General features: G+C 44.9%; 3 protein-coding genes and 1 long non-coding RNA gene across 9 annotated transcripts; 2 read left to right on the forward strand and 2 right to left on the reverse strand.

Annotated features, from left to right (window-relative positions):
- Nucleotides 1-32,825: 32,825 nt before the first annotated feature.
- On the forward strand, nt 32,826-50,566 carry LOC147346439 (plasminogen activator inhibitor 2-like). Of its 2 annotated transcripts, XM_086372485.1 has the most exons (9): nt 32,826-32,873; nt 37,091-37,270; nt 41,373-41,492; nt 41,926-41,979; nt 43,130-43,258; nt 43,898-44,015; nt 47,867-48,009; nt 48,680-48,844; nt 49,384-50,566. In XM_086372485.1, the coding sequence occupies exons 2-9, from the start codon at nt 37,100-37,102 to the stop codon at nt 49,786-49,788; spliced, it is 1,305 nt and encodes a 434-aa protein (XP_086228611.1). In that variant the 5' UTR covers nt 32,826-32,873; nt 37,091-37,099; the 3' UTR covers nt 49,789-50,566. The 2 variants fall into 2 exon arrangements, with proteins under 2 accessions (XP_086228611.1, XP_086228612.1); XM_086372486.1 differs by lacking the exon at nt 41,926-41,979.
- Nucleotides 50,567-56,678: 6,112 nt separating this feature from the next.
- LOC147346440 (serpin B10) lies at nt 56,679-189,311 on the forward strand. Of its 5 annotated transcripts, none has more exons than XM_086372489.1 (9): nt 56,679-56,961; nt 67,369-67,545; nt 71,559-71,624; nt 72,055-72,192; nt 73,348-73,465; nt 79,685-79,827; nt 83,087-83,242; nt 175,926-176,008; nt 187,598-189,311. In XM_086372489.1, the coding sequence occupies exons 2-9, from the start codon at nt 67,378-67,380 to the stop codon at nt 187,677-187,679; spliced, it is 954 nt and encodes a 317-aa protein (XP_086228615.1). In that variant the 5' UTR covers nt 56,679-56,961; nt 67,369-67,377; the 3' UTR covers nt 187,680-189,311. The 5 variants fall into 5 exon arrangements, with proteins under 5 accessions (XP_086228615.1, XP_086228617.1, XP_086228614.1 ...); XM_086372491.1 differs by lacking the exon at nt 187,598-189,311 and adding an exon at nt 178,039-182,742; XM_086372488.1 differs by lacking the exon at nt 187,598-189,311 and adding an exon at nt 176,465-176,663.
- LOC147346441 (uncharacterized) lies at nt 108,934-120,508 on the reverse strand. Its single transcript, XR_015153615.1, has 2 exons — nt 120,370-120,508; nt 108,934-114,396 (listed from the first exon to the last, which is right to left on the reverse strand). It is a non-coding gene; the product is annotated as an uncharacterized LOC147346441 (long non-coding RNA).
- LOC147346442 (uncharacterized) lies at nt 155,645-171,152 on the reverse strand. Its single transcript, XM_086372074.1, has 5 exons — nt 171,112-171,152; nt 170,594-170,753; nt 159,684-160,736; nt 159,382-159,563; nt 155,645-156,774 (listed from the first exon to the last, which is right to left on the reverse strand). Exons 1-3 carry the CDS (start codon nt 171,150-171,152, stop codon nt 160,293-160,295), a joined length of 645 nt encoding a protein of 214 aa, XP_086228200.1. The 3' UTR covers nt 155,645-156,774; nt 159,382-159,563; nt 159,684-160,292.
- Nucleotides 189,312-205,923: the final 16,612 nt, after the last annotated feature.

Raw genomic sequence — 205,923 nt, forward strand, 5'->3', positions numbered from 1 at the left:
AAGGTGTTCACCCTGCATTTGGTGGTGTCTCATTAATCTTTTTAATATGGATCTGTCCCTGAATTTTTGTATTTTTTGTGTGTGACTTTGACTTTTTCTGAAGGGTCTAGAGCAATGGTCTTGTTTAAAGTCCCCCATTTTGGTTTTTAAAATTTTTCCTCACAGTAGATTCAGGTTAAACGTTTGGGCGTTTTGGCAAGATTACTACATGGGCGACGTGCCCATGTGCAACACTGGCGGCACAGGACGCCCAGTTGTCCACTCGTGGAGCTGAGTGAAACCTGACAACCTCGTGAAAATGCGACAGGCCTCTCTGCAGTAATTTATGCATAACCCACGGGGTGATAGTCCGAGACAGTGAGCATACTCTTCTCCAGCATCGAGTGGCTTTAATACTTGTTGAAGATGCTTTCTGGAAACAACTCCATTTAAGATTAAAAATCATAAAACCATATCCTAAAATTCTATCCTGAGACTTCACTGACGATCTAGTTGTTAAGACTCTGCACATCCACTGCAGAGGGCGTGGGTTCGCTCATTGTTTGGGGACCTAAGATCCTGTATGCTGAGAGGCAGGGACAAAAAATATTCTACCCTTCCTCCTGGTTTACGTAGCCAGCATTCTTCTAAATATAGTATTTTTTTTTCTCTTCAATTTGTACCTTAAAAAAAATCAATTTAAGATATTCCATTTGTTAGCTTTTTCTCATTTATCATGTAAAAATTTCCCCAAATCTGGCCACCGAAAGCCCCCACAAGTCAGGTCCCATGTCCTTTTGACAGAGTCAGCAAGATAGCCTACAGAAGGAAATGGCAACCCACTCCAGTATCCTTGTCTGGGAAATCCCATGGATGGAGGAATCTGATGGGCTACAGTCCATGGGGTTGCAAAACAGTAGAACATGACTTGGCAACTAAACAACAACAGCAACATCGTGCTCTGAGGCCCAAAAAGATATCCTAGGCTTATCGTCGTGTTCCTGGAATCAGCCAATTCTTTGAGAATCTCTAGTTTCTGTTCATAGAGAATGATATTTAGAAAACAAAATTTGGGTACCCGGAGTGTTCCTGGCTTTATGGATGCCTTCATTTATAAGACTTTTCAGTAAGCAGAGATAGAAAATCAGTATGATAGGCTATATAATACAGTAGATATGATATATTCATGTATTTGCACTGATTCACAACTGAAATCAGCTCCAAAATCACTGCAGATGGTGACTGCAGCCATGAAATTAAAAGATGTTTGCTCCTTGGAAGAAAAGCTATGACCAATCCAGACAGCATATTAAAAAGCAGAGACATTACTTTGCCAACAAAGGTCCGTCTAGTCAAAGCTATGGTTTTTCCAGTGGTCGTGTATGGATGTGAGAATTGGACTATAAAAAAGGATGAGCACCTAAGAATTGATGGTTTTGAACTGTGGTGTTGGAGGAGACTCTTGAGAGTCCCTTGGACTGCAAGCAGATCCAACCAGTTCATCCTAAAGGAGATCAGCCTTGAATATTCATTGGAAGGACTGATGCTGATGCTGAAGCTCCAATACTTTGGCCACCTGATGTGAAGAACTGACTGATTTGAAAGGACTCTAGTGCTGGGAAAGATTGAAGGTGGGAGAACAGGACGACAGAAGATGACATGGTTGGATGGCATCACCGACTCGATGGACATGAGTTTGGGTGAACTCCGAGAGTTGGTGATGGACAGGGAGGCCTGGCGTGTTGCAGTCCATGGGGGCGCAGAGTTGGACACGACTGAGCGACTGAACTGACTGACAACTGAAGAGCAGCCCTGCAGGTGCTTTCCTCACCCTGCCCCCTTTCCTGTTTGTAGATCCTTCTCTCGCAGTGAAAAGGCCTGTTTCTCAAAAACCTCAGTGTATATTCACTTCCTACAATACTTAACAAAAAACGCTTTAGAATCGATTTGGAACTGTTTTTATCAGGAGGTGACATTCAGTGAGCTCTTACTGCCCCCTAGTGTTTTCTTTGATGTTTCTGTAGTTTCTAAATTGTTATTCATAGAAGTGTTGCCTGCTCTGGGTTCAGGCTCTCTCTGCCTCAACGCCGCTGATGCTGTGTGCCTGGAGATTCTTTGCTGTGAGGAGCCACACTGTGCGTTGAAAGATGTGTAGATGTATATCAGCATGTGCTGCCTCTTACCTGCTAGACACGAATGGCGGTACTTCCTCAAGCTGTGACTGTCCAGAACGTCATCGCTAACACCCCCTGGGGCCAAAATCACACCCTGGTTGAGAACCACCAGTCTATCTAGACATGAAGCAGAAAGGAATTATTACAAATACTTTGTAAGCATAAACATCTAACTTAACTTTTGGAACTTGTCTGGAGGTCCAGTGGTTGACTCCATGCTTCCACTTCAAGGGGCATGGGTTCTGTCCTTGGTTGGGGAACTAAGATCCCACATACCACGTGGCAGGGCCAAAATAAAGTCTAACTTTCTGAGTAAAAAATCTAAGCCATTACTAGAATTTTTCAGTTTGATTTATTTAATGATGTTTTCTGGGACTGTAGAACTTGTTACTTTTATCTGAACAATTGATATAAACTTTTCAAATAGAATTATATTAAAATAAAAAAATAGCTGAAGAATATGGACAAGTCCTCAATGTATCATTTCATCATCAAGATAGTCAAGTGAGCTAGGCAGGGCTGTTTTCTGTTGTGCCTTGTGTTTGATCTATCATTGATTATCTTTCCAATCAGTGTCAGCTTGACTAATCTCCATCAGGGTACCTGTGAAATTGATTGATTCCCAGTTGTGCTGTGTGCTAAGTTGCTTCAGTAGTGTCCCGACTCTTTGTGACCCTATGGACTGTAGCCCACCACGCTCTTCTGTTCATGGGATTCTCCAGGCAAGAATACTGGAGTGGGCTGCCGTGCCCTCCTCCAGAGAATCTTCCCGATCCAGGGATGGAACCTGCGTCTCTTATGTGTCCTGCACTGGCAGGCGGGTTCTTTACTGTTAGTGCCACCTGGGAAGCCCACTGACTACTAAGTCAGTCTTACTGTCTGTCGCGGCAGCAGGCCTCTGGGCTCCTGCTCCAGCTCCATGCTGTCGTGCTGATGGATTGATGCCCAATGGCAAAAGTAATCGAGCAATTCAATTAATCAACTTGAATATCCCCTTTCTTCACCTCTTTTTGTTTCATCTATTTTAAACTCTCTGTAGACACTTTGTCCTCTAACTTCAAGCCAGAATTAAGAGTGGTAAGTCACTGAAAATCTAAAGTTGCTGTTTTAGACCTTTTCTGTCACAATGCATAGGCTAGTTCACAGTCTCAACACTCGCCAAGGGACTGTGGCAGAGAACACGGGGCTCTGCCTGACTGCAGATTAGCCTTTGCTGTTTGTTGTTGTTGCTCAGTTGCTCCATTGTGTCTGACTCTGCAACCCCATGGACTGCATGCAGCATGCCAGGCTGCCCTGTCCTTCACTATCTCCCGGAGCTTGTTCAAACTCATGTCCATTGAGTTGATGATGTCATCCAACCATCTCAATGGAAACTCCTAAATTTAAATTTCAGCCTTCTTGGTGGACATGTCTTAGTTGCTTTGAGATACAAGGGTTATCCCCCAAATCATGTATCAGGACATCTTTATGGTAATCAGAATCTTTGACATTTCTTCCTAAATTTTCAGTTAACCATAATGCCATCTTTGCTTCACAGAAGAAGGAATGGAAGTACTACCAAGTTTGGGATTTTTTGAAAAAGGGAATAAAGAGATGGAGTTCATTGAGGGCAAGGCCCCTGACTCATGAATCAGGGTATTGGAGGCATGGCTGGGATGTCATTTTTTTTTTTTTTGATAATTTTTATTGTTTCATATCATTCTTTTTGAGTCTAATATAGGCTCTGATGTCTGTCTTTCTTTACCCTTTGCCTTATTTCATGTCCTTTTAGACCATGCAAAAGTCTTAATCATCTAAGTGTGGGATATCATTCTTGATAGGCATTTCCCTTTTCAAGGATCTGTATTATTCAGGGTCTCAGTTGTTTCCAAATTCCATTACTTGTACTGGATATTTAATCACTTTAGGATGGAAATATTCATTGGAAGGACTGATGTTGAAGCTGAAACTCCAATACTTGGGCCACCTGCTGCAAAGAGCTGACTCATTGGAAAAGACCCTCATGCTGGGAAAGATTGAAGGCGGGAGGAGAAGGGGGTGACAGGATGAGATGGTTGGATGGCATCACCGACTCAACGGACCTGAGTTTGAGCAAACTCCGGGAGACAGTGAAGGATAGGGCAGCCTGGTGTCCATGATATCTCGAAGAGTCAGACCTGATTTAGCAACTGAACAACAGAATGGAAATCACATTAAAGCACACTGATTCTTGATTTGATGTGAGTTAAGTAAATCACACAGGCGTGCATGTGTGCGCACGAGTACACACACACACACACACACCAGAGGCACAGGCTCACTTCAAGAAGATGAGCCAATGTATTTACCAACTTGGATTATTTTTCTGGGGCAAGCCTGACCCCTAGAGGACAGGTGTTGTATGTAAAAGAAGCATTAAGAGCCAATGCCAGGTACTAGTGAGTTACTGGTTTCAAATCGGGAAAGGAGTACATCAAGGCTGTATATTGTCACCCTGCTTATTTAGCTTATATGCAGAGTACATCATGAGAAATGCTGGGCTGGACAAAGCACAAGCTGGAATCAAGATGGCTGGGAAACATATGAATAACCTCAGATATGCAGATGACACCACCCTTATGGCAGAAAGCTAAGAAGAATTAAAGAGCCTCTTGATGAAAGTGAAAGAGGAGAGTGAAAAAGTTGGCTTAAAACTCAACATTCAGAAAACTAAGATCATGGCATCTCGTCCAATCACTTCATGGCAAATAGATGTGGAAACAATGGAAACAGTGACAGGCTATTTTTCACTGCAGATGGTGACAGCAGCCATGAAATTAAAAGATGCTTGCTCCTTGGAAGAAAAGTTATGACCAATCTAGACAGCATATTAAAAAGCAGAGACATTACTTTGCCAATAAAGGACTGTCTAGTCAAAGCTATGGTTTTTCCAGTAGTCATGTATGGATGTGAGAGTTGGACCATAAAGCTGAGCGCTGAAGAATTGATGCTTTTGAACTGTGGTTTTGGAGAAGACTCTTGAGAGTCCCTTGGACTGCAAGGAGGTCCAACCAGTCCATCCTAAAGGAAATCAGTCCTGAGCGTTCATTGGAAGGACTGATGCTGAAACTGAAACTTCAATACTTTGGCCACCTGTTGCAGAGAACTGACTTATTGGAAAAGACCCTGATGCTGGGAAAGATTGAAGGCAGGAGGAGAAAGGGATGACAGAGGATGAGATGGTTGGATGGCATCACCGACTCAATGGACACTGAGTAAACTCTGGGAGTTGGTGATGGGCAGGGAGGCCTGGCGTGTTGCAGTCCATGGGGTCTCAAAGAGTCAGACGCGACTGAGTGACTGAACTGAACTGAATGAGTTATGAGTAGTACGGTGGTATAAAGAGTCAGACAAATGCTGGGATTAGCATGGTGTGAATGTAAAATCTTAATTCTGCACCAAGTAGCTTGAACAAAATTCTATATCTCCATGGTTGCAAATGTGTATTTTTCAACTTTATTGACAGAATTATATAAGCTTCACATAATTAAAGTGAACCATTTGATGTCTGACAACTGTGCATACACCAGGAACTCCAGATACTAAACATTCCCATCACCTTCTACATTTCCTCAACCCCTTTTGTGGCCCACCCTGCCTCTATCCCCATCATGCACAACCACTAATTTGTCTTTATAAATGAGTTTGCATTTTCTAGATTATGTTCATCAATGAAATGGTAGACTATCCACTCTTTCGTGTCTTCCTTTTGTTCAAACTAATGATTTTGAGATACATCTAAAGTTGTATGTGTCAATGATTTGTCTTTTTTTTGAACAGTATTACATCATAGAGTTATATCATATTTTGCTTAACTTGAGGTGGGTCATAGATCTTTGTGTGCAAGTTAAAACTTCTAGAGAAAAATACAGGATAAAATTTTGTAATCTTAGGGTAGGCAAAGCTTTCGTAGAATACCAACTGAACAAATAGCAAATGAACAAAATATAATTGGACTTTATCAGTGTTAAAAAATGGTTGCTCTTTGAAAGAAGTTACTAAGAAAGCAAAAAGGCAAGTCACAGAGAGGGAGAAAAATATTTGTACACGTATATTAGATAAAGGACTTGTATTCAAAATAATAATTAAATTAAAGACAAACATTCCATTTTTTATTGAAATATACTTGATTTACAATGTTGTCTTAATTTTTCTGTACAGCAAAGGGTCTCTTTCTGTTTCATAAAAGTTCATTCGCAAACACTCAATGTTTAAAAAATAGCAGACATTTCACAAAAGAAAAGAATCAAGTGACCAATAGGACAGGATATGAAAAGATGATGAACATCAATAGTCCTCAGGGACATGATAAATGTATATTGTAAAGCTTCAAAAATTGGATTACATCATATAATTGATGAGCTTGCAACACAAGTGCTCCTTTATATGGAAACTTACAGAAACTAATATTATATGCATACTTTTAGAAGCTAATATTTCTTGAGTACTAAGGTTTCACAGTGTTCTAAACACTTTGCAGGCATTATTTCATTTAATCCTCACAAAACCCTTTGAAAAGGGTGCTATAATTAGATCCATCTTCATGGGTTAGTAAATTGAAGGTCAGGGAGTTTAAGTTACTTGTTCCTAGTCCCATGGCTAGTAAGTGGCAAAATCAGGCTAGGAATTCACTCTCTACTTCTATAGCCCATGGGTTTAAGTATCTTGCTGTTCTTTTACTTTAGATTGATGGTGAATCTTCATTGGAGATCATCTGAGAACACAGGACCTTCCCTGAGTTCTACTAGCAACTTACTTCATTACATTTTGTGGGTCACTAAATGAGTCACTAAGAGTTAAACTTTTAAAACCTAGTAGATATATAAATGCGAGTTCCCCTTTGTCCATCTATTTTGAGACTTGTTTCAAATTTCCAAAATAAATATTGAAAATCATACAGTTTAACTAATTTAAGCCATATTTTACTTATCACTTCTTTCATTCAATATCTTTAAGTCTTTATTGAATCTGTTACAAGATTGTTTCTGCTGTTTATCATCTGATTATGTGGCCCTGAGGCACGTGGATCTTAGCTCCTCAACCAGGGATCAAACTCACTGCATTGGAAGGTGAAGTCTTAACCACTGGACTGTCAGGGAATTCCCCTCATTCAGCTTTTAATAGCCATCTATTGTGCTAAATTCTTTGAATGCTGATGTTTTTTATTTGTCCTCATCCAGGAGTGGTTCTGCCTCCCAGGTGACCCTGGGCGATATCCAGAGATATTTTGTCAGATTTGTGGGGAGGGCTGCTAGGGACTAGAGGCCAGAAATGCTCCTTACCGTCAGTCTGGGACAGTCCAGCCCCAGACGCCAGCAGTGCCAAGACGGGCAAACCCTGCTCTGGAAACACACACAGGACTTTTCCTCATTGACATCAGCTGAGACCAGTAGTCATGTATGGATATGAGGGTTGGACAATAAAGAAAGCTGAGCGCAGAAAAGTTGATGCTTTTGAACTATGGTGTTGGAGAAGACTCTTTAGAGTCCCTTGGACTGCAAGGAGATCCAACCAGTCCATCCTAAAGGAGATCAGTCCTGGGTGTTCATTGGAAGGACTGATGTTGAAGCTGAAACTCCAATACTTTGGCCACCTGATGCGAAGAGCTGACTCATTGGAAAAGACCCTGATGCTGGGAAAGATTGAGGACAGGAGGAGAAGGGGACGACAAAGGATGAGATGGTTGGATGGCTTCACCGACTCAATGGACATGAGTTTGGGTAAACTCCGAGAGTTGGTGATGGACAGGGAGGCCTGGCTTGCTGTGGTTCATGGGGTCGCTGAGAGGTGGACATGACTGAGAGACTGAACTGAAATGCGAACAGTGAGAGGCTATAGGAAATTAAAGAGGAAAAAGGCGTGGTCCCAGTTATCACGTAGAATCCAATCCAGTGGAGGAAATAATGAAAACACCACCCCTAAAACTAATGCTAAGAACAGTATAATAAATGTCACAGTAGAAAGAATAGAATACTTTAAGTCTTTAATCAAGGAGAGGAGAACCAGATAATCCAGTTGGGGAAAGCTAAGAAATGCTCTGTGAGGATCAAGTATGAAAATATCCTTCTTCCTTAATGAAAATGAAACTTGGCTTCTCCACGGTTGGTAAGAAAAGACAATTCTTGGTTGCCAAACATCCTCTACATTTTAATACTGAGACACAGTCAGGACAGGCTGAAATTGTTTAAAGAGACTTAAATAAGAGTGGTGTGCTGTGCTAATTCATATCCAACTCCTTGCGAACCCATGGACTGATGCCTGCCAGGCTCCTCTGTCCATGGGATTCTCCAGGTAAGAATCCTGGAGTGGGTTGTCATTTCCTACTTCAAGGGGTCTCCTTGACCCAGGGATCAAAACCGTTTCCCTTGCATCTCCTGCACTGGCAAGCGGATTCTTTACCGCTAGCATGACCTGGAAAGCCTCCAAAATGAGTGGTGGCGTCAACTAAGCGAAGCACTATGGAGCTAGGTGATGTGTCGCACCATGTGCTTGCTCTCTGAGATCAGAGGCATGTCCCATGCTGATCTCGGCCCCTTCCCCCAGTGGGGGGTATCTCATAATACCTGCTGTCTGCAAAGCATAAATCCAAGGGCCTGAACATCTTCAACTCTGTGCCCAGTTTTGACCCTTGCTAACTGTTCAGTTCAGTTCAGTCACTCAGTCGTGTCCAACTGTTTGTGACCCCATGGACTGCAGCACGCAAGGCCTCCCTGTCCATCACCAACTCCCGGAGCTTGCTCAAACTCAGTCCATCGAGTCAGTGATGTCATCCAGCCATCTCATCCTCTGTTGTCCCCTCTCCTCCTGCCCTCAATCTTTCCCAGCATCAGGGTCTTTTCCAATATGTCAGCTCTTCACACCAGGTGGCCAAAGTATTGGAGTTTAGCTTTAACATCAGTCCTTCCAATGAATATTCAGGATTGATTTCCTTTAGGAAGAACTGGTTTGCTCTCCTGTCTGTCCAAGGGACTCTCAAGAGTCTTCTCCAGCACCACAGCTCAAAAGCATCAATTCTTCGGTGCTCAGCCTTCTTTATGGTCCAACTCTCACAACCAAACATGACTACTGGAAAAGTCATAGGTTTGACATAGCTAACTGTGTAACCCTCAGTAAATGCCTTAAAATCTTTAAGCTTCAGTTTTCTCCTCTATGAAATGGAGTAGTAACAGTATATATGCAGAAGATCATTGTGTACTTTAAATTAGATAATACATGCAAATTGCTTTATACAGTGAACACACATGGTAGATACTCAACAACTGTCACTTTGGTGTATTATTGTTGTTAATTTAATCAAAGCTTGTGCTCTTTTTACTGAAAAAAGTTTTACAAAACTAGGGGAGCACATATAAGGTGGTTACGTTAGCCCAGCATTGATGGAAGAGGGCTGCAGGCTTAGGGAGGAGAAAAGAAGAAATGAAATGGTTCCTGAAGGGTACACAGAGAAGATACTGGAACGGAGGTGCAAAAAATGTGGAGGATAGCTTTGTGTAGAAGGAGGACTTGAGTCAGTATGTTGAAAAATAACTCAATGAAATTGAATTTACTCAGCATTCACTGAAGGCCTGCTTAACTCAAAGCAAAGATAAATCTATTTTTACTGTAAGGTCATTGCCCAGAGAACAGGACAGACATGTAAATTCACACCTGTTTGAATTTGGAGTGGAGAATCCAAGTGTGTGTGATGAGGAGTTAGGGGACATTCTCATCTCGGGAAATGGTATAAAATATAAGAAGCAGCAGGAAGAACTAGAAGTCAGGTGGGAAAATCTGTATTAAAAAAAAACAAAACAAAACATGAAAAGTGAAATTTAGGAATTGCCAGAATGAACGAAGGGCAAAAACAAGTATGAAAACTGAGAGGGGGGTATAAATATGTTTAAACATGTTGGGAGGGGTGGGGTGGGGTGGGGTAGGGAGAGGCAAATATTTTGCCCAGCTGTTTGTGCTCATGGAAGAACTTTATGACAAAGAGCATCACACTTTTAAATTAATACAATATACCTTTTCATTTTAAGCTAACTTTTAAATTTATAATATTTTTATTGAATAAAGTGAATAAATTTAATGAAAGATTTATTACTGAATGATTGTTCACAATCTCCCATCCCTGCTTCCTTCTCTTTCTTTGCTTCTATTTTGTAGGGAGTTTTGTTGCTTGGCTTCCAGGTAGGGAAAGTTGACTAATGCATATCACAAAGAGGAAATGACAAGAAGCCAGAGGGTAAATAAACAGATATAATCAAGGGCTAAGAAAAGGGAGGGAGAGAGAAAGCAGGGTGAATCGCAGAGTGAGGAGTTCCAAAGGTCTGAGAGAGGATGTGAATAGAGAGAGAAGGGAACCGAAGAGCAAGGTCCAGAGTGAGAGGGAGATGCTGGGGGCAGGGCCAGTGCTGGGAGAGCTGCAAAGGGATTTACAGGATGGCACTATGGGTTCCCAAGTGGAGACCCTTTGGTGTTCTTCCAAGACACAGGAGGAAAGGGTGGAATTTCTTTTTGATTACTTCTGGTTGCTGTTTATCTGGACAAAAATACACTATAGGCTACACATGTCTTTTATCCATGTAGAACTCAGGTGGGCTTTATCTGGGTGATACTGATAAATGGAATATTTCCTACCATCAGTTCAGTCAGTCAGGCGTGTCTGACTCTTTGTGACCCCATGGACATCAGGCTTTCCTGTCCATCACCAGTTGCTGGAGCTTGCTCAAACTCATGTCCATTGAGTTGGTGATGCCATCCAACCATCTCATATCAGTGAACAGAGAATGTCACAAGCATCAGTGATTGTAGCTGCCAGAGAAGGTGAGCTGGTGAGCCCTAAAGAAACTCAGGAAGGAAAGAACACCTGCCATCTAGTAGTTATCAAACAGCAGCCACTCCCCACCCACAGCGAGTCCTGAGGAAACTCGGGATGTGAAAACACAGGATCCCAGCCCCAGATAGCTGAGATGCATATTAAAGGAATGATTTCAGCGGGTCCAGACCCTTGCATCTTTCCACACCTAGAAAGTGCTTGGGATGTCTGGTCTTCTTTAATTTACAATAATCTTGTGACCTTCAAACTACCTGCCCTTTGTTGCCAAACCTCCATACAATCTGTCCTTCCCCCCAGTGCCTCCTCAGAGCAATTCTTTCTGGGTTAAGTAAGATGCTGCCTCCCGGGCTCGAAGTCCTAAAAATTCCTGCTGAATAAAACGTAACTGTCAACTTTTATGTTGTGAAAACTTTTTTAAATTTCACAATACCATTCACTTTTACTTCCATTTCTTCTTTTTCTATGCAGTCATTTAAAGAAACCATAAAAAACCAGATGTGTAGACAATTCCTTCGAAATGGTCTGTGGAAAGTAACTTTGCTCAGAATGATTATGCTTCCTACCACGTACACAGTCGCTGGGCCTGCACTCCAAAAGCATTGCAAGAACACGCACGCAGCTGGGTTGCCCCACGGCACAGCAGCTGCGTGGTGTGTCGCCATTACGAATCTACACGAACCGGGCTTTGCGTGTGGAGCGGTCTTCCTGTCTTTCCTCATGATCAGAAACATATCATCAGGGAGGAGCTGCTGGGTCAGCACTCAAGGTGGATGTGGCAATGACTAGATGCTCTGGAGCTCTTTCCTGGAGCGGGGCTGGAGGGTGGGAGCAAAGGTACAGGGATGCCGACCACCAAGTCTTCAGCACAGATCTCTGTTAAAGGACTGGAGTCTGGGTATATACGGTGCTGAGCCTTCTGTACCTCCAGAGATCCTCAACTATCATTTGGGTGGCTAGAGGTGAGGAGCTAGTGGACTGGCCCTGCCTAGGCAGTTGTTCATGTAACAGGGAAGAGCCGATTCTGACTCCATGTTGGATCTGTTTCTTTGATTTGTGTGCTTGTGTGTTAAATTGCTTCAGTAGGGTCTGACTCTTTGAGACCCTATGGACTGCAGTCCTCCAGGCTCTTCTGTCCATGGGATTCTCCAGGCAAGAAATACTGGATTGGGCTGCCATGTTCTCCTCCAGAGGATCTTCCTGACCCAGGGATCAAACTCATGTCTCTTGGGTCTCCGGCAGACAAGTGGGTTCTTTACAACTAGTGCTACCTGGGAAGCCCTTCTTTGACTTTAACCTTTACTTTTGGTTGCAAAAGTAAAGTTGCTTTTGTTACTATAATCATACATAATGGCCTGAAGCACCAAAGAACTGATGCTTTCAAAATGTGGTACTGGAGAAGACTCTTGAGAGTCCCTTGGACAGCAAGGAGATCAAACAAATCAATCCTAAAGGAAATCAACCTTGAATACTCATTGGAAGGACTGATGCTGAAACTGAAGCTCCAATACTTTGGCCACCTGATGTGAAGGGTTGACTCATTGGAAAAGACCCGGATGCTGGGAAAGATTCAGGGCAGGAGGATAAGGGGATGACAGAGGATGAGATAGTTGGATAGCATCACCAATTTAATGGATATGAATTTGAGCAAACTGTAGGAGATAGGGAAGATCAGAGAGGCCTAGCATTCTGCAGTCCGTGGTATTTCAAAGAGTTGGACACAACTTAGCAACTGAACAGCAAATAATGGCCTACCTCAGAGAACCCTGACCCTATTCCTGACTGTTAAAGTGGCTTTGTTCAGCTCACAGAGAGACCACCTGATCCTGCCAACCTGTGAATGGCTGCAGGAAAGAAGACATTAATACATCCTCTCCTATTTTGCAAAATAAATGGACTTTATAATTTGTTTCCTCAACCCTCCTCCTATCCCCCTTCTATCTTCCACCCCCTCCTATGTCTGTTCTATAAAAGAAACTGGCATCCAGACCCTGATAAGCTGGTTATTTTGAGACACGAGTCTCGTGTCTTCTCAGTCTGCCAGCTTTCAGAGTAAAGTCATTATTCCAATTAGTCTGTAGACTTATTGGCCTCATGCATGATGAGCAGAGTGAGCTTGGACTTGGTAACATTCAGGTATGTTGAGAGAGGACTCAGGTTTGGCCTGATTGCATCATCAAAAAAGTAGATAAGGTTTTTGGGGGCTTCCCTGGTGGCTCAGTGGTAAGAATCCACCTGCCAACACAGGGGACATGGGTTCAACCCCTGATCTGGGAAGATCCCACAAGCCATGGACCAACTAAACCCGTGTGCCACAACTGTTGAGCCCGTGCGCTAGAACCTGGGAGCTGCACCTGTGGAGCCCACGTGCCACAATCATTGAAGCACATGCACCCTGGAGCCCGTGCTCCACGGCAAGAGGAGCCGCTGCAATAAGGAGCCCGCACACTGCAGCTAGAGAGTAACCCCTGCTTATCACAACTAAAGAAAAGCCCACGCAGCAACAAAGACAGCACAGCCAAAGATAAATAAGTAAATAACACTATTTTAAAAAATTAGATAAGGTTTTTACATTAAGTCTGTCAAGAAATTTGATTGAATCATCCAGGAAATGGAAGAGGCAACGTCACAACTGAACTTTATCAGACAGGAAGTCAGGGATCTCCTTATAAGGTAGCAGGTCCTATTTTCTAGGGGAAGGTGAGCCAGCTAAGGCTGGGCTGGAGGGTGGTGACTGGTGGATGGTGATTTCCCCTGACAGGGGCTGCCCCTAAGTGGAGGCTGATTAGGCTTAGGTTTGTGATGTGGGCTGGGTGCTGGGTCAGCCTCCACTTCGTGGGTCCTGATACAGGAATGAACTTTATCAAGCTCAAATGAATGAAGCACTTACTACACGTCAGGTGCTGTGCTGGGAAACAGCAGCCAAGCATCTCTCTCTCTTTTTTTAAATTTTTTGACCATGCTGTGAGGCACGTGGGGTCTTAGTTTCCGGACAAGAGATCAAACCGGCATCCCCTGCATTGAAAGCTCAGAGTTTTAACCACTGGATCACCAGCGAAGTCCCTGCACCATCCCTTAATTTGAAAACTTTATGCTATAATCCCTCTCTTCTTAGGTTTCATTAGAGTCTAAGAACTGTTTTGGAGAAAGTCACTTGTTTTATTGATAGGTTGTGTGTGTGCGTGCTGAGTAACTTCAGTTGTGTCTGGCTCTTTGAGACCCCATGGACTATAGCCCACCAGGCTCATCTGTCTGTGGGATTCTCCAGCAAGAATACTGGAGTGTGTTGCCATGCCCTCCAGCGGATGAGTTCTCTCAAAAGTAAACCTTAAGCCTAGGATTTTTGTAGAAGTGAATGGTTTAAGGAAGTAACCCCAGGGGAAACCAGAAAGGGTACAGGGGAGGAAGGAGAGGGATCTAAATAAGGGTGGGATTTCAAGTGAAGCCCCAGACTCAGTCTAATCGCCTGGGGAGCTCCAAGGGGTTAAATTTCAGGGTTTGTACCACATCAGAACAAAGCAAAGGAGTTGAACTTTTGGATTCTCACCTATGGCAGCTATTGGCTACGGCCCTCCCATAGGAGCTCCTGTTCTCCCAGCTCTCAGGACTGGAGATGGGGCTTGAGCACCCGTAGAACTTCTCTGGATGTTGCAGATATAAGCCATCAGCAGCCGAGCACACAGGGCTGGGGATGAGCATGTAGGCAAGGCACCAGCAGCGCCCACGGCACCACACAGCGTGGGAGGGATGGACAGGCTTTACAGAAGGAAAGAGTATGCAGAGTCTTGTTCTGCAAAATGTGGTCCTCAGAATAGCAGCATCTGGTCTAATGAAGATCCATCACCAAGGAGTTTGTTGGGAATGCGAAATCTTAAGCTTCATCATGGAAGACCGAGTTAAACAGAATTGGAATATTAAATCTTCAGGAAGTTTGTATTCATATTAATTTCTAAGAAACTTGGCCCCTGGTGTTTGAGAAAGTGATTCCTAAACTGGCAGGAATAAGCTCTGAGACCACAGCTGCAATGTGGTGGACATGGGAACTTCTCAGTGTGAAGATTCCCTGGTCTGGCAGCTGAAGTCAAGGGAGAGAGAACACAGTCCTTGTTGAAAGCAGGTCAGTGTCTACCTCTCTGCTCTGTGCTCCATTATGCCCAGCTGGCAGGCCCCAAATTCCCGAGCTCTGCAGTTTTCATATGCTACCTGGAATCCATATCTTTCTGACCGTCAAGAGATGGAGGGCAGGGAGAGAAGCTAAGGGGGAAGGGTTTGGGTGTGGACATTGGAAAGAGCAAAATATGAAATAAGGCAAGATTTAGAGCCGATACCACAATTTAAGCTTGAAAGGCATTTTAAAAATTGCCTGTAATTCACTGGACTCAGATACGTATCACTAAGGAGTCATGCCTGGCACTACTCATGCATGAGGGGAAATCTCTGGGGTCAAATACATGGATCACCAAAAGACCTCAAACAGCACAAAAATGTCTCTTCCACAACACTGAAAACTTTCTGCCATCAGTCATGGTGGAGTCAGTCACCTAACATAGCCTCCGAAGGCTGCGCTAGGAAATTCTGGGAGACATTTGGTTGAAGATGGTAAGTTACACATGCTCATTTAACCTCAGATCTTTCCTAAAATCACACAAGAAAATCATGAAGTTTTCTTGTGGTTGCTGTTGTTGTTTTAAAGCACTAATCTAGGGAGATAAAGAGGATTACAGAATATAGCAGCCATAAAACTTTTTGGAGGTTAAAAAGTGGACTGATTATTAAGAATGGTAATTGACTTAGCAAAATCCCAAATGTTGAATCCTAGAAAGTGAGGGATGGGGAAGGCTGGGACCCACAGAATACCTCTAAGGAAAGCAGCACTGGATACATTAGAAATGCAGGACTGAGTGAAAAAAAAAAAAACAAAACATACAAATAGAAAGAGTGGTAGACTGCTGAAGAAGCAGTTTGACATCCAGATCCTCTCCCACACTACACACAGCCAGCAGACTGCACCTCCCCCACCTGGAAGGAAGGTAGGTGACCTGGATGTTGATTCTCTAGAGAGTCAATCAGAGGGTGACCTCCAGATTACACTGCAGCAGGCATAGATAAGATCAGTGTTGCCATAATAAAAAAGGACAAGCAAGTGAAAGTTCAAATTCTGAATTTCTCGGACTTCCCCGGGACCCCAGAAATCTGGAAGCCTCTGTCCTGCAGAAGATAGTAATATTGGGATTATCCTGAAGAATCATCTAGCTAGACGAGCCTACATTCAACACTTTTCTCCCCTCTTCCCAGGTTCCCTTCTAGGCAGAACTTGCAGTCAGCTTTTTGATGCCCCATTCTGAAATAAAACTGGTTAGGATCCACGAAGATCTAAGGAAAGCATGTAAAATAAGGCAACAGTGTCAAAGTGCTTTCCATGTTAGAGATACTTCTCCCAGCACTTGTCCAGAGGGGCTGGGAAACACAGCCCAGAAGCTGAAAGAATTCATGTGCCATGGGACAATCCTGGATCAGAGAGAGACAGGAGACTAGAATCAGCCCATTGATGAATGCCTCTCTTTTGTTTCGATGCACTGTTTCAGTGTGTGCTCTTTCCAGCTTCTCAGAGACATTCTGTGTGAATGGGCGTCTGGCTGGGTGTTCAAGCTGTGGCCAACCAGGTGATGAACCTCTTGGTGACAGCTCTCCTTTGTCTGTGTCACTTCCCTTCTTCCTTCCCTCTTGATGCCCTGGGATTATACCTTATATTAACACTTAGTGTGTAAGCATTGCCTTATGCTCTTTTTTAGGTAACACAGGATGCTACACCTGGTCTGGGAATTAATGTAAAGAGCAGACCGTTCACCCTCTACCCACTGATTCACATGGTCCATGGAGTAGTTGAAAAAAATTATTTTATTTGATTATGGTGTTGAGTTTATTTTATTTCTGTTATGAAAAAATTCAAATATACATAAAAGTAGAGACGACAGTTTAATGAACCTCAGGATGCTTGCCAACTAGCTTTAGTTATTATCACCTTATGGCCTCTTAATTCACCGAAACTCCACTTTCTCCCTCAGCTTGGAATACTTTGAAGCAAATTCTAAGTATCATGTCATTTTATCCACTAATATTTCAGCACATCTCACTAAGGTAAAGACTGTTTAAAATCAAAATACAAGATCCTTTAACACAATGAACAAATAATCGTATCATCCAAAAAGCCAATATCTGTTTAAATTTCTCCACTCGACTCTTCATTTTCTCCTTTTATAACTGGCTGATTTTAAATCAGAATCCAAGTAAGATCCACAAATTGCTTTACAAATATCTCTTCTCTCTTTCAATCTAGATTTCTCCTTTTTTGTCCTTGAAATATAGTTTTTGAAGGAAATTAGTGATTTTATTACATATTCTCCCATGAAATTCAATAGTTTTGCTGATTACATTCTTTGGTGCTATTTCCTTTAGCTATCATTTTAACTGTTTTAAAATTTTAATTTTAACATATTTTAATTATATTTTAATATATTAATTAAATATAATTTTAATTATAATTTTAATATATTTGCAATGTTTCCATTTATTATTGTGATTATTATTTTTTCATCCTCAAATTGCCTTATGTTTAGCCAGTGGAAGATTTTTGCAAGTTGGCTTCTGAGTCCTTCTGACATGACCTTAGTATCTTTGATGGCCTCCTTGTTTTTCTGGTAAGACAATTATGTTCCAGATTCATCTTGTATATTTCCTGGCCTAGATACGAAATCACTTATTTTTTTCAAGTAGCTCTAGTCCTCCTTACAGGCAAAAATTTTAGAAGTTAGTATAGTTATGAATATCTTTCTGACTTTGAGATAGAAAAGATTTCCTTAAAAAGACACAAAACACTAAGCGTGTAACAGAGTATAGACATATTTAAAGTGCCAAAACAACACAAACAAAAAATTATTTTTAAAAGACAAATTAAAAGATTTTTGCAACACATATAACTGAAAATATGTATAAAGAACTCCAATAAGTCTATAAAATAAAGATAAATTAAAAATGAAAAAAGAAAAAATGCCTTCCTAAGCTCTGCCCACAAAAAAAAGAAAAGAAAATCAAGCATTTCACAGAAAAGGAAGTCCACATCATTGTAATATTATGAAAGAATGTTCAACCTCTTCTGTCATCAGGGAAATGCAAATAATGACCTACCTTTCTCTTTTTTTTATAAGTTAGATGTTAAAAAATTAAGAAATTTGACAATGTCAAATACTGGAGAGGTGAGTATTAGAGATATCTTTGTATAGTGTTGGTGAGAGTATATCTTAGAAAATTACATCAGAAGATGAATACTAGAAACAAATTAAATGTATATTGACAACAGAATGGATAAAAAATCAGTAATACTTTACCTCAGTGGAGTAGTAATGAAAAATGGACTATCCCTACAAGAAGCAACCTGGGCTGAATAATGTAAAATGGAATCACCAAGATCCAGAAGACCTGATGGCATATGTAAAATTTTGTAACCGATTTGGCATTGTTTTGTACACACCATAGAGAAACTCTTGCATTTTCTGTGTATGTACGTGTTCAGAGTTTCTCTGGAGCGAGAGCAGCAAACTACAGTTCACGGCCCGTCACCTGCTTTCTAGGTTAAATTGTGTTCAAACATGGGGTGAGCCCCCTCTGCCTTCCCACCCCAACAGCAGAGTAGAGGCGGCAGAGACCATAGGTTCACAAAGACCAAAACATTTAGGGATTCTCTGGCTCTTTATTTGCTGAGACCCACTCGAGGGTATGTACAAATAGGGCCAAATTTTTATAAAGCTCACACATAAGCTAAACTCAACAACCTGTTATTAGACTTTAAGGTAGTAAAGGCATAAAAATAAAACAAGGGACTGATGAGTATAAACTCAGAGTAGTGTAGGGATAGAAAAGCAAAAAATAGGATGGGAAGGACTCCACAGTAAACAGAAGCTAATGGGAATATTTTATGTTTCTTTTATTTCTTTCATTCAAGCAAGTCGGTTTAAATCCACAAGCGCGAGATGATAGTTTTATAATCTCTTTAGTGCTTTGTGATGTTGCTATTGTTCAGTTGCCAGGTCGCTTTCGACACTGTGACCCCACTGAGTGCAGCACACCAGGCTTCTCTGTCCCTAACCATCTCCTGCAGTTTGCCATGTTAGCTTGGCAACTTGACATGAATCGGAAGACGGTACAGTGTGCTAGGACTTCCCTGGTGGCTCAGATGGTGAGGCATCTGCCGGCAACGTGGGAGACCTGGGTTTGTCCCCTGGGTTGGGAAGTTTTCATTGTAGCACTTTAGCATATTGTGCTATCTTCCAATTCATGTAAGTTTCTTTCTCCAGAATGACTGCTGTTTAACTATCAGGAAGAAAACATACAAATGAAAAGAGCAGCAGCCCCTGACATTTCAGAAGCTGGTCTGACACAGCCAGGTCATATTACCCTCCTGTTAGACATAAACCACCAAGTCATGGGATACTGACCTCTGACAAGTCACTCTGAGACCACGAAAAAAATGAGACAAAATAAGGTCCTCTCATAATATTGTCCAAACTCAGACAAAAGTGAAGTCACTGTGCCCCTCATACAATACAAAACACCCTTAACCTTCACCCCTCTAATGATTTCTGCTTATTGATCATTTAGTTTTATCCTCATTCTAGTCTCCCCCCCCCCATAAGCAAAACTTTAATCAGATACTGGAAAATTATCCACCTATCTTTCTGGCAGCATCTAATGCAGAGAAAACCCCAGCCATAAGTAGGTTGTGATGTTAGACAATGCGTTGCCAGAGGTCACATATCCTGGGAGGGTCTAGCTTAGTATATTGACTGAAGACTTATCATTTGCTAATGACTTTGCCAGGCTCTGGGGAAGTCAAGAACAAATACCACATTGTCTGATCCTGGTGGTCCTGGTAGTTCCTTAAATAATCACAGAAATACAGACTCATACATTTCAAAAGTGGAAAGAGCCTTGACCTAAAACATTTAGATTTAATTTAATTTTGGTCATTCATTAACTATGAGGTACATTCTTTGACTGCTCTCCTATCCTATTTCTTCAGCTGTAAAACAATGATTTATCTGGTTAAATAGTCACTGAACATATTTAATAAGATAATGTGCATTAATGGGGCTTCCCTTGTGGCTCAAATGGTAAAGAATCTGCATGCATTGTGGAGACCTGGGTTCAATCCCTGGGTGGGGAAGTTTCCCTGGAGAAGGAAATGCAACCCATTTCAGTATTCTTGCTTGGAGAGTTCCATGGACAGAGGAGCCTGATGGGCTACAGTCCATGAGGTCGCAAAGAGTTGGACATGACTGAGCAACCAACACAATGTACATTAAAATATTTATAATTTGTATGGGACCAGCACAATGTGGTGGACTTCCCTGGTGGCTCAGAGGGTAAAACATCTGCCTACAGTGCGGGAGACCTGGGTTCGATCCCTGGGTCAGGAAGATCCTCTGGAGAAGGAAATGGCAACCCACTCCAGTACTCTTGCCTGGAAAATCCCATGGACGGAAGAGTGTAGTAGGCTACAGTCCATGGGGTCGCAAAGAGTCAGACATGACTGAGCAACTTCACTTCACTTCACCACAGTGTGGAAGAGAAAGCCTAAGATGACCCAGCCAATATCACACAACTATTATCAGATGTCAGTATAACACTCAGCTGTTGTAATTAAGAAATAATTATATCTTAATTATATCTCTTAATATCTCAAGAGCTAATTACTAATAATACTCTAACAATGTGCTTAGTTGCTCAGTTGTGGCCAACTCTTTGCGACCCCATGAACTGTATGTAGCCCACCGGGCTCCTCTATCCATGGAATTTTCCAGGCAAGAATACTGGAGTGGGTTGCCATGTCCTTCTCCAATAATAATAATATTGGGTGTTTAATATGATCAGACGTTTTGTTCATGCTTCACCTGCATAATTTCATTTATAACAACAATAGTTCTGAATACAGAACATGTAATTATTTTCAAATCTCTCCTACTTTATAATTTTATCCAAAGCTGTTGGAACTCATGAGTATTATTTATTATATTTTAGATGACTGTATCAAACATTGGAAATGCAGGATATGTGTGCAAATTTTCACACTGATATGATAAGAAGGAAGAGGATCTTGCTTCAAGTTTATGATGCCATATTAGCAAGTCATGCAGCGTAATTTCAATATGAGTCATAGATTCAGGCTAAGAATGATGACCAAAGGTTCTTCCTTGATGGTGGAGTTCTCCAAAAAAATTTTGTAATGAGCTTTAGTTACAAACTCTTATTCCATAATCAATTTCTGTTTGCCTGGACAATTTCATGAATTGGTTATGGAGTAAGAGTTTGTAACTACTAAAGAAAAGTTAGACTGTTGTCCTCAATCTCATGTCCTGCCAGCGTGTAAACAGATAAGCCAGCACGTTCAAACTGGGTTGGCCAAGAATTTCATTTGTGTTTTTCCATGATGTACTTCTTGGCCAACCCAATTTTAAGGCAACATGTTTGTGGGGGGAAGTATGGAAATTACCAAGAAATAGGATTAAAATAGTGTTGGAAGGGTGATAAGAGCAAAATTCACGGAGACACAATATACTTTGGGGAATATTCATTCCTTTGACTCAGACTTCAGATCAGCAAGGGCTCCAAAGGAATGGATTAAGTAACTAGAAGCAAATGTCAGGAAAAAAAAGTCATCACAAGTCCAGACCTGATGGAAATCTGAGATGTCCTGATCTTTATATGATCTCATTAGCTTATTCACTTCAGTGCCATTGACATAAATCATTGATTTCTTTCAATGAAGCTAGTAATCTTGCCAATCTCACAAAGTCTATAACCCAAAAGGTGGTGTTTAGCAGCATCTTTTAAAATTCCTTTATTGATCAAAAGTTTTACTCACTTCTGTTTGGAGTCAAGTGTCCAATACAAAACTTAGAAAATAAAGGCAGATAGAGTAGACTTCTTCCCCTGTACAGTCCACTTTCTGTGGCCTTGACCATTATCATCTTTTAGTTCTTTGCCTCCTTCCTTAGTACTGTTACTTCCTCACTGTTTAGACTCTTGGGGTCCCAACTTCACTCAAACTCTGGAGTAGAGGACATGTTTCCCCTTCCACAGGTCTGTTCCCTTCCATGCCTGTTGTACAAGATAAAGGTGTCTGTTCCTTTGCCTACCTGCCTCTGAAATTCTCTGAGCTCCTAGACCCAGGGTCCCAGCATTCACCTCACATCCAGTTCATGGGGCTCACTCTTAACTACTCTCTGTCCTGGAAGATTAAGTTTTTGAGAAATGGAGTATTTGCTGCCATATTGGTAAAAAAAGAATGTCCCAGTCACCAGAGATTGCAGTCACCATGGATGATGAGCTGGTGTGCCCTGAGAAAACGCAGGAAGGAAAGAATACCTGCCATCCAGCAGTGATCAGACTGCACCCACTCCCTAGAGTGAGCCCTGAGGAAACTCAGGATGTGAAAACACAGGATCCTGGCCCCAGATAGCTGAGATACATACCAAAGGAATGATTTCAGTGAGCCCAGACTCTTGTATCTTCCCACATATAGAAAAGTGCTAAATTCCTTAACTTGGAATACTGATTTTCTTTAATTTACAATAATCTTTGACATTCAGACTACCTACCCTTTGTTGCAAAATAAATAAATAAAATGCAACTCTTTGGTTGTGAATTTTTTTTTTAGTTGATATTTTCTATCCTCATAGTGAAGGGGAAAGAAGAAAAAACCATATTCCAGGTAATTCAGTACAGAAGATCAGCATTGAGACACAAAAGCTCATTTTCAGTTTAATTCAAAAAGCAGTAAGTAGGTATCCACAATAAGCACATATTATACCAAGTTAAAAAATGAGACACCCAATTTCTTCCCTGAAAGAGCCTTACTGGGGAAACAAATATGCAAAGATAGCACTTTAATATAATTCCTAAGTACATGATAGAGGTGAATGTGATAGTAATCATTAATTTTGAGTACTTACTATGTGCCGGCTATTGGGTTGACCAAAAAGTTTGTGTGGAAAAACCCAAAGAAACTTTTTGGCCAACCCAATACTCTGATGAAAACTTACCTGGAGTCTTTAATGTGATCTGAGAGGAGGCGGGCAGATAACAAGTGCTCTTGGACTCATGTGAACCCAGTCAGGACTGAGTGTGTGAGCTCACCTGTGTCTGATTCTTTGCCACCTTTTTGGACTGAAGCCCACCAAACTCCTTTGTCCCTGGAATTTCCCAGGCAAGAATGTTGGAATGGGTTGCCATTTCCTTCTCTAGAGGATCTTCCCAACCCAGGGATCAAACCCATATCCCTTGTGTCTCCTGCATTACAGGTAGAGTCTTTACTATCTGAGCCACCAGGGAAGCCTTAAGTGACAGGTAGCATAATGGGGACTCACTGAAGAATTTGAAGAAGAGTCAAGGCTGGATCAGATTTACATTGTAAATGCAATAAGCTGTGGCTTAAAGACCAAGACATGAAAGACAGATTAAGGCAAAGATGATGAAGATCTGAGCCAGGGCAATAGTTTAAGAGAAAAAAAAAGAGAATTCAACTCAAAATATCTTAAAACTAAAATTAGTGAGATCTGTTAAATAATAGATGTGACAGTGGATGAAAATAAAGGTGTCAAGGATGTGGCTTTGATTTTGGCTTGGATGACTAGTACATGGGGAGTAGATAAGGAGACACATGTCTGGGAGAATGATGGGGAGATGATGTGTCCAGTTTTGGACATGCTGAAACCCAAGTGGCCATGGCCAATCAGCGGAGATGTCTGTAAGAAGTTGAATTTGGCATCTCAAAGTCTGGGAGAGGTCGAGGCTGGAGATAGAGTTGTAGGAGTCTTTGTTGTTTCCTTTACCTCCTCCTCCCCAGTCATCCACACAGCCCACTCACATCCCCATAATGCTGTCCATACGTTCCATGAATTGTGACTGATGAACAGGGAAGAACTAAGCAAAAGTTTCTTCTCCCTCCTCCTCATTTGACACAAGTCTAAATAAGGCTATCATAATTTGAAGACAGTGTGGATTCTCTGGCTTGATCCTATGATAAAACACGTCCCTGCCTCACAATTCATCTAACTTTTCTTTGCCATGTCCTTCCTAGAAATTAAAGGATTCTCCTAGTCATTTTATATGAGGTCAAATCTGGATGTGTATGTGAATCAGGCATGTAATTTGTTCTCAGGTCGTTTATCTACTCAAAGGAAAAAAGTACAGAAATTCATAGTAGTGTAAAGCAAAAGTAATTGATACCTAGATTTGGAGTGCCTTAAATGAAGATGTGGTTATTTATCGTCTATGTATGTTTTATGAAGGTTGAAACCGAAGTGTTTACTTTTACTAGGCATACGCCATTGACTGAGATGTAGTAGGAACATGCTAGAGAAGACAGAGAGTAAATTAAGGAGTGTTAAGTGATATAATAATCAATTTATAGGAAAGTAATCCACAAGGATAATAGAGTTGAATGATGCATGCAATTGTGGCTTCAGGAGTCCACTAATATATCACTGGGTCCTTGAAGGAAATGCATCATTGTAAGTGCAGAGTTTCACCTGATGTGTATGGTGAGTGAATTCATGATTCACAATGCATTCTGAGGCTGCTCTGAAAAGGCAGTCTCTGCATGCTTTTGTCATGACAAGTCTTAGGAAGGTTGTTGACTTTCTCAAACCACTGAATCACAGAACCTTGGATATATATTCCCACAGTCTACCAACCATGGCATCCACGTTGGATTTATCACTTGGCAACAGGATAAATACTCTGATGAGGTGTTACACTCCCTAACAAAGCTCGTTTCATGTACAAACTTTCTCACACTTGTGGCTAGCCTGGGGCAACATCGTAAAATACGTGAGGTTTGCTTTTTGTTGTCCTGGATTCTGGAACTGTCCCTCTCTGTGGCCTAGCCCCAAACTCATTAAAAACCTTCTTATTCTCTAGCTTATCGTCTTCACACACCCCAAAACTCCTTCCTTGACCATGTCTCCTTCCACTCCATCAAAATCCTCTCTGCAGGAATTTCAGACATTAACATACTATATTTTTTATTGCCAATTGTAAAAGGATATATTTATTCTTTAATAAAGATACTTCAAGGAATGTATGTTGGAGGATGTTTTAGTCAAGGTGACCCCAAATTCACACTACAGGGGTAACTACTTTCATATACACTTGGTCCTGCTCCCAGCAACAACTGTTCAAATTTCTAAAGTGAATCAGGCTATTTAAACACACAGGCTAATTTGTTTTAATGATCTTTGTTATAAAAACAATGTTTTAATATACTTAACTGAAAGTATTTTATACAGTAAGATTACTATATGGAGTTTTTAAAAAAATAATTTATTCTTCTTACAGTGTTGTGGATTATCTGGATTTTTTGTTTGTTTGTTTTTTTGTTCCAGTGATATTTGTTGGAATCATCTGATATTTGTTGGAACTGTCTGAGTTCAGTTGGTGTTCAACTTGGGGCATTCTCCTCCATACATTTTCTCTCTCTCCATGATGTCTTATCTTTAAGGGCTGTTTATTTTTTTTGGCTGTGCCATGCATGCGAGATCTTATTTCCTGGACCAGGGATCAAGCCTGTGCCCCCTGCAGTGGAAGTTCGGAGTCCTAACCACTGGATCACCAGGGAAGTCCCACTATACGGACTTTTGTGTCAAACGGGGCTTCCTTTTTGACCTACATTTACATTATCCTTTGGATAACTTCAATAATGACATTACTGCCAGGGTAGATATATCTTCCTAAATCATACAGTCCCCAATCACATGGAAAGGGTAATTAGGAAGTGTTAGTGTTTGCTCATTCAAGTTGGAGAGAACAGGAAGACATCACAGTGCATTGAGGGTGAATAAGTCATTTAACAAGCACTTAGTGAGGAACGGTCTGAGCCAAGTGTCTATCCTGGCCATCAGGAAGATGACTGTGGTTATGGAACTCACGATGTTTACCCATCTGGCAGGAAGACAGACACTGAATAGTTAACTGCAAGCGTTATTCAATCACAGTTGAACTTGTGTTAAAAAAAAAAAGGACAGGGTATGTCATCTCTAAATTAGAATATTAGAACCGTATTCATAAAGTTGCTTTCTTATTTTGGGTATTTTGCATATTATTTCTACTTTATACATAATTCATTGTAGTGCTACTGGAAAGAAAATGAACACTTCAAGATAGATAATTTGATAATACATTTCTGATTTTAAAATAAATGCATACCAGTTATAGTACATGTAAAAAATTTCTAAAGTAAATGAAAAAATGATGAACATCTATGAAGCTATAATGCAGAGACATCACTGTTTTCATTTTGACATATTTCCTTCAAGTCATATTTTTGCACATATTAATTATATATAGTTCACATCATACTGTATATTTAATTATATATCCTTCCTTTTTCCACTTAAGATAATCATATACACATTTCCTAGAAAATAAGAAAATGAGAAGGTAAAAGATATTCTGTTCATTTTATTCTTTACTTCCATATAAGTGATCTGTTCTACAATTGTTACATGTACTATTTCAGGGTCACTGATCTTACCATAAAACCAAATCAAATATATTTTACAATAGTAAGGAATACTTCGTAGAAGCTGTGCTTTTCAAACTAGTATCCTAAGACCTGTTTCACCCTTTGGGTTCTTTCTCTTCCAGACTTCCCAGATTTTTCTTGGTAAAACACCACCTTTTACAGGTTACTTCCCTTCTCCAGGGTGTGCAGTAGGCTGCCTTTAGATGGGGTTTCCCTGGTGGCTTATCGGTAAAGAAACTGCCTGCCAATGCAAGACACATAGGAGATGAAGGCTTCATCCCTGGGTCAGGAAGATCCCCTGGAGAAGGAAATATCAACCCATTCCAGTGTTCCTGCCTGGAAAATTCCATGGACAGAGGAGCCTGGTGGGCTATCATCCATGGGGTTGCAAATAGTCAGACATGACTTAGCAACTGGGCACAAAAGCACACCTTAGATTAGCACTCAGCTCCATCCAGCATTAGAGGCCCCTCTGTGTGATGCTGTCTCCTTTCCTCTCTCCAGCTCCTGGACAATGACTGCTCCAGGCAGACTTTGGACAGCCAGTCAGGGTGCTCCCCACTTTGTAATTTTAGTGTCTTTTCTTTTCAATCTCCATTTTTTAAATTTATCTCAACCCTTTCCTTGCGGTCTTCACACAGTCTCAGTGCTTTCACCTCCTCCCTATGATGCTTCCTGCTTCTGGCGCTATTCAGTTTGGTTCTGAATCATATATTGCCTTTTACAGCTTTCTCCAATTGCTTGGTGAATGTCTTTTTCGGGTGTTGCTCTCATCAAATTGCTCTAATCTAGGCAGGGTGGTGACTTCCACACCTGGACACCAGTGATCACTCTGTTATACCAGCTAACACCATGGGGCACTTGCCATGTAAAGGATAATATGTTAAGTACTTGACAGACAGTAGCTCATTCATTCTTCAGAAAAGTCTGTATCTTTTAGGAATGCTTTTGGCTGCAAACAAGGACCCAAGATGTCTCACAATGCCTAAACAATACAGATTTATTTATTATATACTATGACAGTAACAACAAGAGAAAAAACCGGAGGTAGGTGGTTTCTAGCATTGGCTTAGGAACTCTGAGGTTAGGTTTCTGGTTTGGCATCTCTACAAGTCTTTCTGGCTTCCCTGTGGTTGCGATATGGCTGTAGCATTTTTCGGTATCACACTGTCATACAACCCTGCTCAAAGTTGGGTAGGAGGGGTGGTGTAGAGAACAGGGGGTTCTCTTCACATATCTCCCTCTTATCAGGAAGGAAAAATTTCCCCAGATTTTTCCCAGCAGGCTTCTCCCACATCTCATTAACTAAAACTGGGTTATCTGGCAACAAACAGTACCAGCTGTGGGCCATGTTAGGAAATGTAAGCTCAGAGAAGTTGAGGTATTTGCATAAGATTACCCATTCCAGTATTCTTGCCTGGAGAATCCCCATGGACAGAGGAGCCCGGTGGGTTACAGTCCACAGGGTTGCAGAGTCGGACATGACTGAGTGACTAAGCACAAGGACAGGACGTGCAATTAGCAAATAGCATCTTTGTTGTTTCATCACTAAGTTGTGTCCAACTCTTCTGCAACCCCATGGACTGTAAGACCACCAGGCTCCTCTGTCTACGGGATTTCCCAGGCAAGAATACTGGAATGGGTTGCCATTTCTTGCTCCACAGGATCTTCCTGACCCAGGAATCGAACCTGCTTCTCCTTCATAGGCAGGTGTGGACTTGACTTTACTGTCTGAGCCACCAGGGCTTCCCACTAAATGGCAGGAAGAGGATTCAAATCAGACTTTTGTAGTCTGTCAGAATCCACATCTTTGCTCACCACACTATAAGGTCTTTCTAGAGAGTTTTAACATCTTATTCAATTCATCAAAAAATATTCAGTACCCACTTGATGCTCAGCACTGTTCTTGCTGCTAAAAGGGAATGAAGTATATAATCTAGTTAGTGACAGAAGCTCAACCTAGATGAAACAGCTGGAACACACAAGGTTAATTAATTAATAATCATACATTTTTATGTTGCAAGTTCAACTTGAAGGGGCATGGTTCTATGTAGCAGAAATTCACCAAAGTTGGTAGAAGTCAGACTGGACACTATGGAGTGTGAATCAAATCTCACAGCTTTGGTTCAATGGAAATAAAGGTGACTAATGTTCTAGGTATTAATATGTTCACTTTTTTTTTCTTTCTTTTTAAAAAAAATATTTATTTTAATTGGAGGCTAATTACTTTACAATATTGTAGTGGTTTTTGACATACACTGACATGAATCAGCCATGGGTGTACATGTGTTCCCCATCCTGAACCCTCCTCTCACCTCCCTCCCCATCCCATCCCTCAGGTCATCCCAGTGCACCAGCCCTGAGCGCCCTGTCTCATGCATCGAACCTGGACTGGCGATCTGTTTCACACATGATAATATACATGTTTCCATGCTATTCTCTCAAATCATCCCACCCTCGCCTTCTCCCACAGAGTCCAAAAGACTGTTTTATACATCTGTCTCTCCTGCTGTCTCGCATACAGGGTCATCGTTACCATCTTTCTAAATTCCATATATATGTGTTAGTATACTGTATTGGTGTTTTTCTTTCTGACTTACTTCACCTGTATAATAGGCTCCAGTTTCATCCATCTCATTAGAATTGATTCCATGTATTCTTTTTAATGGCTGAGTAATACTCCATTGTGTATATGTACCACAGCTTTCTTATCCATTCATCTGCCAATGGACATCTAGGTTGCTTCCATGTCCTGGCTATTATAAACAGTGCTGTGATGAACATTGGGGTACACATGTCTCTTTCAATTCTGGTTTCCTCAGTGTGTACGCCCAGCAGTGGGATTGCTGGGTCATATGGCAGTTCTATTTCCAGGTTTTTAAGGAATCTCCACACTGTTCTCCATAGTGGCTGTACTAGTTTGCATTCCCACCAACAGTGTAAGAGGGTTCCCCTTTCTCCACACCCTCTCCAGCATTTATTGTTTATAGACTTTTGGATAGCAGCCATTCTGACTGGTGTGAGATGGTACCTCATAGTGGTTTTGATTTGCATTTCTCTGATAATGAGTAATGTTGAGCATCTTTTCATGTGTTTATTAGCCATCTGTATGTCTTCTTTGGAGAAATGTCTGTTTAGTTCTTTGGCACATTTTTTGATTGGGTCATTTATTTTTCTGGAATTGAGCTGCAGGAGCTGCTTGTGTATTTTTGAGATTAATTCTTTGTCAGTTGCTTTGTTTGCTATTACTTTCTCCCATTCTGAAGGCTGTCTTTTCACCTTGCTTATAGTTTACTTCATTGTGCAGAAGTCTTTGAGTTTAATTAGGTACCATTTGTTTATTTTTGCTTTTATTTCCATTACTCTGGAAGGGGGGTCATCGAGGATCCTGCTGTGATAATACATTCACTATTGGCTTAGCAGACTGTTGTGCTGCCTATGTGTGGTTAAAAAACAGTTGAACAAATTGGTTGCAGTGTCAGGGGTGCCCTCCAGGGGACTGAGACTGAAAAAAGAGAGAGACCTAGACCACCAGGCAATAGCACCCACTGAATGTTCACTGAGACAGAGAAGTGGCTGAGTGCCAAGGGATGTGAAAATTTATAAAAGGGTTAGTGGCTGCTTGCAAGGTTTCTGTGGTCTAATGGAGAAACAGAGGATTTGAAAGGTCACTCTTGAAGCTCTTTTTCTTTATGTGACCTGAGATCTTCCAGAACTTAATAAACTGAATAATTTGGCTTGTGAAGGCCAGATTCTGAAGAACACACCTATCTCATTGCCCCTTTAATAATAATGAGGCATTTGGGTTAAGTCTGGTGGTTCAGATGATAAAGAATCTGTCTGCGATGCAGGAGACCTGGGTTTGATCCCTGGGTGGGGAAGAGCTGCTGGAGAAGGGAATGGCTACCCACTCCAGTATTCTTTCCTGGAGAATCCCATGGAAAGAGGAGCCTGGTGGTCTGTAGTCCATAGGGTCGCAAAGAGTTGGACACAACTGAGCAACTAACACTTTGGGTTAAGTTAGTCCACTCCTTTTTGACCAGAGACTCACATTAGCAAGAAGAGTTAAAGATAAGTCTGGCTCTGTAGACCACAGCCCAGCTAAGAAGCTCACACAGGGCTCAAACCCACAGACTTGGTTTCAAGGACACTCCAGATTGTCAACACAGCTCTTCGAGTGGAGACACGGGGCTCGCCACACCAGCGGAGAAGAAGCATGGCGCTTTTGCTTCTTTTCATCCTTATCACTTTGGGGATTTCCTATGCATAGAAGTTAAGTGTGCAGCTAGAGATGATCATACTAGGTGAAGTAAGTCAGAAAAAGAAAGACTGATACCATATGATGTCACTTATGTGTGGAATCTAAAATGTGATGTGAGCGAACATCTGTGAAACAGATTCAGACCTAGTGATCAGACTTGTGGCTGCCAAGCGGGAGAGAGGAGAGGAAGAGGGATGGATTGGGATTTTGTCGCTGGTAGATACAAACTATTACATTTAGAATGGGTATAGAGCCAGGTCTTACTGTATAGTGCAGGGAAAGTACATCCGATCTCCTGGGATAAGCCATAATGGTGTTTGTGTGTGCTCAGTCGTGTCTGACCCTGGTTCCTCTGTCCATAGGATTTTCCAGGCAAGAATACTGGAATAGAGTGCAATTTCCTACTTCAGGGGATCTTTCTGATCCAGGGATGGAATCTACCTCTATTAGTCTCCTGCATTGGCAGGAGGATTCTTTACCTCTAGTGACACCTGGGAAGCCCATGATAGCAGAATATTAAAAACAACAAGAAAGATGGTAATGGCAACCCTGTATGTGAGACAGCAAAAGAGACACAGATGCATAGAACAGTCTTTTGGACTCTGTGGGAGAGGGAGGGGGGGATGATTTGGGAGAATGGCATTGAAACATGTATAATATCATATGAGAAACGAATCACCAGTCCAGGTTCGATGCAGGATACAGGAAGCTTGGGGCTGGTGCACTGGGATGACCCAGAGGGATGGTATGGGGAGGGAGGTGGGAGGGGCTTCAGGATGGGGAACATGTATATACATGGTGGATGCATGTTGATGTATGGCAAAACCAATACAATACTGTAAAGTAAAAAAAAAATGATTAATTAATTTAAAAAATTTAATAAAAAATAAAAATTCAACAACAACAACAACTATATATGTGTGTAAAACTGAGTCACTTTGCAGCAGAGATTGGAAGAACATTTTAAAATAACTATACTCCAGTAAAGAAGTAAAGTGAGAAGAAAATCATCTTTACAATGTGTTGCAAACACTTTTCAATAAGCTCTAACAAGATGAACATTTTAAAACTCAGATTCTCTTTCATTATCCGTATCTTTTATCTGTTTTTATCAGATTCCTTTGGCTGTATCTAAAAATTTAGTGATTTTCAGAATCATGATTTTAACATCACAAATTCCAATTAACACCTTTAATTTACTCACTTAAAAATTAACTTAAAGTGCACAATGGATTTTCACTGTTTAACTAAAGATAAGATTTATGTTCTAAAAAATGGCAAATGAAATGTTCTTTGGGTGTGATTTGTGACACATTAGGGTGGAACTCCGGAGAAGGCAATGGCACCCCACTCCAGTACTCTTGCCTGGAAAATCCCATGGATGGAGGAGCCTGGTGGGCTGCAGTCCATGGGGTCACATAGAGTCGGACACTACTGAAGCGACTTAGCAGCAGCAGCAGCAGGGTGGAACCCAGAATTATTTAGGTAATTATAGCCTGAGAAAATGTAACAGGGTTTAAAATAAAGAATTTATAAGGAAGAAAAGTGTTTTTTTTCCCCTGTTCCCAAAGAATTGTTTGGGGGCTGTCTAGATTCAAAAGAGAAAGGATTCCATTGCTTTTTAAGTATTGCAAAAAGCTCCCAGGCCATTCTTGTCAAAAGATTGAAGAGACATTGTAGAATTTCTTACCAAGAGAGCAAGCTAAAGAGGGGACTGTTGAAACTGGGGCTGACAGATTTTAGCTAATTTTATTTTATTTTATTCATTTGTTTAGATTTTAGCTAATTTTAACAGGCATGTGTAGGTATTGCTAAATTTTAAAGTTTCTGAATGATGTCATCTTCGTAAATGATGCCTTAGCAAATGAGCATTTCTATTCTAATGATGTCCTTCTGAGTAAAATGTTGAATCACTCGAAGGACACAGATAGAGAGAGAGAAAAAATGCCACGTGGGAGGGGCAGAGCTTTATAAAACCTGTCATTGCCATGTCTGAACACTAACAACGCTGAGAAGGCCGTTTCCTGTCAGGCAGAGAAGGACCAGGTATTTCAGCCATTTCCATGTCTCTCTCTGTGAAATAGGGTTTTATTTTGCATACTGGTATTATTAACATAATGAAAATTAAACTGTGGGATGTTTTTAGAGGATGAGTAAAAGTTTAACAGTGTTTTCTTGTTTAGTTGCTTGTTTGAGAATATTTTGGTTCAAGATTTGAATTAAATTAAGTTATACATAATCTTAAATCTCAGAGATCAGCAAATGCCTATGTAACACTCACCAAACCCAAATGTACATTCTAGTTGTGATGTCAGTTTTCCTGAACAGCTTAGAATGTGTGTATCCTTTACCAGTTCTTGTTTGGCACTGAATTTAATGAAAATAGCTAGACCAATTAAAATGTATTTTTTTTAGCAACTGAAAGTAATTTATAAATTGTACATAAATATGATAAAGACAAAAAGAGGACTCAGTTTTCATCTGAAACAACCAGAAATAAAGCAGGAAACTGAGTGGTTCAGTTCAATACCAGAATATACTTATTGAATTTAGTTTGATAATTGGTCAATTTAGTGAAAGAGAAAGAACAGCCCAGTTAGTTGCTAGACTGACTGAAGTAATAGTTCAATAAATAATTTAATATCCCATAAACAAATAATTATTCATTATGAAATAAATCAAATACAGAAAAGGCTTTTAATTTTATGGGGGAAAACTTGGTAATTTGGAATGGGATATTTCCTTGAAGTTATTGTTTTCTCTGTGTCATTAATTTTTCTGGTCAATTTCAAAATATTTACACTGTGTTGCTGCAAAAAAATTCACTTAAAAATGCTACAGCAAACTCGAATCTACCATTCGATGCCAGTGAGCAGAGGGAGTGTGGCCACGGGCCTGAGCTCCCTGCCGCCTGTGCCAAGTTTCAGCGGCACGTCTGTCAGCTTGCATTTCAGGAACCAACACAAGCATCACAGAGACCAGCCTCAATGTGATTTTCATCTGTTTGTTCTTCTAAAGATAATATCAAACGTTGCTTAAGAGTATAATACCTAGAAATTGTTGAAGTTGTGTAACTCACCCTAGTGTTAAGAAATTCACAACAGGTGTTTCCTGTTCTGAGAGATTCTGATGTCACTCAGTGGCTTCGATTTTACACGGTCTTAGGCAGATTCCCACTTAAATGTAGGGTGGATGTGTGGTAGAGTCAGAAGACACTGTGTATATATACACATATATATGATATATTCACAGATTTCTATGAATATAAACTTCTCAAACCTTATTTGAAAGGTCTGTAGGGACAGCACTGCTGCTGCTGCTGCTAAGTCGCTTCAGTCGTGTCCGACTCTGTGCGACCCCATAGACAGCAGCCCACCAGGCTCCTGGTCCCTGGGATTCTCCAGGCAAGAACACTGGAGTGGGGTGCCATTTCCTTCTCCAAGGGACAGCACTAGAGCTGGAATTGGAAGCTAGTCTACGCTTTGAAACCAGCTGTGCTGTCAACATCTTCATATTTTCATTGGTATAACAAGAATTACTAGGTTTACCAGCCAAGTAATTATGCAAGGGAAATAAAACAGTGAGGCCGAAGGAATGTGGTAGCTGTGATAGAGACATCACACATTATTTTTTATGTTAAATGCAGTTAATTTCACCTATCTGAAAGATAGAATTTAGACTATTTTAAAAACAAGTAAATATATCTGGAGTGATTTAATTCTGTCCTTACTTTTTAATTTTTTTAACAAAATAGTCACAGTCAACTGGACTTCTAACTTGGCATTAAAACCCCTCACTTTTCATTTGTCTTGACAAATTTTGCTAGTGTCAAAGTGACTGGCTATTCAGGTCATTATAAAGAATTAGGTATAGGAGAAGCCTACATTAACTAGTTAATTAATTAATTGGTCACATGATGCAGCTTGTGGGATCTCAGTTTCCCAGCCAGGGATTGAGCCCGTGCCCTCAGCAATGAAAGTTCCGAGTCTTAAACACTGGATCACTAGGGAATTCCCAGGCTTAAGTTTATTTTTATAGCTCCAATTCTTTATTTTATTGCACACAATAGAGAAATATTTATGCTATTAATTCTCTGTTTTTGAAATGTTTTTGAGAGGAATAATTCATCATAAGGATGATTTTAAAATTGAGAAGGAAGAGGAAACAAATTCCTGAGTCACCCAGGTTAATCTAATCTCAGTGATGAAGCAAGAGAAAAAAGTGATTTTTTGAAACTTAAGCCTTCTAGTAGTATTACAAATTGTCTTCCTTCCTCTTTTTATTTCCTCTTTCTAGCATTTCTCAAACCAGTAACTGGCTGAAACACTTACACGTAGCAGTTAAACATCAGCAGGTGAAGTGTGAGTGACATTGGACAGAGTGGGTTTCTGAAGCTTGAATCCTGAGCTTGAATCCCTGCATCATTACATACAAACTCTGTGACCTTATATATGTCTCAGGATGTAACCTATAGAATAAAGATCAGAATATGTACCTCACATTGATCCTGTGAATATTATAAATTAAAGGAGACAAGAAGGCATGAAAGAGTTTTGGGGACATGTTTTATTTACTTTACTATTTTGTCTTGATAAAATACAATTGGGTGGTATCTCACACGAGAAATTTTGATACAAATGGCAATCACTTTCTTCACGAGAAATGTTTGCAAACCGAGTGTTCACATGACAGCCGTGGACTGGGGAGACGTGAGCCTGGAGGCCCCGCTGGGGGAGCCCAAGGCTGAAGAGAGCCTCCTCCAGGGCCTCCCCCAGCGGCTCCCCAGCCACCGTCCCCAGAAGGTTCCTGTGGAATGATGAGTGTCAGCGTAGCTTGGTATATTTATAGATTCTGGTAATTGCAGGGTGTGTTTGAAGCCTTTGTGAAAGTGTAAGATACAGTCTGTTGGCTAGAACCAGCAGGTACCCACCCACACCTGGGTGTGTCCAAGCGTTTGGCTGCATGCGAGTTTTAGGTCACGGAAGGTGCGTCTGTCATTTATCTTCAGATGGTGGATGGGGTGTGTGTGTTCATGTGTGCGTATGTGAGCTCCATAAATCCAGGACCACTCCTGCAGAGGGACCTGGTGTTGACTGCCCTGCTAGGGGTGGTGGGAGGAGGGGGGCCTTTCCAGCATCCCAGCAATGAGCTGCTCAGCACAGGGGGCGCTTTGGTAGAAAGGCTGTGGTGTGTGAGTGAGTGGAGGGGGTGTAGGAATGGGAGATAGGGCAGTGTGAAATGCTCCCTCTCAAAAGGTGAGTCTAAGCCACTTCTAGAAAGGAGTTTGGCCATCTCCACTGGGGCCAACAAGAGTATGTGTGCATGTGGCATGCATTTGAATATGTGTGTGTTTTCCTCGAGTGTGTGATGGTGATGGTTTAGTCACTAAATCATGTCCATGGACTCTTGCGACCCTGTGGACTGTAGCCTACCAGGCTCCTCTGCCCATGGGATTTCCCAGGCAAGAATACTGGAGTGGGTTGCCGTTTCCTTCTCCAGGGGATCTTCCCGACCCAGGGATCAAATGTGGGTTTCCTGCATTGCAGGTGGTCTCCTGCATTTCAGGTGGATTCTTTACGGACTGAGCCACCAGGGAAGACCCTAGTGTGTGTATCTGTGTGTCTGTACGTGTGATGTGTGTTTGTAGGTACAACACAGAGGTTGAGAGTATGACCCTGAAGGCCATCCACCAACCTGGCTTCAGTCCTGTCCCTTATAGTCGAGTGACATGGGTCACTTTTCTGATTCTATTTGGGCAGTAGTTTTTTCCTTTGTAAGCGCAAGAATAGCAGTGCCTTCCTCACAGGGTTTGTGTGAGGATTAACTGGTTTAGTACAGGTGAAATGTTGAACACAGCATCTGTTGTACAGTTAAGAACTCAATAAGGGCTATTTATTGTTATTGCTGTTATTATCATTATTATGAGGTGGAGGGTCACCATGCATCCCAGGACTGTTCCCTCTATTGCAGGATCAGCTGTGTCATTTGCAGGATCCAGTGCAAAAGGGAAATGCAGGGAGGACCCTTTGTATAAAGTTACTAAGGAACTGCCGGGTTGTGACAGCAGCGCACTGCACCGAGAGTGGAACCTTTAGTGGCTGCACAGGTCCCAGGGTCACGATGCTGCTGACCCTGTTCAGTTAAAGGAGAACAGAGAGGAAACCCCTGCCCTGTGCAGGGTACAGCCTGTGCTACGCCGCTGACATCACTCAAAATGTTGAGTCATCTCGTAGAGCTGTTGCTTTTCCTCGTTTTCCTTCCAGATTGAGACAATGGAAGAACTTTATGTGGCAAATACCATCTTTGCCCTCAATTTCTTCAAGCATCTGGCACACACAAGCGCCGACACCCAGAATCTCTTCTTCTGTCCCTGGAGCCTCTCCTCCACCATGGCCATGGTCTACCTGGGCGCCCGGGGCAATACTGCAGACCAGATAGCCCAAGTGAGTTTCTGTTAAAGTTCCCAGTTGGGACTGAAGGATTCCTGAACTGAATTGCAGAACTGCTCTGATTATATGCTTACAGGATCTGGACTATAACAGTCAGTGGCTAGTGGGATCTTAGTTCCCCCACCAGGGATCAAACCCATGCCCTCAGCAATCATCACAAGCCATTACAACACAAGTTACTTAGATTCAAATACATAAAAGAGCCAAACCACGAAAATCCTCAATGGTAGATATAGTAGAAGGATTATCAGTTTTCTTATCCTGCAACATTAGAAATAGTTAATAGTGACTATATCTGACATCTGATAATGTTTATATTTTTCAAAAGATTTGTCTGCTTTATCTCTTACTGATTTTAAGAGCATCACTGACGGATGGACAGTGGGACTGAAGCACCTTTCTTTGGGTTCCTCTGGTTTCTGCTCTCTCATCTCAGGCTCTTTCCATTTATGAATTCCTAGTAGTGGTTTTAGGAGAGTGCCATGGAGAGAAAAAAACTGTCCCAGAGCTTTGTCTCTGCACTCTGAGGGAGGCACCGAGAGCAACACAACTTCGGAGGGCCTCAGACAACATTTTCCGCCCCGTGAGCTCATGTCAAAAAACGGGGCTGACGGGATGGCCAGTCTTCAAAGTCAAGGTGGTCGGGGGGCCAGCACTGTGGGGTCTTTCTATCAGGGCCTCTGGCTTCCTTCCTTGGTGAATGGACACCAGCTTAGTCAGGGGACCTTTTCACTGGGTCAGGGACTGTGGAAATACATTGACTTACTTCACTTGTACACAGCAGTCATCCTCTGGGATGAATGTGGTGCTATTAAAGTTCACATGATCCTGTCTTCCCTGGATCCATGAGGAGACGAGGTAATTATATCGTTAAAATTCTTTCCTACTCGTGTGTACAGAGCTCAGCACCGAGTGCTGGGCGTCAAGCTCTGTTTCTCACAAGCGTGGATGCTGTCCTCAGTCACCCTGGAGTTTCCTGTGAGAATCGCACCTGAGTGTGTGGGTACAGGGAGGTGGACAGTCTTCCAGGTACACGGTGACCCACTTAAGGCAGGCCTCATTTGGAGTGGCTCACACAGAGTGTTAGCCAATTTCACCGCAGGAGGAAAAGGGCTGGGAGCTTCTCTCTCTGTTTGTGGCAGTTTGAACATCAAGACTCACAACAAAGCCCAGTTGCTCAATTCTTTGATACCAGCCACATTTTGCAAAATGCCTTCCCCTTTATTTTCTTTGCCTTGAAAAAAAAAAAAAAGGCAGTGAACTCCATTAAAAACTTTAGAAAACATCACGGACTTCAATTTTTATTTTTATTTAGTTTTTGGCCATGCTGTGTGGCATGAGGACTGTTAATTCCCTTCCCCCTGCACTGGAAGCATGGAGTCTTAACCACTGGACCACCGGGGAAGTCTCCATTTTTTTAATGTAAAAGAATCAGAAGCAATTTTTTCTTTTCTTTTCTTTTCTTTTTTTTTGAGGATAGACGCCATGCTCTAGGTGCTAAAGAGAAAATCTTGATTTTGCTACCAGAGGAAAATAACTTATTGGTCACTCATGGTACAACACAGCTTTTCTGTGTTTGGAAAGTATTTTTTGCACGTGGGACAAGAATTTTATATACAGTTTTCTTGTAACTCTGCCACATGGGAAGATTTTAAAATTCAAAGGCAAATTGGCTTAATTCTCTACCAAAAAAAAGAGGAGATGCTTTTTAGTTTGGACATGGAAGCCTGGACTTTGGGGACAGACCTGCCTGTCCTTGGTTGGTGGTTCTGCCACTTACTAGGTGTGTAAATGAAGACATTTAAACACTCTGAGCCTCAGCTTTCTTATTTTTCATTTTATAAGGACAACTTTGTTGAGATATAGTTTACATTTCATAAAATTCACCCATTTAAAGTTTACAATTCAGTAGTTCTTAGTATATTCACAAGAATTGTGCAGCCATCACCACAGTCTAATTTTAGAGTATCTTCTTCTTCCTCAAAGGAATTCTGTATGGTCTATGGCTATACCACCCTGAACCCTCCCAATCTTGGAAGCTAAGCAGGGCTGGGCCTGGTTAGTACTTGGATGGGAGACATTCTGTACCCATAAACTATATTAATTGGATCATACATAATCCAGATTTTTGTTGCTGCTGCTGCTGCTGCTGCTAAGTTGCTTCAGTCATGTCCGACTCTTCCCGACCCCATGGACTGCAGCCTACCAGGCTCCTCCGTCCACGGGATTTTCTAGGCAAGAGTACTGGAGTGGGGTGCCATTGCCTTCTCTGAATGCGGATTGTTAACCACATATTTTGTACAATAGTTGCAGACCTCTCGAACACCATTTGATAACTCAAAAGAGTCTAGTAGTAACTTTCTTATTTTTAAAATGTAAATGAAAATGTGTATTGGGCAAGATGAGTATGAAGATTAGAGTTAACAGGAGAGGCATGTGGTAGAACTAATTGTTTTCATAGCTGATACTTACAATGCCCCAGCCAGGCACCTTGCTGAGAATGTTTTATGAATTTATCCACAGAATACAAAATCCTGTGAGGTAGGTGCTCTGATTACCATATTAACTTTACAGATGAGAAAATCAGGGCAGGAAGAGGCTGCCCACATTTGGGAACTGGTATAGCTGGTAAGGCTGGAACGGTTGCAGGGGAAAAAGGAGCAAATAGAATAAATAGATACTCTCTTTCAGAGTACAGGCAATGTGAGATTTGCAGGAGTATTTTTACCCAGCTCTTATCTTTAGGATAAGGCCACAGACCGGCCTGGGCCAGGCCAGCTCTCTGGGCAGGGTGCCTGCCTCAGCCTGGCTCAGGACCATGACACACACCCCACACCTGCAAGGACTCTTGCCATGACTCGAGTGGGCTTCAGTGCTGCCCAGAGACCCCAGCTTATGGGTCAACTTCCTTAAAAGGTAGGACAACCAGAGAAGCTCTTACACAAAGTATTCCTCCCTTTTACAGTGTCAGTCAGGCTGCTTTTCAGAGAGTATTAGGTAGGAACTTATAATATATGATCTGAAGAGCAGAGAAAGACCCCAGAAATCCTAACACCTCTCCTTCCAGCCTAGAAATCCACCATCTGCTGGGCAAGGTTGCCTTCCCTTCCTTGGCAGAGCCTCCACCATCAATGCTTTACCAATAAGTTCCTCCCTGCCTGGGGCCCCATGGCGCTGGGACCGAAAGGATGCTGGAGATGGGGGTGGGCGGGTGTCAGGGTCAGGTGGAGGAATCTACTGTACTGGGGGAGGGGGCTTGAGGCACCTTCCTGGGCCAGTCTGCACCTGCCAGTTTCACTGTTAGCTGGACCTGCCACTTACAACATAAAGAAATTCACATTGGGATGTCTCAGTGGTCCAGTGGCTAAGACTCTGTGCTCCCAACACAAGGGGACCTGGATCTGATCCCTGGTCGGGGAACATGTGGAAACTAAAGACCCTGCATGCCGCAACTAAAGATGCTGCCTGCCGCAACTAAGACCATGGGCAGCTAAATAAATACATAGATGCAAATAAATATTTAAAAAAGGAATTCATATTGTCATCTGACCCCTGCCATCTTCCCCCAACATGGACAGAAGTGAGGGATTTCTTTATGTGTAGATAATGTATGTGCAGACGTTTTAGGTGATCCTCGGTAATACTGAGCACCCTGTTTTTGTGCTGAAGCTAGCAGTGGCTGCTAATGGTTAACAGTCTAGAAGGGTATAATGTGTAAGGCCACTGAACAGAGAGATACAGGGTCAGGCGTTAGCCTTATTACTTCCTTCAAAATACTGGGATGTTTTCAAGGAAGTTTATGAGTTGGGTGATAATTTAGATAATTTAATTAAAAGATTATAAATCATCTCATTATATTTTTTTTGGTCAAAATGGCCAGTATTTGAATTAGTATAAAATAACTCATGCTAATTCCCATGAAGGGAATTTCATGGACTGACACATATTACACTTGAAGAGCATCTGTGCTTTGTGCCCAGACACAAAGGCAGGGAACTTGACGTAGGACCACTAAGAGGTACTTGACAGCCATTGGTTTAAAAGCTAAATAATGCAGCAGAAAAATGTACCAAATTTTCTCGAATTCCAATTGTAGGTGCTTCAGTTTAACCAAGTTGGAGTCCACAGAGGCACCCCAGTGACCCCACGGAGCCTCAGCAGTTGTAATTTCTCACAGCAGATCCAGAGGGGCACCTATCCTGATGCTATTTTGCAGGTATCTGACTCATCCATTCCTAGTTCTTTTGTATTTTGTTTCCAGAAACTTCTTGTCTTAAAGTCACAATATTAGGGAAGGAACCTAGTACAACTTCCACCTTTCATAGGAAGAAAACTAAGACTCACAGTCCTTGAGTAAATATCTTACAGCCACTCTCATAGGGAAGGGCAGACCTGGGGTAGAATCCATGCTTTATGACTTCCAGGTCAAGACTGTTTGTAATTCTGTCACATTACTCTGCCATTAGTTGGGTATGTATAATTCATTCTAAAGCCACGGTAGAGACTCCTACTATACACATGTGTGAATGCAGATTTCCAGAGTAAGGGGTGACAAGTAATTGAGGAATGGAGGTGGCCAGGCCTGGTGACTTCAGAAGAGGTCACTGACCTTCATGTATCCTTTATCTCCTCTCTCCCTATCTATCTAGGGCTTCCCCAACGGCTCAGTGGTAAATAATCTGCCTGCAATGCAGGAGACGCAGGTTCAATCCCTGGATAAGATGATTCCCTGGAGAGGAAATGGCAACCCACTCCAGTATTCTTGCCTGAAAAATCCCATGGACAGAGGAGCTTGGCGGATTACAGTTCAAAGAGTCACAAAGAGTTGGACCCAACTGAGCGACTGATCACAAGCACACATCTATCTATCTGTCTACCTACTGTCATCATTATGATCATCATCTACTATCTATCTATCTTCCTTCTCTCTCCCCATCTGTGGATCTGTCATCATCATTATTAACAAAAGAACACCACCAATCTATCCACCTATTTATCATCATTATTGTGATCATCATCTACTCTCTGTCTATCTACCATCCATTCATCTAGTCAATCTCAAGTTAGTATATTTTCCCAGTACTCCACTTCCTTAAACACTATTCAGCTACATTATAAGAGCCTGGTGTAGATGGGCTCCTACTGGTAAATAACTTCCACAATCACACTCTGATTTAGGTCCTCTCACAGGTTCCTTCTTAGGGATGCTGATGCTCCATCTGTCTGTCACTCAGGGAATTACAGACTCAAGATGATGAGAGGGCCTCTTCAAAAGGCAATTCTGCCAGGCCTGAGTGGACAGCTGATGGTCCATCTTCAGGGCTCTGACCTCAGCTTCACCCAGCCACTGCTGTGACTAAGCCCTGTGTCTGTCATCATGCTCGCAAACTTCAGGTTGGGGATTGGAATTCCCCTCGATTTTATGTTTTCTAAACTCCAGATTCCATTGCACAGACAACCCCTTAATTATGCCAAAGGACTTGTAGAAGTTATATAAACTTTTAAAAGAACATTTCTAAGGTAACATTTTAATATAATAAAAATTGCTTAGAGACTATAGCTTAGATAAGTATCAAAGGAGCCTGACTTTTTCTAGGATCTCAGTTCTGTTACAGATAAATCCAATCCTATGGGCAGAGAAAAATCTGAAACAAGTCAAAAATTATCTGATAAGTTTTAATGTACTATATCCATATCAAAATTATTTCCTGAGTTACCTCTAAAGTGCCAGAAAAAAAAAGTATATTGTAATACAGCATTTTATTGATATCCTAGAAAAAATACTATTGCTTAAGAAATATCTTGTTTAGAAGTCCTGAGTTATATAAATTGAATCTCTCCTTTCCTTTTAAGGCACAAGCTTCGGGGGTAATCCATTCATCCTTCCATTCTCTCAGCAACACTATCAACGCGTCCATGGGGGAGTATTTATTGGAAAGTGCCAATAAACTGTTTGGAGAGAAATCTGCAAGATTCAAGGAAGTGAGTGAAACCTGCGATCTAAATGGCAGGGTCCCAAACTTGCAGGAAGATCACTTTCAAAGCTGTTTTCTCTGATTCATTTCCAGAGGGTGAGAATTCCACTCAGGCTCGCAAGGCTCCCCGAGGCCATGGGACACGATCCAACACAGGCATGCTTGTGTTCCCTCTGTGGGTGTTTCCTATTTCTACTGTAAAAACCCCACGTGGAAAGTCACAAGTCAGGAGGTGCGCACACATGCTCCCAGAACCACTAACCCCACGCCCAGCCTCTCCGTCTCCATTCAATGTTCATTGCGCAAAGTATGCAGGAGAACAAAGGCAGTCGGGACTGGATTGGGGGCGTCAAGAGAGCACATAATCAGCTCCCAGCCAACCTCCCCTGTACCCTGCTTCAGGCTCCCCAGTCTTGACAGGAAACCTGTAATTTACAAAACACCAAAGATGGTTGGATATCCCGGAGGAGGGCATGGCAGCCCACTCCAGTATTCTTGGCTGGAGATTTCCATGGACAGAGGAGTCTAACGGGCTACAGTCCACGGGGTCACAAAGAGTTGGACACAACTGAGCAGCTAACACTTTCACTTTCACTTGTTGTCTATATATTCTAAGTAATCTTGTCACTGTTTTTTCGCTTTAAAGGAATACATGCAACTCTCCAAGAGATATTACTCTACAGAACCGCAGGCAGTTGACTTCCTAGAATGTGCAGAAGATGCCAGAAAACAGATTAATTCCTGGGTCAAGACTCAAACCAAAGGTAAAACCAAGAAATAGTTTCTGCTCTTCTTTCCACGTAGAAAACTCTGATGTGTGTGTGTGTGTGTGTGTGCGTTTAAAATCCTTGAACTTAGCACTTACTCCTAATCTTAGTTATTTTGGCTAATGTAACCTGATTCTTGTTGAGCTTTGTGGTGTTTTAAGTGAGAAAAATGGAGAAGGCAATGGCACCCCACTCCAGTACTCTTGCCTGGAAAATCCCATGGACGAGGGAGCTTGGTGGGCTGCAGTCCATGGGGTCGCGAAGAGTCAGACACAACTGAGTGACTTCACATTCAGTTTTCACTTTCATGCATTGGAGAAGGAAATGGCAGCCCACTCCAGTGTTCTTGCCTGGAGAATCCCAGGGACAGGGGAGCCTGGTGGGGCTGCCATCTGTGGGGTTGCACAGAGTCAGACACGACTGAAGCGACTTAGCAGCAGCAAGTGAGAAAAAAATAATCAAAGTCTACTAATAGAAGATATATATTCAGTAATCTGGTTCGGATTATTAGTGAATAGAATATAAGAAGAGGCAGATCTTTTCTAATTTAGGAGATATCAGTATTGAAATAATTGTGACTTTATGTTCACTGCAAACAAAAACAAAGAAAAAAGGAACAATATTCAACTGAGTAATGTGAGAATATGGGCAATGGAAAAAGGAGGGATCACAAAAGTTTAGCTCTTTCTTCTGTTTCACCATCCAGAGTCGGTATGCTGTCCAGTTCTTTCAGTCCCTTCTTCATCTCCCGTTAACCATCTAAGCTACTTCTACCTGTATTACGCGTGTCCTCAGTTTCTAACTGCCTCATCCAAGATCCCACTATCTGTTCCTGGTGCAGCTGGGGTTTCCTCTTCTTCTGAGCCTTAGTCTAATTCTGGAATTCTTCAAATTAACGTTTAAAGAGTTTGATAACTTAATGCAGAAAACATATTTTCATGTATCTCCTATGCTTATTTATTTACTTTTAAATACATTTTTGGAGAAGGCGATGGCACCCCACTCCAGTACTCTTGGCTGGAAAATCCCATGGATGGAGGAGCCTGGTGGGCTGCAGTCTGTGGGATCGCTAGGAGTCAGACACGACTGAGCGACTTCACTTGCACTTTTCACTTGCATGCATTGGAGAAGGAAATGGCAGCCCACTCCAGTGTTCTTGCCTGGAGAATCCCAGGGACGGTGGAGCCTGGTGGGCTGCCGTCTCTGGGGTCTCACAGAGTCGGACATGACTGAAGTGACTTACCAGCAGCAGCAGCAAATACATTTTTATTTGGCTGTGTTGGGTCACAGCTGTGGCATGTGGAATCTAGTTTCCTGACCAGGGATTGAACCTGGGCCCCCAGCGTTGGCAGCATGGGATCTGAGCCACCGGACTACTAGGGAAGCCCCTGCCTCCTATGTTTAAAACATCGTTTCAAACCATAGTGCGCTGTCCTCGTCTCTTAGCTACCATAATAGAAAAAGCACTTGTATTAAGTTCTGTAGAATTGAAAAAAGAATTATTGTTCCTCTAAAAACAGTTGGCCTACTTTAGTTCTTCATTTCTAGATTTTTACATTACTGCTCTGAAAGATTGATGTACCACTGACAAAAAGGAAGCAGAGAAAGTGAAGATTTAACAAAAATGAAAGTCAAAGCAGATTGCAAAATCAAAGAGATGCATGAAAGCTTTGCTTTTTTGAGAACAGCAAGAATTTCTCTTCTTTCTAAGCATTTGTGGTGAATGGCTATAAATCAATCAGTGAAACTGCAAAAATGCCAAATAGTCATTTAGACTGATTGTTTTACCAATTTTTATAGTAATTTGAGAAAATTTTCTTTTTTCCTTGTTATGATCAAATATTATGTGTCACAAAGTTAAATAAAGTCCCAGTAGATTTCCAAGTGGTAACCAGGAGTTTTAATTGCTAGGGGTTATACTGAATGACGGAGAAGGCAATGGCACCCCACTCCAGTACTCTTGCCTAGAAAATCCCATGGATGGAGGAGCCTGGAAGGCTGCAGTCCATGGGGTTGTTGAGGGTCGGACACAACTGAGTGACTTCACTTTCACTTTTCACTTTCATGCATCGGGGAAGGAAATGGTAACCCACTCCAGTGTTCTTGCCTGGAGAATCCCAGGGACAGGGAAGCCTGGTGGGCTGCCGTCTATGGGGTCGCACAGAGTTGGACACAACTGAAGTGACTTAGCATAGCATAGCAAGCATACTGAATGAAGATATTGAATAACTGTACTGAAACTGGTCAGACTACAGTGACCTTTTTGCTTCAGTCCTGTATCTGTCAGCAGAAATGGAAGACAGTGGAGTTCTGAGCAGCTCCCAAGCACTGTGACCTTGGAAGGATTACTAAGATCTCACTACGGTGTCCGTTTGTGTTGCTGTTCGGTTGCTAAGTCACGTCCAACTCTTTGCCGCCCCATGAACTGCAGCAAGCCAGGCTTCCCTGTCCCTCACTATCTCCTGCAGATTACTCAGACTCATGCCCATTGAGTCAGTGATGCCATAGAACCATCTCATCCTCTGTTGCTGCCTTCTCCTCTTGCTCTCAGTCTTTCCAGCATCAGGGTCTTTTCCAATGAGTTGACTCTTCCCAGCAGGTGGCCAAAGTATTGGAGCTTCAGCTTCAGTATCAGTCCTTCCAGCGAATATTCAAGGTTGATTTCCTATTTGTGTAAAATGACACTAATAATACTCCCTTATTGGAATGGTTGTGAGGAGTAAATAGAATAATGTGGTTGAAATATTGCAGAGCAGGTATTCACTATAAATGGGCTGTTTCTTAAACCAACTTTAAAAAAAACCACACACTCAGATATTATCACTTCTGGGAACTTTCTTGGACTCAGTCATTCATTCCCTTCTCTGTGTTGTTACAGTTCTCTGCATTATTCAGCTCTCTTAATAGAACTCACCGCACTTTCTTTCCTGAATGATTTAGAATGTCTCTTCCAATATTCTAAGCCCGCCCCACCCCCAGGACAATTTTTCCTTTATTACTTCATGAATCTGTGCTATTCCTGATACAGGTGCAGCACAACTTCCAAAACACTGTGTTTGGATGAATCAATGAGTTAGACCTATGGGCTGTCTAGACCAGACCTAGAAGGGCCTACTGACACACAGGGAAATGCACTATTAAATGCCTTGGTAGAGTCAGTCGCTCAGTCGTGCCCGACTCTTTGCGATCCCATGGACTGTAGCCAGCCAGGCTCCTCTGCCCATGAAATTCTCCAGGCAAGAATACTGGAGTGGGTTGCAATTCTCTTCTCCAAGGGATCTTCACCATCCAGGGACTGAACTCGGGTCTTCTGCATTGCTGGCAGATTCTTTACTATCTGAGCCACTAGGGAAGCCCATTATATTCCTTGAGTCTCTTTTTCACTCCCATCTGAATGAACTAACTTCATATAACTATAAAACTTTGAGAAAACAGTATAAAAGGAATTAAAAACTTTCTGGGACTTCTCTGGCAGTCCAGGGGTTAAGACTCTGTGCTCTCAAAGCAAGGGACGCAGGTTCAGTTTCTGGTCAGAGGAATAAGATCCTGCATGCAGCACAAAGAAAAAAAAATTAAAAGAAACTTAAAATTTTTTTCCCAAGTCTAATAGCAATTCTAAATCTTAATTACATTACTTCTTCATTTGCTTTTGAATTTTGCAAACCTGAAAAAGTTTTACTTATGTTTTAAATAAATTAAGAGAAAAATTTGAATGTGAATATCAACATCTCTGCAGAGTTTGATAAATGTGGATGCTAAGCTTGATGGTGACTCAAAAGATTCAAGAAATCATAATGACTTCGTAATTGTTAATCATGAAACATAAGCATATATCATATTTTCTGTAGGCAAAATCCCAAACTTGTTACCTGAAGGTTCTGTTGATGCAGACACCAAGATGGTCCTGGTGAATGCTATCTACTTCAAAGGAAAATGGAAGACTCCATTTCAGAAGAAACTAAAGGGGCTTTATCCTTTCCATGTGAACTCGGTATGAGACAATGAAAATAAAACAGATTTTCTTAATATATATTTTAGGGTCTTTGACAAAATAGAAAAAGAAAAATTGGGACCACTCATTGATATGATTTGCTATTAATAGTTATAAATTATACACACTGGATAGTTGATTGACTCTTTCAGGTTACTGAATAGCACTTAGTAATTTTCTGAGAGGTCATATGAGTAATGGTAAAGACCATGGGCTTTATAATTACACAATCTTGGACTCATATGTAGGCTGTACCAACTATGATGTTAGTTGTGGTTCATACACTCCTTTTTTTGATCTGTGAAACTAGGATGATAATATCCAACTCAAAATGTTGTTGTAAAGATTCAAAGAGATTTTGCAGAGTACTTGACCCCTAGTAGGTCCTGAACAAATGTTTTAGTATTTAATTATAATTGTCCATCTTATTACTAATGGGCATAATCTTGAAAAAACAAAATAGATCAGAATCACTGTGAGAGTATACAAATAATAAATTTTTATTTTTTAAAATATATTTTGATGTTTTTGACAAATTTCAAAACAAATTTTTAATTAAAAAAATCTATTTCTTTAGCATGAAAGAAGAACCCATTCTCTTTTGTGTCTGATTGTAAATCTTTTGACATCTTACTATCAACTTTCATATTTTACTTTTTAATTACTTTAGACTCAGCACAAATCAGTAGAGATGATGTTCCTGCATGAAAAGCTAAACATTGGATACATAGCAGACCTGAAGGTCCAGATTCTAGAACTCCCATATGCTGGAGAGGTCAGTATGTTCCTGCTGCTTCCAGATGGAATTGCTGAATCCTCTACGGGCTTGGAGTTGGTAAGAATTCCAACTTCTTTTGTTTTAAACGCTGGGGCTAAACTCACCTTTGCACATGTCTGCTGCTGCTGTTGCTATTTAGTTGCTAAATCACGTCCGACTCTTTGAGACCCCCTGGACTTCAGCCCGCCATACTCCTCTGTCCCTGGGATTTCCCAGGCAAGATTACTGGAGCAGGTAGCCATTTCCTCTCCAGGGGATCTTCCTGACCCAAGGATCAAACCCACGTCTCCTGCATTGGCAGGTGGATTTTTTTTTATCACTGAGTCACCTGGGAAGCCCTTGCACATGCCCACATCTGAGGAAATGGTGTGCAGTTTGAATATGTGAACTTGTTTGAGACAAATTGTGCCAGGTTTCCCAGTAATTCAGAAGCCTTAAACACATCTCGTATATGCTATCTTCTTGGAAAATTTTTACCTATTAAATTTTAATATCACCTACTTTACTTTAATATAGTAAAGTCATTGGTTGTCAGCATTAGAGGTTGTTGTCTTTCTCTGCTAAGCACTCAGTGGTTTTATGTTTTGGGTTCACAGCTGGAGAGTGAAATCACCCCTGACAAACTCAGCAAGTGGCTCAGCGAGGACACCATGGGTGAGGATGACGTGGAGGTGTACATCCCCAGGTTCAAACTGGAAGAGCGTTATGGACTCAAGACCATTCTCACGGGCATGGGCATGGGCGATGCCTTCAGCCAAGGCCGAGCCAATTTCTCAGGCATGTCAGAAAAGAATGACCTGTTTCTGTCTGAAGTGTTTCATCAAGCTTCTGTGGATGTGAACGAGGAGGGCACTGAGGCTGCTGCCGGCACTGGGGCCATCGTAACAGGGAGAACAGGCCACGGAGGTCCGCAGTTCGTGGCAGACCATCCTTTCCTCTTCTTTATTGTGCACAAGATAACCAAGAGCATTCTCTTTTGGGGTAGATTTGCATCACCCTAAATTGAAAGTTTCCGTTTCTGCACAGGAATTTATAATATGAGGTATAAGCCTCAGGATTTCTGCAAGTGCCAAATCTTTAGAGACCTCTGCATGTTTCTGCTTTTCTGAACTTCTATTACACACTAACTAGAAACACAGACATAGCGTGACATCTGTCAATCATAACATTACCCGCCCCCTGCCATTAATCATTTGGCCTCCTAAAATGGGATGATATGTCATTAAGCTCTTTCTTACTCTCAGTTTATTTTATAGCATTAACTTTTACTGTATTATTTATTGTTTTATATACTTTTTTTTAAAATTATGGTCACTGTCTACTGAAGCCAGTTATCACTTATTTTTCTTTCTAAGGAAATATATATATTTGTGGGCTTCCCTGGTGGCTCAGAGGGTGAAGAATCCACCTGCAATGCAGGATACCTGAGTTCGATCCCTGGGTCGGGAAGATCCCCTGGAGAAGGGAATGGCTACCCACTTTGGTTTTCTTGCCTGGAGAATGCCATGGACAGAGGAGCCTAGTAGGCTACAGTCCATGGGGTTGCAACAAGTGAGACACGACTTAGTGGCTAAGCATGCAGGCATATGTATTTGTTCTTATAATTAAGGATAAGTAGGTGGCCTTCCATGCCCTTTTGTAATAGAAACCTAGAAGAAAGCATTGAACAACAGGGAAATGTATATTGTGTGCATTTCTAGCATTATGTATCCCATACACGTGGCTGTAACTTACATAAGGTTGCAAAAATATAGAAAATAAACCTATTTTCACAAACCATTTGTTTGTTCACATTATATTAGGTCTTTAGATTATAAGATCTGGTTATCTTGTTTCTCAGAAATCAGGCATCACGGCTCATTTGTGAGAACCAAGTAAACAGAATAAGAGAGCCAAGGGAATAAACAACTGCTTTGCAAGGGGCCCCAGTGTTGGGGGTGGAATGGAGTTGTGTGAAAAATTGATTAGAACTGCTTTCTCACAGCAGCAAAAAGTATAGCAATTCAAAAGGATAGTTTGGGTCAGAGTCCTCTGGGGACCCCTGTGTTCAAATCAGGACATCAGGAATAAACACTGAGTCTAGTGGTGCAGACATAGCATCAAGGTCAACTCGCTGAGTGCATTGAGAGAGAGAGAGAGTTCAGAGGGGTAGAGAAGAGCTTGGCACAAGGGTGGAAGGAAAACATAAGCTGACTTCTTTTAAGTGTGTTTGCTTCAAATAGCACTGAATACTTCTGAGTGGATCAGCAGCACATAAAAACATAATTTAAGTCCTGAGAAATAAGGAAGATCTGAGGTTTAGGGAGTTTGACCTGGCTACAGAAGTGTGGCTGGTCCTGAAAATGCATTCCAGGCACTGCCCTCTTTATGATGAAATCCAGGGATGGGTGACCCACTGAAGCATCATGGCTAAAGAGGCAGCCTTATGACCTTGTCTTAACTGCACCTAAATCCCAGTTCGAACACTTATGAGTCTGCTAACCACAAGCTGGGAATGATGCTTCTTCCTGCTTCAGTTTTCTTTCAGTGTAAACTGCCGGGGCCCAGCCCCAGTGGATCCAGGGAATTCAAAGGGGAGACGGCTTTGGTGATCAGGATACTATAGAATTAAAGATATAAAGAGTGGTTAAATAAGGATAGCTCAGTGAGAAAATTCAGTGGAGAAAAGAGGCTGAATAACTTGGTTTACGTGGAAAGCTAATAAAATTCCAAAACAAGGAATTTGCATCACCTACATAGGCCACAGGTGTCCTCCCGTTCTCCTGAAGGAGAGGAGACACTAAGGCCTCCCCAGTCAGATCTTAGAAGCCCAGGCAAAATTAGTAGGCTTGACGAGCCTCCACACTCCAGATGGGAATTCAGCCAGAAGGTGAGAGAAAACAACCTGAGGAGACCAAGTTTCGGTGAAAAAGGCCCGCACTTTATTTTCCAAAGTAGTTTTTATACCTTAAGTTGTGCATAGGGGATAATGGGGGAAGGGGTAGAGTCATGCAAGGACAGCAGTCCTTGATTCCTATTGAAGCCAGGCTTTCAAACTTATCATATGCAAAAGTTTAGGTGATTTACATCATCTTCTGGCCAGGAGGCCTGTTGACATTTTATGATCCTTTCTTTAGAAAACTTATTTTTCTCTAAAGGTGATTATTCTAAAGTCAGGTGCGACCTTCCGAAAGCACTAGATAAAGTTGCATTCCTATAGGGCAAAGGTGTGGTGGGCTATAACAAGAAAAGAATTAACTCAAGGGCCCAAGGTTACAAACATTAAAGCTACTACTTACATTCCTATACACCAATTATATTAATCAATATACTCCCAGGGACACAGTAGGTAAGGGATATGGAAACTTAGCAGCAAACATTGGCCCAACAAGTGAAAAACCCTTCACCAATACAATTTCTAATCAATCTTTTAACTGCTCAAAGGAATCTGTATTTAGACAGTTTAGAACATCTCATGCCTCTCACGGTTGGGAGGCTGTGAACAATCACATGTGGCTGGAAGATCCTGTTCAGGCAGGCTAGAGGACTTCCAAAGGAGTTTGTAAGTTGAAACACTCTTGTCACACCCAGGAACTTTATTAACTGGAGCTATAAGTTAACTCTTTTTCAGAGAGAGGTAGTGGGGGACAGCCCCCCGTAAAGTCAGAGGTGTAGGTGAGAGCACAAAGCAGAAAGTAGGCAGACTCTGGTTTTGGGGGTAGATGCTCGAGAATTTCCAGGGGGACTCCTGAGGCTCGATCCCGCCTTTGCATATGCCGAGCCTCCTTCCTCATGACCTTTGCCATGGGTGGAGCTCCTCACGCTGGCTCCCGGCAGTGAACTAGAGAAAACAGTGCTTTTCTCATAAGGTTGTTCTGATGGTGGAATGAATTCATGCCTAACAAGAAGTTAAATGAATGCTTAGCACACACATTACTTAATAAATACTAGTGAGTATAATTATTTTCTTAGTCAGCAATAAAACTGTCTCATTGTCAGCTGGTCAAACATAGAGTCCCCCAAAATTATTCAGCTAATTCTTTAAGGCTTGAATTGTGATTTATTTCCTCTAAATCAGACATTCTTAAAAATTAGAGGTTCTTCCTTGCTTTCTCCTACTTACTTTTAGATTCACTAAAAAAATGTATTTTACCAATTCATTCAGCAAGGTGATAAATAGTAACTTTCTGAATCATTGTGGGGTTGTGAGTCTTAAGATATATATGACCATCATTACTGAATTAGAGCATGAGCGTAGAATTTTAGGTTCAAAGTGTTCTTCACACTTTGTTGTTATTTGGTTGCTAAGTTGTGTCCAACTCTTTGTGACCCCATGGACTGCAGCATGCCAGGCTTCCCTGTCCTTCACTATCTCCCTGAGTTTGCTCAAATGCAAGTCCATTGAGTCAGTGATGCCATCCAACCATCTCATCCTCTGTCTTCCCCTTCTCCTCATGCCTTCATTCTTTCCCAGCATCAGAGACTTTTCTAATGAGTTGGCTTTTCCATCATGTGGCCAAAGTATTGGAGCTTCAGCTTTAGCATCAGTCCTTCCAATGAATATTCAGGGTTGATTTCCCTTAGGATTGACTGGTTTGATCTCCTTGTTGTGCAAGGGACTCTCAAGAGTCTTCTCCAGCACAATTCAAAAGCATCAATTCTTCAGTGCTCAGCCTTCTTTATGGTCCAGCTCTCACATCCGTACCTGACTACTGGAAAAACCCTAACTTTGACTGTAGGGACTTGTGTGGGCAAAGTGATGTCTCTGTAGTTTTGCTTCTTGTAGTTTAAATTATTAAAATTTAATAATTTTATTTTTATTTTTGATGCTGTTCTTGATATTTCATTGTATTAGGAGTCCTTTAAAATAGTTTCCAAAGTTTAGCTTATTCGTCAGGAGATGTTTTCCGTTTGGAAGCCTATGTCTTGGTTTAGTTCTGGGAAACTCTCAGCCACCACTAAGGCCTGAATATTTGTTATCCTCATTCAAACACAGATGTTGAAACCCTAATCCCTGATGTAATGTAGTCTGTAGGCTGGGCCTTTGCGGGATAATTGGGATTAGAATTGGTCATGAGGGTGAGTCAAGGATGTGATCAGTGTTCTTATGTAACCGGGAAGGGTTAATTTTGAATCCACAATGGATCTGCTCTGTGACTTTAACCCTTATCTTGCCAGTTTTGTTATTATAGGCATACATAGTGGTCAGCCTCAGGGAGATAACCTGACTCTGCTCACCTGTGAAAGACTGTGACATTCTTAAATTCTTTGTGTGGCATATGGTGGGGCCCCCCCCTCACCGGCTACTTACTGGCGTGGCCCAGAAATTCACATTTGGGGAGGCGGGTTTTGCAGATAGATGTGGCATCTCTGTTTATTGATATGACGGGAGATAGTCCGTTTCACACCACCCAGGACACCACTGTAAGAAAACGACAGCGCATCCCCTGCCTGAGGCTTGCCCTTCTCGGGCACATCTGCAAGGTGACATGTTACTCTGTTGCCTCCCACCTCCCCATCTCTGATCCATAAAAGAACCTGGCATCTAGGCTTGGACAAGATGGCTATTTTGAGGTGCTAGCCTGCCATCTTCTTGGTCAGCCAGCTCTCGAATAAAGTCCCTTCTTTGACTTAACACCTCGTCTTGGATTTATTAGCTTATCGTGAGGTGAGCAGAGAGAGCTTGGACTCTGTAACGCCTATGCATGCTAAGTTGCTTCAGCTGTGTCCGACTCTTTGCAGCCCTATGGACTGTAGCCCTCTAGGCTCCTCTGTCCATGGGAGTCTCCAGGCAAGAACACTGCAGTGGGTAAGCCATTTCCTCTGCTAGGGGATCTTCCTGATCCAGGGATTGAAACTGCATCTCTTGTATCTCTTACGTCTCCTGCATTGGCAGGTGGGTTCTTTACCACTAGTGCCTGTGAAGTGCTTCACCTGTGAAGCCCTGGTGACTTGTAGAGAAAGGAAAAAAAGACAAGAGCTCTCAGCCAAGTAAAGACAAGGAGGCAACCACCTGTGAGCCAGGAAGTAAGCCCTCACCAAGCACCCAGTCACACTGGCACCCTCATCTCAGACCTGCAGCATCCAGAACTGTGAAAAATGCATGTTCACCAGGCACCTAGTCAGTGGTGTCCTGTTACCTGACCGGTGGTTGAATGACAGCCATCATCCACAATCGTCTCAGCTCCACTCTATCTCCTCTCTTCTTCTGGTTTCCATTTGAATATTCCTGATGCACCTAGAGTTCTTTTTTATGTTCTAATACATTTTGAATACTCAATAAATTCCTGCAATCTTAACATCAAATATTGTAAAAACAAAACAAAAGCTAGAGCAAAACTCTCCTTTGACGCCTGTTCTCCATTTATATAGCTCCTATTCCTTCATTCTCATTAGGAATATTGGTACATATTGCTAAACATACACAGGGCAGGCCATAATTAATAACAACAAATAAACATATGAGCAAAATTCTGCTGATAATATTATATTGTTGACTTAGGATAGCATTACCTCTTTCCCAGCCAGCTCCAAACAGCAATCAAAACAATGCAAAACCAAAATTTTATCAATATAGCTAGTATGTATGCGCTGAACTCAGTCACTTCAGTTGTGTCTAACTCTTTGCAACCCTGTAAACTATAGCTCACCAGGCTCCTCTTTCTGTGGGATTCTCCAGGCAAGAATGCTGGAGTGGGTTGTCCTGCCCCGCTTCAGCCAGTCTTCCCAACCCAGGGATCCAACCTGCCTCTCTTGTGTCTCCTGCACTGGCAGGTGATTCTTTACCACTGGCGCCACCTGGGAGGCCCATAGCTAGTATGTCAACATATAAAGGCTTCATGTTAGTACTTGTTTATTTTTGGCTGTGCAGTGCAGCATATGGGACCTTCATTCCCTGATCGCAGATTGAACCCATTCCCCCTGCAGTGGGAGTGCAGAGTCTTAAACAATGGACTGCCAGGAAAGTCCCTAAAAATTTTAAACAAGAGGTAAGTGAGAAAGGAATCTGGAGAAGGTTTGTGGGGAAACATGAATAAAATCTTGTCTGTGGTTTTAGAGAAGAGGCTTTAGAGGAGATGAAACAATTTCTTGTTTGATCCCCCCAAATCTATATAGATGCATTGAATGTAATGCAAATAACTAGATCTGTGCAGTGATAAAGCATGAGCCACTCTCTGGTGAACCACTGGCAGTCAAGATGGACAACCCCTCTATCTGGAGCCTCCATATGATGTGTGTGTGTGTGTGCGCGCGCGCGTGCGCATGTGTGTGCTAAGTCGTTGCAGTTGTGTCCAACTCTTGGCGGCCCTATTGATTGCAGTCCACCAGGCTCCTCTGTCCATGGAATTCTCCAGACAAGAATACTGGAGTGGGTTGCCATGGCCTCCTCCAGGGGATCTTCCCATGCCCTCCTCCAGAGGATCAGACCCAGGGACTGAACCAACATCTCTTAGGTCTCCCACACTGGGAGGTGTGTTCTTGACTATTAGTGCTAACTGAGAAGCTTTGAGATCTCCGTGACCCAGGGATCAAACCCACGTCTCCTGCTTTGGCAGGCAGGTTCATTACCAGACCTAGTAACTGCATGTAAAACATCCATGCAGACCCCATGTCCCTGGAGTGGGGACAATGGGCATGAAATAGTTTGAGTTATGCCTGGGGGTCAACACCAGAGCCCAAATGAGAAGAACAGAAACATTTCTTGGATACTTCACATAATACCTTGTGAGCAATTTAACAGCAAACATTGGTGTTTATAATAATAATAATCTCCATTTCATTGCTCATAATTATTCTACTAACTTAAAACTTTCTGTTTTTATGGGGAAAAATATCTAGGGGAAGCCACTAATCTCTGCCAGTTGGCAGACTAGGGAAAACATGAAGCCAGGAATGTGTGAGTTACAATTTGTCAGAATTCCAGGCTCTGTGTACAGACAGACATGGAAAATGTGGGCCATTAAGTAATTGAGGCAAAACCTTGTCTATCTCTCTTTTTGTTTGATCTTCTGGCCAAGATAAACTTGAAAGGAAGAGTGTATAGGCTTGTAAAAGTGAATCAGAGGGTGGGGCTAAGAAAAGGGTGGTACTAAAATTGCTAAAAATTACTCCTACAGTTAAGAGTTACTTAACTCAGCCACAATTTCTTACTAAAGGAACCCACTGCCAATTCTGCTCCAGTGGAAGAAAACAAGGTATTGTAAATATTTCTTTGTTTAAAAATGTTTATGTTTTCTTTATTCATTGTACTGCCTAGATGAATAACAAATTATCAAGACCTCCACAGAACAGAAATGATAGTTGAGGCCATCCCCCTAGAATTCTGTGCAAGTCTGAGAGATTTAACCTTGAACTGGTTCAAAGATTGCTCTGGGAAAGGCTAAGCAGGAGAGCGCTTTCATTTCCAAAGATGTGAGAGATGTGGTTTTACCATGAATTGTGGATTATGAATGATATTTTTTTCCAGTCACATTTTTGGATTTGCTACCTTTGTATTTGTCAACAGGGGCAAAAAGAAATAGGATATTCTCAGAATGATTGAACCAAAACCCTTCTATCCCTTCAAAAGAGTAGACTTGGCAACATGAACTTGATCTCACTCATTTGCGTAGGGAACTAATGATTTGACTCTCTACCCCCTACCCCTACCCAATTTCAAATCTTGGCCTTCATTCCAGCGGCCAAAAGCTTTCTTCTCTTTCATGGAATAATCAAGACCTTAACCTTACACTACATGCTCATCAGAAACCCTTCAAGGCTATTAATTCCCCCAGAAATGGCTTCAGGTAAACTCAGAAGTGCTGGGGGTGTGGAGAGCTCATTTTCTGACATGCATGACTCCACCAAGTAGACAGTATTGTTAGTACCCTGGGAAGGTCAGGAGGCCTTGACTGTCCTCTAACAGGAAAGCAGAGCAGAGTCCTTCCTGCTCCCTCCTCCCACTCGCCATCACCGCTCATTTCTCCCTCCTCTTATTCAACCTCTTTTGTCACCCAATCCCTCCCTTTCACCATAAAACCTTAAAGGCAATAAAATATAGTGGCAAAAGGATTTGTATTTAGAGTCCAGAGACTGGGATTGAAATGAGAGCTCTGCTGTTAGGGAGCTGTGCATGTTAGCACATTTTACTTCTCTGGGCCTTAGTTTCCTAGCAGATAAAATGAGACAATTTGATTAGGATTAGAAGATTCTTTCCAAGACTGATTTGCTGGGAATATGTGTATCTATAATGACACATTTTGATGAATGATACTATTCTTTTCTTATTTTCATATTTCTTTGATTAAGCCCCATTACAGACTGAGATATTACATATTTTACATAAATGTATGGATAATGATATATGGATTAGGAAATGACAACCCACTCCAGTATTCTTGTCTGGAAAATTCCATAGACAGAGGAACCTGGTAGACTACAATCCACCGGGTCTCAAAGAGTCAGTCACGACTGAGCAGGCATACTGATGTATCTATATGCCTCCCGGAAACTGCAAAGAGAAATTCATTCTGAAAAGGGCACACATGGTTTTTGATCTAGACTTTAGTCTTTATTTATAGTATCCTCTGAGAAGATCACTCTCCATCCCTTGAATGGATAAATTATTTCATGAGAATTTCATCCCCAAATTCTGCATCTTTCAGGAATCACCTTTAATGCTGGCTTAGCACTTTGATACTTTTTTTTAAAGGCAAGAGTTGTTCCTCTTGTATGTTCTAGGCTGCATATGATTTATTAATGATGATATTAATGAGAGTTAATGAAACTGAAGATAACTGTCTATTAACTTTCCACAAGAAATTAACTCTTTCATCAGAGAGAATTATCGTTTTCAGGAATTTGCTACCAGTATCTAAACTCTAGAATAATCATAAATCATAGGTAGAAAGATAAAAGTCCTCAGCCTTAAAATAATAATTTCTCCTCTCTTCCCTTCATGATGATTATGCTTTGGCCATGGAGCCAAGCATTTTCCATATGAAAAATTAATGAGTTCTTAAAATAGAAAGCTTAGGGGACTGTCCCAGTGGTCTAGTGGCTAACAATCTATGCTACCAAAGCAGAGGACCCGAGTTTGATGACTGTTCAGGGAACTAGACCCTACATTCTGCAAGCAAAGACTCTACATGCTGCAACTAAGACCCAGTGCAGCCAAATAAGAAAATTAAAAAATAAAAGAGGAGGAGCCAAGATGGCGGAGGAGTAGGACGGGGAGAACACTTTCTCCCCCACAAATTCATCAAAAGAGCATTTAAACGTCGAGTAAATTCCACAAAACAACTTCTGAATGCCGGCAGAGGACATCAGGCACCCAGAAAAGCAATCCAACTCTTCGAAAGGAGGTAGGAAAAAATATAAAAGACAAAAAAAGAGACAAAAGAGGGAGGGACGGAGTTCCGTCCCGGGAAGGGAGTCTTAAAAAGAGAGAAGTTTCCAAACACCAGGAAACCTTCTCACTGCCGAATCTGTGCCGAGCTTTGGAAGCACAGAGGGCAACATAACGGGGAGAAAAAATAAATAAACAATTAAAACTCGAAGACTGCGAGTCCTACGGTAACTCCCCCAGCGGAGAAGCAGCGCAGACGCCTGCACGCGCCATTAGCAAGCGGGGGCTGGGCAGGGAGGCGCAGCGCGGGCTGCATCGCTTAGAGTAAGAATCTGGCCTGAATACCCTGAGCACTATCTGAGCGAAATAATTTGGGCTAGCAAACCAGACTGTGGGATATCTACCACGCGAAAAGCCAGCCCCAACCTAAGACACCGCCAGGCCCACGCACGGAACAAAGAACTGAACAGAGATAGCTGGCTGCAGACCTTCCCCCTCCGGTGACAGGCAGCCAGAGCCGGAAGGAGGCAATCGCAGCCCCAGAGAGACATTATCTATAAAACTATAAGCAGGCTTCTTTGCTAACTAAAACTTCTTGGGGGTCTGGACGGTTAACATCTGCCTGAGAAGGTGCGCCGGTTTTACACCCAGATAACCGAGTGGCGGGGAGGCGATAAGTCGCAGCATTGGCGCTCGCCAAACACCTCATCACTTGAGCTGCTCGGACCTGGGAAGAGCACAAAACTCAGGCCCAACTGAGTCTGTGCCTCTGAGGACTGCCCGAGTGCCTGAACCTGAGCGGCTTGGACCTGGGAGGTACATGCAGCCCAGGGCCAGCCTCGGATTGTTCCCGGCGGAACAACCTAGAGCCCGAGCAGTGTGGGCAGGGAGGCTACATGCGCCGTGAGCGGGGGCAGACCCAGTGTGGCTGAGGCACTGCGAGCGCACGCTAGTGTTATTTGTTTGCAGCATCCCTCCCTCCCTCCCCACAGCGTGACTGAACAAAGAGAAGAAATACAGCTCCATCCATCAGAACACCGACACAAGCTTCCCTAACCAGGAAACCTTGACAAGCCACCTGTACAAACCCACACACAGCGAGGAAAAGCCACAATAAAGAGAACTCCACAAACTGCCAGAATACAGAAAGGACACCCCAAACTCAGCAATTTAAACAAGATGAAGAGACAGAGGAATAGCCAGCAGATAAAGGAACAGGATAAATGGCCACCAAACCAAACAAAAGAGAAAGAGATAGGGAATCTACCTGATAAAGAATTCCGAATAATGATAGTGAAATTGATCCAAAATCTTGAAATTAAAATGGAATCACAGATAAATAGCGTGGAGACAAGGATTGAGAAGATGCAAGAAAGGTTTAACAAGGACCTAGAAGAAATAAAAAAGAGTCAATATATAATGAATAATGCAATAAATGAAATTAAAAACACTCTGGAGGCAACAAATAGTAGAATAACAGAGGCAGAAGATAGGATTAGTGAATTAGAAGATAGAATGGTAGAAATAAATGAATCAGAGAGAATAAAAGAAAAACGAATTAAAAGAAATGAGGACAATCTCAGAGACCTCCAGGACAATATTAAACGCTACAACATTCGAATCATAGGGGTTCCAGAAGAAGAAGACAAAAAGAAAGACCATGAGAAAATACTTGAGGAGATAATAGTTGAAAACTTCCCTAAACTGGGGAAGGAAATAATCACCCAAGTCCAAGAAACCCAGAGAATCCCAAACAGGATAAACCCAAGGCAAAACACCCCAAGACACATATTAATCAAATTAACAAAGATCAAACACAAAGAACAAATATTAAAAGCAGCAAGGGAAAAACAACAAATAACACACAAGGGAATTCCCATAAGGATAACAGCTGATCTTTCAATAGAAACTCTTCAAGCCAGGAGGGAATGGCAAGACATACTTAAAATGATGAAAGAAAATAAACTACAGCCCAGATTATTGTACCCAGCAAGGATTTCATTCAAGTATGAAGGAGAAATCAAAAGCTTCTCAGACAAGCAAAAGCTGAGAGAATTCTGCACCACCAAACCAGCTCTCCAACAAATACTAAAGGATATTCTCTAGACAGGAAACACAAAAATGGTGTATAAATTCGAACCCAAAACAATAAAGTAAATGGCAACAGGATCATACTTATCAGTAATTACCTTAAACGTAAATGGGTTGAATGCCCCAACCAAAAGACAAAGACTGGCTGAATGGATACAAAAACAAGACCCCTACATATGTTGTCTACAGGAGACCCACCTCAAAACAGGGGACACATACAGACTGAAAGTGAAGGGCTGGAAAAAGATTTTCCACGCAAATAGGGACCAAAAAAAAAGCAGGAGTAGCAATACTCATATCAGATAAAATAGACTTTAAAACAAAGGCTGTGAAAAGAGACAAAGAAGGTCACTACATAATGATCAAAGGATCAACCCAAGAAGAAGATATAACAATTATAAATATATATGCACCCAACACAGGAGCACCGCAGTATGTAAGACAAATGCTAACAAGTATGAAAGGAGAAATTAACAATAACACAATAATAGTGGGAGACTTCAACACCCCACTCACACCTATGGATAGATCAACTAAACAGAAAATTAACAAGGAAACACAAACTTTAAATGATACAATAGACCAGTTAGACCTAATTGATATCTATAGGACATTTCATCCCAAAACAATGAATTTCACCTTTTTCTCAAGCACACATGGAACCTTCTCCAGGATAGATCACATCCTGGGCCATAAAGCTAGCCTTGGTAAATTCAAAAAAATAGAAATCATTCCAAGCATCTTTTCTGACCATAATGCAGTAAGATTAGATCTCAATTACAGGAGAAAAACTATTAAAAATTCCAACATATGGAGGCTGAACAACACGCTGCTGAATAACCAACAAATCACAGAAGAAATCAAAAAAGAAATCAAAATTTGCATAGAAACGAATGAAAATGAAAACACAACAACCCAAAACCTGTGGGACACAGTAAAAGCAGTCCTAAGGGGAAAGTTCATAGCAATACAGGCACACCTCAAGAAACAAGAAAAAAGTCAAATAAATAACCTAACTCTACACCTAAAGCAACTAGAAAAGGAAGAAATGAAGAACCCCAGGGTTAGTAGAAGGAAAGAAATCTTAAAAATTAGAGCAGAAATAAATGCAAAAGAAACAAAAGAGACCATAGCAAAAATCAACAAAGCCAAAAGCTTGTTCTTTGAAAGGATAAATAAAATTGATAAACCATTAGCCAGACTCATCAAGAAACAAAGGGAGAAAAATCAAATCAATAAAATTAGAAACGAAAATGGAGAGATCACAACAGACAACACAGAAATACAAAGGATCATAAGAGACTATTATCAACAATTATATGCCAATAAAATGGACAATGAGGAAGAAATGGACAAATTCTTAGAAAAGTACAACTTTCCAAAACTCGACCAGGAAGAAATAGAAAACCTTAACAGACCCATCACAAGCATGGAAATTGAAACTGTAATCAAAAATCTTCCAGCAAACAAAAGCCCAGGTCCAGACGGCTTCACAGCTGAATTCTACCAAAAATTTAGAGAAGAGCTAACACCTATCCTGCTCAAACTCTTCCAGAAAATTGCAGAGGAAGGTAAACTTCCAAACTCATTCTATGAGGCCACCATCACCCTAATACCAAAACCTGACAAAGATCCCACAAAAAAAGAAAACTACAGGCCAATATCACTGATGAACATAGATGCAAAAATCCTTAACAAAATTCTAGCAATCAGAATCCAACAACACATTAAAAAGATCATACACCATGACCAAGTGGGCTTTATCCCAGGGATGCAAGGATTCTTCAATATCCGCAAATCAATCAATGTAATACACCACATTAACAAATTGAAAAATAAAAACCATATGATTATCTCAATAGATGCAGAGAAAGCCTTTGACAAAATTCAACATCCATTTATGATAAAAACTCTCCAGAAAGCAGGAATAGAAGGAACATACCTCAACATAATAAAAGCTATATATGACAAACCCACAGCAAACATTATCCTCAATGGTGAAAAATTGAAAGCATTTCCTCTAAAGTCAGGAACAAGACAAGGGTGCCCACTTTCACCATTACTATTCAACATAGTTTTGGAAGTTTTGGCCACAGCAATCAGAGCAGAAAAAGAAATAAAAGGAATCCAAATTGGAAAAGAAGAAGTAAAACTCTCACTATTTGCAGATGACATGATCCTCTACATAGAAAACCCTAAAGACTCCACCAGAAAATTACTAGAACTAATCAATGATTATAGTAAAGTTGCAGGATATAAAATCAACACACAGAAATCCCTTGCATTCCTATACACTAATAATGAGAAAACAGAAAGAGAAATTAAGGAAACAATTCCATTCACTGTTGCAACGAAAAGAATAAAATACTTAGGAATATATCTACCTAAAGAAACTAAAGACCTATATATAGAAAACTATAAAACACTGGTGAAAGAAATCAAAGAGGACACTAATAGATGGAGAAATATACCATGTTCATGGATTGGAAGAATCAATATAGTGAAAATGAGTATACTACCCAAAGCAATTTATAGATTCAATGCAATCCCTATCAAGCTACCAACAGTATTCTTCGCAGAGCTAGAACAAATAATTTCACAATTTGTATGGAAATACAAAAAACCTCGAATAGCCAAAGCGATCTTGAGAAAGAAGAATGGAACTGGAGGAATCAACCTACCTGACTTCAGGCTCTACTACAAAGCCACAGTTATCAAGACAGTATGGTACTGGCACAAAGACAGAAATATAGATCAATGGAACAAAATAGAAAGCCCAGAGATAAATCCACGCACATATGGACACCTTATCTTTGACAAAGGAGGCAAGAATATACAGTGGATTAAAGACAATCTCTTTAACAAGTGGTGCTGGGAAATCTGGTCAACCACTTGTAAAAGAATGAAACTAGAACACTTTCTAACACCATATACAAAAATAAACTCAAAATGGATTAAAGATCTCAACGTAAGACCAGAAACTATAAAACTCCTAGAGGAGAACATAGGCAAAACACTCTCTGACATACATCACAGCAGGATCCTCTATGACCCACCTCCCAGAATATTGGAAATAAAAGCAAAAATAAACAAATGGGACCTAATTAAACTTAAAAGCTTCTGCACATCAAAGGAAACTATTAGCAAGGTGAAAAGACAGCCTTCAGAATGGGAGAAAATAATAGCAAATGAAGCAACTGACAAACAACTAACCTCAAAAATATACAAGCAACTCCTACAGCTCAACTCCAGAAAAATAAATGACCCAATCAAAAAATGGGCCAAAGATCTAAATAGACATTTCTCCAAAGAAGACATACAGATGGCTAACAAACACATGAAAAGATGCTCAACATCACTCATTATCAGAGAAATGCAAATCAAAACCACTATGAGGTACCATTTCACACCAGTCAGAATGGCTGCGATCCAAAAGTCTACAAATAATAAATGCTGGAGAGGGTGTGGAGAAAAGGGAACCCTCTTACACTGTTGGTGGGAATGCAAACTAGTACAGCCACTATGGAGAACAGTGTGGAGATTCCTTAAAAAACTGGAAATAGAACTGCCTTATGATCCAGCAATCCCACTGCTGGGCATACACACTGAGGAAACCAGAAGGGAAAGAGACACGTGTACCCCAATGTTCATCTCAGCACTGTTTATAATAGCCAGGACATGGAAGCAACCTAGATGTCCATCAGCAGATGAATGGATAAGAAAGCTGTGGTACATATACACAATGGAGTATTACTCAGCCATTAAAAAGAATACATTTGAATCAGTTCTAATGAGGTGGAGGAAACTGGAGCCTATTATACAGAGTGAAGTAAGCCAGAAGGAAAAACACCAATACAGTATACTAACGCATATATATGGAATTTAGAAAGATGGTAACGATAACCCTGTATGCGAGACAGCAAAAGAGACACTGACATATAGAACAGTCTTATGGACTCTGTGGGAGAGGGAGAGGGTGGGAAGATTTGGGAGAATGGCATTGAAACATGTAAAATATCATGCATGAAACGAGATGCCAGTCCAGGTTCAATGCACGATACTGGATGCTTGGGGCTGGTGCACTGGGACGACCCAGAGGGATGGTGTGGGGAGGGAGGAGGGAGGGGGGTTCAGGATGGGGAACACATGTATACCCGTGGTGGATTCATTTTGAAGTTTGGCAGAACTAATACAATTATGTAAAGTTTGAGAATAGAATAAAATTAATTAAAAAAAAGTAAATAAAAGATAAAGCTTAATATATAGGTAGTAAACAAAACATCATTTAAAGGGATATAGCTATAAAGAAAACAGGGAGCTTATTTCCAGGATGGCACTGGATCTGTCAGGAGAAAGTGCTTATATGTAAATTTCAAACATTTTATGAGGGTGTAGAGTTATTACAAAACAAGGGTTGCTGCTTTTTTCATTTAATAAAATAGTGTTAGCCTAGAATTATCATCAGCTTCTGCAATAGGTAGAAGCTATGACTAGAGATGATTTAAAGGCTGAGAAGTTGTTTGGTTAAGGGTAAGCCTATGACTAGGAGGGGTTTCAACAGTATCACTGTTAATTCAAGTCATGAAGAAATCAAGACTTTGTCTGCACATGTCTCTCCCTTGATTCAACCATTTAGCTAGAGAGATCTCCTGACTTCTCTAAAGTTCTCATTCTAGGTTTCTCAGAGGGCCACATGATATCAGTGCAAGACCAAGTTCTATACATTACTCACCCTAATAGGAATCTCTAGGCCTAGGAATTTGGTTTATTTTAAATTATTTAATCAGTTTGAGAAATTATTTGGCTATAAAATCGCAATAGATTAAACTCACTATTTCTTTGATAGCAATCCAGTTTTAAAAATCTTAAATGAGAATATCAGGGTGATTAGAGGTGAAATTTAGAAACTGAATACAATATTTTTAAAAATGAGAAAGCTTGAGTTTCTTTGTTCATTATGCTTGGTTTCAGGGGGTCTCAAGTGAGTGAGAATAAAGACAAGAGTCTTGACTTCTCTACTTCTCTATAAGCATTTCCACTAGACTGTGAAAGTTTCAAGTTTAAATAGATTTTTAAAAATGGTGACTAGAACCTTAACTATAAACACTCTAAATAAAAAATAAATAAATATTTGGAAGTTTCCATTTTGTACAAAGTCCTGAGATGGGTGCTAGCAGATGCACAAAGCAGAATAAGAAAATTTTGCTCTCAGGGAACTTGTTCTAGAGATGAAAAGATACGAACATATGAAAACAGAACTAGCAGTGTGATAAGCACCAGGCAGTGGCAAAAGCTACCTTATGGGACTTTGGTGGTAGACACGCTCCTGTGAACCCCAAAGTTCAGAAAAAGCATCCAGAGGAAAAGGTATGGAGCAGGGTTGGGTTTCATCTTATTATGAAGGAGGATAAAGGCTCTCCAAGAACCAGGATACCATCTATCAAGGTGCGCATGGATAAACAAGGTTAAAAAGTATAAAAATAAGGATGAAAGATAAGTGAGAAAAAGTACAAAGTCAAAAAGGTGTATAATTATTCCTCATTTACTGGTGAAGCCAGCAGGTATGTGGTGTATAGAAAAGAAGCACTTGGCTGATTCTACTGCAATTTAAACTGGCAATTTCAACAGGAAGACCCAACTGACCAGAATCCAGGTGTTCTCTCAGGTGTTTCAGCGCTAGAATTTGAGGGTGTTCTCTCAAACTTTCTGGACTTCAGTTTTCTAAGATTTAAAATAATACTGGAATTATTTTCATTCAGCTCTTAGGAGGGCATAAATACAGATATATAGATTATTGTTGTTGTTTAGTTGCTAAATCGTGTCTAACTCTTGGTGACCCATTGAATGTAGCCTGCCAGACTCCTCTGTCCATGGGATTTCCTAGGCAAGAATGCTGGAGTAGGTTGCCATTTCCTTCTCCAGGGATCTTCCTGACTCAGGGACTGAACCCATGTCTCTTGCATTGGCAGGCCAATTTTTTACCACTGAGCCACCAGGGAAGCCCCATATAGATCGTTACATAGGTTATTATGTATATAATCAGGTTGGATAATACATTCTTTTGTCATTTCAATGAAGGATGATAGAAAAGATAATTGTGTAAGCCAAAAAATCCATTTAAAAAAAGTAAAATAAATGGAAAAGATTATTAATATGTTCTTTAACTCTGCTTTATTTTTCTTAGATCTTCCCAATGGACTTTCTAGCAAAATCTATCAACCAATTTGCTCTGGAGTTTAGTAAAAAGCTAGCTGAATCTGCTGAGGGTAAAAATATCTTCTTTCCTCCCTGGGGGATCTCAGCCTCCTTGGCCATGGTGTATTTGGGCACCAAAGGGACCACTGCAGCCCAAATGGCCCAGGTGAGTAAGAAAGGTCAACTATCCTCTACTGGCTTAAAATGAAATGCTTTTATTTGGCTTTTACCTTCATTCCTCTCCTGGAACCCAAATAGTCCACATTTTACAATCATGTCTTCCAAAATAAAACACACACACATTTTCCAGACCTTAAAAAGTAAGGCTGAGAAAGTGAATCAACAGACAACTGTTTCTAGGAAAACTATTTAAGAACCTGTGTTCTCTGGCAAAATCAGACGGAGACATGAGGTTATCAAGTTTGGTTCAATGTCAAAATTTTTTAAAATTCTGATTATTAAAATATTTCAAGAAAGTCATGGCTCGTACTTTAATAGAGTTAGTCATCATCTTTCTAATCTTGGAAGGATTTTCTTAAAAACACAAATAGAGGACTTGTTTGGTGGCTCAGTGGTTAAAATCTGCTTGCCAATGTAGGGGACATGGTTTGATTCCTGCTCGAGGAAGATCCTACAGGCTGCAGGGCAACTATTGTAGCCTGTGCACCTAGAGCCTAGGCTCCAAAACAAGGGAAGCCCCACTCAAAGAGTAGCCTTCAGGCACTTCAAATAAAGAAAGCCCACATGCCCACGCAAAGCAGCAAAGACCCAGCACAGTCAAAAATAAATAAACAAAATAATAATAAATTGATTTAAAAAGACACAAATAAAAAAATCAGGTGAAATCTGTTTCTCATGCTTTGTTTGGTTGTTACTTTGTTCAGTCCCTGCTTGTCTGGGTGAATCTAATGAATACATGAAGAGCATTAAAATAGTAGAACAGTATTACTGTTTGTTTCCAAGGCAAACCATTCAATATCACAGTAATCCAAGTCTATGCCCCAACCACTAATGCTGAAGAAGCTGAAGTTGAGTGGTTCTATGAATATGAAGACCTACAAGACCTTCTAGAACAAACACCCAAAAAAGATGTCCTTTTCATTATAGGAGATGGGAATGCAAAAGTAGGAAGTCAAGAGATACCTGGAGTAACAGGCAAATTTGGCCTTGGTGTACAAAGTGAAGCAGGGCAAAGGCTAATAGAGTTTTGCCAAGAGAACGCGCTGGTGATAGCAAACACCCTCTTCCAACAACACAAGAGAAGACTCTACACATGGACATCACTAGATGGTCAATACTGAAATCAGATTGATTATATTTTTTGCAGCCAAAGTTGGAGAAGCTCTATACAGTCAGCAAAAACAAGACCAGGAGCTGACTGTGGCTCAGATCATGAACTCCTTATTGCCAAATTGAGACTTAAATTGAAGAAAGTAGGGAAAACCACTAGACCATTCAGGTATGACCTAAATCAAATCCCCTATGATTATACAGTGGAAGTGAGAAATAGATATAAGAGACTAGATCTGATATATAGAGTGCCTGATGAACTATGGATGGAAGTTTGTGACAGTGTACAGGAGGCAGTGATCAAGACCATCCCCAAGAAAAAGAAATGCAAAAAGGCAAAATGGTTGTCTGAGGAGGACTTACAAATAGCTGAGAAAAGAAGAGAAGCTAAAGGCAGAGGAGAAAAGTAAAGATACACCAGTTTGAATGCAGAGTTCAAAAGAATAGCAAGGAGAGATAAGAAAGCTTTCCTCAGCAATCAGTGCAAAGAAATAGAGGAAAACAATAGAATGGGAAAGACTAGAGATCGCTTTAAGAAAATTAGAGATACCAAGGGGACATTTCATGCAAAGATGGGCTCAATAAAGGACAGAAATGGTATGGACCTAACAAAAGCAGAAGATATTAAGTAGAGGTGGAAACAATACACAGAAGAACTATACAAAAAAGATCTTCATGACCCAGATAATCACGATGGTGTGATCACTCACCTAGAGCCAGGCATCCTGGAATGAGAAGTGAAGTGGGCCTTAGGAAACATCACCATGAACAAAGCTAGTGATGGAATTCCAGCTGAGCTATTTCAAATCCTGAAAGATGATGCTGTGAAAATGCTGCGCTCAATATGCCAACAAATTTGGAAAACTCAGCAGTGGCCACAGGACTGGAAAAAGTCAGTTTTCATTCCAATCTCAAAGAAGCACAATGCCAAAGAATGCTCAAACTACCACACAATTGCACTCATCTCACATGCTAGCAAAGTAATGCTCAAAATTCTCCAAGCCAGGCTTCAACAGTATGTGAACTTCCAGATGTTCAAGCTGGATTTAGAAAAGCCAGAGGAACAAGAGATCAAATTGCCAACATCCACTGGATCATGGAAAAAGCAAGAGAGTTCCAGAAAAACATCTATTTCTGCTTTATTGACTATGCCAAGCCTTTGACTGTGTGGATCAGAACAAACTGTGGAAAAATCTAAAAGAGATGGGAATACCAGACCACCTGACCTGCCTCCTGAGAAATCTGTGTGCAGGTCAAGAAGCAACAGTTAGAACTGGACATGGAACAACAGACTGGTTCCAAATCGGGAAAGGAGTATGTCAAGGCTGTACACAGACTCTATTTTTTTTTTTGGCTCCAAAATCGCTGCAGATGGTGACTGCAGCCATGAAAGTAAAAGACGCTTGCTCCTTGGAAGAAAAGCTATGACCAACCTGGTCACCTTAGTCACTCAGGCATGTCCGACTCTTTGGGACCCCATTGACTGTAGCCCACTAGGCTCCTCTGTCCATGGACTTCTCCAAACAAGAATACTGGAGTGGGTTGCCATTTCCTTCTCCAGGGGATCTTCCCAAGTGAGGGATAGAAAATGGTTCTCCTGCACTGCAGGCCGACTCTTTACCCACTGAGCCACCAGGGAAGCCCATGATCAACCTAGACAGCATATTAAAAAGCAGAGGCATTACTTTGCCAACAAAGGTCCGTCTAGTCAAAGCTATGGTTTTTCCAGTAGTCATGTATGGATGTGAGAATTGGACTATAAAAAAAGCTGAGCACCAAAGAGTTGTGCTTTTGAACAGTGGTGTTGGAGGAGACTCTTGAGAGTCCCTTGGACTACAAGGAGATCCAACCAGTCTATCCTAAAGGAGATCAGTCCTGAATATTCATTGGAGGGACTGATGCTGATGCTGAAGCTCCAATACTTTGGCCACCTGATGTGAAGAACTGACTCAATTGAAAAGACCCTGATGCTGGGAGGTATTGAGGGTGGGAGGAGAACAGCAGGACAGAGGATGAGATGGTTGGATGGCATCACCGATTCGATGGACATGAGTTTGAGCAAGCTCCGGGAGTTGGTGATGGACAGGGAAGCCTGGCGTGCTGCAGTCCATGGGGTCACAAAGAGTTGGACATGACTGAGTGACTGAACTAAACTGATTACTGTATAAGCAGTTAATCTGATGTAAGCATTCTCAAATCACAGTGTTTCTATGTGTGTGTGTAGCCTTATATAGCAAAGTGAAAGTGAAGGCCATTTAGTAGTCTGTTCCTTTCTGTGAGCTGCATCCAGGACGCATGTGGGAGTATAATTAGTGTCTTCCTCCTCTTGGACAATTTAAGAGAAACAGAGTCCACATCCTTCCTGTGAATTTCACATAAATGCTGGGGGAACACAAAGACTCTGACTCTATCGTCAGATGATGATCGGCAGTGAGAACTGAAGCACTTAAGTAGAAAAAACAACTAAAACTCCTGAATTTTCCAGATAATTAGGGCAATGGTGGCTTTTGCTTAAACTGGCTAAATGATGCACTTAATTGAATACTTAGCTTTCTTCTCAAACAATGATAGATAAAAACGAACCATGGAAAACATGAGAATTTTACATTTAAGGCTATTCCCAATGTTATTTTCAATGTCCAATGCCAAGTATTAAAGTAAACAGACTAACAACTTAAATTCAACTTAAAAATTTATTTAAAAGCAGCTCTTGACTTACTCTGTTAGTCCAGGTAATATACCGTTTAAGTCAAATCAGAGCTCCCTTGATTCATTAATCATATGTTTTGCAGCTATGGGAATGACAGTCTTATATTTACTGATGTGTATTTCAAATGATCACACCTCTGCAAAATGTGCTCATGTATTGCCTTTTTATTGAAATTATAGGTTCTTCAATTTAGCAGAGACCAGGACAGCAAATTTTGTCCTGACAGTGAAAAGAAAAGGAAAATGGTATGTCTTATATTTCAATATCCATTTGATAATTAAGGAGAAGGTACTTTTAGCATTTTTTTTTTAGTGGCTAAATCAAACAACCTTTAATAGGTCATTTTTCTTAGAAAAAGATATTAAAACTATAGGAAAATTTTAGAGTACACTGTCTACACTTTTTGAAAGAGTTATATTCTTTCCCCTTTCTTTCCCTTCAAAACTATTTCACTTTCAACCTTGCTGTTATCTTTGCATACTAAGTGTGAAGCAAATTATGCCTCAACAACTTTTATATCCTGCACTAAGAACACCAAAGAAAACATTTACCTGCCATGCAGTTGATTTCATGATCAGTTCATGAACGTGAAATAATTTCTTTTATTCTAAATTGTTCATATACATGTGTTTCTTTTTCAACATTTTTATTTGACCAATTTCTTTTCTTTGAAAGGAATTCAATGTGGGCAAGCCTGAAGAAATATACTCTGATTTCCAGACACTTATTTCAGAAATCAACAGTTCCAGCCATGCTTGCATACTTAAAACAGCCAACAGGATCTACGGGGAGAAAACTTTTCCATTTCACAAGGTAAGTGCAAACCTCTTATTTTAAGTTGATGGGAAAGAAAGAGCCATGTGAGACCAATCAGACGCTTTGTGCTTTTCTACAGGGATCCCGGGACAATCTTAATGTATAGGATGTCTGTGGTCAGTATTTCTGATAATCATTTAAACTGACCAATGTGTCAAGTTGTAAAGGAAACCAACAATGTATCTCAAACCACATCTAGTGATCAGAATTTTATGCCCAGAATAAAGGGGTACAACCCACTAACACACAGAGAAATGGGGTTTATATAAACCCTGGGCCAACATTTGTTTCTTGGGAAATAGAACAAAAGATCTAGAGTAGTTCCATGTGGTGAGTCTGAAGGAGCAGAGGGTGGCATCGTCATCAGAGGGTGGCTGGAGACTCTGTCCTCAAGAGCAAAGCTGACTTTAGGATCAGATAAATCACTTCACATTATGACTATAGAAAATGCTATTTACATGCAATTAAGTCAACTTCTTTTCTCTGATGGTTGAGACCCCACAATGCAGATCCTCAGAGGAGTTAACTTTGCTGCTGCTGCTGCTGCTGCTAAGTCGCTTCAGTCGTGTCCGACTCTGTGCGACCCCATGGACTGCAGCCTACCAGGCTCCTCTGTCCATGGGATTTTCCAGGCAAGAGTACTGGAGTGGGTTGCCATTGCCTTCTCCCGAGTCAACTCTATGTCCGGCCAAACATTTAGTTCTTCCTGTTTGTCTGTCACATTCTTTGGCATGTGTCAGAAAAGAGCCAGAAGACCCAGGTGCCCTGTGGGTAAGAAGTAAAGAAATTGAATAGGACAGAAGGATAGCAATAGAAAAAGTCAAGCTGTACAGTGGAGAAGACTCCTGGGAATAAGATCCCACATGACACATGGCACATATATATATGGATGTGGGGGCTCCAGAGCTGTAGGGGGCAGGCCTTCCTTCCACAACTGCAGTTCTGCATGGCTAGTCTGCATCCAGCTAAGTTTACACAGGGGAGCTTAGTTTTAACCATAGCTGGAGTATGGAAGACTGAAGAAAACAATGGGGTGAGAGTTTGCAGTTATCCATCTGGCTGTATTTTTTTTTTCAATAATCTAAATAGACTTGATTTCTCAGCTTTGATAAAAAAAAATCTACAAAAGGAGATTTTACCTATATCTTCCAGAAATATTTAGAAGATGTGAAAACATATTTTGGTGCAGAGCCACAGTCTGTGAACTTTATAGGAGCTTCTGACCAAATCAGAAAGGAGATCAATTCTTGGGTTGAAAAACAGACTGAGGGTAAGCTTTCTGCAAGGTGATCACCAGTGTATTTTTGAAAAGTATTACTTTATCATTTTGAATTGTGTTATGTGTTCAGTATGTACATTTCTTAAATAGAACTGTGGGCATATTCTAATTATTCAGAACATTTGTTTTTATTCTAAGTCTTATCTAAAACAAATAAGACAACCATTTAATTAATACCAAGTAAACAAGAGAATGATCACACTCTACTAATTCCAAAGAGGACTCTAGAGAAATGCAAAAAGTTTTGGAATACTGATGCACATGTGGTTTCTAAAGAAAAGTGGCTGCTAATGAATAATGAATGTGTGGCATTAAATATACTGTATAACCTTAAGTAAGTTCCAGAATAAGGTCATATATTAGAACAGATTTAAAATGCAGTAACTATCCTAGTAATAGGATAGAAGTTTGTTGTTGCTATTGTTGTTCAGTTGCTAAGTCTTGTCTGGCTCTTTTTAACCCCGTGGACTGCAGAACACCAGCCTTCCCTTCACCATTTCCCAGAGTTTGCTCAGATTCATGTCCAAAAAAGATAGTTTATCTCTGACCTAATCATCACAGGATAGATAAGCATTCTCTTCCCAGAGGCCTTCCAGAGATATACCTTGTGGATTAGAGCTGCATCTTCAAGATGTGGCTTTTATATTTGTCTAAGATGATTCTTGGGCTGCCCTGGTGGCTCAGTAGTAAAGAACCCATCTGCCAATGCAGGAGATTTGGGTTCAGTCCTTGGGTTGGGGAGATCACCTAGAGAAGGAAATGGCAATCTACTGCAGTATTCTTGCCTGGAGAATTCCAGAGAAGCCTGACAGGCTACAGTCCATGAGGTTGCAGAGTGGCACACCACTGAGATTGTGCACACAGGAGATGATTCTTAATGTTTGTCAGTGTCACAGTCAGCAGGAAATAGGGAAGATAAAGCCTCTTTGCTTTTAAGTGGCTGCCCTGAAACTTTCACACATCAATTCCTTTTATATCCCAAACTTGGGAACACAGCATACGTTATGCTCTGGTGACCATTTTGTCTTAGTTTGCCTGGGAATTTCCAGATTTTATTTTCTGAAAGTCTCTCAGGCCTGGACAAACCAAGATAGTCAGTTACCTGGACCTGTAGTAAAAGATGAATCCTAACTCCCTAAACTGATATAGAAGCTCAGCGTGACCATGGGGTCTTGCCTGTCTCTCCACTCCAACTCTTATCATTCTCTGACTCAAAACTAATGCTCAGGAATTTCAAGTGGCACAGAATCCCAGAAGATTCCTGTGCTACTTCACACCCCCACATATTTACTCCTGTGTCCCCTCAATCAGAAACTGCCCCTCTCCTGCCACTCCCAGCCCCTTCATGGCCACTGGTTGACAACTCAGGGCCTCCCTCAGACAAAGAGCCTTCCTCCTTGCTCTCAAAGCCCCTTTGGGAACCTTTACCTTGACACTTACCATGTCGTTCCTAAAACTAACAATTGTTCAGTTGTTCATTGACGTCCCTACCTCTCCCATTAGATTCAAAGACCTAAGTGCAATAACACTACCTTATTTGAGTTTCTGCTTTGAATCACTAACAAATAATAGCCTCGCCTATGGTATTTGTTCAGAACATTGATGTTTATTGAAGTGAATTGAGGAAGCTGGCAGCCCTACATTCTCAGTTCTTTTTTTACTGAACTAGTGACTCAGAGGAGAACGCAATGGCAACCCACTCCAGTACTCTTGCCTGGAAAATCCCATGGATGGAGGAGCCTGGTAGGTTGCAGTCCTTGGGGTCGCTAAGAGTTGGACACGACTGAGCGACTTCACTTTCACTTTTCACTTTCATGCATTGGAGAAGGAAATGGTAACCCTATCCAGTGTTCTTGCCTGGAGAATCCCAAGGATGGCAGAGCCTGGTGAGCTGCCATCTATGGGGTCGCACAGAGTCAGACATGACTGAAGCGACTTAGCAGCAGCAGCAACAGTGATTCAGAAGCCATGCTGAGGCAGGAGTGACTGTTTTTCCTAACTTACGCCTGATTTGGATTCATCCAAATGTGAGTCTGGTTTGAGAATTATAGATTAGCCTGTATTTACAGAAAGAAACTACTTACATTGTTCCAGTTCATGTGAGAACCAAATGTGATTGTACAGGCAAAAGCACATTGAAATGCACAACACAAACTAAACACAGTAGCTGTGCTGTCACTTCAGTCATGTCCGACTCTTTGCGACCCTGTGGACTGTAGCCCGCCAGGCTCCTTGGTCCATGGGATTCTCCAGGCAAGAATACTGGAGTGGGTTGCCATGCTCTCCTCCAGGGGAATCTTCCAGACACAGAGATCAAACCCATGTCTCTTATGTCTGCCTGCATTGACAGAGGGTTCTTTCCAGTAGATGTAGAAGCAATTATAGTGCCGGAGCTGAATTAAATCTCAGCTCTCAAATGCCTACCCTCTGCCTACTTGGGTCCCTAGAAGACAGAAAAGGGCCTTATGGACAGGAAGACAGGGAACAACTCATATGCTGTCTTTCACCGAAGCAAATCCTTTCAGAGCTGAGTAGAGAGTAAATGTCTGATGCTCACAAGATTGGTTTGCATAAGGGTCTTGCCATCTTCCCCATATAGGCTGATGCACTCAAGGAGAATGACAGAATCCATTTCACCAGATCACAGAGCTGTCCGGACTTTCCTATGATGATAGAAATGTGCCATAAATCTGAGGGCTGTCATAGCAAATGACCACAAACTGTGTGGTTTAGACCAATGGAAATATATTCTCTGATAGTTCTGGTGCTTCCCTAGTGGTTCAGTGGTAAAGAATGTGCCTACCAATGAAGGAGATGCAGGAGATGCAGGTACCATCCCTGGGGTGGGAAGATCCCTTGAAGAAGGAAATGACAACCCACTCCAGTATTCTTGCCTGGGAAATCCCATGGACACAGGAGCCTGGCGGGCTACAGTCCACGGGGTCGCAAAGAGTCAGACACAACTTAGTGCTAGACATGCAACACCACAGTTCTGGAGGCTGCACATCCGAAGTTAAGGTGTTGACAGGGCTCTACTGTTATTCAGTTGCTAATCTGAGTTTCACTCTTCGCAACCCCATGAACTGTGGCATGCCAGGCTTCCACTTCTTTGGAAAATTTTAGGAAAGAAGCCATTCCATGCCTCTCTCCTAGTTGCTGATAGTTGCTGGCAAACCTTGGCTTGTAGAAGCATCTCTCCAATCTCTGCCTCTGTTGATACATGGCTTTCTACTCTTCCTCTCCTTTGTCTTTGTGTTTTCACAGTCTGTGTGTCTGTGTTTGAATTTCTCTCCTTTTATAAGGACACCAGTCATTGAATTAGAGGCCCAACCTAATCCAGTATGACTTCATTGTAACTTGATTGCACCTGCAAAGACCCTATTTTGAAATGAGATCACATTCACAGGGACTGGGGGTTAGGAATTAATGTATCTTTTGGGAAGGACAAGATTCAGCCCACAACAGCAATCAGTTCAGTTCAGTCACTCAGTCGTGTCCGACTCTTTGCAACCCCATGAACCACAGCACACCAGGCCTCCCTGTCCGTCACCAACTCCCGGAGTTTACCCAAACTCATGTCCATTGAGCCGGTGATGCCATCCAACCATCTCATCCTCTGTTGTTCCTTTCTCCTCCTGCCCTCTATCTTTTCCAGCATCAGGGTCTCTTCAAATGAGTCAGCTCTTCCATCAGGTGGCTAAAGTATTGGAGTTTCAGCTTCAACATCAGTCCTTCCAATAAACACCCAGGACTGATCTCCTTTTAGGATGGACTGATTAGAGCTCCTTGCAGTCCAAGGGACTCTCAAGAGCCTTGTCCAACACCACAGTTCAAAAGCATCAATTCTTCGGCCCTCAGCTTTCTTCATAGTCCAACTCTCACATCCATACATGACCACTGGAAAAACCATAGTCTTGACTAGACAGACCTTTGTTGACAAAGTAATGTCTCTGCTTTTGAATATGCTATCTAGGTTGGTCATAACTTTCCTTCCAAGGAGTAAGCATCTTTTAATTTCATGGCTGCAGTCACCATCTGCAGTGATTTTGATGCCCCCCCCCAAAATAAGGTCAGCTACTGTTTCCATTGTTTTCCTATGTATTTGCCATAAAGTAATGGGACTGGATGCCATGACGTTAGTTTTCTGAATGTTGAGCTTTAAGCCAACTTTTTCACTCTCCTCTTTCACTTTCATAAAGACACCCTTTAGTTCTTCTTCACTTTCTGCCATAAGGGTGGTGTCATCTGCATATCTGAGGTTATTGATATTTCTCCCAGCAATCTTGATTCCAGCTTCTGTTTCTTCCAGCCCAGCATTTCTCATGATGTACTCTGCATATAAGTTAAATAAGCAGGGTGACAATATATAGCCTTGACGTACTCCTTTTCCTATTTGGAACTAGTTTGTTGTTCCATGTCCAGTTCTAACTGTTTCTTCCTGACCTGCATACAGGTTTCTCAAGAGGCAGGTCAGGTGGTCCTGTATTCCCAACTCTTTCAGAATTTTCCACAGTTTATTGTGATCCACACAGTCAAAGGCTTTGGCACAGTAAATAAAGCATAAATAGATGTTTTTCTGGAACTGTCTTGCTTTTTCCATGATCCAGCAGATGTTGGCAATTTGATCTCTGGTTCCTCTGCCTTTTCTAAAACCAGCTTGAACATCTGGAAGTTCATGGTTCACGTTTTGCTGAAGCCTGGCTTGGAGAATTTTGAGCATTACTTGCTAGCATGTGAGATGAGTGCAATTGTGCAGTAGTTTGAGCATTCTTTGGCATTGCCTTTCTTTGGGATTGGAATGAAAACTGACCTTTTCCAGTCCTGTGGCCACTGCTGAGTTTCCCAAATTTGCTGGCATATTGAGTGCAGCACTTTCACAGCATCATCTTTTAAGATTTGAAATAGCTCAACTGGAATTCCATCACCTCCACTAGCTTCATTTGTAGTGATGCTTCCTAAGGTCCACTTGATTTCACATTCCAGGATGTCTGGCTCTAGGTGAGTGATCACACCATCGTGATTATCTGGGTCACGAAGATCTTTTTTGTACAGTTCTTCTGTGTATTCTTGCCACCTCTTCTTAATGTCTTCTGCTTCTGTCAGGTCCATACCATTTCTGTCCTTTATTGAGCCCATCTTTGCATGAAATATTCCCTTGGAATCTCCAATTTTCTTGAAGAGATCTCTATTCTTTCCCATTCTATTATTTACCTCTATTTCTTTGCACTGAACACTGAGGAAGGCTTTCTTATCTCTTCTTGCTATTCTTTGGAACTCTGCATTCAGATGCTTATATCTTTCCTTTTCTGCTTTGCTTTTCGCTTCTCTTCTTTTCACAGCTATTTGTAAGGCCTCCCCAGACAGCCATTTTGCCATTTTGCATTTCTTTTTCTTGGGGATGATCTTGGTCCCTGTCTCCTGTACAATGTCACGTATCTCTGTCCAGAGTTCATCAGGCACTCGTCTATTAGAGCTAGTCCCTTAAATCTATTTCTCACTTCCACTGTATAATCATAAGGGATTTGATATAGGTCATACCTGAATGGTCTAGTGTTTTTCCCCACTTTCTTCAATATTCTCCCCCAAATACATAACTTAAATATTATCTTGAAGAAGCATCAGAAAAATCTGAGCAGAGAGTTAAGCATTCTACAATTTTTTTTTTTTTTCCAAAAGTATCAAGGTCATGAAAGACAAAGAATGAATGTGAAACTGCCTTGGCTTAAAGAGGACTAAGAGGAAATGACAGCTAAATGCAACTTGAGCTCTTGGATTGATTTCTAATCTAGAAAAAAAGGACACTATTGGAACAACAGATGAAATAATTTAAACAGGGCACACCTCTTGTGGTCCAGTGGGGTTGGGACTTTGCCTTCCAAAACACAGGGTATGGGTTTGATCCCTGGTTGGGGAACTAAGATATCACATGATTTGTGGCCAAAAAATGAAAACATAAAACAGAAACAGTACTGTAACAAATTAAGTAAGGACTTTAAAAATGGTCTACATAAAAATTATCTTTTAGAAGAAGAAATCTAAGTAGATCTGTTAATATTAATGGTATTCTATCAATACTGAATTCCTGGTTTGAATTTTTCTGGGTATAAGATGTTACCATTTAACAGTATTTCATAATCATAAGTTTTATAAGTGTGGCATTTCACCAGGACATAACTATATCATTTGAAATATGTCCCTTTGCTTTTGTAGGAAAAATCCTAAATCTCCTACCTGATGATGCAGTGGATCCTACAACCAGAATGGTTCTGGTGAATGCCCTTTACTTTAAAGGAGTCTGGGAACATCAATTCTTAGTCCAAAATACCACAGAAAAGTCTTTCAAAATAAACAAGGTAGGAGCCTGTTAATAACCAGTATGTATTTTATAAGACATTGCAAATGAAATTCTATTTTAAATTCATTCTATCTGAATATTTGTTTCTGTAAATGATGGCTCTTTACTCGGGCAGGGATGACTGACCTAAAAGCCCCAGTTTCATCCCACCTGGACGTTGCCCTTTCATTGTTTTAATCTCACATATTTTATCACTCACCCCTCGCTGCGATCATGGTAGAGTAGGTAAGGTAGTTATTGCATTTATTTTCCAAGTTAGAAGTGCAGTGGGGCTAAGTGGCTAGATTCATTTCAAGTTTATTTGTTTTGGTTTCATTATAGTTTCTCTGGTCAATAGAGGAACCAACCTTTAAATGTCCAGTGTTGAGGGGTGTGTGTGTTACTTGCTCTTTGTGACCCCACAGACTGTAGCCCGCCAGAGTCCCCTTTCTATGGGAGTGTCCTGGCAAGAATAGTGGGTTGCCATTTCCTCCTCCAGGGGAGCTTCCTGACCCAGGGATCTAACCTGGGTCTCCGATTGAACCTGGATCTCCTGTGTCTCCTGCAGTGGCAGGTGGATGCTCTACCACTGAGCCGCTGGGGAAGCCTCAAGTGCCTCGAGCTGTGCCTCAGTTAGAAGGCTGCCGGAACCATGATTCCACGTTCTTCACTTACGAGTTCTGTTCTTGTTCTACTAAACTAGCATCATCTTACACCAAACTCTTACTTTTCCAGAAGAAAAAGAAATAAAAAACATTTTAAAATCTCATCTCTTTCTTTAAGTTTTCCCTCTGGGCTGGCACACAGAGCATTTGTTTTTGTAGTAGGAACCACTTCAGCAACAAGGGAGATGAACAGAAGGTCACAGATACACCCAAGGGCTGGAATGTGGCTGGGTCTTGAGAATTGAATGGAAACGAAGATTCAAATATTGTCAGGATTCATCTTCTATCTTCTCAACTCTGTTTCTCTCATCCTTCTTCTCTCAATCTGAAGTCTGATCTCCATTCTAGAGATGAGTTTGATAGGTCACATTCCAAATTCTTAGGTAAAGAACTGACTGCCAAAGTTTGTGAAAATGTTTTAGTCCTGGGTGGATTATCTCACTTAAACACTGCTGCTGATGACTTATGGCTGTAACAATAGGTTGTGTGCAATAGGTTGTGTGCAATAGGCAATTTTCAGATGATCAGTGGGGAAAAGATGTAGAAAGGACTGAATTTGTAATCCTACAGGCTAACTGGAAATAAGCTGGATAGTTACTTGGCTTGATAAAAGCAGTAGAGATTTTCAGCTGCAAGTGATAGGAAAGCATTCCAAACTAGCTCCAGTGACATGAGAATTATATTAGTGTTAGCTCAAGGGCTTCCCTGATGGCTCGGGGTAAAGAATCCACCTGCCAATGTGGGAGATGTGGGTTCAATCCCTCTGTCAAGAAGATCCTCTGGAGAAGTAAATACCTCCAGTATTCTTGCCTGGGAAATCCCATGGACAGAAGACAATGGTGGGCTATAGTTCATGGTGTCACGAGAGAGTCAGACATGACTAATAAACTAAACAACATCAAAGAAACTAAGAGGAACCAGGAGTGGGACCTCTAGAGTCTCAAACATAATCTGTCCTCTCTGCCTCTACCCTTGAGCCATCATTATTGCTCTCATTCTCTGATATTAAGGATGGAGTTTATCCATATGACCAGGGAATATGACTGCCCTTTATTCTAGCTTCACAACTCTATTGTTAATACAGAGAGAGTCTTGGCTGCTAGCTCTAACAGAATGCTCCCAAAGAAGACTCTGATTGGTCCCACCCATATGCTTATCCTTGAGACAATCATTTCAACACAGAGCATCCTGAGTGAACAGCCATGGTCACGAGGCCACTACCTTAGCAGAAAGGTAGGGCTTTGTGATTGACATTTAGCACCACATAGAGTGGATAAATAACAAGTATAAAATGTCTGAATTGCACGGTTTTGCTTTTGTTTACCATTGGCTTTACTGACATTTCATAATGTCATGTATCTACCATTACAGTATCGTACAGAATAATTTCATTGTCCTAAAAATGCCCTGTACTCAACACATTCATCCCTCCCTCTAAGTCTTTCGCAACTGATGATCTTTTTACTGTCTGTATAGTTTTGCCTTTTCCAGAATGCAGTAAAATTGGAATTACATAGTATGCAATCTTCTTGAAGGTGCAACCACATTCTTCTACTTAGCAATATGTATTTAAAGTTCCTCCAATATGTATTTAAAGCCACTTTTTGTGGCTTGACAGGTCATTTCACTTTATTGCTGAATAATCTCCCATTGTATGGATTTAAGATTTTGTTGATCCGTTTGCCTTGCTGAAGGGCATTTTGATTCTTTCTAGTTTTTGGCAATTATGACTCAAACTGCTATAAACATATATGTGCAAGATTTTGCATGAACATGTTTGTAACTCATTCTGGTGACTACCCAGGAGCACAGTTGTTGGATCATGTGGTAAGGCTGTGTTTAGCTTTGGAAGAAACCACTGCACTGCCATCTGGTGTGGCTTCCACTTTGCATTCCCACTGGCAGAGAATGTCAGTTCCATCTTAGCTAGAAGTTTGTGTCATCAGGGTTTTGAACTTTTGGCCTTTCTATTAGCTGTGACACTCCACAGCTAATCTTCACTGTTTTAATTTGCAATTGCCTAAGCACATAGGATTGAACATCTTTTCACATGCTGTAGGTCTTCCTTTGATGAAGTATCAGTTTAGATCTTTTGCCTATTTTTTAAGCAGGGTTCATTGCTTTATCATTGTTGAGTTTTAAGAGTTCTTCACAAATTTCAGATACTGGTATTTTACCAAACACATATTTTGCAATTCTTCGCTCCTAGTTTATTGCTTGTGTTTTCCTTCTCTTAGTGGATTTCAGTTTTATGATATTAAAAGGCTGTCTCAAATGTTTGCATCTGAAATGCAACTTAGTTTCTGAATCATTGGTATTTGCATAGTTTGCATAAGATTATATATTGTTTTAAGTGTTTGGTACAATCCAGCTTGCCATGATTCATAGAGGATGCCATAATACTGTCAGAGAAAGAAATTCTCACATCATTTATTGACGATGTTATCAGTGGAACACATATTTCCAGAAAGCAAGTTTGAATAGTTTTATTCAGCATTTAGCAGAGGATCATCATCTTTGTCAGTGTCACAGATGGCTGGGAACCAATGTTGCTAAAGAATTAAGAATTTGGTGAGATACCTCCCCAGTGATTTTGCTGCATATATTCTACAGACTACAAGCAAACCAGTGCAAATGATGTCCATGAAAGAAAAACTTCAAGTATTTTACATAGAAAGTCCACAAGCCATGGGCCTTCAACTCTACTATGAGAGCCGTGACCTCAGTCTGCTCATACTGCTGCCAGAAGACGTTGATGGACTGGATCAGGTAAAGGGATCAGTCTATTCATACCTCCCTCCTTTCCTCTTCCCTTTGGTAACATTTGTTTTCTCTCTGTGAGTCTATGTCTATTTTGCAAATGCATGCAAAATCACTTTAGTCATGTTTGACTCTGTGCAACCCCATTGACACACCAAGTTCCTCTGTCCATGGGATTCTATAGACAAGAATACTGGAGTGGGTAGCCATTTTCTCCTCCAGGGAAACTTCCTGACCCAGGGATTGAACCTGTGTCTCTTGTGTCTCCTGCATTGGCAGGCAGGCTCTTTACCACTAGCACCACTTGGGAATGTTTACTTGCATGGAAAAATAACTTAAAAAAAGAGACATCAGTCTGACATGAATATGGTTCTAGTGTTTATCCCTCCTGGGAAAAAAGATATGATCTTATAAAGATATGATCTCCCTGTTTTTGAATTTCTGCACAGGGGGGCAACCAACACATCTTCAACCCTAGTTACTGTATTTTCACGTATCACTTAAGCTTTACAAAACTTTGTAAGGTTGATGTTACTATTTCTCAGGAAGGATAAGTAGTCTACAGACACCTTTAGCATTGGGTAGCCACACAAACAACAGCTAGAAATATTTATTGTGAGTAACAAAGCTGTGTAGATTGATCATAACAATCTTTCAGGTAGTATAGGTCTTTTTTCTCCTTCTGGTAGAACCTACCTAATTAATTTTTAAGTCACATGCATTAAGCTAGCCTTAGACATACATTTAAAAACATAAACAGAGTCTAAAACATTTTTTAAAGAATGCTTTTTATCAAGTAAACACTCTTCAGAAGATATAGTCTGTATCAGTGCATCTTCAGGTTATTGTTTAAGTTGTTCACCAGTTAAACATGGTGATGGACAGGGAGGCCTGGCATGCTGTGATTCATGGGGTCGCAAAGAGTCAGACACGATTGAGCGATGAACTGAACTGCACTGAACTGAAGCCTGATTTTGGCCAGACTACATTTCTGAGCGATTCACGTGCAATCAGTGGTCTGTCTTTCTGTGCACTGTGTGTAGTTTCTCATGTGTGCCAGATTGTTTATATTTCTGCTACCACTTTCCTATTGGTGTTTAGAAAGATCTCTAGATAGTGTCATAAAATTTGTGAAACTGGAGAGGATGGTAAAACCAAGTGTGAACACTAAACCATTAGAGTTACATCATTATAAGCCTTTTTTTTTTTTTACAAAGTGCAAGTTCCTGACCTGAAACATTGTCACTTAATGCACATCATTTACATATGTGTCTTTGATAGCAATACTTGGATCTAGAAAACTCCAAATTAGCAAAACCATGTGCTTTAAACAAACATGTTATTTAAAAAATCAAACGTTGCTTTTTATCCTATATATGTAATGCATATGTGTATATACATATATATTTATTGTTTTAAAAATTTAAATATCAAGAGAAAAAGCAGCTTCAAAATCACTATTTAAAAAGTTATTACTCTTAAGATAGAATGATTTTCCTTTCTTTACTATTCTTTTTCTCCCCATAATTTATAATTACTAGTTTCATATTGGTGTAATTATAGAGTATAGGCATTTTATCTCAGATTTTGTTTTTGAAGGATTGTATACTGTGCTAATGAAACTAATTTAATAAATTAGTTATTGAATTAGTTTATTAGTTAATAAACTAGTTTTAAACTAGTTAATACAACTAATAAAAATAATTTTTTTGGTTCCCTGGCGTACAACGTGTCCTAGAGTATATGCTTTTGTGTTGATGACATCTAAATGTATATTTATACTAGTATATTTGTGTATGTAGTTGCTGTCTTGCAAATATCATAGAAGTACTTCTGTTTCGAATCAAGGTCTAACTTATTAAGCCTATATCCTGAGAACTATTAATCTGCAAAATGATATGTCAACAGTGTGAAAGATCTCTTTATAAACAAAAAAATTCCAAATGTGTGTGTTTTGTTACCTTTGGTAATGGGAGTGATTATAATTCATCTATGTAATATCTAGAGATTTCACTCAACCTTTATTTCCTATTTCTTAATTGGAAATTACTGATTCTTTCTTCATTGGCTCCAAATTGCAGCTGGAAAAGGCTATCACCTATGAGAAGCTGAGTGAGTGGACCAGCGCAGACATGATGGAGTTGTGCAACGTGCAGTTAAACCTTCCCAAGTTCAAGCCGGAAGAGACTTACGATCTCAAGTCAACTTTGAGCAGTATGGGGATGAGCGATGCCTTTAACCAGAGCAAAGCTGATTTCTCAGGAATGTCCTCAGAGAGAAACCTATTTCTGTCCAGTGTTTTCCATAAGTGTTTTGTGGAAATAAATGAACAAGGTACAGAGGCTGCAGCTGGTACTGGGAGTGAAGTGAGTGTAAGAATTAAACTCCCCTCCATCGAATTCAATGCAGACCACCCGTTCCTCTTCTTCATCAGGCACAACAAAACCAACGGCATTTTATTTTATGGGAGATTCTGCTCCCCCTAAACCCTGCATCTCTCTCATCAAACAAGAGCATCTAAAGTGTGAAAAATACACATATGATGGAAAACACAATTACAATACAACCAGTTTGTAGCTTGACTCTTTCGTATGCATACATATTAGAAAGATTATCTTGAAATAATATATTCTAGTGATCCTATCAGGCCTATATAGTTAGAGAGAATGCAAATTTAATTTTTTTAACATTTTAATGTGACTTTTATTTGCTTTTCAGAAATTCGGTTATTCAATCAAATGCCTTCAATGCTTGACCTACCTGGTCACTGTATCTCCATTGTCGCTTATATTTCACATGCATCATTGAGTGAAGAAAAATCTTTATAAAGGTGATATAATGATATCACTGATATTGATATGTGAATTTAAAAGTATTCTAAAATAAAAATTTTATTAGAAAGAATTACTATGGGTAACAGTTGTCACATTAACATCTTTGCTTTTAAAAATCTTATAAACTAGAAGAGTAAATTTCTAATTTATATAAATGTATATTGTTGGGTATAAGAAGATATTCTTACTAACATTTTATCTCCACAAAATTGCCTGTGTTTTTCCAATTTCTACTAAAAATGCTCATACACAATGTCTTATTGGTAGTCTCATCAGCTGTTATTCTAATTTTAGAGACTGAGTGTATCATTCTAGTTGCTTTTTTCCATTTTAATTTACTAAGTGAAAGATATAATCTACTATGGATCTGATATGAGCAGTGTATAAATTAGTACAAGAAAATGTGTTTTCTGTATCAGATCTTGTTTTGGTATCATAGAATTAAAAAAAAAAAAAAAAGATCCTATACTTTGGGCTTCCCTGGTGGCTCAGGTTATAAAGAATCTGTCTGCAATACAGGAGACCCGGGTCCTTTGCTTTAGCTCCAAAGAAGGGCAATCGTAGTATATACGACGTTTATCACATGGTCATGAGACATTTTGCCTCTACCCATAGCACCTCACATCAAGTGACAATGAAATAAATCCCTGTGTCCGTGTTCTACCAAATTAAAAGTCCTTATGTTTTAGGTGTCATGTGGACTCAAAAGAAAAGTAGGCTAACAAGTGAACAGGGAGCCTGGAAACCGAGCCAAGATAAAGGAAGACCAGAGTGACTCTGTCAGAAGCTGACAGTCAAAGAATATTCAACACAGTATTTTCCAAACAAAGAGGAAAAAGGATGATACTAGAGATTGCAGGTTAGTAAGATGCATTCTGAAAGTTATGACCAACCTAGATAGCATATTAAAAAGCAGAGACATTACTTTGCCAACAAAGGTCCGTCTAGTCAAGGCTATGGTTTGTCCAGTGGTCATGTATGGATGTGTGAGTGTGACTGTGAAGAAGGCTGAGTGCCGAAGCATTGATGCTTTTGAACTGTGGTGTTGGAGAAGACTCTTGAGAATCCCTTTGACTGCAAGGAGATCCATCCAGTCCATTCTGAAGATCAGTCCTGGGTGTTCATTGGGAGGACTGATGCTGAAGCTGAAACTCCAATACTTTGTCCACCTCATGCAAAGAGTTGACTCATTGGAAAAGACCCTGATGCTGGGAGGGATTGGGGGCAAGAGGAGAAGGGGACAACAGAGGATGAGATGGCTGGATGGCATCCCTGACTCGATGGACGTGAGTTTGGGTAAACTCTGGGAGTTGGTGATGGACAAGGAGGCCTGGTGTGGTGCGATTCATGGGGTTGCAGAGAGTCGGACATGACTGAGAGACTGAACTGAACTGAACTGAGGAGGCATTCAGGCAGTCATTCATTTACAAAATGGTTACTAGACATCTGTGCTGTATCAGTTGATACTTAGGGCATGAAGACTATGTTTCCAAACAGAAACACCCTGGACCCCTGTCTCTTGGAGTCATGGAGCTTACAAACTCAAGGGGGAAATAGACTCAAAGTGGGTGCTAGTGCAAAGAGTGATTGCAAAATAAACTGCAGTCATCCTGGACACACACGTATGTGTGTGCACTCATCAGACTTTTTCAATAATGAGGCTTAAAATATTCGCTGATGATATTTGTTTTTCTCCCTTAGTGCAAATGTATATATATATATATAGCCTGCCTTTTTAGAAGTATCACAGACTTTAGAAAATAGATAATAATCATGGTCTGTTAACTTCCTTTTTTCCCCCAGGGAAAACAAAACTATTTTTAAAAAATTGGAAAAGCAGTATAGTAATTAAAGAGCATATGGGTTTCCCTGGTGGCTCTTGTGGTAAAGAATCTGAAAACCAAAGCAGGAGACACAAGTTCAATCCCTGGGTCTGGAAGATCCCCTGGAGAAGGAAATGGCAACCCACTCCAGTATTCTGGCCTGGAGAATCCCATGGACAGACGAGCCTGGAGGGCTACAGTCCATGGGGTCACAAAGAGTCGGACAGGACTGAGCAACTAAACAACAACAAGGTAAATAACATGGCTAAAAATATAACTAGACAGACTGGAATCTGGATTTTGAAAGTGCTCTTCCATAGGCGTACTAAACAAGGCATATCAAACAAGCTTGTGCGTGCCTGCTAAGTCACTTCAGTCGTGGCCCGCCAGGTTCCTCTGTGCATGGGATTTCCCAGGCAAGAATACTGGAGTGGTTGCCATTTCCTTCTCCAGGGGATCTTCCCAACCCAGGGATTGAACCCACATCTCTTATGTCTCCTGCATTGGCAAGGAGGTTCTTTATGCCACTAGGTCCACCTGGGAAGCCCACTAAATGAGCTAAGACTGCGGCAAATTAACCCAGGAAAGCACACGCATTCCCTAATTGGAGAGGCCTTCCGCAAACACCCTCAGAGGCCCAGGCGCAAGCTTCCGCCGCCAGTCTGTCCGCTCTCGGGCCGGGGTAGGGGGACACGCGCGAGGTTCGGCTGTGCCCACGGTCCAGCCACTGCACAAGCCGGCCGTCTCCCAGAGTTCTCAGTAATCGCCGGAAGCCCGGCCAGAATCAAAGCGGACGCGAAGCATCCACCCAGCTGGAAGAGCCGCCGCCGCCGGGGAAGCAGGAATCTCCCAGATAGCCAGTGTGGGGGCGCTCCCGAGCCCTCGGGGTCCCCCGGCGGCCTCCTGGAGCCTGGAGCTCAGGCGGAGAGCTGCAGGGACGGCGGGAGGCCGGAGGCAGCCGTGGTCAGGGAAGCGAGGGGACCAGAAGGACCACCGGAGGTGTCCGGGCGGAAGGGCCGCGGGGCTGGGGTCGCCCCGGTCCCCGCCGCACCCTGGGGACCCCGGCCCGCTTGGTTTGGGCCTCAAAGGTGAGTCTCCAAGGGTGGGGCTGGGAGACCCGAGCCCAGGAGCGCGGATCCGCCCTGGTCACAGGGTGGTCCCTCCACTGCGCGGCGGTTTGCCGGCAGGGAGGGCGCGGCCGGAGCTCCGCCTGGGCTGTGGTTCCTGGAGAAGGACGTGGGGAGGGCCCTGGCGGGGGTGAGGATCTGTGGGCGTCTGTGGTCCCCGTTCCAGGCGGGAGTGGAGCCTCGGGCGAGTTCCGGGCGGTGCTGGGTGCCGGCCACCTCCAGACCAGCGCGGCCCCGCTGCGGTCCAGCTCATCGGGTGTGACCAGCCGCCTCCCCTCCCCTCCTGTTCCTCCACATTCTTCTCTCTGTTCCTCCTTCCCTCTGTCCCTCCCTTCTTTCTTTCTGCATTTCTTGCATTCTTTTTCTTGTTTTTCTTTAACATCTTTCATCTATTTTTACTCATGGACTCCTGTCTCTGTTTCGCTGTGCTTAGTCGCTCAGTCGTGCCTGACTCCGTGAGACCCCATCGGCTGTGTGTAGCCCGCCAGGCTCCTTCGTCCATTAGATCCAGGTGAAATCCAGGCAGGAATACTGGAGTGGGGTGCGGTGCCCTCCTCCAGGGATCTTGGGGATCTTCCCAACTGAGGCCTCCCCTGTTGCAGGCGGATTCTTTACCAGCTGAGCTACCAGTGAGGCCCTCTCTCTCGCGTAAAAGAGTTTCCTTCCCGTTTGGGCTCCGCAGCAGCCACAGAATGGATTCTACATTCCCCCGATACGCCAGCGCCCTGGCTCCTGCTCCCACTAACTCTGCTGAGGGATTTGAAGTCCAAACTGCCCTCTGCAGCCCGCTCCCCAGGGCAGACCGGGGTGCTGCCTTCCTGTCCTCCTCCATCCTCCCCAGGTCCCTGGTCCCTCTTTTATGTCCGGTTCTCCCAGGACATCCAGATTGTCGGGTCCCAGTCTCTTGGCTTTTCCTCTCACTACCTCCAAACATTGGAAATTCCCAGAACGAGGTGGATTTTCCCCCCGCCGCCTCTTAGGCCTCCACTTGTTCTTTCTAATTTCACCCATTTACCTAGAGGTTCCTGGAATGAGGTGTAGACTGAGGGCTGTCAGTCTTTTGCTCTAGAGCTTTTAGTCATCGCAAGCCCCCTCTCTATGTTGACAAACACCCCTGGGCTGTCTTTGTCACAGGATCCCTTGAAATGGTATGTTCCACTCATCTCAAATGGAATGTAGCACCTTCCCCATTCCAAGCTGATTCATACACCTTCCTGTGGTTGGTGTCCCACCCTTTGGGTGGATTAGCTAAGAGCCTCAGCATGGTACTCCGTCCTCCTTGTCCTCGGGTGACCAGCCCCCCAGCCTGGCAGTTCCGTCTTCCACTCTCTAGTGCAGACCTTTCTGCTGTGTTGGGGAGGTGCTGGTCAGTAGCAGGGATCCCCAGTTTTTTTCTACACCAAACCATGAGCCACAATATTCTTCTAAAACTCATATAAAACGTTTGTTTGAGAACAGTGCCTGGCTTCCTAGATCATAGCTCATGTTCCAAACTCTCAACCTGGTATGTGGGGCGCCTCTTTCTGGTCTCATGCCCCGTGTCTCTCATAGGAAACTGAGCTCACGTGCTTCCTGGGCTCCATGCAGACCCGGCCCTTCCTCTCCATCCTGTGCACCTGCTGGCCCTGACACTCTGCCTTCCAGAGCTCCTGCCCGGTCTTTGAGAACCAGCTTACTGCTCCCCTTCTCCTGGGCTTCTGCAGAGAATTCTTTCCGCTTTACTGTTGGTGTCCTTAGCACTTTGTTGTTTATCCTGGTATAGAGTGCAAAGCTGGCTTGAAACTGAACATTTATGCCTGCGTATCTCCCCAAGGGTGGGAGCTCCCAGTCAGGAATTATGGCCTTTGTTTTTCACCTTGGTTTTCTTTCCTCCAGAATCTTACAAGGAAAGTTCAACATAAACGATCTTTGAACAAATTCCGTTTCGGATGTATGTATGTGTTAGAGGTAGAGGGTGGACCAGGGAGGTGGCCGGCATTCAGGGCCCCCAGGAGAAAAAGATGCTGAATACAGTCTGTCCTCCATTCGTTCAGAGGTTCCACTTCTGCAGAACCCATAAGAGACTGCAAAGAAAAACCTTAAGATGACCAATTGCCTAAAGTAAGTTCTTTAAGGAAAGGGAGGTCAGGGATTAGAGGCGAGAAGAATCTTGTCTGTAGTTTAGTTAAGCTGGGGAAAGGTCAAGGCTGGATCTGTAATGAGTGCCTGATTCAAAGTGTTCACCTGATGACTTGAGATCTGAGCTTCATATCCCATCTGTGTTCCCAGGGGGGAACGTTGCTTCAAGATTATGCCAGAGATGCCAAATTGAGGGAGAACGATCAGTAATAGGGGGATTCATCTCATACTTCTGGAGGTCAGAGTTCTGTAAGAGGTTGGCAGAGCTACTTTTTTTTCTCCCCCCTCTGGAGGCTCTAGGGCAGAGTCCAGTTCCTTGCATTTTGCAGCTCCGAGAGGCTGTTCTTTGATCTGTGACCCCCACATCATCCTCATCTTTACTTCCATCTTCATATTTCCTTCTCTGCCTCTGACCCTCTTGCCTTGATTTTTTTAAAATAGTGATTTATTTGGCTGTGCCAAGTCTTAGTTTTGGCACTTGGGATCTAGTTCTCTGACCTGGGATTGAACCTGGACCCCTTGCATTGGGAGTGCAGAGCTTAACTGCTGGACCACCAGGGAAGTCCCTTCCAGTCCTTATAAGAAGCCCGTGATTACACCGAGCTCACCCGGTGATCCAGGTGACTCTCTCCATCGCACGATCCTTCATTCAGTCTCACCCACAGGTTTCTGGGATTCGATGTGGATGTTTGAGGGTGCAGCTACTCTGCTGACCACACCCAGTGTCCACAGATGGGGTATGAATGAGCGGGTGACTAGTGGAGGGCATGGTTGATGTGCTTCTGTTTGGCTTTTGATACAGACCTCCACTGATGAATGCTCTCTGTGAAGCAAACTGCACTTTTGCCTTCAACTTATTAAAAATGTTGGCTGAAGAGGACCACTCGTGACACGTGTTCTTCTCTCCGCTGAGCCTCCCTGTCCTGACCATGGTCTTAATGGGGGCTGAGGGGAACACGGTGGCCCAGATGTCCCAGGTATGTGGGCTTCCTCTGTGTTCTCATAGAGCTCGTCTGTTCTTACTCTACATTGGCTGATGGAAGCCAGTGAGGCCAGGAGATTGGAGGGGCCCTGAAGTGATGGAGAGAATGCAGACCTGAAAGTGGCAAGGAGAACTGTGTGAGATGAAACCTCCTGCTAGTGCTCATGGGATGCACTGAGTGTTATATGCTGCGTCTTTGATAAGCAAGGGAAACTGCAACTCTATTCCACAAAAAAGCCAAGAATTTCAACTTTGTTCTGTTTTAAACCTTTACCGATGTTATATTTCAAATGGAAGTGCATTCATGTAAATGAACTTTTTCTTTAATGCATTGTTTCTAGTATAAGGTTATGCATAAGTGGAAAAAGTGCAACACAAATGGGGACTTATATCTTCTGGAATTTTTTAGATATAATCTTATCTATCTATAGATCAGCCATATATATCAGTTCAGTTCAGTCGTTCAGTCGTGTCCAACTCTTTGCGATCCCATGGACTACAGCATGCCGGGCTTCCTTGTCCATCACCAGCTCCCAGAGCCTACTCAAACTCATGTCCATCATGTCGGTGATGCCATCCGACTATCTCATCCTCTGTCGTCCCCTTCTCCTCCACCTTCAATCTTTCCCAGCATCAGAGTCTTTCCCAATGAGTCAGTTCTTCACATCAGATGGCCAAAGTATTGTAGTTTCAACTTCAGCATCAGTCCTTCCAATGAATATTCAGGACTGATTTCTTTTAGGATTGACTGGTTTGATCTCCTTGCTGTCCAAGGGACTCTCAAGAGTCTTCTCCAACACCACAGTTCAAAAACATCAATATGTGTATGTGTGTGTGTGTGTGTGTGTGTGTATAAAATCAATCAATATATAATCTGGTTGATCTGACATGGTTTATATATGACTTTAGATACAAATGAAGTGGGCTTTCCAGGTAGCTCAGTGCATAAAGAATTCACCTGCCAATTCAGGAGATGCAGGAGACCAGGTTTGCTCCCTGGGTTGGGAAGATCCCCTGCAGAAGGAAATGGCAATCCACTCCTGTATTCTTGCCTGGAAAATCCCATGGGCAAAGGAGCCTGGTGGGCTACAGTCCATGGGGTCATAAAGAGTCAGACACGACTTAAGTGGCTGAGCACACACACATGTACCAGTGAAACAGTGGCTATTACTTTAGGGAAGTAGACTCCCTGGTGAAAGTGTCTCAGAAAACTCTCATATACACATCACATTCTCATGAATACCAGGGTGCACAGACCCTCCTTAGAATCTGTCCCCAGCCCCAGTTGAATATATATCTAGGACTTTCTCTGGTTTTGTTGTGAGTATTGTGGGTTCAGTTCATTTTTGGCTAGTTCCTTGGTCCGACTTATATTTCTCAAGATCTATAGGCCCCTTCCTATGTAGTCCATAGTAACCACGGGGTTTTAATCTATTGCCTGTAGCTTCCAAGGTGTTTCCCTCTGTCATAGCTTCTTCTGTTTGCTGGTCTCTTCAGTGTCTGGCTTCCGCCCTGACACAAAGGGGACGGTGGGGGGAAACTTTTTTTTTTTTTTTTAGGCTCACTTGTTCAGTCGCGCTGTGGGGAGGGAGGGAGGGATGCTGCAAACAAATAACACTGGCGTGCGCTCGCAGTGCCTCAGCCACACTGGGTCTGTCCCCGCTCACGGTGCGTGTAGCCTCCCTGCCCACACTGCTCGGGCTCTAGGTTGTTCCACTGAGAACAATCCGAGGCCGGCCCTGGGCTGCATGCACCTCCCAGGTCCAAGCCACTCAGGTTCAGGCACTCGGGTAGTCCTCAGAGGCGCAGACTCAGTTGGGCCTGAGTTTTGTGCTCTTCCCAGGTCGGAGCAGCTCAGGTGATGAGGTGTTTGGCGAGCGCCAATGCTGCGACTTATCGCCTCCCCGCCACTCGGTTATCTGAGTGTAAAACCGGTGCACCTTCTCAGGCAGATGTTGACCATCCAGACCCCCAAGAAGTTTTAGTTAGCAAAGAAGCCTGCTTACAGTTTTATAGATAATGTCTCTCTGGGGCTGCGATTGCCCCCTTCCGGCTCTGGCTGCCTGTCACCAGAGGGGGAAGGTCTGCAGCCGGCTATCTCTGTTCAGTCCTTTGTTCCGTGCGCAGGCCAGGTGATGTCTTAGGTTGGGGCTGGCTTTTCGCGTGGTAGATATCCCACAGTCTGGTTTGCTAGCCCAAATAATTTCGCTCAGATAGTGCTCAGGGTATTCAGGCCAGATTCTTACTCTGAGCAATGCAGCCCACACCGTGCCTCCCTGCCCAGCCCCCGCTTGCTAATGGCGTGTGCAGGCGTCTGCGCTGCTTCTCCACTGGGGGAGTTACCGTAGGGCTCACAATCTGCGAGTTTTAATTGTTTATTTATTTTTTCTCCCTGTTATGTTGCCCTCTGTGCTTCCAAAGCTCGGCACAGATTCGGCAGTGAGAAGGTTTCCTGGTGTTTGGAAACTTCTCTCTTTTTAAGACTCCCTTCCCGGGACAGAGCTCCATCCCTCCCTCTTTTGTCTCTTTTTTTGTCTTTTATATTTTTTCCTACCTCCTTTCGAAGAGTTGGGTTGCTTTTCTGGGTGCCTGATGTCCTCTACCAGCATTCAGAAGTTGTTTTGTGGAATTTACTCGACGTTTAAATGCTCTTTTGATGAATTTGTGGGGGAGAAAGTGTTCTCCCCGTCCTACTCCTCTACCATCTTGGCTCCTTCCCCAAAACGTGTGTGTTTTAACTTGAGAAATTATTGCTCATTGAAGCAGAATAAGTGAAGTCGCTCAGTCGTGTCCGACCCTTTGCAACCCCATGGACTGTAGCCTACCAGGCTCGTCCATCCATGGAATTTTCCAGGCAAGAGTACTGGAGTGGGTTGCCATTTCCTTCTCCAGGGATCTTCCTGACCCAGGGATTGAACCCAGGACTCCAGCATTGCAGGCAGACGCTTTACCGTCTGAGCCACCAGGGAAGTTCCCCAGAAGTTCTGAAGCAGAATATCAGAACAAATAAATATATCCCCTCTCAAACTCTCCTGTCTGACTATTTATAATTTTCTGAAGCCAAAAATTGAGGTTTAATAAAAATAATGTTTATAAACATAAGTAATATTTTAAGTTTAGATTATTTTTAGTCATATTAAATAACAGAGAGAATAAAGACATTTTAAAATACCCTGCTCCCATATTTACTTCTCAGTGGAGTAAAACTTTAATATGTAACATTTTATTTGTTTTAATAGACACTTATTTTAACAAATGTTCATTATGCTAAATATAATACAAAGCTAAACAGGATATTCCATGGATAGAAAAGTGGAGGAAATTAAATATTTCTATTTGTGAATTAGGCAAATTTTGGATTCATGTGTAACTTGTTCATTTTCAAATACTACTTTCTAAAAGTGAAAAAGTACACTTGTAGTTAGAGTGAGAATACACGTCTGTTAAAAAGTAGAGTCCTTTATAATCATTTACTCAATGGACTTGAGTTTGAGCGATCTCCGGGGACAGAGAAGGACAGGGAAGGCTGGCATGCTGCAGCACATGGGGTCTCAAAGAGGCAGACACGACTGAGTGAGTGAACAGCAACAAATGGTTTTACAGGAATTGTTTTCAACACATAATCAGGAATACTTTCTAAATTATTGGTGTAACATTGTTGGTGTTACCAATTTTTAGTGATTTTTTGCCCAGGGAGCCCTAACGCGGGGCGGCCCAGCCACTGCCTGCAAAGGCCTCCCGTGGCTGTTTGCTTCCTTCTACCAGAGCTAGCTGTGCTCTCTGCTTCGGTTTTTCGCAAGCCAGGGCTCCTCCTGCCACTCTTTGCCGGGGGCCCATGGGAGGTGCCAGGTGCCCTTGGCTAGGTGACCCCAGCATGGCACCCCGCTGTTGTGTTGATATACTCCTGAAGCCTCCTTCCCCATGGGCAGTACTGCGCTGACCTAGAAATGTGTTTGCAAGGCTCGGAAAGTGTAGGGTGACACACGGCCCTGACTTGGGAATTGAGGCCCTTGGAGCAGGCTTGGTGGTCTGACCTCTGGGGAGCCAAACCCCAGCTGCGAGGAGAGCCCTGAAAACACATTCTCTCGCCTGCCTTTCCTTCCTCCAAGATAGATAGCTTTCCCAGTCTCTCGTGTGCTGAGAGTCACACAGGGCTGGAATGCACTTGCTTTAATGTCATTATTCAGTAGCAATTGCCCCTGAGGCCCCACCTAGGTTGGGGTCCCACACTCACAGGCAAATCAAGGTGACCTCCAAATGAGTAAGCTCGTTGCATCAAGTGGCCAAAGTAATGGAGTTTCAGGTTCATATTTGTCCTTCCAATGTATATTCAGGGCTGATTTCCTTTAGGATGGAGTGGTTGGGTCTCCACAGTTCAAAAGCATCAAATCTTCAGCAGTCAACTTTCTTTATAGTCCAACTTTCACATCCATATATGACACATGGATAAACCATAGCCTGGACTAGACAGATCTTTGTTGGCAAAGTAACGTGTCTGCTTTTTAGCATGCTGTCTAGTTTGGTCATCACTTTCTGTCCAAGTCGTAAGCGTCTTTTCGGAGAAGGCAATGCCAACCCACTCCAGTACTCTTGCCTGGAAAATCCCATGGACAGATGAGCCTGGTAGACTGCAGTCCATGGGGTCGCTAAGAGTCGGACACAACTGAGTGACTTCACTTTCACTTTTCACTTTCATGCATTGGAGAAGGACGTGGAAACCCACTCCAGTGTTCTTGTCTAGAGAATCCAAGGGACAGGGGAGCCTGGTGGGCTGCCATCTATGGGGTCGCACAGAGTTGGACACGACCAAAGTGACTTAGCAGCAGCTGTAGCAAGCCTCTTTTAATTTCATGGCTGCAGTCACCATCTGCAGTGATTTCCAAGCCCCCCAAAATAAAGTCTGCCACTGTTTCCACTGTTTTCCCATCTATTTGCCATGAAGTGATGAGGCCAGATGCCATGCTCTTAGTTTTCTGAATGTTGAGCTTTAAGGTAGATCTTACACTCTCCTTTTTCACTTTCATCAAGAGGCTCTTTAGTTCTTCCCTTTCTGCCATAAGGGTGGTGTCATCTGTATATCTGAGGTTATTGATATTTCTTCTGGCAATCTTGATTCCAGCTTGTGCTTCATCCAACCCAGCGTTTCTCACGATGTACTCTGCATATAAGTTAAATAAGCAGGGTGACAATACACAGTAAGTCAAGGCACCAGGATCTGCAATCAACAGGGATCTTAGTGGTACCAGAGAGCCTTTTTTTGCCGTGCTGCAGGAGGTGCATGCTGCTGCTTTATTCTTGCCACCCTGGAGTTGCAGCTTCCTAAGTCCTTACCTAGGATTTGTTGGCATAAAGTTCAACCAGGGAAAACAGAAAACAAAACCTGTTTTAGTGTGTCTCTTGATATTTGGTTTTGTTTTTACATTTGCAAGAACAAAACACAGAAAATGAAGCAAAAGATACTTTCAAACATATATGGTTACCCGACTTAGAATTACTGATTCAAAGAGTGTCTGTAAAAATAAAATGTGACTTCCACTTCCAGCTTTAAGAGGAACAGCATCTGAACGTCCTCACCTGGCACTGGTAATTAGAAAGCTGAACAAAATACTCGGAACAACTGTTTTCAGGTCCTGGACAGCAGGCTATGCAGGACTTAGTTCCTAGAGTGAAGATGGATACACAAATCCATCTGAAGACTCCCAGCTGTCTGCCTTCAGGCAATTTCCATGCTGCAGGTACAGGGAGGGGAACCCAGATGCAGCCCAGCAAAGCCCTGATCTGAGAACACAGGTGAGCCAGGGAGGCACAGAAGGTGATATGTGTGGGGGCAGGGCATCAAAAAGAGAGCTACTCAGACAGAAAGAATGATTACAAGTGCCTAATGAGCCCACTGAGACTCTGTCATCTGATCACACACGGGTTGGCTTCTCTAAAATGTCTATTCATGAGTCTTTTCTGGTTGTAATGTCTATTTTTTTCCCCTATAGATCTCTTATTATTTGCTTAAAATACTTAGGTGATCTAATGTTGTTTTATATCTTTGCATATGTATGTGTGTGTGTGTATACTTTTTGATGTATTAACCCTTTGTCATACAATGGCCTCCTTTGATGTTTGTTATCGTTTTTTCTTAAAGTCTATTTTGTCTGATATAAGAATTACTATGCCCCCTTTCTTTCTGTTTTCATTCCTGTCAAATACCTTCATCTATCCCCTCACTTTGAGCCTTTGTGTATCCTTAAAGCTGAAGTGAGTTTCTTGTAGACAGCATATAGTTGGGTCTTTTTTTTTTTTTTTAAGCATCTGTGTCTTTTTATTGGTGAACCCACTCTATTTGCATTTACACTGGGTATTGATATGTAAGAACTGACTCCTGCCATCTGAGTGATTGCTTTCTGGTTGTTTTTTGTCTCCATTGATTCCCTTTCCCTTTGTCTCTGCCTACTTTTGTAAATTGGTGGCTTTTCATCAGGGTATTGTTTCCCTTTCTATATTTCTTGCATCTACTCTAGATTTTTACTGTGGTTATCATGGAGCTTACATTAAAATTTTATACCTAAAACAGTTTGTCTTGTGCTGATGGCAACCTGGCTTTTTTAGCCAATAAAGTGGCTCCGCCATTTAACTCTTCCTCTGCAATGTTCTGATGTTCCAGTTCTCTCTTTTATGCTGTGTGTTTGGTGATAAGGTATATTAGCTGTAGTTACTTTTAGTCATCCTTTCCTTGAGCCTTTATACTTGAGCTTGTTAATATACCATTCTTCTAAGTAATTGGAATTAACTAAATCTGACTATACATTTTTACCTTACCTAGTGTGTTATATACTTTTGTATGTGTTCATGTGTTACTTTGCATCTTTTTTATTCTGCTTGAACTTCTTCAGCATTCTTTGCAAGGCAGGTCTGGTGGTGATGAACTCCCTCAGCGTTTCCTTAGGAAAACCTTTATTTTCCCTTCATATTTGAAGGATAAGTTTGGTGAATAGAGTTTTCCTGGCTGGCAATTTTTATTGCTCTGCCTCTGAATATTTCATTTTACTCTCTCCTAGCCTGTAGTTTTCTTCTGAGAAATCCCCTGATAGCCTCGTGGGGTTTCCTGTGTCAGTTATAGTCATGCCTGTAAGTAAATCAGACATTCCTATTTTAGATAGGAAAATTTAATCAGTATTTTGTAACAACAGTAAGGAAAATTGTCGTGGTCTGGGCTCTGGTTGGAAAAGAATTTCCTGACATGAGACAGAGTGAGAGGGAAATAAAGTTTATTAGCGTGGGAGACACTATTGGAACAGCGGGCCAGCTCAAGAGAGAACCGTCTTTGAACAGGGGCCCTTAGTCCAATTTTATACCCAGGGTACAGGAGCAGGTAGGGGTCTTGCGGGTCATTGCTGATTGGATAAGAAGCGGGGCAGAGAGTAAGGCAAAGACCTTCTCCCTATGGGGTAGGAGGGGAGACAGGTTGTACTGCTCAGGAGGACCTGAAATCCGTTAGTAGTTACGCCATGGGGGAGGGAAGGACGATCAGGGTCTGGTTCTCATTCCTGACTTCCCTTCCTCCTTGGTTTTCTCTGCTCTTCCGTCCTTGGGTCTCCACCGTCCTCCCTCTCTTTATTTTTAGGGCCAATTCTTTGGCCCCTTTTGATACACTGCTCACATCTAACGATCTACCTATTTCCCTTCTCAGGCATTTGGGAACCTGGTCTCAGGGGAAAGGGGTGATGACCACTCTGGCTTCTTCAGGCTGTAGGGGCATCATGGGGCTCTAGGTTCCCTTTGCCTGCTCTCTGCCAGGATGCATTTACGGAGGGAGATGAGAGTCCATGGAATGATAAGGCAGCTTGTTTCATCATTGTCTGGGTGTTGGCCAGGGAATATTCTTGTCAAACTATCACTTGGAGGTTTGTTGTATTCTAGAAGAAACAAACTTAACAAGAAAGTTAAAGATACATGGCCCAAAGATTGAGAGAAGCAGAGAAGCTCCTGAGGAGCTAGCCAGGAGAACCAGGACTAGACATTGGGTTGTGACATTAGTGTTTCTCTAGGTGCAAGAAAAGGCGAGAAGCTGGGCTCATAAAAACCTTTACCTGAAAACATCTGACTCTCTGAAGGCTGGTCCTTCTGGGTTATTCCCAGAGCACAGAGTGCCTTATTTCTGATCTCCACCCTGAACTCCTTTCAAGGTCAGCAGCTTGCAGTGGTCACGATGTAATCTTTGTAGAGACAGCTGGCAAGGGCCAACTTCCAGTCAGCAGGGTCCTTCATAACCACATATTTGACCATGCTTTGGGGGCATTTCAGGGCCCTTGTGTCCCAGGTCTAATGAAGATCCCATTGACAGGCCATTGTGTGCTGTTACTAGACCAGAGCTTGCAAGTAGCAAAAGTCTCAGGACCATACCTGTCTTACTAGCCTCTTGGCCCAGGAGAATATTCCCTCTTGTTGCTTCTTTCCATATCTAGAGTTACATTATTACATTCATTTATCTCATCAGTTCAGTTCAGTTGCTCAGTCGTATCCGACTCTTTGCGACCCCATGAATTGCAGCACACCAGGCCTCCCTGTCCATCACCAACTCCCGGAGTTCACTTAGACTCATGTCCATCGAGTCAGTGATGCTATCCAGCCATCTCATCCTCTCTCATCCCCTTCTCCTCCTGCCCCCAATCCCTCCCAGTATCAGAGTCTTTTCCAATGAGTCAACTCTTCACATGAGGTGGCCAAAGTACTGGAGTTTCAGCTTTAGCATCATTCCTTCCAAAGAACAACCAGGACTGATCTCCTTTAGAATGGACTGGCTGGATCTCCTTACAGTCCAAGGGACTCTCAAGAGTCTTCTCCAACACCACAGTTCAAAAGCATAAGGAATTGCATATCAGCATTTTATCACGTCAGTCACACATTTAGTAATGTAAGAAACAATCTTCTGTAACAAGCAACATGGAAAATAATATAGCTAGCAGGTATTAGTAAGGTCACAAGCAAGAATTTAAGTCAAGAACTTTCATTAGGTAGAGCCCAGTATACCCCAGGTCATCTGACACAGTTAAGTGATTATAGCCAGTTGTTAATCTCCTGGTTGTACATCATGGAGGACCTGACCTTTATCCAAAGATTGGTTACTGAGATAAGCTTTAAAAACAAACTTAGAGCGTCCTTTTAAATAACTTAATTAATTAAACCGTTTAGCAATATAACGTAACAACAAGGAATGATCTCAGAAGTGAGTCGTGGTAAACACAGACCTTAACTAATGAAACTAGAACTTAATATTAAGTGAAATATATATTTTTTGTCATTGTGAGGGCATTAGCCCTGAAGCCAGGGAAGGCTTTAACCCATCAAATAAAAATGAGGTTTGTCAGGGAGCCGGCAAAAGCCAAGCGGCCGCCTTGGATTTCCCATAGCCCTGACTTCTTGATTTACAGCTACTGTTCATGCATTTTTAATTCCCCATTTTAGGAGTAGACTGTTGCCATGTTTTAAGGACATCAGAATAGCAAAATCTAACAGTGAGGGGTTATTTTTTTGTGGAGGCAGAATGAGCTTTTACATGTTCTGTAATCTTAAATAATGCTTATTTACTTTACCAAAGTAACAAAAGATTTTAAAAACAAATATAAATCACTTAAAGGCAAAGAAATTCATAATCTGTTTTTGAAAGCTTCATTCTAAGAAAACTTTGTTCTCTTAACATAGTCAGTTCAGTCACTCAGTCGTGTCCGACTCTTTGTGACCCCATGAATCACAGCACGCCAGGCCTCCCTGTCCATCACCAACTCCTGGAGTTCACTCAGACTCACATCCATCAAGTCAGTGATGCCATCCAGCCATCTCATCCTCTTTCGTCCCCTTCTCCTCCTGCCCCCAATCCCTCCCAGCATCAGAGTCTTTTCCAATGAGTCAACTCTTCGAATGAGGTGGCCAAAGTACCTGAGTTTCAGCTTTAGCATCATTCCTTCCAAAGAAATCCCAGGGCTGATCTCCTTCACAATGGACTGGTTGGACCTCCTTGCAGTCCAAGGGACTCTCAAGAGTCTTCTCCAACACCACAGTTCAAAAGCATCAATTGTTTGGTGCTCAGCCTTCTTCACAGTCCAACTCTCACATCCACATGGCCACAGGAAAAACCATAGCCTTGACTAGACGAACCTTTGTTGGCCAAGTAATGTCTCTGCTTTTGAATATGCTATCTAGGTTGGTCATAACTTTCCTTCCAAGGAGTAAGCGTCTTTTAATTTCATGGCTGCAGTCACCATCTGCAGTGATTTTGGAGCCCCCAAAAATAAAGCCTGACACTGTTTCCACTGTTTCCACTGTTTCTCCATCTATTTCCCATGAAGTGATGGGACTGGATGCCATGATCTTCGTTTTTTGAATGTTGAGCTTTAAGTCAACTTTTTCACTCTCCTCTTTCACTTTCATCAAGAGGCTTTTGAGTTCCTCTTCACTTTCTGCCATAAGGGTGGTGTCATCTGCATATCTGAGGTTATTGATATTTCTCCCGACAATCTTGATTCCAGCTTGTGCTTCTTCCAGTCCAGCTTTTTCTCATGATGTACTCTGCATATAAGTTAAATAAGCAGGGTGACAATATACAGCCTTGACTTACTCTTTTTCCTATTTGGAACCAGTCTGTTGTTCCATGTCCAGTTTTAACTGTTGCTTCCTGACCTGTATACAGATTTCTCAAGAGGCAGGTCAGGTGGTCTGGTATTCCCATTTGCTTCAGAATTTTCCACAGTTTATTGTGATCTACACAGTCAAAGGCTTTGGCATAGTCAATAAAGCAGAAATAGATGTTTTTCTGGAACTCTCTTGCTTTTTCCATGATCCAGCGGATGTTGGCAATTTGATCTCTGGTTCCTCTGCCTTTTCTAAAACCAGCTTGAACACTAGGAAGTTCACGGTTCACGTATTGCTGAAGCCTGGCTTGGAGAATTTTGAGCATTACTTTACTAGCGTGTGAGATGAGTGCAATTGTGCGGTCATTTGAGCATTCTTTGGCATTGCCTTTCTTTGGGATTGGAATGAAAATTGACCTTTTCCAGTCCTGTGGCTACTGCTGTGTTTTCCAAATTTGCTGGCATATTGAGTGCAGCACTTTCACAGCAGCATCTTTCAGGATTGAAATAGCTCAACTGGAATTCTATCACCTCCACTAGCTTTGTTTGTAGTGATGCTTCCTAAGGACCACTTGACTTCACATTCCAGGATGTCTGGCTCTAGATGAGTGATCACACCATCGTGATAGAGAGTAGACTAAATCCCACTTTAGTACCAGCTTACCAGATAACAAACAAACAAAATGTGTTTATCGGTGAATCTTAGAAGTCTTTTCCATAAATCTTCAAGTAGCAGTATTCTTGCAAAGGCATCAGAATGAGACCATAGAAGGCGTGTTTAAAATCTGATTAAATTGCAATTGACAAAGAAGCCTGGTCATTGCTGTGATATGTAACACTTTAATATGATAACTAGAATTATAACTGACAACATTTTACCAGGACATATCTGATTCTCATGAATTTCACATAATTTCTAGGATATCTATATTAGTAACATCAACCATACAATATAACCTGACAAGATTCACTGCTCCTCCAACAATACTTCCCATGTAATTTAACATGTCAAATGAACTCAGGTAGTTTAATATCTCTCTTTGGGATGTCTCAGGGGCCCTCTGAAGCACCCCAAAGTTAGCTAGACGTCAAATGATTTAGGAAATGTTTTCAATAAATATCAAACGGGTTTATAGCACTCTATCAGATAGGATCATATAAGTCACTATGAAACAATTGTTACTCACTTAGCCAAAGGTAACAAAAGATTTCAAAGGTAAACATAGATCACTTCAGAGATAAAGAAACTTAAAATCCATTATCAAAGGCAGTTCAACATCTCAATAAAACTTGTATTTATGCACAAAACTCTTCCCTTGGGGTCCACTTCCCATAAAACCTCTCATCACATTCTGTACCCATTACTTTGTTCTCCCATCCTGAAACAGCCACCTGTAAGTCAGACCCAATTCCCTCTCCCTCCATAAAATGTAATTTCATGTCTCATATCTTTTTTACTGAAAACACACATCCTACTTTCCTTAAGCAACCAAGAACTGGCCTTTATATTAGCATTCTATATTGGGTGAACATAATTACCAGCGGTAATTTCTAAAGAAAATTCTAGAGAATGTCTCAGGATGGCATCAAACATTATTCATTAATAGTCTAAAATCTCTAGTTTCTCTCTAAGAGGAAGTTAGTGTTCAGTAATGAATGTTTCAGAATCTTATTTGGAAATGACCTAGCTATTCAATAAGCTTCTGTCACTTAGTTTAGCACACCCCTAGAAATTCAAGTTACCCCAATCTGGAGAGACTACTTTAGACAGGCATTCCTAAAATATAATTAGTCTTAATAGTTTATCTAAAAGTTCATATCTCACTTACATTTTTTATGAGTTTTTTTTTTTTCTAGAGGTACTTTCCTTGTTGACAAACTTGTAACAGATATAACAATATTTAACTTATAATAAACCTAGGCACAATTAAAATATTATGCTTAATGTTAATGACTCTTAGACATGTCTATATGAGATTAGCAAACAAACATTAATACTAGATATTTCATATTGAATATTTCCCAGTTCACGTGAATCTGATATTCATTTAGATTAATTGCACTTGTATTTAGAATTGTCTGATTTGTAAGTACTTATTTTTCTTTGAAGTGAAGTCACTCAGTTGTGTCCAACTCTTTTCAACCCCATGGGCTGTAGTCTAACAGGCTCCTCTGTCCATGGGATTTTCCAGGCAAGAATACTGGAGTGCGTTGCCATTTCCTTCTCCAGGAGATCTTCCCGACCCAGGGATTGAACCCGGGTCTCCTGCATTGTAGGCAGACACTTTACCATCTGAGCCACCAGGGAAATGTGACCCTCAAATATATGGCCAGCTGACTTTCAACCCGCATCCTGAAAGGACAGTCTTTTCAACAAGTGGTGGTGGAACAACTAGAGAGCCGGTAAGTGAAACCAACCAACCCACTCCCCCCAACCCTTCCTTTAAGAACTTTTATTCTTCAACTTCTCTTTAGGCCAATAAAATTAGAACTCATTTACCATTTTGGCAATATTGTTAAAACAAACAAACAAAAGACACACATTAAGACATACATAAATTGAGACAGAAAGGCAGAAATCTCATAGTTTTCCACTTGACATTTAAAATGTCTCTTTGATGATCCCCCCCGCCACCCATTTTCTTGAAGTTCTAATTTGCCCAACGGAGAAGGCAATGGTACCCCACTCCAGTACTTTTGCCTGAAAATCCCATGGATGGAGGAGCCTGGTAGGCTGCAGTCCATGGGGTCGCTAAGAGTCGGACACGACTGAGCAATTTCACTTTCCCTTTTCACCTTCATGCATTGGAGAAGGAAATGGCAACCCACTCCAGTGTTCTTGCCTGGAGAATCCCAGGGACTGCGGAGCCTGGTGGGCTGCCGTCTATGGGGTCACACAGAGTTGGACATGACTGAAGTGACTTAGTAGTAGTAGTTATTTGCCCAAGGCTGAGGTGTCAGACAAAGTAGGCTGTGTATTTCATGTATTTCAGGGACATGAAAAGGGTTAACTTCAAGCTTTTCCCTAGGCAGTCTTTTTAACAAACTTGTTGTTTTTAATTGCATATGCAAAAAGAACTTGTTTTGCAGTTTCCAAGAAAAAATTTTTTTTCAGTTTAACCAGTTTTCTCCAAAGTCTAAGGAATATCATGGCCATCCTGTGTCCGAAAGTCACCTTTCCTTTCTGTGGTCATAGGTTTATACCTGGATTATAGGCCGAATAGTGCGCAAATTGACTCTGCTATCAGGGGCAGATCAGCTGGTAGAAATCGTGGATTGTCCCTCTGGTGGGAAGGGAGGTCTTTGTCCCATCAGAAGGATCTGAAGGGTTAAGGGAATTTGCAGGAGTGGGGCAAGCTTGGTCCTTCCCCATCCTGAGCAACAGGAGTAGTTAGAAGGGAATTCTTTAGGATGTTCAGGGGTGGGGGAAGCTTGGTTCTCTCCCCACCTGAGGGATAAGCATAGTTAGAAGGGGATCTTCAGAATATTAGGAGAGCTTTTGATCCTTCAGGCTTTTGAATATAGGAGGAAGACCTGGACCGAAGGGAACCTCAGAATCCTCTCCAAGAGATCATGTGGGCATGAAAGATTGAGTAGGGGTCGTCTAGGAAACCTGATGGAGAGAGACAGAGGGGGACAGGAGATAGGGAGGCAACAGGGAGACATGTGGCACGAGTCCCTGAAATCCAGATTCCGACTGAGGGCCCTGAAGGACTGAACGTAAGGAGATTCTGAGTTCTCTCACTGCTTTTGGCAAAAGCTAGTGTGCCTTTCAGAGGCCATTTTTTGGGGTCCCCCATGGTGCAGAAGTGCAGCTGGGAGGAGTTGCCGCACTTCCAAGGTCAGGGGCGGCAGCTGAGAGGAGCTACCTCACGTCCGATGTAAGGAGCAGTGGCTGTGCTTTGCTGGAGCTGCCGTGAAGAGACACCCCATGTTCAAGGTAAGAGAAACCCAAGTAAGACAGCAGGCACTGAGATAGGGCATGAGAGGACAGACAGAAACCACAATCACAGACAGCTAGCCAATCTGATCACATGGACCACAGTTTGTCTAACTCAGTGAAACTAAGCCATGCCCTGTGGGGCCACCCAAGATGACAGGTCATGGTGGAGAGGTCTGACAGAATGTGGTCCACTGGAGAAGGGAATGGCAAACCACTTCAGTATTCTTGCCTCGAGAACCCCATGAACAATATGAAAAGGCAAAAAGATAGGACACTGAAAGATGAACTCCCCAGGTTGGTAGGTGCCCAATATGCTACTGGAGATCAGTGGAGAAATAACTACAGAAAGAATGAAGGGATGGAGCCAAAGCAAAAACCACACCCAGTTGTGGATGGGAATGGTCTTAGAAGCAAGGTTCGATGCTGTAAAGAGCAATATTGCATAGGAACCTGGAATGTTAGGTCCATGAATCAAGGTACATTCAAAGTGGTCAAACAGGAGATGGCAAGAGCGAACATCGAATTGGACTATAAAGAAAGCTGAGCACTGAAGAATTGATGCTTTTGAACTGTGGTGTTGGAGAAGACTCTTGAGAGTCCCTTGGACTGCAAGGAGATCCATCCAGTCCATTCTAAAGGAGATCAGTCCTGGGTGTTCATTGGAAGGACTGATGTTGAAGCTGAAATTCCAATACTTTGGCCACCTGATGTGAAGAGCTGACTCATTTGAAAAGCCCCTGATGCTGGGAGGGATTGATGGCAGGAGGAAAAGGGGACAACAGAGGATGAGATGGTTGGATGGCATCACCAACTCAAAGGACATGAGTTTTAACAAGCTCTGGGAGTTGGTGATGGACAGGGAGGCCTGGCGTGCTGCAGTCCATGGGGTCACAAAGAGCCGGACATGACTGAGCGACTGAGCTGAACTGAGTTTGTATTTGGGCCAGGCCTTTTGCAGGGCTAAATTTTCCAGTTTCTGAGAATGTAGCCAAGGGGTGAGTCTGAGAGAGGCTCCCGGGATGTACCAGAGCTCACTCTTGGCCTATCTGCCATAGAATGGGGTACTGAGGGTCACCAGCTGACAGAAAGGCCTCCCTTTTGCCCCAGTGATTGCCTCATGTGACTAATGCATGAAAATGGCTGACGGACCCAACAGTCGTGCCCGACAGTGAGAGGTGACCCCTAAGAACCGTGCAGCTAGGGCACTGTGTGACCCGGGCAGAGACAGATTCCATACTTTTCACAAGTGCACGGGGAACATTCTCCAAAACTGACCATATGTTAGGCCGGAAAATAAGTCTACTCTAAATAGACTCAAATCATACAAAGGAACTTTTTCCTGTCACAAAGCAATGAAATGAAAAATCAATAGTAGAAGGAAAAGTGGGAAAATCCACAAGTATGTGAAGATTAAACACACTCTTAAATAACCAGTAGGCTAAAAAATAATTTAAAAAAGGAACTTAGAAAATACCCGGAGACAAATCAAAATATTAACAGAGCATACCAAAATGTATGGGATTCTGCAAAAACATCACCAACAGTGAAATGTAAAGCTGTGAATGCATACATGAAAAAGAAAGCTCAAATAAGCAACCTATCTTTCACCTAGGCACAAAAGGGAGAGCAGACCAAACTCAAAGCTAGAAGAAGGAGTGAAAATAGTAAAGATTAGCTCTCAGATAAATATACAGAAGAGGAACACCAAAGAAATCAATTTTAAACAAAAGTTACTTCAAACAGGTCAACAAAAGTAACAAATCTTTAGCTATACTGACTAAGAAAAAAGACAACTAAAATCAGCAACAAAGAGGAAACATAACTGCTGATAAGACAAAATAGCACAGTAAGGGAGAGCTCTGAGCAGCTGAGTGCTGTGAGATGGGATAACCTGGTGAAATTCTGTTATTTAAGCCTCAGTCTGTGATATTTTATTCTGGCAACCCTAGCAAACTAGCATAGCTTTATCCTCTTTCTTGCAAATAAAAGTTATGAAAATAGTGCCAAAACCCACAAAGTATATAAAGTATCCAAAAGGAGGAAAAAAGAAAAGGACAAATTACCTAGGGTGTTGAGAAAAATCTTTTTCTTTGTTTCTTATCAAAGTTAAAATAAAAACATCAAAACCACCAGAAAAGACTCATGAATAGACTTTTTAGAGAAGCCATACCATAACCGTGGTAAAACAACCAGAAAGTCATTCAGTTGATAAAAACAGTAAAATAATATAGTTAAATAAAAACAGTAAAATGCATTTTATTCTTTGGAGGTTTTTAAAAATTCAATTTATTGAAAATTCCAAAGAGGTTTTAATACAGGTACATGATTCAAGATACTGAAAATATGTTTTGCCTTAATCTGTGCCTCCTGTCATTTACCCTGTGTGTCTAGGTAGTATTTTGTTTCTTACGGATCCTTCTAGAATTCCTTATAAGCAAACATTAAAATATATTTCTCCTTCATGCCCTAATTCAAAACATAAGTAGTGATATATTAAGCATGGTGTTTCGGTACATGTTGCTTTTATTTATTCGACAATGCCTTGGAAGTTGTCCTCTATCAGGACATAATTTCCTGCACAGCAGTGCACTGAGCGGATGATGTAGTAGTATAATACTTCTTGCCCATCCACTTTGGGATGAACACTGGTATGCAACCATCTGTTTATATTATGAACAATGCTGCAATGGAGAACTGTGACCTGTGCTATTCTGCTGCTAGCAAGTGTAGGGTATATTTCCAAAGGATTTGTAACCTGGAGTATTTGTAACTGTGAGAGCATTTGATAAGATGCTACCAGTAAGAACCTTCTGAGCTACCAATGAGCCTTTCTCTTAAACTGCAACTTCATCACACCACTCCCCCACCTGTGTTTAAAACTGCTTTCCAATGCTTTCTAACCTTCAGAAACCCTCTATAATCTTCCCTTTCATCAACACTGCCCTTTATTCTCGGTGAAGTTACAACATCACCGGGAACGTACCTGTTGTCTCCACTCTTCTCTGGGTCCATCACTGCTCAACTCACTCCATCAGAGCTGGAGCCAATGTGGCCAGATAACTCCTTGAGTATAGAGAAATGGGTCATGGATGATCTGAACCAGGGAGCCTGGTGCCCAGGAGAGAGGGAGGGTCTGTAAGGGGTGTAACTGGGAAGAAGGAAAGGTATATTAGGTTTGATCCACGGTAATTTTTCAGGTGAAGATTCTATAGAGCCCAGACATGGGAGCAGGAGTCTTGGTTGGAGAATTTGTACTTGGGAATTTGTACCCAAATATCACAGCTAAAATGGGAGGCGGGGACTCCAAAGGGATCAGCATGTGAGTGAGTCTGCTGTGAACCTGCTGTGAGTGCCAGGGAGAGACACACACAGGCAAGGATGCAGCAGAGAGGCAGGAAGGCAACAGCAGGCATTCCAAAAGGAAGGAGAGAGCGTCATGGCAATAAGGACGTGTCACAGAAGCATGTGCCACAGAAGGGTGGCGGTAAATGGAAAAGGGATCAGAAGTCATTAATAAGTCCTGGCAAGTTCATGTTCAAATCGAGATTTTGTTAAGATGCTCTTTTAAGGAACATAGAAATACAATCTCAGATGGGAGGATGTTGAAGTGTAGGTGATGGCTGACAGAATGATTCCCTGCCTAGAAGACATCCCGTCAGCAACAGTTCTGTGCAGAGTCGGGCAGAGAGCCCATGACACCGGCGGATGGATGTGATAGGAGACACGTGTGGAAAAGGCTGGTGACCGGAGGTCTTCAGGGAAGAGGGAATTCTTGCAGACTACATGCGCCAGTGTGCAGATAACATCAAGGGGGAGCTATTTGGGTCTTAGGAATTACTTAACCTGAAAAAAATTACTTAAACTGAATTTTAAATTGGCACCATGTAAAGTGCAATGGCTTCCCTGGTGGTTCAGGTCGTAAAGAATCTGCCTGCAATGCCGGAGGCATGGGTTTGATCCTTGGGTCAGGAAGACCCCCTGGAGAAGAAAATGGCAACCCACTCCAGTATTCTTGCCTGGAGAATTCCATGCACAGAGGAGCCTGGTGGGCTACAGGCCATAGGAAAGCGTGGTAGGAATAAACCCAGGAACATGAGGAAGTGTGCTGTGTGCTGGGTTTTTCACCAGGACAAAGCCTGCCAGCTTTGGATCAACCCCTTTTGTCTCTGAACTTTCCTTGTATTTTAGTGTCTTTCTCTTTTATAATTTAAAAGCCACATTTCTTAAACTTTCCAAGCAGTTTTCCTGGTGGGCTTTCTCCCATGGAAGTAAGATTTCTAGGCATGGGTTCTATGTTTCCTTTCTACATAAACTTCATAAAAATCCCAACAGTTTTTTGAGGCAACAGTTCTGCAAACTGTAGAAATAAATTTATTTTGGTCCATACTGGCCAAGACTACAAAAATTGCTCCTCAGTCTCCTGAGTTTAAAGTAGGCTCTGTGGTACCATCAAGGTTCCTGCTGATCTCAGATCCTGTGATCTTGCTGGTGCCTTGACTACTGCATGCACTCTGACTGCCAGGGCCCTGTGTCATCCATCTGTGTGGGCACGTGGCATCAATGTGCTGTATTTATGTGAGAAGTATTCAGAGCAGGATCAAATCCCAGGATCAGGGACTGGCAGCACTGAGCTACCACTGACTCCGCCCCCTGCCCCGCCCCCCTCCCCTTCCCCACGTGTGCGCTCACTCATGTCAACTCAGCCCCCATGTGTTTCCACCCTCCAAGTTGGTGCCCATCTCAGGGCCCTTGTCCCTGCTCTTCCCTCTCCTAGAATGCCGTTGTCCTAGATCTTAAAGTGGCTGCTGTTTTCTGCTCATCTGGATGGCAGCTCAGATATTAACCTCTCGGATGGGCATTCTTGGACCAGCCTGTCTAATGCTGGTGTTTCCCCTTTACCATCCCTCGTGACCCTGATGTTTTCCATCAGTGTTGTTTAGTCACTAAGTCACGTCTGACTCTTGCAACCCCAGGGACTGCAGCCTGCCAGGCTCCTCTGTCCATGGGATTTCCCAGGCAGGAATACTGGAGTGGGTTGCTATTTTCTTCTCCAGGGGATTTTCCTGACCCAGAGATTGAACCCATGTCTCCTGCTTGGCAGGTGGATTCTTTACCACTGAGTCATCTGGAAAGCTCAGTTTTTTCTTTATAATGCTAATCAAAACGTTTTCCCCAATTAAAATGTTTATTTATAAGAGTCTGTGTACTCCAGAAAGTCACATGAGGTCAGGGTCCCTATCTGTTCATTTATTAACGTGTCTCCAGTGATTACAATTCTCAATTGATAAGTATTTATTGAGTAATGAATACAAGAGCCTTTAGGTCCCTTTAATGCAAATTCATGGATTAGAAATGAGAAGTGAGCTACCAAGTGTCCCACAAGTGGTCACCTCAAGCCAATCCAGAGATAGTGAACTGCACACTTTAGAGCAGAATGAACTGCTAATGACTGAAATAGAAGATGGACACTGGGATTCAGGTGAAAAACATTCTCCACAATATAAACCGTGGGAAAATTTAGTGTGACTTATTAGACCAACAGATCTTATGAAAACAGGAGCAAAAATGGCCTCAGTGACTTGATATACCTGAAGGATTCAAACTCAGAGACTCCCAAGGCCTTACCCAGGATTTATTGGCATAAAGTTCTTCTGGGAGGGGAAAAAAGCCATCTAAGTGTGTCTCCTGATATTTCATTTTAACATGTTCATGAGCAAAACAAAGAATATGAAACAAAAGACACCTTCAAGCCAGTGTGGTTAGGCGATTTAAAATTATTGATTCAAAAGTACAATTTTCTCTTAAAATGAAATGTGATTTCTGCCTCTAAATACAAGAAGGAGTGTCTGGACTTCCTCACCTACTACTGGTAATTAAAAAGCTGAACAAAATCCATGGAATGAACCTTGAGTCAGAATGCTTGGCCAGAGACAACCTGGAAAGCAACCCCATCGCCATAAAACCTGAGACTGCACGTCACGTGGCGAGAAGTCCCCTGGGCTTCCTCGCCCTGCTGCTGTCCTCCTGCCTGCCCTTCCCAATCAAGTCTCTTGCTTTGTCAGCACGTGTGAGCCCACTCTAGGGCCCTGGGAAGGGTTCTCCTTTCTGCAACCATAAGAGGAACAGCGTCTAGACTTCCTCACCTACTATTGGGAATTAGAAAGCTGAACAAAATAGGAAACGGTTCTCAGACCCTGAACAGCAGGCAGTGTTAGGCTCCAGGGCTAGGTTCCTCGAGTGAAGGTGAGCACACACATCAACCTGGTGACTCCGCAGCTCTCTGCCTTCAGGCGGTTTTCATGCTGCAGCTGCAGGCAGAGGAGCCATAAACATTCTGGCAAAAATCTGAATTGAGAACACTGGTGATCTGGGAGGCCACGGAGGCTATAACCTGTGTGGCAGGGCATCAAAGAAGAGGGAGATACTCAGAAAAAATGTTCCACAACTGCTTAATGATCCCTTTAAGTCTTTATCGAATATCAATATGAGGACACACAGGTGAGATTCCATAATGAACAAAAACACAAAAACATAAAACATTGGTCTCTCAAGCAAAAAAACAATTTCTACTACATTAAATTTTTTTTCAAAATATGGCAATTAAATGAAGGCTAGTGTGCAGTACTAGAGAGAAGGAAATGGCAACCCACCCCGGTGTTCTTGCCTGGAGAATCCCATGGATGGGAGAGCCTGCTGGGCTGCCATCTCTGGGGTTGCACTGAGTCGGACACAACTGAAGCTACTTAGCGGCAGTAGCAGTGTGTAGTACACACATACATAAATGGATAAGTTTGTAGAAAGCAATTTTTTAAAGATGTCAATAAACCTCTTGTCATTCCAATTTTAGAATTCTACTAAAAAAGTGAAAAAAGTAATGTGGCAATATGTCTTTGCATGCAAAAGGCATTCGAATAGCTTTAGTACTCTTTAAAAATTTTTTTAATCGGTGGAAATTGTTTTACCATTTTGTGTTGGTTTCTGCCATACAACAATACAAATTAGCCAATAATTATATATATATATATATGTATATATATTTATATCTCTCGCTTATTGAGCTTCTTTCCCCTCCTTCAATAGCTTTAGTTTTAAGATGGAAAAGTTATAAGGAGCCCTACATTTAATGTCTAAATACTAAAGAAATCGTTAACAATGTCACACATGTTCCTAACTCCGTATTATCCTTCCATTATGATGTTTATGAAGATTTAAAAATACCGATCAGTAAGTGCATTGAGCAGCTACTATTTGCATTGCAAGGGGTCAGCCAGCACCACTTGCGTTAGGCTGAGACTAGGACACTTAAGCGGAGAAGGCAATGGCGACCCACTCCAGTATTCTTGCCTGGAAAATCCCACGGACGGAGGAGCCTGGTGGGCTGCAGTCCACGGGGTAGCTAAGAGTCGGACACGACTGAGCGACTTCATTTTCACTCTTCACTTTCATGCACTGGAGAAGGACATGGCAACCCACTCCAGTGTTCTTGCCTGGAGAATCCCAGGGACGGGGGAGCCTGGTGGGCTGCCGTCTATGGGGTCGCAGAGTCGGACATGACGGGAGCGACTTAGCAGCAGCAGCAGCAGGACGCTTGAGTGGTAGCAAAACAGGAAGGCACATCCTGCTCAGAGCTTGTGATGTAGGGAAGTTGGAGGCAGGCTGACAGGAACAGGGGCGCCCACGGGATTGCTTAGAGGAACATATTCCCGCCGATTTGTTTCTAATGGAAAGGATAAATGAGGAAACAGTCACTGACCAAGACCAGACCTTGAGGCCTAGTGCTGAAGACTTTGGGGGTCTGGGTTTCCACAGTGGTTGCTGCGGGGCAGGGGGCAGGGCCTCGTGGGTTGTAGAGCATTTCCTCTGCTTTTAAACAAATATTTAGATATACTGAAACTCTTTGGTCATCTTCAACTGAGCAGTTAGCTATTTTGTGGGTGAATTTTATCATTAATTACAGACAACGATAGTAATTTTTATTATAGATTTCTGTATTTCTCATCAACTAAAACCTACACCATTACAAATTCTAGAGCACCAAAGTTGTCTGGCCATCTGGTCGACCTGTCGGCGGTGCTTGCCTGACTACAACCAAACATGAACACAAATCTGGATCGCAGGGCAGAGAAGGCACAGCACCACCACTCCACACTCGTTTCTCTTCCCTAAGCGTTCTCCCGTCCGCGCGTGTTCAGACGCCCTTCCAGGACTACACACCGCGCCAGGCTCGCGTCTCCTTGGTACCCTCAGCGGAGGGCCCGGGCTGTTTTCTGGATCTCAAACATTTGGCGCCTCTGACCACCGATCCCGTGCAGGACTAAAGCCGCGCATTGGGCCACCTCCTTGCTCGCCCACCGCGTTCCCTGTTGTCACCCGTGGCGAGGGACTCGTGTGTGGTCCACACAACTTTCGAGCCCGTAAGGGGAACAGAAGAGACTACAGGCGGCCCCCGCGAAGACGCAGCATGGCTTCCGACGAACGCAGAGCTTGACACGACAGCGGCCGTCGGAGAGCAGCTCCCCCGCCGCCCAGCCCTGGTGCGGACCTGGGCCCCCAGGCGATCAGGACGTGGGGTTGGGAGAGCCTAGCCTGGGGATCGCGGTGCCGCTGGGAGGGCCGGGCGCGCAGCCCAGCGCCGCCTTGTTCCGCGTGTCCGGTCAGGCTCCACTCCGGGGAAGACGCCCGGGATCCAGGGACGGCCGGCGTGAACCCTGCGCCGTCCGCCGACGGAGACACGGCTACTCCCAGCCGAGGCGGGAAAACAAAAATACTGATCCAGGACACCGCGCGGGGCACTTTACTCTCCTGGCTGCGAGCCGTACCCCAGGCGGCCCCGCGGGCGGAGGAAACGCCCGGATCGCCGTCTAGCTTCTAAAAACACGGCCCGTGCTCGCCACGCAAGCCTGACCGTTCGAGGGAGCAGGACGCGTCCAGGCCCGGAGACGGGGCCCAGGCGCGCCAGCCAACGAGCCCTGCGAGCCCATACTCGGCCGGTCTGGCCAAGCACCAGAGCCTGGAGAGTGGGGACCCCGGAGGGAGACGAAGGCCCCTAACGGTGACCCAGGAGTTTGGCCGACGAGCCACAGGCACTCCGGCGCCGCAGACCCTTTCTCTGCTCGCTCCGAGGCCCCGCGGATGGAAGACCGCGAGGAGATGCTGGTCGACCAGAGCGAGCGACAACCCACCCCTAAGGCCGCAGCGCCAGGCCGCTTCACGAAAACCTGCAGACCCAGTCTTCAGCAGGAGCAGGCATGCCCAGGTCTCCGCAGCACCATGGTTATTGCCACCAGTGCTGCCGGCCTCTGGAGCTCTGCGCCGTATTCTCCGACTGAGTCTCAGCCCTTATGAAGGTCGCCGAAGGAAAGGAACGCTCTGAAAGCGGCCGCCAGGGGCGCCCGACAACCGGTTCGAGTGTCCCCAGGACGAGTTGCCGGCAGGCCGCAGCGGCGCCGCCCTAACGCCCGAGCTCGCCAGGGGCCTCTGCCTCGGAGGGGGCTCCCCGCTCGGGACAGCGCGACGCGGCTTCGCGGAGCGGCCCAGGCGGCAGACGAGGGCGGTCGGAGAGCGGAAGGCCGCGGCGGAGAGGCCCTCCCCGCGAGACTGCAGGGCCGCAGGCCAACCTGAGCAAGGGAGATTCTGCAGGGGGCTGGGCTGTGTGAACTGTGAGCTGGAACAGTGAAAGTAAAACAGAAAGCAAGCAAGCACGGAAGACATCTTATTCTGTCATTTCAGAGTTGAGATGTTACTCAAGTATAAAAATACAAGGCTCAGAAGCCATAAAGGAAACGACTGAAAACTTGACTATGTAATTGGCCTTTTAGTCTTTACCAAGCAAAGGCAGGTGACAAGAAATCGGTGTGTGAGAACGTTTGTGCGACTACATATGTATTAAGAACGTTGGTATCAGCATTACATAATAACAGAATATAGAAAACACGGCAAGGGACCAGTTAAGTAAATTTTCAGTGCATTCACATAACACAAGACTATCACTTTGCTTTTTGGTTTATTGCTGTTGTTTAAATGAGTTAGATCCATAGGTATTGACTTGGAAAGATGTCGATGGCAAACTGTCAAATGAAAACAAAGTTTTAGCACTTACTACTGGAAGTGCTTTTTAAAAAATGAAGCGGAAAAATGAAGAGTTAGAATAGCTAAAGCGGTTTTAAAGAGCAAGAATCAAGTCTTCCCTGTAGCCTGGTGTCTGGACAGAAAGACGTGCCAGAAACAAAGATGGGCCACACTACGTGCTTCTCTGCTCCCTCCTGCTGTAGTCTTGGGAAGGCAGCTGGCATCTCAGCCCCTGCACCTCTCTGCTCCACTAACACTCAGAGCCTCTGCAGGCAATCAGAACTCTGACTCTGCAGGCCTGGGGTCCCTATGTCCACAGTCTCTTCCTTCATGTCAGGAGCCTCAAGCAATTCACTTGGTTTGCCCAATCATCCATGCCCAGAGCTGCTGGCTCTAACACACCTGTGCAGTCCTTCTCTCCATAAGCTTTGAGCTGATATCCCAAGGTAAGACCATTCCCCTCACAAAACAGGTATGAACCACGGGAACAACTGGAAGTTTGCACCTGGACCCATTATACAAACTCTGTGTGCACACTCTACTCCCAAAGACACTACCCTTTTCACTGTGCTGTTTGCATGGTATGGCCATTGCTTACTAGAAGCATCCAGACTCACTTATGTGGCAGGAAGAAATACTAAGTATACACACACGCATGCACACACACCCACGTACAAACACAGAGGCACACACACACCCCAGGAGCTTATCTGGACTCCTGCTAGGGCTGGCAATGGTGGGAGCAGAAAAGACATCATTGTTGCTGCTTCTCGGGTCCTCTGCGCTGGCAGACCCTGGTTGCTTTGCTGACTTCACTGTGGAGAGTGAGGGCTTGGAGCGCCCTAGTCTGCAGTTTGCTGTCCAGCGCCCTGTGCTTTATTCAGTCCACTCTACCCTCTCTCCTCAATGCACAGTCACCATTAAAAATAAGAATGGACACACATTGATTTCAATTTTCAAACTTGAACAAAGTTTAAGAACAGAGAGAAATTGGGTTATTGTGAAGAAGGTAGTGAGGAAATTTTATTTATCTTTTTTGCAGCTACCAAAATGTTCAAATATAGTCTATAAAAGCTTAATATTTTTTAAAACTAGGAAAAGTAAATAATCCCTCATTACTCCTTCTTGCCCATCACCATCTCTGCCCCAGCTTGTGTCACAGTGGGCTCACCTGACGACATGCCTGTTCTCCTGGTTTGGAGACTTCTTTCACACTCATCACTATCCTCTATGCTCACTACACACCTGAGGCCACTGTAGCCATCCACATGGTAAATCAGGGGATTTTTCTCTAGTGAGCCTGAGGGTTGTATTTTTTTTTTTCTTCTTCTAATAGAAACCTCTCCCATCTGTCCTCTAAAGTCACAACCTTTATGGATCCTGTAACAAGTGGGTGTGAATGACAGAAACAGGCTATTTCCATATCAGTCTTTGAGCTGCCATATGCCTAACAGAGTGGTGGATGTTACTGGCATTAATATTTCCTGGGTGGTGTTAGAAGATCCAGGCTGAAAGGAGAAACCGGACAATTTGGCAAGACACAGATCAAACCAGGAGCCAGAGCATGTCCCTCTCATTGTTTCAAGGTCAAGAACTCAGCCACCACTGTCCTTCTCTGCATCCTCATGCAGGACGGTTGAAACTGACCAGATAAAGCTGAGGAGATGGAAAGAAGTCATGAGATCCAAGCCTCTAAAGCCCTGCTAGATACTCCAGGCATGAGTCCCCAACCACTCACCTGGGTGTGACCCCTCCTACCAAACCACAGGCATGCAGAGATATGGGGAACCCTCCTTTCTGGGGTCAAAGCACTATGGGCTACTCGCCACATAAACAACGTAGTAATATTTCCATTTTATGCAGAAAAAAAATGAAAGTCATGAGCTGTTATACTCTGATTAGACCTACTTGTTCAGAGTCATTTAATGAATATTCAATTCCTATGATTTACATCAAATCCCAGGAAACCCTCACAGTGATCACTTGGAGAATCTTGACTCCATAGAACAACCACTCTCAAACATTTCCATAACTAATTCTTGATCAAATGTATCAGGTTTTGTTCTCCAATACCCACTGAAATCATTTAGAGTCCCCACCCTTCCTGCTGTGCCCTCCCCTGACCCTCTGGATGCAAGTGCCTTCAGTCATCTTGAGTCCTCCCAATGTGGGAATCAGGCAACTTTGGAGCCCTAACCTTAGTTCTATCATGGCCTCAGATATGTGGCCAAGCCACTGTGAACCTTTTCAGTGGTGGGTGAAGCAACCTAAGGGGTCATATCTTGGCAGAAGATCAGGCACTCTGGTCGCATAGATAAGCTCTTAAACCCCCTTGCACAGGAAAGAAGCAGGAGCACATACATCATGAGTCCCCTGGTGGGTGTCACAGTCCCACAGGGCAGACATGCTCATCAAATGCAGAAGAAGTTTACTTTGGGGTGAAATCCAGTTGACACCTTCAGAGGCATGGTGAAATACTACATGGATTTCTGTCCTACTAAATATTATTGGCAGAAACATTCTTCATTTCATAATTTTTGTATAGGAAGGTATTTGTCTCTAAGGAAGGAAAATTAAAATAATTACTTTCTTCATCGAACAAATTTGTGTGCTCACTCAAAACATATTCTGACATTTAGTTGACACTCTCCACCTTCTTAAAAGATAAGAAATATAATCATTTGTTTCATTTCACCCTGCTCATCTCCAGGTGTCCCATTTTCCTAGAAGGGTGTGCCTCCTCTGAGTAAAAGTCCCACCTACTCTCTTGTCTTCATAAGAGAGCTTAAGCCTCAGCCATAAATTCAGCCTTTGAAATAAATACCTCAGATGACCTAGTGGCCCTGGGAGAATGAGAAGCTGTCCCCAGTGTGGTGAGAAACCTTGGGTTCCCTCCCCAACTCATCTGCCAAGTCTCCACCACTCAGGGCTATTGTCTTAAATGACGTCTGTGGGCAGCAGCTGATGTGAAAGAGAAGAGTGTGTCCAGAGGCCCAGCGCTGCCCCATTCTGTCCCCAGCAGCTCTAATTCTGGGTCTGGTTTCTGGTTTCATTTTTTTTTTTTTTTTTTTTTTTACCACGAGTGCTCTTTCCAGCCATCCTAGGACTTCCTTTAGAGTAGTTCTTTAAAGATTCCCCAACCACCATTGACCACTGCTATACTTCCCTCCTGAAACTAAATTCAGTTCTTTCAGAAAGATTGAGTCTGGGGACTTCCCTGGACGTGCAGTGGTTAAGAATCTGCCTGCCAATGCAGGGGACACGGCTTTGATCTCTGGTCTGGGAAGATCCCACAAGCCACAGAGCAATGAAGCCTGTGCACCCCAACCACTGAAGTATGCACACCCTGGAGCGGGTGCTCTACAGCAAGGGAAGCCGCCACGGTGAGAAGCCAGGCACCGCAGTAGAGGAGCCTCTGCAGGCCACACTGCAGACAGCGGGTGTGTGGCAGTGACGGCCCGGTGCAGCCAAAAGAAATCAATCAATTAGTTACATTTTTAAAAGACTGAGTCCAGCAAAAAAAAAAAAAAGAGAGAGAGAGAGAGAATGACATTTCACTTCTCTTTATGTTCATTCTTCTCACATTTTGTACCTGATTCTCTTAGATATTTTGGATACTTACAAAACTCCAGGTCACAGAAAAGGAGGAATTTCCAGTGTTCAGCGTCTCAGGGAACAGGCACACATCACTTCTGCTGAATAGTCCAAGGAGATGTGAGGGGAGCAATGAACCAAAACCACCAGAAAACCCCAAGAGGAGAGCAGCCCATGGACTCTGGAGCAGCTGTCTGCGGGCTCACTCAGGGGTAGCAGAGGACCGGCAGGCTGGCTGGGCTTCCTGAGCCCCCAGACTGCTGGGGAAGGCTGCCATCTTTGATGATTCAGACTCCTCATCAGGAAAACCAGGCCTGATCTCAGCATCTCTGACTCAGTAAATACCTTCAGGACCCACCCCAAGTCCACCCTCTCCTCCTCTCTCTCAGGCAGAATGAATTGACTGCATTCAGTGTGGGCTATGTCACAGATCATCCTGGGGTGCTAAGGCCAGGGCTGGCCACATAACTCACCACCCGGGGATTCTCGGGGTCATAAGAACTTACCTACTTCCTCATTCAGGGTGAGGAACAGCAGTGGCTGTGACAGGCAGGACATCCCAATATGGCAAAGGGACAGGCAGAGTCAAGGTGAAACGAGAGGAGGCTGTCTGTGCGGGAAGCTGACCAGGGCAGCATGGCCAGCCCCTCTGTTCAGGGACAGGCGGGAGCCCTTGTCACCAGAAGCAAATGCAAATCAGCCAGGGTCTCAGGGCTGTGACTCACAGCAGGTAATGACATCATCTTCTTGGTCCCTGTACCAGATGGGCACTTGTGAATCTGGGATGGCCAAGGAGAGCCAAGCCAGGTGGAAGATAGGCCCATGGAGCCTGCAGACCTTGATACCCACTGGGCGGAACACAGAGAGAAATGCTGACTGGTCACCAACTCTCAGTAAGGGGAGGGCGGGAAGCTTTGGCCTGAGTCTCATTCCTAGGACCTACCTACAAGGTTAAAGACTGACCTGACTGTTACTAGATTCTTTTTAACAGAAGCCCAGGGTTCCTACTATACCCAGTTTCTAATGGGCCAAGGTGAAGATGGAAGAAAATGTTAGCATCATTCCTTCATCATTCATTTGTAAATTCATCCAATATTTACTGGACATTTTTATCACTAGTGATAAAGAATAAAATCTCCCTTTGAGAAGCTCCTTCTCTGCTGGTAATAGAGAAAGTAACCCCCATCACAGGGCAGTGGACAGTTCACTCGCTCTGCCCAGGAGTCTGGAAGCCCTGACAGTCCAACAGGGCAGAGGAGGTTCAGGTGAGTCTTTAAAAGTGAGACTTTTTTCACCTGGAGGTGGAGGCAGCTCATGTGAAGAACGGGAATGTTTGTGAAAATGAACCTCATCCCCCCTTCTCCTCTCAGGTGCTGGACCACATGGCACCCCGGGCTGTTCTTTGAAATCCCCACACCCCCTCAGTCATAGAGCATTTCCCTTCTCTCTGATTCCCCTGAAACACACTTCTCTTCCAGCGACAGACATCTCATTCCTTCACTGGCTTCAGGCCTTTACTTAAATGCTCCCTCCTGGGGGAGAGATCCCACACCTCACATGGAGGGCATCAGCGCCATCCTTCTCTTCCACTCGTCCTGCTCTCTCTCTCTCTCTCTCTTATTTCTTGCATCTCTGACAGACTCTAGGGATGGGGCTGTGGGTGAAGGGAGATGTGGGGAGAGGGTAGGGTGCTATCTTCTCTCCACAGGCTTTGCTGGAGAAGAAGCTGTTTTTCTTCAGAGACAAGGCATGAATATAAACTGCAGGTAAATTGAAACTTAAATTGAAGGTATTAATAAATTAAACATTAAGCGTGAAAGACAAAAAACATGAAACCTTTTGGAGCATACCTAACAGAATGCTATTATGATGTCTGGGGGATGAAGAACTTCTTTAAAAAGCCAAACAAATGGGTAAGCAAAAGATGGATAAATATGATCATGTTACAAGTAACAACTGCTGCTCATCAAAAGACATCATAAAATAAGGAAAGCAAAAGCCAGGGAGTGGGAAGTGACATGTGCACAAGTGTAAAGATCTTTCACCAATAAATACTTTTTTAAAGTAGATGTCAAAAACACATTAACAGGCATTGCATGGAAGGTGAAACATGGAAGTCCAACGAACATTTAAAATGTGATCAGTTTCATTTGTGATAAATTAAATTAAATTTGTGATAGATTACTTTGATAATAATGTGGTGGTGGTTTCATCACTAAGTTGTGTCTGACTCTTTGTGAACCCATGGACTGTAGCCTGCTAGGCTCCTCTGTCCATGGATTTCCCAGGCAAGAATACTGGAGTGGGTTGCCATTTCCTTCTCCAGGGGATCTTCCTGACTCAGGGATGGAACCCATATCTCCTGCACTGCAGGCAGATTTATTACAGCTGAGCCTCCAGGGAAGCTCAGGAAATCTATAAAGTCAGAAACATGAAAGCAATTGCTGAGGCGATCTGAGTAGAATGGGAAGCGGACCTCCTGTGGGTCTGAGACCTAGGGACAGGACGCCTCTGCATTTGAATCATGGTCACTCTCACTTGCTCTAATCTTGGCTGGGTTTCTAAAAGTACCAAAGTCGGAGTTTTCTCAGCTGCCTCAGAACCTTGTTTCCTGAACTCAAAGGGCTCAGAGTGGGCACAGAGAAGGGTTGCTTCTCACCAACTTCTCCAAACTTGTATAGTGAAAAGTAGATTTTTAAAGTTGAGAGTAATAAGGTCTTTTGAACCAAGGGGAATGCAGAAACAGGCCAGACGGATGGAAAGAATCCAAAGCAGGACCAGAATCCAGAGGCTGCTCAGCATGATTCCCCTGTGCTCAGTATCACGAGTCATTCCCTGGGATCTGGGGGGATCGCTAGCTACCCTCACAGATGTGAAGAACTGACTCACTGGAAAAGACTCTGATGCTGGGAAAGATTGAAAGCAGGAGAAGGGGACGACAGAGGATGGGATGGCTGGATGGCATCACCGGCTTAATGGACATGAGTAAGCTCCGGGAGTTGGTGATGGACAGGGAGGCCTGGTGTCCATGGGGTCACAGAGAGTTGGACACAACTGCGTGACTGAACTGAACTGAGCTACCCTCATATAAGTGCCAGTACATGTCTTATCTCATGTAATTTTCCACACAGCTCTATGATGCAATAGGATTGTCATTTCTACTCTAGAAGTAAAGAAACAGGTGATTAAAGACATTAGGTGTCCTGTCCAAAATCACACAAATAGACAGGGGTAGCGATAGGATGTGGATGTTTGTGTGACTCACAGCCAACTCGTGTTCCCCCGACTCACATAAGCACAGTTTACTTCAGGTTTGTGCACTGAGAATGCCTGGCTTCTTACCTCAGCATTTGATAACATATCGCTGTCACTTTCAACTAGGTGTCAGAAGAGAAAGATGCAAAGCTAAGTTTCCATGGGGCATGTTGTGATATAAGGTCATTTTTCCCCCCTGGTTACTCTTTCCCTCCAGTGGGACCCCCACCCCCACCTTCCCCGGTTCTGGATGCTCATCTCTGAGGGACGGCGCTCACCTGGTGGTCAAGATGCAGGTGCAAGGCCCCAGGAGCCCCTTGTGCATCACCCTCTCTCAGCTCAGCTGTCTCCAGAGCATCTCCAGATCTAAGTAAGATCTTGAGTCCAGCCCTCCCGGCTGTTTCCCTGAGGCTCCTCTGCCCGCAGTCCCTTTCTGCCCCCAGGGAGGGCCTTTCATATCTACCCACATCTTCCCTTCCCTCTTTCTCAGGAGAGTGGCTTCTGAATTGCTTTTCAGAGGATACATATTATCAAATTACCTTTCCTCATTCTAACTCCCTGATACAAATAAATTCTTCCTACCAGTAGGGGGGCCATGTATCTTTTAAAAAGATACATTTTTTTAAAGAAAACACTTTTAAATGTTAATGAAATTCTTCCTACCAGTAGGGATCCATGTATCTTTCAAAAAGATACATTTCCCTACCTGTATCCATTTCTTACTGCTGGTATAACAAATGAGCACAAGTTCACTTTCTCATCCCTGTGGAGAAGTCCAATGTGCATCTCGCTGTGCAGACATGGAGGTGTCGGCGGGTCTGTGTTCCTTCTGGAGGATCTGGGGGTGTTCTTTCTAGGGGTCACTGCACGGCTTGCTTGTGGGCCCAGCAGCCACTTCAGCCCCGCTGTGGCTCATGTCCTCATGTCTCCTTCACCAGCTGTGACCCTCCTGACTCCCTCCCTGACTTCTGAGGACTTTGGGGACTACATTGCACCCTCACCAGTTACCCAGAGGGCCTCTGGGTGTAGATCCTTTCTTTAACTACACCCACACAAGTCCCTTTTGCCATGTGAGTAAACAGTCACAGGTTCTGTGGATTAGGACCCGGACATCTTTGGGGGAGGGAAACTGTTGATCACACTACTCTTTCTGCACAACTTGAGAGAAAAGTACTTTAAACAATTGCAAAGTACCTTCACAACAGCTCAGAGTATAATCACCTATGAAAATATGATATACAGATAATACAACAATTGGGTCATAATGTGGATCACAATAAACAGGCCTAGAAGAATGCTTTCCTAATTTTTCACCAGCGAGAAACAACGATCAGATTGTATTTGGGTGACACCTGTCAGGGTCGTTTCCTGAAGCATGAGGTCGGGGAGGGTGGGTGGGGTCTGCACAGACAGGGCTGAGCCGGGACAGGTCCTGGTGAACACAGGCACAGAATCCAAGGGACAGCTAGGCCTCTGCAGGGTTCAGGCAGGAGCAGCCCCAGACATTAGGGTGGGAGCTGGGTGGGCAGGATGTGGCTGCGGGTGTGGGGGTCCCTGAGATGCCGCGTCTTCTCACCACCTATTTGTGCAAGTGCCCACCCTCTCTAACTCCTAGTTCCCCCGTGATGTCCTGATCTACAGCGTCCATTCAACACAAAAGCACAACGTGGTAACAGCAGCGTGGCAGGACTGCAGAGGGCGGTTCGGACCACTGAGATCAAGAAGCACTTTAGAAACAGCAGCGCTGCTGAGCCCGGAGCCCCGGGAGACTCCTTCCGCCCCGCCCCGTCGGTGATCCCCAGTCCCGGAGCTTCCCGCTCGGGTCCTCAGCTGGAGAGGGGCCCGGGCGCCCGCACGTCTGAGCCCTGGGCCCCGCGACCGAGCTCGAGTGTGCCGCGCGCGCCCCTTCTCCCGGTCCTCCTCTCCCGGTTCCCGCAGCGGCCGGAGGCTCAGGGTCGGGCCTGGGGAGGCGAGCAGGCGGGGGCGCGCGCCCCGTGGGTGGCCACGTGCGAGGAGCGGGTGCAGTTTCTCCCCGCGGGGCCGAGCCAGGTCGGTCGGAAGCCCTTAGCCCGGCGGAGGGACCGCTGTGCCGCCGCGCGATTCCCGGGTCCTCCGCGTCTCTGGCCCGCGATGCATCGGAACCGTCTCTGGGGCCCAGAGACCGCCCCGCTCTCTCCTCGCCGCCTCCTGGCTTCTCTGGGCGCACCCGGATCCCAGGTTCCAGAGGCGTCCAGGGGCTCGGAGCTCCTGCGGGGACTGGACCCCAGATCCCGCCCGGCCCCGGACCCTCCGTGCGCGTCGCCTGCCCCGCGGGCACGGCTTCCCCGAGCAGCCGGCTGAGCGGAAGCCCGAGCCGGGAATATGCGGCCGCTGGAGGCGCCGTCGGACGGGGACACGGGGCCGCCTCGGCTTCTGGCTCCGCCGGCCGCCACGTCTGCAGCCCGAGGGCCGGGGGACACCAAGCGAGGCGGCTTGGCCGTCTGCCCGTGGAGCGCAGGGGCGGCCCCGAAACTAGGACTTGGGGTCAACTGCACGCGCGCCGCTTCTTTGATCCATGTCTCTGGTGTGAAAGAACCCAGATTTCCGCCCTGGGCGGAAGAAAGGTTCTTTATAAATGTTTTGTAGAAGGCGTTCTTTCCCCGGCCAAAATAAGCCGGTTGGTGACTTGAAAAGCCGCCGTCACCCGCCCTGTTGGCGGTGAGCCTGAAGGGCAGGTCTGAGCCCGACCCCCTGTGGGTGCACAGAGCACAGAAGACTGCCAGACTGGGCTGGTCATCAGCCGTCAGAGTCAGACTGTCAGGGCTGGACTCCAGCTCCAGGGCTGGGGCTGGAAAGGCGGCTTCTGTCCCTCTGGGCGCCTCAGCAGGTACTGACGACTTGATGGGTGAGGAACTGTGCCCAGCAAGTAACTGCTGCTCAAAACTCAATGGGCGCCAGCGCGCAGCAGGAAAGGGGGTACCGGACAGGGCAGCTTCACCCCCTGCTGGAGGCTGGGGAGGCACAGATGAGGTTGTTGCAGCAAAAACAGAAACGAAGTGTTTCCTCTCCTGAGAACAAGGACAGTAAACAGCGAAGCCTAGAGAAGAAACATGACCGGTCGTCAGAGTTATTCGCCCCTAGTTTTACTTGAAGTGTTACTAACCTGTAGTGTATGTAACCAGAAGTCCCCTAATTCTACGTAAGCTTCATCCTGTACCGCATTTTTGCTCTCCCTGCACCCTCTTGTAGCAAGTCACCCCTTAGGGCTGTTTGCATTTCAGAAGGAAGGTGGCAGGCTGAGGGACCCAGGAGATCCAGGCTGTGTACAGCCTCTCAGGTCCCCCGGGTGTTGACAGGGCACTGTTCCTGGGGTGCTAGCCTGCGGTGTGCTCCCCTTGGCCAGCTGAGGAGTAAAGCCGTCTACTTCCTCCAAAATCCCGTCTCCGTATTTTTTAATTGGGCATTGGTGGGCAGACAAAGGCGAGATTTTGGCAGTAATAAGGCGGCCATGCATGAGCAGGAGGTGGGGGGGGGGGGAGCATCCGGGCGGGAGGAGGGAAGGACTTGAACCTCTCACACCTCAGGCAGCTTTTGGTAATTTGGGTCTTGTTTTTTGAGTGTAGCTTTCATAGTCACAGCACATAGCTCAATCACTCTGTTTTGGAATGGTGGTCCCTATGGGTGGGAGAGTCCACTATAAATGGATAGAATAGGCCATTGCATCTTATGTTCCATGGACCAAATTCCACTCCCAGATTGTGCTGGTAGGGCCTGAAAGCTAAAAATGGTTTTTATATCTTTAAATGGTTGAAAATAATTCTTAAAGATAATATTTGCAGCATGAAAATAATATTCATTATACTCATATTCATCCAGATTTCATGATCTGTAAGTAGTGTTTTCTTGAAACAGGCTCTTTCATGTACTTTTTATCTGTGGTGCTTCTTGGATACATTGACTGAACTGAGAGGATGCAACAGATGTCATATGGCAAAGCTCAAATACTTTCTGGATCTTTATAGAAGTTTGCCCACCTCCACTGTAGAAATATGGTAGGGTTTTTTGTTTGTTTGTTTGTTTTAACACATATGCTGAGAGCTATACTTTAGAAACACTGTGAATTTTGTTCCCATTACAAATTACTGTGAAGTTAATTCACATTACATTGTGAATTCTTTTGAAACAAACCTCCTGTAGGCAGATGTAAAACTGGTTACATTGCTCTCAGTGATCTCAGCCAGAGTGAACACTGAGCCTGTGTACTCAGTTGCTACTCAGTTGCTAAGTTGTGTCTGTTTCCGACCCCATGGACTGTAGCCCTGCAGGCTCTTCTGTTCGTGGGATTCTCCTGGCAAGAATACTGGAGTGGGTTGCCATGCCCTCCTCCAGGAGATCTTTCCAACCCAGGGATGGAACCCGGGTCTCCCTCATTGCAGGTGGATTCTTTACCATCTGAGCCACCAGGAAAACCTCTCAGGAGAATGGTCAAGCTGAATCGAGCTCTCAGAGTGATGTTCACTCTACTTTCTGTCTCAAATGTCACCCCTTAATTGCATCTCCTACCCTTTTCTGCCTTGATTTGTCAAATTTTCCATCTCTACCTGCCCCCTGCCCCCAAAGGGTTGCTCTATATTTCTTCCAACCTATCCTTCCTACAGCAGAAAATGTAACTAAAAAAATAAAAACCCAAATCCTCCTTAAAAACTTCAGTTTTTTCTCACTACCACCAGGCCCAAGATTCCAGGACCATCCATGAGTAACCCCGGTGATTTTCCTCACTCTAATCTCCCTGCTATCCTGGACTTCTTTTAGAGCCTGGCACCATACGTTTCCCCCTGAGTCTTGGCTTTATATATGCTGTTCCTCCCACCTGGGGAGCTCTTCTCCCTACCCCTTGTTCCACCAGCTCCCCATCATTTCATCTTGATGTCCAATACTCCTTGTTCAGGGGCGTCTTCCCTAACCCTTCCATCAGCTCCAAGAGCACCTGCATTCACCCTCTGTAACATTCATCAGATTGACAGTTCTCATGTAATCTCCTGCTGGACTGAAAACTTTCTGAGAGCAGGGCTGTGTCTTGCTCATGGTTTTTTCCTGGCTCCTGACACGAGTTGATTCTCGGTCACTGTTGAATGGATGGTTGAAGGATGAGTGACAGGGGTGTGCTGGGAGCGGCCTGGCTCTGGGATGAGCTGGAGATGCCACACATCTTCCGAGGATTTGGAGACTGGATGAGGTAATCGCTAATGTTCATCAGCTCTGACATGTATTAATCTTTAGGTTTACCCCCAGCCTGTTCCATTTGTTCCTAGATATTTGGTTGAACATTCGTTGTACTGAACTTGAGATTCAAGATTAGGCTGTGGATAAAAGGGTTAAAAGTGACAGCGGCTTGGTACACACATAAAACAATCTGTGATCTTTCTCCAGTTACACGGTTCAGAGAATAGCCACCACAATCACATAGTCATGCACTTGGCCACATAGTTTCCTGGGTACTAAAGCACTGTTGGAGAAGGAAATGGCAACCCACTCCAGCATTCTTGCCTGAAGAATCCCAGGGACAGAGGAGCCTAGTGGGCTGCCGTCTATGAGGTCGCACAGAGTCGGACACTACTGAAGCGACTTAGCAGTAGCAGCAAAGCACTGTAGCCAAAGAACCAAGTGTTATCTCTGAAGGTCTAGGAACTAGCCATGCTTGGACAATGGAGAAGTTAACTTATGGCAGTCTTTATCTTCCGGTAAATACTGACACTGGAAAGTGATTGATGATCAACTGTCCTTTAATTTCCTCACCCCAGGTCCCTCCGGTGGACTAATCAAGCAGGTTGAAACTTGTACTCTAGAAACACATGGGTCCTCCGCATGGTAATTTCACTTTATTCAAAGCTTTCAATGATCTCTGAAATGGGGACTATATAGGGCAAAACTCTGCCAGCCATCAGTTCAGTTCAGTCGCTCAGTCATGTCCAAGTCTTTGCAACCCCATGAATTGCAGCACGCCGGGCCTCCCTGTCCATCACCAACTCCAGGAGCTCACCCAGACTCACGTCTGTAGAGTCAGTGATGCCATCCAGCCATCTCATCCTCTCTCGTCCCCTTCTCCTCCTGCCCCCAATCCCTCCCAGCATCAGAGTCTTTTCCAATGAGTCAACTCTTCACATCAGGTGGCCAAAGGACTGGAGTTTCAGCTTTAGCATCATTCCTTCCAAAGAAATCCCAGGGCTGATCTCCTTCAGAATGGACTGGTTGGATCTCCTTGCAGTCCAAGGGACTCTCAAGAGTCTTCTCCAACACCACAGGTCAAAAGCATCAATTCTTCAGCGCTCAGCCTTCTTCACAGTCCAACTCTCACATCTGTACATGACCACAGGAAAAACCATAGCCTTGACTAGCTGGACCTTTGTTGGCAAAGTAATGTCTCTGCTTTTCAATATGCTATCTAGGTTGGACATAGCTTTCCTTCCAAGGAGTAAGCGTCTTTTAATTTCATGGCTGCAGTCACCATCTGCAGTGATCCATATCTGCAATTAAAATTTGAGAAAGTGTTAATATCTTTGCTTGTGGCTTTTTATATGAGTGAGTTCTCATTCCTATCTATCCATAGATTCCAAGAGCACAATTAATGTTCCCTGAGTTACAGAAGTCAGTTCTGCATCACTTAGTATTAGGGCAGGTTCAAACCCACTCCTGTGGTTTAATTAATGTAAAAGCAACCTTCTGTAAAGATCTATAGAACATGTGAAGTTTTCATGGTTTGCTGACTCTGTGACTAAAATCTGGGGGAAAGTCTCCTAGGGAGTTGTTTTCCTGCTGGATGTTTGATATTTCAAAGGGAGAAATTCAAGCCTGGACTTGTGTTTCCAAACAGCAGTTGCTCTAATTAATGAAGCATTTATCAAAGGTGATGTCCATTATCACGATTGTTGGAAACAGAGTCATTACTGAATGATCACACACTTTACTGATGTGGAGTGGAAGTGCCCCAGAGCCACACACCAGGGCTGGGAGAATCTGCCCCACGACAGGTGGTGGGAGGAGATCACATTCCCATCTTACCGAGTTTACCATCCACTGAATGATCATTCTCACACAGCAGCCCAAGATTCCACATAGAATGTTGAGAGAGTAACAGATCCAGGACCTACTAAGACCTGCACTAGTCTTACAGGTGCACAAAAAAAGGGTGCGCTCACTTACATGTGCCATCTTAAAAAAAAAAATAAATAAAATAAAAAGCAAAGCACCAAGGTCCTCAATCCAGGGCACAGATTGGTGGTTGTAGAAGGTGGACTGTGGGGGTGTGTGAAGTAGGTGAAGGTGGTCAAAAGGTACAAATTTCCAATTATAGGAAAGTAATGCATGGGATCATCATGTGTAGCATGGCAACTACAGCTAATAATACTATTTTAAAATTATTTTGTATATTTGAAAGTTGCTAAAAGAGTGGATCTAAAAAGTCCTCATCACGCACACACAAAAGATGTAACAATGTGAGATGATGGACGTGCGATGGACTCATCATGGTGATGATTTCACAATACATACAGATATTGAGTCATTATGTTGCACATCCAAAATGAATATGAAGGGATATGTCAACTATGCATCAGTTAAAAAAAAAGAAAATGGTGGAAGGACGATATACGCTCTCACAATTGCTGAGAAAGATGAAGCACTGAGCTGTGCCTCAGGGTCTGCCGGCTTCCCTCCTCTCAGTGTTGTAAAGGATACTTACGGCCTTGGATAGGCCTGGGGCTCCGCATTTCTCACAAGCTCCCAGGAAACATCAATTCCTACAGATCCCTGGCTGCATTTGAGTAGCAAGGTGTTAAAGCTCCTGAGGGTGGAGATTAGCTGGGCTGGTTTCTAAGGGATCCAGTTACACTTATGAGTACAGCACAGGGGCTTTTTTGGCCTCCATTCCTGACACTGTGAAATAGCTGCGGGGTGAGCCAAGGTGGTGTTTCCCTTGCAGAGAAGCAGAAAATGGCAACTTTCATCAGACTGGAAATGATGCTGTTTCATGTTCATATACCGATCTCCTCAGACAAATGGGGCCCACCAGCAAAGACCTTCAGAAATAAAGGCAAAAAAGGGAACCCTCTTACACTGTTGGTGGGAATGCAAACTAGTACAGCCACTATGGAGAACAGTGTGGAGATTCTTTAAAAAAACTGGAAATAGAACTGCTGTATGACCCAGCAATCCCACTGCTGGGCATACACACCAAGGAAACCAGAATTGAAAGAGACACGTGTACCCCAATGTTCATCGCAGCACTGTTTATAATAGCCAGGACATGGAAGCAACCTAGATGCCCATCAGCAGATGAATGGATAAGAAAGCTGTGGTACATATACACAATGGAGTATTACTCAGCCATTAAAAAGAATACATTTCAATCAGTTCTAATGAGGTGGATGAAACTGGAGCCTATTATACAGAGTGAAGTAAGCCAGAAAGAAAAACACCAATACAGTATACTAATGCATATATATGGAATTTAGAAAGTTGGTAATGACAACCCTGTATGCGAGACAGCAAAAGAGACACACATGTATAGAACAGTCTTATGGACTCTGTGGGAGAGGGAGGGGGGGTATGATTTGGGAAAATTGCATTAAAACATGCATAATATCATATAAGAAATGAATCGCCAGTCCAGGTTCGATGCAGGATACAGGAAGCTTGGGGCTGGTGCACTGGGATGACCCAGAGGGATGGTATGGGGAGGGAGGCGGGAGGGGGGTTCAGGATGGGGTAAGAAAAAAAATACATAAAAAAAAAGAAAAAAAAAGGAAATAAAGGCAAAAAGACCACTATAACTTTTAAAGTATTATTTTGGAGTGCTATCCACAATGACTAAACTAGATTAAAATCATGTCACAGCTCAAGTGATTCAATTGCCTAGGAGCTTTTTTTTTTTTTTTAAGTTTTATCATGAACCCTTCTTGGAAGTGTCTACAATTACATGAGGGCTTGACGGAGTGTGTCACTGCTTGTTCAAAGCTCTGGTGGCAAACAAAATATACAATGACAGGAAGGACCCTTTACTACACTTGTTAAAATATGGAAGGGACCTCCTTGGGAAGCTATAAATTCTTAGTCACCGCAAGGAGTAGAAAGTGAGCCTGCAGAAGACAGAGCTGGGCCACAGGAGATGAGCCGGCCGAGCTCCTGCCCCCTCAGCCCTTCTGATAAAGGCTCTGTCTGACCCCCAGACCCTCAGCCATGCCTCCCGGGGCTCACAGGCCCTGAGAAGCCTGGTGTGGGTCCCAGTGCTCTCCTCTGACCTGGGGGAGGAAGGGCTGTGTTGTAACTCCTTGTCTTTCTTCTGGTCCTGTGTGCTTTTTCTCAGTGAGCACGTGCCATATGGTGGGGCACTTATGTCTTGTCTGATGCCCCTCTAAGCCCAGGGCTTCCTGAGGACAGGAATCCAGGCCTCAGGAGAGAGCCTGGGCGTGGAGTGAGGGCCCTGGCCTGAGCTGCGCCACGAGCCCAAGGACACCATCTATGCGCTCCGCTGGTGTCGGCTTCCACGTGTGTAAGACGAGCGGCCCGGCTGCTCTTGGGTGTTTCTTGACTTTTCAACGGTCCTTGGGCCTCAGCAAAATTGGCAGAAATCAAAAATGTGTTATCTTAGGCATCCCTGCTGACTCAGTGGTAAAGAATCTGCCTGCCAATGCAAGAGACACAGGTTCGATCCAGAAAGATCCCACACGCCGTGGAGCAGCTGAGTCCGCGCACCACGACCATTGCTCCTGTAGAGCCCGGAGCCGCAGCCCCTGACGCCCGGGCCTCCCAGAGCCTGTCTCTGCAACAAGAGCGCCGGGGGCTTTCTTGGAGTGAAAGCTGCTCCCCCACAGCACGGACAGTGCCTGAGATGAGGACCAGATGGCCCTGCAAGCCTGACGGGGGAGCCACAGCCTTCAGTCACCGTGCAGGTGAGTAGCGAGCACCTCCGGGCCTCAGAGAGTCGTGGAGAGTCGTGGGGGCCTGGATTCCTGTCCTCAGGAAGCCCTGGGCTTAGAAGGGCATCAGACAAGACATAAGTGCCCCACCATATGGCACGTGCTGACCCAGAAAAGGCACACAGGACCAGAAGAAAGACAAGGAGTTACAACACAGCCTGAGGGAGTCAGGAAAATCAGCAGAGCAGATGGTTTTCAAGCCAAGGCCTCGGAGGAATACAGTTCAGCAGCCAGGAATCCAGAGCCAGGGGCCAGTGGTAGGTGTAACAGAGAGCAGGTTCCCCCAGGAAGGCAGATGTGAAAACAGAGTGTTCATCTCACTCCTGGATGATGTCAAAGGTGGTGTGGACTGTGGGGTGGACGCAGGGGGTGAGGGCTGGCAGAGGAAGGGGGCAGGGGAGAGAGAGTGAAAGGCATTCAGAGCCTGGCCTGGGATGCCACTATCCTTCCTGGAAAGTGGGAGCCACTCAAATGCTGTGAGTAGAGAACGGACATGTTCAGAACTGCAGTTAAAGCAGATCAGTTATCACAGAGAGAAAGCGAACAGGAGGGCGGAGAGGCTGCAATCAGAGGGGGGTCAGGAGCCCAGCAAGAGCCCTGGTGAGAGGAGCCCAGACTGAACTCAGGAGGCGGAGCTGGAGGGAGGAAGCCTGTCAGAGCAGGGGGAGGAGAAGGAGAGGGGATGGTAGGAATATGGAAAGCAGCTGCTGCAGAGGCTGAGGATCCTCGTTGTTTGGTCATGAAGGGAAGCTCAGAGAAGTCAGTCCCTGAAGGGGGAAACCTGAATCCTCATCCCTGTCCAGATGTTTGTTTGCCTACAGACATTAGAAGGGTGAGAACCAAACAAAACTCAGGATAAGATGTGTTTCTTGTGTGAATTCTTTAAAAAAAACCAATCCTCTATCAACCACAATTCTTAAGTTGGAATCTAATTCACATATCATAAAATTTACTCTGTAAAATGTGCATCTCAGTGATTCATCATCTGTGTGCAAAGCTTTGCTGCTATCACCGCTATCCAAATCAGAGCATTTCATCTCCTCAGAGAAAGCCACTACCCACCAAACAGGCACTTCCCCTTCCACCTTCCCCCAGCTTTCAGCAATTGTCTGTGTGCTTTTTGACCCTAATGATTTGCCTATTCTGCACATTTAAAGTACATGGATTTGTACAACTGTGGCCACATATGCTGGTTTCTTACACTTGGTGCTATGTCTTTGAGACTCATCTATGTTTAGCACACGATTCATTCCTCTGTTTGACTTGAGAATTTTCCTTTCTAGGCCATTATAACACACACACGAGTTCTTTTCTTTTTAATTGTGAAAAACTCATGGAATATAAAATTACCATTGTCGCTTAGTCCATATCACTAAGAACCGTCTTTGTGCAAGGAGCCTCTTTGCCTCACAGACTCTGAGCCACCAGCGAGCACAGAGCAACCAGCCCAGCCACGACACCCCTTCTCGGGACCCTCTGTGCCACCCACCCGACCAGGACTCCACGCGGGCCTACCCATGGCAGCCTAGGAAGAGAGGTGGTGAAGGAGAGAGACCAGGAGGGAGGAGAGCAGAGGCGGGCGGAGGAGCTGCCCATGCTGAGCTCCTGTCTCAGTCGCATGCCCGCCAGACCAGCTCTGCTTAACTGCTGGGATCAGAAAAGGTCAGATGGCTGAGGGAGGTGTGACCACGAATGTCAGCAGCTTCAGCCAGACACCCGACAGTCTGTAGTGCAAACCTGCCAGGCCCAGCTCCACTCCCTGGGCCAGCTTCAGAGCCCCAGAGCCCCAGCCTCATGTGGGGGCTATCCCAGCCCCATCCTCCAGAGCTCCACATCCCAGCTCTGAGGAGAGTCTTCTGAGCTCTCAGGAGATCGTGTCCACTCAGGGTGTATGACAAGTGGCATTAGGCTGGGACCAGTTGGAAGTGGCCAGAGTGAAATCAAGTTTCTCTGTATCTCCTCTGCCCCTGAAGTGCCCACTCTCTCCTACTCGCCCATGCCTGTTTTGTCCAGGTGTCCCCTGAACACAGCCAGGCTGCAGGGAGAGGTTTCAGGGCAGGGCAAGAACTGCAGCATCTCATGGTGAGCAGAGCTGGCCACAAACTCACACCCGACTCTGGGATAGCATCACTGTGGGTCAGAAACTGACCCTCTGAAGGCACAGGTGACCGCTTCTGGATCACATAGGGGCTCCAGAACTCAGGTTTGTCTTGTGACTTCTACAGCTGGCTCTAAAGGACAGACCATCAGCAAGGAGACATCTGGACCCCGGTAATCACAGCCAGGTTGGTTAAGCACAAAGGGGATGGGCTCTGCCTGCCTCTTCTGTTTCACACCCCCCAACTCCCCTGACCTTCTCCTCCTCAGTATCCTACCCCTGTATTGGGCTTTCTTGGCCCAGACACTACAGAAGTGATCATTAAGTTACTCAGTATTTAGTGGAATAGCCACAAAGTGACTTCAAGTGTAAAAAGAAATAAAATTGAAAATAAAATCCACCCAGACTATTAACGTTTTGGATGAGGTTAGTGTCAGAGAAGATCCCTGGGCTCCTGGTAAAGGTCCCCCTGAAACTCTGGCTCTGGAAGGAGGGAGAAGAAGATGACCTTTGGTGAATGTGACCTAAGCCTGGTTTGTGTTTGACCAGCTCATTGATTTGATTATTGATCATCATCACAGTTTCTGAGCCCCGTTCTGCATCTGTTCAATGTCCTCACAGGGTTCACAAACTGGAGAGCTCATCGCAGTGTGCTTAAAGACTTGAGGGGTCCTGGGTGAGGCAGAAAATGGTGTGGGCAGAGCATGGGATCAAGAAAGGCGTCCTGGACCCGGTGAGGTCTGAGCTGGGTCTCCAAAGGTGAGTTTGGCAGGGCCTGGCTCTGAGCAGGACTCAAATACATGATGAATGACGAAATGAATGAAAATGGAAATCTTCCCCCCAAAAAGCAAGACTGTCAGCTCTTCTGTAACTGAGTCCAAGCTTGTCCTGCTCACCTCACGACAGGCCAATAAATTGAGAGATGAGTTCTTGGGGCAAGGAATAGTTACTTTATTCAGAAACCCGGGACTCTTGTCCTAGGACCCATCTTGCCTGAGTTAGAATTCAGGTTTCTTTTATATTAATTCTCAAAGGTGGTGGGGGAGGAAGGTCAACTATTTCCTCATTCTGATCAGGCTCCAGAGGGGATGTGTTAATGTCTGCCTCCCTGCTGTGATTCACAGGTGAGTCTGGTCAGGAACTTTCCTGCAAGCTAAACAAAGTTATTATTTTGGCTTGGTGCTCATTACCTGGGATGCAGGGCTCCCAGAGATGGGACTTTATGTACAAGCTTATAGGCAACATTCCTTTAGTGGTTAACTCGTAATAGGTAGGATACAAAGGGTCCTTCTCTATGACGCTTTCAGGCCAAAGCTTGAAACTGCAGGGCAGCTGGGACAGCAGGAGAGGCCCCGCGTGGTGCCCACTCCACCCCTCACAGCTGGCTTGCTGACTAAGCAGCCTGTGTCTTGACTCCTAGGGGGCACCTGTTTGCCCTCTTCTCTTGGACAGTGCTGGTTGTAAGGTATAGATTGGACTGAGGCAGAAAAGGAGAGACGACCTCAAAGGAAGTAGGTTACCTTTATTCAGGCAAGGAGGGGTGGCAGTCAGCCTAATGACCAGGCTGAGCCTGAGAGGGATCAGGGAGGCTTCATATTTAATGGGAGGTTTGTGGGAGGAATAAGGGAAATGTTAGTCTGGCGGGATGTTTTGGGTATTCTGTAGTTGAGATGGCATTTGTAGCTGGGCAGAGGGTGATAAATCCTCAGGACAAGGGGTAATAAATCCCAGGTGGATGCAACCAGCCTGGAGCATCAGGGTGGGACCTAAAGTTTGGTTTTGTTTTCCCAAAGTTAGAAAATTCAGCAAGGGCCTTTGAGACTGCTGTTTTCTTTTCTAGGCCCAAAGACTCTTTCACTTGTCAGAAGCCACACTCACCTGTGCCCCTCTCTGATCAGGCCCAAGCAAACCGGCTGCCCTCACCTGAAAGGGTGTTAGTCTCTCAATCATGTCCCTGAGACCCCATGGACTGTAGCCCACCAGGCTCCTTTGTCCGTGGGATTTTCCCATAAGAATACTGGAGTGGGTTGTCATTTCCTTTTCCAGGGGATTTTCTCGATGCAGAGATCAAACCCAGGTCTCCTACATTACAGGTGTATTCTTTACCATCTGAGCCACCAGGGACATGCATAAGAAACTGCTACCTCCCAAAACGGGTCAGAAGGCTGGGCGTACGGTTCAGGCTCTACAAGGCATTTCACATCCTCCTAGCATCTCCTCTTGTCTCCCTAAGAAGCTCTTACATCTCAGGACACCTGTAACCAATACCCTCTTTTGGTGGGAGCTAGTGCTCAGCAGTTAATATTTTCAGCCCAGAGAGACACAGCCTGTGCTTTAGACCGTGGCAAACCCTCCCAGCTAGCCCAGTCCATCCAAATCTCTCCTGTTCCTCAGATCCCGTGGCCAACAGACAGTCCCTGAGTCTGTTCAGCAGACAAGCTCCCACAGTGTCCAGCGCTGAGGCTTCTCCCACCCCCATGTCCCCTCGGCCCTGCACGATGAGCCCGCACTCCTGGGAATGGAGGGTCCCCTGTGTGCTTCTTCTGGGGCTACTGCTAGGCCTTCTTCCTCCTTCAACCAGATCAGAGAGCTGGCTCGTGCAGGCCTGTGAGTAGGGGGAGGAGGGGACGAGCGGTCAGTCCCTCTTTCTCCTGCAGGCTGGGCCCTGCGGGAAGAGGTGCTGGGGGCTGAGAGTGGGCTTGGCCTGCTCAGCGGTCAGGACTCAGCGCACATTCGGGGGAGGCTGAACCTACTGGGGAATGGTGACAATGTTGATGGTGACAAGCTGTTTCCATCTCTGTACGAGCTGGTCTGGTTCACCAAATTCTCTCAAAACTAACGCCTGTATATAAACACTCTTCCTCTGGCAACAGGGGGTGGGCTGAGTGTTTTCCAGGAAACTCCTCACTAACCTCTGGGAAAGATTCTGACAGAGTCTCTGATGAAGCAACAAATGTCCGCTTTGTTTAGGAATCAACAAGGACTCACTGTGTGGCACATGGATGTCAATGCTATGTAGCAGCCTCGATGGGAGGGGAGTTTGGGGGAGAAAGGACGCATGTGTGTGTTTGGGTGAACTGTTCCCCTTGGTGTCACTTGAAACTGTCACAACACTGTTTGTTAACGGGCTACACCCCAAATACAAAGCAAAAGTTAAAAGAGAACAACATGTGACCGAACGCAAAGAGAAGACACTGGATGACTTGAACATTGGCTTCAAAAGCGCATTTTGGTAATACAGAAAACTACAGTGTTTTAAAGTCCTGGTTTATGATTTAGAGTCTATGATATTTAGGTGACTAATCAATTGTTTAATACACACACTGATAAAATACAAGCTAAAGGCTAACCAGTTTTAATATCATAAATTTCACCCTACAGTCTAAAGCCAGGGCACATAAGTCTATTTATCTGTCTCCCTTTCTCCAACTCCCTCTCTCTATAGTTTTAAGATTTGTGTCACCAGTGAGCTCGCTCCAGCTCTCCTGCAACACACACCCTTCATTCTGTGGGAGAAGTGATAACACTCGTTTACACTAGTGTAAGTGAGGAGGTGACGCACGGTGACAGAAGGAAGGAGACTGGCGGGGGGCTCGGCCTGGCCTCGGCCTGAGGGCTTTGCCTGGACCCTCACTCCCTCTTTCACTGCTGACCGTTAACAGGGGCCTGGAGAAGCCTGTGAGGGGCCCTGGCCAAGAACCTTCATGCACATCTCGCCATTTACATCGTGAGCATGGAGTTTGCGCAAAGATCTTCAAATTTCTGTTTTTTTCTGACTTCTTTAGTCTTCATTAGTCTTCTCACCAGGGGTGTCATTAACTAAATCAGCCTATATATTATTAATATTAACATATATCATGGATATATAAATATTATATTAAAATAATAATAGTACATAACATTTAATATTTATTTACATTATATATGCATATATTTATGTAGCATTATGTTATACTAAATTAAATTAAAAAATATAAGTAAACTAGCATGACCATATGAGTATATATTACTACTCCTCAGAGGCAGATCTTTGCCTTTTATGCAGTCAACTCTGCCTGCTGACCATATTTTGTTTGCTGGAAAAAAATGAAGACTGAGGCCAGAGTGAAAAGTGAGGGGAAGGCACGCAGAGAAGACCCAACCTGAAATTACAGGGGAGGCACAATTAAATCACTCAAGTGCAACAAGAAGTGTGTTCCCGAGACCAGCCTGAAGTGCACAGTCTTAGTAAGGGGAGCGGATGCGACCCAGCACCGGGCCCATGGGCACCTTCTGGGGTGAGCGGGAGGGAGCCTCCTCCTGGTGTCTCTCCGCCGGCTCCTCCGCGAGCCCGCTTGTCCTCCCTAGGCTCTGCTGAGACCTTCAGGCTTTGCCTCCAGGAGGCCCGTTTCCTGCCCTCCACTGTTCCCCGCCCACCATCTCTCTTTCCTGGATTCTCTCGGCTGCTACCGGCCAGGCTGGAGACACAGGCATCACAAGACCTTCCCTGAAGCCCGTGAGCTGTCCTCGCCCCGCCCTCCTCCTTTAGCGCTGGGTTAACGGGGTGCCTGGTGTTCATTGCTGAGACTTTCCTTGCTCCCAGTTTCCTCCATTCCTGATGGTGGGATGCGCAGGACAACTAAAGCCATTTCTGAATTTCCCTGAATGTGAATGCTAGATGAACCTAGTTTGCTTATAGAAGAATCGTGTTGTTCTAAAGAAAGATTTATATAGTCCTACTTAAAACCACTGGAAAACCCCCAAACAGGAAATGGTGACACCTCAAAGTCATACTGTTACATGACAAAAGCAAGTTGTAAAACAACACACACATTATTTGTCTAACTGAACTAAAAATGAACCTATATTATCTGTGTAAATAAATATATATATATATGAAAATGTTTTTTAAAAAGCTGGAGGAATATATACAAATGAACCACAGATACTTTGATAAGGATGAAAGAGAAATTCTACTTTTACTCTAAATTATCCAGTTTTTTGTTTTTTATTTTTGGTGTGTGTATGTACTTTTAACTCAGGAGGAACTTGAACAAGAGTGTATATTATTTGTATTTAAATAAACACTTTACATATGATTGTACAGAACCAGCTTATTATAAAAACTGAACCAATGTATTTCAGAGTCAAACAAATGATAAGCTGCATAGAAAGTGAATATCTGCTGAAGGGCTAGAGACAGAAAGAGCACACGAGCAGCACAAACAGTGAAACACTGGCTGCACGCTGCTGTCCCCTCCAGTCACTGGGTCATTCCCTGAATGCTTGCTGGGTTTAAGGCAGCCTGGAAGTCAGTCACCTGTCCAAGGCAAGTCTGAATTTATGCCAGGCCCATAGTAAAGACATGTTTTATTTAGTAGCTCTCAGAGGTAGAAAATGCACACTGTATTCTCTACACTTATTTTGGCCTGTTCTATAATGGATTGTTCCACTAAAAACAAAACACTCAAACCAACATTAAAAGCCACCCTTTTGGTGTACCTGAAAGCTTTTGCCATTTTAGAGCTTTCTCTTTTTCTGTCATCTCTTAAACATGTAAAATAAATACCGTCAAGTCCCCAGCAGGAGGGGCCACTCAGGGAGCTCTGGGCCTCAGTCATTACTGGGAATAAAAGTGGCAAAGAGCATTTTTGTTCCAGAACTCTAAAGGCATTTTGGTGTGGGATAATCGGGACCCATGGAAAGCATATGAAAGCCTGATACTGTTTCTTACATCTGCCACAGCTCAGTGATTTTCAATATCTTACCTTCTGTAACCAAAGATTGAGAATGCTCAGGAAAGAGCATAAACATAACTACATAACTCGTTATAAATAGCATATAAGTAGAAAGTATAGTCAGATGTGAGTCTAACTTACCTTAATATCCTAGTTCCTGTGGCTCTCAGTCCATAAGGCTCATACTACATTCCTCGGGCACCTCTACAGATTGGACAGTAGGTGGCGCTTTCAGCCTGTTTGGAAAACAGTTCATGGGCTTTGGCTTGTTTACTTGCTTTTAAACTGTTTTACCACCATTGCACAGAAAACAGAGTAATTTGGTACATAAGCGTATGAAGTCCAGATCAATGTCATGGGAGCAATTCCAGAAGAACACAAAGCCATATAACTCGATCTGTAGGAAGCATTTACAAATATCCACAGAAAAGACTTTACCTCTCCATAGATTCAAACTGAAAACAGAAAGTGAAAGTCACTCAGTCCTGTCCGACTCTTTGCGATCCCTTAGACTGTAGCCTGCCAGGCTCCTCTGCCCATGGAATTCTCCAGGCAAGAACACTGGAGTGAGTTGCCATTCTCTTCTCTAGGGAACCGTCCCAACCCAAATTATCCAGTAATAAAACGCTTTTAGCGTTTGTGTCACAAATGCTCTTTGCTACTTTGATTCCTGGTAATGACAGAATCTCAGGCCGACCTGGGACCCGCCCTAAAGTAGTTTGTGTCCTGTAACCCTGGTCAGGCACATAGACTTTAGTTCGGTTTTCTTGTGTGAAAACAATTTGACCTAGCTGCTCACAAGCGAAAAGCAAACTGCTAGACCTTAAAATGTTCCAGTAGAGCACAGTCAAGTGCTCTTGACTCTACGTACTTCAAAGGATGCTTTTAAGCCTTGTCAGCCACCAGCTTCTCTTGATTCTGAAAGCTGGATTTACTAGGGACTGGCAGCAGGGAAAGTGTGATGAAATCACTGCAGCGGTGTTGTGCTTCAAAGCACAGGATCTGTACAGACTAGGAACAAAGATAAAATATTCTGAAGGGGTGAATCCAGGGCATTTACTCTTATCTGAACAAAAGTTTGTGCACAGACGCATTTTATGCATCACTTGGGCTTCCCTGGTGGCTCAGAGGTTAAAGTGTCTGCCTGCAGTGCGGGAGACCTGGGTTCGATCCCTGGGTTGGGAAGATCCCCTGGAGAAGGAAATGGCAACCCACTCCAGTATTCTTGCCTGGAGAATCCCATGGACGGAGGAGCCTGGTGGGCTACAGTCCACGGCGTCACAAAGAGTTGGACACGACTGAGAGACTTCACTTTCACTTTCAGGGAGGCCACAGGCTCCCTGGGCTCTCCAAATCCCTCAGTTTAAGAGCTCCTGGCCAGGGAGTGAAAGAAAGCAAAGGCAACCCTTCCATCTTCCCCATTCCGACTTCTGGTCCCATCACGTTCCGACTTCTGGTCCCATGAGAGGGACGGTGGACGCTCAGCGCGCTGTCCCAGCCGCATGGCTGCCAGAAGAGTTACAGGAGCAGACCTGCCGAATGGCGCCGCTGCTTGCTGCCTGCTGCCGGGCCTTGTGAGAAGGCCCCAAGGAGATCTAGGAAAAGCAAAGGGGAGTCCAACTCAGCAGAGCAGCCCCGAAGCACAGGCAGTTAAAGAAAGAGGAAGCAGGAGTCAGGTCAAGGAACGACCCCTTTCTGAAGGCTGCGCTGATAAGGGGTGTGGCTGAAGCATCGCGCTCCCTACGCACATGGCTCTGCCTCTGCAGGCACTTCCAGTTTGCCTCATGGTGAGAGGCGGCTGCTTGTCAGAAGGCAGATCTTTTCTACCATCAATAAACTGTCTTTTCCCTGCTGTCAGCCCTGTAATCTGGCACTATATGCGCCTTGCTCCATTGGCTGCTAACACTTCCATAAAAGGAGATCTAACTGTCGAGAGTTCAAAATTCCAGGGGTCTGTGGAGTCCCGCCATCAATTCACCCCCCAGAGTTGTGTTTTAATCAGGTTCAGTTCAGTTCAGTCGCTCAATCGTGTCCGACTCTTTGCAACCCCATGAATCACAGCAGGCCAGGCCTCCCTGTCCATCACCAACTCCAGGAGTTCACTCAAACTCACTTCCATCAAGTCGTTGATGCCATCCAGCCATCTCATCCTCTGTTGTCCCCTTCTCCTCCTGCCCCCAATCCCTCCCAGCATCAGAGTCTTTTCCAATGAGTCAACTCTTCACATGAGGTGGCCAAAGGACTGGAGTTTCAGCTTTAGCATCAGTCCTTCCAAAGAAATCCCAGGGCTGATCTCCTTCAGAATGGACTGGTTGGACCTCCTTGCAGTCCAAGGGACTCTCAAGAGTCTTCTCCAACACCACACTTCAAAAGCATCAGTTCTTTGGTGCTCAGCTTTCTTCACAGTCCAACTCTATCCATACATGCCCACAGGAAAAACCATAGCCTTGACTAGCTGGACCTTTGTTGGCAAAGTAATGTCTCTGCTTTTCAATATGCTATCTAGGTTGGTTATAACTTTCCTTCCAAGGAGTAAGCGCCTTTTAATTTCATGGCTGCAGTCACCATCTGCAGTGATTTTGGAGCCCCCCAAAATAAAGTCTGACACTGTTTCCCCATCTGTTTCCCATGAAGTGATGGGACCAGATGCCATGATCTTCATTTTCTGAATGTTGAGCTTTTAGCCAACTTTTCCACTCTCCACTTTCACTTTCATCAAGAGGCTTTTAAGTTCCTCTTCACTTTCTGCCATAAGGGTGGTGTCATCTGCATATCTGAGGTTATTGATATTTCTCCCGGTGAGTCAAGTAAAAATGCTAATTATAGGCTTAGGATTGAAGATACTAAAGTGAGAACATGATTGAATTTAGAACTTTTGGAACTTCTGATTTTAAAAGTATTTGTGTATCTTTAAAGTCCAATAAGAAAATTTTACTCTTGCTTATCTTGTCTGAGGAATAAACATGGAAAGATACTTACTGAAAAAAAGCTACAAAATTTGAGGCTTTGAAGAAGGGAATTAAAAAAGAATGGGTCTCATGAAGAGTAAATCCGTTCAGATGGAAAAGCTGAGAGGAGAAAGAAATTGATTTAAGAAAAGATCTTACTGTTAGAGCTGAGGCCATCTGCCATTTAGTCAAATTTACTTTTCTGCATGCAGGGTCACCTTATACAGACTCATACAGGCACACAATACAGCTACCATCTCCACTGACACCCAGAGGGGTGCCTTGGCCACCACTTCAGACTGCTTTGTGGGCACACAGGATGCTCGGGACTCTGTCCTGTGTGTCCCTGGGAAGTGACTCCCAGGAGGTCCAGCCACTGAGCCGAGTTCCATTCTGTTTTCAAGCAGCCCTTTAAATCCCCGAGGACAGCGCTCCTCTCTCACCACATAAAATGTCCCCCTGTGTGTCACTGCTCCTCATAAACATGGCTGCTGCTTTTATAATCAGTCTTAAGATATGGTCACCTGATTCTATTATTTTTTATTATGCTGAAGTCAATCAAGTGTTTTATATCTTACTAGAATATTAATATGTCAGATTCAGAGAAATAATTCAAGGATGAAGTCAACTGATTATCCTCCTATCCATATGAAGTATATAAATATAATCTCTGGGAGATGGTGAAGGACAGGGAAGCCTGGTGTGCTGCAGTCCATGGGGTCGCAAAGAGTTGGACATGACTGAGTGACTGAACAATGATAAAATATTATTTCAATTGATAATGAATGTACAGTGCATAGGGGAAAGTGGGAGAAAAGTGTTTTAAAAATTGGATCAAGCTTAGCTAATAAAATTAGCAGTTGCAAATGTTGTTTAAGGGAAGAACATAATGAATTATGAATTAGGAAATTTTCCTCTTATGTGAAAGGAAAACAGCAAAAGTCACAGAACATCCTCATGAGTAGACATATTTATTTATTTATAAACTGCTTATTTTCTGTGAACCAATTTCCATTTTAAGAGTTTGTGGGGTTTCCATAATGACTCATGGTAAAGAATCCTGACAATGCAGGAGACATGAGTTCAATCCCTGGTCCAAGAAGATCCCACGTGCCTCAGAGGAACTAAGGCTGTGAACCACAACCACTGAGCCTGTGCTCCACAGCCTGGGGGCCACAGCCACTGAGCCCATGCTCTGCCACCACTGAAGCCTGGGGGCCCTGGGGCCCACGCTCCATAACAAGAGAAGCTGCTGCAACCAGAAGGCCAGGCACCACAACCAGAGAGTGCGCCCCACTCACCGCAACCAGAGCAAACCTGTGCAGCAGCAAGGACCCAGCACAGCCCCCACCGAAGAAAAGAGCCTGTGAAGGAACAGCTGAAGCCCACCCAGTGCTGTGCCTACCCATCCAGTGGCCTGAGCAGTGGGCGCTGCAGGCCAGCCTTCAGGGGAAACTGTGGAGTAGGCAGCGAGCTCGCCTGCCCGCCTGTGGACTAGGCCAGCACCTCAGATCCAGTAGCGTTGCACTGAGCTGCTGAAGTGACCCATTCATGGTGAAGTCCTCCTTGGTCAGAGCTTGCTCAGCTGCCACCTGCTCTTCCCTTTTAATCTCTTCAGTGTTGGGGATTTTTTTTCCAGGACTTGGAAGCAACGAACTTGAAAGAAGACAGTCAGACAGTCTCTTGTGTGGACTGACAAGTTTATTTTTGTAGTCAAGTCTTTTTATAGAAGCAGGAACAAAGAGCTTAGAGTATACAGCCAGCAGAGTGTGTACGGGGTTAACATCTAATCAGTAAAAATATTTTAAGGACAGCACTCTCTAAGTGACCCGTGTGTTTATCCTGTAACCCATTTTTTCAAGTAACATCTTTAATATTTATTATTAAATCTTGCTGCCGGGCATAACCAAAGGCAGGAGATGTTTTTTTGCCCGCAGCACATCAAGCCAGGGTATCTCTGGCCCTTCACCATTTTTCCAAGGACTTCTTCCAACTGGCTGTTTTGTACTGCACTTCCCAACATTTCAGAATCTTCAGATGTAGAGATCAGGCACGATCTCCCAAGAATGTTCACAGGAAATGGGCAGAACTTCCCCGGGTGAGCATCTGCCAAGTCATACCCACCAACTGAACTCCCTAGTTGCCGGGGATGGGTGGTCTCCAGAGTGCAGAGGAGAGTCCGTGTCACACAGACGGATGGTAAGAAGTTCACATACATGCCTCTGGGAGAGGCTGGCGGTCAGCCCTGGGATCATAACCACTAGGAGTCTTGGCTCCTGGAAGCCGCCTGGGTCTGGTTAGTGGAGGCTCCAGGAGCAAAGTACCCGACCAGAGAAGTGGTGGCAGCAAACTGCAGCTTAGCTCGCTGGCAAAGGTTCCTGGAGGACGCAGCAGTGACAGCAGCTGGGTTTTCAGTGGCAACGATGGCATGAGCTGCCTACAGAAGCTTCTCCCAGGTTCTCTTTGGATTCCTAATGTAGACGCCATCAGTTTTCCTTCTGTAGATGTACTGCTCCATTGGGAAGTAAAAGTCGGTGATACCTAAGTGGGCCCCTGCTGCAAGGAACGTGATGGTGTCGTCCTTCATTTTCCGGACATCAAGGACCCAGGATAGTGCAAAAGATTCACTTCACGTTATGACAAGAATCCAGACAGTGCCGTATGGACCACTGTCTGGGTAGTGTGGGAAAAGCCTGAGAAGATATGTTAGAGAAGCCAGATAATCTTTCTGATAAAACAAACGACTTTCTTTCAGTTTGTAGAAATAACGCTGTGAGTTTTATTCTTTAGAGGTTTAAAATTTTTTTGTAATGTCTTGGCATTTCTGATAAACTTGTAATACATGTACAAGGTTCAAGAACCTAGAAATATAAAATACTTTATATTACATCGTTCTTCCTACCCCCTTTCTTCTTGTCAAGGCCCTGCTGCTTCCACAGTCAGCCACGTGTTTTGTTTCTCAGGAATAGTTTCCAGACTTTTTGTTTGTTTGTTTGTTTGTTTTTTTCTAAGTATTTATTTGGCTGTGCCTGTGGGACCTTTTCCATGGGAACTCTTAGCTGTGGCATGTGGGTTCTACTTTCCTGACAAGGGATTAAACTCAGGCCCTTACAATGAGAGTGCAGAGTCTTAGCCCCTGGATCAGGAGAGATGGCCCAGAATGTCATTTTATTGATACACAAGCAACTATGAATATCTACTTCTTCTTCACTCCACATGTGGTGCTAGTGGTAAAGAACCCACCTCCCTATGCAGGAGACATAAGGGACTCAGATTCAATCCCTGGGTCCGGAAGATCCTCTGGAGCAGGAAATGGCAACCCACTCTAGTATCCGTGCCTGGAGAATCGCCATGGGCAGAGGAGCCCGGTGGGCTACAGTCCATAGTGTCACAAAGTGTGGGACGTGACTGAGTGACTGAGCACAACCACATTTAAAACCATACATGGTCGCACACTGTGCACAATGTTCTATGGTATCTTGCTTATATTCAGCTGACAATATCTTGGGGAATATTCTCTCTTGGGACACTATTTTCCACAAATCAGTCCACTGAATAGATGATGTACTATAATACGCTTTACTGGTCCACATTGGAATAAACACTAATATAAAATGACATCTTGACATCACAATAAGCAATGTAATGCATAATCTTAGCCTAATTTATTCCATTGCAGGAAAATGTATCAATTTCTAGTGCATTAGGAATTTCTACAAAGGTAACGGCTTTGTAGCCTGAAGTATTTCCAACTGAAATGTAGCATCTGATAGGATGTTGCTGGTAAACTAGCACGTTGCTGGATTTCCCCCCCTCCCCCACTCCACCGAGGAGCTATGCAATGATCATTTCTCTTTCCTTAAGACTCAACCTCTCCTCTCCCAGATTTCTCCCTGATCTGTTTTTAAAAATTCTCCAACCTCTTCTACCCTTGTGACTTCTCTATAATCTGCTCCTTTTCTTAGCACTGTCCTTCATTCTCATGCCCTCATTGCCTGGCCTGGTCTCTACCTGCCATCTCAACATTGCCCATCATTGCTCCACCCACTCCCCTAGAGACGGTATCAATACGGCCAGATAGATGGTTGAGTATAGAAAAATGGTTCATGGATAATATTGAATCACTGAGCCTGGATAAGAAGGAGACATCCACAGGGGAGTATAAGGTAACTGGGGAAGAAGGAGAATTTAGGTTTTATCTGTGGTCTTCATTCAGGGGAAGATGCTACAGGGCCCACCAGGGAAGGAGAAGCCAGAGTCAGAGGTAAATACTTGGGAGGTGGTGTCCAGAAATTCCAGCAGGAGCTCTGGAGAGAAGAGTGTGGGAGAGCTCCTGCTGTGAGGCTGCTGTGAGTGTTGGGCAGGGACACACACGGGGCAGCAGAGAAAGGAGCAGGAAGGTGATAACAGGCTTCCCAAGGGAGGGAGGGTGTCATGGTGATAGTGATGTGCACAGAGTTACCCATGTCACGGAGATGAGGGAGAATGGAAAAGAGCCAGTGAGAGGGGAGGGCGGATGCAACTAATACATCCTGTATGCTATTTCCTGAGAGGCCAAGAGCAGAGGCCAAGAGAGAGGCTGAGCCAGAGCACAGGACACAATGAAGGAGATATAAAAGTTGATAAATAAAAACATAGATGTTCAAATCAAGATTTTGTTAAAACACCCTTTTAAGTAATACAATTGGGATTTTAAGGAGCTCCTTTTAAGGAATATAGAAATAAAATTGCAGGTGAGATGATATTAATTCTTAGATGGTGATTCACAAGAATGACTCCCCTGCCTAAAGAGTGACACCATCAGAAGCAGTTCTGTGCAGAGGAGAACAGGGAGATGGCACAGCACAGTGGTGGAGACACATGGTCGATGGAGACTCTGGGCCTTCACGGGACGAGGAGGGTCCTGTAGACCCCATATGCCGGTGTGCTGAGAACATCGAGCAGGAGTTACTTGAGCCATTGAGAGTCACTGTACTTGAAGGGGTTTTTATTTAAATATAATTTTATTTCCTTTTGGCTGCCCTGGGTCTTCTTTGCTGCCTGCAGGCTCTCTCCACTTGTAGCAAGCAGAGCCTGTGCTCTAGTTGGGTGGTTGGGCTTCCTGCTTTGGTGGCTCCTCTTGCTGTGGAGCGCTGGGCTCTAGGATGCCTGGGCTCAGTATTGGCGGTGTACAGACTTAATTTCTCTGTGGCATGTGGGATCTTCTGGGGACCAGAGATTGAACCGGTGTCCCCTGCACCGCAAGGTAGATTCTTAACCACTGGACCACCAGGGAAGCCCCTGTACTTGAAGTTTTCATTGGAGCTACCTAAAACATGATAAAAGTGACCTCAGCAAAAGGGGGAAGGAGCAGTGAGTGCATGGCCTGCCTTCCACCAAAGAGAGCCTGCTGGGTTTGCACAGACCCCTTTCCATTTCTGAACCACATTTGCCATTTACTCACTTCCTCTTTCTCCACCTAAAAACCACACATCTCCTAAATTCTCCAAGCAATCTTCCTGGTGGCTTTCTTTCATGGAAGTAGAATTTCTGGGCAAAAGATTCTGTGCAATCTTTCTATGTGAATATCAGAAGAAGGTGAATATTTTATTTGAGGTTATGGTTCTGGAAATTCAGAATGAAATATGTTTCAGCTCACATTGGCCAAACATGCTGTACCTGGCCTCAGCCTCCTGTATTTTAGTTGGCTCACTGGTGTCATTAAGGTCCTGGGATCTCTCTAGCCCCTCAACTACTGCATCCACCTCCTATGGCATGGCAAAAAAAAAAAAAAAAAAAGGCTCTCTGGTACCATTAAGATCCCTGTTGATTGCAGATCCTGTGATCTTGCTGGTGCCTTGACTTACTGCAGCTTCCTAAGTCCTTACCTAGGACTTGTTGGCATAAAGTTCAACCAGGAAAAACAGAAAACAAAACCCGTTTTAGTGTGTCTCTTGATATTTGGTTTTGTTTTACATTTGCAAGAGCAAAACACATAAAATGAAGCAAAAGGTACTTTTGAACATATATGGTTAACTGACTTAGAATTACTGATTCAAAGTGTCTGTAAAAATAAAATGTGACTTCCACTTCCAGCTTTAAGAGGAACAGTATCTGAACTTCCTCACCTGGCACTGGTAATTAGAAACCTGAACAAAATACTGGGAACAACTGTTTTCAGATCCTGGACAGCAGGCCACACAGGACTAAGTTCCTAGAGTGAAGATGGATACACAAATCCATCTGATGACTCCTGGCTGTCTGCCTTCAGGCAATTTCCATGTTGCAGGTACAGGGAGGGGAACCCAGATGCAGCCCAGCAAAGCCCTGATCTTAGAACACAGGTGAGCCAGGGAGGCTCAGAAGGTGATATGTGTTGGGCAGGGGATCCAAAGGAGAGAGCTACTCAGACAGAAAGAATGATTACAAGTGCCTAATGAGCCTGCTGAGTCTCTGTCATCTGATCACACACAGGTGACATTCCACAAGGCTGGGCAGGAACAACTTTTGAGGAAAGAATTATTACTGGAGATCTATGCATTGAGTGGGACTGGATGCCATGATCTTAGTTTTCTGAATGTTGAGCTTTAAGCCAACTTTTTCACTCTCTCTTTCACTTTCATCAAGAGGTTCTTTAGTTCCTCTTCACTTTCTGCCATAAGGGTGGTGTCATCTGAATCTCTGAGGTTGTTGATATTTCTCCCAGCAATCTTGATTCCAGCTTGTGCTTCCTCCAGCCCAGTGTTTCTCATGATGTACTCTGCTACTACTGCTACTGCTAAGTCACTTCAGTCGTGTCCAACTCTGTGTGACCCCATAGACAGCAGCCCACCAGGCTCCCCAGTCCCTGGGGTTCTCCAGGCAAGAACACTGGAGTGGGTGGCCAGTTCCTTCTTCAATGCATGAAAGTGAAAAGTGAAAGTGAAGTCGTTCAGTCGTGCCTGACTCTTAGCGACCCCATGGACTGCAGCCCACCAGGCTCCTCCATCCATGGGATTTTCCAGGCAAGAGTACTGGAGTGGGGTGCCATTGCACTCTGCATATAAGTTAAATAAGCAGGATAACAATATACAGCCTTGATGTACTCCTTTTCCTATTTGGAACCAGTCTGTTGTTCCATGTCCAGTTCTAACTGTTTCTTCCTACAGGTTTCTCAAGAGGCAGGTCAGGTGGTCTGGTATTCCCATCTCTTTCAGAATTTTCCACAGTTTGTTGTGATCCACACAGTCAAAGGCTTTGGCATAGTCAATAAAGCAGAAATAGATATTTTTCTGGAACTCTTTTCTTTTTTTGATGATCCAGTGGATGTTGGCAATTTGATCTCTGGTTCCTCTGCCTTTTCTAAAATCACCTTGAACATCAGGAAGTTCACGGTTCACATATTGCTGAAGCCTGGCTTGGAGAATTTTGAACATTACTTTACTAGCGTGTGAGATGAGTGCAATTGTGTGGTAGTTTGAGCATTCTTTGGCATTGCCTTTCTTTGGGATTGGAATGAACACTGACCTTTTCCAGTCCTGTGGCCACTGCTGAGTTTTCCAAATTTGCTGACATATTGAGTGCAGGACTTTCACAGAATCATCTTTTAGGATTTGAAATAGCTCAACAAATAGATGGGGTAATAGTGGAAACAGTGGCTGACTTTATTTTGGTGGGCTCCCAAATCACCACAGATGGTGATTGCATCCATGAAATTAAAAGATGCTTACTCCTTGGAAGCAAAGTTATGACAAAACTAGACAGCATATTAAAAAGCAGAGACAGTACTTTGCCAACAAAAGTTCATCTAGTCAAAGCTATAGTTTTTCCAGTAGTCGTGTATGGATGTGAGAGTTGGACTATAAAGAAAACTTAGCAGAGAAGAATTAATGCTTTTGGAGAAGACTCTTGAGAGTCCCTTGGACAGCAAGGAGATCCAACAAGTCCATTCTAAAGGAGATCAGTCCTGGGTGTTCACTGGAAGGACTGATGCTGAAGCTGAAACTCCAATACTTTGGCCACCTGATGTGAAGAGCTGATTCTTTGGAAAAGACTCTGATGCTGGGAGGAATTGGGGGCAGGAGGAGAAGGGGATGACAGAGGATGAGATAGTTGGATGGCATCACCGATTCAATGAACATGAGTTTGGGTGAACTCAGGGAGTTGGTGATGGACAGGGAAGCCTGGCGTGCTGCGGTTCATGGGGTGGCAAAGAGTTGGACGTGACTGAATGACTGAACTGAACTGAACTGAATGCATTGAATAATGTGCAACATTCACGTGGGGCTGAGAATCCTCACCAGCCAGAGTGAAGAAACCTCCTTGAATATGTGGGGCATTCAACTGAGACAGAAAATGTATATATTAGAGCTGAAACTAAAAAAAAAAAAAAAAAAAAAAAAGAGAGAGAGAGAAAGAGATGAAACTAATTACAAGCCTTAAAATAAAGGGCACATAGAATTGTACTAACAAACCTTAGCAATAATCCTCAAACGTGTCTGCTATGAAGGTAATAATTTCCTATCAGGAAAAAGCAAAATTAACACTTTCAGGAAACATACAAAGAAAACAAACCAAAAGACATTTCTATCGCCCAGGAAACTTCAAGACATTTAGGGGTCCTGTGTCAGATAACAAGTCCAATCTATATTTCATATTATCTCATACCCACCCACAAAAATGAATATAAACCCCTTTATATACACTGCAAATATACAAGAATATTCAAGAAATTGACTACTTTCTGGAAAAATATGAATTCTCAAGACCAATATTTAAAGCAGCTGTAACAAAAGAAAAATAAGCAAGGAAGGCTATAAAATAAAATTTTTTCAAGAATTACTTCTGAAAATCATGTGAAGGCTATGCAAGCAAAGAACAACTGACTACAAAAGCACCACATAATTTTAGAGAATCAAGAATAGACGAACAGAAGAAATCTGTATTTTGTGAACATAATTTAACCCTGATAGGAGTCGGACACAATTGAGTGACTTCACTTTCACTTTTCACTTGCTTGCATTGGAGAAGGAGATGGCAACTGCCTCCAGTGTTCCTGCCTGGAGAATCCCAGGGGCGGGGGAGCCTGGTGGGCTGCCATCTATGGGGTCACACAGAGTCGAAGCAACTTAGCAGCAGCAGCATGAGAACTTGACATAAGTGACATAAAACAAAACGACACACCAATTTTACCTACTATTCTTGGTCTCCTAATCCATTAAATGCTAATTAATGATATATGAATCATTGCAGAGAAATTCTCCATCTCTAAAAAAACTTAGGTTTCCTCACAATTTTTGTTCCTTTAAAGGAAGTCAAGCTGTACAGTCTAAGAAGTGCTTGCTCCAGAAGATGTGGAATATATTTACAATGGAAAATTACTCAGTCATAAAATCAAATGAAATAATGCCATTTGTAGCAACATGGATGAACATGGTGATTTCACTTTAAGTGAAGTAAGTCAGACAGAAAGAGACAAGCATCGTATGATATCACATATGTGGAATATTGAAGAATGATACAGATGAACTTATTTACAAAGCAGAGGTAGAGTCACAGACATAGAAAACACGCTTATGGTTACCAAAGAGGACACGGGCGTGTGGGAGAGGTGAGTCAGGAGTTTGGGGTCAGTACGCACACACTGCTGTATGTACACCAGGTGACATAAGGAGCTGCTGTGTAGTGAGGGAGCTATACTCAGTATCTTGTGACGACCTGTAATGGGAAAGAATCCAGAAGAATATATAGTCGCTCAGTTGTGTCCAGCTCTTTGGGACTCCAGGGCCTGTAGCCTGCCAGGCTCCTCTCAAAGGATGGGTCACAAGGAGCTGGACACAACAGAGGGACTAACCACACAAGTCCTACTCTGCTCGTTCTCAGCCAACTTGGAGAAAGACATGACACCTTATCAGCACTGCAGTAAAGTTTTCTCTAAGATGCCTGCCCTGTAGGGAACAATTTGAACATATTCTGAACTTCAGTTGTGCTTGCAAGTAATTTTGTCAGGAGAAAGAGTTGGTGAAAGAAAGCACAGCTGACCCAGAGGAAACTAACCAGGCGGGAAAACACAAAACACACGCTTAATGCACAATAAACATTAAACTGATTGAGGACATTGCGGGAAGTGTCCTAGTTCATTCTCCATTTGTCCACACTTAATTGAGTGTGCTCAGTTAAGACACTCTGTGTCTAGAGTGCACTGTCATTCTTGGCTAATTTAAAATATAGTGTATTAATAGGAAATTGGAGGCATAATAAGGCAAACAGATCAGGAGATGACTGTCATCAAGAAGAGAGTTGATGACTTAAAGTTCCCAAGAGGAGGGACAGGCCACGCCATTGGGCCACATGGGAAAGGAATGGACTTGTCCAGAGAGGGAGGGAGGGGAACTCAGCACAGGGGCCTTGACTGTGACTCCTCAGGAGGGAACAGTGAGCTGGGTGCGCAGGCTCAGGACTGGCTGGTGCGCGTGATGTTAGCGGCCATCCTCGGTGTCTGGCTCTGGGTCACAAGGGAAGGGGACAGTGGCCCGGAGCACAGCTTAAATGTCACCTCCTCAGAGACACGTCCCCGTGTGCATCTGCGGTGACAGCTCCCCCATGTCTCCTACCCTTACCACCTCGGTCCTTCACAGCACCAGGGCCGGCCCTGTCTGCACCCACTGGGGCTCATCACCCATCCATCCTCGGGCCCCAGAACTCTTCTCCTCCCTGCCCCTCTCTGCCCCAGCCCCCCCATCCCGCTGTGCCGTTTCCCGCCCTTCACTTCATGGAGCTGATTCTTCTACAAGCTGTTCTATTTATTCCTTGTCTGGTTCCACAGCGTCAGCTTTGTGGGAGCAGCAGAATCCTTTCTTTTTAAAGTGTGGTGGTCTTCTGTTTTACTCTCCTCTTGAATGTCAAGGACTGTGAGGTGTCGTGGCTGGGTCCCTGCCCCCAGCACAGGCCTGGTACAGAGCACATGCGCTCTCAGCATTTGGGAAGAACCAGCAGTGGTAAGCCTTGTTGCTGCCCCCCAGGGGACTGTTAAAAACAAGACAACAGCCCCAAAGGAGTTGCTTAGTTAGGAACCATGCTAGCAAAATAGACGACGTAAATGCAGTTTTGGCTCTTCCAGAAATGAAATCTTGAACCAGTCAGCCAGGAATCTTCTGATTATCACTAGTTAAGTCATCTGCCTGAGAAAGCTTTCCAGCCTCTATTGGAAAGTAACCTCGCAGTAACCACTTGGATTCTTTGCCCAGTACAACGTCCTTGTTCCTGATCCCTTATGCCTATAAAAGTCTTTTATTTTGTGCAACTCCTCAGAGTTTCTAACTGCTAAATTGGATGCTGCCTCATTCATTTAAATAAAGGCACTAAGATTTTAAAATTTTACTCAGTTGAATTTTATTTTAATAGGGCTTATAGCTTATTTTGGAGAAGGCAATGGCATCCCACTCCAGTACTCTTGCCTGGAAAATCCCATGGATGGAGGAGCCTGGTGGGCTGCAGTCCATGTGGTCGCTAAGAGTCGGACACGACTGAGCGACTTCACTTTGATTTTTCAAATGGCAACCCACCCCAGTGTTCTTGCCTGGAGAACACTGCAGGAAGTGTCATAAGACGCATATCCCTGGGACATGCAGGAAGTGTCATATGTGACGCATATCCCTGGGACATGCATCACAAGAGGGCATGTCCCAGGGATGGGGGAGCCTGGTGGGCTGCCGTCTATAGGGTCACACAGAGTTGGACATGACTGAAGTGACTTAGCAGCAGCATAGCTTATTTTAAGATTATATTTGGCTTTTAAGAGATTGTTATAGATTCAATTGAGCTTACTATGAATCCTGTCGGATTCAGGATCTCTGAAGAAGATTTAGCTTCAGGACCAGGGACCAGGATTGATCACTCAAGAGCGTTTGTGTAGCAGAGTTTTATGACAGTGGGAAAAGGTCAGAGAAAGCTTCTGACATGGACAGCAGAAGGGGGTGGAGAGTGCCCCCCCTTGCTAGTGTTAGCAAGGGATGTATATACTTTTTAAATTAGTTTCTACATTAAATCAAAAGAATGTCTCAAGTTTGTGAAAGGTTTACCAGACCCACTCCCACAATTAGCATTTTAGGATAACAGGATTAGAATTTAACAGAAAGATCCTACCAGACCCATTCCCATAATATACATTCTAAGATATCAGGATTAATCGGAAGGTTTTCAGGAAGGAGAAACTGTCCTCAAGCAGGATACATTGTTGTTATATGATCCCTAGTACAGAGTTTAAGTGGCTCAGATGGGAAAGCATCTGCCTACAATGTGGGAGACCCGGGCTGGATCCCTGGCTTGGGAAGATCCCCTGGAGAAGGAAACAGCAACCCACTCCAGTACTCTTGCCTGGAAAATCCCATGGACAAAGGAGCCTGGTAGGCTACAGTCCATGGGGTTGCAGAGTCAGGCATGACCGAGCAACTTTACTTTCTTTCACAGAGTTTAAACTGAGTTGTGTAATCATCAGTTCTGGGCCTAAAGAAAGAAAGAAACAAAAACAAAAACAAATGTTTTAAGTGACTAAGACTAAGGAATGTAGAGAAGAAAAAAAAAAAGGTGTTTGTCCTTTCCTCCTCCTTGAGAACTCCAGACCCTCTCTCCTCAGCTTCCCCTGGGCTTCTTATCAACCTGCCTAGGAATTGACTCTCTCACTTTGAGCACCTCTTCAGCCTGTGAGCTCCATGAGAACATCAGGCCAGAAAGATAAAAGACCTTGAGTAAATGTTATGATGACTGAAGAGCTGTACAGATAAAATGACTAAACAGAGTCCATGTGAAGGTTACATTCACTGAAGATTAGCTTTTTCTTCCTCCTCCCTCCCTCTTTCCAGAACAGAAGTTCAAGGGACCTTATATCACCCTCACCTCATATGGAAATCCAGTGGTCTGGGTGAGTTTTATCTTTTCTCTATTTGTACACTGGAAGACATTTCATGACTGTACCCCTCAAAACTGAGAAAATTACTACTTGAGGGGCAGGGACCCTCCATGTTGTCTAAGTCAAAAGAGAACAATATGTGAACACAGAATATTGGGATGACTTGGTCCCCTGGGCAGCTGGAAGGAGGGAGACAAAGGCAGAGGGGTGCTGTTTCCACCTCCCTCCTCCCAACACGACACATTTGTCTCTCTTTGTACTTAATCAATCTGATCCTGATTATCTGGAGATTGACATGTCTGCTGGCAGATGGTGTGGTCTTAGGTCACAGCATTAAGGCCACCAGACCTCAGTTCTGAGCTGTTTGCAAGACCTAGGACAAGTCTTCAGCGTCTTAGATCTGCTGTTTTTATCCCTAAGCATTGACAGCGGTACTACCTATGTGAGGTGCAGAGGCAGAGGCATCGGCACTTGGGATTGGTCACTGAAAGGCTGCAGCCCCGTGAAGGCTGCCCCTAGAAGCCCAGCCGGAACACGAGTGGTACGTGCAATATCTGGATGAAGCAGTCAAGATGTCAGCGAGAGACACTCAGTTGGTGCCAGGACAGCACTGAATTAGAGCACTGGGCTTTTCTCCACACACTTCCAGAGGGTCAGGCCCTATTGCCACTGGCCACATACCCTGAGTGATAACCATCTCCTGGGAACTCCAAGTCACAGCCTGATGGCTGGGCCTCCAGAGGGCTGAAGGATGTGTCAGGAGCGGTTTGCCCACAGATGCTGGGCACTCCAGGGCTCTGACAGGGGCTGGTGAGGCTGGCATGGCAGGGCCCCACAGCACAGAGTATTGGGGTGCCTGGTTGGAGCTGCCATCATCTAGGGCCATAGCACCATGAAGGCCCCTGGTAATTTCTGAGCTCAGAAGCTAAAGCAAGGTTGAGCCTGATTAGTACTTGGTTGCAAGACCAGCTGGAAAGACCAGGTGCTGTGGACTTTCCCGCTTGTCTCCTTTCATCTCTCTCACCCTTGTCCACCGCCCCCTCTGCTGGCACAGATGGGCTCTCCTTTGGCCATGGGGAGGTGCACCTATTGTTGAGTCTTGGCCTGGGTGGGTGCTGTGCGGGGTTCTGACAATGGGCAGCACAGTTGTGCTGGCGTCCTCTGTGCTTGCTGGCCGCTCTGGGTTGGTGGGCAGGTTGAGTGCCTACAGGAAGGCAGTACCTTATGCCATGGAACTGTCTGCATAAAATGGTTCTAATGGTGACATTGGTCCTCTGTGTATTTTCCACATTAAAAAACTATAGCATGTCTCTGTGTGTGTGTGTGTGTGTTAAAGACTTAGGAAAATTCTGAAGTCAAACAAAAAATTGGATCACATGATAAAATATGAATAAGCTTCAAAAACATGACACTGTGTAAGAAACCGGACCTAAATGGCCACAGTTGTACAAACCCATGTGCTTGAAATACACAGAATAGGCAATTCCATAAGGATGAAAGAGTGAGGAATGTGGAATTTAAAGTGACTGATTAAGGAACACTAGGTGTCTTTGTAGGGAGATAAAATATAAAATATTCTGGATCAGATAGTGATGATGGCTACACAACTATATAAATAGGCAATCACTAAAATATAGTGCTCAAAGTAGAATTTTTCGGTATATGATATATATCTCAACTTAAAATGATTAATTTGATTTTTTTTTTCAAAAATAACAAAACCCACATATTATCCTCAGTGCTTTATGTGGTTCTCACTCTAAGCTCTGTAGACATAAACAAAGGTGCCTGTGTCTGTGTGTGCGTGCTCAGTCATGTTTGACTCGTTGTGACCCCATGGCCTGCAGAAGGCCATGCTCCTCTGTTCATGGAATTTTCCAGGCAAGAATACTGGAGTGGGTGGCCGTTTCCTACTCCAGGACATTTTCCTGATCCTTCACTGTTTCTTCAGAATTTGTCTCCAGAGCAAGGAGTCAGGCAGTACCACTCACCTAGGCTGAGACTCAGGGCACACACAGGAGTGGGGACGCACTCTGGTGGGAAAGAGGGAAAGTGTGTCCTGCTCAGAGCGTGTAACGTGGGGAAGTCGGAGACAGGCTGGCAGGAAAAGGGCCATCCCAGGTGACTGCTTAGATGAGATTTGGCTTCCCCCATTTGGTACTAAATTGAAAGGAAGAAAAATAAGGAAGGTGACAGTCACTGACCACGCACTGAATCCTGGAGCCCATTGCTGCAGGGGCTGGGGTCTGGTTTTCCAGGTCGGTTGCTGCAGGGCAGGGCCTCGTGGCTAGAAGGAGAGGTTCCCCAACTTCCCAGTGTGTTAAGAAAGTTCTTCACTTCAACATCCTTCTCTGGTCGTCTTCAATTGGATACTCTGTGGATAAACCTGAAACAGTGTTTCTTAAATTAACTGCAAACAAAGGTAATAATTACGTTATTGTTGAGTAACAATGATAATGGTGATTTTCATTATAATTAATTTCAAGATTTCTCATTGAATACCTACATTACAATACAAATAGTAACAAAAATCCCCAACAACCTGTCGGGCCATCTGGTCGACCTCGCCACAGCGGCCACCAATCTGTCGGCTTTGTGATCCTCACACAGACGTATCTGCGTCTCACACCCACGAAACACAGCGCCTCCACACGGACACCATCCTTTCTACTTCCGAGCCCGAGGAGAACAGAAGGGACTCCTGGCGCCCCTCGAATAGATGCAGCCGGACCCGCAGGAAATCCGTCTGCTGAGTCCTGAGCACGTCACCGGGAACCGTGGCCGCCTGGGAGCAGCGTCAGCGCCGGGAAGGCAGCGGGACGACCGTTCCCCCAAGGTGGCAAGGAAGCGCTTCCGGGCGCCCTTTGGGGAGGAGGACGGGCGGCCCGTGGTCCCTTCCGGTGCCTCCTGTTCTGGACACCAGGGCCGGCCGTCTCCGGGGAGAGGACACACGTTTGTGAATCGGGACTATCGGGGTCCATGGGGGAGGCTGGGGAGGCTGGGAAAACTGGACATGTCTGCGTGCATCCGTGTGGTCCGCACCTCCGGGAGAGTGGGAAACATGGAGAAGGTGTAACCCCGCGGACGCCGGCGCCGTGACCTTTCCTGCTCGCGCTCAGCTGCCCCAGCGGTGCCCGGGGGCAGAAGGGGCCTCGCGGCGCTCTGGTCCACCCGGCCGGGCAGCGACACCGATCGCCGCCGCCCGCCCAGGCCTCAGACCTGCAGCTCGAATCTCCGGCGACAGCAGGCTCTTCCCGGGTCTCATGGCACCGGGAGCGTTGCCGCTGTCACCCCCGGCCTCTGGAGCTCTGCCCCGGGCTCGGCGGCCGAACCTTCGCGGGAGTCGCCAACGTTCCCCGGGAAGGGACCGGCTCACGGCGTCCTTTGGGTGGCTCCCGACGGGCGGCGCACACGGCCCCGGGCGGACCCCGAACGCCGGGCCGCCCTGACGCCCCGCTTGTCCCGGGCGTCCGCCTGGGAGCCGGCTCCCGGCCCGGCAGGGCGCGGAGACCCAGACACCAGACGGGAGGGCGGGAGCTGGGAAGACCTCCCCGGGCAGCTGCGGGAGAAGGCGCGCTCCTCAGCGATTCCCGAGGCTCGGACCCAGGCGGCCCAGAGGGCAGGTCCCTGCTCCCAGGCGGACTTAGGAATTTAGTGAAACTTAGATTGTGTGGACTGTAAAACTGAAACCATGAAAGGACTGGGTAAAAACATATATGAATGATTTTTGTTCTGTGGAGTAGAAAGATTGGAATCATGATACATTTAAAAAAAAAACAAAAACAGTCTCTTCAGAAGCCATCAAATAAATGAATGATAAACAGTCATAAATCCACATTTCATATTCTACACGGAAGGTCCAATGATAACAACTCAGCGTGGGAGGAACATTTGTGCAAATACCTGTGTACTAAGATTATTGATATTAGTATCACTCAGTATAAAAACAGAACATTCAGGAAACAGCCATTAAGAGGGATCTGGGAAGGAAATTTGTATCGGTACTGACCTGGAAAGATCTGTATAATGAATTGTTGGATAAAAGTAGCCAAGTTATAGGATTTCCACTGGTGCTAAAAGAAAAATATATACATTTGTACATTTATCTTTTATCCATGAACTAAGATGGAAAGGCATATGAATTAGAACAGCTAAAGCAGTTTTATAAAAAGAATACAAGCTTTCCCATAGCTTGGCACCTGGTGCCAGAAAGAAGTGTCTTCAGAAATCAAAAGGAACCACACCGCCTGCTTTTCTGCCGCCTCCTCCTCCTGTAACCTCCAGGCAGGCAGCTGGCATCCTAGCCCCTTAAAGTCACTGCTCCACTCAGACAGACGCAGATCCAAGGAGGGGTTGGTATGACCTTGGCTGTGCAGACTTGGGCTCCTCAGCCTCTTGCCTCATCCTGGGAGCCCCCAGCCAGTCAGTCATCACCCCAGACTTCCCCACCAGAGGCTACTGGCCCCACTCTGCAGGGGGCAGCCCTTGTCTCTATGAGCTCTGAGCTGTTTTCCCGAAGGAAGGATTTTCCCTTTGCACCGCAGGTATGAAGCAAGGGGATAACTGACTTTTTGCACCTGGACCCATCGTACACTTTGTCCTCACATCTGGCCCCTATTATCCCCATGAGGGTAAAAGAGGGCCATTCCCTTTATATAGGAGGTGTGAGTCAATGGGACTCCTGAGCTTTCACATCTGGACCTTTCATGCACATTTGCTATGCACTGCGCTCCTGAAGACACAAGACAGAGACAGGGTTAGGCCTCTTAGTGTGGTGTGGCCATTGATTTCATGAAATATCCAGGGTCTCTAAGCAACACCAGGGTGGTAAGAATAAAGAAGCAGCATGCAATCATTCAAGCCACACACACAGACACACACACAGGAGAGGCTATAGAATCCACCTGATCCTAAGGGAAAATGCAACTCTGGAATCAACCATGTCAATGTGTCTTGCAGAAGTAAGATCATCTAAATGACTTGATTCTTTAATACATTTTCAATTATCAATAAATATTTGTTGTCCTTGTGTTTATTCTGAGATTACTGAGAGTAACATGGCCAGTTTTACATTTACTTTAAAATATTTATTTCATGGGGCAAAATTTAATAAAACTTTACCTTTCTTCAAGCAAAACTCCATCATACAGTATTTTAAAAAATACTACTTTCCAGAGCGAGAGCTGGCAAGTTTTTCTAAAGAGCAGATAGTAAATATTTTAGACTGTCATATGACCTCTGCTGCATCTACTCAATTCTGTTATTGCAGCAGGAAAGCAGTCTTAGATATCTTTATAGACACTGAAATTTGGCAGTCATATAATTCATAGGTCTCAAAAAACTTTATAACATTTTAAATAATAAAAACCATTCTCAGCTTGTAGGTCCAACCAGCACAGGTTGTGGTAGAATTTGACCCAGGGGATGCAGGATGCTATGGCCTGATCTATAAAACCACAGTGGAACTGTGAGAGGAAGCATGCTGACTGAAACTGCCCACCCTGTCCAGGAACCACAGTAACCATTTGCATGAGTTGTTTTATGACAGGAGGTCCTGGTAAGGAACACGGAACTAATAAGCCACCACCAACCAAAAGAGTTCGGGAAAGGTCAAAAGGAGACACCACATGTCCGACACCTCCCAGAATCCTCTCTGGCATCCATCTTGGCTGAACAAGGTGTGCACCAGCAGGAAGGACTCTGAGTCAGAATTACTGGCTAAAGACAACCCGAAAACTCCTCCCATCACCATAAAACCACTGTGAGCCGCGGCAGAGCTGTTCTGGGTCCCCTTACCCTGCTGCTCTCCATGCGGGTGCCCTTGCCCAATAAAATCTCTGGCTTTGTCAGACATGTGTCTCCTCAGACAATTCACTTCCGAGTGTTCGAGCCCAGTTTCGGGCCCTGGAAGGGGTCTCCCTTCCTGCAACAGTACCACCTGATGTGGAACACCCACTTTGTTCTCAGGAATCAGTGACCTCTAAGGATGTGGTTGTGAGCTTCATCCAAAAAGACCAGCCCTGTCTTGTGATGCTGGAGACATCAGTCATCTGTGGGTGAGACTGTCACCATTTAATAGAGAATCACCCAGAGCAGCTTGGCTGGAGTCAACTCTCATTCCCACCCCCCACCTCTTCTAAGGCTCACATTTACCTGAAGGACATTTTCTATTAATAAATTCTATTTTAAACTAGCCCTGAAAGAGAAGACACTTTTCAGACAAGCACAAATGAATAAATAAATTATAAAACTTATTACCATGTTCTCAAGCAGTTTAATATTTCACTATATGGGTTTTTTTCTCTATAAACTAGTAGGTTCCATAAGGGTGAAGGACATCTAAGAAATTACATAGACAAGATCAGACCCCTGGGAAGTCCTAGATATCTGTCTCCTTGAACTGAGAGGTTAGGGCAAAACTTAGCAACTTCCCAAATTTTAGCTTAATACTGAAAATGGATTTTAGTGATATTTCCAATTAAACTTTTCAATGCATCAGTTTAGCAGGGGACCTACCAGAGTGAAATTCATCTTTCTTGTGATAATCCAGTTACTCCACACACAAGATGCCTGTGCCTTGAGGCTGTGCAGTTAGAAATTGCCCATATTATCAGGGAAAGAGCACACATTTCAAAGCAAACTATGTGTTTAGGGGAGAGTGGGGGCGGGGGATGATGTGGGGGAAGGAACAAGTCCATCTCCCTGGAAGGTAGAGGGATCAGCTCCTGATTCACTGAGTCGGGAGCATCTGTTTTCCACATAGGTTTTCAGAGACGCAGCTGGTGAGGACAGCAGATTGGAGCTGAGCTTGGCTGTCCTTCCACAGAAAGGAGAGCTGAAAATACCAGACTACTGCATGTTGGAGCAGCCTGACAAGGCCACTGCACAGAAACCCCCCTCAAAGCCCAACGTGCCAGTCAAGGTTGTGGACAAAAAAAAAAAGTCCCCACAAAATTACAGCCAGGAGAAGTGTGCATCTATCTCCCATTTAGATGCAGAGGGAGGCAGCCCAGGGTTGGTCTGGCAGGGCTGTTCCAGAAAGCTCCACTCCTGTCCTAGGAATACTGTCCTGTCATCTCAGGGGCATTTGCCCCCTCCAGGGTGGACATGGAGCAAAATGGAGCTTCCCCTTCTAGGCTGACGTTCCCAGCAGCAAGACAGCAGGAGAAGGAAGAGCCAGGTTCTCTCACCTAGAAAATAGTCAACAAGTTGCACAAATTGTTTTTCCTAAATCCAGGAAGGACAGCTTCCTGAGGGGATGGCAAGAAGACTAGTGAAGACCAGAGACATCAGAAGAACCTAGACCTTTGAAGAGCTTCGAGAGTGCTCCATGCCCAAGATGTAAATGGAGAGTACATGGAAGGCGCGGACTACAGCTCCCCCTATGGCTCCTCTTGTCTGTCTCCCCCATTAGTAGGTCAAAAGTGAACCAGGGGACCCTGAGTGGGCAAAGCAGAAGCCCGAGGGCAGGACCCACCCTCCCTGGCCAACCCTCTTCCTTCTGTCTCCACAGCCCAGGGGCCCCAGACGCCTGTGCCCCACGCCGCACACAGGTGTAAACAGATGTTATCACTTCTCCTAAAGACTGAAGCACACTGGCGCAGAACTAGCACCTCCCAAACAGTGACACCCAACTTTAGACTAACGTGGAATTTAGGAAAATACAAATTGATGTTAAAACAGCTTATAACATAGCTTTTATTTTCACCAATGCCTGCATTATACAATTAGTCATCTAAGTAATCTTGTTCTAAACATAGGCTTTTAATTTAGAAATAATGCTGTTTTCTACTTCTTCAAAAATGTACTTTTGCAGCCAATGTTCAATTCCTCCCATGTCTTCTTAACCAAAGCAGACTTTTTTTTTTGCATCTTCAGAGACCCTGTCAGAGTGTTTCCTGAAGGTTAGGGGAGAGTTTCCCAGGTCACAGTCATCCCTTCTCCTGTTGCCAATCAGCACAGGTGTTTTACCATAAACGCTGGTTCTGAGAGCACTCACTGAGTGACTGGCTCGCATAGACACAGAGCACTTTGTCCCCATCAGCGTCTGTGGCTGGTGCGGCCAACACTTGGAAGCAGCCTGGCGTCCTGGCCCTCACGCCGGGTGAGCCACCCTGCTGGCCCCTTCCCTCACTGCTTCCACCCCCAGGATCCCAGGGCGTTGGGCCCTCAGGGATGCTCTGCACTCCTACCTGACCCTTTACAGATATGGACAAGTCATCCTTGTGCCGGTCCAGGAGGAAGGAGGTTCTGTCACAGCCCCAGGGAGATCCACGGAGGGGGCCCCATCCCCTCAGAGGCTCGGGACTCCTCACGGAGGTGTAGGGGGATCTTGGCAGCTTGAAGAGCCTCAGTGCCTGCCCTCTGGGTTCTCACCCGCTGAACAAAGACTGCAAATGCCTCTGGAAGTGGGGTGGCTGCAGGGCAGGTGAGACTCAAGTGGGTCCAGTGTGGAGGGCAGGGGTTTCTGAGTTGCAAAGCACAGGCCAAGTCTTTTCTGAGCTGGAATTATGGACCGCTCAGAACCTGCCCCACCAAATGGAGGGATTGGTTGGCATCCTTGTTGAGGCAGTCTGAGTGTGGGCTGGAAAGGAATCTCCAGGCACAGCATTTCAGAAGGCAGTGGGTTGATTACAAACAAAGAGATAAATGTGGGCATTGCCAGCACAGTGGGCTGACCTCCTGTAGACCAGGGAGATTTGGCAGTTTTTGTGGGTTTAATAACCAATTTTTATAGCTCAAGAAAAAAAATTCCTGCTGTAGGGCTGGCATCAGGTGATTGATTAGGGTGCTATGGGGGTGTTTACTGGAGTGGGCATCTTTGCCTAATTGGGAGTCAGGAAGCTTACTAGTGATGATTGGGGGTTTTGGCAATGGTTACAAAGGGCTGAGTTACCTTCAGAAGTGTCGTTGGTCCTGGGCTCGACTTCTGTGGCCTTGGGCAGGACTCACCAGTCCTAAGTGTAGGTTTCTCAGAGAGAAATGAGGAGATGGTGGAGGAGGAGAACTCCCGGTGAGAGCCTGGACCTGGCATCCATCCTTCTTGATCTCAGCACCGGAGCTGCAGGTTACTGTGTGTACAGCTGTCCCCAGGTCAGAGCAGCCGCCTTCTCTGGGCCTGATGTTCAATCCTGATTACATAAGACAGATGCGAAACAAAAGAGTTAAGACCTTCATCAGGTTGCCCTCCAACCTCTTCACTCACAGCCTGGAACAGTGCTTCATGACACCTGCTGTCCACTACACACTCAGGGTTCCCTCCCCAGAGCATGGGCCCCACTTTGTTTCTGGCCCATTCCAGACATGGGCTCAGCTGTATGTCAAGCAGGAGGCTGCAGACCCCAATTCTTACATGAAACTGACAGGCTCAGAGACAGAAAAAATAAAATGTACACAAAGTCCAATGGTAATATGTATCTTGGAGAAAAATAAAATCAGGAAGTTTAGGTAAATTTCAGAGTGTGTTTAGAGAGTAATCAATGGGGATGGCAGAGTGTTCTGAGCTGGGACTGCAGCAAGTGCCAAGACCCTGAGGCCACAGTGGAAAGCATGTTCAGAGTTTTAATAGTGTGGATTCTTTGATTTTTCTTGAGTCTATTTTCCTTTCTCTTTTCTAGCTCATTAACATAAACCTGGGCACCAATCTCTTGAATTCAGCATATTATATTGTGATGAATCAAAGTGAAAGCTTCAGTGATTTTGGATCAAGTGAGCACCTGTTTATTAAGTGGTCTCTCTGGGCCTGGCACTGTGGGACTAACCAGGAGGCTGTGGAATGGACATGAAAGTTTCTCCCTTGACGACCTTGGTCATGAATTTCCACCATGTCCTGAGGCCACTTTCTCCCGCCCTCACCTGGGTCGTGAATTCTGGTCCAAATATTTTCATATCTTCATCCTCTGTAATTCCTTCCAAATGTTTCTAACCAAAGATCCACCAAACTGCTCAAAGGCAATGTGGCCCCAAACGAGTCCACCCTTTAAGGGTAGCCACTAATCGCCCTGCCCTCAAGCCCCAGGAGTGGCGTCCGCCTCGTCGCACCCAAGCACCTCCCACCGTGATCCCACCACTGCAGAACTCCCCACCGTTGTCTCCAGCCTCAGACTGCACACTGTCCTTCACCTCTGCACCAAGCCACTCCCCTCAAGTGGAGGGCAATCGCACACAGAACACCATGTGTGGTCATTGCCTGTGAAGAGGAGCTATGCCAGAGCAGAGAGCAGAAAGGTCTCCCTGAGCAGGTAGAGACAGGTCAGTGTGGCAGCAAAGTTCACACGGGGGTTGAGGCAGGCAGCACACTGCAGCCCCTTCCCCCAGTTCCCCAGGGGGGCCTGTGATCTCAGGCTACCGTCTTGGTGGGCTGCCTCCTGTGTTGAGGGATGTCCCGTTCATTCACTCACCTTGTGTTTTGTCTTTGCACCCAGTGCCAGTCTTCGGCTAGATAAGTAACTCACCCTTAGAGGCCCAGTTCAGAAGGTGCCCACTCCATGAAGACTTGCTGATGGCCACCCCTTCTTCTTGGTGCATCTGGGCTCATCTGAAACTCCCCAGGGCTCTGATCATGCTTGATTACCTCTCCAGCCTGTGAGATCTGTGAGGACACTGGACCAGACTACGAAGGAACTCAAACTGTGATGATGCCTGAATGAGTAGTAAAAGAAACACACCACGTGTGAGTTCATCAAAGGTCTCTTTCTTCTCTTCCCTCTTTCTGGGACCAGGAGCTGAGGGGCCGTGTCTCACCTTCACCTCATCTGACACTTTAGTAGTTAGCAGAATTTTTATTTTCAATTGAATAAAGAAATTTCATGACTGTATCTCCTTGAGAAACAAATGGCAGGACTCCTTCCAGATACCCGAGCCGAAATAAGACATTCTGGGACATAAGATGTCTGGGCCCCTGGGCAGCAGGAAGTAGGAAAACAAACAGATGGGCGCAGTCTTCACCCTCTGCCACCAGGACACACTTGCTCCCTCTTTGGACTTAACCAACATGCCTCATAATTAGCTGACTACAGCTGTAATTCAAGGTCTCTCCTTGGATGGTATGTCTTTTGGAGACAGATTTAGAGGCCACCAGACCTCAATTCTCGGAGAAGTCAATGGCATCCCATTCCAGTACTCTTGCCTGGAAAATTCCATGGATGGAGGAGCCTGGTAGGCTGCAGTCCATGGGGTCGCTAGGAGTTGGACATGACTGAGCAACTTCTTTCACTTTTCACTTTCATGCATTGAAGGAAATGGCAACCCACTCCAGTGTTCTTGCCTGGAGAATCCCAGGGATGCGGGAGCCTGGTGGGCTGATGTCTATGGGGTCGGACACGACTGAAGCGACCTAGCAGCAGCAGACCTCAATTCTAAGCTCTCTGTGTGACCTAGGACAAGTCACTCTTCCCCTTGGATTTTCTGTTCCTAATGCCAAGTAAATCTGCTTTTCTCTGCCAGACAACCTTCCATAGGTCAGGCTTGGCTGAGTTCCTGATGACTGTGAGAGGCTAGAGCTCTTGCTGTCCCTAAACCCCCAGCCTGCAACATGGAGGTGAATGTCTTATGGAGGAACATGGGAGCGAGTAGGGAAGGTGGACACTGTCAGGGTGGCACCAAAATACAGAGAACTGGACCTCAGGCACCTCCAGTGGGCCCCAGTGTAATGCCATGGGCCACATTCCCTGAGCGTGCCACTACATGAGCAGTTGCCCTCTACCTCTGCAGGATTAAAGAGCTGCTGCAGTTGCTGCCTTTCAGCACCCCTAGAGGAGCTCAGGGTGGAGAGCGTAAAGGAGTCACGTGTGCTGTGGGAAAAACTGGCACAACAAGGCTTCAGATAGACATTTTCAGAAGATGATTTTATGAGCCCAGCCTTGTATCTCCTCATATTTAGAAAAGCACTAAAATCCTTCATGGTAACTTCTGCTCTTTGACGAAACAGTAATCTTCATGAGACAAACTTTCTGGGAAAATCTACGGGCTTGATTACATCTCCACCAAAGTCACATTTACAGAACTTCCCCTACCTCTGCAGCAGTTTCTCAATGCGATCTGAGACTCTGTCCCCCAGGCCATCATTCTGCCCCAAATAAGACAACTCACCACTCTCAACATTATGAATTTTAAGTCAGCAACACAAGCTCCCATGTGCTAAAGTCCCAGCTTGAGGGGCACGGCCCAAAGAGGGCTGAAGGGCATGTCAGGAGCAGCCCACACACAGGAACCTGTGAAGCCCAGGGCTCAGAGCACACTGGGGACTGGAGCCTGGCTGGCGGGGTGCCCAGCCTGGGGGCATCAGTGGCCACACCTCCCTGAGGAGCCTGGTCAGTACTTGGTTGGGAGACTTCAAATTCTGGAGGGTCAGGATTTTGCCACCTTTCTCTTCTGCCCTCTTGTTTGTCACACTAACCTCAACTTCTCCTGCACAGGACCCCTTTTCTTTAGCTGCCATCAGGGGACATCCATCGGTGGAGTCCTGCTCAGGGTGGCAGGCGTGTGGGGTTTTGAGAGGCAGCAGGGCTGAGCTTCTGTCCATTGAGCTTGATGGTAGCTCCGGGGTGGTGGAGCGAGTTGAGGATCTGCAGGATAGCAAGATGCAATGCCCTGGACTGGAATGTATAAAATGATGGCAATTGTTATATCCTGTGTATTGTTCACAGTAAAAAAGATTGTGTCTCTAAGCTTCTTAATGCACTTAGAATGGGCAATTCTTAAGCAAAAGAGAGGAACCAACCCTTGGCTAAAACATGGGTGAGCCTCAAAAGCATGACACTAAGTGTGAGAAGCGAGCCAGAAATGTCCACTTGTGCAACTCCAATTATCTGAAATACACAGAACAGGCAAGCCCACCGGTAAACAGCACCCAGGTGATTGTTGAGGGCTAGGGAAAGGGGAAGTGGCTGTTTAGTGAGTTTTTGATTTCTTTCTGAGGTAATGAAATGTTCTGAATTTATTGTGATGACAGTTGAGCAAATTTCTGTGTAAACTGAATCATTCCATTGTAAGCTTCTGAAAGGGTGAATTTTATGATGTACATTTTCTCTTTAAACATTAGCATGAAATTTTTTAGAAAGAACATGAAAGCATGACATCCTAAATTTGGTTCTCACGCTAATAATTTCTGCAGACACGAGCAAAGACCTCCTCCTCAAAGGAGAATGTGCGTGCATGCTCAGTCATGTTAGACTCTGCGATCTATGGACTGTAAACCTCCAGGCTCCTCTGTCCACAGAATTCTCCAGGCAAGCATACTGGATTCCGTTGCCGTTTTCTTCCCCCGGCACTCTTCCCAACTCAGGGATTGACCTCACATCCACATTGACAGGTGAATTCTTTGCCACTGGGGCACCCGCAAAGCTTCCGAATAGGAACAAGCAAGTTTATCCAGAACTTGTCCGTATAGCAGAGAAGTCAGCCACCACTACTCACCTGAGGCTGAAACACTGGGCACGCGTGGGAGTGGGGACGATTTCTGGTGAAACAACAGGCAGGCTTTCCAGGCTTGAAATTGTGATGAGCTGGAGGCAGGTTGACAGAGACGTGTTCCCACGTGATTGCTTGGGGGAACAGATTTGGCATTACATTTCCACTGTAAAGGGAAAGGCTGGAAAGGAGGAAGGTGTGAGGCACTGGTCTTGGGGCGTATTGCTGTAGAGGGTGGGATTTGGCTTCCTGGGTTGGTTGCTATAAGGCGTGGGCCTGTTTGGAGGGAGAGGATCAGCGGCTCCCAGGAAGGATTTAGAGAATTCTGAATCGTGGAACACGTCTTTCATGATCTTCAAATAGTGTGGACAAAGAAACTGTATTCAACGTTTTAAAAATTAACTGCAAAGTGATCACAGTGGGAACAAAGGCGATTTTCACTATTGTGAATTTTAGAATTTGGTTATATTGTTCTAGTGACTTAATGGAAACTATTCACTCATTTTTATTATGCTAAACACCACCGTGCGGCCTTCTGATCGACCTCGCGCAACAGCCACCACATGACGCACCACTGTTTGCGCACCTCACCTGGGGGACCTGGGTCGCACACGGGCAAAGGTCCGCGCGAGCACCCAGCTTCAAGCACGGCCATTAGGCATCGCGTTGCCCGTCCCAGAGCACTCAGTGTCCCCGCGCACGGAAGCCAGATTCTGGGGAAGCCTCTGACGATCGGCCCCGCCAGGAGTTCATTTGGGGTTCTCTTGACCGTCACTGTGTGGCGGAGGCAGGTCCCTGTCTCCCAACATCCGTTAGGCGCTTCCGACCCCCCAGCGGGATTGGCGGACGGGACGTGCGTGCCCCCCGCCAACCTGCGGTGTCCCCGTGGCCACCGCAGGGAGGAGACCTGCGGTGTTTCCCAAGTCAGGGTCAACACGACCTGCGGAGGGGTCCGCGGCGGCACCGTTCGGAGCCCTGTTCCCGCCGGACCTGAGAAGCGAACGTGGCGCCTTTGAACAGCCGCGCCGGGGCGGCCCTAGGCCCCAAGGACGAAGAACGCACCCTGGGCCGCCCGTGGGCAGGGTCATCGCGGTCCCACAGGATGGAGAACGCGGAGGTTCGGGCTCGATTTCCGAGTCCTAGTTGCGCATTCGGGCCCGCCCCTCCCCCGGGAAAGATGTCAGAGATTGGGGATTAGGGTTAACTGGATCCACGGGTCAGAAACGCGGACACCCGGCGCGGTTGTTCCATCTCCAGGCCACTTGTAAACGGAACACACTGGACAGTCTCAGGCGCCAACATCACATCGTACAACCACAGGCAGGTCTGCGAGCAGGAGAGCACCCAGGAGTGCTGATCGACCCAGTCAAGCAACCGGGAACTTCAGGGCGCCTCAAGGTCACCATCCTAAATAGCTCTGCAAGCACAATCTTCAGCGATAGCAGGAAACACCTAGGCCTCAGCAATGCCGGGACTTTCGCCGCCAGTGTTGCCGGCTCCTGGAACGCTTCCTCGCGCCTGGCTGCCAAGTCACAGCCCTTACAGAGGTCGCAGACGCTCCGAAGGGAAGTGTGATGCTTGAGTGCTCAGACGTGTCAGACTCGGCGACCACACGGACTATGTAGCCCACCAGGCTCCTCTGTCCGTGGGATTTCCCAGTCAAGAATCCTGGAGCGGGTTGCTATGCCCTCCTCCCGGGGATCTGCCCAACCCAGGGATCGAACTCACGTCTCTTCCATCTCCTGCACTGGCAGGCAGGGTCTTTACCACGAGCGCCACCAGAGGGAACGAACAATCTCAAAGCGGTAGTCTGGCGGCTCCGGACAGCCGGCTGGAACAGCCCCAGAGCGGATCCCTGTCACCGGCCTGCTGCGGAGGACACAGCCGCGCCGGCAAACGCCCTAGCTCTTCCTGGGCCGTCTGCCCTGGAGCGGCTCCCGGCTCCGCACAGCTCGCCGCGGGGACGCGCCGGGACCCTGGAGCGGGAGGGGAGGACGAGGAGCGGAAAAGAGCTCCCTGGGGCGCTTCCGCGGAGACGGGCTCCCTCGCGCGACTCCCGACGCGGAGGGGGCAACAAGGCGGACTTGAACTGCATGGACTGTAAAACTGCAACCATGAAAGTAATCGGAGAAATCTTTATGTATCATTCATACTGTGATTTCAGAATGGAGGCCTGGTAAAGTACTTTTTAAGTCTAGAACTCATCAAAGAAATGAACCATGAAATTGACTACAAACTGATCTTTACATATTTCGCAAAGACCCATGATAACAAACGGGTATCTGGGGAACACGTGTGGAAATTCATGTATAATTAAAAAAATTGAGATCAGCGTTACTTAATATAGAAGGAGAGCATTTGAAATTATAGCCATTAAGAGGAATTAGGTAGTGAATTCTAGTACAACCACTCAAGACAATCGGCAATTTGCGTTTTGGTTATTAATGTTTTTTAAATGAGATAAATCTGCAGGTACTTGGAAGGGAGTTGGGAATGAACTATTCAACGAAAATAACAAGTTGTAGAACTCCCAATGGTGTTATTTAAAAAAAAATAGAACATTTATCATTTAAATAAATTTGGATGGAAAGACAAAGGAATTAAAATTGCTTAACCAATTTTAAAAAAAAAACACAAAAATCAAGTCTTCCTTGTAACCTAGTCTCTGGAGTCAGAAAAGTGAACGTCTCTAGAAATAAAGATGGGACACACCTCCCACTTTTCTGCCCTCTCCAACTACAGCCTCCAGATTGGCAACGGGCATCCCAGCCCCTCAATGTCTGTGCTCCTCCTGCACCCAGCACCAAGTGGGGTGGGAGGCAACCTGGACCCTACAGACCTGGGCTCAGGCCTCCTTCCTCGTCCTGGGTGCCCGCCACAACCCCCCCCCCCCAACCCACCCCAAGCCATTCACTCAGTCCCCCCGATCATTCCCCCCAGGGCCTCCTTCCTCGTCCTGGGTGTCCTCACCCCAGCCATTCACTCAGTACCCCCCCCCTACTCCCCGCCACAGATCGTTCCCCACAGGGGCTGCCGGCCCCATCCCAATGGGTGCAGCCTTCTCTCCATGAGCCTTGAGCAGTTTTCCCAATGGAAGGACGTTCTCTCCCACAGCAGGTGCCAACTAAGGGGACAACAGAACTCTGGCTCCTGGACACATGGTACACACTTTCTCCTCACATCTGATGAGGATGCCTGATCACAGTGGAGATGATACAGGCACCACCTCCTGACCCCAAGTTTAGTACAAACCTTCAGTAGTGCAGAGTTGTGGATATTGCATCAAGACCCCACTTTTTAATGACAACATTCCTGGATAACTAATAAGTAACATATAATATGTAGCTTTTATTTGAGTTTTTTTTTCTGTTCTAAGCACTTACCTGTTAGATCTTTCAATCACTCTACTCTCAGGAAGTAATGAACCTTACTCACACATGAAAATTGTGAGGTTCAAAAGGGGACATAATTTGTCCATCGTCAAAGCTGGTAAAGGGCAGAATGTGGCTCTTGCTTACCTTATATTTAGTCTGTAGATTTAATTAATGTTGATATGGAGCAGAATATATTTATAAACTCACAAGTAAAAAATTTTATAATCATCAGTCAGTAAGTAGGAATTTATGATCTGTTGTTGGAGAATGTCCATGTTATTTCACCCCACCCCTCATGTGATGTTCCTTCATTCATGAAAGTCATTGTGTATTCAGAGTGTGCACATCTCTGATAAATCTGAAAGGCAAATGCCAAGTCAGCCCAAAGGAATATCAGACTTCAATTCAGCAGGCTTGCGATTTTGACACACACGGCTGCCCTTTCCTAGCACTGTCATCCTCAACCATCAGCTCTGGACATTTGGGGCATGGAGTGACCTGGACCAGAATGCCCAGCATGCTTTTAGGAATCAGTGACCTTTAAAGTGTGACTGTGAACTTTATCCGACAAGGATGGCCCTGCCAGGCCCCTCCCAGAGGAAGCTGCCTAAGGATGCGATGCTAGAGAACAGCGGTCATCTGCTCACCTGTTCATTGTGGGTGAGACTGTCAGCATTTATTTACTTACTAGAGAATCACCTAGAAGAGCTTCCCCAGAGCTCACTCCCCTCTACCCAGACACACACACTCTCCTACAGCACTTAGGACATGGAGGAAGAGATTCTGTTCGTTTGGTTATTTCATCTTGAGCATGTCAAGAGATTGTAGGCTTTCTGAAAACAATCATATGTCTTTCTTATTGCTCCATATAGAACACTCAGAGCAGTGCTGGGCACTCATTTCATGGGGGCATTAAATGGATAGAAACTTTCTGCTGTGCAAACCATGGTGGAATTCAACCTTACAAAGTTAAATAGAGCAGACATTATCCCTTTAAAATACAATTCTTGGAGTTGGGACTGAGTTATGTTACTGGATATTTTTTTAAAATAAAGTTCAGTCCACTATAGAACAGGTGATTCACAGTGGTCACAGGAAAGGGGAAAAGGAGATTCTGTCAGCCACCTTGGGCCTGGGTTTGAGCATGAGTAGACAGTTCCTGGACTTCTGAGCCCAGCGTCAGTGTCCTCCCTGCTCTGGGAAGGGGCTGGCAGTGTGTCCAGGGCTCAAGACGTCTTTTCCTGAGCTGCTCTTTACTGTTCACCTTGCCTCTCCTCCTGACGTGAACTTGAAGACCACACACAGATAACACAGAACTGCACATCCATGTACATTTTTCCACAGAGGGTTTTTGACTCTACATAGATGTGATTTCCTGGCTGGACCAGGAGAAGAGAGGTGGAGGGCAGAAAGGACTCTCAGAGTCCCAGGTCCAGGTGGATCCAGGCTCCTGGGTTCTGTGTGGAGAGGAGACTGCTCAGGGAGCAAACAGGACCAGTCACATCAGCTACAGAGTCTCTTCAGGAAAAGGTCTGAAAGCTCTGACATCTTGGCAGGCCAGTGCAGAAATAGCCCTTGGATAGTGTCCTAATTCTCTGAACACACTGATTTTGATTCTTCTTAGTGTATATTCTTTGGCTTCAGAAAGAGTTGTTTCTATTATTATTGGAGCTAAACATTCAAGTAGCCATGTTTATTTCAGGCTCTCACCTTTATTGACTTTCCTTGACATTAAACCCTCATTTTATTTTTTGTTCATTTTACCCTTAAAAATATTCTACATCAATGTTTCCATAGTGTATGTTCCATCAATGTTCCATATTGTATATCTAATCACTATTACATTCTCCCATTTCTGTGTTAAAAGCCAATACTTGACACATATGTACCTTAGCTTTGCAAACATTTCCAAAATTTTCCTTCCCCTAAGTCACTCTACTTATTTCTTTTCCCTCTTTTTTCAGGCATGGAAGGTAGACCTAGAAAGCATGGAAGGATACCCACACAGGATACCTTCAGGAAGGGCCCATTTATCTACAGGTCAATGGTAAGTTTCTTGAGGATGAAATCTGCTCATCACATTAGTGACCTGGTAATGGGATGAGTTAGGAATTCAGCACAATCTTCAGAAGAAAAAATAGGCCTGAGCATAAATGCCATCCAGTAGAAAGTTTTGAACAGTGTAAGGTTGGGGATAATATTGTCCTGAAGTCAAACTGTAACTTCAGCTTTAAGAGAAGGGTAATTGCCTCAGCATAGCTTGTATACATAGTGTTTGAAAACTAAAGAAGACTTAAAACTCATTTAGAACATTAAGCATGTGAGAGACCACAAAAGAGAAAATGCTTATGCATTCAGCAAAGTAACACCGCATGAAAACAAAACAAACGTGGAGAGTTTCCAAAGGAGACCATCACAGAGAGAGCGGACTGCTGTCAGTGCGCAGAGAAACAGTACCTGGATGTGCACGGGCAGTCTCTCAAGGCCTCTCCTCCCCGTGCAGGTTAGCAGAGGCTTCATATTGGAAAAGAGGCATGAATGGAACGCATATGAGGACGCTTTCACATATAACAACGTCGACTCCACATGTATTAACTCATGCAGAAGAGAACCCCAATAAATGTTATGAATGTGGGAAAGAATTCAAGGAGAGCACTTGCTTTTATGTGCACCAAAAATTCAGATAAGAGAAAAACCCTATACTTGTTGCCAAGTTGGAAGAGCCTTTGGCCATTCTTTATTCATATTTTAACTAACAGAAGGTGAATTCTACTACAGAGTTCAACTGTTAACATGGGAAAGCTTCAGTCGATGCTCTAAACTTAGACAATATGAGAGAACTTGCCCTAGAGAGACCCCTACAAATGTTGTGAAGGAGGGAAATAACTCAGCTGGAGACTTGGCTGTGTATACACCAAAAATCACACTGTAGAGAAATCCTGAAAATGTAATGAATGTGTGAGATCCTTCATCAGAGGCCAACTTTTATTCCCACCTATAAGCCCCCACACAGGAGAGAAGACCTTTATCTGGAATGACCATGGAAGAGCTTTCAGTGAATCTTCATTCCTTCAAAGTCATGGACTCATTCACACTGGAGAGAAACCACATGAGTGTCATCTATGTGCAAAAGCATTAGATGAAGACATGACCTTAGTCATCATGTGAAAAGTCATGAATGGAGAAGAGCCTTTAGATGCCCCTCTCACATTTATATGCACAGAGAATGCAGGAAGAGACACCCTATGTCTGCAATCAATGAGGTAGATCCTCCAGCCAGAAGTTTTTTTTCTTAAACCACCAGGAAAGTCATGTGAAAATACACCCTGGCCCTGTTATCATGGTGGGATAACCTTCAGTAGGAGCTTCAGCCTTAGCACACACAGAGAACTCAGAGTGGACATTAATTCAGTTACTTTTGTTAGTTTAAAATTTTCATTTATTATCTCCTTCATAAATTTTAAAAAGCATAAATTAATTTCATCTTTAAACAAGGAGAATTGTGTGTACCTGGACAGGAAAATTCCAAGACCTGAGTCAGGCAGTACTTCATCTCCTATGTTAGAATTTTGTAGCCAAAGGATTTTCCCCAGAAGAACAGACAGATATCTTGGAACCAAAAAGTTAGAAGATCATTGCATACTTGGAAAGTCCCATTTCTAGGTTCTGTTAGAACAGCAGGGGTAAATGTACTGATTCATGGAAAAGCACTGCCCTTAGAGATCCATTTGTAAGTCTACCCTCCAAAGATCCACTCTTTACCCAGATACTTTTCTTAGATGCCGAGAGAAAGATGAGCAGAGAGAGCGCATCCATTTTATAAGTTAAACCTGCAAAACACTTACTTAGGGAAAGAGTTGGGCTCCCTGTTTAGATCAATTGCATGTTCTTTGTTGAGCAAAACACCCATTTTAGCACTGAGGTAAAATTAAGACTGCTGGGTGAAAGCATGGTTTGCTCATAGGCCTATAAGGCACACATAGTAGTTGCATTAAAGTCAAGTTCACTCCATGTATAAGTCAAAATGACTTTTCCATATCTTAACATGTCAACATTTCCTTTATCATTATCTTTCAGAAAAAAATGAAGAGGGTGTCTTAATAACTAAATATGAGAGAAGGCCTTTGGACAAGCACAGAAGTTTACTGAGGAGATGATGTCATGGGAACAATTTTTATTTTTAGAATTTATTCTAGATGGAAGAGTCTGAGTTGATGGGCCTGAGATGGAGATCCAGATATGAGTCATGCAGGGTCCATATTTCTGCTAGAGATGCTGCTGAGCCATAGGTAGACAGCCCTCTGTGAACAATTCCTTTTTAACCTGGCAGAGCACTTGCAACGTTCATGCAAACAGGTGAGGGGACCTTTGATACTCAGGAGGAACTGGGTTATTGAAAGAAGAGCCCTCAGTGCCTGTCTGACTGAGAGAGGACAGTGGTGACGGTCATCCAAGGGGAGATGCCAAAATCCTGCGACACTGGGGGGTTACATTGTCCTTTGGTGTTGCTTCACTGTTCTGCACTGTAGCTGCTCCTTCTTAGATTTATTTTCTGTTAAAAAAAAATATGAAGAATCAAGGAAAGTCAGGGAAAGTGGAGTAGGTACTCTTGGCCCCAGAGCCACTTTCTGAAGAAAAAAAAAATCAATTATTTCAGTGCCTGAGATGACATTTGGAACCTCTGGTATAATTACCATTAAATATCTAGTTTCCGTGTACTGAGAGTGACCTCCTTCCCATGTGTGCACATTAAAGCAGGTGAACTGGCTCATGTGCGGCCCACGTCACAGCAGCAGGAAGTGCAGGAGTGGAATCACAGGGTGAATGACCAGATACGGGGCTCATGTGTGGCCCACATAACAGCAGCAGGAAGTGCAGGAGTGGAATCACAGGGTGAATGACCAGATACGGGGCTCATGTGTGGCCCATGTAACAGCAGCAGGAAGTGCAGGAGAGGAATCACAGGGTGAATGACCAGATACGGGGCTCATGTGTGGCCCATGTAACAGCAGCAGGAAGTGCAGGAGAGGAATCACAGGGTGAATGACCAGATACGAGGCTCATGTGCGGCCCACATCACAGCAGCAGGAAGTGCAGGAGAGGAATCACAGGGTGAATGACAGGGTGAATGACCAGATACGGGGCTCATGTGTGGCCCATGTAACAGCAGCAGGAAGTGCAGGAGCTGAATCACCTGGCCTGATTATTGGCTTTTGACGGGCGAGCAACCAGACCCCACACTCGGTCTTTTGTAACAGATTTTGGCCCCCAGGACGGGGCTGCCTGCTGCTGGTTCCTGTGCTTTCACGGCACCTGGCTTACCTGGGTTTTCTAGGGGAGATCTATGGCCATGACAGTGTATGAGCCTGCTTGTGGTTAGCTAGCCCCTAGTAGGGGATATGGGACGTGTTCCTAGCAGCTATCAAAACCATTTGTTTTGAGAATCCTCTCTGTTTCTCCCCTTCTTGGCACTGGCTACCAACTTGTGCTTTTCATTGGCGGAATGGAAACTTGCATCTAGGAGGAGCTGACAAGCTCCAGGAGTGGGTAAGTCCACTGCTCACTGGTGTGCACACAGCGACCTTCCCATGTGTGAGTGTTAGTGCTATGTGGGCATTCTTGCCAGTTGGTTCTGATGTGTGTCTGATGTTGAGGATCATTTGTGAGCACGGACTGCTATTTAGGCATTTTTACCAGTTGGTTCTGACTCCTGGCTAACAGAGCAGGATGGCTGCAGCCCTCAGCAGGTGGCCATTGCTCTGTCTCATTATGCTGCTCCCTGTTACTAGGCAACAGGTCTTGCGCAGCCATTGGTCGGCGCCTCAGTAGGCCCCACCCAGAAGCAACCAACTGTTGACGAGTGTTAGTTGTCCTGCTCAACTATTGGTCAGCACCACAGCGGGCCCTGCCTACTGGTAACTGTCAGTGAGGGACCACTGGGGAAGCGATTCAGCCAGGGGTCAGTGGGGTCCTGGTCACCCAGTGGAGAGTGAGGTAAGAGGCAGACTCAGGCCTTCTCCGGGAGGCCCTCCAGATTCCCCAGGCTTCGGTCCGTGGGTGAGTGGAGGGCCCAGGGAACAGACTGGGCCTCCATCCTGCAGGGCTCCAGAGGCCTCATAAGGCCTCCACTGGCCTTGGTCCAGCCCTTGAGGCAGCGGTGAACCTCTCCCTCACCCCTGTCTCTGTGACCTAATAGCAGTGGCCGTCCGTATGAGTCACAGTTTGTGGGACCGGGTCTCCCCATTTGGGCAGCTGAGGAGACTGAGGGTCAGTTGAGTTGGGTGCCTGGCTCTTTCAGGGATGATAGCAGAGCAAGCCTTGGAAACCTGGGCTTGAAGGAGCTGCCAACTGAGATCTGCTTCCTCTCAACCAGGACTGGGACCTTGGACGGTGAAAGGTGTGCCTTGGGACCTTGCCCTTTCTTGTCAGGACAGAGAGTAGCATTCATCTGTAGAGACTTACAGGAACATCATTACCAGACCTCAGAAACAAACGTTCTGACCCCGAGAAGTCTGCAACAACTAACCACACCCATCCCTCAATTTTTGCTTTTAAGGGGGCTTGCTGAAAGGTTTCATTAATGTTGGAGTTCTTAGGGCATGAGCGACCCATCTCCTTGTATGGATGTGTAGTAAGCCTTTCTCTGTTCCAAGCTCATTATAATGTTTAGAATTGATAGGCCTCACTGTGTGCCTGGCACATGGGCTTGTGAACTCAGTAACATAACTACCCGTGAGGACTGTTTGTGTCAGGGAAATGTTCCTTTGGGACTCTGTACTGGTCACCCTCGGAGAAGGTTTGTGACTCATCTGTCACTCAGTGTGTGAGACTGTATTCCATTTGCGTGATTGGTATTCTTGCTGCCTTATGCAAAATGACAACTCATTAGGGTGCAATTAAGCAAAATTTTAGCTACAAAATTATAACTAAGACAAAGAAAGATGACTATTATTATTATTATTTTGAATAACGTATGGCAGCAGCAGATAGTGAAGGACAGGGAATCCGGGCATGCTGCAGTCTGTGGGGTCACAAAGAGTCGGACACAACTGAATGACTGAGCAACAAAAAAATGGCAACATTATTTTTTAAGCTTCAGGGAAAATTGGTTAAGATGAAACTCTTGAAAGTCACAAAAACTGATTCTTTTTGTATATGCAGTTAGGGAAAGCTAGCTTGATAAAACAGTTTTCCTGGCTCCTTAGAAAACAAAAATATGCCTAGGAGAAAGCTTGAAGTTAACTCTTATCAAGTCCTTGAAATACAAACACAGTCCACTTTGCCTGTGACTTTGGTCTTTGGTTAATTGGGTAAAACTTCAAGCTAAAAAAAAAAAAAGAAAAAGAAAAAGGAAAGAAGCCTTTCAAGAATAAGTATGTAAATTCAGCTATTCTATTATCCATAAACTGATTAGTTTAATTGCAATGGCTGATTCATAAAATGTAAAAAGATGAAAGAATGAGATCTCTGTCTGAATGTTTGTGTGTCTCAGCACGTGTGTTTGTCTTTGTATTATATTGCTGAGATTAATTTGTAAAGAAGCTCTATTTAATTGTCCTTAAAAATATGGTCACTTACAAGTCAAAGAAATCTAAATTTACTTCCTTTTGTCTTGTAAGACTAGAGGGAAATTAAAGATGTTTTGGTTTATTAAACCTGTATGTTGTACTACTGAAGAAAAATTATGCTATGAAAAGCATGTATGTTTTTTAAGGGTTATAGAGTATGTTCTTGAGTTTGCCAATCAAAAAATGCTGGTATAATATTTGACTCACTTAGTTTCATTAAGGCTTCAAGGAGTAAAAATTGTGATATGTAAAAATAATAAGGGAAAGATTTCTGTGTGTAAAACAAGTAGGATATGTGTTGTTGTGGAAGAGAAGATATTTTTGTTGAAGAAAAATGATAGTTTTTTCCTACAGTTCTTTGTTTTTTGACCAAGAAATACAGGACAAATTTGTTTGGATCTAAAAAATAATAAAAGGTTTGTGAAAAAGAAACTTAGAGAAAAGATTTTTGTATGTTGTCAGGATTAATGTTAGACTGAATTTAATTAGATATATAAATTTTGTTATTAACAGTAAACTGATGCAAGACTGAATTTGTTCTTTTTCTCTGTTAAGAAAACAAAGTTCTCCTGGAATATTGATCTGACTTTGGTAACAGAGACTTCTGATGGAAAGTACTTGTTTGGTTTCTAGTTTTGACCCTAATGTACAGGATGGAAAAGTTGTCCAGTGAAGTTGTCGCAAAGTATAGCTACTCATGGTGTGCAGCACTGCTGGCTCTAAGTTTGCTGCTTAAAGCACATGTGTGTTGTTTGTGTGACGACTGGGGATAGACGATAAAACATATGGCCTATAAAACATTCCCCCATTAACATAACTCTGAGCCTGTTCGTGATGTCTGATTAGTTTCTTCCCACTGGACAACTGGGCAAATATATAAACAAAAAAGAGGCCTAGCGCCGAGGGACATGGATCGACTAGAGCAGCCAGAGAGCCGCTCTGGCAACGTTGGAAAATGTATTGATTATCAGTGCTCCCTATGGAAGGAATTACAGCTAAAAGGGGAAACGATGGAAGAGATTTTCATATATTGAGGCATGGGGAAGTCATTTTGGCCTATACATCATGTAATACAAACTTCAGGTTAACCAAAACAGCCTGTTTGTGGCCTATTTAACATTCACTGCACATCTGCTTTAATCACTAAGACAATAATACAAAGAGGCATTTTGATTATTATCCTCATTGTAATAAATCTAGTAATTTTTAAATATTTGGGTACTATGAAAGTGTATTATCTTTCTTGCTCTGTACTGGTCCCTTGTCAAGATTGAGGAGTATCAAAGCAAAGTGAAAGCGAAGTCGCTCAGTCGTGTCCGACTCTTTTCGACCCCATGGACGGTAGCCTACCAGGCTCCGCGGTCCATGGGATTTTCCAGGCAAGAATACTGGAGTGGGCTGCCATTTCCTTCTCCAGGGGATCTTCCCAACCCAGGTATCAAACCCGGGTCTCCTGCATTGCAAACAGATGCTTTACCGTCTGAGCCATCAAAGCAAAGGGAAGATTCAAACGGAGCAGGCCCTATGGTCCTTGCCCCTCAGCTCGCCTCTCCCCCCACCCCCGCCCCACCCTGCTGCCACCCACCATGCCCTTTGCCTGCCTTTTGTCTATGGAAAAAGTTTAATCAAAAAATAAGTTTAACCAGAGAAGTGAGAAACGCCGAAGCCAAGGAAAACAGCCAAAGGAGACTAAATAGTAATAATGTAGTCATTAAGCACAGTCAAGGATCTTTAATTCTTTCTTTCTCAAGGGCTATAGATAATATTCTGAGCCACGTCCTGTGAGCTGTCTTACAGACACTAGACCATCAGGTGGAGAAATTAACTGCATGATGACCAGACTATATCCAAGATATGAGCTTCCACAATTCCGAGAATCAGCTGCAAAGAAATGGGAACAGATGGACCCTGGAACTGAAGGTTCAGTTCAGTCGCTCTGTCGTGTCCAACTCTTTGTGACCCCTTGCACCACATCACGCCAGGCCTCACTATCCATCACCAACTGCCAGAGTCTACCCAAACCCATGTCCATTGACTCAGTGATGCCAGCCAACCATCTCATCCTCTGTTGTCCCCTTCTCCTCCTGCCCTCAGTCTTTCCTAGAACCAGGGTCTTTTCAAATGAGTCAGCTCTTCACATCAGGTGGCCAAAGTATCGGGGTTTCAGCTTCAACATCAGTCCTTCCAATGAAAACCCAGGACTGATCTCCTTTAGGATGGACTGGTTGGATCTCCTTGCAGTCCAAGGGACTCTCAAGAGTCTTCTCCAACACCACACTTCAAAAGCACCAATTCTTCAGCGCTCAGCTTTCTTTATGTTCTAACTCTCACATCCATACATGACTACTGGAAAAATCATAGCCTTGACTAGATGGATCTTTGTTGACAGAGTACTGTCTCTGCTTTTTAATATGCTGTCTACGTTGGTAATAATTTTCCTTCCAAGGTGTGTCTTTTAATTTCATGGCTGCAATCATCATCTGCAATGATTTTGGAGCCCCCCAAAAATAAAGTCAGCCACTGTTTCCACTGTGTTTCCCCATCTATTTGCCATGAAGTGATTGGAAAAGATGTCATGATTTCAGATTTGTGAATGTTGAGCTTTAAGCCAGCTTTTCCACTCTCCTCCTTTACTGTCATCTGCTGCTGCTACTGCTAAGTCGCTTCAGTCGTGTCTGACTCTGCGCGACCCCATAGATGGCAGCCCACCAGGCTCCCCCATCCCTGGGATTCTCCAGGCAAGAACACTGGAGTGGGTTGCCATTTCCTTCTCCAATGCATGAAAGTGAAAAGTGAAAGTGAAGTCTCTCAGTCGTGTCTGGCTCTTAGCGACCCCATGGACTGCAGCCCACCAGGCTCCTCCATCCATGGGATTTTCTAGGCAACAGTACTGGAGTGGGGTGCCATTGCCTTCTCCATTCACTGTCATCAAGAGGCTCTTTAGTTCCTCTTCACTTTTTGCCATAAGGGTGGTGTCATCTGCATATCTGAGGTTATTGATGTTTCCCCCCGGCAATCTTGGTTCCAGCTTGTGCTTCCTCGAGCCCAGCATTTCTCATGATGTACTCTGCATATAAGTTAAATAAGCAGAGTGACAGTATACAGCCTTGACGTACTCCTTTTCCTATTTGGAACCAGTCTGTTGTTACATGTCCAGTTCTAACTGTTGCTTCCTGACCTGCATACTGGTTTCTCAAGAGGCAGGTCAGGTGGTCTGGTATTCCCATCTCCTTCAGAATTTTCCACGGTGTATTGTGATCCACAAAGTCAAAGGCTTTTGCATAGTCAATAAAGCAGAAATAGATGTTTTCCTGAAACTCTCTTGCTTTTTCAATGATCCAGCAGGTCTTGGCAATTTGATCTCTGGTTCCTCTGCCTTTTCTAAAACCAGCTTGAACATCTGGAAGTTCATGGTTCATGTATTGCTGAAGCCTAACTTGGAGAATGTTGAGCATTACTTTACCTAGCGTGTGAGATGAGTGCAATTGTTCAGTAGTTTGAGGATTCTTTGGCATTGCCTTTCTTTGGGATGGGAATGAAAACAGACCTTTTCCAGTCCTGTGGCCACTGCTGAATTTTTCAAATTTGCTGGCATATTGAGTGCAGCACTTTCACAGCATCATCTTTCAGGATTTGAAATAGCTTAACTGGAATTCCATCACCTCCACTAGCTTTGTTCATAGTGATGCTTTCTAAGGCCCACTTGACTTCACATTTCAGGATGTCTGGCTCTAGATGAGTGTGAGTGATCACACCATTGTGATTATCTGGGTCATGAAGACCTTTTTTTGGTACAGTTCTCCTGTGTATTCTTGCCACCTCTTAATATCTTCTGCTTCTGTGAGGTCCATACCATTTCTGTCATTTATTGAGCCCATCATTGCGTGAATGTTCCCTTGGTATCTTTAATTTTCTTGTGATCTCTAGTCTTTCCCATTCTATTGTTTTCCTCTATTTCTTTGCATTAATCACTTCAGTATTCTTGCCTTGAGAACCCCATGAACCATATGAAAAGACAAAAAGATAGGACACTGAAAGATGAACTCCCCAGGTCGGTAGGTGCCCAATATGCTACTGGAGATCAGTGGGGAAATAACTCCAGAAAGAATGAAGGGATGGAGCCAAAGCAAAAACAACACTCAGTTGTGGATGGGACCAGTGATAGAAGCAAGGTCCGATGCTGTAAAGAGCAGTATCGCATAGGAACCTGGAACGGTAGGTCCATGAATCAAGGAAATTGGAAGTGGTCAAACAGGAAATGGCAAGAGTGAACGTCGACATTCTAGGAATCAGCGAACTAAGATGGACTGGAATGGGTGAATTTAACTCAGATGACCACTATATCTACTATTGTGGGCAGGAATCCCTTAGAAGAAATGGAGTAGCCATCATGGTCAACAAAAAAGTCTGAAATGCAGTACTTGGATGCAATCTCAAAAATGACAGAATGATCTCTGTTCGTTTCCAAGGCAAACCATTAAATATCACAGTAATACAAGTCTATGCCCTGACCAGTAATGCTGAAGAAGCTGAAGTTGAACGGTTCTATGAAGACCTACAAGACCTTTTAGAACTAACACCCCCAAAAGATGTCCTTTTCATTTTAGGGGACTGGAATGCAAAAGTAGGAATTCAAGAAACACTTGGAGTGACAGGCAAATTTGGCCTTGGAGTACAGACTGAAGCAGGGCAAAGACTCATAGAGTTCTGCCAAGAGAATGCACTGGTCATAGCAAACACTCTCTTCCAACAACACAAGAGAAGACTCTACACATCAACATCACCAGATGGTCAACACCGAAATCAGATTGATTATATTCTTTGCAGCCAAAGATGGAAAAGCTCCGTCAGCAAAAACAAGACTGGGAGTGGACCGTGGCTCAGAATATGAACTCCTTATTGCCAAATTCAGACTTAAATTGAAGGAAGTGGGGAAAACCACTAGACCATTCAGGTATGACCTAAATCAAATCCCTTATTACTATATAGCGGAAATGAGAAATAGATTTAAGGGACGAGATCTGATAGACAAAGTGCCTGATGAACTATGGATGAAGGTTAATGACATTGTACAGGAGACAGGAATCAAGACCGTCTCCAAGAAAAAGAAATGCAGAAAAGCAAAATGGCTGTCTGAGGAGGCCTTACAAATAGCTGCGAAAAGAAGAGAAATGAAAAGCAAAGGAGAAAAGGAAAGATATACCCATTTGAATGCAGAGTTCCAAAGAATAGCAAGGAGACATAAGAAAGCCTTCCTCAGCGATCAATGCAAAGAAATAGAGGGACTGAAGGTCAACCCTAAAACAACTAAGATGTTCCTGCTCAGACCACTGTTGGCCAATTTGAAGATGACTGTCAGAGATGACTGTGCTCTGTCTATAAAAGCTGTTGTCCCCTGCCTGCTGTGGGGTGTGTGTGTGTTGGGGGTGGGGGACTTGTGTGTCAGTCTTTAGACAAATGTCTGCCCTCCGCCCCCAATTGCCAGATCTTGAAATAGAGCAAACTTTCCTTTTCACCAAACTGGCCTGTTTGTTGGCTTTTGAGTGGTGAGCAGCCGGACCCCACATACTCTTTTGGTAACAATTTTTTCTTAGATGAAAGAAGGCAACAGGTAGATTCCATCCCCAGCACAAGAATAATTGTAATTCTGGTGTCTTAGCTTTGATTTTAACGAAGATTACTGAGAGTAATGTAACCAGCTTTATATTTACCCAAAAAGGTTTATTTCAAATAAATTTAGTGGTAAAATTCACTAAAAAATTAGCTGCTTATTTAATAAATCTCTAATCATATAGTGTTAAGAAAATACTACTAGTTCTTTAGTCAGGGCTGACAACATTTTCTAAAAGGCAAATAGTAAATATTTAAGATTTTACCACACGACCTGTGTTGCATATACTTATTTTTGTTATTGTAGGAGAAAAACAGCCACAGATAAAAGATAAATCAAGGAGCATGGCTGTGAGCCAAAGATATTTTATTTATAGACACTGAGATCTGACTGTCATATAATTCTTATGCCTCATGAAATAATTTTTTTAATTTAAAATTATGAAAACGCTTACTAGCTTGCAGGCCCTTAACACAGGCTGTGGCCAGAATCTGAGCCTTGGGATGCGGGAAACCATGGCGTGTTCCAGAGAGCAATAGTGGAACTGCCCTCTTAGAGACCAACGTTAACCCAACTGCACTAGACACACGACGGACATCGGAAAACTCGACACAAAAGCAACACAGAACACAAAACCAACTGTACTAGACACACGACGGACATCGGAAAACTCGGAACAAAAGCGACACAGAACACAAACCAACTGCACTAGACACACGACGGACATCGGGAAACTCGACACAAAAGCGACACAGAACACAAACCATGAAGAGCTGCCCAAGGTGTGGAGGAGTCAGGTCCCGCCCAGGACGCCCAGCCTCCGTGCATGCACAGTGCCTTCATGTTGGTGTCCCGAGCAGCCAGCAGTGCATGAGGCTGCTCTGTCCACATGCCCCCTGTCCTGCCACATGCAGGGCACCCATTAGTTGTGAGCAGCATTACTAGTTGAGCACAGTTCATCACCAAGTCACCACTACCTACCGTGTCTCCTGGAGGGAGAGAAGCCACCTTTGCATCCTCAGCCCTGTGCAGAGCTGTTATTCCAGCTCCTGTCCACCATGTGGTAGCTTGTTCAGGGTGCCAAGATCCATCCCAGAGCTAATCAGGGCTCGAGTCCTCAGAGGAATCCACACCATCCTTGCAACCCTCCAGGGAAGTGACCCTGCACCCACAGGAAGTGCAACTTCAGATCTCGGGGTGTCAGCTGGGTAAGGGGGGCAAGCATGGCAAAGGCATAGTGCATAGCTCTGCATGGATGAAACCCGCAGTCTTTGCTAATTGGAGTGATATTATATTAAAATTTTTTGTGTCTAAATATGAATAGGAAATTATGTCCCAGTCTTAATTTGTATAGATAGTTTTCTCTTTTTAACTTTTTACTTACTGTATTTTTTATTTCAACTTTCCAGTTTATCTTGCCAATTTTTCTGCAAGAATGTTCACTCTATTACAGATTTTTAGATGCTATTTATTAGGAATATCAGATTTCTTCCACATATATTATAAATAGCATTCTGAGTTGACAGTTATCTTTAAAGAAAGGTAATACCCAAGAATGTTCAAACTACCGCACAGTTGCACTCATCTCACACCATAGCAAAGTAATGCTCAAAATTCTCCAAGCCAGGCTTCAGCAGTACATGAACCTAGAACTACCAGATGTTCAAGCTGGATTTAGAAAAGGCAGAGGAACCAGAGATCCAATTGCCAGCATCTCTCTCAAAAAGCAAGAGTTCCAGTAAAACATCCACTTCTGCTTTATAGACTACACCAGAGCCTTTGACTGTGTGGATCACAGCAAACTGTGCAACGTTCCTCAAGAGATGGGAAAACCAGACCCCCTGACATGCCCGCTGAGAAACTGTTGCGGCCTGGAGGAGCAGAGGCCAGAACCTGCCCCGGGGCCGTCCTAGCAGGCATGCAGATGGACATCCCTAGGGCGGGGTGTGCTCCCTGCTCCGCTTCACTGCCTGCCCTGCGTCCATCTCCAGGGAGACAAAGCAAGATATTCCTGGTTAACAGCAGAGCCTGCACTAATCAAACCCACCAGTGTAGCTATTCCCTAATTGTCTCATGTGACTTCTACCAATAAAAGTGCGGCTAAAAGGAGCCATTTTGTCTTCCTGCCATGGAGAGCAGGAGGGCCCCCTGACTCCCCGCTTGCCAAATTATATGTGTTTATCTTTTCATTACCCACCCCCCAGCCCCCATTTCAGGTCTTTCTCATCTGCTGTGCTGGACATGGCCAGAAATCTGTATGCAGCTCAAGAAGCAACAGTTACAACCAGACATGGAACAATGGACTGCTTCCAAATAGGAAAAGGAGTACGTCAAGGCTGTATATTGTCACTCTGCTTATTTAACTTATATGCAGAGTACATCATGAGAAAGGCAGAGCTGAGGAAGCACAAGCTGGAACCAAGATTGCTGGGAGAAATATCAATCACCTCAGATACGCAGATGACACCACCCTTTTGGCAGAAAGTGAAGAGGAACTAAAAAGCCTCTTGATGAAGGTGAAGGTGGAGAGTGAAAAAGTTGGCTTAAAGCTCAACATTCAGAAAAGGAAGATCATGGCATCCGGTCCCATCACTTCATGGGAAATAGATGGGGAAACAGTGGAAACAGTGTCAGACTTTATTTTTCTGGGCTCCAAAATCACTGCAGATGGTGACTGCAGCCATGAAATTAAAAGACGCTTACTCCTTGGAAGGAAAGTGATGACCAACCTAGATAGCATATTCCAAAGCAGAGACGTTACTTTGCCAACAAAGGTCCGGCTAGTCAAGGCTATGGTTTTTCCTGTGGTCAGGTATGGATGTGAGAGTTGGAATGTGAAGAAGGCTGAGTGCCGAAGAATTGATGCTTTTGAACTGTGGTGTTGGAGAAGACTCTTGAGAGTCCCTTGGACTGCAAGGAGATCCAACCAGTCCATTCTGAAGGAGATCAGCCCTGGGATTTCTTCGGAAGGAATGATGCTGAAGCTGAAACTCCAGTACTTTGGCCACCTCATGCGAAGAGTTGACTCATTGGAAAAGACTCTGATGCTGGGAGGGATTGGGGGCAGGAGGAGAAGGGGACGACAGAGGAGGAGATGGCTGGATGGCATCACTGACTCGATGGACGTGAGTCTGAGTGAACTCCGGGAGTTGGTGATGGACAGGGAGGCCTGGCGTGCTGCGATTCATGGGGTCACAAAGAGTCAGACATGACTGAGCGAGTGATCTGATCTGAAAGTTTTGTGAAGAAAGAAATGGAGCCTAGCTTCAGAAGGGGAGGGAAGTCCAGCAATGTCGAATGAGGTCCAGTGGTGGCTGGGGATTCATCTGGAGGAACTTCTCTGAAGAAGGGCCTGGGGTCCACCCGAAAGCTGAAGTGAGAGCCCGTGCCTGGGAGCGAGTGTCCAGAGCAGGATGAGGGCTCCCGGGAGACTGACTGTAGCAGGGCTGGTCTCCAGGCGCCCACCTCCCCTCCCCTCGGCTGGTGCCCACAGGCCGGGTAACCACCCTTGGGGAGGCTCGGCAGGAAGCCTCCCCGTGGAGGGAGCCCACAGGTGTCTCGCTGCTCGTGGCTGTCGCTCAGTTTCTTGGGCTGCCAGGTCATCCGAGCTATTGCTGTGAGAGGGAAATTCTGCCTGAAGTTATGCTTGAGGCCTGAGCTCTCTTATTATCAAATTAGGCCAATATCTGATATATAATGTGAATACCTGGCATACTACCATGAAATATCTAAATATCCATGTGCTGAAAGCTAACTCCATCCCCACAGGTGCAAGTTAACGCAGGTGAACTGGCGCATGTGTGACCGGTATAATGGTAGTGGTAAGAGCAGGAATGAATCGTGAGGGTAGATGACCAGGTGGAATCTCTCGATTCAAATCCATGAATCTCTGAGCACTTGTGAGCAGGTTACAGTTCAAGTGTCATTGCTGGCCTGAGAGGTAGCATGAACAGTACTTTTTTGATGGGTTAATGCATATGCGATGCAGGAGTCCAGATCCACAGTACCCAGCAGTATCTTTGGTTATAGACAGGTCCAGAAAAAGCTATCAGCTCATTGTTGGCTCTTTCAAAGCATGTATCAGCTGTGTGGTGGCTGGAAATGTTAGTGCTGTAAATGCACCTCACCCACCATGTACCTGTTGGCCTTGTAGATGAGCAGGTGGCTGAGTGCACAAGTGACTTGGTTTTAATCTCTAGAGCACCCTTTGCTGTGGGCTTGGTGAAGTGCAGGTCCTCAGCACACAGCATTCTCATCCCTCCTGGACTGTTTCTGGCTCCTCTTTACTATTTGGGTTCCACAAGCCTCATCTTTAGCAGCACACTGTGCTTTTACCACAAACAGCACTTTCTTTCAAGGTGTGTCTTGTCCTTCACCGCTGGTGCTGGGGTCAGACTGTCCCCTGCCCCACGGCTCTTTCCCAGGCCTTTCCTTTTCACTCTCCTGTGGCTAAAGCTCTGACCCACCCACCAAGTGTGAGACCTCTTCTCACTATTTTGCACTCAGGGCAAGCCTACTTATTCTGGGAGTTATTCCTCCTTGATACTTTCTGTCTATAACCATGACCAGGACCAAGCACACAAATATCTTTCCATGCAAGCCCCTCCTGACTCTCAGCTCTGCTGGGCATGTTGGTGCTGACTCTCTTACGGATGGTGAGTTGACACTTGACAGATGAGCTTTCCATGAACCACGTAGAAAGTATGGTTGGTAAGCCTCTGACACAGATTCCCCCATGGGAAATCATTGTCACCTCCTGAGACAGTCCTGGGAACAAAGTCAATGACCAGAGGATTCAGTGTTTCCAGACAAATCTAGTCATTGTTGCAGACACAACCTACCCCTACATCCAAGATCAAGTGTGAGGAAAGGCATAGGAGCAGCCTGAACCAGTCAGCTCTGCTCCTCTCCTGGCTGCAGTCCAATAAACTCCAAATAGAATGCCTCTTTGTTGCAATCAAGTGTCCAGTTCTAAAATTTTGTTAACAATGTATATAATAAAGGAGAGGGAAAGCCAGCTTTACTGAAACTTGTGGATAATGCAATTCTTATCCATGCTACTGTTTGACACAATTCGGGTTTAAGAGCATCTTATTTTCCAGGAAAGATACTATATAACTAAAGGTATAATTTCTAGTGCCTCCTTAATTTTCCCAGTCTCTGGCTATGAGAACTGCACTGAATGTTCTCTAGTATATTTTCAGGGACATGACAAAAACACTATTAAGATCCTTCCTGATAGATGTTCTGAAATAGAACTAAGTAGCTGCAAGAACTAAATCTCAGTTTCAACTCCAGTAGAGGAGAAGCTGCATTGCTGGACACAGTTCAAATAAACACTGAATCTTCCCAAGAATGGGCTGGGCACCCCCAGCATTTACCTTGAGGCTGCAGCAAGGAATAATAAATCTGACCCCGCATTAGGTCTGTTTCTTTAAGTTTAACCTTTATACTTTATCCCTGATTTCTTCAATTTATGTATATTGCCTATAGCCTGAGATATACAGGATACGCCCATTGTCAAGGCTCAGACTTTTGAGTCTAATATATTTCCATTCATATGCTAATAGAAATTTGCAGAATAGAGAACAATATTTATCTTGTTGGAGGTTTACAAGAATACCATGACCTGACATATGTGGAAACTTCAAGAATAAATTATTCCCAAACCAAGAGGTTTGCAACAGCTAACCAGGCCACTCTCGCACATTGCCTAGAAAAATGCTTAGATGAAATGCTGCAAGAAGTTCCATGTATTTTGGGCATGTGCCACCCATCATCTCTGTTTAGCCCTGCAATAAATTTTTATTTAAACTGACATTTTGGTATGTTCACCATGCTTCAGGCACATGACTTTGCATTTTTAATCAAGGTCCTCTGCAACATCTGGAAGAGACCATAATGGAAAAACATGAAAGTGCTATTTTTAAAGATATGTGAATCATTTTCATATGTAGTATTATCTAAATAAAATACTATCCATTATTTTTGGAAGGTTCTGTATTTTCATCATTTCATGGATGTAAATCTGAGGTTATTAGAGAACATGAAATATACCATCTGTATTTCAGACTTCCCAATTAGACTGAACTTGTGAAACCGCTCTAGGCCGAGATGCCAGATGGCCGCCCTGCCGCTTGGTGTCCGTCTCCATCACCCATGCCCGAAAGGCACGTGAGATCACGGACAGCACATCAGATCAGATCAGATCAGATCAGTCGCTCAGTCGTGTCCGACTCTTGGCGACCCCATGAAGCGCGGCACGCCAGGCCTCCCTGTCCATCACCAACTCCCGGAGTTCACTCAGACTCACGTCCATGGAGTCAGTGATGCCATCCAGCCATCTCCTCCTCTGTCGTCCCCTTCTCGTCCTGCCCCCAATCCCTCCCAGCATCAGAGTCTTTTCCAATGAGTCAACTCTTCGCATGAGGTGGCCAAAGGACTGGAGTTTCAGCTTTAGCATCAGTCCTTCCGAAGAAATCCCTGGGTTGGTCGCCTTCAGAATGGACTGGTTGGATCTCCTTGCGGTCCAAGGGACCCTCAGGAGTCTTCTCCAACACCACCAAGTTCAAAAGCATCCATTCTTTCAGCGCTCAGCCTTCTTCACGATCCAATGCTCACATCCATACATGACCACGGGAAAAACCGTAGCCTTGACTGGACGAACCTTTGTTGGCAAAGGAATGTCTCTGCTTTGGAATATGCTATCTAGGTGGGTCATCACTTTCCTTCCAAGGAGTAAGCGTCTTTTAAGTTCATGGCTGCAGTCACCATCTGCAGTGATTTTGGAGCCCAGAAAAATAAAGTCTGACACTGTGTCCACTGGTTCCCCATCTATTTCCCATGAAGTGATGGGACCGGATGCTGTGATCTTCGTTTTCTGAATGTGGAGCTTTAAGCCCACTTTTTCACTCTCCTCTTTCACTGTCATCAAGAGGCTCTTGAGTTCCTCTTCACTTTCTGCCATAAGGTGTCATCTGCATATCTGAGGTGATTGATAGTTCTCCCGGCAATCTTGATTCCAGCTTGTGTGTCTTCCAGTCCAGCGTTTCTCATGATGTTCTCTGCGTATAAGTTAAACACACAGGGTGATGATAGACAGCCTTGACGAGCTCATTTTCCTATTTGGAACCAGTCTGTGGTTCCATGTCCAGTTCGAACTGTTGCTTCCTGACCTGCATACAGATTTCTCAAGAGGCAGGTCAGGTGGTCTGGTATTCCCATCTCTTCCAGAATTTTCCACAGTTTACTGTGATCCACACCGTCAAAGGCTTTGGCATAGTCAATAAAGCAGAAATAGACGCTTTTCTGGAACTCTCTTGCTTTTTCCATGATCCAGCAGAGGTTGGCAATTTGATCTCTGGTTCCTCTGCCTTTTCAAAAACCAGCTTGAACATCAGGAAGTTCACGGTGAACATATTGCTGAAGCCTGGCTTGGAGAATTTTGAGCATGACTTTACTAGCATGTGAGATGAGTGCAAGTGTGCAGTCGTGTGAGCATTCTTTGGCATTGCCTTTCTTTGGGATCGGAATGAAAACGGACCTTTTCCAGTCCTGTGGCCACTGCTGAGTTTTCCAAATGTGCTGGCATATTGAGTACAGCACTTTCACTGCATCATCTTTCAGGATTTGGAAGCGCTCCACTGGCATTCCATCACCTCCACTAGCTTTGTTCGTAGTGATGCTTTCTAAGGCCCACTTGACTTCACATTCCAGGATGTCTGGCTCTAGGTCAGGGATCACACCATCGTGATTATCTGGGTCGTGAAGATCTTTTTTGTAATGTTCTTCTGTGTATTCTTGCCATCTCTTCTGAATATCTTCTGCTTCTGTTGGGTCCATACCATTTCTGTCCTGTATCGAGCCCATCTTTGCATGAAATGTTCCTTTGGTATCTCTGAGTTTCTGGAAGAGATCCCTAGTCTATCCCATTCTGTGCTTTTCCTCTATGTCTTTGCATTGATCGTTGAAGAAGGCTTTCTTATCTCTTCTTGCTATTCTTTGGAACTCTGCATTCAGATGTGTGTATCTTTCCTTTTCTCCTTTGTTTTCGCTTCTCTTCTTCTCACAGCTATGTGTAAGGCCTCCCCAGACAGCCATTTTTCTTTGTGGCATTTCTTTTCCATGGGGATGGTCTTGATTCCTGTCTCCTGTTCAATGTCACGAACCTCATTCCACAGTTCACACGGACAGCACGTAGCGCGCCCAGAACACACAACAGGATCCTCCTGAACCCAGAACGGCGATTGTTATGGATCCACGTGGAGGGCGTCGATATCCCCACCTGATGCATGAATAGGAGTCACACAGACTCGATGGGTTTGAGCTTGGATGGGGTGCCCTATCCGGAGAGATCACGTGGGTCAGAAAGCACACACGGAACAGAATAAAACCAAAGACCACAGCCAAGTCGAGGGAGGGCTGAACCCGAGGACCTCACTGGTCCCGTGGTATCACGTGCCATACACGGCCTTTCTCGATGGCCGAGAGGGACGTGGAATGTATGTGTCCCCGTATTGGTGTGTCGTGCCCGAAACCACGCCACGGAGAGGGATCGTGTCTGATGCTCATCATCTCTCAAAAGATACATACACCGGGTCTCTTTAGAAAATGATGGAAGGATATCTTTGAATGCAGTGGGAATGACGTGGGAAAGACACATCCAAGTGGAATCAGCATGGCCGAGAGAGCTCCCCCAAATAGAGAGGGGAGGCCATCGAGGAAGAGGTCCGTGTGTCTCAGTCTGGATGGAATGTCCACTTGGAGCACTGACTGGGTCCCAGAGGCCTCCAGATCATCTAAGGAAACAGTGTTCCCGAAATTCAAGATACCTCTCACACCCTCCCCTTTCCCTAAATACCTTGTGACCGTCTACCCTGGAAGAAGAAACATGTCCTTTGTTGCATGACAGCAAATCCTAATTGCTCTCAGCTGGATTGACAACCTCACGAGGTTCAGCTTTCTAGGCCCCTGACTCTTTCCTGTGGAACATTCCCTGGGTTTTATTGAAATCTGTGTCCCTGCATGGCAATATCTAAGACCCTCCCCGCCCCCCCCCCCCCACACACAATAAAGCTTTCTTTTCTTTTTTCTTTCTTTCCCTTTTTTTTTTTTTGGTGTGCAGCCAATACTGACCATTCATTGAAAGATAATAAAACTAGGTGATGTTATATGTTTCATGTCCCGGTGTATTGAAATAGAATGTTCTTCGTTAAGGACATACAACATCCTCTGTTCTAACGTGTACAGAATGGCGACTTGATGCACCTGTCTGTTGCAAAAGAATCATTCATGACCACCCAAGCGGTAGCTCATAGCTTGACCACAACCCATACATGCCATGACTGTATGCGAAAGAAAGTGAAGTCACTCAGTCGTGCTGGACTCTTTGCGACCCCACGGACTGTAGCCTACCAGGCTCCTCCGTCCATGGAATTTTCCAGGCAAGACTACTGGAGTGGGTTGCCATGTCCTTCTTCCATTGTACGGGAAGTGAATGCGTCATGTCCACGGTCATGGCGACTTTCGAATAGGATAATGCTGCTGCTGCTGCTGCTGCTGCTGCGTCGCTTCCGTCGTGTCCGAATCTGTGCGACCCCGTAGACGGTAGCCCGCCGGGCACCCCCGTCCCTGGGGTTCTCCAGGCAAGAACACTGCGGTGGGTTGCCATGTCCTTCTCCAAGGCGTGAAAGGGAAAACGGGAAGGGAAGTCGCTCCGTCGTGTCCGACTCTGTGCGACAACGTGGACTGCGGCCTACCGGGCTCCTCTGTCCACAGGATTTTCCAGGCAAGAGGACTGGAGTGGGGTGCCGTTGCCTTCTCTGAATATGAGACGACGATAATACTAATACTATTCTTTAGAATCACCGTGCTCTTTGTGACGTAGACAGTATATATGTACCTTATCCGTGAAGTCCCCCCCCCCACCGCCGTTACATCGGCATCTTCCCATGTCTCCCTCCCCCAGCCGCTCTGTGATGATTGTTTTCATTGTTTTAGGTGGCCTTGCATGGCATGTCAGTGACAGGAGAAACTTTTTCTTTCTCTACCTGACTTCTTCATTGGGCATCACTCCCTAAGTCCCATCCATGCGATCACGATGTAAGACTGTGTTCATTCCTGGGGCTACCTGGGACACCTAGATCTACCTATCGATCGATCTCTACCTGGATCGTGTATCTTCTTGACCTAGTCTTCCCTTGATGGACACTTGGGCTGGGTCCCCATCTTGACTCTTGTGAATGGATGCTGCGATGGACCTGGGAGTGCAGGCCTCTCTCTGCGAGTTTCAGGTTTTATTTTCTTTCGAGGTCTACCCAGAAGTGAGATGGTTGGCAGGATCCATCCTCTCTCCACCGAGACTCGTGTCTAAGTCCTTCTGAGGTGATCCGGTTGCTGCTGCTGCGGCTGCCGCTAAGTCGCTTCCGTCGTGTCCGACTCTGTGCGACCCCATAGACGGCAGCCCGCCAGGCTTCCCCCGTCCCTGGGATTCTCCAGGCGAGAACACTGGAGTGGGTTGCCACGGCCTTCTCCAATGCGTGGAAGGGAAAAGGGAAAGGGAAGTCGCTCGGTCGTGTTCGACTCTTCCCGACCCCGTGGACGGCGGCCTACCGGGCTCCTCCGCCCATGGGAGTTTCCAGGCGAGAGGACTGGAGTGGGTTGCCGTGGCCTTCTCCGGTGATCCGGGGAACGATCCGTTCTTTTCCAATAGACGCCGTTTGAATCCACGCGACTGCGTACGTCTTAGGGAATACGGTGACGACGATGACGACCCAAACGCTCCCGTGAGCACCGTGGAACCGGAGGGTGTGTCCGTGGGATGATTCCCCAGTGCCAGCTTTCCACAGCTCGTACGCGTCCACGAGCCCCCTGCGGTCGGCATGTCATTCGATAGACACGGAAACACGGTTGTCACGGACCGGGGTTGCCTAGGTGCCAGTCGATCCCCAGATGAGTGGAGGGATGACAGAGTTCTTAGGGAACAGAGCGGAGACACAGAGAACGATTTCCACGAGACGAGGGCGGTGAGACGAAAAGAACGACGGGAAGTGGTGCCCGGGGAGCCAGACATGGTCAAACGGGAAAGAAAATGTGTCAGACGAGACGAGAGGGGAGAAGGATTCCAAGTCAGTGGAGCAGCACGGGGGAGACAGGCCCAGAAGATGGGAGCGGATGCTGGGGGCACGGCACACCTGGACTCGTGAGCGCGCAGGGAGCCGAGAGGGATGGCCGTCCATTGCGTGCAGGTCCGCATGGGCCGATCTCCAGGGCCCGGACTGTGAGGGACTTCGTGAGAACAGTCATGCTCACGGTGCCCACGGGTCACGTCTCCACGGTGCTCTCAGCACTGTACGGAGAGCTCCCCTCGCTGCCCATGGCACAGTGAGCTAGGGTTTCTTTATGTGTATCGACAGAAGATTCAGGGAGCTTCCCGAGTGATGGGACTAGGTATTGGCCGATCGCATCCGATCTCAGGCAGGCTGTCTCGCTCGACGATCATTGGACGTATTTGATGTCTGTGGGGGCGTGCTGTGTCTTCGTGGCCGTGCAAGCTATTCTCTCTCTGTGGAGAGAGGGGGTCGCTCTACGGTCGTGTGTCTGGGCTTCTCGTGGCTGTGGTTCCTCTTGGGGGGCAGGGGCGCTGGGGCACGTGGGCTTCAGTGGCTGCTGGGTGTGGGCTCAAAACTCGCAGCGGCCAGGATCTAGAGCACAGACTCCATCACCGAGGCGTATGGGCAGCGTGTGGGCTCTTCCCGGACCAGGGGCGAAACCCACGTCTCCTGCATGGGCACGGGATCGTTGACCACGGGGCCCCCGGGGGAGCCCCAGTCCCGAACTCAAGACGGATCTCTTGACGTCACCGCTTTTTCCTGGAGAGGTTCGAAACGATCGGGCCAGGGAGAAGAACACAACCTGTACGTCCTTTCGATGGGATCCCTGAGTCCAGGAGGAGCCGTGCAGACGCCGATAAGGGAGGAAGGGGATGATTTTGCCTTTTTGTAAGGTGAGGATTGGACTCACAGTCCACACTCCTGTTCCCACCGCTCCCCTCCGGGAACTGGAGTTCGAATCTAGATGGGCCTCTGAGCACACACCTGGCCGGGCTCCATCATGCCGGGTTGACCTTCGGTGCTCACAAACCGGCACGCTTGCTGCCTCTCGACGTGTCCTAGAGAAGAAGACATTGGATTCCGTATCAGATCAGCTTCTTTGATGAGCGACGGCATGACAGCCACAGCAAGTGGGATGGATACACACAAACGTTGGTTTCTTTTGGACTATGAGCCCACCTCTGTTCGTGTGTGTGTGTGTGTGTGTGTGAGTGAGAGAGACAGAGAGAGAGAGAGAGAGAGAGAGAGAGAGAGAGAGAGAGAGATGCCTTTGTGGTTCTAAAGCAAGAAGCACTGAGGAGTGAAGACATTCTCGAACGAACATATTTTCCTTCATTTCAGTCGTGATGGTCCAATGAGTTGGAGGACGACGTGGACTGTTTCGGGGTAGATGATTTTAGAAGGCTGTGAAGGGACTTCCCTGCCTGGTGGTCCAGTGGTGAAGAATCCACCTGCCGATGAGGCAGGGGACAGGGTGTTTTTGATCGATCCCTGATCTGGGAAGATGCCGCCGGGCTCTGGGCAGGTTCGATATGAACCTACAGAATGGACGGACAGTGCCAGGCGTGAAGGCGAGGGCAGGCAGACAGGGGACTCTGGACGAGGATGACTGACACGGACGGACACGGACGCCTCCGTTGTAGGTGGGCTGTGGCCGGCCGGCACACTCCTCTGGGGCAGGATGTTCCTAGGAGCGTTGGGGAGCGTGCCCGTGTGCGCCCGTGGGAGGAGCAGGGGACCGAAGGGAACTCTCTGTCCTCTCTGCTCCACGGGGCCCACGGCACCCTAATCGGCTCCAAGAGAGGATGCCTCCGATGGAAAGACAAACCCACACGTGAGGGACCCTCCCTTCTGGTTCACTTGGATTCGGAAAGCGTGACAGTCAGGTTCACTCAATGCTCTGGATGTCTGTGCTTCCTGAGATCCCGGCCTACTCACGGGAAGGACCCATGGAGCCGGATGAGATCTCCCTCTGCACGGCGGCGGCGGCTCCAGGGTGCACACGTTTCAGTGGCTACGGCTTGTGGACATCCATCGCACCGAGAGCCTAACCCCCGGTGTGCCAGACGCCTGTGTCCACGATGGGTGAACAGTTCTAAGTGTGGGAAGCCCCAAACTTGCCACTGCCTGTTCGATCTGCAGGGACTCTGCGAAGCACAAACGTGCCCGGTCTCCTGACCGATCCCCTTTTCGGAGCCAGCCTGGTGCGTGATCTCTTTTCCAGGCCGCAGGCACACACTGGCGCTGGGGAGCTGTGTTCCTGTTCCTCCTCCTCCTCCTCCTCCTCCTCCTCCTCTCTGCCCCCACCCTTCCCCCCACACGCAGGCTCCCCCACCCCGCCTGGCCCCGGCCCGTCCGGGTCTCCCCCACCCGCGGAAAAGGCCAGGAAAAACACGGTCCCTGAACGACGCAGCTGAGAAACAGTGGAAATCCACTCGGATGCGGTTAGGACACACCTGAGCATACCTAGGCCAACACTGCCCCCGTGTGGGGTGAGAGGCCAGCGCGAGGGGAGCTCGACAGTTCAGAGGAGGGGGAAGAGGAGCAGGAGGGAGAGAGGGAGGCGGGCGGCGCGGGGGGAGGGAGGGTGGGGGGGGAGGGGAGGTACAGGCTGAAGCTGTCTCAGGGCGATGACGTGGATGAAAACGTTCCCCTTCGGAAGGGCGCTCCGAAGAGATCGTGGCGGCGGGACCTGGAGAGCACAAAGGGCTTCGTTTTGGAGGCTGATCTTCAAGCTGGGAGTGGGGGTGGGGTGGGGTGGGGGAGGGGAATCATCCAGACAGAGGAAAGACACCAGGCCGAGAAGGCAAGAGAGATTCTTTACACAAGTGAATCGGATGCTTTTCTGTCCATGTGTTCCCTAATCACACCATCACGGAAATCCAGCCAGCCAGCCAGCCAGCCACCCACCATCATTTCGCTCCTTTCCTGTTCTCTACATTTTGAACGGCGAGTGAGGGAGAGAGTCTTTCAATGGTTTGAGAGGAGTTTGGAATGTCGTGGGACCATGGTACTTTTCAGCCATGGATGAACGTGACGGCTTCTTTTGTCCGCTTCGGCGTTCAGGGTTATCCCCAACTCCCCCTGCCGAGTGAGGCCTGTGTGTCGCTGTGTGCTGAAGGACACCGTGCTGTCCCCATCTTGATCTTGGACTGAACAAAACCATCGTTGGGAGTGTGTTCGGTTGCTTGGCTTCGTTTCCTTTCCCTATGGCACTCACCTGACCGTCCTGTCCACTGTTGGGATCTTTCATCTCCCCCTCCCCCTCAAGGTAATCGGGTCCTTTTCTTTCTCCTCCTCCTGCTCCTCCTCCTCCTCCTCACCCTAGTTTCTCCCCCCCCCCCACACACACAAGTCCCACTCTTCTCAAACGGACGTCTGACTGCCAACGTTTACTTTTGCCTTCTTTCCTTCCTTCCTTCCTTCTTCCTTTCCTTTTTTCTTTTGGGGGGGGGGCGTTCCCCCTTTAATTTTCAGCTGTACAGGCGATGTTTTAGTGTAGCACATGACACAGCCATCACCAGGATACATCTAGTTAGTGACTGTCTGTCACCACTTGGTGTCACGGCAAATGACATTTGGTGTCATGACGTGCCCGTGACTCATGTATTTCATAAATGGAAGGTTGCACCGCTTTGTCTGTCTCCCTCGCCAGGGGCACTCACTCATTCTCTCCTCACCCCTACCCCCCGGCCCCCCCCCCAACCCTGCCGCCCTGCACCGTTCCCCCTCCCTCGCCCCTCCCTCCTCTGGCCAGCCCTCCCCCCCACCCGCCGTGTGTTCCTTTGTAGTATCTCTGAGCCTGTTTCTGTTTGGTTCTGTTCTGTTCACCGTGTATGGTTTGGTAGGTTCTGCATGGAAACGACTGATCTGAGGTATTTCATGTAGCATAATACCCTCTAAAGGTCTCTCCAGGTTCCTGCAGACTGTGAGATTTCATTCCCTTCTGGTGGTTGAGTCCCATTCCTCTGTGTGTGTGTGTGTGTGTGTGTGTCTGCATGTGCGTGAGCACGCGTGCACGTGAATAGATCCAGGCATAGGCACACAGACAGAGTTCTATCATGATGTGTGTACGGATGTCGACCTAGGTATAGGGGTCGATCCCACACATGCACACATCCGTATCTTCTTTGTCCCTTCCCTCCGTGGGCACCCTGTGGAGTTGCTGGGTTGGGTCGAATGGGGGAATCTTTGGGGGAGTGTACATCGCAGGACTCTTTTCCCTAGGGATGTGGTTTCTCTGTCTGTGAGGCGCCAGGGGATGAGATCTGATCTCTCTGAGTCCGCCCACAGTTTTCTCAGCTGCAGAAAAGACGCGTTCGATCCATCAGGAGCCACTGTCCTCTGATGGTTCGAACTTGCTGTCGTGATTGCGATTCCCGGCTTCTGGGCCTTTCCCCTCCGAATGAGAAGGATCATTGTCCAGGGAAACGCCCCGGGGTGGGGTGCTTCCGTGAGCCCGCCCCCACCCCCAGCAGCCCCAGCTCAGTCCAGCCCAGCCCAGCACAGCCCAGCCCAGCCCTGCCGTGGATGTGTGTTCTACCTTTTGCTTCTGGGTGTCTGTCTGTCTGTTCCACCTTTCTTTGGAAGGAAGGGGTCTGTTCGGGCCTCCTGCCCACTTTGCTCATCGGGGGTTGTTTCCCTTTTGGAGGTTGAGGTGTCTGACGCCTTGATCGGTGTTGGACAGAAAAGCCCCTTTTGCAATATGCTTGTGCTTTCCCCGTATATACGGGCGTGTGCGCGCACACGACCGACAGACAGACAGACACACACACACGGATGTGTGTTTCCGTCCGGGTATGTACGTGTGTGTTTGTGAGTATATATATGTATGTATGTACACCTATAGATACACACACCACACACCCGCACACATAGACATCCACGCAGACCCATGGATATAGATGCACACATACACTGATGCATATGTACATGTATGTAATCACACGCGTGTTTGCGTATGCGTATACATGTGTGTGCATCTATGCACATCAATCTGTGTATAGGCACTCTAGGTGCACACGGGCACCTGTACCTATGTACATGCGTGCACGTCTACATATATATACACACGTGTGTATGTAGGCACAGATACACGCGTGCGTCTGTGTGGACATACATACGCTCTCTGTAGACGTCTGCGTATGCGTCCATACGTATGTATACATGTGTACATACACGTGTGCACATACACACGCAGATATGTGTGTCTATGCAAGCATGCACATACGGGTACGCATAGACGTGCATCCACACCTGTGCGCAGACATCACACGTATACACACTATACGTGCATCTAGATGCGTTGACACGTCCGCATGTATGTGTGTGTGTGTGCCTATGTATCCCGACGTCTCTGCACATGTGAGCATGTGTGTTCACGCCTGTGTCTATCCGTGTACGTATGTGTATAGATGCCTCTGTATGCGTATATACACGCAAGCATACACGCACACTAGAAACGCCTAGGCATACACGTGTGCACACAGACACGTGCGTGTACGTGAGCATGCCCTTCGTACGTGTGTGTTTATACGCATGCGTGCACGTATATATAGACGCGAATACGTGTGCGTATGCATATGTACAAGTGTATATGCACGTGTATGCGTTCTCCCTCTCCCTCTCCCCTCTCCCCTCTCCCCTCTCCCCTCTCCCCTCTCCCTCTCGTTGACTTTCCTGCCTGGTGGTTTTGTTTCATTTCGTTTCTGAGCTACGTGAAAAAGATTTATTCATTGAGTTGGCTGTTGTCATGGGACCCGGGGTTTATTTAGTGGATCCCTATGGACTCGGTCCTCTTCACCAGCACGCCCCTCAACATCACCCCCCCACACCCTCCCCCCAACCCCCCACCCCCCACAGCCCTGCCACCCCAGACCTCCCAGGCCGTTCGCCTTTCCGCTGTTTGTGGCCAGTGGTGTTGAAATCCATGTTCTCCTGACCTCAAGTGCACTTTCCCCACCCACCCGCACATGCTTGTGTGTGTCGTCTTTGGACTTTGTCACGGTGTCTCTACCCAGGTTGAGTTTTGTTTTCTCTTCTTGGGGGTCCGAGTGTCTCCTTCTTTTCCTTTCTTACTCCTAGGCTTGTGTGTCTGTGTCTGAGTCTGCTTTCGAAAGTCCTGCTTTGTTCTCCCAGCAGCGCTTGCCTGGTTTCGCTTTGCCGGTCCCTCCCTCCCTCCCTCCCTTTCTCCCTCCCTCCCTCCCGCCCCCCTCTTTCGGGGGGCCGGGGGCCGGGGGTTCCTGGGATGTCACTGGTGTCCCCTCTCTCCACCCACCCCACCCCGAGCCCCCACCGCCCGCCGGCGTCTCCGTGGAATGTCCCCCCACCACCCTGGAATCGCGTGGGGGATCGCGGCTCTTTCGTGGCAGCCTCCAGGGGAGAGATCTCTCGGCTCCTCTCCCTTCCTCTGCGGCCGGGCCGAGCTCGGGCGTTTGGGCGGCCGGCGCTGTGGCGTCCCCGGCGGCCGGCGACAGCAACCCGTCCTCGGGACGTTCGAGCCGGTTGTCGGGAGCCACCTGGCAGCCGCTTGTATATTGTCCCTCCCCCTCCGGAGCTTCGGCGAGCCCTTCAGGAGGGTTGTGACTCAGCCGCCGGGCCCGAGGCAGAGCTCTCAGACACCGGCTATGCTGGCGGCGACAGTCCCGGTGGCGCCGAGGCCTAGGGATGTCCTGCTGTCGCCGGAGATTGGTCCTTTAGGTTTCTGAGGAGGGTGATCGTCGCGGCGCTCCGGGGCCGGGCTCTGGGGTAGCCGGACCGGGTCGACCAGCATCTCCCCGTGCCCCTGGGGCCGCGGAGGACCGCCCGTACCCTCCCTGGGCCGGGCCGCCGCGGTGGGCAGGGAGAGGGTCTTCCCTGCCCGGAGCGCCTGGACTCGGGCTCGGCGGTCCGGACTCCTGGGCCGCCCTCAGGAGCGTTTGCTTCGCCCTCGGCCCCACTCCTGAGGTGGGGACCGGCCCGGACTGTGGCTTGGAGGTCGCCAGAGGGCGCACCTGGGTCCGGGCCCTCGGGTTCTTTCTGACCGAGGTGTTTTCCGCGTCGCACTCCGGAGGTGGGGACCCGCCCGCCGGAGTCGTGAGGGTTGACGGGGAGAGGCGGGCGCGTGTGCGGCCGCCCCCCCAACCCCCGACCCCAACCCGTGGGGTCCGGTCGCCCGAGGCGTCTCCTGGCACACATGCTGTTTCTTTTTCAAAGTCCCGATGGGTCCGGAGACGTGGATGGACCGGACCCTGCTTCCGCGGGTGGCCGGGGAGGGCGCGCTCGACCCTTCAGTGTGCCTTCGTGGGTCTCGGTCGTCGGATGCGACTTTGTCTCACCCCTCCCCACCTCCCTGAATCCCGGTCAGGAGGTGGGGACCGGCTCGGGCCGTCCTGGGTGCCCCATTTAGGACGGTCTGGGTCCCCGGCTTGGTCCCTGGTCGGGGCCTGCTCGTCTCGTTGGAGGCGCCTCGCTGACGGTTCTTCCTTCTTGTTTCTTGATGCTCATCGAAGCCAAATCCCCGTTCGGAGACTCCGACGGACCGGTAACCCTACACGTGTGGGCGAAGCGGGAGAGGGCGCCCCCGGCCAGCTCCCTCTCCCTTGGTGGGTGTCCGCGCCCCCACTTTGGCCATCGCGCGCCCCCTACCCCTGCTCCCCTTCCCCTGGTCGACCAGATGACTCCACCCCCCCCC

The sequence above is a fragment of the Bos grunniens genome, chromosome 24 (assembly GCF_055505025.1).
Source record: "Bos grunniens cultivar Pamir isolate PY7600 chromosome 24, Bosgru_T2T1.0, whole genome shotgun sequence".
Taxonomy (NCBI): Eukaryota; Metazoa; Chordata; class Mammalia; order Artiodactyla; family Bovidae; genus Bos; species Bos grunniens.

Coding starts and splice junctions, on each gene's coding strand:
- LOC147346439 (XM_086372485.1), top strand. CDS start 37,100: ATGGAAGAACTTTATGTGGCAAATACCATCTTTGCCCTCAATTTCTTC. Junction 41,493..41,925: donor ATCCTGATGCTATTTTGCAG/GTATCTGACTCA, acceptor CTATCTATCTAG/GGCTTCCCCAACGGCTCAGT. Junction 44,016..47,866: donor GGTCAAGACTCAAACCAAAG/GTAAAACCAAGA, acceptor TATTTTCTGTAG/GCAAAATCCCAAACTTGTTA.
- LOC147346440 (XM_086372487.1), top strand. CDS start 67,378: ATGGACTTTCTAGCAAAATCTATCAACCAATTTGCTCTGGAGTTTAGT. Junction 72,193..73,347: donor AAACTTTTCCATTTCACAAG/GTAAGTGCAAAC, acceptor TATATCTTCCAG/AAATATTTAGAAGATGTGAA. Junction 73,466..79,684: donor GGTTGAAAAACAGACTGAGG/GTAAGCTTTCTG, acceptor TTGCTTTTGTAG/GAAAAATCCTAAATCTCCTA.
- LOC147346442 (XM_086372074.1), bottom strand. CDS start 171,152: ATGTGGTGGCTGTTGCGCGAGGTCGATCAGAAGGCCGCACG. Junction 170,754..171,111: donor GTCGATCAGAAGGCCGCACG/GTGGTGTTTAGC, acceptor TTCCCTTTACAG/TGGAAATGTAATGCCAAATC. Junction 160,737..170,593: donor GCCCAGTGTTTCAGCCTCAG/GTGAGTAGTGGT, acceptor CTTCTCCCGCAG/CTGCCCGGGGAGGTCTTCCC.